Here is a 248927-nt window from a genome sequence, read left to right as displayed (position 1 = left end):
AGACAGGAGTACTCGAAGGCAAGTCATACAGCAAAGAGAGAAGTGGCAAAGACAAAAGAAAGAGCATATAGTGAGTTGAATGTGAGGCTGAACACTAAGGACGGAGAAAATGACTTGTAGTGATTGGCTGGATAGTTTATGTTAAATAGAACAAGCTCATTTTCTAATTAAGTCTCTAAGGAAATTATTTATTGATGCAACAGATCTCTGGATCTCCCCTAAAGGCACTGCACATCCAGTTTGGATTTAACTAGAAGGGATATTAAATATTAATGAAACCACAATTCTTTGACAATAAATTCATGAACCCTAAGAAGTTTAGAAAGAGCTCGTTGAATTTGACCGTGGTATTGTAACAAGATCCAACAGTTTGGGAATTTCTTTCTTTCCTCCTCGATGTTCTACGAGAATACAAAAAGTGGTATTATTGCAAAGTGGAAGCAACTATGAATGGGAGGCCATGTAGACTTACAGAGTTACTGAGTGTTGATGTAGTGCTGTGCAATACTACAAATTTTGGTATCCATACCAAACACACCTGAGCATCCAGCACAGGACACTGGGGAACCACCAATGCACCAGTGGGTGGGGGCTTGAGGCACTGGCAGGGAGTGCGGTAAGGGCAAATAGGCCCAACACCTGGAGGATCCTGAAATGTTCTAAGGGGCGTCTAAGACTTGACCTGACACATAGACATGTATGGCACAGACGACCCTCTGCCAGACAACAGTTGGCGTTAGCGGGAACAGCCAGAGGCCCACGATGTCCGGAGGAACTCACTCGCCTGGTGGAGCGCTGCAGCGAGGACCCCCTGGCTGAGCTCTGGGTGTGCAGCGCCAGCAGCTAGAGCCACAGCAGCTGAGATTTTCTTTTTTTCTTTTTTTTGTAGTTAGGGGCTAGGCAGCATCTAGGGAGGCTGCCAAGACAGGCTCCCACATGCGATCACACAGTACCACACGTAGGTACATGTGCAATATGTAACAGAGTAGAGAGATAGGCTCAAAATGATAAAGAACTACTGTTGCTCTCTTATCAGGAAGTTTTTAATGCTTTACATGTTTTAGGAGAGGTTGCTGTCAACCTTGCAAGTTCACAGTGCAGACTCTCCAGTCACTATTCTGTGACTTTAGCATATGAATAGGGTAGGGAGCATTTTAACAAACAGTCTGATTTAATCTTGGAAATGACTTTGCATTACTTTTATTAATTATTAAAAAGAGAAAATGTTTGTATAGATGACATTTACCAGTCGTTAAATTACTAATTCGCTTGTTATCCTTAATCCTCTAATGTCCAAGTCAGTGATGAGCCCAATAATAAACATAACTCTATCAGAATATGTATGTTTTTTGTTTTGTTTTTTAATTAAATTGCTCTCCCAAGTTTTGGAAATTCACGGAAAAAATGTTCACATTTATTTTCCAAATGGCTTTGTTTTTGTCCAGAATTTGTGGTAAGGGTACAGTTTTCACCTACGACAAAGACAGCGAGGACTGGTATTATTATATTTATTTATTTTACAGCAGTCAGCTGTTCTTTGTCTTGCTTCTGTTACGTACACTAGAGAGTACACATTGAACAAAGAATAGACACTCAAAAAAAGGCCTTGAAACAGCCCCACAGGGACACTGTTTGTGGTAAATGTGACACATTGGTTCAGTACAGACTAATGATTTACTACAGACGTATTATTCCGTGAGTAGATCCAGCATGAGCAGCAACATTAAGACGGTTGCATTAGTGTCTAAAAATGATGACTAAAACTTTTAGTAATGAAGACTTGTATTTGTAAAGGAGTATTTTAGAATGGATTGAAATAATCCAAATAATCTTCCACCATTAGTTGCAGTGGGCGAGAAAGATACGAGACAGACATTTCAAGATTTTGCTGATATTTTCATGTTAACCACTTGCATTTGTGACATAAAAGAAACCTATTTTGTGAAAAACTAGTGAGGAGTTTTCTTTACATTAAAACATATTTGCTGTTAAAAACAATTATGACTGATATACTAAGCACTAGCAGTAGGTTTACCAATGGTCACACATACACACACACACACACACACACACACACACACACACACACGTACCACTTACTTGAAGGTATCCATTAGAAAAGGGCTTTTAAAATCTCACAATCGTAAGCACTTAAAACCATAGTGACTCTGTAGTTTGGATAAAGCACTTTAATAGCAGATGAATATTAGAAAGAAGACATGGCAATGCATGACAACAGTTAGTGTGTTACTTACATGAGCAACATTTGACACTCAGATTAAACTCAAAATTTGATATGTTTCTCTTCAAAAGCACTCTTCCCTGACACAACACTCAAGATTTCAAAAATAAAATCCCTTCCCCAGTATTGCAATTAAATAAATACCTAACACAAGCTAATGTAAGGAGCTGAGCTGGGCACTTCATTTGACCAGAAAAGAATCAATCACTCAAAACACATTTATGATAATGTTGTCATTCATTTCTTATATGAGGTCAGTTGACAAACCCCATTTCCCATCCTCATGCATGCCTTAAGAGTTATACACCATGGCAGACAGATAAATCTGATATATATCCAGTATATGTTTACATACATGTTACAGTATGTTAGTTGGCAAGTTGATCGATTTACGGTCCAGAAAGTCGAGCAAAGCTTGAATGTATAGCTTTATTACTGTACGCAACAATACTTTCAAACAACAAACATACAAAGAGTTAACTCTCTAGCTGAGAAGATATAATACAGTTAGAGTATTGACTTTAAAATCAAACAAAACCTCTCTTGTTCAGCTTAAGTCTGCTGCAGTTATGTGAAGCTTAGTCTGCAAGGATTTATTTTGTTCAAAACAAAATGAAAAAAGATGATTCTCTCAGCTGCATCCCCCTGACTGGTTTAATGATCCTTTTCAGAAGTCAAAAATAGCTTATAAAAATAATTGTATTTGTTTGTTTTTTTCATGTGAGTGCACGTCACCCTAGCAATGCAGCGTGTTTGACATGTTTGTACACCCTGAAACCTTCTGTATTCTACCCCTCCTTTTCTTCCTCTCGCTGACTGTGATTCAGAGTTGTGGCTGCTATCCAGCCCCTGGCTACTCTATCTGGGCTGATTTATGAGAGGCTTGCGTGAGATATGGAGCCACATTCAAATGTACCAGAGCACGCATATCACAACTATGTAGCCAACTTCTCTGATTGAATAGAACAAGAAGGAAAACCAAAAACAAAAGATGATGAGGTGGTTTTTGACAGTTTTGAAGTAAAAGATCACATATTTTTTGTTTTTTTATCCCTGTCTTTGACCTTGACATGCTTGAACAGTGAATGTCTAGAGTCTCTTCACTGTCCTAATGTAATGGCAGGGGTGTAAAAATGAACTGTCTTGAATATGTAACAGTAACCTATTGCAAGGAGCAGACACAGCAAGAGAGAAAAGGCAGCGCAGCAAACAGGTGATATGTAGAAAGAGACAAGATGGCAAAACCTCACAAAGAGAAAACAAACTCTGTACAGAAACAGAAACAAGTCAATACTGAGATTAAAAGAAGGTGCACATAAAACATTCCAAACCACAGAAACCTGGAGGAAGGCCTGCATGAGAATTGGAAAAAGCTGTTGTTTTTTATGGAGTATGAAAGCACTGGCATATGGGAGGGTCAGGGGTCGATGCAAAAACCACATAGGAGGCAAGGAGCATCAGCACAGGCCATGCAAACACAGCTCCTCAATCTCCATAAGGTTGTCAGTCAAACATTTGGACCACACTGCATACAAAAAGCTATAGATGCCCGCCGCAGCTTTGTGAAACTGTGCCCTCGCAGGGTTCCTCTGTGGCTTCACAGGCATGGCGTTTTAGAGGTGGAAAGTAGGAAGAAGGAGTATCACGGTGGTGCATATATAGATATTTCCGATGGGGCTTTTTTTGTATTTTGTTTTCTTCCCAATACTTTTTGAGATTTTGTTTAGCATTGTTTTTCTGTCTAAAAAAGGCGTGCCTTCTTCTTCATGTCGTTCTTCTTCCAGAGAGCCAGGCGGTCAAACTGGTCCAGGGTCATGCCGAACACTTGCTGAAAGTCCTCTGGAGATAGATGTTTCTGGATTAGGAAATTGTGGCAGAAAAAACATTGTTATTTAGAGTGGACAACAGTAATACCAGCAGCTTCTTGTGAACCTTATAACCAAAGGAAACACTGGTGGTGGTTGGCGTTTTATTGATAAAGAAGCAGAGTGGGTGACAAGATGTTCAGACATATTGACCACAACTGTACTTTTATTTATTTATTTTTTTACCATAAAGATCATACATCTTTAAACTCAGCAAAATAGTTGTCATATATTTGTTTTTCATCAACAGCTTTCTTCCATTTGCACACTTTCTCTAAAATTATAAACTTTTTCTTTCAGAACGATACTGAAAAACTAGTTCATGCATATATTACTTCTAGCCTAGTGTATTCTATTCATTTATATCAAGATGTCCTAAAACTCCTTGAAAAGCCTTCAGTTGATCCTGCAGTAAGAGTACTGACAGGAACTAGAAAAAAAGCAGATTCTAACCATTTTGACTTCTCCTTATTGGCTCCCTGTTAAATCCAGAATTGTATTTAACCTCCTAGGACCTGGCGTCCACATATGTGGACATCACATTTTGGGTTATTTAGACCAAAATACTTAACCTTTCTCTACAGGGGCCTAATATCCACTTACGAGGACACTATACTGCTACTATTCTATCGAAATTTTGAATGAATATCCTCATATGTGGCTCTGATTTTTCGTAGAAACAAAATTTAGGTAAAAAAAAAAAAATCTGGTAATTCTTTGTTTTTACATTCATCAGGTCCCAATCAGCCCAAATATCAAAGAGAAATTAATAATGCATGCCATGGAAGAGTTCAGGTCTTAGAAGGTTAAAATCCTTCTCATCACATAAAAAGTCTTGAATAATGAGAATAATCATCTTATCTTAAAGACATTATAGTATCAATCATTCCTTCTCAGACTGCAGAATTGTGGTTCATAGGATATCTAAAAGTAGAATGGGACGCAGAGTCTTCTGCTTTCAGGCCTCTCTTCAGTGAAACTAGCTTCCAGTTGGGATCCAGTAAACAGACACTATCTCTACTTTTAAAATTAGGCTTCAAACTTTCCTTTTTGCTAAAGCATATAGTTAGGGCTGGATCAGGTGACCCTGAATCCTTCCTTAGTTGTGCTGTAATAGGTGTAGGCTGTTGGGTGACTCCCATGATGACCTTTTTTCACTTCCTGCAAAAAATAGAGTAACCTGTGTTGCTTGAACACATGTATCATTCAGAATTAAGGGTGCCTTCACAGCAGTGCAAGCTATGCAATGTGCTGCCATTGAGCTGCTCAAACTGATTAATCAATAGAACAATAAATTAATTTCTAACTGAAGCAGTATTATCTCTGGATCTTGGCCAGCATAATTTTTATTAATCTGTATCAGCTTCATGTCTAAGCCTGGGAAGGTGTGTGGTTTTTTTTTTTTGTGATCAAACGGTAAATGGCCTGTATTTGTATAGCGCTTTTCTAGACCCTAAGGACCCCAAAGCGCTTTACACAACCAGTCATCCACCCACTGGCAAGCTACATTGTAGCCACAGCCACCCTGGGGCTCATTGACAGAGGCAAGGCTGCCGGACACTGGCGCCACCGGGCCCTCTGACCACCACCAGTAGGCAACGGGTGAAGTGTCTTGCCCAAGGACACAACGACCGAGACTGTCCGAGCTGGGCTCGAACCGGCAAGGCGAACTCCCAACTCTTGAGCCACGATCGCCCACTATCAAGAGCTAGGTAAAGCTATTTCTGTGAAACAGCCAATCACCTGGTTTATATCAGCAAACAGAAGGTTTGGTTTTCACCCCGAGGTAAAAACGTTCAGGTGCCTTAAATTTTTCACCTGCCAAATTGACAGGATAATGACACTGGTGATATGAAAAAGGAGGATACTCTTCCCCATTTCATATCACCACCACCACCAATAACAACAACAACATACTGTGATAATATTATTGTGTGTAACTGTAAAACCAATGACTCATGCCATTCAGTATGTTACACAACATGTTTTCTGTTAGCTGTCAGTAGCAAAACACCTGGTGTGACATCACTGAATGGCATTCTGCTAAAGAGGTTGAATCCAAAGACTTTCAGCTTTAATTCGACAACTTTAACACAAGTTTTGCTTCAACTGTTTCAAAATTACAGCCATTTTATACACATTCCCCCATTTCCAGAGGCTCAAAAGTAGCTGGACAACTGCAAGTAGTTTAATGGCCAAGTGAGGCCTATTTCCTTGTAATTGTATAACAAGATCGTATAATCTGGAGATTATGATGAGAATTGTATTTTGTAGCTTTTTGCTGAAATGTCAGTACGAGGTCCAAAGAAATGATTATGATGAAAGAGATGGAAGTTATCTTTTGGTGGAAAAACCAAAATCCACCTCTCAGAGAGGCTGCAAAAACGTTTGTTTTTAGAAAACATGAAGAAAAGAGAGAAACAGCTCATGATCTGAAACATACCACGTGATCTGTCAAACACAGTGGAGGTTATGGCATAGCCATGTATAGCTGCCAATGGAACCAGGAAATAGTATTTATTGATGACATGACTGCTGATAGAAGTAGCCAGATTATTCTGAGGTGTATAGGACTACACTCTCTGCCCAAGGATACTCTGGCATTTATACTGGAGCAGCATGAGATCAAACCAGACACCTTCCAATTACTGGCTGACCTACCTCCTGGGCTATAGCCACTCCAACATGGACCTAACTGTGCGGGTTTACACTTTAACGGGCATCCTTACAGAGGGTCACACACTAGCTAAATAACAGAGTCATCAGTGTTTATCCAGATAATACATGAGCAAATATATCTGGAGGCATATTTGGGGTTGGCTTTGGCTTAGGAGGTGAAGTGAGTCGTCTGCTATTTGGAAGGTCAGTGGCTCGATCCCCCAGCTCCTCCAGTCTGCATTCTTCAGTTATGAGTGCTTAGGCATAAAAAAAATTACTTGCATGAATGTGTGGGTGAATTAGCTTTGAGTGCCCAAATGGAAAAGTGCTACTATCAATCTATTTACTATTTCAAAGAACTTGGAACTCTTTTTTCTTGCATTTCTATAATTTTTATATAGCCCGGACTTCAGTTTGTGCTCCTAAATTTACATTTTTCCGTGGCACAAGAACTACATGCGGTGTGTACTTACATCTTTTACTTTTCATTAAGACTACAAGCAAAGTTAAATTAAATCAAAATAAATTTAAAGCAATTAAAAACCTGTCAGTTTGAGGTGTTGCATGGGTCAGGTAGCTTAATTGACCTAATCATAACAGGCTTATTGATGTGAGTTTGAGCCTTTAATTATGTGCAATATTTTTGTTAAATATATTTAACCTCCTAGGACCTGGCATGTGGACATATGTGGACATAACATTTTGGATTATTTAGACTAAAATACTCAATTTTGCTCTACATGGGCCTAATATCCACTTACGAGGACATTGTACTGCTACTGTTTTATCAACATTTTAAATGAATATCCTCATATGTGGCTCTTATTTTTCTTAAAAACAAAAATAAGGTAAAAAAAAATCTGGTAATTCTTTGTTTTTACATTAATCGGGCCCCAATATGCCCAAATATTAAAGAGAAATTAAAAATGCATGCTGTGGAAGAGTTCGGGTCTTAGGAGGTTAAAGAAAGAACATTAATATCCTTTACAATGATTCTCTGTATTTTCAGAAATAAATACATATAAAATACTTTAAATATTTGGTTACAATAATAGTGAAAGGTACTTAATATAGCAACCCAAGCTTCAAGAGAGACTAGCCGAAAAGACACATTTTACTGCCTTTGGAGTTTATTTACAGGCAGTGTATGGTTTAAAAGTGCATAAGAATAGTTTTCTTTGTTTTTTTTCTATCACTTTTATATGTTTCCATTATATAAAAATTGACTTTTTCTCTGGGTTTAGCTGCTGATTAGTATGGCTAAACCTAAAACAGTTTGGGGTCAAGGATCAAGATCCGTGGTGGGTAAAACGCAGGTCAAACAGTTTCTCTTCTGCACACACTTTTGACAATAGGACTCCAGTCTGGTATTTCCAACCACAGAGGGAATCTCCTGAGTATCCTCAGTAACCTCAATATGGTCAGACTCCACTTGGGACAATATTTCTGTTAACTGAAAGCCTCACAGTGAACTCTCATAGTGGGGTTACTGAAGACTGAAATGTTTCAGAGGATGTTTTTTAGACAAAACCTCTCTTCCGAGGACTGCAAAACATGAGCTCTGCACCACAACACAAACCACAATTGGATTTTTTTTAAATGGGTTCTTTTAGAGACAAAAACAGTTCATTTTTTTCAGTCAGCTGCTCAAACTTAATGAAAGTTTTGAATCTTTAAATGGGTTGTGTAACAGCAGCAGGAAATTGGTTATTCTGGGACATTAGGTCCAATTTCACTTTATTTCTTTATTATAGTTATAGGACATATATGTGTGTTAAACTTGCTGTGACCTGGCACCAAATTAAATTAAACTACTGCAAATTACACTTATATTTCTCATAAAATCTCCAGATGTACTCTACTATGCAGATTATTTCTTTAACTTGAAGATTTTCTTGCAGAGGCCAAATAAATAAAGACTTCCATTACATTTATATATAAATGCTGAAGATGTTTTTTTAAAAAATCTAAACATTAATAAACCGATGTTGCAGATCTGTGTCCTCTGGTTTCTGATTTTTCACCAGATTTTAAAACCTATCAGCAGCCACAAAATCAAGGTCAGTTTATATACTGTCTAAGACTGTGCATGTCATTTGTCTTTTTCTCAGCCATACTGGCTCTGGCTTTGGCAGAGTGCTGTAATGTTAATGACAGGCATGGCATGTTTGTTTCAAAGATTCATTTGTTTAATTCATCAGTCTTTATGTGTCTCTGTAGTGGTGTTCTGCTTCTTAGTTACCAAAAATAAAAAAAATATAAGTTTATGTCGTGAAAAAAAATCAAGAAAGAGAGGCATATCCATATATTCCACTATTTCACAGTTTTCTGTCTGCAGACATAGACTGTATATAAAACAAGACCTTAACCTGTTTCTAAAAGTCATCACTGGTGATGTGCCCAGCCCTAACCGTATGTTTTAGAGAAAAGCAAAAAATTACTATTTTAGAAAAAGTATAACTAGTTTTTCTTCTGTGTCAATTACAACGATTACTTACTTTGTCTTGGAGAACAGTTTTACTCTCTGAGGTCTATATCATCACTGATAAAGACCTCTAACCTTCATCCCTATCATTCTAATGGACACAAATCAAAATCTACACATTTTTTTTTAAGAGTAGTTTTTGGTTGTCTAAAAGAGGGTTAGTGTGAGTGTTTGGAGCTAGGATTTAGGTAATTATTGATCATGACTTAGACTTCAGAGAAGTAAATAAATACAATTATGTATCCTGATAGCAAATACACACATTTCATTTACCGTAAGTTACATTTCACTTCACTTCTAAGCGCCTTTTGTATTTTAGCATACAATGTGTATACTAAGAGAAATCCCAAAATAGTTTATTTATTGTTTATTCACCACTTAAGTGATTGGAGATGGCACTTCTATAAGCTTTTGCTGATACTTTTATCCCACTTGGCTGAGCTGCCTAGCTCCTACCCAAACCACAAATTCTTGACTTGACAAAATTCTGCAATATTTTCTCAGGTTTGTTAACGACCTACGGATGGAAGGAGGGAAACAACAGAGGGGAAAGTAAGATTAGAGCTCACCTCCAGCCTGGTGCGGTCTACATCTCTGGGAAGCTTCACTTTCACTCTATGCGTCACTGCCAGCATTTCATAAGGGTAGACCTGGCAACACAAAGTAAGCATTGTGGGAGATTTATTAGGGAATACAATTATAATCCAATGTCCTAACAGTGCTGCCAAGAATATGAAAGTATATTTGCAAAGTAGGAGCAAACTCTTACCTTGTACTCTGAGGAGGGAAAAGACAGAGACAGAAGAAATTACTCTGGTGGAACAGTTATCTTTTATTTGAATTCAGAGCTATTATAAAAACTAGCACAAGTGAGCTTAAAACTAAATTACACTTGCGAACCCAAATCTCTTCAAAAATATTGGGTTTCAAAGGCGTCAAAAAGCATTAGAAATGGTCGCTCTGCTCACACACACAGACTGTTATGAGGTTGGAATACTTTCAACTCAATCTTTGCCTCAGATACAGCCAAGACCGTACACGCACGCACTGGTAAACACACAGCACTAATTTTTCGAGCTGGAAAAATGACATCATCCTTCCTCGCTCTTACTTCTTGTAACTGATCTGGAGCCAAAGCAACAGGGCTCTGCATGCTTGATCGCAACATATATGTAATGTTATTAGGCATTGTAAAAATAACCTTGATCTGACTCATAGAAAGATGATATGGTCCATTTAGTGTACATTTTATAGCTTAAGACTATTTTTTAGAAGGAAACATTCAGTTTTGGGGATGGAGCCTGTGAGATTTTGCAACAGTGAATTAGCAACGTGAAAACTGCATTTAAAACAATCAGATAACGCGCATTTAGTGGGGTTAGGTTAATTGGTTAACTTGCTCTCTGTATTAGCCCTGCAACAGACCCTGTTCAGGGTGTGACCTGCCTCTTGCCTTATGGAGGATGGGATAGGCTCCCACGTCCACTGTATCCACCTACATGCTGTTCTCATGTAAGGGAACAACTACAACACCGAAATTCTATTTTAGGTGAATCATCTAGTAATCAGATGACACTTCCTTAACACCTTTATTTAAAACGTTTTTAAATTCCCAAAGCCAGGCTGTATTCAAAAGCAGATTTACAAGTTAATGAATGCACTCTTTACAGGAAAGAAGATTTCGAATTTATTTCTAAATTAGTCCTCAAAGTTAAAATAGCAAGTTTCAGCTTCACTCAGCTGTTATTAACTGTCAAAAACAGTGAAAAAATTTTTTCATAAATTTGCCAGGATGACTCGCTGGTTGCTTTTCTCAAGCAAAACTCAGATAATTTATGTGGTTCCCCAAACTTAGAGGATAGAAAGCATATTAAACGTGTTAATGAACAGACTTTCTGAGAATACCAACAGAGACCAAGAGACATCTTGGTATTTTCCATGCGGATGCTAAGCTAGCCCTAGACTGTAAAGAGGATGTTGAGCTGTAGCCTGGTCAGAATGAGTAAGGTGAGAAAGGTGAGAGAACTGTCATACTACTAACCCCTTCCAGTATGGTAGTCTTGGTTGGTATATGATCGTGCATGGTTAAAAAAGACACCTATAGACTGCACTGGGTGTAATGTGCTATGCTGTATATGAGTGTTTTGCTGATAAAACCTTTAAAAACTTAAATGAGAACTGAGGATACATGTCTGCTCTCACCTCTCATGCCTCCCCAGCTCTGGGAGTCTGGGTCCACTTCATCCTCCATCATCTCAGCAGCCTGCGGGAACACACACATTAAACAAACACAGAGTTAGACCATAATTCAGATATTCTGTGTCATTCCTCCAAGAACACTGCTGCTCTTTATCAAAGCAAGGGTTCATCTGAAAGCCTTTTAGTAAAAGCTGTTGCCCTTGATTTGCTCACATTCTTTCAGAGTTAGCGATGGGAAGTGGATGTGACACTTCTGATAGGGAGTTTGGATTACTTTGCTCAGAGAGACTGAAAGCCAACTGATGAGACAAGGAGGGACCGATATTGTAAAGTCTCTGCTGTTTGTTCAGTAATCCATTTTCTAGTGTTAAAACTAGTGAAAAACAAATACTATTCTTTAAAATAAGAAAAATAATTTTTGAAAATAAATCGGTATTCGGTGATACTTCCCAAGCCTTTAGAATTCCTGGAGCTGAACTGGCAGGGATATTGATATATGATATACACATAACTGGTAACTGGTGTGAAATGTGAGTGTGAATGGACGTCTATCTCACTGTAGTAGCCCTGCAACACACAAGCTAAGGGCAGACCACACCATCTAACATCTGACACAAGTAACTAGTTAATTAGCTATCTTGCCTGCCAGGAAGCTAATTGGTTCCATGTTAAATTTGTCTCCATGCAACAACATGAAATGCAATATATGCCCTACCATCATGCTTGCAAAGTGGAAAAATATGGTATGGTAGCTAGAAAACTAATATACAGTGTACAGAGAATTTCTTGGTGTCTGTAACTAAACCAAGAGTCAGCCTAAACATCTGAGAAATCAAGCCAAGACAGTATTTCTTGAAGTATCTGGCAGTTCCTAAAATGACCAATTGAGACTAGCTCCAAAGCACAAAGTCTTAAAACTATCATTTAGGAATTATGGTCCAAGGAAAGAGACAAGCAGCCCAAGCATTTACTCAGCCTCTAAAGGTTCCCACCCTGATCTCATTGGGATGTGCCGTAAGACGCCTAATCTATCACTATTAGCTCCCTTGGTACCAGACATCAAAGGTCAACCTCTCCAGGTCTCAAGTTCATTCCTCAACAAGTCAGATCTATTTAGCTACATAAGTAGTGTCCACATGATATTTGGCAGGTAGCTTAGTTAAAGCTACCTGCCAAATAAAGCTACATCAGTCTTTTGTCTTATAAAAAACTCTACAGAGGAATATAAAAGCTATATTCCCATAATGCAACGTGCGGATGCCAAGATGCTTCTATCTTGCCAGGATATTGAAACTCCTTGGATACTTTGCATTAGCTTACTATGGTCTGTCAAAGATGATTAGAGTATGACAGGTAACTATTAAATATTCAGTATTGGAATTCCTATCCTCTCTCCTGAATGCTTTGATATCATGAAATCTTTCCTACTTATGTGTCACCTCGTCTATGTGCATTATGTTCCCGAGAGAGGTTTGTGTACACTGAGCATTGTATCCCAGCTGTTCTCTACCAACAAGACGATATCATCATCAGAACAAACTTCATTGCCATTCTGTGATCCTGGGGTCACTAGTCTGTGTTAATGGTGTTATTACTACCATTGGCTGTTTATGCAACTGCAGATAGTTCAGGTTTACCATCCCCAAGAGCCTCAACTACCTTTATTTCTGAGCTATTCTTTGTCCCTTGTGTCCCTCTACACTCCTTGGGGGTTGTCCATACTGACTCTCACAGCTCCCCCTTTTCTGCAGAATTTTTGTTACTGTTAGACTGCTTCAACATCACTCAGCATGTTAAAGACACCACGCTTGGACCAGAGGTAACTTCGTTAGACTTGCACTGTGTTAACCCTGCCAGCTGCAATCATCATGCATTTTTTCTCTCTTCTTATAACTCTGTGCAGGCAGTGTGTCAAGCATACCATCTCATCCAAGTCTCTTTATACATCTGGCCTCACTGTGCACCACTAAACTCTCCAATCAGCCGATGATAGTAAGTCTCATTCACTTGATTGTACTTGTAGCACACTAGATCCACCATGTTAACAATAATTTCAGCATGTGAAAAATAGTTCAATATAGTTTGCCATGACTCTATTGTAGCTCTTGACCTTTCATTTCCTTTTCTGTTCTGCTTTGTCTGCCTGTCCTCTATCCATCAACAAACACCGAGGGAGAGCAGCTATATTGCATCAGTGGCTCATAGACTACCCCCAAAGTCCTAAATAAACCAGAGCACTGCCTGTGTGGACTAAATGGTACTGACTGGCCCTGTGAAATTTGATACCAAAGCTGTGGGAAAAGGGAGGTTGATTTTTAAGGTAGAGCAAAACATTTAAATGGTTTATATGCTACTCTGAGGTTTCCTGAGTTGATTAGTAGTGAGTGGGAGGCTATACAAGGCTGGAAAGTGTTGGTTTGATAGAGCCATGGTGTTATCACATAGCAATGGAGACCCTGAATGGGAAACAGCACCAGCTAGTGGTCTAAACGGCAAAAGCTGTCAGATCCAGACATCTATTTGTTCTATATTTGCTCAATTAAACTATAGTAGAAACAGGATGGCAACTTCATTGCAAGTAGGAGCCATTGTTGGTACTGATTTGAATATATTTTTTCAAATCTGATCACTGATCACAAGTAGTTGTGGTGACTGCAATGTGAAGTGTTTGCCAGGTTGCCTGGTAGAAGGCAAGTTGTCTCTAAACAACTACGCTCTGACTTGAGCCGACTGCAGTCAGTATCAGAACCATTGACAAGGTTTTGAAAATTACTGCTTTAATTTAAAAACACAAACAGAATTCCAACACGTTAGTTAATCTGAGTCATTCTGTGCCAGTAAGTGCAGCTTGTCTGTTTTACCTCTCTTTGCCAGAGGGGACTTGAGTCAGCTGGTATTCCTACATACAAGCAAAGTCTGTCATTTCACAGTTACTGTCACTATTTGTGAAGGAAATTCTGTTTCAGATCTGTGAAAATTTCACTGATTACTGAACGTAAGTAGTTAATGTGAATTTGTGTGGATGAAATTTGCAACAGACGGTAAAATATTTGTGATTTTTGCTGATTTATCCCAGTCACCATGTTGAGGCACCAAAATAGCTTTGAAGACAGCAATGACTGCGAGTGGTCACAAACCTGGTCTCCATTTTCGAAGCAACCACTTAAAAGGCAACAAAACTGCAAGTGTATTGCACATTGTCACAGTAATTCTGGTCATGCTCCAGTCTCCAATCACTGTTTTCCCTAGTGCGACTGTAGCGTTAATGAAGCACCAAACTGAGTGAGGACATCTCATCTGTAAATGTGAATTGGTTTGGTGCTAGGCATTAACCGTTAACTGTTCAGTGTTCGGAGTTTCCAGTGCTAAGTCTCAGTAACACAGGTCCTGTTAAAAAATTAAACCTGACTTTCTTAGACACTTTTAAAACAAGATCTTTGGCTGATCTACCAAAGATCTGAGATTGTGCATCTTGATGGCCGTTCTATATCAGAATCTGTCTGCTCACCTTGTAGATGCCGTTTCTTCCATAGCCAGGTAAAGATGCAGACTTATTGTAAGGGAAATCTAAAAAAAAAGCAAAGACAATTATTTTCATTTATGTCAGCTCTAGTTCAGCATCTAGCCTGTTAATAGTACTCACTAGGTTGGGAAGTGTCAGTGGGCAGACTGCAAGTTGATTTGCGGGGGTCGATGTCGATCTGACCATCAATCTCACTCTTCAAAATCATCCAACTGGTCCTCTACAAGGAGAAAGTAAGAGACAGAGAGAAAAGGACAGAAAGATGGAAAGAGGTGATGGATGATGGCAAAGTATGAGTTAGTAAATTAGTGAATGGATGTACAGCATTTGTAAAGTTTAAGAAAATGACTTGAAGAGAGACAGATATGGAAAGACGGATAAAGACAGAAACTGTACACACAGACCCACCTTGCCATCCTCACCATCCTGCCAAGATGTTCTAGAAGCTGTAAAACAGTCAGATGTTACATGACGTGACAGTTAATGTGCTGGATTATCTCTCTCTCGGCTCCCCTGTGCTGCACTATTAACACCAATATTAATCCCTGGACCCCTTTGCATGACATCATCGGCCACAGAGAGCATCCACAGGGAGCTCCACAAGCACAATGTTACAAAAATGGAGAAAACTCATACTTTAACTAAAGGATTACACTGTACACTGTGGGACATTGGCTTGTTGGCCATCTACAAGTCTAGTCACCATAAAACTCTGTATGTATATCCCTTGTCTCATGAGGATAAATGGCTAGATCTGACCCCCAAAAGCATTTATTTTACATTTATAACCAGTTTGCTAAATGACACATGACCATGAACTCTCCTGTGAATCATTACTGTGCCAGAAGAGAATCGTAATGTTGCTTTGACAATCTATCTTACTCAAGAACCAAACTTCAGCTTTCAAATTTATGTGTCAATGGCCAAGGGCAACAATTTCCTCTAAAGAATCAACTCTTTGTATTTGGTGAATTTAATTTTCCAGTCCTGTAGTTAATACTGAAATAAATAAACCGTCATCTGGAAGCAAAACACAAAGTGCAACATTATTTTATTACTTTTACTTATAAGTAATAGTATTGTTATATACTTATCCTTAATCTCTCTGTTAACGATTTCACAATTCTGAAAAAAGCAACGCCGAATAGCAAAGCTTTCAACATGACCTCTGTCAGAAAGGGCTTGGGACCAATTGGCAACCTCCTGGCAATCACAGATTGCTTGGGAAAAATATCTATTGGAGAATAGTTAGTGGAGGCTGCTGTTAGAGATAAGAAGTCAACTACTGTCAGCTACTCTCTGACTCAAAAACAGGTGCAACACAAACCAGAATCAGAGGACCTTCGCAGTAAAGGTTAAAACTGTGACGCACAACTTTTACTCTAAAGGCAAACATTCTCTTTTTCTTATTTGCGTCACACTTATTATCTCTGCGCTAGCAAGTGTTTTCATAAAATTACATCTTGGTTGGCAGGGCCATAAAAGATGGTATCTAAGCCAGTGTGACTGAGGTCATAGTGAGGAACAGGCTAGTAGCTGTTTTATTAGAATGCAACACAAGACAATTTCAGGAGTATAGGCACTTGATAGCCCAATGCAGTGTTAATTAATGTATATCTTCAGGTTGTGGGGCCAAGAGAAACTAAATCTTAAAATGAGTTGGTCACAGCCTTGTTGTAAACTTATCATATTAGCATGTGGAACTATTTGTGATGTTTCTGACATACTGACATTATGATGTTAAGTAAATTCATACGCAAGAGTGTGTAAAACATTAAAACTTTAGAGATGACCCCTAAAAGACCTGGATCCAATTCCCACAAAGTAGGTGTAGCCCACTGAAAATGAACTTAAGCTAAAACACATCACATCAAGTTTAAAGGCAGTTAGGAGATCAGTAAAGTTGTTTTTCTTTTTTTGGCAAACAGTACACTTTGTCAGTGATCTAATGTCTGCTTGAATGCTTCCAATCTAGCTGTCAAAAGCCAGCTCAGTTGATTTACATGTCACTGTTACTTGTTGATAGTGATGATGATATCCTTGTGTGGTAGTGGTGACATTAGCTCCTTGGAGTCCCGTGTTCATGCATTTTGGGCGACCCTGTGAAGTTAGACTAGATTTTTTAAAGTATGCAACATAGTCTAGGGTTACTAGAAGTGTAGACCAAAAAATATAATTTAGGTACACAACACAATGATTAGGGTAGAGACACACAGAGACACTTCACCATACTAACCGAACATACTAACACAACATGATTCATGTGCCTGACCATTCACAGTGTACACACAGTTACAGCATCACCAATGAAACCAACCAATGAGCTGGTGGAATGAGTGCACACATGCTGGAACAGGATGAGCAAAAAACACCCATGGGCCCAAATCCCAAACAGCTCCACTCCCACATAGTTTGGATTAGGAAGATGAATAATCAATGTTTCACTGTGTGAGATATTGAAATTAGGGGTATTTCTAAAATTGGTAAAAAAATAAATTATAACATTGTGTAACAATGTTACCTACAGACCCAAAACGAGAGATAACCTGCCTTGAACTGAACAATGTTGATTTAGCAAATGTGGATATATGTTTGATCGGGACTCCCCGATATTTAACCAGAGATGGGCAGTAACGCGTAATCCAATTACTTTTTTCAAGTAACGTGTAAAGTAAGGGATTACTACTACTGTTACTTTCCCCTAAGCATGCTGCATTACTGCGTTACTAAACTGTGAGTTTGTTTGTGAGAGTGTCTCATGACAATGATGCACGAACATGCAACGTCCGTGGTAACAGACGTGCGCAGATCAACAATGGAGTGTGTGGAAGTACTTATATTACTTTGAGTTTGATTCTGTGAAAAGTGACAAAAACATTAGTGTACACTCTGCGTGGGAAGAAAACCTCTTTCTACAGCGAAAAATTAAACTTCAAATCTGAGCGAGGACCAAGCACGCTGCCACGGGAATGTGAAATTCAGAGAGAAATCCCCGGATCCCCCCACTGACATGACCGCTGTGGCAAACCTCCAGCCGCCCCACTCCTGCTAAACAGATGAAAATAGATTTAGGAGCGACAGGACTCTTTGATTGATTTATTTTTTTGCTGTGTTTTACTTGCATCTATTTGAAAGAGTGAGTATAAACATAAAAAATTATTTTATTTTATATGTTGTAATATGCAGAAAATAGGTTTAAATGTTAAACTAATTTCTTCCAGTCAAAGACTGTTGATTATAATTTTTTCTTGATGCAATGTGCATAAAGTTAAAAGATTAAAACTAATAAAACAATTTTTAAAAATAAAATTTTTATTTGACTCCATTATATATGATGGATTATGTAGAAAAAATAGAATTGGGCTGAAAGGTCTTTTGCTTTATTACCTATTCAGAGTGTTTTTTTTTTTTTTAAAGTAACTAAGTAAGTAAATAAGTAGTAAAGTAACTAATCACTTTTTTCAAGTAACTTGACCAACACTGTATTTAACATACTCTATCCTTTAGGTGCCAGTACCATCATTAAATGGGATAGTTCCCAAAAGCCTGCGGTAAATGATTTCAGTAACAGTGAACACATGTCAAAGAAGTTTTTAAGCAATTTTAGACAAACATGTTAGCATATTCTGAAACGCTGGCTAACATAGAAAGGTACATTAAATACTTGTTTCTCCTTAAAGGAACAAAAAGTAACAGAATAATGGAGAAAGGCATTCAAACTATATAGAAACTAAACAGTAAATATCCAGAATAATAAATTATCCTAAATCATACATTTCATTTTCTGTTTGACATTTCAGCAGGAATTTTATCTGTTGTGTTGCAATGAAATGCAAACTGCACTGTTCATGACACACTGCTTGGATTACAGGAATTCTCTGGGATCCACTGCAATATTCTGCATCAGTAAGCCTTTAAACTAAGAGACGTGTCATCCACACCTTTACACTGCAGAATATCCAATTGGGTTTTAGTAAAAGCAAGGCCATCTGCTCTCAGAGAAGGGTCATACTGTAGGTAGCATCATGTAACTCACACCTAAAATGTTTGATCAGAAACTTTGAGGGTTTTTTAAAATGATTATTTTATTTTGTTGTTAAATTGCCATAGCATTGCCCACCATCCAATTGTTCAACAATCATGGATTCTGGGTGAAGTACACCAGTTCTATGCATGTAGATCCATAGAGCCTTCTAGACAAGCGCAGTTCTTAGAACATAAAGGAGGAGAACTGGAATGAATGACGTGACTGACAGGCAGCATGCAACACATCGTGCAGAGACCAGACCAGATAAAGAAGTGTTAAGGACGAAGTGGACTGTACCATGCTGTTTGTAGATGGGGGGTTTTCTATAGATATTATCTTTGACCATAGTCTCTGAAGATGGGAACAGAGCAGAAGAAAGAAAATGGAAGAAGCCAACATGAGCAGGGTAGAGAAAGAAAGAGAAAATGGAGAAAAAGAAGCATGAGTTAGCAGTTATTGCGGGATGAGATATATTTAAGAAGCAAACGGGGGAACAGGAAAGCTGATTCAACACAAGTCATTTGTCATTTTCATTTTGGCATCTCAGATAAATCAGCAATTTTAAATTCATGCAACATATTCAAAACACATAAATGTATTGGTCACTGTTTAAGGGGAATGGCGGGTCATCTGATGCAGAACAATTGAATGATACTGAAAGATTAAAATCAGCAGCCACACATAATCCTCTGGCATCAAAAAGTCCACTTGTATTAGCAGGTTTGAGAAAATGTCAAATAAAATCATTAAAAAATGGCATCTAAATTAATAATATAAACATTAAACATAAGCCCAAAGTTGAAGGTTTGTTCAAGAATTGTTGCAAACACTGCAGTGCTCGATAAAGGACCTCTGCAGAATGATGAGGACTGTGTGTTATCCCCTAAAGCTGATCTAATCCATCTTAGTGTCAGTGAACCTGTCTAGGCCTCTGATGGAGATGCGTAGTAACGACTGACACACATTAAGACACGGCAGAAACAGGACTCACAATAAAACAACAGATGCTGGTCATTTCTCTGGATTGTTTCAGTGCCTGTCAGCATTTGAAACAATATCCATATAAAAGCAATAAGAGCAATGACTGTGAAAGCCATGAAGTGGATAACTTGCTTCCAGCATGAGGGGTTTTTCCCCCCTTCTCCATGACTGACAGTATAATTGACAATGGGAATTATTTTTCCATTTCCCTCTTTGAGAAACAGCGAAGACAACACAGTTAAAATGTGACTGCTTTTCCAAATGTTGGGATCTTGTGTCACTGCTGTTTGATTATTTCTGTGCAGTTATTCTGAAATTAGTAAACAGTAAGAACACTGTGAATTAAAGTCCAAGAGCCCAACAGAACATAAAGAAGTAATGTGCTAAAATAGTCTGCATGAAAAAACCATAATAATCCTGTGAAATTTATAATTAGTGTCTCTTTTATGAGTAAGAAGAATCTTGCCAATGTTACCAATTGCCTGGTCCTCAAAGCCTTCCGTCCAGGTAAAGACAAACTTTCCTCTGCTGTTATGGATTTCTTTGAACTCATGTATGAAATAACTGGAAACGAAACTTATCCTACAAATGCAGCAGAACATGTAGCTTTACATGGCATAGTTATTTACTGGTGGCATTCATCAAGCTGATTCGGGCCATTTAGAAGAACCCACTGGCTTAATAGAGACACTGACACTTGTTCAAATAATAATCGAGCTCTATGTCTTTGATCTTCTTAATAGTGTCAAAAGCTTTTCTGTGGAAAGAAATTGCATCAATTAATTTCATTTTATATAACTAAATAAATAAATGAATAAGACAAACTAGACACCCAAAGTGTGTGAATTCCACTGGCTGAGATTTCAACTTTGCTGCAGTTAATCTAACCTGAACCTAAGTTCACAACAGATTATTACAGCAAGTTTAGTTTAGTTTAGTTTGATCTGGATTCTATAATGGCTACAGTTAATGATGGCCTATTGTCTAAAGCGGTATGATGTGAAAATTGTAGGCTGAGCTGTGAGCTAAGCAGTCCTGTATGGCCTACCTGGTATGTGGAAATGCCGGGGAGCAGCCACGTATGTAGAAGCAGATGAGGGGGATTTGCCATCGGAATAGGTGGATAAACTGGGGGTACTCCGACCGCTTTCACTACCTCCAAACGTGGAGGGCATTGAGTATGGAAGGCAAAGGGGGTTTTGGGAAAGAAAGGGGAAAACAAGGGAATTTGGGGGGGGCAGAAAACAGTATTATGGTAAGGTTACTTATACAGCTCAGACATGCAGCTATTACTATAATACCTTATCCAGTGACTTCATAACCCAGCCATTTACAGTGTCTGTATTCATTATATCCTGAATAATCAAATTTTTGTGGGATGTTATTTGGGTCTTCTACCTTGTAAGCGATGACATTTATAAATAATTCTTGCTAGCACTTTAATGTAAGTAATATTACACTATGTTGTTCATCAGTCCAAATGAGATATTTTTAGATATTTACGGGGATTCCCAAGCACAGGAAGACATGTCTGTCGCCTAGTGTACTTTCCTTTCAAAGTATCATTTTCAGATGCTCATTTATCTTAGGCCACTTACATCTCAGCCTGTAGGATTCAGATTGGCATTTTCTATTACTCTTTTTTCAGTCTTACTGCCAGCTTTACACTACAAGTCAAATTTACCTTGCATAGAGACATTAATACAAAACTTTATTAATTCAAGAGTTTTCTTTAAGTTATGTCAACATATGAGGCCAGTTTAAAAGCACCAATTGTGGGATGTCCACAGAGTTCTTTACATGTCTGCCATGTCAGAGGGCTCGCACATTAAGATAGAAAAGGCCTCTTGCAACTCTGCACAGGACAGCAGGAACTTGTTTTTAGTTTGTTTATTCTGATGCCGTAGAAGTCATTATTAAAAACCAATCAAGCGATTTACTTGGAACATATAAAGCCGTCGGAGTCCGGCCAGTTGTCAACCCTATGCTACTCTATGGTTTCAGAAAGTCCTCCAAAATGTTTGGAAACAGCTCTTGAAAAGCTTCTACCACACATCTACTACAAATCTTTGTTTGAATTATAAGTGACCTTATTATTGTAGGGTCTTTACCTTATAATACAAATGTAAAAAAGACAATAAAAGTCAGTATCATAGCACACCTGAAGGGCGGATGACCTCTCATCACGTAACATTTTCCATGTGCTAAGTGTAACAATGTGACATGCATTTTGCTGACTGCATGCATTTGGGTGCTGCGTAACCAGGGCACACCCACTGTTACAACACAAGCAGGCTGGGTGATGGAGTCACTGACAACAGTGAAGCCAAAAGTAATAAACACTCTACATCCAGAGCTTTGAGGAAGAACTGAGACTGTGTCTCTGTGTGAGAGTGTTAGCTGACTGAACACACACACTCATCTCCCCTTAGACACAGAGGAATTATCATCAGGGATCTGGATGCAAGTGGATGAGATCACTGTCACGCAAGTCTAAGTGGATCCCCTTCACACACATAAACACACACATACACACAATAGTACTGTTAGTGCGGGTCTAAATGTAGGGCAGAACATCCATACAAACATCTGGAGCTAAGACACGAGGCTAAGAGAGTTTGGGAGGAGATGCATTACAGTTTATCTGAACAGATTACACAATGGCAAAGTCATTCATTAATCAAAAACCAATAACACAAAACAAGATATAAAAGACGGCTTGGGATCATTAACAAGGAATCTGGGGATTAAAACGAAAACATGCATTTTTCATCCTTACAAGGTTCTTTCCTAAATATCCTTCATCAGTGTCACTTCATTTCAAAACACTTTTTGCCCCATAGGGGCCAATCTGCAGAGCAAAACATCTGGATAACTTGAGTGCAGCTGACAGCAAGTCTTAATACTACAATAAAACATCATTAAAACACAAGTCTATTGCATAAAGACAAACAGCAGTTCTAAGGCAACACTACGCTGCATGCCACTGCAACTGGAAACCCGATCCCAAATTACAGATCAGTCTGCTTGGTCTGCTTCATTTCTGTGTTACTCCTCTCTTTCATCTTCCCCATAAAAGAGTTCCCATCTCAGCCTCTTCACCCCACTGTGAAAAAAAAACCCTGGCCCAAGTGCTCGTGATTTTCTGTGCAAAATGTGTCTCCACCTTTTAAATCACTCTACAAGTACTCTTCAAATTGCATTAAAAATTAAAACTACTAAGTAAGCTTAATAGTCCTTGTGCAGCCTTTTGAAGGAGTGGGCATTTGTGACCTTGCATGCCCTTCAGCCATCAGTAAACTAGGCTCTCTCTGATAGTGCTAAATGCTGAAACGACTGGAAAAGTCAAACTGATAATGCCATTGTACAAGAGTTTTCTCAACCTTAAATTTATATAGTTCTAAATTTATTATTAGCAGCTTATCTAATTATCCATTTATTTACCCATTGATTTACCCATTAAACCAAAATGGATGTGCTCATAAAACTACATTTAAAACAGCAGCCAAATGCAGACCAAGGCACAAGCAGACAACACTGCTAACATGAGTTTTAATGTTTATATTATTGGATGGAGCAGGTACAGTAGGGCAAAACTGAAATGGTAAGTTAAGTGGTATATTAATATCAATTAATATATTATTATCTATTGTGGATTATACATCTTTTTATACACGTGTATGATTGCCTGAAAGTGTCAGGGTGGGAATATCTCTAGACTCACTAGTGCACTAGTTTGTGTTTATGGTTTTATTGCTGAATCAACTGAGTACTGGTGGTATTAAGCCAAGTGGTTTTTTTTAAAACCGTGTCATGGAACATTTTATTGGGTCCTGTTGCGGAAAAATTGACAACATCTGCAGATGCAATGATAAAAAAAAAAAGAAAGTTTTCACAGGGCTTAATGCAGTCCTGTGAAAAACTGAACACACACATGAGCACATGAGCACTTTATCACTATCTCGCATTATTAAGAAAAATGTTGTTCTGCTTCTCTTCACCACTGCTTCTGCTCATTGGTGTTTGTGGGTATTTGTTCATGCACAGCTCTCTTAAGATATCTAACAGTTTGAGGTCTGGACTTTCACTTGTCTTTAGACCTTGGTTCTTTTCTTTTTCAGCCAATCTGTTGGGATGATTTTCCTGTTGCATGCTGTCCATTATGGCCAGCAGCTCCACTTTGATCTCATCTGTCCAAACGATATTGTTCCGGAAGTCTTGTGGTTTGTTCAAATGCAACTTTGCAAACCCAAGCCATGCTGGCCTGTTCTTTTTAGAACATCCTTCCAAACAAGCCATTCTTGTTTAGTATTTTCTTATTGTACTATTACGAACTTCAACATGTAACATGTTAAGCAAGACCTACAGAGTCCATAATGTAGCTCCTGGTGTGTGCGCTCCTTCCACTTCCAGATTGTGGTATTGTGTTAACATATACCTGAATACTACTGAACAATAAACTGCCAGAGCTTTGAGTTTTGTGTACGGTATTTGATTAGCAAGCACCAAGCTGCTACTTATCCTCTTAATCCTCTCTGACACAATGTAGATCTCTGACATACACAATAGACTTTTCCAATGATTCTGTGTTAGGAATTTACCATTTGTCAATCATCAAGTAAGAAAACCTACATAGTCTTCAAGATTTATATCAAATTCACGGTGATAAAGACTGTATTATGACAATGAACAAGAAAATGTCAAGAAAAATAGCTAAGCAGAACAGACAAGTGCAAAAATGAATCGCCCTTAACCATTCTCTAAAAGTTAATACCAGATGTATCAGGGTCACAAACAGGTCTACAAGGAGTTAAACCATGCACAACAATAACCACATTCACAGACACAAGTGAACAGGGCAAGCAGAATGAGAAAAAAGGAGCAGTCCTAAAAATATGCCTTGATGCATCCCATGAAACCTGTTAACACCACAATACCAGAACACAACATCACAAAACCTGCTATCCATTCCACTACAGGGAGAGGAAACACAGAGAACAGAACTGCTATTGTCTTTACCGTTAGGAGGAGGTAAACTGAGATGCAGGGATGTCCTAGGTTTAGGGTCAGGTAGGGGGTCCTGTTTGAACCCTGAGAGGTGAGGGAGATCAGGGGATGAAGGAAAGCGAGCTTGTTGAATAAGCCCCCGGGCAGGGGTTACATTATGCGAGGGAAATGTGAAAGGTACTGGTTTGTGATGTTGATTTCAGGGATGTGTGACATTGAAAACCGCATCAGTGGTTTCATGGCTTTAGTTCAAGAATCAGTGAGAATACAGAATGAAAATAAAGTTTCATGAGTGACCCAAAGTTTACAGCAGTTCACACCAGTATAGTCTATTCCCATTATGGCTCATAAGTCTATGGTAAATCCAGGTCCTCAAAGACACACAGTGAGAGTTTACAGCACACGGTTAAACTGTTGGTAAACCCATGCGAAGTCAGGTCATTGGTCACAGCACTCCATTCTGTAAGACCTTAGATCTTAGTCGAATACAGAGAGGACTGGTTTGCTGCTGAATCACCAGGTTTCCATGCTTCTTTTCGGGCATCTTGGAAACCAGCTTTTGGGACACGTTAAAGCCTCTTTTAAATATTTAAATATATAGATTTTTAGTTGGCTTTTATTATTTTTCTCTTTTTAAAATTTTAGCAGCAATGATTCTAGCAAGTAGTCCATTGTCTGCATTGGACCATGTCTTAGTCTTTAGTCACTAATACCTCTAAAGTAAGGGATATAGTTGTGCTGCTGCAGCAAAGCCAGGGTGGTGGGATTTAGGTGTAAAGACAAGCCTGCACTACCACCTGTTGGTGTAGGCGAGTACTTGCCACAACTACCACCACCACTGCTCCCTTCAGCCCCACCAGAATAGTACATGGGTGGGGAGGATGTGTTCCTGGCCCAGGTGGAGGGGTACTTAATGCCCCCCATGAGGGCTGGGGGTAAAGCTTGGCTGCTGTGTCTACCGGCAAGGTATATCTCTGGTCCTAGGTATCCAAGCAAATCACAGGAGAGTACAAAGCATAGGATAAACTTATTAGGATACAAAGTTTCTTTAAAGCCTTTAAATCTGTTTGGAAAAAGGGTAAGAAACCACAAAGTAATATATATATATATATATATATATATATATATATATATATATATACATATATATATATACACAAAAGAAAACAGGCCCGATATACATATATACTACAGAACACAGAAGAAAACAGTTCCTAGGCTTATCTTATCACTACCTGCAACTACGCTAAACATATATAATGACTTGATGAAGAGCATACAGGTGGACGCTGGGGTGGTGGAGGGGTTCAAATAGCAAGCAGTGATGCTGTGCAGCAGCATTAACATGTAAGAAAGATGTGTAGCTTAAACAGACCACCAAGTTGGGAGAGTGTGTTTGGTCTATGACGAGAGTATGTTACATGTATATGATACAGCACAGCTTGAGATGTTTGACTAAATAATAAATAAATTTGGTATTTCTGTCAAGTTCTGTCAAGACTATCCCTGCAGTTTTAATGCACTTGTACTTTACTTGATAATGGTGCAAATGCAAGTTTTGTATTGGGACTTTACTTAATTCTGCAGTCGACCGAGTGAAAACAGTGGCACTCTGCAACTTTACTTTTATATAGTAATACAACCAAAAACAACCATTTATAAATTAAAAATAAAAAAGTAATGCACTCAGTGAGCACCCTCTGTCCTATTATTAGTCTAGTGTGACTGAGCCATAAACTGTTGGATCTAATACGGGTTAAACTTGGACATAATTGGAAAGTAAGACCTTTCAGCTTTTCATAAGGCCACAGTGATGTATGGATTATGGGGTTTTGCTAATACCTGGTCGGCTGTAGTTCTGAGGGGAACGAGACGGGGTGTACCGCCCATAGCCCCCCAGGGAGCTGTTAGAGCTGGGGCTCGATGGCCTCCGTTGACGGGGTGATTTTTCCCCATCACCCTGAACACAGAAGATAAAAACAGAGTGAGTACATTCTATGCACTCAGTCCTTAATTTCAACATCAGAGAAAAAATTTCTAAAATATTGATAGTGAGGCAGCTCAGTTATGTTGCACAAGTCACACCAAGGAGCGAAGATAACATAACGTCAACATAACAGGAGTGAGGAGAAATGTGTGCGCTTATTGTTATGATTAAGAGCAGAACTCATTTCAAATATGTATCAACAAATGGAGCAAATGGTTTGGATGTTTTTCAAACTTTCAGAACAACATGCATGTTCTATTTTAAAAACAATCTGATTACATATATTTTTATTGCTTGTGCTGTTATACTAATCCACCAAGAACTGAAACTGACAAACTGTGACTCTAAGAAAATGAATCCTGCACTACTGATATTAGCCTTTGGCAGGGAAACCAAAGAGCATGCTTTACTCCAGGCCTCAAGGGCCAGTGTCCTGCAGCTTTTAGATGTGTCCTTCATCCAACACAGCTCAACACATAGTATAATGTTATCATATCTGCACATAATCCAACAATTAAAACACATCCCACAAACCATTTAAAACTGTCAATTACCCTAGAAAACTCTTATGTCCCAAATATGGCAAACAACTTGTTTGTGTCCACAAACACATACACTCACACACAAGCACACAAGAAGGCACTGATGAAGTATGATTTACATCCACATTGAGACACAGTGCATCACATTACCTCAGTAGGAGTAGGAGAAAGCAGCTGGGGAGACTGCAAATGAAAATGGGGAAAGAGCCAATGATTAGGAAAAACTCATATGTGAGAATATATGAGTTAACCAACCAGCAATGAGAGTGGGAGTGAGCAATGATGTCCAAATGCAAGGACATTGCTGATGAGTGAATGAGGAAGTTTACAGTTCAGCTTATAAGGTCAGCGCTGTGAAGCTGTGGCTGAACTGCAAAGGATTGCGTCAGTGTGGCATTAATGAATGACTTCACTGCGATGATGGAGGATGAAGAAGGTGAAAAGTAAAACGAAAAGACAGGGAAGAAGCGACACAAGGAAGGTTTCTCGCTCAAATTGCATTCATTCACTGGAGTGAGACAGAAAGAAACCTGTGAACAAATCAGTTCTTTAGAGATAAAAGGATGATTGGATGTATTAAATCATTAGAAAAAAAGACACATTCCTCTGGTTTTCAGTTTAAGTCTGGATATATGCTGCATAAATTCACCTTAACAAACAATATCAGGACAGAAACACTTGCTCCATATCGCCCATATTTGGCTAGTCTCTGGCTGACACTCATTAACAGTTAAGCAGGTAAGAATGTGTGTGGTGAATTCTATTTACTCTTATTACTGTACCAAAGTTATGTTTACTTGCTTTCTGAGCCATTTAAAACCCCTTTAGTTACAATTTTACTGAAACTTAAATTTGTTTTATAGAAGTATTGTTCTACTGTCATAACGGAGTCATGACAAACCATAAGAATTACTAGTGAAAAACTTCATCACAGCAGCGAATGAAAATGGAGTCGGAGTTACCTCTCCATAGTGCCTCTCGTCAGATGGGTAGCTGACATAGGGAGAGTAAGACAACATGTCAGGCCTATCTATGTTATAGATGGCCTTGGTCTTTGGAAGGGCTGCCAGGTCCTTGTAGTCCAGCATCTCCTCTCCTAGCTTGGCCTGGCAGCAGACAGGAGACAGATTTAGTTTTTATTTGCATCCTACTGACACTTGGAGGAGCGCAGAGGTACAAAAGTCATCTGTTGCTCCCTTAAGGGTGACTAGAGGTGATGCAGTCTTACATAGATGACTCTGCTGGGAGAGCCCGAGGCGCTGGATGCCGGGACTGAGGTGATGCTCTCTGATGAAGTCCGGGTCACCTGGAACACACACACAGCAGTTTTAAACACACTGAATTATGACAGGCTAAGAAAGGTGGCATTCATGTAATTACTGCCATCCATTCAAACTCATGCGTAGTAAGATATTATTAGAGATGGTACGATACCACTTTTTTATGTCCGATACCGATACTGATATCATAAATTTGGATATCTGCCGATACCGATATGAATCCGGTATAGTGTTTTTTAATCAATAAAACTGTTTTTTAACATCTTGCTGCTTTTTGTATAAGTTCATACTCAAGTAAAAAAAAACAAAACAAAAAAAACACTACAGCTATTCTGTTATACCTGTATGCAAAAAATACACTGCACCCAAATATTTCATAGTTCAGCAATACTGATCAATCTAATAAACTTAAACCTACTCCATCCTCCCTATTCTGGTGTTTTAAAGAGTAAGCAACCTAACTAATAGGGTTCTAAAACTCCCCCCAAAAAACAAAAAAAATAGGAAACCACCCACCCTCATGATGCTTAATTGACGTAATCAACTTTAATTTGATGCAGTGTGAAAAAAAATGCACAGAAATCAATTATTTTTCAAGAATAATTAAATAGATTCAACATCTTTCTTCAACAGAATTGCAGACTGCACAGATGGTTCCCAAAGGAAAAAGTACAATAGCTTACTAGGGTATATTAGACTTAATAGTTACTATATACAGTAATGGACTTCTATACATTTTACATTAGATTAAAACTTTGGGTGTAAGATTCAGATGATTTTTTATTAAAAGCTAGACATTTTAAATGAGAATAAGAAAGAAAAGTATGTCTTTGTGCCCCCTTTTCCCTGTTAATGCCCTATCGGCCCCCCTGGTTAAACTTTGCTAGATCCGCCCCTGCACAGTTAGCTGCATAGAAAAAGATCCTGGTGTATAAAGTAATATTAAATAAATTCTAACAACAGCTTATCAAGCTTAAACGTGCTGCTGTTGTTCAGCCGCTGGTTTCCTCTTTCTGGCGAGAAGCACACAAACAAGAGAGACGGACTCACGACAGAAAAGCCGATCAGCTGATCATTAATCAGTTTCATGATTGAAGTAGCAGCAGGAGAGAGAGGGAGAGAGGCAGTCGCTCCATATATCGGTTGTTAAGCTTAATGTGGGAATGCTTTACTAACATTCAGAGATGAACTTACACATTTGCTTTACTTCTCTCTGGGATAACTTCCTCGGAGATGAAATGCCGGATTGTTAGCAGGCTACAAATACACACAGCCGCTCTATCACGTGACGCATACTGCTGCAACGTGCTACGGTTATGAGCCGAGTTACGCCATGTCGCAAGTTTTGTGAGGTGCTTTTTTGATATTTAATGGATCGGATTACATTTTTTATTTCCCTCCGATATCCGATCCAGTAATTTATGTCAGTATTGGACCGATACCGATACGTAATATCGGATCGGTCCATCTCTATATATTATATACAGCGTTATATCATATACATTTTTTTATTATTCAAAGCTGCCCTTTCTTTTCTTTAGGGTAGTAATGTAACAACACAGAAAATCCTATAAAGTCTTATCCTGAATGGCTGCTTCAACTGCTGCAAGTTTTTCATCATTATTGATAAAAAATAGTAAAAACAATCATCTTCCCAGAGAAGTGTCCTCTTAAACTCAAACCCCAAAAGTTTTGCATTTACAGTGAAATAAGTCAAGAAGCTAGACCACAGTCGTATCACTGTCATGTTTTAAAAAGTACAGCTTTAAACCTTAACATTGTAATAATAAAAACAGAATTAAAGTCAAAGTCCAAATATATGTCAACTCGCCCATCCATCCAGGTCACCTCTCTACAAAAACTGTGCTCCTTTAAGGTTAGAGTTATGCCCAGCTGTGGACATGGACAAGCAGAAAACAAGGATTACTAGTCATCCCTGTTATACTTTTCTCAAGTCTTCTTTAAATCCATCCAACAGCCAATCAGATCCAAGATAAGACTACTCTCCAAGAGAAACCATAAAATCTGTAGAATTACATCACGTTAGTCCTGCTTTGTGCCCGTCATAATTTGACCACTAGGGGACACTGTCATGTCATTATACCGTTGACTAACTGTTACTCTTCAAGTTGCTTGAAATTTGTAAACAGACGGAAATAAGCTCCTCCTTAAACTACCTTTGGGGAACATTTTGTTCGTTTGTTTGATGTACATGGCGTTTACCTTATTGCTGCATTATTGTTCATGCCTTAACAGTCCCAATGGCTTTATATAAATATTGCAAACACTCAAACTTAAAAAACACACTTGAAAGTATAACTGAAAAGATAATATGTGTTAGACACAACATCTAGAAGATGGCAACAAGAGGGAACTAAACCACGGAGAAGGACGACAGTAATGTTAACCCAGTGCTAAATATTTAGCAGACAAATGGTGAACTGTAATTCTCCAACACTGTTTTCATGACAATCAAACATGAGTGTACGTAAATTGTAACAGTTAGCGTTGATATTATGATCACACTTCAGACTCAGCCGGTTAGCCTAGCTTAGCATAAAAACTCAAAGCAGGAGTACAAAGTAAAAAGTTCAGAAATATGCTAAATATCACTTCTAAAGGTTCTATCAATTTTATTTATATAAAAAGACAGTTTGAGGTGAGTTTGCTAGAGAATCTAAATCTTCTCATCTCCCTTTTTAATTCCACTTCTGCATAACTTCATTTTTCTGTTATAACAGGGGCATTTTGTTTGACACAAACGATAAAAGAACACATTTTAATTCCTCAAAAATTCAAACAGCAAATACCTACTTAACGCAGAGAGCGCAGTGCCTGTATTAGTGAAGCTGTACTGGGATCAGTACCGATGATGTTTAAGTCACAAGTTGAATGAGAGAGAGTGAACTTTCCATCATACGGCAAATTAAATATTTGGAGAATCGTAACAGTTGTGTTTGATATTTTTAGCACGCTGAAACAAGACAGAAGCATCCACTCTGTCTGGCCAAGCTGTGTGAGTGTTGCCCTCTATGGATGCAGCCACTGCCACATCAATCATAATCATAACTGCCCAGGGGACCATTCTGGGTACATGCGCAGACAGATCCTCAGCTTCTTTAGTCACATATGTCAGCTCTGCATAGCACCAGAGTAAGTAACAAATGTAACTTTAACACTTTGTGTTGCTGTGACTGCATGAAGAAAATGCAGCACTAAGTTGTCAGTTCTAAACAACCCATGCAGCAGATGGTTGTGAGGTGAGGGGAACTGAGTGGGGTTTTGGTTGCAGGGACGTACAGGAGCACCGACCTGCTGCTCGAGGCCATCATTGAGCTGTATCCGGACCTGCTTCTGGGAAGGAGAGGGGTGACGATGAGGAATGAGGAAGGGAGATGGAGGAAGGGCAGACAATGGCTGATGCAATGCTCAAACCAGAACCTTTTTTTTAAACTGACTCAATTACATTTCTCTTTATTTAACTTCAGCTTCACACAATTTTCTTTTGATGGTGATTCTTGTTATGCATTGTTGTTGGTGACATTTTTGTTTCTGTTATTACTCTATAGTCTGTATAAATTGTTGTACTACTTTAATGACTGAAAGGGACCAGCAACAACAAAAGGAATGACATGAAAATATTCATAGGAATGTTCTTACTGATGAACATTTTTATTTTAAATGAAACAAATTATGAAATGTTCAAGTTTAGAAAACTAAATGAAAAAATGCCAGATGAGTTGTAAAAATGTTCTAAATTATTATTGTTGTTGTTTTTTATTTCAGTAAACATTGCAGTGGACACTGGGATGTGTTGGTACCTCTACTTTAGGTATTAGGTCTATTTAGGGGGGAAAAAAAACAAACTTTAAAAACAAAAAATAACTTTTTAACAAAAATTTGTAATAAAGATTGAACTGTGAACTGCGTAGCTTGTAGGGATTAAAAAAAAGGGCAAAAAGCTCCTGAAACGGCAGTTCAGCAGTTCATGTTAACTCGAAAGAAACCTCAGTGACTGTCTAACACAGACCCAAATTTTCCTCCTGCTCACTATTTCATGTACACAAGAAGGTTGGAGACCTCCATTATAATTTCCTGGGACTATGAAAAATTCAGTTTTTGAAACTGTTTTTTGGGCTCATTGTGATATTCCACTTTCTGTATTAAAAGCAGCTAAACTCATCCACTGACTGTGCTATATTCAGAGGTTTTTCAAACTCTTCCTTTTTAACTTCTGAGGAATTCATGACAAGGGAGTATCAGAGCTTTATCTCTTCTGTCATTTATTTACACACATATATATATATCTCTGTCAGGACTGCCTTTACCACCCACCTTACTCTTCTCCTCCTGCTTGGCTGCTTGTCTGCATGGAGGATGCCAGATAGACGATCCTGAAGACACAGAGACAGACAGCACCATTTGCACTTTCATGTTGTTGAAAGTGGGTCAAATATTACAAAAATGGTTTAGTTTAATGAACTATTTGATTGATTTAAATCATACAGTATGTCACGACTATAAAATCCCCTGATGAGTCGCAGCAGTAAAATCACCACTGGACTTTGCATGAGAACAGCCAGATCCATGGTGGCTCCAGGCTGAAACCCTCAGACCCAAACGATCTGCTGCCAATAACTTGGTACCTGACATCATAGGACACCCCAACAAATCCTGTCTCACAAGCGGAGTCTTCACAATAATAGGCTAGTATTGTGGCTGAGAAGCACATTTGCATAACTCATTACTTCATAAATTGGAGTGACATGTTTTATGCTTTTTAAATCAGAAATAATTGAATTAATTTACTGTCTGCCTTGTGTTAATCACAGCAGCAGCTGACAGAATCTCTGTTACTAAACTAATGTGACTCAAGCACACATGTGCCTGATTTATTCACCAACACACATTGGGTTTATGAAACTGTGTAAAAGAGAAAAGAGAACGTGGTGAACCAAAAAGTGATGTCGCGACTAGAAAATTAGCTCTTATTGCCTAAGAATAGAAAGTAATGTGCTTTAGTCTAATAATAGATCATGAGTTTTAGCACTGGATCCTCTGTGGTTAGGCAGGAAAAACTACGCTGCCTATCCTGACAGGTAGGAGCTATAATAAGAGATATGAAGGCTGCTTCTACCTTGCAGGTACATTTCCTCTCCCTCTGCAAACATCTGCTCACACCGGACACAGCGTGCACATGTGGGGTGGTAATGCTTCTCGCCAGCCTGTTGAAGAATGAAAACACATTAGCACACTGCAGCAGTTACAATTTATAATGTCTCCTAAGAAATGCAGACCAAAAAGACACCTTCTAACAAAGCAGAAGAGGAATCAATACATTGCTTTCAGATGGCAACCAGTATGCTTTCAAGCCTGCAGTTTAAATGTTCTTTTCATTCAATGAACGATGTGATTTATTCCCTATGCCTAACACATTCATTGAAAGACCTCTGTGTTAGCATCTATGTTTATATACATAAGCTCTCTTAGAAAATGCATAATTACCTCATTATAAATTAGTTGCAAAATGAACATTGAGTTTCAGGAGTGTTGCTGAGCTAAAGCTAAATGAGGGACAAAGGGAAACTGCTTCTGTTAAACTACAAAAATTAGGTTGTTTTATCATTTAGCCACAAGGTGGAGACATTGCCATTCAGACAGAGCACTGCAGGAGTAACACATAAAATCCTTTTGACAAAAAGGATTTAAAATACATTCATGACATTCGGCTTAATCCTGTATTTATACAAATTCACCCAATACATTTTCTCCATAAGCACTGTGTATGATGGCCTGTGTGTTAAGCATGCCTTGTGTGTTTAGTATGGAGGCAACATGTTATCTCCAGAGCTTGTCAGAATCCACAAAGCGGTGTGATGGGAGGGAGTTGTCACAGTGAGGATGAATGAGTCTGTGATATTGATTTTGAGGCATAGTGTGGATTGTTTCTTGACTTGTGAAACTGCTAGTCTATATGTGACCTGGTCAAGTGTTGGGGACTGTCTGGGTTCATTTTTGGCTGTGGAAGCTGATTTGACCGACATTGACACTGTGTGCATTGAATCGTTTGGGTAAGTTGTCCGCTTTCTACTTCCATCCCTAAGAGCAAATATTACATTTGGTCAGTGGCTTCCTCAACAGGAACTCAGAGGGAGTTTTCCTTTTCGTGACAGATTTTTCAAGCTGTTTCGTGGATTCAAACTAGCAAACCTTAAAAAGCATCCCATTCTCTTAAGTTCTACAGTCTTTTGGGGGATTTTCTTAATACCAGATCCTTATTCTGTCTTTTTTCATGGCAACAAAAACCACCATTACTGAAAGTGAGCAGAATTGTCTCATTCTTGGCAGCTTTTCTTGTCCTAAAACACGTGTGATTTATGGACTCAGTAATAAACAAAACAAGGTGGAGGTTTATTGCAATTGAGTCATTCTTTTGCTCTCCATGCAAAGAGATTTCATCTTGCTGTAACAGCAGTTTGATTACGTACAACACCTCTGAGGCTCCTCCACTTTGCTGCGTCATTCTAATAGGGTAGGATACCAGAAAACAGGATGTCAACATAATATTTCTTGGCTAACACCCTGCTTAATGCTTGTCTCAACCAAATGGACAGCAGATGGAAAGAGGAGGCAACCAGGCACAGAAATATACTTAAAAAAAGCAAGAAGACTCCAAGTCTAGGTGTCACTGACAGAAAAACAAAAGGCCATCTGTTTAAAAACTGATTGACGGTGCAGATGCTATGCCAGAAGTTCATATTTGAACTGAAACTGAGAGAAAAGAGGAAGCTGACCTAGGAACTCAAAGAACTATGAAGATAAAAGGCTGGAACAGGATTGAAATTCAAACATGGAAAGTATGAGAGAGGCGGAAAGGAGATAGAACTGCTATCAAATCCTTCCTTTCTCAGCACAGGGAGGAGAATGATCTTATTCAGTATCCTGCAGGACTGGCATATCAAGGAAGAAGAGGGGGGCTCAGGAATGGTTTGGAGGGAAGTTGAGACTGAAAGAGCCTAATTTGATTTTTACTTAGGAATGGGGCTGTAGCTGGTCAGCCAGGGTTGAAGTTTGTGGCTGAATCTCATGCAGAGTATGGCTTTAGATAATGGGAGAGCTGCTTTTTTATATCTTTGCTACCTACAGTCCATTTGTTTTCTCAAAATTATCCTACCTCTAATTCTCTCTACATTTGCTCATCTCGCAATTCCAGGAACCAGTCAGGTGAGGGATGTGATTCATTTAGAAGGCTGGAATAAATTTGTGGCAGTATGAACACGCAGACACACAAACATGGTCTATGGTCTGCAATCCAGTTGATTGCACATACATCAAGCTGTGTTGCATCACAGGTTATTAGAACACAAGAGCAATGGGATCTATATGCAGCTCATGATTTTACAGCTCAGTTATACATACTGTAAGAGACAAAAGTACTGGCACGAATGCTGCGTCATCTGATACTGAAATCAAAAGTTTACCTCAGAATATATTCAACTTTTAAGTAAATGGACTGACATCCCAGTCTTACCGACCACTCAAAGTGCTTTAGGCTACGTTCACACTGCAGGTCTTAATGCTCAATTCCGATTTTTTGATCAAATCAGATTTTTTTGTCTGCCCGTTCACACTACAAATAAAATGCGACAGCAAACGTGCTCTAGTGTGAACGCTCAAAGCGGCCCGCATGCGCAAAAGAAGATGTCACACACAACGCGCTCTGTTTAGACCCAGACCAACAGTATTGTTTGACTGATGGCCCTTAATATAAAGACTTCAGACTTTACGTTTCCCAATTTTTGCTTTAAGTTATTTTGTTATTTATGTAATAATGTAAATAACCTAATAATTATCCTTACTGCTGTTTTAGAGGAGCGGTGCTTCAAAGGATAGCTGCAGATTTCTGTCAGAATCTGCAGATTATGCAGTACAAATAAAATGTTCATGTTGTCTTCCCAACAGTTTCACTGGATGGCCAGGAAGCGTTCGCGATGTCTTCTCCGGCGCTGATAATTGGCGTCTGTCTTGTGTCAGTGACGTAAAAGACGGATTTAATGCGACATGACCATTCAAACAGCAGTCGCTTTCTAAAACATCGGATATGTATCGGATTCAGTACCACATACAAAAGTGACCCAGGTCGGATTTGAAAATATCGGATTTGTGCCGTTCACACTGTCATATCAAGATCGGATATGGGTCTCATAGGGTCAAAAAAATCAGATTTGATGCGCTTTCGCCTGCAGTGTGAAAGTAGCCTAAGAATACGAGCACTTCTCATCTACTCATTCATTCAAATACAGAACCTTATTAAAAAGTGACATTCATATCTCCACTGTACCACAAAGTGATCTTGAACACTGAAACCAAATGGTTAAAAAATATGAAGCCTTGTCTCTGATGTTGAAGGTGTTTCAAACTAACACTGAACTTAATAGTCAGTATGAACAGCGACAGAAATAAAAAAGCCAATGAAGCAAATTAGGCAATGATCAGTAGCACAGATGCTTGGCTGACAGCAGAAATACTTAATCTCATCAGGTATAGTTTGGGTGTTACATATTGTTTTCCTTCAGCTCAGTAAGTTTAAACCTTTCAATAATGTTTGTGTAGGTTCTTAATCATCCAGGTCATGGCAAGTGCTTAAGTCAAATGAGCTGAACTACCTTGGGCTGCTCATCCAAAATGTTTCTTCATTTCATGTCCTTTCATATTCCTGCATCGGCTAAAGATGCAGAACACAAGACAATATGTCTGCCATCCTGGTTACATATGTTTCAAGTGCTTGAGTCAAAGGCATCTAGACTTCTTTTAGGTTCTTGGTTCTTCTTCATCTTTTTGTTTTACTATTCCCAGTATTTCCATTTACTTTGCATTTATTGCTAAGGTCAACTTCGACTGCACGTTGCTCTTGCATTGTCCTCTATGTCCCAATTTCAGCCAAGCATGACACATCACAGTGTCTACTCTCACTGTTTCACTGACAAAGTGACTGACTAACATCTTGGATGAGAAATAAATGCCATGACACAAGGAACACCGGGCAACAATAAACATAGCTTCAATTCCATTGCTGCTATCTGCAGTTACTGACTCAGTGCAGTATGACCTCTGTGTGCTCTTTGATCTCAACCAAATGTCACGGCATTTTGAAAGTACAGTCTTTCAGTTACTATTTCAAAGTGCAGCCTTGCACAGCTAGAACAGCTGGAATGGGTCCCTGAATCTCACACATGAGACAGCATCATCATTCAACCCTGAATGTTTATGATAAGGCAGTAATAGCCCAGCTAACTATTAGCTAGCTGAAGTTGTCTTTCTATGGTAGATCCTATGGACATTTATAACTTTATTTGCAATTCCACCTCATGCTGTTAACTCTAACAAAGGTGTCACAAATGCCATTGTTCTGTCCCTCATATCTGATGACACACTTTAAAACATGCGCTGCGTCATCACGCTCACCGATGAAGATGAACCAATGGTTTCTGTCAAAGAAAGTGATCATTTGAGAACACTGAGGTGAGAGGCAGGTGACAATGTGCAATCTGTGCTATAGCTCCATTTCTAAAACATGAGACTCAGTCAGACTGCACTGAATATTCAACAACAAAGCAGATCCCTGCTGTGTGATTCTCTGCCACTATTCTTTTATTTGTTATTGCCGTGTTCCTTCTTCCAGAATGGGAATCATTCCTTCAGCACTTATCAACGCACGCACCATCTGCATCTGCTGTTGCAATGTCATTAACTTGTGTTACATCATATCACCCCAGAGACTCCCTGTAGTTTTCATGCAACAATCAGAAGTCTAAGCTTTGGCAAACATTTTATTCCGATATGGGTGTTTGTTTTTGCTGGAGTTATGAAACTTGTTATGGAACCACAAAAGCAGCACTTCACTTTAGACTACGTGCAGTTCAACCTGGATATTAAGTATATGTTTCCTGGAAAGAGACGCACCCTTAACAACTATATGCTCAGTAAACACCAGCAATTACAAGAAAACTAACACACAAAATACCTTTGGCTGTTTTAAGGTATGTGGTGTTACTGTAAACCCCCATGACAAGAGGTAATGTATTTGCATTTGCAAATATGATGAATTTTTAATGGTCTCTTTGGGGAAATGAGGTCAGTCCTGGAATCAGTTAAGTGGAAATATGAGCATGAGAAACATGTAAAATGCAACTCGCTGTGTTTTTCTGTAGCCTCTTTCTCCGATCACATACTTACCCTCTCTGTTTTAAGCTTATAGGGCATCGATGGACTGCTGGGGGTTTCTCTCTTTTATATTATAAAACGCACAATAAAGCATCATGAGGCAACTGATGCTTTATTGTGCAACTTATATAGTTGTTTAACACTATATAAATAAAGGTGAACTGAAATGCACTGAATTCTGCGGGTAAATGAGCTTCCTCCAAAGGGTGACTGGCCTCTCCCTATGAGGAGTTCAGCCATTTGGGAGGGTCTCAGAGTAGAGCCGCTCCTCACCTCAACTGGCTCAAAAGGAGCCAGTTGAGGTGAGGAGGCAGATCAAGGACACACTGGAGAGATAATATCTCTTGGCTGGCCTGGGAACGCCTTGGTGTTCCCCCAGACAAGCTGGAGGAAGTGGCCGGGAAGAGGGAGGCATCTCTGCTTAGGATGCTGCCCCTGCGACAGGCCCCGGATAAGCGGAAGAAGATGGATGAATGAATTAAATTGATCTGAATTGAAAACCAGTCTAAGTAAGCCATTTAATGATGAATTCTATTAATAATTCTTTAGCTTGTGTACAGGTTCACTGTCTCATACTGAACTTTATCTTAAATATGTGCCCTATGACAGAACATTTAAACTACCCAACAGAAACATCACTACAATGACCTGCAGTTCACACTGGTATACAAACACTGATATCATTCATTTAGATGGCAGTTGTGATTAAGTTGTACTGTCAACTAGAAGCCTCTTGCACTAAGTATAATGCTCTCTGACTGTCAACAGTGTAATCTAATAATGCAGCTCTTAGAAGGAACAAGCTTATTTAATAAATTATTTGTCGGGTCACTGAGAATTAGACAAGAAGCGGTTGAACAAAGTAGGAAAAAATACTGCAAACAATCTGATTTTAAAAAATGAAGGTTATCAGCACATCAGTGCTGTATGGTTGGCCAAGAGAAGGAATGGCCAAGTCTGAGGTTTAACTTCCTATAGCTGTCCTAGAAATACCACCTTACTGATGATTTAACTACTGTGTAAACTAAACACTGAATAAACTGAACCAACATTCTTGGATTAAGTGGGATTATTGATTCAGATTATTCAGTGTTTTTAACAGTTATTCCTTTTGTGCATTTATATTTACTGTAATTCCATTATTCTTCTCCCCATACATGTTCATATAGAGTAGACAACAAGTAAGTTGAACCACATGCTACATGCTAACAGCTAAAAAAGGTTTTGTTCTTAATGGAAGCCAGCAGTGCCGTACCTCAAGGACTTTCCCTGTAATGTACTTCTTACAGCTCTCACACTGGATGCCAAACATGGCGTGGTAGTCCATTTCACAGTAGGGGATCCCGTCCCTGTAAGAATGACACAAGACAAACAAGAAGGTTAGAGACAGGCGCAAGCATCTATATTAAATATAAATCTAAATAACAGCATTAATGAAGTATTATGATAATGAAAGTATATTCAGCCAGACGTACTTGCTGATGTACTCGGCATTGAGCACCTTGTTGCAGACTTTACACTTGAAGCAGCCCAGGTGCCAGTGCTTGTCCAGTGCCACGAGTGACTGTTCATTCTTAAATTCCTTTCCACAGCCGCAGCAGTCTGTACAGAGAACAAAATAACAAAGACTAGGTCAAATTTAATGGAAAATGACACTAGAGTTTGCTTTCTTTTAGTGGAAAAGTTCTTTGATTTAACTGAGTTAAAGGGCAAAAGAAATTTTGGACATTTTGTTTTCTATGAGAAAAACACAATTTAGGAAAGTGCCAATTTAAGTGAAGGAACAAACAATCCGAAGTTTACTTATGGCATGAGTTATGCTTTCAAACAGGCAAACAGAGGAGAGAAGCACTGACTGTGGACAGCCTGTATGGGTGCAGGGCTGTTGGCGGGAAGAGGCTGGGTACACTTTTGGCAGATACACTCTTTCCCATTAAATGTCACTCGGTCACCGGCTGGAAATGGCTGTCTACAAACAAAGAGAAAAACAGTAGATGATCAGAGGGGTTTGACAGATACATTACAGTTTGTTCTACTTTGAAATAAAATTTGGTCCATCAGGGTGCATAAAAGGCTCCTCAGAAGGCCCTACAGACCAATTAGTAATATCCTACAACCCCTGAAAGTATTTTTATGCTGATGACTTTCACCTGTAAGGAGGATCTGTCATCATATCTTTCACAAGAAATGCCAGAGAGCGCTCTAGAAAGTTAGAAATGCTGAGGTCATAAGCCCAAGCTCTAAGCCTACTACTCAAAATATGTTTGACAATTCACCAGATACTCAACTAATTATTGTTACATGTTCTGATATAACTTAATGTATTTATTTACTCTTCTCTGCTATTATGCCCAAATACAATCCCCTGAAGACTGATGTAAAACTGGTTTAATAGCCGTTAAAAGAAAAACCTAAATCTTTCAAAAGAATTGTTTATATATTAAGCTAGTCAGCTGTTGTTGGATATTTTTATTGGTTATTTACATCAGGTTCAGTCGTTAACGCATATATTTAGAGACTTGAGACTTAAGTCTCTAAAAACCTGCTGTATTTTCTTTGCCACTATTTACTTAAATAGGTTCTGCCTGACAAAGTGGAGATCCTCAAATCCCAGTCATCATGCAGAAATCCAAGGGAATTTAAGAACAAATGAGAAACAAAATAATTGCGATCTCTCAGGCTGGAAAAGGTTATAAAGCCATTTCTAAAGCTGTGGGACTCCATTATCTACAAATGGTGAAAACATGGAACAATGGTGAACGTTCCCAGGAGTGACCGGCTGACTAAAACTACCCCAGGAGTGCAGTGACGACTCATCCAAAAGGACGCGACCCCAGAACAACATCCAAAGAACTGCAGGCCTCACTTTCCTCAGTTAAGGTCAGTGTTCATGACTCCACCATAGGAAAGAGACTGGGCAAAAATGGTTCCAAGACGAAAACCACTGCTGAGCAAAAGGAACCTAAAAGCTCGTCGCAGTTTTGCCAGAAAGCATCTCCCCAAGACTTTTGGGAAAATACTCAAATGACAAGACAAAAGTTTAACTTTTTGGAAAGTGTGTGTCCCATTACATCTGGTGTAAAAGTAACAGCATTTCAGGAAAGGAACCTCATTCAATTCAATTCAATTCAATTTTATTTATATAGCGCCAAATCACAACAAAAGTCGCCTCAAGGCGCTTCATAGAATCATTCCAACAGTAAAATATGTTGCTAGTAGTGTGATGGTCTGGCAGCTGTTTTGCTGCCTCAGGACCTGAAAGACTTGTTGTGATAAATGGAACCATGAATTCATGAATTGTAGACCTCTCTGCATTTAATCACACTTGTTATTAACCTCTGTCTCTCTTCCACAGCATGTCTTTATCCTGTCTTCCTTCTCTCACCCCAACCGGTTGCAGCAGATGGCCCCGCCCCTCCCTGAGCCTAGTTCTGCTGGAGGTTTCTTCCTGTTAAAAGGGAGTTTTTCATTCCCACTGTCACCAAAGTGCTCGTCCATAGGGGCTGATATGACTGTTGGCTTTTTTTCTGTATGTATTATTGTAGGGACTACCTTGCAATATAAAGCACTTTGAGGTGCATGTTATTGTGATTTGGTGCTGCATAAATAGAATTAAATTAGATTCTGCTGTCTACCAAAACATCCTGAAGGAGAATGACGGGATATCTGTTCATGACCTCAAGCTGAAGTGCACTTGGGTTCTTTTTAGGAGCACTATCCAACACCTACAGGATAAACTGGAACGGTGACTGAGTACCAGGACTTATCACCTAAACGACAGCCTTGAATCCACTAATGCTGATGTGTCTGAATGTGGATAAATCCCTGCAGTCATGTTTAAGCATGTGCTGCAAAGACACCAGAAGCCCAAAACCTGTAACAGTGGGCTGTTAGTGCATTGGTTTTGGATGGAGATCTTTGTTTTGACATCTCGTGTTCAAATCTTTAAATTTCTACTTTTTCTTGTTTGTAATATCTAGTAGAGGTGCAACACGGACACTGGCTTCACTTACAAGCCAAAGACAAATGCCATTATACAGCTAATGAGTTATTGCAATGACAATGAAACAATGTTAATGTCTGCTGGCTGTTTGTGCAGTCTGCTTCACAAACAGCTGCCGTCATCGAGTCAAACGCAGAAGGAATGATGGATCCTTGGCAGAGCTGGGCTCTGACTTGCTGCCACGTGCAGCTTCCTACAGCTCTGAAATGTGATATTAGGAGCTGCTGTCACACTGACACAGCCAGCTACTGAGGGAGGAAGACATCCTGGCAGACTGTGAGTGGCTGAGATTAAAGATGACTCATGCATAAATAGACAAAAAGTTATGTCTTCAAACCTGACATTGTGAGTTTTTGTAAGTCTTGCTTACAGTTTAATTCTTGGTATTAGGTTGATGGAAGCATAAAATCTGAAACCCATCAACCCATTTTCCCTCATTACTATTGGTTTATTACTGCATTAATGTCATCATATTACCATGTTTATGTTAAAATATTACACAAATATCATTTTATCACTTTATTGTTAGCAGGTTACTGTCTAAAATACACTGTTTTAGTGACACTATTTGTAAATGGTTTTGACTCATATGTAATTTTAACTGCCATTCATCCACACCAGCAATGCTTTTTTTACTCATCATTATATGTTTGAACAGGAGAGTAGCATTTTATAGTTTTATTTACAAGATGCAAAGACTACCTGCTTACAATACCAGACTGCAGGACATTATTTTAACATTAGCTGCACCTCCTGTTCACACTCACCTTGGAAAAACTCGAATATAAACACTTAGCTGCCCACATTAAACTTTTAAACCGTTGTATTTCTCTGTCTGCAGCTACTCTTGCACATGTTCTTCTTAATTTGTGATCATGTATTATGTGTCTTTTTCTTATGTAGCTGTCTATCACAATTTTTGCATCTGTCTCACTTAAAAAAAGGCTAGGTCTCAGTGAGACCTGTTTAGTTAAAGGATTTAATAGTTTTAATAATTCTCATGACTCTTTTATATGCATTATGCATTAAGCATCTTCCACAACATGTCTTTTGTCCTGTCTTCCATCCGGTCGCAGCAGATGCAGTTTTTTCTTCCCACTGTCGCCAAAGAGCTTGCTCATATGATTATTGGGTTTTTCTACGTATGTAAACATAATAAAATATATGCTTGTGTGTGTGCAGATACATTGCATGTGGAGAGACACAGACACATAAAGAAAATCCAGACAGCAAAATGAAAAACAGCTAGATTACTAAATAACTGATGATTGACACAGCCTTTCATTTTTCGTATGACATACATACGAAAAATATACTAATCACAATATGATGTCTCATTTCAAGCAGCACTTGTCCTATTAGCCTCATTTTTATATTGCTCACAAAAGGCCCGTGTGATTTACTATCACAAAGGCACCATTTGTTGTAAGGGAACTCCAAATACCACACTGGAACATTCTGATCTCAGGTTCAGCAACAGGATGACCAAAGTATGATAGGATGAACACACACACACACACACACAAACACAGAAAACCCACCCCCAGCTCAAAAGACACTTTACACTAGCTGTGGGAATGGGCAAAGCGGCTGCACTGACTGACCACACACTTAAAATTCCTGCCTGCGAGAGGCTTCCATTACCTTTCAGGGCCTGGAAAACAACACTCTCACACAGACACACTATACAGGAGACGCATGCACGTAGATTGAAAAAGGTGAGTGCAACTGTTTGGTGTGCAGTGACACGTGTGTCCTATATTTATACATGTATGTCTATTATAGCTTCATGTGCTTGTAAATGACACCAAGAGAGATGACAAGATGACATACTCATGAGATGTTTGATTTTGAGTTCTCTTTATAATGGGAGAGTGGAATTCTGAAACACAATATTTCTCCAGTAAATACGATTTAAAAGTAGTTGACCTGTGGGTACGGTGGATTTGTAGGGCTAAACAATTATTTATTTATTTTTTATTAGTCCTTTATTTATCCAGGTAAAAAAAAATCTCATTGAGATTAAAAATCTCATTGAGATTAAAAATCTCATTTCCAAGAGAGACCTGGCATCATGGCAACAAAAGTCAAAATACATATACCACGTAAGTATATAGCATTTAAAGCAAATACAATATCCCATACCAACATGTGTAAAATATACAATAACAGATCGAATTAAGAGTACATTAAAAACAATCACACTGAGTAAAAGAGTTATTCTCTCATTCCTTTAATACAGACTTAAACTCTCTCAAGGTAACAAATCTGATAATTTCATTTCCTTCTGCAGATTATTCCAGGAAGCAGGGGCAGCGTTTTAAAAGCCTTTTTCCCCAATTCTGTTCTGATTTTTGGGACAATCAATTGTATGATATTGTGAGAACGAAGGCTGTATTGGTTGTGGTTTTCCCCATTACCAACATAATGGGGGAAAAAGTCCTCTTACCTTAAGAGTATGTAAAAAGGTAAGTATTTTCAAAAGGGTGGGACTGACCTAAATAAGTGTGTCATATATTCATCATGTGCATGAATGTCATGGCAATTTGGAGCTTTTAATGATTTCTCTGAACTGTTCAACACCAGTGTGTTCCAGCACTTTCCAGTTCTTGGCAGGCTTGAGCCTTGGGTTGTACCTGAACACCCTAACCAATTTCCTCTCGTTTCAGGAAACAGTTTTGGGTTTTCTTCTAGATTTTTGGCAAAGTGTGGACATATACAAATAACTTGTACTTGTAACCAGTTGAAATACAGTTCTACGTCTTAGATTTTCAACGAGTTAAACTTTGTTCTGCATATTGGTCAACCCAGCGACTCCTATCAAACCAATCCTTTATATGCTAGCAAAAAGAAACTACCGGTTGTATTCACTCATCGCCACTAAGAAATGAATAGCACTTGTCCCTGTCAAATTATAAGATATTGTAGAACCTTTAATCTACTGAAAGCTAAGAAGCAATTAAATAACTTAAAACTGCAACACTGAAGAAAGAAATATGTTAAACAGTCTTGTTACTGCATACTGTATTGTGCTGAGTACATTAATAATTCGTCACATTAAAGGCTGACGGTCTTCACTCTTTATCACTTTGTATTTGTTTTGGGTTTGAAAACTAAGAAAAAACCTGTCTGTGTATAAGCATATGTCCATCCATCTCTTCCTTAGCAAACTCCACATCTGCGCTTGCTATTCACAACATTACAGATTCTTTAGTCATTTGGTTGAACTATTCTCATGTTTTTGCTAAAAAAACAATCTTTGTTCCCCTAGACTGACTTGTCCCTTACTTGGGGAGAGGGACATACACATGCACTGAAATGCTTGGAAGGACACTCATTGCAGTTCATGCAATCTTAAGCGTCTTAAAGTTTAATCACCACAAATCCTTATACTAAACCTAGCAAAACCTAGTTTGTCACTGCCTTTGACTTAAGCGCTAACTCATTATCCACTTGTCACCTACATCCAACGCTTAAAACAACAAATCCTTAAGAAGTATTTGGTTGAATGTTTTTAAAGCACCATTTTTATATAAACTGTTCTGGTCAAATGACTTTGCTTGTGTTAAGTCAAGGCCTCTGATGATGCACCAGAATGTGCAGGACACCTTTTCACGTTATTGTATGCTTTCAAAAACACATCTCAGTTGCAAAGTCTCTAAAATTTGGTTGCTTTTGTCAGTTTTCTGTTAATGTCATGAAAGTCAGCAGAACTGCAAAGTTCCTTTTTTAAGTGCGGCAGGCCCGGTTTATTGACACATGGCTCAGTGGTGCTTAGAAGGTCACAGTATATTAATGGCAGTGACTTTATGTGCTTAATGAATAAGCTGCTCTCAAAGCCATGTTTCTCCCACTTGCTAGTTTTAGGAAATACCAAAGTAAAAAATGAAATCTGTTATTTGGATTCTTCTCCACATGCTAATTTCTTACTTGCATGAGGTGCAAACAAAGCAGCGTGGGTGGTAGGTCTTGCCCAGCGCGGACACAACCTCCCCTTCGATGAAGTCCTGGCAGCTGAAGCAGCGAGTTCCATACATCCGCTGGTAGTCCAGAGTACAGATGTATTCACCCTGCCGCACAAAGAATCCTCCCTGGGCCAGCTCACAGCCACATACTGGAAAAAAAGAGAGGAACAAATAGTCAGAGGTTATAGCCAGGAGAAAAGAAACATGTAAAAGGGAAGGGTGGAATTAGGAAATAACCAAATGGATAAAAAAAAGGGAAAAGAAGCAGACATCAGAATTTGTTCTCCCTTTTTTCCTTAATTATCAGTTTTTAAAAGCAAGCCAAATTAATATATAGTGTATAGGTTTAATTCAACAGACATAGGACTGTATAGTAAACAAAACAAAGATATAAAAAAACTAATGAATTATATATAATTTTATTGCTCACAGTGAAAGAGACAGAAGATATTGCCTTTTTATCCCTTGGCTATTTATTTAAAAATAACTTAACCTCAGTTAGTAACAGCTCCACAAAAGGCCAAAATAAACAACCGTGGAAACTTTGGATGATAGTGAATGAATTTGCATTTTTCAGAGATCTAAAACAACATATCAGAAACCTGTTAGGCATCCACTTTATTAAATGCTACACCCTAGAAATACAAAAAATGTGGAGAAAAAAAAGTAGGGGAATGAACTTTAAAAAAAACACCTGACTGGGAAAATACACATCAGTCACATGCAACACACCCACCAATCAGCTGATTCACAACCTGTGAACAACCCAGCAATGAAATTAGGGCGCATTAAAAAACAAAAAAACAAAATCATGCCAAACTGGTGGTGGATGCAACACAAAGTCTTCCTAAATTCAAAATGTATGCTCTATGCTCAAAGACAAATCTGCAGCCACCATTAGAATGGGAACTCCACAAGTTAGTTTAAGAGATGAGGTTTTAATCTAAATCTAGACAGCCACTTCTATACTTTTATAATTAATCTCTTTTATATTACTTTTATAAAAACAAAGTCAGAAAATTCCACAGAGTTTAAAGTAAACGAAAGACACGGTATTGTGGTACACAGAGCCAGTTTGACACGTCTGATTGTTTTCTTCAGTAGGGTCACGTGAGCATGGGTGTGTTATTAGCCCGCGTGCAAATAATGAACCGTGTCTGTTTGTCTGCCTTTGAACAAAACATGACAGGATCTCACCCTGATTACACACAGCAAACATAGCAACCATATGACATCACAGAGCTGCTATGTCCTGAGGGAAAGCTTTGCTTTATTTTTCCTCTCCATTAGCAAAAACAAAACCCCTCCTACCTTTCCCCCCCAATTCTTTCTTTCTGGAAAAAACAACAGGAAAGACACATGATAGAAGTTTGTGCTGCTTTGTGTCATGCCTGGACACTGCTCAGTGAACCTTTACACACACTTAAACTTGCATGATGTCCAAAAGTTCACTATATGGACAAAAGTGCCACACCTCTTTATCTTTGAATTAAGGTGTTTTGTAAATTCCATTGCAACAAGTGTATAACATCAAGCACCTATCCATGCAGCCTGCCTTTACAAAAGAATGTGAAAGAATGTTTGGTACTAAAGAGCTCACTGAACTCGAGTGTGGCACTATAATAGCAAGTCAGTTTGTGAAATTTCTTCCCTCCCGGATATTCCATCATCAATTGTAAGCTGTATTGATGCAAAGTGAAAGCTTTTAAGAACCAAGTGGCAGACCACGTAAAGTTGTAGAGTGATGTTGCTGAGTACAGAGGGACATAGTGGATGAGAAATAGCTAATGCTCTGCTGACTTAATAACGTCTTCTGCTCTTAACATCAGCACAAAAACTGTGAACCAGGAGCTTCATTGCATGAGTATTCATGGCTGTGCTTTTGTCCATGTAGTGTCTCTAGTGCATGCTCTTAGCACAAATTCACACACATTCTTGCATGAACATTGGAAGGTGTGTGTCAGCAAGCTTGCATAAAAACAGTGTTGATGAGTTTTTCCAGTGGTAATTAAGATCCATTTCACTGGTAGACAGGTCAAACCAGTAAATTTAATCAAGCCTAAGTTTCTGTCATTAACTGGTTAATGACCAGCATCCCTCACCCATCCCATGTTTTTTATTGTTATCACATAAATTTAATCAAAATAAACATATTAAACAAAAAAATGTCTGCATTCATTTTGCTTTTTAAAAACATTAACAAAAAGAAAACAGTATCCTCTGTAAATCGCCACCTTAGTGTGGTAGAGGTGTGTCCAAGTACTACTAGGGGCTTTTTGTAGGGTCTCTCAAGGCAACTTTGTCAAAAAAAACAAAACAAAAGAAGACTTTTTCACATGACCCTCTACGTAAATATCAAGGGACCCAGGAACAGTGATACCAGGGTCCCACTCTGGAACCAGGCCTGGGGAAGGAGCTTGAAAGGAGATTTAGCCCACTGGGTACAGCAATAATTTTCTTCACTGATATACATTAAACTAAAACTACAACATTTTACTGTGATTCTGATTCTGAATGATACGTTGGATAACTTTTGTGGAGCATTTGCACAATTTCTCTTTTTTTCATCAAGCTCTACCAGGGCTTATGATGTGCTAATAAAACAACAATACAGCCAGGAATGTTTTCGCAGGAAGACAAACTTTTCCAGCAGCTGCAATCAATTCCCTTTCATCCGGTTCAGAAATTTGGCAACCTGTCTACAATGAGATAATGCTCAGATTTGATGGAATAAACACCACTACATGGTAACTCTGAGTGGATGGATAGGTGGACTCATGTTTCGAGGAATAAAATATAACCACAGAAACAATAATTCAGCAAAGCCTCTTTTGAAATGCTCTGAGACAGTCAGTATAAAATTTGGAAGCCAAGTGCCCACAAAGACACTACACAAGGCGCTTTTGTCCTTTTTGTCCAACACCAAAAGGACAAAAGGTCAAAAGGACAAAAGGACTAGTGATAGGACTCAAGTAATTCTACGAACATTAGGATTTAGAACAGGTTTCCTGTGATTCACTTAAATTCAGTTAAATTGGGAAAGAACAGCTAAGAGACTGTTTATAAATGACTTAAGACTGCTTTTAAAAGACTTTGGACTTGAGTCTTCAGAAATGATGTGGACTTCTATGAGACATTTAAGGTTTCGGAACTCAGAATCTTTTAGACCTAATGTAAATGTCCTTTAATACACATGAGGCTTGATTCAGAATTGTTTCAAATGACATAAGTCTTGAAGTAAGACTTTAGACTGACAGACTTCAGACTGTGAGAGAAAATAAAACAAGAAAACAGCTTTGCTATTGAGCAACATGGAAAGAGACATAGTGGGCAGAAACGTATAGAGAAACAGACGTCCTCACAAGGGATGGGTACCGGTATCCGGTGCCATCTGTCATAAACGGTAGTAACCAGACCAAAAAGCAGCGCACATTTTGGTGCTTTATTTTTTCTGAGCTGTGATACACTTTAGATTCTAGCCAATCATTTTACATTTCCGAGGATAGTAGGCGGGTCCAGGTACGTACGTTCTTTTAGAGCAGAGCTACAGATTAAAAATGCCCAAGGCGAAGCGGTCAAATGTCTGGCTGTACTTCACAGCAAAAGATGCAAACTCAGCAGCCTGCAACAAGTGCTTTAAGCTGATACTGTGACACTGTCAAAGGAAGTAACACCTCAAATCCGATGAAACACCTGGTGACGCATAGCATTTTTTTTAAAAGCCGAGAAATGCACTGTATTTGATAGCTTGCTGCGAGATCTCACACCGAGCACATCTACTGCGGGTGTGGTGCCTGTTATCGGACCCGGAGTTTGCAGCATCCCCCAAGAACCCAAAGAGTAGAGTCCTGGCCCCTAGCCCTGCCAGTGTAGCAGAAATGATGACGGATGATGATGGCAGCAACAGCCGTTCTTCTCTGGGTGAGTAGCTTAATGTTGTTCGTGTGTAATTTACGTTGAGTAGGCTAACCACGTTATTACATTAATGCATGTAAGGTGAACTAGCAAACATCATCATAGCTACATGCGGCTGTCTTCTTGTTTGATGGCAGATACTCCCTTCACCCTGGCCAAAAAGGCTAAAATGACCAAAGAAAAAGTGGAAAACAGTTAAACATGAGAGGTTTTTGGACAAATTTGTGTTTTTTCCATTGTTTAAGCACTGCTTCCAGCCAAGAATGATACCATATATCCCCCATAGCTGCAGAAAAGGCTAACATTGTTATCTTTTTACAAAAAAACAGCTGAACATGAGAGGTTTTTGGACCAATTTTGTGTTCTCCATTCTTTAAGCACCGCTTTGAGCACCGTTTAAGCACCGGCACCGTTTCAAAAGTACCGGTTTGGCACCGGTATCGGGTAAAACCTAAACGATACCCATCCCTAGTCCTCACTCAGTCCTAAATGCTGTTTCCCATCAGCTCATCTTTCAATCCCTGTATATTTATACCTACACTGCCAGTTGGCACACAGGCTTTTCTCCTCTCTGTATCATAACTTATTTGCTTAAGCAGCTCAACACTTGAGTCTTTATGAGCTCATCCTTCATTGATAACTCTTCCACAAAACATTAAAGGTGACAGCACACTAAATCGTTGTATGTTATTTGTTTAATGGGAAGCAGAGTAACATAGTTCATATATTGCAGATTACTCAAAGTTACTGTAAACTTCCCTCTAATGCAGATCAGAAGGTTTTTGCCTGACTACATGACATACCGTCTCATTGCAAACTGGAATGTGTATTACGAATGCAGTGGGTGGGGCATATGTTGAAAGCCAGATAAAGTTGAATAAACTCAGTAGACATGGAAATAAAAATCAGTAAACTGATTTGTCCATATTTAGAATTCTAACATCAGTGGTGTACTTGGTAAAACTGTAACTCTTTATAAAGTAATACAGAAATGCTTTCCATCTTTTTCCCAAAAATGACCAAAAATGTAAAGAAAACAAGAAAATGTTAACAGCCACATGAACGTGTCAGAATTAGCCTTGAACTCTGAACTCTGAACTCAGAAGAACAAAAATGGTGTCATTTTAGAATCATCTAATCTCCATGACAACAGAAGGTGAGTTTGTGGGTGTTTTCACTGGACTCGGACCAAAGAAGACGAGATCACGATGCATCTTATTAGACACGTTGTCCTGAGACTCAGCTGATAAGAACAGAACATGTCCGGGCGCTGAACTGCAAAAACAAAAAACTGCAACAAATACAAGAGGTTTTCAACTTCTTAGCTCGGGCTACACACATTAATCCTTTTAATTCTCTGACACACCACACACCATAAGCATGGAATATCTATGTCATAATTAGAAGCAATAACAACATCAAGAAAGCTACCTGCTCTCAATATGTCAGCGTGATGTAGGTTTACGGGTTACACTACAGTAGAAAGATGCTTACAATGTCTTCTGGCTGGCAGATATTACTTTACAAAAACAAGACTGTTTCTGTCTCTGAAGGCTTATCTCATGCACAGTGAAGGCACTTGCATAACTCCAAATGACTTGAGAGGAATTCAGTGTGTTGTGAATGTGCTTCCTTCATGCTAAATGAGGTCTGTTTAGCTTTTCCTCGAACGGAATGGATGGATGTACAACCAACTCACACTGTTGTGGTCTATAAATAAAATATGGTGCATCTGTTTTCTCATGTACAAATGAGATCTAGTGAGAGAGAAAAGTAACAGATTTGAAACTCTGGAGAAGAAATCAAGTCAAAAATAATGCTGGGTATCCTAAAAACATCCTACTAAAAATATTAAAAATGTCCTAAATATATTTAATTTTGACACAACAAAATAAAAGACGGCTAGCAATGGCTAACTGACTCGCTAATCAGATTGTGGTCTTTTTTTTTTTTTGACTCACTTCTGATTTGAAGCTGCATTGTTGATATAGATATGAAATAACATTCTGCTTATCTCCAAAGTTGATTCTGTTCATCTGGACATAGTGTTTTCAGTGGGAGAAACGTTTCGTCACTCATCCAAGTGACTTCTTCAGTCTCAGCTGACTGCAGGTTTCCCCAATCTTATAAACAGTACATTTTGTATGTGTGTGAATGGGTGAATGACTGAATGTAGTGTAACGTGCTTTGGGGTCCTTAGGGACTAAGTAAAGCGCTATACAAATACATGCCATTTACCATTTTACATTTGCAGAATGACTGAAACCAGCCCACTGAATGAACAAAGCGATTGTTTAAATCTTTACAGATTTTACAGTTTTGTAAGGCAACTTTAACCTTAACCTTTGTTGGCTCATCGTTTGGTTGTTCAGCCCAACTCCCCACTGTTTTGGTTTACCGGCTAGCAACACCCACCTCCTAATTAAGTACAAAAAGCTAAGCTAAACTGCATGCCACAAAGTAAAAGATAAAAGAAAGAGTTAACAGCTACCATAAAATTTAGCTGTATATAGTGCAGCTAAGAAGGCAGATATTTTTCTCAAAGGAAAAACAAACAAAGCTAACATGCTATTGATCCTTTATGTGTCAAGTGCACCTGGCTGCAGCCACTATGGAGCTCCACAGTGGCAATAACAGGTGTGGACCTCCACAGTAAGCAGAAACATATGACCTTCACACACAGTATGGTTAGGGTTCCATGTTGGTTTTTTTGGGCTTTTTACAGCTTTATTTGAAAGGGTAAATTGAAAAATGACAGGAAAGCTGAGGGAGTGAGAGCAGGAAACACAGGCGGCAAAGGGCCATTGGTTGGATTCGAACCCAAGATAGCTGCTCTCAGCCATGCAGCATATGCAGCGTCTATATGAATGACTCTGTCCTAGCCTTTACGATGCACTTGCGCGATTTCCACTGTATCTATTCAGGTCACATGTTTCTGCCTACTGTGGAGCTCCAGATTGGCTGCAACCCTTCTCTTATGTGTTCTGGATATACTCATAAACTCTTCAGCAATCGGTAAACTAACATTGAAAACACTAAGCTTACAAGACCTGTAATTTTTTGCTAATTTGTGGTTTGTGTTATTTCAATGAAGCTCAAAATAGTAACAGAAAAGATAGCTTTCAGTCAAGATTGCATCCACTTATTGCATTCACCTACAATATTTTTTACAGTTTGAATTAAGACCAGTTTCAAGAAAATGGTACCCAAGTACTGTTTTGGGATTTTGTGTGTGTGTTTTTCCAAAAAACATTAAGATGTTCTATCTTTATAACATCCTTCATCCTCAGAGACCCTATATACTGACATGCTGTGTCGTTACAAGAAGGTGACCTTGACTCTTTGTGTGTGATCAGGGTTAAATATACATGTGGCATGTGCTCTCTGCTATAAATGTAAGACCCTGACTGCAGCTTGTGTTTTACAATGAATCACCACTCAATTTGACTTTATTTATATATAGCACCAAATCACAACAACTGTTGCCTCAAGGCGCTTCATGCACACGTGTGGGGTAGGATCGTTGGGGTGTGGGTAGGACGCTGTCAATACCAATCCATTTCACAACCTTAACTATAGCATCTTCAGTCTGCTTACACTGATTTTTTACAGGCTAATTGAATTGTACTTGGGAAAGAAAATCCAAGGTTGATTATTCTAATACGTTAAATGCTTGCTGTACAGACGAGGGAGGTCTATTTTCTACTTGAGGGTGAACACTTCCACACCGTCCATCCACCCTCCCAATAGCACCCTAATACACATGTGCTTGAGGTCAGCTCCCCCAGCCATTGGGCTGGTCATTGAGCTGATGCACACACACGCACACACTTCTCCTAAATATGTTCTGGTTCGTTGGCTTCCAAGAAGGAGACAATTCAATAGCCAACACCCAACTGAGAACATCACAACCATCTGCTATTATAACATCAATGACTGGACTGCGAGGACCTTAACATGTGGCCAGCACCATCTATTTACTTCCAGGAAGAAGCACAGACTGGTTAGGTAATTGTACAAAAAAAACAATGCAGTCCATAAATATGTAAAGGCTGTAATTGCATACAACACAGAGTGGAAACACCATTCTAACCTGCTTCTTAATGACTTTGGACTTGGTTTATTTATTCAAATAATGATATCGGTAAGCAAGTAGTTTATTTTTGTAGCAATAGCCACAGGAAGTAGTTAAAAAAAAGACAATGAGCATTTTTTCTTGGCTTAGCAGCTGTGGAATTTACTGGGAATTTAAGAATTAATCACATATGAGTTAATCATGTTAAGACTGCCACAATAAGGACTTTGCCTTAAAAACGTGGCTACAAACTGATCAAGCACAATCTGAAGGGCACTTCTTGATGAAGCCAGAAAGACTACGCGATTACCAAAAAAGGAAACACAAGATCTTGAGATAACCAAACAGGAAACCTTCCACCACTTGCTGGGCTGAATTTTGCCCATGAAAGTTATGAACAGAACCAGTAACAAAAGCAGTTCAAAAGTTCAACTCCCAGTGGGAACATATCTGTCATATCCTGGTTGGGCAGTCTCCGATGCAACCGTCCAAGAGAGCAGAAAATGTATAAGTCAGTGTATCTTTCGAGTCTTCTTTGCGCTGCTAATTGGAACACACAAGTGACACAGTAGCTGGTAATGCAGCCTTACATCTTCTTGTGGTATTTTAAGCAAGTATTTCTTTGCTTGTGTTGTGTTTGTGTATTTCTTCCATTATACAAGTGTTCAGTGAAACCTGGTCTTCACTGTTCAGGGCTCGCAATATCGCTAACCCGACGTCCCGGAGCTAGCTATATGATAACCCGACGGGCGGGGCTGAGATAGATTTTCGTCGCCCGACCGGAGATATCGCTAGCTCCGGGACGTCGGGCTAGCGATTTTGCGAGCCCTGCTGTTGGTTTATTCTCTAAATCTAATCTTTCACTAAGTTCTATGTTGTATACGACTAATACTATTTAAATTGTGTGTGTTCGACAACACAATGCACACTTGAGGGCATTCTCATTCCCAGCACATAACATACTAACAATTTGTCACATCCCGAGGTGTCTTATAGTTCCGCGTCCCTATGACACGCTCCAGATTGTGGATGGAATTGTCACGATCCTGGGTCTTATGACCCAGTGTTTTGAGTTTTAGTTCTTTTGATGTTTATAGTGTATGTTTAAGCTTATTAGGTTTCCTATGTTCATTTGCTTATTAGTTCCCCCTTGTGTTTTCAACCCCTGTGAAGTCTCCCTTGCCCTTCGTGTGTTTCATGTCTGTGTGTCTTATGTTGTCATATCTGCGTCTCATTATATTTCCTGTTTTATTTTGAAGGGGTCCTGTGTGCCTATGTTCAATTTTTTTAGTTTTACTCTCTCTTTGTGACGTCATTATGTTCATGTGTGTCAGCTGTTTCTCCATGTGTTCCCACTTCCCTCATTATCCTCCTGTGTGTATTTAGTCCGTGTGCTTTCAGTCATTCTTTGTCAGGTCGTCTGCTCATCCATGTCACAACTTCAGGTATCCATGTCAGTTCACCATGTTTAAGGTTTTTTTATGTTTAGTTTTAGTTCACCCAGTTTAGGTTATTGTTTAGTTTCACCAATGGCCTTTTGTTTGTACCTTTTTTGCTAGCCTCAATAAACGGCTTGTTTTTTGTTAAATCCACGCCACGTTCAGTTTTTGGTCTGCGTTTGAGTCCTCTTTTGCAAACACATACAGTCTGCCCCAGCCAGACTGTGACAGGAATCCAACAGAATGACACTTGTGGTGGTAACACACGCTCCAGCTGTGTATTTCAGCCCCAGCCCTAACCTTAACCATAACCTTAACCGTATCTCATAGTGTTTTCCAAAGCGATTGATGATCAGAATGTAAAATAAATGTAGATCTCTAGGTTCATTCCAAACGGTTCTCATGTCTCTGAATAAATAACATGCAGACATTTTGTCCGCCGAAAGCGTAACATACCGACGATTTGTCACATAATGTCGGTATGTTACGTTTTGGGATGAGAACATGTTGGCACACATTGGAACAATTCGCAGTATATGCTGGGAAACTATATACTACACAGGAGGTAAAATAGACCCTAAAAGGAAGAACTGCAATGGGCCTTAGCTCTTGCAGATTTGATACAGAAAAAAGGGAGAAATATATTCAACATTTACTAGAACTATGAAAAAGTTTGAAAAAAATGTTTTGAAGCTACTGAATGGCATAATTTAAAGCGAAAACAAAATCAACTAATTTCCTGTAAAGCACATGTTCAGTTTCCCTCTGTTTCTTAGCTGCGGACTTCCTAACACTTCTCATTTATCTGTTTTAGGGTGTGTCCACATATTTTCACATTTGAGTATTCCCCACTGCATTCAAATGCTGTTTGGATGATGTGATGGCCATTCGAGCGAGTAAAAACAGAAAGGGGATAAATGTCTGTCTGAGCTGTTCGGCCAGGTCGTATTGTCTGCAGCTGTCTGCTATTGATGGGGTCTCACTGCTAGATTAAAGATATATGAGACACAGACAAAACAGGATATACAGAGAAGGCCACAGTCTTCACACTTCCTCAAGCACACACTTGGGTGTTGCTGGACGCTACAATAAAAACACCAATTAGTGCTCATCAGTAATGAAGGGGGTGGGTGGTTGGGATGTTTGTCAAATGTTTATAATAAAATAAGAAAGACAAAGTCCTCTTCTTTCTTTAAAAATATATTTAAGACAATTAAAGTTCTATGTGGGACTTTATCCCACATATGCCACATATGATTTTCAATGATTCATCTTCAACTTGGAGGGTTACGTGAATCCAGTGAAGTGTTTCAGAAAATTAGCTGATCTGGTCCAACCGCATTCAATTTATTTATATAGCAACAAATTACAGTTTCCTCAATGCGGTAAAGACTCCATAATAATACAGAAAAAAAGACTACCCCAATCAGCCAGCACATGACGATAATGGGAAGGAAAAACTTTAGTTTAATTCTTACAAATTTTAACAAGAAGAAACCTCCAGCAGATTTAGGCATTGGGAGGGGCATCTATCACCAGCTTGGGTTGAGGGGAGAGAGACGGATCCAATATGAGACACAGATTTTAATTCAGTTCTTATTTTGTTTCTAATATTTTTCTATTTTTAGTCTAATGCAGTCCCCAGAAGTTGTTATATTTTTTCTATGTCAGTTGTTAATAATATTTTGATGTTGATATCTCAAAAAGTATATTTTTTATATGCTGTCAGTTGGTTTCTATCAGTGAGTGATGCCACATGGTTCTTGTTATCTTCTCATTCATTACCCTTTTTAGGCTTTTGCAGATGTTTCTTTTTATGTAATGAAAGCTCTTGTTTGTGATTGGCATTTGGGCCTCACCTGGTTTCTATATATTGTCACTCCTCTTTGTTTCAAATTACACTGATGATGTCTTATCTTTGAAACCCGTCTAAATATAGTGAAATGCATTCATTAGAAGGTACTTGTACTGTCTTAATCACTTTAGTAAGTAACTGCTGTCACTTGAAAGCACACTGTGAGTTGTATATGTTGAATATATGTTACTAAGACTATGTATATTATGATAAACCTGCAGAAATCTTGATATATTAAATAGAGCTAGCTGAGCTTTGAAGTTTCCTTGCTTCAGATCACTGTTAACCTCTTGGCTAACGCCCAGGCTAAAGGCAACTGATGATAATACTGTAATAAAATCAGGGGCCATGATTCTCTTCCATGAAGCATGCACTGAGAGAAAAACCTAAAATCTTAATGAGCATTACACTTTGTTGAATTAGGCTGCTACCACTCCTTTGGGTGTCTCCTCTTTTCTTTGATGTTAAATTTTCAACTGCGGATTGAAAAGCGCCATTGCCACTAAGCCTGCTATGGTTTATTTTATTGGCATACTCAAAAGTTTCAAACTCTTATCATTCCACATCTGGAAGTTTTAATAACTAACCGAACCTGACTCCCCACCTAGCGCTCACAATGGAGGGATAATCAGCACATTTAACAGGCCAGATTCGTTGGAAATTGAATTACTGTGGTCATGCTTTAGATTTATAGATGGGAGGAACAGCCAAGCACTTTTGGGTGGGGTAAAGAGAACCCTTACATAGCTCCTCTGACTGTTGTGTGTTGGTATTAGCATACTCACTGAATACTTGGCATGAATCACCTCAATTTGCTCATTTTTTTCAAACCAATCATAAAAGCTCTTCATGAAGGAACAGCTCAATCAGTAAAGCGTGACAGCTTAATAGATGCTGTCATTATTGACAAATCAGACTTTTTAAATTAATAGCCACAAAGATGACATTTTTTATTAACTATTTTGTGCCATACAGGCTATAAATACAGTAGTCTGTAGCATGCACCATAATATGCAGTGTTGGTCTACACAACAATAATGGCCAAAACTATGCTACAACTAAATGCTAAATCTAAGCTACAACTTGCAATAAAAAGGAATCATCTGTTAAGTTAAACAAAAACAAGCTGACCACTGAGTGCAGTGCACTTATAATCTTGTGATGGCAATGCAAACACTGCCACTTTATCACCTGATAACAGAGTTAAAGATGGAGGTAGTGGTAATGGCAGGGCGTAAATGTACAGACAGGGAGTCTGCTGGTCAGTGTAAGATTAAACTCCAGGAAGCTGCCGACACTTTAGCGACCCTAACCATTGCCTAGCAACCGGAGCGTGTGTTGACAACAACAGCAAGTCTGACACAAGAATCGAGCTGGGAGTCTGGCCTGGGAGTGGTGAAAATACACACTCAAAGTCACATGTGAAAAGAAAAAAAAAAAACATCCACCACCCACCCACAAGCACACACATATACACAAATGGAACATGCTCACATTTCAAGTTTCTGACACTTGCAGCTACCCTCCCAGATTATATGTACAAAGAAAAAATCCCCTCACTCCCACCCTACCCCTCAATTACACACACACACTCACACTCACAGCTGGTTAGCTTTGACTAATCCATTAATAATGATTGTATTGCTCAACTGTAGATGTGCTATCACAGTACATAGAAAAACGATAAACCAATGCTTTTTTATTCAGTCCTCTAAATCTCAGCCACATGGTGTCTAACTAGATACTATTGCTGGCATTACCCTGGCCTCCAGTAATGCTGTGAGGATTCTTGGAGTGACTATTGACCAGGATATGTGCTGCAATATGCACATTAACACACACAATATTGCAAAAAAATCCCATCTCATTGTGCAGTTCATGCATCTGCATTACGTCTTGGCTGTGGCTCTGATTTGGTGTTACATACCTTTGCAGATGAAACACTTAATGTGAAAGTGTTTATTCTGAACTCGGAGTGCCTCCCCTTTGCAGGGCTTTCCACAGTTCTGGCAGGCGACAGGTCCTCCACTGCTACCCTGCTTCTGTTTCTGCTTCTGTTGTTCCAGAGGGCTGTGGACAGCCTGCTGCTGAAACACTGGAGGGGGCACACACAGGGACACAGAAAAGGATATTAGATTATACTGTAGAAGATATAATATGTAAGTACTGTGTTTGGAGTAATACTCCTAATATATGGTAAAAAACTGCTTATAAGGTTGATAAAATCCAAAGTGATTTGTTTAATTTCTATGAGCCCTTTATTCATATCTTATACTTGTATCTCATGACTAATAAACACCTAAAAATCTTATGTGCAATGTCAGACTTCATTGCTAAAATAGAAAACAGTGCTTTGATCCAAAAATATCCAACTCAACACTCCGACTGTGACACAAAGATATAAATATAACATTCTCATTTGTTTTTCTTTGATCTGAGTCTCAACGCTGAAACAGGTTTGTTAAATTCATAATTTACTGGCAGGTAGGATTGTCTTCTTACTCTACTCTCTATTGAGCCGTTTGCTATCTTGAGCAATATGAGGGCGTACAATTCAGTGTTTCAAATGATCATACAAATCATATTAGAGTACTACAACCTGAGTCAATACTAACAGGGACTTCATGTATTAAGAGGGAATAAAATCCAAACCTACCTGGCCCTATCTGAAAAAGTCATTTTGTGATCGTATTGGTCAGCAGTGGTTTTAACCTTGAAATGCTTCCATAAATGCAATTTTTGCTTGGTCTCTTTGTTGTTGCTGAATCATGAACACTGACATCAAATGAGGCAAGTGAAGACTGCAGTTCTTTAGATGTATTGGGTTCTTTTGTGACCTTGTCAATGCGTTGCCAATGCAACATAATAATGGCAGGCCAACCACTCTCGGGAAGGTTCACAACTGACCACAGGTTGTTCCAAGTTTCCTCAATTTGAGGATAATAGTTCCAAAACCTTAGAAGTGGCTTTGTAACCCGTTCCAGACTAATATCAATAACTCTGTTTCTCAGCAGTTTCTTTAGACTATGTCATGATGTGTTGCTTTTAGCCTACTTCAACTTGATCTAATAGATCTGCCAGTAATCAGGCCTGAAAAACTACTATTAGTATGTCAGAAGGGACAAATGGCACTATGTTTTGCTAACAGGCACACAGTAGAAATCATAGAAAGTCTAAATAAAACCTATAGTAAATGGACTTTACAACTTCTTTCTTCTCTTTGTTTGTCCCACACAGGAAGGAGGGAGTGAATCAAGATAAGTTATTTCGACACCAGCAAAGAAAAACATCAAACCAGCCACAGTAACAAAAACCAAAACACAGACACACACATTGTAAGACCCTGACATGTCCATCCCAACAGTTCTATCAATACACCTCACCCCTTTGCCCTTTCATCGTAAGCCTAGCAGAATAGGCTCGCATGCTGATCTGCCTTTCAGTACTGACTGGGAGATCAGCTAAACAAAAGGCCCTTTGTGTTCTCAGGAAACATTTGTGTCGTCAGACCGGTTTCATCAGGCCTCCATGGTTACCAATAATTGGGCTCCGAAAGGGGAGTTCATCAAATGAATTGATTCAGAGAAAGAGAAAAAGAAGAAAGCTCACGGATAATAACAGTGAGCCACGCAGAGCTACTTTTTGGAAGCTAACCAAGAACTTGTTGCTGGTAAACATTATCGTTCATTCCACTTTACTCACTTCATTGGATGTTAATTAGTTGTTCTATTGGGATAATGTTGCATTAATACTACAGTGTTTTTTAGTTCAACTTAACTGTGTAATCTAGTAAAATGAACCCAGAAAAAAACATTTCCATAGAAAGTCAAAAGAAAACTTTTCAGTCGAATCCAAATAATTCATTTTCTGTCATTCTTTATTGATCTAGTAAAAAACTCTAAATAATTAACTTTGAGAATGACATGAGAAGATTGATACGAGCCTCATATTTATCAGCAAACAGATTAAACACACAAAGTAAGTATGGCACTGTCTTATAAAAGACAACCATTTATGTGATAACAAGCTTGTCTGTATGACTAATTCTTTAGGAACACATTTGTACATCTGTCAAGTACTGCTAATAAATCAGCAGATTGCAAGCTAGAGTTAGGCATTGTTCAGTAAAAGTCACAGACATTAAAATATAAAATCTCTTAACTCTTACTGAGACATCAAGAAACAAATCAAGCAACTTTCATCTAAGTTGAGTGGGGATCGAAAACTACTACTAGAATTAAGAAAAGATCATTGGTTTATTAGGATTAAAATACAACCTTTGGCTTCAAAAGCCCTTTGGTTTAGGTTAAGCACACCTTCTGCAGCATTAGTTGGTACAGAAGTGTACCCAAGCGCCATTACTATAGGAATGATTATCACTTTTAACAACCAATTAATGGCCAGATAGCATCTATAGCAGTGTGTGTGGACTTACAGTAGTGCTAAATGTGAGCAATAGAACATTCTAGACACTAACCATTTCTTCTTAGTTTAAAGAAAGGACATTCTTTAACTGGATCGCTAACTTGAAAATGTGCTGACACCCAAAATGAATAATGGGAATACTAGAGATTTTTAAAATGTTGTCATGTGCAGGAAGTGGGACTTTATTGAAGCTACCATGCAGAGCATATATGGGCATGGCAACCAATAAAGACAAGAATTTAGGAGGGGAAACTCTTGAGTCCTTGTTTGAAAAAAAACATAAAAAAGGTCCAGGACCATGCTAATTGGAACCATCTGGAAAAGACAACAGCCTAAAAGTGAGAAAGTGTCGGGAGGAGGGAGGGCAATAGGGATTTGCCATAACAGGGAAGCCTGGAGGGGTTCTGCCTTCTGATCTGACCTGGCATGTGCTGCTGAACCCTTGCACCTGTTGGGAGGGATCCAGTGTCCAGTGTCACTACTTCCTATTCAAATAGCAAACAGAAGAGGAAGGCAGGGGTGAGGAAGAGACAGGAGCTGATCATTTTTACCAGATGTAAAATCTGGCAAGTTGAACCAGGCATTCAGGCTGTCAGAAGACATTTATAGCGGTATGTGATAAGGGTTCAATATTCTGTCTGTGCAGGGATTGAGCAATTTACTGTTTATATTTGATGCAGTTAGCTGACAAAAATAAATAAAGAGTGGTCTGCTCCATCCATGTTAAATAACTGCTAAGATTCTTGATTGGTTGCTATTTTCATCTTCGTGTTTCAAAATGCCAAATAATCAATCTAACAATTAATCATCAGTTGTTTTGCAGTAATTCTATTTAGCCCAGTTTGATAGTTTGCCTGCCAGGATATACTACCATTTTTTGTAAAAATGAAAATGAAACAACCAATCTATTTCTCAGAATGGACCACATAATCCCTCATTTAACATCACCCAATGATTAAATGAAAAAGAAACCTTAAAAAGAAATTCAGAAAGTGCACTCGTATATATTTCTGACCAAGTCATTTCTGTCCCTGCAAGTAACAACCACTGCAGAGGTTAAAGGTTGAGAGTGGAAGTACGGGGATTTTGAAATAATTCATTTGTGAAAATGTAATAAATTTCTATTCTGTGAAGGAAGACAGAAAGTTACTATGCTGTGAGTGGAGAGTCTTCTCCAGGAGTCCGCTACTCCTGCCATTATCTGATCTTCTCCAGGGGGCCAGTTGTCCCCATCATCAATCAGTTTCACTGGTGCCTGCGTTGGCTGACAGGCGCTACTGCGCTACTGATGCTGTTATCCCAAAGGTCGGGTAGGAAACACTATCTGTGCAATGCAACACACACACACATACTATATATATACTATATATATATATACAGATATGTAGATAGATAGATAGATTTAATATGTGTGTATAATACGCAGAGGCCATTGCTGCCACATATAAGCAGCCTTATCTCTAATGCCTTTTCAAGAAGCCGTGGTCCAGCTCCTAAAAATAGTGTTCCCTCACACTCACAGGGATCCCATGATGCTCTGCAGCATTCCTCGTGTGAACCATCTGCAGAGGCAGCAGGGGTGGGCAGGAGATCATTATGTTCACAGAACCACAGCAGTAGTACTTTGAGGTTGCTGAGCTGCTGACCTTGGGGACGTTTCATTTTCTTCTTCACACATTTGAAAATATTTGTAAAATCTTTGTAAAAAGCATGAAAGGATCAATGAAAATCCTTTCAACTATTACTGTCACGGTCCTGGGTCATTTTGACCCAGCATTTTCAGTTCTTATATTCCTTTGTATTATGGTTTGTATTCTGATCCTTTTGTCATGCTTTGTTTATTAGTATTATTCTATGTTTCAGTTATTCTTTGTGAGGGATTAGTTCTTAGGTTGTGTCTCTCGTTTAGTATAAGTTCAGTTCAGTGTTAAGTCTATGTCGGTTTCTTGTTTCCCGTTTTATTGTGAAAGGTTGTGCCTCATCTCAGTGGGTCTAGCTTTGCTCCCCATGTCTCGTTAGCCCAAACCCTCCCAGCTGTGTCTCCCTCCTGTTTTCCATTCCCTGATTACTCCCCTGTGTATATTAGCCCTGTGTTTTCCTGTGTTCCCTGTCGTGTCGTACCCTCAACTAGCTGTGTGTTCTGCTTCCGTGTTTCTAGTGCAGGGGTAGGCAACTCCAGGCCTCGAGTGCCGGTGTCCTGGAGGTTATAGATGTGTCCATGATCCATCACAGCTGATTTAAAGGGCTAAATGACTCCTCAGCATTTCTTGAAGTTCTCCAGAGGCCTGGTAATTAACTAATCATTTGATTCAGGTGTGTTAACCCAGGGTGCGATCTAAAACCTGCAGGACACCGGCATTCGAGGCCTGGAGTTGCCTACCCCTGTTCTAGTGTTTTGTCTCCTGCTCCAGTTTAGTAGTTCTTTTCCAGTGTTTCAGTCCTCGGTTCCTCTGTTCAGACTTTTGTTTGTCTTTTGGTGAGTTTAGTTAGTACGAGGTTTTTCCCAGCAATAAAGCTGCGCTTTAAGTTTCACTTCCGTGTCTGAGTTCTGCATTTTGGGTCCACCACTCCTGCTTGCCTGCCTGCCACACAGCCAACCATGACAATTACTTTAAATTGTTAAAAACAAATGCTAAAATGTACTTAGGATGCTGCAACGCATCTTCTAGAAAATCTACGTAGCTACCCAGGTGTTCACAGATTGACAGTGTTTTTTAGGTGGAATATCACAGTATAAATAAACTACATGTTTCTTTAATGAATGTGGAACATTTCTGAAGTATATTTCTGAAGTAATACAAAATCAACTTTCCATGACAACAGAGGTTTAAGAACACTAGTGATTGTTACCAGATTATTTATTTTAGTATTTGAATAAAACATTGACTATGTCAGAATAGTCTCTGCACCAGAGGTCTAAGTGTCAAATTTCTGACCAAAGTGGTAATTGTGATTCAGTCCCAGAAAATCCAGAATAGCCCGGAATGTTTAGGAGACCTATTAAACGAAATTCTGGAATTCAAATACTTTTATTGGGTGTATTCACATCCTCTTAAAGTTAAATGCTTAAATAATATGATCAACAACATGTGAGATTTTCTAAGGGCTGCTGACACCTTGCTTTACCTTGAAATTGCCATTACTTCATTGCTAAAGAGTTTCCTGTCCTTCACCCTAACAGAACACTCCCTCCATTATCTCACCCTTGTTGGAAGCCAAGATAAAGACGCAAGGCGAGCGTCATTGGCAAAGTTCACTGAATACAACCCCAGTGGTAAAAAAAAGAGGAACATGCAGTTTTTTGAATTTAGTCAGACATTATGATTTAGGATTTTCCTTGCTTTAAGCCGTCACATCCACCTGTGCAATGATGCCTGCAACCTGACCCACGCAGCACTGGATCTCTGACCATGAGGTCAAACACTACAAAAAGCAGACCTTCAACCTCTCTGGCAGATGACACCAGAATACTTTTGCTGGCTTAGTTAAGGCAAACAGAAAAGTACAAGTGCTGACTGCCAGTTTTCATAATGCTATGTATTATTCAAGTAACCAGAATAACCACCAGGACATTATTTAAGCAGTCATAAATCTCCATAATGGCCCAAAGCAGAGCAAGAATAGGCAACTACTATGCTTTCGTCTGAATGTGGCCTTTGTGTGAGAGCATATGATTCTTTGCCCTTCCTGTGACAGCTGGCTTATTCCACGTGGATGACACAACCCACCGATATATTCCCATGTGTTACTGCAGGAGGCTGCACTGTAATATGTCCATGAATTTGCCTCATTATAAAACAGTGCAAGGTAACGAGCACACTGTGTAAACTATATGTAAGCTTTATAGCATACGTCCAGCTTCCATCTCCCATTTCATGACTTTGACCTTAAACAGCTGAGGTCAGTTTTCTTGCCCTCATATGTCTTCAGTATGAACCTGAAGGCTATTGCAGTTGAATAAAAAAGTTCTTAAAGAGGAATATCTCACAGAGTCAGTGAATAATCTACTGCCTCTTTTTTGATGGTATTTTATTATATTTTTAGAAAATTTTAGAAAATATGTCATTATTGATAACAGAAGGGATCCTTGATTGGCAGACAACCTGCTGGTCTTCTAATGCAGAGACACTGTCTTCGATTCCCATTCAATTTTGTAGAGGCAATCAAGACAGTGCGTCAACATCCAGAGCTTTGAGGAACTCACGAATCTCATCCATCCTAATGGTCCAGCCACTGGAGAGCTTTTTGATCACTTCAGCAGTCACTAAACTGCTCAGCACATCACCATATAGGTGTACACAGTATACTCATATGTTAACTGTTCATCAGCAATTAAGCTGATTAGGGAGGAATTAAAAGGAAACTCTGGACAGGATGAAAGAGTTAGGATAAAGGAAGGATAAATTATGGTCACAGCTTGAAGATGTGTTTGAGAGGGGAGCAGTAGTTGGGCTCAAACCTGTTATCACAATCCACAGGACAACTACATTGAACTGCACGAATGTAAACATAGTCACTGAGTGTGCACACTGATCTCAATCACACATGATTCACCTGTTACTATACAGTTTCATTGTAACGGAATTTAAAAGCACTAATTGCCATAGTTAACCATGTGTTGATTGAAACAACAATTTAAAACCAATACTTAATATTTCTTTGATAACATTGACAAGACGGGGTCTATTGAGAATGAAAGAACATAAAGTACACCGACTCTATCGTTTTATTAACACCCCCTTGCAGAAGGTGCCAAACAGGACAGGATTTTTTTTTTTTTAAAGAACATTGAGTGAAATCAAAAACCTTCTAGAACCAATCAAGAAACAGTCTGACAACTCAGCAGTCATTATGGATCGAATCTGAAAAGCTACTTTTAAACCACCATTCAAAGGAGAGAGCTGTAACTTTAATTTCAAGGGTCACGGAGACACACAAACTGTATGTTTAAAGTGAAGTAAGACTGATCACTGTTTTAGTCTGTGCTTTTATGGCACACTGTCCAGCAGACAGCTGTACTTATCAAAGAAGACTAATTTGTAGCTAAAGAACCAGATCTTTTCTCGGGGACTTGGTGGAGACTTAAGCAATTTTTTTTCCAAGTAGAAAGAAACATACAGAGTGAATGCTAATACTGTTTCCTAGGAAACAGTAATAGTGCTACAAGTAATACTACTGATCAGTATTTAGTTGGCATCAACAGACTGAATAAAAGAAAAAACACAGACTTTTAATAAGAAATGCAGATTTATATTTTTACCAATGACTTAAACTTTGCACTTATGTTTATCTAAGGCCCATGTGATAGAGCTCCATTGTTGTAAGAAACTCAGTGAGTCACATCCCGCATACACCATACTAGCTGACTACATTTATATTTATACACAGCTGAAAACAGTCTTCAATAAATGTGCTATTTTCCACTTGTTATATAAAAGTAGTAAGCCTTTTTTTTAAAATGCACATTTTGACACATTTAACAGATTTATATTTTCAACAGGAACCAGTGAGGTTTAGAGTGATTTGCACATACTGGTTACTAACATGTGAGGCGCTATGGTCTGGGCAGATTGTGACAGAACATTAGAATAACACCAGCTTTATTTGACCTTTGTAATTTGTGGTTTTATTTCTTATTATGAAATGTCATAGTAGTGCTAGTAAAGCGACCAGCACACAGATGGTTTGTTTACTGGCACGTCTGGAATAGTGACAGGCGTCGTTGTGACTGCTGAGAGCAAGCCAACCATTACATCACACATCCAGGATACACTGTCCTTGGTGGGGACTGAGACACAGTCTAGAGTAGAGTGTATGTCTGTTCCTACTGACTCAGTGTTTACCTCTCATATCTGTAGTGCATTCTTGTGTACATGTCTTCTACATATATGCATCTATGTAGAAATGGAAATGTGTGTGTGTGTGTGTGTGTGTGTGGCTGGGTGTGTACCCTCACCATTAAACTTAACAAGCTTTGTCACATTGTGATGGCAATGCAGCTCTATACAAAAAAGTAATGCCTCTAAAACAAAACAAAGCAACACGCTTTAGCTGAATTTGGAAAAGAAGGCAGTGGAGAGCAGGAGACATTTACAGGGTGTTTATGAGGAATGGCAGTAAGGCTTCTCTTTACAGCCAATTGGGTGGAGGTCAGTAATGAAAACTATATTTATCCAGTACTTAAGCTTTGTTGTACTGAGATACTGTAGTAGTATTTTATGTTTTTGCATCATATTTTAACTTCATGACATTTATGTGATAGGTATAGCTACAAGTCAGTCAAAATTAATCAAAAACACAAACAAACAAAATATTCCAGTCATGTCATATTACCTTACATAATAACATACAGTATCAGGTTTAAGTTGGCTTAAACTCAACAAGCCAGTTACAGGGAGCCAAAATCTTGATGCTATTTCAGAGCTGGCCACACTTGTGTTTTTGTTTTTTTGTAAATAAAACTTCTCAAAATGTGACATGTTTCCGATGCTTGTTATTAAAAGATAAATATGCAGCACTTATTACTTGAATTTAACCAATTTTATATAAAATCCTGGAGCTCCCATCTCACTTGATTCTGGAATCAATATCCATAATGATATCTTCAAGTTGGTCTGATATATTAGGTTGGTAAAATCAGCTGAATTGCTCTGTTTTACCTGCGTCTGAAATAGCCACTTGGCTCACTATTCTCATTCTTTTGATTTAGATCCATTTAACCAGTGACTGTGTAATGTTTATGTTTTTTGATAACAGCAGATAAAACTGTAAGTGTGATATAGCTAAGGTCATGGTACACTTCCTCACCATGGGCAGGTGAGGAAGTGTACATGTCTTTTTACCCTGTAGGCACTAGCTTTTGTTAAGAGATACTAGCGGCATCTTTTTTGGTGAAAAAACCTTTAACACTGCAAAAACAGGCATTGACTCAGCTTTGAGCTAACTGAAGTGCACACGAATGCATGCTATACATTTAAAATGACCAAGAAAAGGCACACAATGCAAGCTCACTTTCTTTCATTGAACTCAACAATGAATGAGAAGCCTCTTTAGCTCCTTTTTCTTTACTGCTAAATTTTAAACTTTATATATTCAAATCATCTATTAATATAAACATGTGTAATTTATCATACTACTTGCAGATAAGCTTGTTTGAAGTCATCATAGAGACATGTGAATATAACGTAATAAAACAACACATAAAACAACACAAAAGATGACAACTCCATAATTTGGTATAATACCAAAAACACTGTAAATACGTATTGGAATTATTATAGGGATTTCTTCTTAGCAACCTGCCCTCAGACCTTTGTAAGCAGCCCAAATGGCCAATGTCCCAGAGCTCGAGATGCGGGAAATGGACCAAAACAACAGTGTTGTTGCCAGGGATGTTGCAGGCAGGCTGCATATCAACCTGCAGTATAAGCATTCAGCTTGCTGCCACAGGCTTGTTGTCGTTCACATTCACATTCAAAGAGAAAGTGCCCTAAGCTCCAGACCAGGATTGCATAACATGAGGGCGGCTTGGTTGTATTCAAAGTTCAAAGCACATATATTCCTACACAAACACCCTGTATCGAGAGCTAACTTAAAAATTATGTTCTAATGTCTGAGTTGCTGTTATTAAAGTAAAAAACCGATAGTATTTAGTATGTGAGTGATGAGTCCGCATACGAGTGGTTGTAAAAGGTAAGTGATTATTAAATCTATTCTGGTACCGGCAGGTGAACACATCACAAACAGCTCATTTAAGGATATTAAAGGTCATTATTACCTTTCTCCTCTGGCATTGTCCTCCAGCTGTCAGCCCAAATGCAATATACTGTTACGTCCTTTGCTGATAATAATTACAGACAAAATCCCAGAAATCTGTTCAGAGTACACTGACAGTGTTGCGACACATCCTCTGAACACGCTGCAGCTCTGGTGAAATTACAGATGGAAGCACAGAGTGAGCGTGCTGTCCGTCACTATCTGTGGAATGAGCAGTAGGTCATATGACTCTCTCTCTCTCCCTCTCTTTCTCACCTCTCTGAGGTATTGCAGCTATCTGTTATAAATAGAAGCATGTGGAGGTTTAAGAGAATGACACCTCTGAATGGTAATCTGTCACTGGGTGTGTCCCAGTCTTTCCAGTACACACCAAAATAACTTCTGACAGCTCAGTGATAAGCTAACTGGTTTTCAGTCTGTTCGGTGGTAAAAGATGACGTTTAACAAAACAGTATTTATTATTATATCATTATATTATTCCCCACATATTGTTAGGTTGGTGATGCAAAGGTTCAGAATATTTTCTATAACTGCTCCTGCAGATTCAACTAACACTTACTTAGTTGTTGTTAGTTATATTTGGAAACTGTCTTTAACTACTGACCTGATATCTAAACAATATCCAAATAAGATTTTATTGCTGTCGATTCAAACCTGCTTTATAGACAGACACATAGGGACAGATCTAATGCACTGTACAGAGAGATAAATGGATAAATAATGTAAACATAGCATTTAGCTAGCAACATTGCTAATTAAGGACAACTCAGATGAAATGTATTTAGTTGGTGATCTGCAACTTTTGACTGCCTGACTTGCATAAACTCTTTTTAATGACTGACGGCGTGTAGCGTGACTTAACTCTCTGAATGATGCTTCATGACTCCATAAACAATACTTGCTGCCAAAAAATAATAGTTGCGTGATATAACTGAACAATGTATGCACAGTGTAAAGAAACAATGAGGTCATTCTTTATTCAGCAGGTGTAGGGTCACCTTAGGGTAATGGTAAGGATTTTGGATCCTCTCCATGTTTTGGGCCTCCATAAAACAATGGCCACTTCCTCAGTGGTTAAGTAATTACTCATTAGGTACTAAGCCAGGCGTTTATAATACAACTGAACCAGACGATTTGAGAGGAATATTCTGCCATTATCATAATAACTTTTACTCCAGTAACACTGTGAGGAATCTTGGAGTTGTTTTTTATCAGGACGTGTCCATCAATGTGCATATTATGCACATAACAAATATGTAGGACGGTTTTCTTCCATTTGCACAATGCAATTCATTATTATCAGGATGTCCAAAAAACTCACTGAAAAGCCTTCAGTTAATCCAAAATGCTGCAGCAAGAGTCCTGACAGGGACTAGAAAGAGAGAGCATATTTCTCCTGTTTTGGCTTCCCTTCATTGGCTTCCTGTTAAATCCAGAATTGAATTCAAAATCCTGCTCCTCACATACAAGGTCTTAAATAATCAGGCCCCATCTTATCTTAATGACCTTGTAGTACCATATCACCCTATTAGAGCACTTCGCTCTCACTCTGCAGGCCTACTTGTTGTTCCTAGAGTATTTAAAAGTAGAATGGGAGGCAGAGCCTTCAGTTTTCAGGCCCCTCTTCTGTGGAACCAGCTTCCAGTTTGGATTCGGGAGACAGACACTATCTCTACTTTCAAGATTAGACTTCAAACTTTCCTTTTTGCTAAAGCATATAGTTAGGGCTGGACCAGGTGACCCTGAATCCTCCCTTAGTTATGCTGCAATAGATGTAGGCTGCCGGGGGATTCCCATGATGCATTGAGTTTTTCCTTTCCAGTCACCTTTCTCACGCACTATGTGTTAATAGACTTCTCTGCATTGAATCATATCTGTTATTAATCTCTGTCTCTCTTCCACAGCATGTCTTTATCCTGTCTTCCTTCTCTCACCCCAACCGGTCGCAGCAGATGGCCGCCCCTCCCTGAGCCTGGTTCTGCCGGAGGTTTCTTCCTGTTAAAAGGGAGTTTTTCCTTCCCACTGTCGCCAAAGTGCTTGCTCATAGGGGGTCATATGATTGTTGGGTTTTTCTCTGTATCTATGAAGCGCCTTGAGGCGACTTTTGTTGTGATTTGGCGCTATATAAATAAAATTGAATTGAATTGAATTGAATCTCTAAAATAAGAAATATCCTGTCTCCGAGTGACGTTGAAAAACTAGTTCATGCATTTATTACTTCTAGGCTGGACTACTGTAATTCATTATTATCAGGATGTCCTAAAAACTCCTTTTGAAGCCTTCAGCAAATCCAAAATGCTCCAGCACGAGTACTGACAGGGAGTATAAAGAGAGAGCAGATTTCGACCACAGTGGCTTCTCTTCATTGGCTCCCTATTAAATCCAGAATCAAATTTAAAATCATTCTCTACACATATAGGGTTTTGAATAATCAGGTCCTATCTTATCTTAAAAACCTCATATTACTGTATCACTCCATTAAAGCACTTCACTCACGCCCAACTAGTCGCGGACGCCGCTCCATGAGCGTAGTTCTGTTGGAGATTTCGTTCTGTTGAAGGGAGTTTTTCGTTCCCACTGTAACCAAAGTGCCTGCTCATAGGTGGTCATATGATTGTTGGGTTTTTCTATGTTTTATTTGTATTATTATAGGGTCTTTACCTTACAATATAAAGCACATTGAGACAGTTGCTGTTGTGATTTAGTGTTATATAAATAAAACTGAAATTTAATAATACATTTTCTTAACATTTCTTAAGAGTTTAATGAATATTTGGCAAAACATCTCAACATCTTGCATCTGAGTTCTTAATTTGCAATAGTGACAGGCATTTTAAAGGTTTGAGTTTTCTCTGGCGATCTCCTAGACTGTACATATTTGCAACATCGAAAAGTCAGGATAAAATGTTCTGAGTGAAATGCTGTGACAGTTAGCAACATTAATGGTTCTCCTATAATGAATCAGTGTGACTTTTTTTGGCATTGGACCGAGTTTATGATTGCAGCCTGCTAACCAAGCTAACTGGCATTAGCTGATAACTTAAAGTTATTGCTTTTATCCTAAATACTGGCTTCAAATAACCAACATGGTAACACCAAAAACTAATGTTAAAGCTTCAAAATTAGGAGTCCAACAGCACAATAGGTGATGTCACAATGGAACAATGAAATTGTACAATTTGTGCCTATGAAGGTACTGTATTCATGAACAGTGCACAAATTAAATGATATAAAAATGTTAGTTCAGTTCACCAGAAGAACTCTCATTATTACCTCTGCCTTTACAGCTACAACAGCACCGCAGAGTTTTACTCTACGGTGCTGCGGTCACTCTTCTGACCTGAGGACATTATCTAACCCCGCGGTCTCCAACCTTTTTTGCGCCACGGACCGGTTTACGCCCGACAATATTGTCACGGACCGGCTTTTAAGTTGTCGCGGATAAATACAACAAAATAAAACTAGTACCGGTACCGAAAAAAGAAGATTTATTCATAACACACGTGAAAAGACCCAGGAAAACCAAGTTAACAATAAAAACGATAACAAAATAACGCTGAAAACCGATAAAACCCTGAAAACCATACATTTCACACCTGAGCCTCAACTCTCGCGGCCCGGTACCAAACGACTCACGGACTGGTACCAGTCCGAGGCCCGGGGGTTGGGGACCGCTGATCTAACGCCTCTGGTTGATGACATAATACTTGCAAAACTGACAGCATTCCCATGAGCATCATGTGAAGTGCTAATTAACAAAGTTAGCACACTAACATGTTATGGCCACATGGTGAACATTCCCAAGATCTTGCTAACATCACCCAGCATGTTAGAACTAGCCCATGGTCTCCTGCTTGATCAACCTTTTAAGAGTATTCAGCAGTAGCTTAAAAACAACGAATATCACTTGAACCCTGGTACAATTAGGACAAGCACAGCATGCATTCAAATCCTTGACATGACAGGTGAATGCCTGTAAAAACAGGACCAGCTTGAGCCCACAGAGGAGGTTATTTAAAAAGTACCAAAAATAAAAGACAGGATGTACCAGAGGACTGCGTAACAACTGAGCTGCCTGTCAGTGAGCAGAGGCATATGCCAGAGATACTGAGCATTTAGTGTGGCCTCATTTCTTCTCTAACATTGGCTTTATTGTTTTTCACATATCTTTTAAAGGTGCCTTCTTTCTTTCCCTGACTTTTGAAGCTGTGATGGGTCATCACTGGAGCTCAGTAAATGGTAGAAAGCTTCAGGGCAACAGTGTGTATGGTGGACTGTGCCATGTGACTCAGCAGCAGGCACTGTGTGTCTGTGTTTATGCGAGAAAATACACAACATCTGCATTGCAAATGATCCAGTACCGCCTCTGCCAAGTGGCATCTACAACAAATTCAAAGGGAGACCAAGACAGAAAGCGCTGCTGCATCCAAATGAGCCAAAAATAATAAAGCCACAACACAATATACACACACATAATGACATGTATAAGGATCAGAATTCCAGATAAGATAATAAAAATGCAACTTCACAGTTTTGTCATTTATGCAGAAAAAAGATACTGAAAGAAAAAGAATCATTCTGATCTTTACCCATCTAACAGAGAACACCAGCAATCTGGGTTTAACTTTAACCTCCTAAGACCCGAACTCTTCCACAGCATGCATTTTTAATTTCTCTTTAATATTTGGGCATATTGGGACCTGGTGAATGTAAAAACAAAGAATTACCAGTTTTGTTTTGTTTTTTTTACCTGATTTTTGTTTCTAAGAAAAATGAGAGCCACATATAAGGATATTTATTTAAAATTTCGATAGAACAGTAGCAGTATAATGTCCTCGTAAGCGCCGCTGTAGAGCACAATTGAGTATTTTGGTCTAAATAACCCAAAACGTGATGTCCACATATGTGGGCGCCAGGTCCTAGGAGATTAAAATAAAAAAAATAAAAAATTCAGCAATCTTCACTGTTAAATTGGCGACCAGGGCACTGATATAAATCCTTAAAAAGCAACTGCATCAACAAGAGAACAAACAAAGCAACAAAATAAAAAAGAAAGAAGAAATAAAAAACAGCTCAGCCTGTGGAGTCTTTTGTAGCTTTGTCAGAATAAAGCACTGAAAGGCAAGAAGGCAGATATCTGCATAGACTTACATTTATATAAAACATCTTAGGCACAGAGAAATTCTTTATCCCTTCTTTCCTAAGTGGAGAGTTATTGCCTGGATTGGCTATAAGGATACTTTGGGTGAATTACTATTTAGATATAGTATCTCAACATTTTTATTTGCTTCATTTATTTATTTATTTGCTTCAGGTGTTCTAACTAACTCACTGACTGCATTTGGCCCAAAACATCCTGTGCAAGTACACAAATCCTTCAAGCTATGAAAGATGCATTTCATAAACTTTTACATTCTGCAGTGGGTTCAATGAAAATCTTCACATAACAGAAGTTATAACAGCAAGAGAAATACATTTCTTTGGATTTGCTTAAGCTCAACTCTTTCTGCTAACCAAATGCACTGAAGTCTATCTTTGGCTTCTTAATGACTTAATGACTTAATTTGCAATAACGATATAACAGACGATATAATTGACACTAGACTTTACACTATACTTTACAACTCCTCAACTTTATTAGTGCAAAAAAAAAACCCATCAATGTATTTTCACTTAAACAAGCAGCTATTTTTTAAGTGTATTAAAGCTATATAAAATTTAACAGTGCAAATGCAAATTCCTTTCTGACAGTTTAACCAAAAGGCATTTCCAGTGGAAATTGGCCGACATATCCTCAGCATAACCACGTATAATATCCACAAAACCTAAATACAGTACGGTAATATTATGTTGAAGCACAGTACATATCACTCTGCGAGGCTCCTGCGTACGATAGCCATAATGCTCCGACAATCCATCAAGGAGTGGGTTTGTAGCTTAGCAAAGTCATACTGAAACATTTGACAGATTTTCGAGCGCTGTGTTCATAAAATCATTTAGAGGTCAGTAAACAACCACAATTCATAAATAAGGGGCACTGTCAATTTTCAGAAAAATCAAAGGATTGATTTTAAGTGTGCCATATTTTCCAAAAAACATGGTAATAACGACGGCCCGCTGGCACGCTCTACCAAAAATAGTGTTTTGTTGTGTATCTGGCGGACGAAAGCTAAACCAGTTCCACACCACTGAAGTTGCAACATTTTTACAAACCAGTTCTTGTTCATCTGTTTCATGCAACAATCCGCTTTCGCCCTTCTCATTCTCCATCGCCGCCATGCTTTTTCCGCCATGTGCGTATGAAAACAAAGGCACTGCGCATGCGCGTTTTACCCATATTCTATACTTAATTTTCTTATCGTTGCCCAACATTATACCGGTATCACCGTGAACGGTATGATATGGCCCAGCCCTAACCCGGGGTATCTGATATCTGTTATTGCCTACCTACCCTATCCTGATTGCAATCAGCAATCAGGATAAGCAGTCACACAAAGCTTTTTATTATTTCACTAAAATAGCCGAGGGTTTCTCCTGCAGGCTCACATGAAAGGGGGCGGCTGTATATGATCAATCACAATTATGGATAGGATTGCTGGAAGCAGAGTCGCTAATTTTACGAAGGAAGATAAAAACATATTAGAAAAATGGCAAGCAGTAAAACACAGAATACAGGTTTGAAAGCAATACAGCTGCTATAGACAAAGGAGCAGTGTCAGTGTGTGTGAGGGGGAAAGTACTATAGAGTAGTTTAGTATTAAAACCGCTGGTTGAACTTGTTTGTGCACTACAGCCCCATTGCTTGGTAAGAGTGAAAAAGACATTGACCTAGGACCTCACCATGTTGTCCAAATTTGATCACTTCTGACTCCAAAAACAAAATAGTAGCAGATAAAACTGAAACTTCGAGGGTTCAAAGTTCAGTTGGTTGACTTCACTGGGATATATGCATTTTTATGCCACTCACAGTCTGTGTATATAATAATAATAATAATAATGTAATAATGTATACTTTATGGATCCCCGTGGGGAAATCCATCTCTGCATTTAACCCATTTACTCAGTGAAGCAGTGAATATATAAAGTTGCTACAAACAAGTTACTAAAATGTAGTAATACACAAGAGCCACTCTTTGACAGCAGGTACGCAGATAAGATATGGGAAGAACTGAGACCTTGACCTTGACTTTAACTTTCTGCATTTTCCTAGATTTGTAACCAATTATATCACATATGAACAAGTATTTAATACCCTATGATGCAGTTCTGTAACTCTCATAGGAAAGCGCTGAGTCAGTATACCGGAGGTTAATACCTGACTAGCTCACAGCACTAAAGTGAACTGTGCTATCATAAAGAGCTTTACATCAAAGGTTTAGATGACTATAAAACTGGGGGTACTGGAGGTGCAGATAAAGGATAATGCCACAAGAAAGCCCATTGAGGGATCATAGAACCTCCTTCTTTCTGTCTGTAAATATGTGTGTAAGCACCCGTGTGTGTGTGTGCCTCTGCAATGCACCATCACTGCTTATTCAAAGTCCAACTCCCATTTATAAAGAAGAGTTAAACCGCACTAAGCAAAAAGTAGTTCCCCTTTAGAAACCCAGAACATGTCCTTCCCTCCAAGATGCAAGACATTAGGACAAATGTGTGGTCAGTTTGTGGGGACAAGATGAAAGGAGAAAAAACAAACAAACACAAAAAATATGGCATACTACAAGGATGATCTTGACTTCAGCAATAGTCAAAGCTCTACAGCTGTTTTAAATTGTTTTAATGTGTAACGTCTTGAGGAAGTGTCAAGTTTCACTAGACAGGGGCTTAACAGGAAACGTCGGGGAAACAGCTGAAAATGTTCTGAGTGCGTTGTAGGGCTGGGCCATATCATACTGTTCACGGTAATACCGGTATAATGTTGGGCAACGATAAGAAAATGAAATATCACGATAGGATATGGGTAAAACACGCATGCGCAGTGCCTTTGTTTTCATACGCACATAGCGGAAAAAGCATGGCAGCAATGTAAAAATGTTGCAACTTCAGTGGTGTGGAACTGGGTTAGCTTTCATCCATCGGATACACAACAAAGCACTATTTTTGGTAGAGCGTGCCAGCGGGCCGTCGTTATTACTTAAAATCAATCCTTTGATTTTTGTGAAAATCGACAGCGCCCCTTATAATCCTGTGTGCCTTATGTATGAATTGTGGTTGTATTTACTGACCTCTAAATGATTTTATGTGGTACACGGCGCTCGAAAATCTGTCAAATGTTTCAGTACGACTTTGCTAAGCTACAAACCCACTACTTGATGGATTGTCGGAGCATTACGGCTATCGTAGGCAGCCTCGCGGAGTGATACGTACTGTGCTTCAACATAATATTACAGTATTGTGTGTGTATAACCTCTTTTTAGGTTTTGTGGATATTATACATGGTTATGCTGAGGATATGTCGGCCAATTTCCACTGGAAATGCGTTTTGGTTAAACTGTCAGCGAGGAATTTGCATTTGCACTGTTAAATTTTTATATAACTTTAATGCACATAAAAAAGCTGCTTGTTTAAGTGAAAATACATTGATGGTTTGTTTTTTTTTTTGCACTAATAAAGTTGTGGAGTTGTAAAGTATTTTGTCTAGTGTCAATTATATTGTCAAATTTATATCGTGACAAATATTTTTGGTCATATCGCCCTGCTCTACCCTGGTTATGATAAACTGGATTCAAAGGCCCCAAAAGTATTTTAGTAGTAAATAGTAAAGTATTTTGTCTAGTGTCAATTATATCGTCAGTTATATCGTTATCGCAAATTTTCAAATGTATATTGTGACAAATATTTTTGGTCATCTCTAGTGCGTTGTCGTTTTATCGTGTGTGTCACTCCCTAGTGGGCAAAGTTTTTATTTCAATGTCTTGTAAGACACAAAAACTTTAGTACGACAAACTGAAAATGTGCATGCCGATGTACAAATACTCTGCAAACACAATTGAAAATCCTGGTGAATACAAAACTGGCATTTAAAGTTCATGAATCCAAATTACAGTGCAGATAGTTAGAAATCTGTGGGCTTCAAACCCAAGCCAAAATCCCTAATCAGGATCAGGAGTTTTCACAGACTGTGTAATAATCCATAGTTAGCGGTTAGTGCCTGTTAAGATTTCCCATTGAATTTTAGTTTTAAGTCAAGTCTTCCTGGATACAGCATACAAGGTAACCCAATATTTATTATTTTGTGTATCTGTATATTGGAATTTAGAGACCTATAGTCTGTATCTGTTAAAGTGGATGAATGGGCAGAAATTTAGTGATACCATTTAGCATCTTAACCTCTTAAGCCCCAACGCCCCCTGATACGGGGGCAAAAGGCAGGAGATCAGGTAGGCTTGGGGCTTAAGAGGTTAATTTCCAAGGTCACAATTTCTCTAATCTGGGTCGCAGGGTTGTTCAGCACTCTCTTTGTGAGACTGTAGATAGATTTGTGTTCAACTGACACGCCGAGTCAACAGTATATCAGTGATATTTAGTTCTGCAACCGAAATGTAATAAACAGTGCAGGAGACAATATAAACTGAAACCTCCACTGATGGAAAGCTGCTGTTTGTAGTGTACACTTGTGTGTTTTAGTGCATCTAAACATGGGGAAACACCCATCAGATTATATATCCGGACAGATGAAGGCCAGAGGAGGATCTAAAACCAGCTCACTACAGCAAATGTTTTTTGACCTCTTTTTCTTCCCTGCTTTAATAACCACACAAGAGCTGCTACTGGCACTAACATAGGCAAACCCTGTTTAAGGGCAATAAAGCCATGTTATACTTATCAATTTGCTGTATTAAGGTTCTCCTTTTTAAAATAAATATTCTTTCCGTTTACTACATGCAGTCATTCTAACTGCTTTTTTTCTTTTCCTTTTTTGTTAGCATGAAGTTACAATGATAGTCAACACTATTTGTTTAAGGCTTTTAATCTTAAATGTTTTCATATACTTTTTGACTTTTCTTAAATGATAAAACAAACACAAGATATGCTTTGGGATCAGAGCTGTGACATGATTGATTGTGGCAATGGGTCACACTTTCAATTCATCACACAGGGATGCTTGACTTCACTTTGAAATGAAGCGGGTATGAATGATTTTTCAACATGGAGGGTTAATGTTGTGAGGAGCAGCTAAACCCAACCAAGTAGTTGGTAAGAGGCCAATTGAAAGCAAAATAACAAAGTAAGAGAAACTGAATCAATTCAAGATATAGATGATTCCCTAAGACTGATCTTAACCAAGCAAAGTCCAGCCTTTGCATTTACCATTGCAATACAACAGTGAAAATGTGTAAAGGTAACAAGTGAAATGTGCACAAAGGTGCACATTATAAATACAAAGTCAAATTGCAGATATATTAAAATACCCTCTCTCTGAATATTGAGATTGTCCCAGACTCTGTATTAGGGTTAAAAAATATAAAAGACCTTGATTATGATCTTACTTAACATCTTGTATTTATTGGGTTGCATTTCAGAAATGTATAAACACTCAGTTTAATTCACTGTATACAGATGTAAGTACTCTGTGCCTCTATAAGTTTAAGTTTAATAAAGAGTTTAATAAAGAAAACACTCAAATAGAAGAATGTTGTGAATATACACTGACTAGTGTATAATTACATCTTCAAACAAATTGAAGAATTCTCATAAATTTAATTAATTAATTAGAAATACATATCAGCGGGTATCTATTAGTGGAAGCAGCCATGTTGCCGTACCATCTTAAATACAGTGGCTAAGCTGGACCAACATGACAAGATGCTAACGCTAATAGTGTTTTATGTAAATGGCGACTATATATGCAGCACGCCTTATAAGTTACATTTAAATTAAATGTTACATTAAATTAAATGTATGACAGATTTTTTTTAGGTGACTCTGGGGTAAAAAATATAAAATACCACAAAATCTTTAACAGACAAATGTCTGTTTTTTATTCCTAATTTATTTACTAAGTGATGATTTTATTCAAATATGTTAAAATATATTGTAAACAATATATTATATGTAATAATTTACAAGTGCAATATATACAAACAACTGTAGAAACAGACTGCCTGGGTACAGCTGTTGTGAAGAAATGGAAAGCAGCTTGCCATGATCCTTATGAAGTACAGTCTAAATTTAACGTTTTTGATCACTCTTGGTTGACTAAAACACGTTATGTCTGTTCTCAGTCATCAAGGTCATTGTAGTCTAAGGAGCTTGGAAAGAAAAGCGTCCGGACTTCTTTCAGTTGTTTGAAGACGCAACTTAAAGTCCAGATGCTTTTCTTTCCAAGCTCCTTAGATCTGACTAAAACACGTTTGTCCTAGAGCAGCCACCATAGCTGGGATTATGCATTTTAATTGGGAGGCATAAAAACCTATTTTCTTACACCTTTTCTTCTTTTCTAACAAATAGAATAAGAAATAAAATAGAACAATAGAACTTTATTGTCCTTACACATATACAATGAAATTATGGATGCTCCACGCCAACTGTGCAGGAGTAAAATATAATTAGGTAGACAGTTAGATAGTCAGGGTGACTATTTACTGCACCCTAATACAAAGAAATCAGTTGCCTGCAATCTACCGAGATCTAACTGTGAGATTTTACACACTGTACCTTTAAAGCTTTATTTTAATTCATATCACTGGTTAAAATAATTAATTTTGAATAGAAGGCATACATTTTTATTACCTTGGCTCTTCGTGTTTGTTTATTTTTTATTGTTATAATATATGCATATTAATAGCATAAACATCCTCCAGTTTAAGGCCACCCCATGCAAATACGGGTGGGGTTATTTAGCATAGCTATATTTAGATCTTAAGTGAGTACATTGCTATCCAAGTGTGGTCCTCATGAGCACACCCAGTAGAGCTCAGACAAAGACAAAGCACTGCACCCTAATGCTGATGTTCAGGATTAGTGATCCCCACAGAAGTGCAACTTGAAGAAAATCTCTTTCATCACAGCATTTTTCCTCCAGTCTACAGCAGAGAATTGCCAGCAGACAAAAAAATCACTAATCTAACCCATTTAAGGTCCTCCTTTGAAACTTCTTCAGAAAAGCATGACCCATAATGCGAGTCTGGTTAATTAGTTGAGTCACAGGGGAAAGGTGGAGTCTGAGAGATACAAAGGAAATGGAAGAAGAGAGAAAGGGAAAGAAAAGAAAGGTGGAGAAAATAGAACATGTGAAATAAACAGACTGAAAAGGTAGGAGGTAGACAAGTCAAGAAGGACATGAAGGAGATAAGTGGTAAAAGGAGGATGGAGGAGACATGAGGAAATGACAGACAAAAGAGGGCAAAGGGGTTAAAGGAGAAGAAGGGGCAGAGGAGCAAAGGAAGTAAAGAAACAAGAGAGAAGGTAAAGGAAAGGAAGGGAGAAGGGAAACAAGGATATAAAAACAGGAAGAGAGAGGGTGGAGTTAGTTTTTTGATGCTGCTGAAGAAAGAGTTGGGACAGGAATAAAAACATTTTGTTTTTCTTCAGCTTGCATAAGCGCACAAAGATACTGCAGACCCTGTTAAAGTATATTTTATATCCATTCACAGAAATGTGACCAACATTTGTCAGCCAGCAATCCAGCAATGATCAATCACAGCATAGCACAACACCACACACACACACACAAAGGTGAAAGTGAATTGATCTTTGTCTTCCAATCCAGGACTTAGGCATCTAAGTAGCTCCACATATTATCTGATGCATCTGAATAACACACAAGTGCAACACACCCAAGTATGTGCCTGGACAGAGCACACACAAGGAAGCACACAATGTGCACTTGTTAGCTGTAAAAGCATCAGAATATTAGCAGGAATCTGCTGGCAATGGGGCAATGTGACTGTATTGGATATTTGCTTGGTTGCATACAACGCTGGGTGCTGAATGCGCAGTGCATATGTGAAAACACATTTTCTACAGTGCACTAACAGTATTGAAAGTCACAGTTGTCTATAGTGCCCTAAATAATTCAGTGGTATGGACAATACCAAGTTCACTTAGTCACTAATGGGATACTAAGTTAACACAACTTATTCTGAAGACAGTACAAATGCATCCTGTCTCTTAATTGTCTGCAAATTGTGGATTTTTTTGGGGCATCCCACACTTGGCAGAGTAGTGTTTCATAATAGTAAAACTTGCAAGCTCCTCTGTTTGGGGTCAGCACGACATGGTTTGCTAAAAAAGGGCTTTCATTGATTTCCTTTAACCCATTGAAGAAATGTGGACTAACCCACCAATGATGACAGTCGAGAGTTTTCCTACATTTTCTGCCACTTCCAAAGAAAATAGTAAAAGATTCTAGACTGTAGATTTGCTAAATGAATTTCAAAAAATATCTTGTATAGCAAGAAGGTCTTGAGTTCAATTTCATCATCAGGCCGGGGTTTTTCTGTGTGGAGTTTGCATGTTCTCCCCGTGTTTGCGTGGGTTCCCTCCGGGTACTCCGGCTTGCCCATAGGTGTGAATGTGAGCATGAATGGTTGTCTGTTTCCATGTGTTAGCCCTGCGACAGACTGGCGACCTGTCCAGGGTGTACCCCGCCTCTTGCCCTATGACAGCTGGAATAGGCTCCAGCTCCTGCAACCCTGAAAAGGATAAGTGGAAGCAAATGGATGGATGGATGGATATCATGCAAGGACCATACATCCACAATGGAGAACTGACAAAGTGACTGTCACCACAAGATTATCCACTGCTGAGGTAAATCGAATCAAATCCACTGCAGATCTGCGATTTACAACTTATTTAACTTTTACAATTTGTAACAGTTTAAAGTTGAACAAATGAGAGTAAAATGAAGAATCCTGACTATGTGGATTGGCATGCTGTCTGCAGAGGTCATGCTGGCCTCCTAAGGGGGAAAAAGTCAGTCAGAGTGTCTCTGACGCATAAAAAATAAGGTGTTGTCAAAGAGTCTCGGAGCTGTAAGTACAAACACAGACTAGTTGTTGTTTTTTTCACCCCAGGATACCTCCCTGTACCTCCCTGTGGATAACAGAAAGATAAAAATCACAGTTTTGCATGGCTTACATAAATTATCAGGGACACAGGGACAATGGTCTCACAAGAAATATGACAATATGTAAATGGGCAAAGGACTTCTAAGCTGCTTCATACAGCATGAGGGCCACCCGCATCCTCACAGAGTAGAATTAACTTCTGCAGTCCCGAGAAAAAGCTTCTGCTATATGAAAGCTCGCAGGTGAGAGAATAGCCATGAAGTAAAAATGTATTACTTTAACATGTCAGTCCACTAGCAGCTGCAGTACAAGGACTCTGTAGTCCTCTTAGGAGTGTGTTGCATTTAGCTATGAAGAGAGCTGCTACCAGAATCAACTTGCTATTTAAATGTGCCAGTAATTTGGTCTAACCGCCATACCACACTTTTCACAAAATACCAAGAGCCATCAGGTCAGTTGGTTTATAGTGATTCTAGTTAAGTGCGCAGCGTACAGTGTCATCAAACAATACACGGATTATCATTTAGACTCACCAGCTACAACCTTAGCTTCCTTACAGTTCATCCTATGTGAGTATAAAGAACCACACAGACACTTTCCTTACAGTATTGGTTCAACAAACCTCACTGCTGCAGTAATTTAAAAATTCAATTTTAAAAATCCCATGGATGCTTTAACACAGCTTGTAACATAACTCTGTCTATTGTAGTATACTGTTCCCTCTAAAATGATTGTATGACCTCGATAGCCAGTGTCATACACTCTGTTCATACTGGAAGATTCAATTAATGGAAGCTCCAGGCTACAGATTGTAGCTCTGAGTATGAATAAGTGGATACTGTAAATCTTTGCAAGGGTGCTAGTTTCCTTTCAAATAAAAAGTCATTTTACGGTTGCAGCTGTATATAGCAGCTCTCTTCTACTACAGACTTCTGGGTTCATTAGTGATTCTAAATTGCCTATAAGTGTGATTGTGAGTGTGAATGGTTGTCTGTCTCTCTGTGTTAGTCCGCCATCAGACTGGTGACCTGTCAGTGGTGTTCCCTCTCGCCCTATGGTAACTGGAATAGACTCCAGCATCTAATATAATACAATATAATACATTTCATAGAACAATTTTAAGTATTTATCCAAAGTAAAAAATCTCCTCCCTTAGAGATAGGGTGAGAAGTGAGCCAACTAGAAGGGGCTCAGAGTAGAGCCACTGCTCCTCCACATTGAAAGGAGCCAGAGATGGTTCAGGCATCTGACAAGGATGCCTCCTGGTCAACTCCTGGATGAGGTGTTCTGGGCCCCGGAGCAGATCCAGGACACGCTGGAGAGATTATATCTCTTGGTTGGCCTGGGAACGCCTTGGTGTCCACCCGGACAACTGGAAGAGGTGGCTGGGGAGAAAGACTGGGCTTTCCTGCTTAGGCTGCTGCCCCTGCGACCCGGCCCCGGATAAGCGGAAGAAGATGGATGAATAGATAAATAGATAAAAAAGGCCAGGGCTAACTTGGCTAGCTATCTGATCAAGTTTGCATTTGGTCCAAATCTATCTGTGTTCACTCCATTTCACTTTTCACCTTGAAACTAAATAAAGTTGTGGAATTGTTCCCACTGAAAACAAAGTACAAGAGTAATTTTTACAGATGTAATATTTGCGCTTCGATCCGAAAAACTGAACTAGATGTCTGTAGAGTCACACAGAATAAACAACCAGCCATTCCTGCCTTCATCAAAGGCCCACGTAAAACAGCAGGCTGCAGAGAAATGCCACAAGCTAACACCACACTGCAAGTTTAATCACTGCTCTGAAGCCCCAGGTCAGGGGTTTAGCACCAAGGAGTTCAGCCAGTATTTATCCCAGTAAGAAGCGCTATGGTGTCTCTCTAGATCAGCAACACAGTTGTTGGGTCAACTGCTTTTTCATCCAGCACTGCTGGGTCACCATTGTAGCAGCAAGAGCATGACCACAAGCGATCTTTCCCAAAACACATAAAAGGCTACTGCAGATTTGTTACAGTTACATTTTGTTACAGATGTATACAGAATTGTATAAAGCTGCTTCAGTATCACTTGAAAAGCTCAGAGCCATTACTTATGTTGTTAGTAACATCTGTAATCTTTGTACAGATGTGAAAAGGGTCTGAGACATGTTTGTGGACTACAGCTTTGATCATGATTTACAATCCACCATGAGCTGTTCTAAATACTGCTCAGTGGTCCCTCTTTACTGTTCTCTGCAATGGCAACAGTTTTTGTGAGGAAGTGAACTTTCTGATTATTTAACAATACTAATTTGGTGATTATAAAAAAAATTAGATTCAATAATAATTATTTAATTATTATTATTGCGATCTATCACAGTAACTAAATCAGTTACTGACCTATACTGACTCATATCCCAGATGAAACAAATTGTCTCTATTTATATAAACACATATGCATGCTTGTGTATAATCTCCACATATTAAAACACTTTCTTCTTCTCCACTTGCAGAGGAAAAAACTTACTGAAAGAAAAAACGATATCCCCATTCTTGACACACAAACAATAAACTGCACACACACACACCCTGGAGGCACATGCCTCAGAGGGCAGAAAGCACAAAACAATGCTGCACCTCCTGTCTTGTGAGACACATTATTTAACTGCACAGAAGAAGGCGGAAGCAACGTTTCTGCAAAACTGTGACTAATGCCAAAAATTATAATTACACATGAATGTTTGCTCATTAGCTCGTACTCATAGTTTCCTGCGCCTTAGCTGGTGCCAATGTTGTTTTTCAGTGGTATGAAGATTTTGAAATATTCTGCAATGATGCACAGCGTTAGGTGTGCAACAGCATCAGTTTGCATGAGTTTGTAGAGATTAAAAAATTAAATAAAACATGTAAATAAACTGAAACAAAGTGTTATCCATGTTGCCACTCCCACATAATTTGGTCATAGACACAATGGTAACCTCTCTGTTACAAGCAGGGCTGCAGACAGACACACAGCTCCTCAACTCATTAACAGCTCAAGTAGTTAATGTTCATGTACACCAAACATGCCTTTAGGAGGAGTTTCATAGGTCAGGTTTCAACAACCTGGCCTGTGCACACATTAATGTTAGCCACTTAACTATTAGTAATTACCCGACAGTCACCTGTTACCCATGTGTTACCATGAGAGTGTGGAGAGCTAATCTGAGCAAAGAATAGAGCAAATCTGGAGCAGAGCAGCCAAATCAGATGGGTGAAGCTGAAGAGCTGAGCTGCAAAGAGCAGAAGACTGAAGTGGAGCAATATGAACTGTGGATGAGGGATATTCTGCAGGCAGATGTGGATAAATGATGAACTGTTTTTCATTGTTGTAGCCAACTTTATCCAAAAGTTCCTGGTAGTGTTTCCACAATGCTCTTCTTCTACAATTATGAAATTATTTAGAAATATATATATATATATATATATATATATATATATATATATATATATATATATATATATATATATATATATATATATATATATATATATATATATATATATTGTTCTAAATGTTTAAAATTTATAATAAAATATTTTTTTTAAATTGTAAAACCACTAAACTTGAACTGAAATGCTGAATTTTGTTAAACCTAACTTATAGTTGGGGAAATATATTGGAAACAGACCCAAAGCAAAACTCTTACTAAAACAAAAACAATTTAATATTTTTCTAAAAGATTTTTAGTTTATCAAGTCTTGGAAAAAAATCCTGCTATTTAAAGGGAAAAGCAGCTAGCTCTGTAGGCTAAATGTAGCTTAGCAGCCTAGCTTACAGAGCGCAGCCCAGTGTAGCACAAACATCAGACTAACAAGGATCTAACTGTGAAACAAAAAATAGGTTAATTCATGAAATACAGAACGATCTCACTTAATTCCGCTATAACTAAAGTTAAAGTGCCAGAAAGCTTTACTGATTTGGTTTTCTAATTTGTCAAGGGTGGTACTGAAAAGACACTTGGTTTAGAGCCTGTGTAGACTGTGGTCATAGTTAGGGTCACTAAAATCAGTGAAAATTCAGCCTAGAAGCAATTTCCACTAGCCATAATGTGTTTTGATAGGACTATTTTCATAAACTTGTTTTAGGTTCTGAACATTTGGCCTTGAGGATATCATTAAGAGGTCAGCAAGTTCATACTAGAAACTGTAAGAAACAGTATTGATTAGACCTCTCTTCATGTGACCTGCGGCGTAATCTGAGCTGGAATTAACAGGCAAATTCACCGATGTTCCATCCCTCTTTGTCACTGATTCCACTGTGATTAGGGGGATCAGTGCTGTCAATGTGTTCCAGCTTAGGAAATACCTTGATTACAAGGCCTGGAAATAACCTAATCTACTGTAACTCTGAACCTACCTCCTTCATGCATCTACTATTGCACTTGTATTTTTATGGAACTGAAAGAACGCAGACTGATCTGAAAACTAAAGACTTTCTGTCAGGGTATATTCATCATCTCTAAGAGGTTTATTTAAACTTGGTCATATCCCGAGCTCAAGAATCTTCATAGTGTCAAATTCAAGTGTTACTAGTAGGGCTGGGCTATATCGTACCGTTCACGGTAATACCGGTGTAAGAGAATGAAATATGGCGATAGAATATGGGTAAAATGTGCATGCGCAGTGCCTTTGTTTACATACGCACATGGCGGCGATGGAGAATGAGAAGAGCGAAAGTGGATCGTTAAATGAAACGGATGAACCACAATTGGTTTGTAAAAATGCTGCAACTTCAGTGGTGTGGAACTGGTTTGGCTTTTATCCGTCAGATACACAACAAAGCACTATTTTTGGTAGAGCATGCTAGCGGGCCGTCGTTATTACCGTGTTTTTTGGAAAATACGGCACACTTAAAATCAATCCTTTGATTTTTCTGAAAATTGACAGTGCCCCTTATAATCCCTCGTGCCTTATGTATGAATTCTGGTTGTGTTTACTGACCTCGAAACGATTTTATGTACACGGCGCTCGAAAATCTGTCAAATGTTTCAGTACGACTTTGCTAAGCTACGAACCCGCACCGCTTGATGGATTGTCGGAGCATTACGGCTACCGTAGGCAGGAGCCTCGCGGAGTGATACGTACTGTGCTTCAACATAATATTACCGTATTGTGTGTGTATAACCTCTTTTTAGGTTTTGTGGATATTATACATGGTCATGCTGAGGATATGTTGGCCAATTTCCACTGGAAATGCCTTTTGGTTAAACTGTCAGCAAGGAATTTGCATTTGCACTGTTAAATTTTTATATAACTTTAATGCACATAAAAAAAGCTGCTTGTTTAAGTGAAAATACATTGATGTTGGTTTTTTTGTTTTTTTGCACTAATAAAGTTGAGGAGTATTTTGTCTAGTGTCAATTATATCGTCAGTTATATCGTTATCGCAAATTTTCAAATGTAAATCGTGATAAATATTTTTGGTCATATCGCCCTGCTCTAGTTACTAGACAACCGCACTGTGGATCTCTTTCCTTGGTTCTTTATTTTTTCTTAAGAACATTATCTGAATTGAGGCTGGAACTTCATCTATGAACAGTCCCATTGGGTCACACTGGTTCTGGAAGGACAGTGTGGTTTGAGATAAAGAATGAATCAGGTTTGTCTTCTTTCACTGTTTGGTCAAATGTGACCAGTACCTCAGGATAAATGAGTCAAAAATGCTAAACATACATATGTAATTAACACATTAAAGCTGGATTATGAGCTTACAGCTGAAGGACATTTAAATATGTTGCCTATTGAGATCTGCTATTTGGCAGCTGCAATCCCACACACACACAAGAAGCAAGAAAACTAGAGAACTATTCCTGAAAATTAGTTAAAGAAGAATAAATGTGGTCATACCGAGACTTGTACAAACCCTGGTTTTGCCTTCTGTACTGTATTTCCAATGATATTTGCACATGGCTCAAGAAATTGTTGCACTTATCACTTATTTTCCCAGAAAAATATGAAGAAATGAGGATTGGCTTGAGACTTTTGCACAGTAATGTAGGACTATGGCAGGGCCAGATAGTAGACTTGGAATTCTTAACATTATTTTGCACTGAGATTAAGATCAGGGGAAAAGTCAGAACAGGAGAGTAACGGGATTGTGATCTAGAAAATATCAAAAATCAACTTAATCCAGTGAAAGGAAAATATCTCAAAACATAACTTTCGTTTTCCAATAACATGCTCAATCATCAAAACAAGCTGCCAGTGCTGCTCCAAGCTTCCTTGTTTCCAGAAACACCCTCTGTAAAGATTAATGAACACATCTCTTTGAAATAGACTTTTTTGGCTAGCTAAACACACTGAAATACAACAGCACCTCTTCAACAGATAAAGCTGTTTATCAGAAGCATACTGATCCTGTGTGTGTAGACCAGCTGTCAGCATGGTTAGGTAGAGATCTGAATCCCTAATCACATATTTTACCAACATTCTTCATCAGCTAAAAAGTTACATTTATCAAAATGCATCACACAGAAAGGTGACAAAGTCGCAGAGTAATGCCATCTCAGGGTTGTCTCTTTCTCCATCAGATTATAATGGTGTGCACACTGCAGCACTCTCATTAATGCCTCCAACAGCCCTCATTGAAGCTGAGGACAGTCCATTTTCCTGTCTTGAAGAACCCAATCTCTTTCCCAACTAATACTCACATTTCTACTTGTTTTGAATTGGACAGCCTCAGATTCCAAGTTTTAAAATCTGACATCAGGAAACAGAAATGGCAGGGAAACATGTATGCATCATCAAACATGCATAATACTAGAGTCTCAAAATAATAATTATTTATACTGGCCCTTGGTGCAGCTCCTCATTTCATCAAGAGTCATAAAGTGAGTAATTTTAGCTCCTTTCTCTTAAAGGCCAGTCTCCCTCCCTCTTTCCTCTGATTGTCTTTGCCCCCACAAACAGTGTTTGAACAACAGCTGGGTGGGACTGCTGTGCTTACAGCCTTTCACTCACATAATTAAAATCCAAAAGTAGAAAAAAAATGTTGTAGTCTGAATCCTAAGTGTTTACTCATTTCTTCAAACAATTTTAACATGAGTACACATCTGTAATGATACTAACTCACTGGCCACTTTGTGAGGTACAGCTGTTTAGCTACTCATTATAGCACACACATGGCAGACAGTTCATATGATCACAATGACCTGCTGAGGTTCATTACAAGCATCAGAATGAAGGAAAGGTGCTTTGAAGTAACGTTAAACGTGTCATGGTTGTTGGTGCCAGATGGGCTGGTCTCAGTATTTTAGGAACTGCTGATCTACTGGGGTTTCCCTTAACAACCAGGGTTTACGGAGAATGGTCCAAAAAAGTGAAAATAGCCTGTGAGCGACCTCGGCCATAGGTCAGAGGACAGCTTTGAGCTGATAGGAGGGCTACAGTCATTAAAATAACCACTCGTTGCAGCCGTGTAACCACAAGAGCATCTCTGAATGCAACACAAATTATGAACCAGATATGCTGCAGCAGCACAGGCGTTACTCCTGCAAGCTAGCAACAGGAAACTACAGTTCACACAGCCTCACAAACTTCAGCAAAAGAGGAAAAAAACATTTGGATGAGAGGGTCAGGATGGAGCCGTCCTGCTGGCATCAGTGGCTCATGCTGTGGAGGCTGAGCTGAGTTTGAACACCACTGCCTACCTGAGCATTGTTGATGACCTTGTCCATCCCTTTATGAGACTGCCTACTCATCTTCTGTGTGTTATTTGTGAGCTATAACACATCCATTTGTAATTTACCCTTAAGCAAATTTATGTCTTCACAACATTTTATTTACTGCCACACCTCATGCTGAGGAGCTTTCTCGCATTAGGAACTTATTATTGTGGAACTTGTGTTGCAAGTTTAGCTCTAGGATTTATTTGCACAAGCAAACCAGAATGGCACTTAACTGCCTAGTTGACACTACACACGATCAAATAACGATCAACCTTTTTGTGCCACAGCTGGCAGCACCTCACCAGAAGTCAGGCCTGCTGTAGACACACAGGCATACAGTCATTGCAGAGCCACATGATGAAAAGAGCCACCAAAGCCACTGTGGGTGTAGCTGCAACCTAATTAACCCACATAATATCATTTCTCAAAGGGATTAAAGCTGAAGCTTTGTCTAAACTTCAGATTCTAGTCTTTAATGTAGAATCTGTTACCTAGGTGCGTTCTGGTGCCCCTTTTGCAGCAAAGACAGGGAATGAACTATTTTTATGTTCTAACCGATTATAAATACACTTTAACCATATATTCCACACCTGATCACATAATAACAAACAAAAACAAAAAAGCACCATTACCTGAGACAAAGAAGAAAAGACACAGTATTGATCAGCTAACTGGATTTTATGATGATCCTTTTAAACGATATTATAGAAGATATTATTGGACTGTTTCTATTAATACTAAAACATTTGCGTTTGTGTAGTTAAAAAACCGCAGTGTTTAATGTAAAATAGTCTAATCGGTCTTACCCGTGCTGCTCATGGTGCCAGTCAGATATATTCTCCAGTCAGATGATGCACAGTAAACAAGTCACTATCCACATTAACAGTACATGGATGATGCCAGCAGCCGCAAAGCGCGCAAGCTTCAGTGGCAGCCAGCCGAATGAATGACAGAGAGATGTTTACACGGGAAAGTGCAGCAGAGAGTCCGGCTGTGCCTGGCTGCTGACGCCGCACAGATCTCCACAAACAGCTGCACCGTGAGGACAATGTCCTGCACACACTGCAGAACTGCGCTGCCTCTCCGTACAGCAGACGGTGCAGGTTGGGTGTGGGCGCACGGTGCAGAAACGCTAGTGTCAATCTCGAAAGAAGAAGGGATTGAGCAGTGTCCGGTGCGTCATTTCAAAATAAATGTCAGTTTGAACGCTGACGGTTAAGTAGCGTATCTGTGCTCTATGTTATAAAATGTAGCAGAAATGCGACCTTTATATCTGGGCTACTGGGAATCCCAAAGCTACTTTTTACTCTCTGTTTGTGCGAATTTGATCTGAAAAATATAATAAATATATGGACTATATGTATAACAAATAAATACTGGCAAATGTTTTTGTTGGAACTTGTTATTCTGTTTAGATTTTAGGGGTAAGCGTCTCGGGAGAGTTTTTCCATCACTCAAATAAAAGAAAACATTTGGAGATGATCGATTCCTTCTTATTTCACTAAAATGTATTTTACTTTGAAGACATAAACTACATGCTTCCTGTTTGGATTTAGGCAACACCGTGTTGTCTCTTGAAGCTTCAGCATCCAGCCGGCAGTTCCAGAGCAGTCATCGGGCTGACAGCGCCACTGCGCTCATGGCTCGGGATTTATGGGAATTGTATTTTTCTTAATGAAAACCCGCCGTGTAAGGAACAGTATCCAGTGGTGGACTACATTCCTCCTGGTATAAAGAAACCTCATTGTAAAAGTCGTCTTTGTTTTTGAATACTTATTTCACAAAAATTTATTCTAATTTGAAATAAATCTATTGCTAAATATGCAGGTAAGGAAAGGCTTCTGTGGTTCAACACTAATATATTTAATGAGTTTTTTCTACTGCTCCTTGGACAATTAATGTCCAATTAATTATAAAATAAATTATGATTTTGCATGTGAATTAAAGTCACTCCATAAAATAGCATAAATTCCTAAAATATATTGATAACACATCGGATTTTATCATGATCTTATTCCTATCAACCACTACCAACACAATTAACCCCACACAACTGAAATTCGTAAATTTTGACAACAATTTCAGTCATCATCAAAGTAAACCGGACCAATGATCTTATTTCAGCTTTTGTTTTGCCTTCTGCGACAACGTCGTTGTGACGTCATATCTCCGCGACAAGAAAAGGGCTTCATGGGTACGATATCATGTTGAAAGGTTTAAAGCTAAACTTTGTTGTTGCATAAAATCGACAGAATGGATGTAAACGAGGAATATGCCAACAGTTACGGAATAGAAGTTATTCTCGATGAGGGCGAGAAAACAGCCCCGTGTTGTTCTCATGGTAAGTTTACTTAGAAGAGTAAGTCAAACTGATTTTGATGTCTTATTTTAAAGTTGCTTAGCCTTTTTATTGATATACTTAGAACAAGATTATCTGTGATATTATACATGTAATCGAGGTATTTTAATATATCCTGCCTATAGTAACTAGCAGTAATAGGGGTGTATTTCTGAAAACAAAATCTACTACATGTGTACATGTAGAATATAGTACACACGCTTACAGGTGTCGTGCCAAGGAAGGCATCTCCGACCCTTCGTCTCCAGCATCCACTGGGTTGTCCAAATCACGGACAAACAGTATCTCTCATTCTTCATTTTTAGTTCACAAACACTTCTTATAATGACTAACTACTCCTGAAATTTTGGAGATGTTAGCTCTTTATACAGCAAAGTTACAGCTCCCCACGCTGGGGAAACAAATTCCGTCGTGGATACGTACCTTGGCACGACCGGTTTGGACTTTCTTTTTCAGTGATCAGTGGTTGTTGATCAATGGTCATGAGAATTTGCATAATTATGACCAAGGAACTGACCTCCCAGCCCTTTGTTCCTTCAGTGGGCTGGTTTCAGTCATTATGCAAATGTACTGTTTATAAGATTGGGGAAACCTGCAGTCAGCTGAGACTGAAGAAGTCACTTGGATGATTGACGTCCAGATGAACAGAATCAACTTTTGGGGACTTTCTTTTTCCTTTAAAATAGCTTTGATTCTTTGTGCCACAGATACTGCAGGGTGCAGAAAACATTTCTCAGATATTTTGGTTGCAGTTGTCTGCTATACATCGTTTGACCACATCTCTATGGTGCTCTTGGGCCATTTGAGTAGACTGAACTCATTGTGAGGTTCAAGAAACCAGTTTGAGATTATCCAAACTTTGTGACACGGCTCGCTATCCTGCTGGGAGCAGCCATAAGAGAATGGACAAGGTGGCAGAACTCGAGTAGGCTGTGGTGTTTAAATTATCAGCTGGTACTAGGGAGCCCAAGTGTGCCAAGAAAATAAGCTCCCACACCATAACACCAGCAGCTCCCTGAACTGTTGATACAAAGCACATGCACCCATCACTTCATGTTACTTACACCAAATTTTGCTGTCCAAACATCGCTGTAGAATTCTTAAGTCATCAGACCGGCCAATGTTTTTCCACATTTGTGAGACCATGCTCAAAGTTTTGTAGACTCACTTACCTGTTCTTAGCTGAAAGGAGAGGCACCTGCTGAGGTATTATGTTGTGCATTCAGACTTTTGCATGCCATGGTCAGCTAAAAGCAGATTAACTGTTCTTCTCTGGCTTCAACGCCATCAGGGAAGCAGTTTGGCACAAAGTACTGACCGTTTTCTGTAAACGCTAGAGATGGTTGTCTCAGACCGGACTGTGTGGGAACACCAACTATGCTACATTCAAAGTAACTTAAATTACTTTTCTTTACCATTTTTATGCTCAGTTTGAATTTCAAAAATTTAAATACATTTAGTTACTGCCATGCTATTGGGCGATTAAATATTTCTGTTTAATGAACAGGTGAGCTGAAGACTTTAGTCCATGTTTGTGTGACCTTCCGGGGTTAGAAATGACCCATATTATTTTTCTCTGTGGAATATAACAAACTTTTAACAACTTTGTATATTTTGTCAGGTCCTACCTTGCTGTTTGAGAAGGTTTGTAAAGGAGGAGAAAAAAGTCGGAGGTTTTATGCATGTTCGGCCTGTCGAGATAGAAAAGACTGCAACTTCTTTCAGTGGGAAGATGAAAAGGTAGGCTTACTGGAAAATTCCAGCGCTCATGATAAAACGATATATGACATCAATCAGTTTGTTTCAATTCACTTGCGTCAAAGGTTTCAGAAGCCAGGCTGCTGGCCAGAGAAGCAGAGAACCAGTCAACGAGGCCCCCTTTCACCCATAAGGAGTACTGCAGCAGGTGAGAATGTATACTCATTTTGCTTATCTTAGGATGTTTATAAAGCTTCATTTTATTTATTTAATGCTGATTTTGTATGGGATGACTTTTAGGATATTTGTATCTTGTCCTTCAGATTTCAAAAGTTTGTCTCGCTCCCTCTGGATGAGAAGAAGTTCTGTCAGGACTGTCAGATTCTGCTCCTGCCAGATGAGCACAGCCTTCACTCTGCTCACATATCCACTCCCATTACTGCAGCACAGCTGAGGAGGCCCAGTGCACTGTTGCGTCCCCTGAACAACAAGAAGAGCAACGCACAGTACCTTTTCACGGACCGCAGTGCAAACTTTCTCTTGGATACTTTAGCAGGTCTGGGATACAGGAAAATACTGTGTGTGGGCACACCCAGGTGAGACAGACACAAGCGTGATCTTTGAATGTAATCAGAAATTTTTGTCTCAGTTATAGTGAAGCATCTTGTCTGAACTGCCTTGATGGATCAGTTCAGCTGGTGACTTAAAGCAGAAATGGAGCCATTATGTAACCTGAGGTTTCTAATTTGACTGTGACAAGCTCAACTATGATGATGGAAACACACTAACTAAGTCCTCTCTGCTAATGTACATCTTTCTGTACAACTACACTTTGTGATCTCTACACCCTTGGAAAAACACTACCTTCTGTTACATCACATTCTCAAGAAAGTGGCAATGTAGGATTTTGAAATTCATACCATAGGTGCATCTAGTATGAGGCTGAGGGGTAGCACTGGTGATCACCTGAATTTTTACTTAATTTTGGAGAAGTCTTTCTGTCTATTCCCACTGCAGCATGATTTTGCCTTCACCGTGGGTCACTGTAGGTATGGCATTTGACAGGTGATACATCAATTATGTGTAACTGTCATATACTGAAGGCTAAATATTTTGATTAGTCAAATCTCAGTTAAATGCTTTAAATGTTTAAAGCTTACAGATGTGTTTTTCATCAGTAATGAGATTGTTGCCTTTTGGGTCAGACTGCAGGAGCTGATCAAGCTGCAAAATCTGGAGCAAAAGCTGGAGCCAATAAAGAGTCTCTTGCTGGACATTGACTTTAGGTAAGTTTGCCTAATTTATGCATCAGTTGCTGCTTTCCTGTATATAATAAAGCGTTCCAGGTGTTTGCACATAGGCTATTTTGTGTATATAAAATCAAGGTGAGAATGAATTAGACTACATTTCACTGAGTCTAACATGTTTATACTGCAATATTCACCCTCTTTGTGCATTTCAAAGAATGATGACTGAGCAGAACATGGTGGCATTTGAAACCGATGCTACTAATGTTTCATAATGAGAGAAGATTTTGGGACTGACTGAACGAATATATATGGACTGGCAGTACGTTTCATGACATTACAACCTGATCATCAAGGCCAATTCCAGCTGTCATCAGCCAGTTGAGTAGTGTAGCTTTAGTTACTATGTCTCAGTCTAAATTCTGCTATGTAGCTTTTCAAGGTACTTGTATGAAAGGTTGTGTGTTGCTTTATGGAGAAGTTACCACTATGCTTCTGTGGAGGAGGATGTGGGAATCTGAAGTTTAGCCATTCTTGAAATACTGTTGAATGACAGCCAGTTGTTGACTATATACAGATACCATTACAACTATTTGGCTACTTGAGAAATACTGGTTTTGTTTAACTGGACCTCCTTAAATTTTAATTGAATACCTCTGGGCTAGATGTTCCACATTGTTATATTGGTGTGATCAGACTTTTTCATGTTCTTATCATGGGCATTGAATGTCAGGGTACATTTTTAAAAAAATTTTATCGATCTTTTCTCAGTCTGAAACCATTTTTACCCCTTAATGCCTAGTGTATCATATGTGATGCAAATTAAAACTCATATGTTCAAATAAATGTAATTTTTTTATTGCCAAAAGATTAAATAAACACTCCATAAATCTTTAAAAAAAATTAGCAGTTATTTCATGGATCAGGCTTCAAAGGTCAAAAGTATATATACAGGCACAAATATGCACTTGTGTATATTTGTTTGAGCCGATGACCCTGGAATCAGATTTGGGGAGGGTTTCATCAGACTTTCTGAACTTGTGTAAATCTATAATCCTTTGTAGAACCTACAGTTCCTTGGAGTTTTCCATTGTTCTAAGTTTTGGTCTCATGAGTGCTGTCAAGCAAATCCTTTTTTATGCTGGCAAAGATAAACTACCAGTTGTAGTCAATTGATCAAAATATTTACAGGCCCTGTCAAGTTAAAAATAATTTCAGCCATCTGTTAAAAGATGTAAGTGTATATTTGAGCCTTTAATCATTTAAGCTTTTATGCTGTACAATCATTCTACGTAGTTCAAAGATATAGCATTCATAGCATTCATCACAATGATGAGCATATGTAAACTTCTAAGCACAACTTTATGTAGAATATGATAACGGTATCACAGAAACTTCTGGGAACAAAACTCCAAGTGGTTTGGCCAGACCTGATTGTCCGGTGGTCTCAGGAAGCATATGGCGGGGTACAGGGGTTGAGTGAACTGGTGATGAGCTCTGTCGAACACCGGCGTCATGGCTGCTGAGAACTTTTGCAGGACAACCATGTTTTTTGCATCGTAAAATATCAGCTGGCCTTTGTCATAATTAACCCACACTCCCACTTTTCTAATTGGAGTCTGCCCCACTCCTTGACATGATATGTGCCGGTTGTTGTGCCAAGCGGTCAGATTGCGGTTCTGAAACTCTACACACCATGAGTTCCTGTTTCGGCCCAGCTTGGCGCCCTTGTCATTGCCCTTTCTCTCAAGGGTGTCATAGGCTACACCCACAGCCCAGGCTGAGCAGCAGCGGACATCAACCTCCCAGAAACTCTGACCTGCTGTGATGGGAGAGGACCCCAGAGCACAGCATACCTTATCAAACTGAAGGGGATATTCTGGAGCTGGGCAAGCGGAGCCAGAGAAGGACATGCCCCGCCCCTCTGATGTCACTCTGATCAGATTATGGCAAGACTGCCTGTCGATCATTACGGGGAAAGAATCTGAAAAGAATGAAATAGATTTGTTAATGAGATTTTGATCTTTTGTTATTATCAGAGTTACTGTAAACAAATGTATTATTACTCGTGATTGTAGCAGATAGCGCAGCATATTTGATTTGACAGGCTATTAGTGTTACAGGGTGGGGATGGGGGTGAGAGGTCAAATTGCATAGGAAGTGGGCTACTGGAGCACAGCATACATGGAAATGGACTGACAACAGGGAATTGATGGAATGCTTCTAATGAGAGAAGACCAGTGCATGTGGGAACTATGGATAAGTAGAAAGCCAACATCCACACTTATTAAAAAGCACCTGGTGGCTCAGTGCATTAGCTTCAACAGATCAGCAAACAGCTGATATCGGCTATTTGGATCTACTAAGTTGAGAGTTGATGAATTTGATGCCATGATCATCAATACCTATATTTTGACCTAAACACCATCCAACCCAACCATTTTTTCACACAATGACTGATTTATTTGTATATGCAGCAAATGAGTAATCTGGAGCAGACATTTACTGTAGATTGCAGGGGGGAGGGGAAGAAAAATGTTTATTTTTTATTATTTTAACCAGATAAAGCATCCCTTGGTTGGCCTACTTTGTTCTGTCATGCTCCCAAAGTACACCTAACTTCACTCACTCTGCTGCTGTAAATGAGTTAGCCTGATAGCATGTAGATGTAAGCATCTTAGTACCTAAGAGTAGAGTCTTCCTCTGCAGCCTGGCCTTGAGGTTTTTGGAGATGGAGGAGAGTTTTTTTAGAAGCCTCTCAAATCTCTCTTCATTCAGCCTGATTTCCTTCTCAGGCGTGTCTGGCTTCTTAAGGCTGGAAGAGTGGTGACAAAGATCAAAGTGAGGCACAGAGGTGCGATTTAGACCTGTACGGGGATGAAGCAGCAAATGTAAAAGGTGCAGCGATTTACCTTACAGTCTCGGAGTGACCCTTGAGATGAGACATAAGCAGAAATACTGGTTAAATAAAAGAACACTACTTATAGCTTTGTTATTGAGCTGTATGTAAATCAGACCTGCTCGCCTTCCTTCGCTGTGGTGCTTTTCAACGTTCTCTGTATGCTGCTGATGCTCTTGGTGACCTGGTCGTGGTAGTTATCCCACTTCTTTAGAACCTGGTCCAGCTTGGTCCTTGTATGCCTCAGGTCCAGCTCCAGAGAGTCCAGGATCACCTGTTCATCCTGCTTCAAAATGCACCGCATGTTCTCAAAGTGCTCTCGAACCTGCTGCTTCATGACCTCTGTGGTCCTCTTCAGGAAGGAGCGTGATTAAGAGAACATGTTATTAGGGATTTATTATATATCATTGCTCTGTTTGCAGTCCTTGGACTTGGTGGTCAGAAATGTATTAGGTCATTTTTCAGTGCTGGTAGTTTTAGGTTTTTACTTACAGAGAGATCGGCCTTGCGTTTCTTCAGAGACTGGATGCGCGCCTCAGTCTTGGACGTTTCAGCCTGCAGCTCCTGGATACGTCTGGTTAACTGCTCCTGCAGACAACAGGACACTTTTTGTATCATAAATGATCTAAATCATAGGTGTCAAACTCTGGCCCGCGGGCCAAATTTGGCCCGCAGCCTAATTACATTTGGCCCGCGAAGCCATACCAAATTACTATTAGAGCTGGCCTACTGGTATTATACAGCTAATATATATATTGTTTAGTATTAAGCTTTGCTTGTTCCATATTCAGTTTTTCAGCAAAACTTGTTTGAGTCCATAAGAAAAGATTCATTCTTATATCTGGAGGAAGATTTCTTTTCAATAAATATTAACAGCCCGCGACTTTGTTCCAGTTTTGAATTTTGGCCCACTGTGTATTTGAGTTTGACACCCCTGATCTAAATGATCTAAATGATCTGTCTTTGGCACCTGATGATTCTATGATCCATCTATCCCATCATACTTGTTAATCAGTTCCTGCTATTCTTTAAAGAGTTCTACACTATACTGAGATTTATATGACAGTATTCCTTTTCTTTTTATGGGCTGCTGATTGCTGAGCTCTCTAATAAAGAAAAGTTTTATAGAGAGAAAAGGCACAGTTTTGCCTTGATTAGGTCACAGTAATTATGGCCCATGCGTAGATAGTGGTAAAATCTCTAAAGTCTGTGTAAGAATCACAGAGTAAATACTTCATGCAGTATTGCATTCGAGCCCTGGAGTTCCCCCACCCCTGACCTACAAGATGTTAATCCACAAGCCGGGTTTATGGAGATTGGCAGCACTAGAGCGACTTATTAATATTTTTATTAATATTTAGCAGGTAGTTTTAATGCTATAGCCGTTTCAGCCAATCAAAACATATCTGTACCTGAGAGGGTTGTGCGGTTTTGGCAGCCTTACGCTGTAGTTTGGGTGAACGAGAAAAAGGTTGAACAGTGCCGTCACTGCTGGCGTCCAGTGGAGTGAAGCTCAGCCCGTCTTGCAGTAGGCTGTGGATGCCTTCAGAGGGCGCTAAAAGATTAGTGTAAACGGCTGTTGACGTTCCATTACCGAGGGAGCGCGACTCTCTTTCTGCCATTTCTGAGGACTGAACAAAACAATAAAAACAGATTACATTTCTACACAAGCCATTTTCTCATTTACCTTTATTTAAAAAAGCACTTTCTTGGGATTAGCTTCTGCTGTGTATTTGTGTGTGTGTAGATTAAATTAACTCGTCAGGGCTATGAAAAGTTTGAGAAAACCTGTCATTTCATGCCAAGCCTTTACCAAAAATCTATTCCAGATCGGAGTTCCAAGTCTGACCTACTGTAATAATTGAAATAATAATAATAATAATAAAAACCAATGTTTGTTTGTTTTTATTCAAGTTTCAAAGAGACGAGTCTGTTCTGTTGTGTACTGTTTAATAACTTCTGCATGATAAAGGCAGCATATCTGGACTAAAGGAAATTCTTTAACCATTATCAAATAATGTTGTGTAAGAACTTCTTACCTGAGTTCTCTGCGCTTTCTCTGCTGTTTGTTTCTGTAACGTTGTGCTAGAAGTGCAGGATGGGTATGTTCCTGGGTAACAAGCTTCAGCTTGCAGCACATAGTCAGACACCTTATCCTTCCCTGCTGTGTTGTTACCTAATGTGCTGTATACCAGTCGTCGATAGGCTCAAACTTGTTCTTTTCTTTTTTTTTACCAGCGTCCGGAAGCACTGAACAGTCTGTTGCATAATAAAAAGCCAAACAAAATCTTTCTGTTTCAGGTATGCTCAGTTCTACAGTCAAGATGAGTTCTGTCATTACAACATGTTTAACCATCACTTCTTTGGTGGAGAGGTAGGAGTTGAGCTGATGTCCTGCTAGTTCAGTCAAGCTTTCCATCAACAGCCGAGTTTGATAAAGCCTTCTCTCTTATCAGTCATCCAGTGCAACCCTGAAGGACTTCCTCAGAGAGTCTGACGGGGAGAAGGTGGCAATGGTAGCCGACCCGCCGTTTGGTGGTCTGGTGAAGCCCCTGGCCAACAGTTTCTCTCTGCTATCTCACACATGGGAGAAGTTGCAGAGCTCTGGTCAGCACCGCTGTGGAACTTTCAGAATTAATTGTTTCTTCTTATATTTATGACTTGTCTTTTTTTTTTAATAGGTATAAGATGCAAAAACAAAACTTTATGCTAAAATGTTATCATAATTTAAAGTTGATATGGCTAACATGTTAGCAGACACACAAAGTGATTTTAGAAGCTCTATTGGGTGTTGGAAAGGAGGTTGGTTGAGAAGTGTAAGACTTTAAATTATACAGACTAACAGCAAAACGAGCTAAAAGAGGCAAAGACTGTAGATTTGCTTACAATTCTTTTCTCTGCAGGTTAGGGTTAAGCTAAAGTTATAGTAGCAGCAAGTCATGGCATGGCTCAAGGAAAGAGACTTTTTGTTTACTATCAGAAATATTACTTTAAATGAAGAAATCTCGTGTTTGACTGTAACATGCATGTTGTGTTTGTGTGTGCAGACAGCAGTAATGCTAACATGCCCATGATCTGGATCTTCCCTTATTTCTTTGAGCCTCGGATACTGGAGTGTTTCCCATCATTCAGCATGTTGGATTACCAGGTAACAGCAAGGCAACAGTTTAGAGTCATCAGCCAATATTACTCTCTGCATACGTATAGCTTTAGGTTTTTCTAAACTAATAACATTAAGTGATGCGCTATAATATTTACTTGCATAGACACTCATAATTTTGTCGAATGAAAAGTTCCACTGACTCGTACTCTACCCCTTATTATTTATGTTTATCAATCAAATATGACATAGAGACAACAATTTATGCGCATTCTTAAATTGAAGTTATTTAAAATGTGTTTTTGGCACCTGCTTCAGCTGCAGCATGCTGACTCACACATTAGTTACTGTTATTAGACTACAAACCGAATCAAGGCTATGCTTTTTATCAATGCTCCACTTTCCCTAGATACTCAACTTACTTACTTTATTTATTAAATATTTCAGTGCACTTTACAGTGGAATATTATGGCCACAATAATAAATAAAAGATTTAGAACTAGAAGTAATGAAATTTCAGTTTTAAAATTTTCAGTTTTTCTTTTGAACCAGGTGGACTATGACAACCATCCTCTGTATAAACATGGAAAGATGGGCAGAAAACAGTCTCCTGTCAGACTCTTCACTAATCTTTCACCCAGAGACATCATCCTTCCCAAAGAGGAAGGTTACAGGTCACAACATGTTCACTCAGTTAAATCCAGACGTGTTCAGAAATAATGTTGGAGATGAAAATGTCTTAAAGTATATGTGATAAAACATTTGAATAGATTGTTATTGGTTTGTGATTTGATGTTAACTAAAAGGGCTTGAGCATAGACTGACCAAAGTCATGTTTTTGGTTAACTGTGGAGAATAAAAATCATCTGTTAATTTTCTCAACTGTAAGAAAATCATCAATCATCAAGTGTTTAATTAAAGATCTTATAAGGATATCTCTCTGATATCTCTCACATTTAGCACAAATTTAAGAAGGCGGTTTAATGGGAAACTAATGGATGCATGAATTCATTGGTGTTATTTGTCATTAATCCCTCAGCTTTCATTTAAAAAATGGGGTTGGGGTTTTTGTTTTGGTATTTTCAAGACTTTTATATGTGAAGAAATGAACAGCTCATACACCGCCAACTCCAAGTTTTCCTTGTGCAGTTAATAAAATGCATAAACACATGAGAGTTTTGTGAAACACAAACTGTCAGACGTCTGTCTGTCTTTTGTGTGTATTTAAGCAACTCTGGACATTTGAATTTAAAGTGTTTAATTAGTGAATGACCCTCTCGTTTTTAGATTTTGCCCTTTATGTGAGAGATATGTCTCATCCCTGAACAAACACTGTGCGAAATGCAACCTCTGCCCATCCAAGGTACAAAACTCGTGTGACTGCATTTTATTTTTAAACTGAAAAGGCACTGCATCAAGTTTCCATTGAATCTTTGCATGTCACGGCCTGTATTTTCTGTGTTTGCAGGACGGCCGAGAATGGAAGCACTGCTCAACCTGTGTGAAATGTGTGAAACCGTGTAGGTCGATTAATCACAGATACAAACTGATGTGCAGTTGCTGTTTTCACGTCACACTTCCCATATATTTCTTGTGAATTTATTTAAATATCTTTTCTGTAAGCCTGGGAGCACTGCCAGTCCTGTGGCCGTTGTGCCCTGCCAGACCACCCATGTACCACCCGTGAAGGGAAGGAGGGCTGCTTTAACTGCGGAAGCCCAGAGCACAAACGTAAAGACTGCTCTGTCAAACACACACACAGGTTCAACAGGTGAGCCAGGAATCTGTTCCTGTTAAGGGATAAATCTTGTCACTCCACTCTACCCGTAAGATTTAATATTTACACGTCTTAACTTGCTCGTCTGTGTTTTACTCCTCCAGACATCGGACCAAAGCCAAAGTTGGAGGAAAAAAAGGATCCCCCCAGTCCCTCCTCAGACTTAAAGCAAAGAGGAAGTCTGGTGCAGCTCGCAGAGCAAAGTTGTTGGCTGGAAAGTCTCTGTGACTTCAGTAGTCAGGCAGTACCTTCTCAGCTGTGCAATCCAAAGCAATATTTTTTTCCTTTTCAGCATGATTTTTGTGGCAGTGGTTTAAAGTGTTGTAACAGAATAAAACTTGAAGGGAGAGTTTGGTTTGTACTTTTCTTTAAATGCTGAACTGACAAGTAAAGCTTTCTGTGAAGGTTTCCAGGTCCACAGCTAAATTTCACATCCACATAATATGGCTTTGTATTCAAGTGTTCTCAAAATACTAGCTTATCACCTTCAGCCAGTACAGAAACAAAGAGCAGTAATCAGTCCTTTTTGATCTCTGTAACGCTGCAGGTTTTTCCAGGGCCAGGTAGTGTACAGTGGGTTTTATGTTCTCCCCCTATAGGTGCAACTAAAGCTTTTTGCATTAATTGCCCATATAATGTAGATTGCACCTGTTTATCATTTTTGACTTAGTCTAATTCAGACCAATTTCATTTACAACTTAATTTCCTACAAAATTAAGAAAGACCCCAACAATCAGACAGTCAACAAGATGCATTTAGCAATGTTGGGTGATTTAAAAACTCCCTTTTAACAGGAAGAGACCGCCACCAGCACCAGGCTTAGAGAGGAGCAGCTATTGGCTCAAATACACCTGCTGAAAGACGTGAAAACCCAAGAGCAACAGCAAAATGGATAGAGAATATGCTGCAGTTCATTAAAATACGTGTCCTTGTGTTCACTATAGGAAAAATGGCGTTTCTCAAGTTTTTCAGAGCTCTGGACCTGTAGGCTTGTTTCTGCCCTGTTATACCCTTTTCACAAGCTCTTCCTGTGAGAGTATTCTGACATTAAAGATTTTATGGCTCAATAAATTTCAGTGCACTTCTGAGTATTTCAGTAATTTCATAATTGCAGTTAAGAATGGCCGTAGAATAGGTTTACAGTCCTTGGCAGGTGTCTTTGCACATTATAACCACTTTCTAAGAATGAACAGCAGGATATTATGCATTTAATAGATCATCACTAGCATAGTTTAACCAATTTTTCCTGTAGTTTCATTTTATAGCTTTCTACTGTTGCACCAAATCTTGAGTTCATGTTTGGCCAGCTGATGGCAGTATTGTTGAGGTTTACTTAAAAATCTTTCCCACCAATCATTACATTTCTTTAAGTGTGATTTCTCCACACTGCAAGTCAGAGTACAGATATAGACATTGTTTGGGCAAGCTCTAATAGAACAGGGTATACAGCACATCCTGCCAAATTATGCACTGAGCCTGACAGTAATGGTTCTGGTGATGATGAAAAAAAGACAGGAGTCTGACACTGCTGCTTTCAGTGATGTTTACCTGGTTCAAACAGTGAAGGCTTCCAGACCCAAGAGCACTTCCCTCTTCACGGTGGATGTAAACAGTGACTGATTTTATGCTTTTATTCTGACAGCCACCTTTGATGGAATGATCCTGTGAAGCCAAAATGGTTCTTTATGTATCTTGATGACTCACTGCTGAACATAGTTGGGCTCATACGATGTAATTCCTAATCACCCAGCAATCAAGTGGCTAATTGTTTCAAACAGAGTGTTTGCCTCTTAACAGAATTCTGAATGGGTAATATGTTTTTATTTTTAATATATTAATGTGTTCAACACTTTGCTACTTTTAGTTTTGTTATTCTGTATAAAACCAGAAGTCCAGGTAGAGGGAGTCCTGAATTATATTAGTTAGAAACTGTAGGATATACTGATGATGACAGGTCAGAAAAGAAAAATAACGCCGGGTACATTAAATAAAAACAGGCTTATGTTACTGTTTAAGTGAGGAGAGTCAGATTTGGTGTCAAATGAAAGAGTCAAAAGTGAAAAGCTGGTATGTGCCAGGATGACTATTTACCTTTTTTTTGGCTTCTCTGTGTAAAATGCCATCACATTCGCAAAATTAACTTTATACTTGTAATTACCAGTTTTCAGTTTTCTTTGCTGACCCTGTTTTGTTTTTTGTTTTTTTTTTCAAAAAGTGAAAGAAATCATCAACTAGAGAAGAAAGGTGGGAAGTTAAAGCAGAAAGGGGCAAAGGTCAGCGCAGGATTTAAAGCTGCTAAGCACTGCTGTGTGATTCAAATGCTAAGCAGGCAGAGAAAGATTTCTTTCTGATAGCCTTCCTCTATGAAATGTAAATTAGATGGAAAACAAGGGGGGAAATCTAAAAAAAATAGAAGCTTCCCTCATCTGTTCTCATGTATTTTAAATTCACACATCAAAACAGTCGACCAGTGGAAGGTAATGATGCAGGTATATGATGAAGCAAAGGAGCAGGGGTGTTGTTCATAAAAATGAGCTTCATATATGCACTAAAACTTATTTCCTTCTTATATTATTTTATTAAATTATCAAATCAATTTAAACTTCATAATATAATGATATTAAACATTTTGTATCATGTCAGAGGCTAATAAACATTGCACATTGTTTCTTACAGAGAGAGATGCATACTGTGATAATACCAACATTTGTGTTTAGCAGATTAGCTTAAATTGTAAACTTAATTTAAACGGGGTGTTCTAGTTGATGAACCCCATAGACTGTATGAAAGAATGAATGTAGCCTCCTGGTCTGAAAAATGGAGCCAATGGAAAAGTGTCATAAACTCGCCTGCGATGTAATACCCAAAAGTTGAGCTGGATCTAGACATACACTTAATATGTATGTCTATATGTCTATCAGCACTATTATTCGATTTACCACACGTCACTATTCTGTAGTGGGCTATTTATGATTATTTAGTACTTTAATACTGCTGATTACGTTCTATTGAGTCATACAGCTACAATCCTAATTTCAAATACAAATAAAAATAGTAAATACATTAATCCATATTTTATTCACAATATCACATGTAAAACATATTAAATGTGTTGATTAATAATTGGCAGAGGTTCACTAATCTGCAAATTAGCAATCTGAAGACTGAATATGTCATCATCTACATGATATTATCAAAAGATTCTGAGACTCTGGAAAAGTCTTCATCAGTGCCTCAGGAATTGGCAGCTTGCACATCTGGAAAGGCGCTATCACTGCTGAAAGGTATATATGGGTTTTAGAACAGCATATGCTCCCATCCAATTTAGAATCACCTAGCCTAACCTCACTAACTGCATTTACTGGTTATGCTAAATTGGATGTAGGTGTGTATGACTGTCAGTCTCTATGTTAGCCCAGTGACAGACTGGTGACCTGTCCAGTGTGTACCCCACCTCTTGCTCTTTGGTATCTGGGATAGGCTCCCAGATACCAGATACCTGAAAAGCCTGAATTGGATAAGCAGAAGAAAACAGAGATCACAAGTGATCACCACAGGATGAAGCGCTGCATGTTTGATTTGGCAGAGTTTAATTACCGGATTTCCTTCATGACACAACCCGAAGGGGATTATTTATGGCCTCAATTAAATTCAGTATATTTAGGCAAAACTAATATCTGGTGGTAAACATGAACCAAAGGCTTCTTGACCTACTCTCCTTCATCCCAGTATACTGATAGTACAGTATCACTGTGCTTTTTAGCTTAGAGTAAACCCTGGTTTGTGGACTGTCAAACTTTCCTGACTACACTAAATCCCTCAACAGGGTTTTTCCAGTGTGGTATTCAGCGTGCTTGAAAAATATTGAGATACTTCACATGCTCCGAGGATCAAATTTTACCTACAGGAACAGGTATGCTGTTTGCATTGCTTCCTTTCTTGACAGATTTTTTTGTCAAATGTATGGAAGTGCAGGCATTGCAAAAGAAGAAAAAGGAAAAAAAGAAAAAAGAAATAATTACTGTATAAAAATGGTGGGAACAAAAGGCCCGCTTAAAAATAAGCCTAAATCTGATATTTAATGCCAACCTCCTCTAAAGGAGCAGTTGGCATTTGATGTAGGCTATTACCTGCTTTTGTCTGGACTGTTCTGACATGTATTAGGTTACAGTGTGTCCAATCTTATGGGAATCCCCTCAGAAGGAATTATGTATCTGTAGTATTGCATTTAGTACATATTCTGTTTTTAGATTAACCTACATTATTGGTAGTGAGCTCAAAGGTGCTTTAGGAATGGCTCACCGATTAACCAGCTGACAGCTCTGGCAGGATCAATGTTGCACATCCACATGGATGCCCAGCCAATAAAGTTAGGCCACTATTCTCCAGAGTTTCCATCGGGTGGTAATGAGCCACCAACAACTGGGTGTTTTCCAAACTCATACTGTCCATTGCTAATCAATACAAAATATCGGAAGGTCAGTGTTGTATCAGGGCACATCATGTGACCATCAGTTTTTTTCATTTGGTCAAAGGTTGAGTATAGAGTGCCATCCCAAAACTGCTCTAGTGGCTGACCCTCACAAGAAGGTCCTGCAGTCTCCTCCTCCTCAGAGTCATCATCGGATGACCTCGCCTCCCCACTGTGTGCAGCACAGACACTACATGCCATTATCAGTTGTGAACGCATCCGCACACAGTGCCCCAACAGGTTATTAAACCTCGCACAATCTGTCCCCAGAGGAGGCTCTTTACCACCATGGCACCCCAGAGCCTCCTCCACAAAGCTGGAATGGGCCGGCTCACAGCTGGTGGTTGCAGCTGCCTGCTACCTCCCTTGGCTGCTCTGACAGGTAGCCCTGGCCAAGGTCATGGCCAAGCTGATGAGCTGCTGGCAGTGGACTCACTTTGTGGTTTCTGCAGGGAGCTATGTCAACGATGTGAACTTCCCCTCTTGTATGGGTTCGGGTCCACATGGCTGCATCAAAGAGCAACCTGGCATAGGTGAAAGGCCGGTTCTCCAGCCCCATCTATCACTGTGGGAAATGCCAGTAATAGTCCTCTGGCATGAGGCACAAGTGACATCACTCTTTTAGTCACTTCTGTTTTAATATCCTAGTCAGTGTTGTTCATATTCATCTGTCCACTGGATTAAAATAGACAGCCATGGTGAATCATAGTATCGCACACTTAACTGAGGGTGAACATACTTATAGTTGATTGAACTTACTTTAATAAGCTGTTCTGGAAGACAAAGCTCAGAGTTGCTGATCTCAAGGACAATAAAATAAAAGCCAACCCAGTGAGGTCATAAGCAATGCAAATGGCAACTATGGATGAGGAGAAACCCAATATCCATACCGACCAAGAAGCAGCTAGGAGCTCAATACAATAACATCAAGAGGAGACAGCTACTATCAAAGTGTTAGAGGCAAAGAGTTAGAGGCTACAATACAGTGGGAACAGTAATGAGCAATATGGAAATAATCTGAGAGTAATGAGACAGGACTGCACCTACACCAGAGTCTGAAGTATGGACATCAATGAACTGTAGTTTGGGGTCAGACTGCATGAAACGCCTATGAAATGTACATTTTTTTTAACCTTTCAACATATAACTCATTCTCAAGGAGTCTTTGATGGATCTAGCAGACACAACAGCGATGCTTCTTTGGGTTCTTAGAAAAAATCTAAATGGCATCAAGGTAGATGAACAAACAAATTTGGGAAATCTCTGAGCACATCATTCACAAGAGCTGGAAACACTGCTGGAAATATGGACCCACTGGGGCAGAAAAGGGATGACTGATTCAGGCTGCCAGGAACTCCCAGATGTATTTCTCCATAATTTCTCATTCTGGACGGGAGATGTTGTACTGGGCTGGTGGCTCCTGGAAGAAGATCTATGGCCCCCAACATAGGGGCAGTGTTGGGGGGGAGTAGGGGAATAGGGGACATCTAAAAGCTGATGTGTACCATAAACATACGCATACAGATCAATATCTCATCATCAACCTGGATCCAATTGAGTTCACATACAAGTCAAACCGCTCGACCAATGAGGCAATTTCACCTGACCTTCACTCAGCCCTCACACATCTGGACACTAGAGACTCATACGTTAGAAAGCTGTTCTTAGACTTCAGTTCAGCATTCAACACCATCATTACCCAGTAACTCATTCACAAACTGGATCTGCTGGGGATCAGCACCTCGCTGTGTAACTGGCTGCTGGATTTCCTGACAGGAAGACAGCAGACAGTACGGGTCAGCAGCAACACCTCCAGCCCAATAACACTGAATACGAAGGGTCTCCAAAGATGTGTGTTGAGCCCCCTTCTCTTCACTCTGCTGACCCACGACCGCACACTATCACACAGCTCCAACTTTTTCATCAAGTTTGCAGACGAAACATCTGCGTAGATCACATCAGCAACAATGATGAGGCCTACTACAGGGGTGAAGTTAACCATCTGGCAGAGTGGTGCAGCAACAACAACCTGTCCCTGAATGTGGAGAAGACCAACAGCGACTCCCTCCGCAAACTGAGAAGTGCAAGAGATTCACCCCCCATTATGAGCACCTTCTACAGAAGCACCATAGAGAGTATCTTCACCAGCTGCATCACTGTATGGTATGACTCCTGCACTGGTTCCTGCAGGAAAAAAAATTACTGGTAGGGAGAGCAGCGGAGAGGATTGTGTCGACCTCTCTTCCCTCCCTCCCCAGGAGATCTACTGCATCTGCCTAATCTGGAAGGTCCTCTGCATTACAGGTGACTCTCCTCATCCCTTCAACAGCTTCTTCAGTTTGCCGCCATCAGGAAGGATACTGAAGAACCTCCAGCCCAGAACCAGCAGACTGAGAGACAGCTTTGTCCATCAGGCTGTCAGGAAGCTGACCATCTTTGAATTGAGAAGGGAGGCCCATCTTTCGCCATCTTACAATGCTGTGATTGCAGCCATTCCCCAACTCTCTGTGAATGGTACTCATGGCCATTGATCAGTAGGCTATGATTAGTAGTCGTTGATCAATGGTCATACGAATTTGCATATTAACAATCATGGAACTAACCTCCCAGCTCATTGTTCCTTCAGTGGTGCTAGTTTCAGTCACTCCACAGATGTACTGTTTTTAAGATTGGGGAAACCTGCAGTCAGCTGAGACTGAAGAAGTCACTTGGATGAGTGACGAAACGTTTCTCCCACTGAAATGCTACGTCCAGATGAACAGAATCAACCTTTTGAGATTTATTTACCTCGATGATTAAGCACGCATCCAGACCTTATTTTATTAATATTTTTTAAAATGATAGCAGCACAAACGAAAATATTTTGCAGCACAAACGTAGCACAAACATTTGACATCAATTTTGTTTGATTTGGGTAATGTGGGAGGGCTGGCTGACCTTTTGACCTTTACATTTTCATTAATATCTTTAAAACAGAAGCAGCACAAAGAACAATTTTAGCAGCACAAACCAGCACAAACATAGCACAGTTGATTAACACCAGTTTTGTTGAATTTAATTAATGTGGGAGGGCTGGTTGACCTCTGATGACCTCTAGAAATTTTCTTTAATATCTTTAAAATGATATCTTGAATGGTTACATATTGCTGCCACATTTCAAACTCATAGATGCAGTATAGTGCAGGGGGTGCTTCTTTGAATTATTTTAGGTGGTGCTGTTAAGCCATTTTGGATTATTCCATCACAATGGCCGTTAAACATGAACGCCTTCATCACATTGGAGGTATGTGTCAAGTTTCATGAGTCTTCGAGCTTTCCAAGCCCCTCGAAAGTGACATTGTTGGCAATAGTTTCATGGCAATTTGCATTGCCACCAGGAGGCGCTGTTCAATGAAACCTAACAGTTATCACACTTGAAGCATTATGAAGGTCTGATTTTATTCGCACCACTTTTTAGGTATTGTCAGCCTGTTCAGGGCAGGACTCTCATCATACTGCAGGAAATGTCAAAATGCATGACATTTCCTGTTCCTACTAGGTGACATTGTGACCACTGTCAAAAATTGCACTTGAAAGGGGTTCAGGGGCAGAGCCTCATCACACGTGAGAAATTTGGTCCAGATTGGACAGTGTATGTGTTAATGAGAGCAAATTAAAATTTCATGGAGAATGATTGAAATTTGCAGTGGCACCATGGATGCACCCTTTGACGAAAACTCAAAAGCAACACAATTTGCAAAATTACAACACCTGGAAATGGCAGACTTCTTGTTGGGTTAGCGTCAATGGGTCCCTGACCCTTTTTGCACTCTAGTTAAGTTGCACGGGTACAACATTTCATAGATGTAGCTCAAACTATATGCCCCTAGTACTGCATAATATCCTGCACAGGTGGTGCTCTAGAGCCATTTTGAAACACTCATGTATGGATCGATTAAAATACAGAAAGTTTTGCCATACGATTACAGTAAGGCCTTCACACTGCGACTACGCTAACCCCCAAAAAACAGTGTCCAACAGACACATGTAGATTCAGAGCTGTTTTTGGTAACTTCTCTAAATATTGCACTTTCTAACCTTGGGGCAAATTTGCCATGGTTTCCAAATGAGTGCATCAGACCAGCAAACTTCCAGTTTAGCTTTTTAGTCACATTTGCTGATAATCAGTTAATCAAGTACATATGATTAGCAGCATATGATTGTATATTCTTTTTTGCCTTTTGATCCCTGTCATGCATTCATACATGCATATGCCAGTAAAGTTTGCATTTTGATATCGAATAAAGACTCTGTTCTGGCAAGTGTTACTGCTTTAATAATTAGATAAAATGTTTTATGGTATTTACTCAATATGAACCTTGTTTAAAAACAAGCTTAAGAGCTTAAATACAATTTTTTTTAAAGTATTTTATTATTTTGGCTCCATGGTGCGGTGGTTAGCACTATCACCTCGTAGCAAGAAGGTTCATGTGGAGTTTATAAGTCAATATTCATCAGGGTACCCTGGCTTCTAGTCTAAAGAAATGTCCTGTATGTTATGTGTCACGTCCGGTGTGGCAGACGTGTGGAGTTTGTAGAAAGGACCCAAAAGGCGGCAGCTCTGGTGCAGGTGAGGATTTATTTACAGGAGTGGCTACAAACAGCAATGGTGGGTGAACATGAAACTGGAAAACCTAAGCTGGGTAAAACTAACAAAACAAACCAGAAACGAAGATGCAGTGAGGTACGGCGGAATACACAGAGAGACGGACGGAGAGACGCAGGAAGACCGTGGAAAACAACACAGACGAACCAGCAACGAAGACGAGGTAACACACACTATGGCTGTGTCCCAATTTAGGGTCTGCACGCTTGAAGTACGCGCACTACGCGTACTACGTACAAGTACGAGAAGTGCGGAAGTGAGAGGCTTGTGAAATGGGACGGTCTAGCCCTTCGTTGCGCTGTTCAGGTTGCCTAGCAACCATGATACTAACCGCGAGAAACGTTACATACAGCTTTGTTTGACAGAAATGAAGGAGAAAAATGTTTTGTCATGACATCACTTTGATTAGTTGAGTATCTGAGGCTGAGGCCACGGGACTGTAAAACATGATTGTTGGGTTTCATTTCTGTACTGAACAGTCATTTAAGATTAGTTAGTAAATAACAATTAGCTAATGTTGTTCATGAGACTAAAATCACCTCACTGTGGTAATGTAAATATAATATGGCCAATATTATATTATTGTCAGATTATTATGATATATATATATATATATATACACACATATATATATGTGTGTGTATATATATATATATATATATATATATATATATATATATATATATATAGGCTTTAAAACCAAGTTAAAGCTGTAAGTACAAACATCACTAATGTCACACAACTTTGCCAACATGTGGCCAACAGTAATGTTTTAATGTTCTTCGTTATTAAACATTCGCACATAATTAAGTGATGTCATATTCAGTACTTACTTTTGACAGTTCACTCTTGGCAGCTCCCTTCTGCCGTATTTTGCGGCAAAATTATCCACACCCACCGCCGCGCTATGAATTGTGGGATATATGGGACCACGAAGCGTGCACCGGACCACACTTGATATTTGGGGAAATCTATTCCACATGTGGTCTCTTATTGGAATTCCTTTGTCAGTGACATTAACTGGAAAAGAGTATGGACAATTCCTAACAAGTATCTGGTAACGAATAAAGTGAAGGAAGTCTCATTTAAAATACTGCATAAATTTTTATCCTGCTAATCATTACATGACAAAGTTCAAAAGGGACATAAATGTAAACTGTGGATTTTGTGGAAGCCATCCTGAGACTGTGCAACACCTCTTCTGGATCTGTTCATACACTAGAACATTTTGGAAAGACTTCAGTAGATTCATTGCTGGACATCTCTATAAAGACTTTACTGTGAAATGGGAAAATGTTGTATTTTGTTTCTTTCGAAGGCAAAAAAAAGAAGATGTTTACTTTATAATAAACTTGTTAGTTATCTTAGCTAAATTTTATTTTCATAAATGCAAATACAGTAACAAAAAACCTAATTTTAAACATTACTATAATGATGTTTTATGTTACATAAAATTAATTAGTGGATCACTTAACAAAAAGGCTATGAAAACTATTACTATTTGTAGTAATTACAAATTATTTGAATGTTTGTAATTCTTTGTATTACACCCCCTGGCATATGTTAATTGTGTTCTGATTGTATACATGTTCTGTATACTGTTTTTTAATAAAGTTTTATATTTAAAAAAAAAAAAAAAATTGGGGGAAATCGACGGCGCATTTGGAGTATGCATTTGAAGTACACTTCGAATTGGGACAGCCGTCGTTGCGTGGTAGTGACGTAATCGCACTTGAAATGCGTACTTCAAGCGTGCAGACCCTGAATTGGGACACAGCTATAGTTTTCCCCAAATATCAAGCGTGGTCCGGTGCACGCTTCGTGGTCCCATATATCCCACAATTCATAGCGCGGCGGTGGGTGTGGATAATTTTGCCGCAAAATACGGCAGAAGGGAGCGGCCGAAGAGTGAACTGTCAAAATAAGTACTGAATATGACCTCACTTATTTATGTGCGAATGTTTAATAACGAAGAACATTAAAACATTGCTGTTGGCCACATGTCGGCAAAGTTATGTGACATTAGTGATGTTTGTACTTTCAGCGTTAACTTAGTTGTAAAGCTTATATATATATATATATGTATATATATATATCATAATAATCTGACAATAACTATAATATTGGCCATATTATATTTACATTACCACAGTGAGATGATTTTAGTCTCATGAACAACATTAGCTAATTGTTATTTACTAACTACTCTTGAAATAACTGTTCGGTACAGAAATGAAGCCCAACAATCATGTTTTACAGTCCTGTGGTCTCAGCCTCAGATACTCAACTAATCAAAGTGATGTCATGACAAAAATGAATGACCAACAAAACATTTTTCTCCTTCATTTCTGTCAAACAAAGCTGTATGTAACGTTTCTCGCGGTTAGTATCATGGTTGCTAGGCAACCTGAACAGCGCGACGAAGGCTAGACCGTCCCATTTCACAAGCCTCTCACTTCCGCACTTCTCGTACTTATAGTACGCACAGTACGTAGTGCGCGTACTTCAAGCGTGCAGACCCTGAATTGGGACACAGCCTATAAATACACAAGGCAGGAAACAGGGGATGGGAAACAGGAGGGGAACACACCTGGAAGACATCACAGCTGACGAGGCAGGGGAAACGTAACCAGAACACACTGACATAAGACACAGACTTTCACAATAAAACAGGAAGTTACACATGCAAGGACACAGACTAAGAAACGCGGACTAAACACAGGAATACATGGGCAGAACTGAATAAACACTAAACAGAGGAAGAACAGAACCAACAATCACACTAATGGAAAACACAAAACGCTGGGTCAGAAGGACCCAGGACCATGACATTATGTTGGTATGTGAATTTGTCATGTATGGAAGGTATAAAAATACATCGATACTATGAATTTAATGAATGAATTCATGCTAAAGAGAAACATCAGGAAACATCAAACAGCAGAAAAATCTGTTTAGTATCTGAAATGATATATCTTCCTACAGAGGATGTTTCAAAAAGACCAGATGCTTTATTCTAGCTGAACTAAAGCTGTGTTCTCTCCCCCCAAAAAGGAGCTAAATTGAAACAGGTGGTTGCTGGTTCCATTTCCTGTCTGAACCTTCACTGACCTTTTAAAGCAAAAGAGGTTTTTTTTTTTGCATCTGCTTTGATCTGCTGGGAACAAAGACAGAATGCTCACAACCACTACAGCAAATGGCTAAACACACACAAACACACACATACAAACCTGTTGGACAGAAACAAACAGTAGACACTTGAAAGCTAAAGGAGATTTAGTTGATAGGTATCATACAAGAAATACAAATCCTAACAAACATTGCTGAATTTTTATTGTATTAATTTCCTTCATGCTTAAACTCAAAGCAAGTCTTCACCTCAAAATGTGTGATTCACCTTATTGTCCTTAGTTATAGCTATTACAACAGCTGTTCAAACAGACTCAGAGAGGAGTGTACACACAAAATAAAATAAAATAAAGGAATAATTACATGGAGCTTGGGTTCACCTGTAGCATGAATCCTGCTGCAGGTGAACCCAGCACAACACACATTATTACTTATTATGGTTATTGGATACGTGGTTTATTATAGAATTTTATTATATTTATTTTATTATTTTATTATAGAGTTTTTATTACAGAGTCTGAGCTGCTGTTATTTAAGCTTTGCCTAGCTTGTCCAGCTCTGCTCATACTTCACCCCCTGCCAGGTCTCAGTGTCCTAGTCAGATAGGGGAGGCATGATTAGATGATGATGATCTGCTGTGTTGGCCAGGCTCTCTGACACTGCTCCCTGAAAACAACCACTCCACCCCTCCCAAGGTGAGCCACTGACCACAAACCTGCAACATCACCTTGAACTTGATCTGAACAGAGGGTGAATGGGAGTCACAGGGGGTAATAGCAAAGAGAGTCAACCATCCACCAAACACTCTTTTAACAGTGCTGTACTGGGCTTCCCGGTCTGACAGTTTCCTGCTGATGAACACAACCAGGCGGTTGGCCACTCCATATCTGACAAAAGGCCCCCAGCCCTCTGCTCGAGGCGTCAGTCTGCAGGATAGAAGGGAGGGAAAAGTCAGGAGTGTGAAGCAGGTGTGCTCCACAGAGGGCTTTCTGAACCTGTAGCACTGCTCTGGTCACTGGACCAGATTCGGGCACATTTTTGGGTGCGGTCAGTTAAAGGGCAGGTCAGCTCCACGTAGTTCGGCATAAACTGGCACTAACAGCTGGCCAGTGCCAAAAATGGCCTTACCTCTGTTTTGGTCTTGTGATGTGGGCTGGATGTGGTGGCTGTTGTTTTGTCTGTCAGTGGGGGCACTTTCTCACCTCAAAGCGGTACCCCCAGATACTGTACCTCTCTCCATCCATAAGTCTGTGAAGGTTCTAAGTCATCCAGGCCATCGTAGTCAGACTTCTTTAAGAAGTTAAGAAGCTTTTCTTTCCAAGCCCCTCTCTGTCCATTAGCACACTTCTTTGGGTTGACTGTAAGCTCTACCTCTACCTTGAGCCCGGCCTTGAAAGGTGGCTGGGGCTCTGGACAAGCTGAACAGAAGTGTGATGAATTGGTAATTGGTATTTTTTTTCTTGGACTCTGGGGCAAGGGAATCTGCCAGAAATCCTTGGCTAAAACCAGCACTGTGAAAAAGTGAGTCGTGTCCAGTGTTGGGGAGTAACGGAATACATGTACCGCCGTTACGTATTTAAAATACAAAATATGAGTAACTGTATTCCGTTACAGTTACCGTTTAAAAAGGTGGTATTTAGAATACAGTTACTTTGTTGAAATAAATGGATTACACGGCGGTACTTCCCTGTTTCATATTGTGGTGGGTCAGGCCTGTTTGGGTTTTGTTTGACAGCTACGTTCTGTTGTTCCAGGTGGCAGCGTTGCAGTTGCCATGGTTACAGGGTGACGCTCTCTCTCTGCGTGTTTCCTGGGTGAGAGAGGCCTTTTTGTCGTTGTTGTGCTAAGCTAACAGGCAGAATGCTACAGGTATAGCTCTAAAGAATGTAGCATCATAGGCAGTGTAGTCCGTACTGCAGGGAGAATGGACTGCCATACACGTTATGTGTCTGTGAGCGAGGGAGGGAGAAAAAGGAAACGTACGAGCTGTCATCGAGCAAAAACGGGAGCTGGAAGCATGTAAATATAATAATAACCACTGCAGCCAAGAAGAGTGCCTGACCAGCCCAGTTGTAAGTAAGCTATTAAGACTCGACTGTACACCGTGTTCGTGTTTTCCTCTGAAACAATAAGTTCCACTGGAGCAGCCTTTCAACGCCTCTCTCTGTCTCTCGCTAGCAAAGTTGACCCAGACAACAAAGTAAAGCTAGTTTTCGGCTACGAGCCCGACACAGAACCCACCGTATTAGCCAGAGGTCCCTTTACTACGGTTCGGAGCCGCGGACCTTCAGTAACAGTAATAAATCACAGCAATAGTACATTCACGTAGTTGTAAACAGCATGATAATATATTAAGTAATCCAAACCCAGATAGCAAGGAAACATTGAAACAACGTTGAGTCAATATCAGGCGACGTCATTGAATCAACGTTGAAGTGTGACGTTGACCTAACGTCACTCTTGCACCCTTTTTTAATGTTGAAACAACGTCAGGTTTTGATGTTGAATCAATGTTGAAATCTGACATTGAAACAATGTCAGATTCTGATATTGAAACACTGTTGAGCTATGGTGTTGATTTTCCACCTCTTTCGCACAGTTGCTTTTTATTAAAACAACAGTTAAATCATGACTGGAAATCTACCTTTCTTTATAGGTATTTTAACCAATACTAAACTACTGCATGTTTACATCAATACTTAAACCACCTAAACACATAATTGTACTTATTCCTCAAATTGGACACCCTTTATAAAAAAAACAACAACAAATGTCTCACAATGTATCATGTCAATATTAATATCCTAAAATAAGAAAGCATTGCATGTGATGTAACAGAGAAAAAAAATAAACAAAAAAAGGTCAATAGGCATGTTTCGTTTGCTAAATACTTTATTAAAAGACAGTTTCCTATTTACATTTATATGTTTCACAGAAGTTTGTAATTTTTTACTCTGGGATGGGGATGCATGATGTGCGTCCTGCACCACCCATACGATCTGGGGCGTATCGGAGCCATTTCTGCACTGCTTGTGCAAAGACAAACTCGGACATAGAGTTTGCCCCTAACTGCTGCGTCAGGCCATCTAGGAAAAAAATACACACACACAAACAAAAAAAGTGAATTAGAGCACATGAATAAGCTCTTGTTAACTGTCTTCAGCGGGGAGAAAGTATGTAAACTCCTAGGCTGATAAACATGAAAGTCACCAGGCGTAAATCTCCAGACTGCCGCATTTGATTCCCAAAGAGCTATGAGCGGAAAAAGTGATAAGTCTTAGCATGGTGTGCCGTGTATCCTTTAAAACAAAATAAACATGGGGTCCTCGGGCTGTACAACTACAACCCGAGGACTAAACAAGCCAAAGACCAAAGACTCCATCTCCAGATTAACCGGACATGAAAGTCTTGTTATTAAGAAAGACAAAGTAATATAGCAAAAAAACTGTAAAACTTACCACCATATATGCATTTGCAGAGCGCTGTATCTTTAAATGCCATTTTTTGCTTTGTCTGGTCCTTGGTTTTTTTCCCTGCCCAGTTGAGTACCTAGGCCAGCTCGTTTATAATGGCATAAGCCATTACACGGCGGACTCGCACCTCCAGTGTGGTCCCTCCAATCAAGGCAAAGCGTCTCACCTATAGACACATTTTAAGAGATGGAATTAGCGTGTCTCATGTCTTAAATGTGTATGCAAGTGCTTGTGTGTTTAATCAACAGGCCGTTGTTATGTATTTAAATCACATCTGACAGCTATTACACTTTATAGTTACAAAGTGTACATAACCTTTATATACTTACCATTGCCTTATTTGCCTCTTATGATTGAAGAGCTGCCTCTGCATTGTTTAGCTCCTCAATGTTGTGCAAGGGCAAATCCAGAGGCAGTACCCCAGCATCTACCGATTCATTGCAGCAGGGATGGCGGATGGCTCTGACCTCCTCACGGAGTTCGTTAACAGCTGTCGTCAGGTCTGACAGCATAGCTAATATCTTTTGTGAGGTCGCATCTGTTTAAAAAAAACAATTCCAGAAAGATTAATGGCTTAAGCAGTGAGAGGCGAAAAACTAATAAATAAATAATAAAACGCAGTTTACGTGTGGACAAAAGGTGCAGACCCAAGGTAGGTGAGCGTGCATCGTAAAGTTAGGTGAGCGTGCAACGTAAAGTTAGGTGAGCGTGCAACGTAAAGTTAGGTGAGCGTGCAACGTAAAGTTAGGTGAGCGTGCAACGTAAAGTTTGAATTGAGTGCGAATCGAAGCGGGTGCTCTCCAATCATTAAAAGTAACAAAGTCATTGAACACATTTATACAGTTACCTTTACGTTTATCAATCATATATCACAGATTTACAATTTTTTGTAGTACTATGCTAATAAGCAACTACAGAGCGAAAGTCTGGGTCAAGCGCCGAGGCGACGGCAAGAACAAAGGAACCCTCGAACCGTTAAAGCTAGCTTTGTAAGGGAATATAACGGAAAAGTATGAAACGAAAATGTTTTCTTTGTTGACTTTGTTCGCAGTACAATTTATTTGTTGCCGGATTGTAAGATGAAAGTAGACACAATTTCGGGCTCCCACATTTTGTCCGAAACTTTACATTAACAAGTTTGTTTGTTTTTTACTGTTATTCAAATGCAACCGTGGAAATAACGAATAGAACAAAAGTCATTCATTCTTACCTTATATTAATCGTGGTGCAGGCCAGTGCAGTGCATGAACTGATGCCTTCTCCGGTCAATTCCGCTGAGAGTAAATCTAATGTCCCGCTCTACTGTACAAGACAATGGTTACCTGAAGGGATGTACCACTGTGAGAGGGGGGGCTATGGAATAGTCCAAGTGGTAGCAGCTTTAATTTCCGCTCAACCATAAATCAATGGTTTTTCAACGTGATTGTTGTCACCTTGTCAACTATAAATAGATCAACAATCAACGATGACAGAACAACAGTGAATCAATGTTATTTCAATGTCAGTGTCAGGTTTCATCAGTATTTCAATGTTGTTTCAACATTGGTTTTGTGTTGACATTTCAAGCCTGACGATTCTGATGGTTCAGATGGAAAATCAACATCTGTTCAATGTCTCCTTGCTATCTGGGAAGTATTCAGAATACGTTACTCTCATTGAGTAACGTAACGGAATACGTTACAGAATACATTTTGGGACATGTATTCTGTAATCTGTAATGGAATACATTTTAAAAATAACCTTCCCAACACTGGTCGTGTCTAACCAGTGACTTATTCAAATCAACAAGAATTGAAGAATCCTTGATCACCAGGGTTCAATTAAAGATGTAGTGGAGTATTATCAACATTTTCATACCAGCATTTAATTTTATTTTCCAGTTAATTCCTATGTAAGTTGCATAATTAGGAGATTTGCTAATGACGTCAAGGAAATATGAGATCATTTAAAGTTCAAAAGTTACTGAGTCTTTTTATCAGTTCCCATGAACTATAAAATATAAGTAGTATTGTTGCCAGACAGTTGTAAGATTTAGTTGGAATATAGAAAAGCCATGAATGCTACAAAGGAAATGTGTTATTTTTTTATTGCTCAAACATTTGTGCGTTTTGAAGCTGCCGCAGTTTTGGGAAAACAAAGGACAGTGAGAGCCAAAGTCACTGGAGAATCCCTGTCACAGGATAAAGTTGGAAAAGTGAGGGCAGCCTCTTTGTGGGCCTGCACAGTGTTCAAGCTGGAGCGAAGGAGGAGAAGGGAAGAAAAAAGAGGGACGTTTGGAAGGGATACTGGTGTCACAGTAAGGTCCCTGGCTTGGGACACTGTGAGAAAATATTTTGATGCTATTTCTATTATTCATTTTTTTTCTCTCTTCCCTAATTCCAAAATAGGATACAGCTGAAGCCAGAGAAAGGAGGGTGAAGATAAAAACAGTGGGAGAAACCAGCAAAGGAAACCCCCTGGTGGGCTCCATCAGTGCATGTGCATAAGAGTTTGAGACTGAGGTTGCTAAGTGGAGCCACAAAGACATCTTTCCACTGCCATGGGGTAAGTACAATGCATGAGTGAGGATGGGGGTTGCCCATTTAGACAGACCGCAGCCACATTGAACCATGGGAGAGTTCACTGTTTTGCGTGTGTGTTGAAGAGAGTGATGGAGGAAGGAGTGGTTTGTAAGGAAGTGTCAGAGTTTGTGTGCGACACTCTGTGGTGAAACACAGCGCTCATGCTGTGTGTGACAGTTACTTGAATATACTTGTTACTATAATTGACTCCATCATGGAACAATCTGCGTGTAACTCTTTCTGAGACATTTTTACAACACCCTGAAAGAAAAGTGGTTTTGGCATTTATTAAAAAACACAAAACTGCTGCCTCACAGCTGCAAAGGGGAATTTTAAGTACTGTCAGTAAGTCTTTCTTTCTTTCTTTCTTTCTTTCTTCCTTTCTTTCTTTCTTGTTCCAACTGTTTGTCCTCTAGCAGTGTGGCTTTAGTAGAGTGCCAGGCTGAGTCTGTCAGCTCTCACACTTTGACAGCCCCTCCTCTTGGATGATTTTTCATGTCTTACCGTAGCCGCCCACAGAAGCTAACATTAACAAACACATGCTGTCCCTTGGGGAAAAAAAAGGTCTGTGCAAATCCCACAGTCCTGCGTCGTACGGCACCACTTCCAACAAGGTCGTGGGACTTCTGGGATGAATCTGAACTGAGTCCAGGGACTAGGGGACCAAGCTTGAAAGACAGCCAGGAAATCCTCACCTTTGACCCCCTTTCCCTTCTTTAAAGAGTGGACTACTATGATTGGAAATGGAGAGTCTGAAGTGAAGTGGAGAATTTGACTGGCTTACCGGTTGGTTTTATTTTTGTATTCTCCATCTGTCCCCTGTCTCTGTCCCCTCTGCTTTTGGTTTCTTTTTCACCATTTCAAGGTCACATTCTTTCTATCTTCTATAACTTAACACACATAAACACCAGACATCTTATTTTTTTCCCCACATTTTCCCCTCTTAGTCACTAAAATAACTTATTAGTTCTGATAACTTATCACTGAGGTTAACAACACTGTGCTGAGTCCTTAAAGTCAAGCATGAGTTTGTTCTGACTATATAAGGCCTCTGTCTTCCCTCCTCTGCTCCTGCTCCTCGTTCTGCAATTTGGCCTACTTAGTGGTGAAAATATCTCAAGAAGCCTTTTTGCTTTGGTTTTACTACACAAGACATTAATGCTTATCTGCTGAGATCTTTGATGCTCTTTTAGAGGTTTGTTTTTTTAAAAGTAGAACATTGGGGTGGTTAGTGCTGAGCGTAGATTTGTGTACAGGGGAGATATATTAAGAATCGTAGCAAACAAGGCAAAGTGGAAACATTTTCAACCTCTGAAGTGATGATTAGTATCCAGCTGAGCTGTTCAAAAGATTGAGAGCTTCATTTGAATTTGCTTCATTAACTAATTCGCAATACCACAACGACAAGATGAGAGTGACAGAACCACTTGTAACATTAATTTATATATATGTGTGTGTGTGTGTGTGTGTGTATGTATATATATATATATATATGTATATACACATATATATTACAACAGATGAAATAATACACCATCCAAAATGTGTAAAATTGCCTGCTCTCAGGTTTGCACAACATTATAGGATTGTAAACAACTTGCGGCTCTTTCCGCTCTCGTCTGCTGTTGCTCTGAACTACAAGGTAGCAAAGTTAGCGAAGAGAGAGACTATCAGTTAGAGAAAGTTGGTTATCTTGCAAGTATCCAGTAAACAATGCATGCTAAGAATCTTTATTTCCTGAGTAAAATCTGCACAATATTATTTTTTGCACCTCTATTAGACCAGGACTACAGCCTTTGCTGTCATGTTCACCAATAAACACTTAAGAGCAATGCTGATAAGTTTGTTAAGTGTAGTAATTTTACAGTAACCGTACATTCAGCATCTTGACAGTTCTGGTATGTGGTAAGTGGTTTCTTTTCTCCCAACCCTCAGAAAAACTACAAAGAAATTTCTGTCTTGGTTTCTGTGGCTTAAGAATTTGCCTAAAATGTGTATTTTTCTGTTCTTGTTTCAAGTTTGCTGGATATGTAAAATGGCTCCTTATTAACATGGCGGTGTTAACACGTTTAAAAGGTGATAACTCAACATATTCTACAGGGTGGGCCATTTATATGGATACACCGTAATAAAATGGGAATGGTTGGTGATATTTAAGTCCTGTTTGTGGCACATTAGTATATGTGAGGGGGCGAACTCCTCAAGATGGGTGGTGACCATGGTGGCCATTTAGAAGTCGGCCATCTTGGTTACAACTTTTGTTTTTTCAATAGGAAGAGGGCCATGTGACACATCAAACTTATTGTTAATGTCACAAGAAAAACAATGGTGTGCTTGGTTTCAACAGTCATATGTGTTTATAGAAGAATATATTTGCTTTCTCTCTCTCCGTCCCTCTAGCGGGTGCAGATCCTTTCGGGTGTAACAGTTTGATTAATGGCCCTGCTCTTCAGCTAGATTTAGATTGAGCTTGCCCAGCTTGGAAGTTATTGCTTTATAATAGGAACATGTAAGCAAAGGCCATGTGCTTTTCGTCACTCCAGGAGCAACAATTACATAATGAAGAAGGAAAGAAAAAAGTAGGATCAAAGGTTTACATATAGGGCTTGATGTTTGAATATGGACAAGTGTTGGCACAAGTTTGTATTTATGTTCTTTGGTTCATGTTTCCAGTGCCTTCTTTCACCCAATCCCCTTCTTTCTCTCTTCTTTTGGTTTGTTGAGGTTACACGAGTCACCTATTCCCTCTGGAGGTGACACTAATGGAGCAAAGTTCCCGCTCTGTGGGTCCCAAGTTTCCATCTTAGGATGAGAGCTATTCCAAGCCATGCTTGGTTAAAAATACACCTAAAAAACAACCAAGATGAGATTAAAACAAAAACTGCATTTTGATGAGAGAAAGAGAGAATGAAATGAACAGATGTGTAAAAGTTATTAATACTCACAGTTTTCACCCATGTCTTAAGAGCCTTACCCACTAAGAGCGATACTGTATTTTTACAATTCTGTTTTACACTTTAAAACATCTGTTTTTCACTCAAGCTTTAGAAAACCTTTAATGGAGCACAGTGTCAAAACGTGATTTACACTTAGAGGCGGTTTTCCACGGTACCTTTCAAAAGATATAACAGCACAGAGCCTGACTCTAGGACAAGTTTCCGCTGCAGAGGTGAAGTGTCAGCCAGCCAGGCGCCTTTGCGTTTATGTGAGCCGGGTAATAGATTCACTAAATCTGTGAATGGGGAGAATAAACAGAATCAAGTCCATGAAAGGAAGGTGAATCAAAGGATAGCTTATTATGACCCTGGCCAGAGTCGTCCCTTGACTGTTAGAGATGAAGATTTATAGTCACGCCTGCTGTAGATCACTGGTAATAAGGAACAAGCACTCAGAGCTTCAAAAATGTAATACAGGTCTTACATAAATTATTATATTAAAAATAATAGTAATTATATATAATATTTAAATATATCTGCCGACCTTGGGCAGATTGGATATAAATATTCAGCTTTAGATTAAGTTTATATAGAACAAAATTAGAATATTAGAAACAGCAGTTATACTTACTTTTCCAAGATCCTGCTAAAAACTATATCCACCACTTATTCCTTTCATTTGAGTAGTATAGCCACAATGGGATGCTGTTCCTTTATTTTGTGTCATAGTAATTTGTAAAAACTTTTGCTTCAAAAATTTGAATGGAAACTGATATTGTACCGTTTTTCCCAACACTTTATTATGCGACTTTTATGTGCTAAATGTTTGGCCTGCCACACAAGACCATAATGACTTAGGTTCAGCCACAAATTAGCGTCATTTTATTGACTTGCTGCCAGAGCCAGCTGACTCCCACAGCATCAGCAGAAATGATGAGGGCAGTGAGCTGGTGATCTAACCCAAAATCTGGTCTGTTAGCTGGACCATTGTTGAAATATTCTGTAACAGTAATGAGATGATAAGGGATTGTATGGTGTTTGTCAGAAGTTGCTAAGTGCCAGTTCTGATTTAGAATCAGAATCAGAATCAAAAAGGGCTTTATTGCCAAATGTTGAGCAGGTTTACAACATTAGGAAATTGCTGCAGTACTTAGTGCAAACATACTGTCATATAACGCTTAAATAGACATGAAAATAAGAATAAGAATTAAAAGTGCTAAGTAGATAGATATATACATGAGTGCAGGTGGTGATCAGTGCCAAACATGGAATGATGCAGTGAACACAGCGTAGGGTCATGTGTTAGTGGTGGGAACAGTCATACGGTTATTAGTAAATCCACAGGTGTTGTAGTCCTGTAGTTAAGAAGCTCTTCTCTGGTGTAAGAATATCCAGAGGAGTGCCCAGACACAGACGTTATGCACAAAAACAAAACAGAAGTAACGCACTAAAGCACCAGGGGATCCATACGTGGCGCCATCTTTAATACTGTGCAAAGCAATAGATATTGCTAGGTCTTACAAACTGGCACAAGCACAACTCAAAACAATCAATAGTTGCCATAGTCTGAAGATACAGACAGTTCATGAATCAAAGGAAGCAGTCTGGTTAAGCTTTGCATACACTGTATGATTTTTGGCCCATTTTGAGACGATTTTTCAGTCGTGCGACCGTTTTGGGGATCGCCCCGAGTTTCGCCTTAATCGTGTGTCGTGCATCATATAGTACACATGGGGTAACGAGAAGCGATTAACACCTCACGACCAGCTCCCGATCAGCAATCGTATGGTTGCAAGAAAATGTTTGAAATGTCTGAAATCCTGTCGCCCCTCATGGGGTATCAACGCAAGCTCTCACGCTGTGCACACACAAACACAGAAATAGAAGTGAAAAGATGGAGTAGCATGGCAGTGCAGTCTTTGATCTGGACACAAGCGATGGAGGCACAACTTCTAGAACTTTGGCAAGCTCATCTGAGCCTTTTCCATGTGGCCTAAAATTATCACGACCACAACAACCGTGAAAAGAGACGTAGCTGTTCAATTGCAGCTGCCTGGTTTTTCATTAGCAATTTAGCAAAGTTGATGGTGGTGTGTGTGTCTGTGTGAATGAAAAACAGAGAAGGGGAGCGAGAGACAGATTTTGTGTTATAACCTTCATGTTATGGACGCAGAGTGTGAGCACACAGGTTGCATCAGAGCATGTGAGACCATGCATCGTGACAGACGAACTTCTAACCCCTGCGATTCAATCGTACAGATTGAGCAGGAGCTAAATAACACGACTGAAAAAAAAATCGCACAGTGTATGCCCAGCTTTAGTAAAAATTAACCTAGTGAGAATGTAGACAGTAACGATTTATTTATTGACCAAAGGGAATAACACCTGCAATACAAACATGTTTGCAAACGTGCAAATTGGACCAAACAGAACTCCATTTGTTTTTATCTTGTTTGAGCCACGCCCACTTCATGACAAGGTCACTGAAACAAATAGTTTCAGTGGTAGTTGTTGAGTAGTCCTGCACAGGCAGGCTGAGTTTATGACCAATAAGATGTGAATAAGGTAATCAAACTTTCACACTACAGCTTACCAACCTTCGACGAAATCACATCCAGGGTCAGTGAAGCATACTAAATTAGAGTCATGAATGCTAGGACAAGCTCCTGGGGCCTAAAGCTCAAAGAAATCTTCCAAGTTAACATAGGGAATTGAAAAAGACAATCAACAATGGATGCCCATGGCAAACTGTTGCTACACCTGGAATATACAGCTGCGATCATAATGCACAAACTCAAGGAAATCTTGAAAATTGTTGTAATGGAAAATGGTTATAGTTATAACCATATATATATGGTTTTACAGTATATATGGTCCACCTTTACCAGGTTTTATAAGTGGTAAAGGAGGTTCTTTTTATATTTGGGTTTCTGCCTGGCCAACCCCTTTGCAGCTAAGTGCCACATAGCAACATATCAGGATCTGGAGTAGACCTCCCCAGGTAGAGAAGAATAAGATGAATGCCCAGGATCTGCACTGCCTCAACACATTACCTTACACCCTCTGCTGACTATTCATCTGCAGGCTGCCACACTGGCTCTAACCCAGTTAGCAGAGCGAGCATGGAGCACCAGATCCCATTGAGGAATTAGAGTGTATGGATGCATATTTTCAGCTAATAAATTACCTAGGAAACCCGACTGCAGTGACTGGTTCACTTTGTGAGCACTCTTGAGTGCTTTCAAAGAAGAAACACCTTAACATCTATATTTAATATACTGAAAGTATATTTTTCACTTGTGAATAAGTCCACGAGCGTCCACTGGTATAGCTGTTTACTTTTAGATCCTTTAACTAGTCTTAGTGAATAAATTTTTTAAGTTATAATATTAGTGTTAATCGATAAATGTTAGCTAGTATGTTACATATTATTTACTCTTTCAAACTGAGAGCGGAGCACTGCAAGCAAGCAAAATTTCATAAATGTTTTGGCTTTGTATTGTATAGCTGATTAGTATATTAGTATATTATATGATGCAAAAAAAATATTACAGTTGTGTAAGAATAATTTTTTTTAAAAAGTGTAATGAGTAGGAAAACCTGAGGAAAAACCTGTATTGATGGGTCAGTTCAAGTTGACATGTCAGACAGAAGGTAACATATCCATTAATACAGAGGTGTAATATACCAAATCATGAGAAATAGACAGTACCCCGTAGTTTCGGGTCCAGAATTGTACAGTGGTTTCAATTTGTCTCTAAAAACAGCTCCTGCTTCTGTTGCTCCCAAAAACTCTTGCTCTTGTGCATGCCAGCAATCGCTAAAAGTGAACTTTTAACTGCTGGCACATGCCACACTATGGTATCTTTTTGGCAGGTCACTTATATACAGTGTTGGGAAGGTTACTTTTAAAATGTATTCCATTACAGAATACAGAATACATGTCCCAAAATGTATTCTGTAACGTATTCCGTTATGTTACTCAATGAGAGTAACGTATTCTGAATACTTTGGATTACTTAATATATTATCATGCTGTTTACAACTACGTGAATGTACTATTGCTGTGATTTATTACTGTTACTGAAGGTCCGCGGCTCCGAACCGTAGTAAAGGGACCTCTGGCTAATACGGTGGGTTCATGTCGGGCTCGTAGCTGAAAACTAGCTTTACTTTGTTGTCTGGGTCAACTTTGCTAGCGAGAGACAGAGAGAGGCGTTGAAAGGCTGCTCCAACAGAACTTATTGTTTCAGAGGAAAACACGAACACGGTGTACAGTCGAGTCTTAATAGCTTACTTACAACTGGGCTGTCAGGGTCTCTTCTTGGCTGCAGTGGTTATTATTATATTTACATGCTTCCAGCTCCGGTTTTTGCTCGATGACAGCTCGTACTTATCCTTTTTCTCCCTCCCTCGCTCACAGACACATAACGAGCAGTCCATTCTCCCTGCAGCACGGACTACACTGCCTATGAGGCTACATTCTTTAGAGCTATGCTTGTAGCATTCTGCCTATTAGCTTAGCACAACAACAATAACAAAAAGTCGCTCTCTCACCCAGGAAACACGCAGAGAGAGAGCGTCACCCCGTAACCATGGCAACCGTAACGCTGCCGCCTGGAACAACAGAACGTAGCTGTCAAACAAAACCCAAACAGTCCTGACCCGCGACAATATGAAACAGGGAAGTACCGCCGTGTAATCCATTTATTTCAACAAAGTAACTGTATTCTAAATACCTCCTTTTTAAACGGTAACTGTAACGGAATACAGTTACTCATATTTTGTATTTTAAATACGTAACGGCGGTACATGTATTCCGTTACTCCCCAACACTGCTTATATATATGTAAATATATGATTGTGTCTTCTTCTACTGGCATTTGAATGATATATCACTACATTAGCTCAGAGATTCTCAGATTACAAAGAGGGAGATGGCATCATCCACTGGTTTCTGAAGTCCTGTTTTGAGGCCTAGAAATGAATATTTCCACTCTTGCTTGGTTCCAAAAAAACAGATGTAAGAAAGAGGGGCAATTTTGACTGTGAAAAATTAGTTTGCCACGATGATCTTGCAATCCTTTTAACAGATTATATCCCCAAGAAACAAACAGAACATCTATTCCAAAACAAACCTAAGTTTTTATCCATAACTCTATCTCTGTAAACTCATCAGGAAAATGTTTACAGAGGTCAAGTCAGAAAGTTGTTTTCCCATAGACTTGTATAGAAGCAGACAGTCTAATTCACTTCTGTATTCCCTTTATTTTTAAGAGATGACTCCAATGTACCAATATACTGCTCAAAAAATCTAAGAAACACTTTTTAGTCAGTGTATAGCATCAAGCTGATTAAACTCCTGCGGTATTAATCTGGTCAGTTAAGTAGCAGAGGTGTTTTTTAATCCATGTTGGCTTCATTGGTGTTAATGAAATCAACAACAGGTGCACTAGAGGGGCAACAATGAGACAAGCCCCCAAAACAGAAATGGTTTAACAGGGCAGTGACATTTTTTCTCCTCATCTTTTCTGACTGTTTTGCATTCAGCTAGGGTCAGTGTCACCACTAGTAGCCTGAAGAGATACCTGGACCCTACAGATGCACAGGTAATCCAAATTCTCCAGGAGGGCACATCAATATGTGACATTGCCAGAAGGAAATTCCAGGAGACAGGCATTTACTTTAGTAGATGATAAATGGTAAATGGACTGGTTCTTATATAGCGCTTTTCTACTCTTTCTGAGCACTCAAAGCGCTGTACACAACTTGTACATTCACCCATTCACACCCATTCGCACAAGCACATTTTTCTAAGTGCTTTCTAAGTAACATTCACACACACATTCATACTCCGATGGATGCATCGGAGAGCAATTTGGGGTTAGTATCTTGCCCAAGGATATTTGGCATGCAGACTGGGGAAGCCAGGGATCGAACCACCAACCTTCCGATCAGTAGATGACCTGCTCTACCACCTGAGCTACAGCCACCCCAAAGAGCCCGAAGGGCTGTAGAAGGTCTTTAACCCCTCAGCAGGACTGGTGTTTGCTCCTTTGAACAGGGTGAGCACTGCCAGAGCCCTACAAAATGACCTCCAGCAGGTCACTGGTGTAAATGTCTCTGACAAAACAATCAGAAACAGACTTCATGAGGGAGGCCTGAGGGCCCAACTTGTTCTTGTTCAAGTGAGCCTTGTGCTTACTGCCCAGCACCATAGAGCCTGACCGGCATTTGCCATTAGGAAGTGCTTTTGAGATGTGATGTATTTTCAGAGTGTTTTTTTTTCCAGAAGTTACAGGGCTGTGGTTACATCACAGGTGGGTGTGCATAACAACCAATCACCATATAATAGGCTTGATTCTGGCCAGAAGTAGTAAGGCGTATTCTTGTATTGACTGTGATATTTCACTTTATCTGTGTGATATAGTAATTTCAATAGTGCATTACCCCTGCTCTGTCAGGTTGAAGACTGAAAAGTTCATCTTTGTTCCCTGAACTGATTAACAAATTCCTGATTTGATAGATGTCATTCTTAATGACATTACTAGAATTACAGCAGACCCATGGAGTAAATCGATCCACAACCTGTTGCCATTAGCCAATGACTAATGGCAAAGGCGTGCGCTTGTTCTCTCTTTACAGACTGAAGTTCAGTTGCTCCCGAGCTCATGAATCAATGATCTGTTTTTGTTAAATTCCAAGAAAGACCATCTTTTAATATCTATTTGATGTACTTGATGTTTGAGCAATGATAGCTAAATGTTGTGCAACCATAGTGATCAATATTAGTTCATGTTTAATAATTCACTGTAAGACATGGGACAATTCCAAGTATCTGTGGGGATAAAGGCTTTAATCTGGTGAGATATGGCACTATAACTTGATTATAAAGTCTGATTGAACACTAAACGACATGACAGCCACTTTATTATTCCCCAAATCATTATGTTCCCACTGTCTAATGTTTGCTGTAACTATTCTTTACCCTGTGATAAAAAAAAAACCCCACAACAATTATAATGCATTAATGTATATGTTTACAGAGTTCCTACAGATCCTCAAACTCTTGAAATTTATTTCTTTTAGTTGCAATAACATTTGCAGTGACTCCAACATAATGCTTTGTCACACTATCAATATCAACATTATTTATTTATTTATTGTATTATTTTTATTTATTGTAATATCACTCATTTTTTTACTCACTCTTTCATGTGTACAATGGAAAAATGCAGATTTAATGAAAATCATGAGGAAAAGAAGCATTGAAATTGCTTGTGTAGCAATTTTTAGGTAATTTGCAAAAGAGATACTGAACACTTTCAGAATAGTGTTCAGTATCTCTACAAAGTACTGAACACTGTAGAGGTTTTAAATAGTAGATTTGACAGCTTAAAAGCAGAGATTGGTAGATGGTAGATGTCATAGATATGGGGAAAAACTAGTTCTGATGACATAAACGCAGGGACCTCAATTCAGTAGCAAGAGCTGCAGTCTGTAAATATCTATCCTGACAGACACCTGTTGACACAGTGAATATGTAGCACTGCACATACTTGTCCTCACTGTCCTGTGAACATGCAAATTGTGCCAAAAAGAGGAAGCTTGTGTTTACTTTAAAGACGAGCCTTAGCAGTTATGACCCATATAAACATGCAGTACTGAGCAACTTTCCCTGCATTTCTCTCTGAGGTTACTCAGATATTATTGATGAAAATGGGTTCTTCACCAGTCATCTCAGGCAGCAATTTTTCTCCTGTTCCCAAGCAACTAATGATCCTCTAATGATTTCAAATCCATCTTGTGCTCAAAAGGAAGTAAGTAAGTGATTTTCCACGTAGAGCAATTATTAAAAGTTGGCGTGATGTGCAGCATGTTTTCTTTTAAATTCTGCTTATTTCAAATTGGACTACTTGTTGTAGTTCTGTGTCATGTTTTTACAGCAAACGTTTTAGCTTGTCATTGCCATGGAATATTAAACAAAGCCCTTGTGCAATATTCAAAATGATTGCATTCCAGTTGGGTTCCAAGTTCTTGGTGTTTTGCATGCTGGCTCACTGAGCTTGTATAATGGGACTATCTCAGCTGTGAAAAGGCTTGGAGGATTTTTGTCTGTAGAGTAGACAAAATGTTGGAATTGTCTGGTCTTGTTGCAGCTGAGTAATGCTGTACATTATTCAGTTTTCACTACAGTGGCCAAAAATTAAAAAAGAAGAATGTTTACCAGACCTATGATTAGGTGAACTAGCACTTGATCTTGTTTTTTGCATGCATGGCAGCTTTGATGCTTAGGTAACAGTGTTCCACGAAAAAAAAATAATATAAACATCACACACACTGAAGCTTTGAATGGGGAAAGCCCCTTGGAAAGCCTGCCTTGAGGTTGTAGAATTGTTTGCTTACTCCACCCAGGTAATTTGCACTGTTTGGTAGTAGCCACATACCAGAATGACACATCCTCCTGGTTGGTTCACTCTGCTTGTCCATTGGTTAATTTTTCTTGTGGCTTTTACCTCCAGACCAAAGTCCTCCTTCTACACCCAAGAAGGAAACTGGGGTCCACAGACCGACACAATATCCAAAGGAATTCCATGTTAACATGTGCTCTAGCAACAGGGCTGTTTCAATTAAGTTTCAATACAGTTTTATTTATACAGCGCCAAATCACAATAACAGTCGCCTCAAGGTGCTTTATATTGTAAGGTAGACCCTACAATAATACATTCAGAGAAAAAAACCCAACAATTATGTGACCCTCTATGAGCAAACACTTTAGCGACAGTGGGAAGGAAAAACTCCCTTTTAACAGGAAGGAACCTCACGGCAGAACCTGGCTCAGGGTTAGGGTTAGGGCCATCTGCTTTTGTGGTGAGAGAAAGAAGACAGGATGAAAGACATGCTGTGGAAGACAGCTGTGTTTCTAGCCCTGATGGGAGCTTGAGCAGAGTGAAAAAGTGAGCAGCGTTAGAAATATGATCAGTGATGGTCAAGACCATTCATGAAGTCCAGAGCAATGTAGGACTAGTCGTGTACAAGCGTCGGCAGCAATCTAAACTGTCCCCACAGTGCAGAGATGGAATTTTAGACACAAACAGAAAAGACAAACATATTCATAAATATTTTTGAACAGAATTGGCCACAAAAAATAGTCTGAAGGAATGCAATTGTGTATTTCTTTTGTAGGATGACATGAGAATTTGGCTGTGACCACAATGTCCTGATACCTAATGTAATGTAGAGGAGACGGGGAGGTCAGGTTCATTCTGTTGAGCGTTGATGGCCAGAGACTTCCAAACTCTTCCAACTGAGAGACAGCCAAGGATCCAGACAGAATCAGAGGCCACACGTTGGTGGTACAAGGCATCTGGCTTTATATTAGATAATGGGAACTGGGATGATAAGTTATAGTGAAGTTTAACCTAATAAATAACAGGGCCAACTGGACTTGTTTAATGTTTAGGTGCTTTACTACCCAACTATGACAAGGTTTTGTGATCTGCCCAAAGGGGATACAGTGGCAGCTCCGTATAGTCACTGACTACAGGATTTCTTCAGCCTTAAATACTGTATCATGTGATGAATGATTGCCAGCAGGTGCGAAGAGGTCTCAAGGTCTGTGAGATTGGATGACAGTCACCAAAGACAACAACATGAAACGAGAAGATAAAACTTTACACAAAGTTCAGATCACATGTTAAAAATACAATCCTGGTGCTTCCTAGATTGAGGCAGTAATGCTAATGAATGAGCTCCTATGCTGCTTATTTAAATGTCAAAATACATGGGGAGCAATCTTTGAATAATATGAAAATTAGAATGACTTTACAGTTTTACAGGTCTTTCACACAACAGTTCTGTGTCTTCAACCGGCTGGTGTAGTTTGACAGTAGCATCCTGGGCATCAGAAATAATGTCTCTAATATAACATATTTAAAGCACTTACTAATAATAACACGATCTTCAGCAACAGTGCAACTGGAGCAAGCTACAAACGATGCAGTTCACCATAATTTCCAAAAAGGTAAGCTAGGCTGAGTATAAATGAGCAGGAATACTGTAGGCCGTATTTGAAACTTCCTTCAGGAGCGTTGTTTTATTGCTGTGGGAAAGGCTTCTCACCAAGCTTCTCATCAGTCTTGTAGTTCATTCCTGTCTTGTGCAGGTCTACACAAGGTAGTGGCAAGGTTAGTATGAAATTAACTGATGTTTTGGACAGGTTTGCTTTATACATATAAGGAGTTTACATCCATTTGCAATTGATTAAATGATTGATTGATCATCAGTCTGTCAGAGTCTATAAGAGTCAGAATTCTGGCTGGGTTGTAGGGTATTGAATACTTATTTCACTCATTAATGTGGAAATCAATTTATGACTTATATGTAATGGATATTTAGTTGGTATTATGTCTCTCACCAGATGGAATGAAACTACCATAAACACTAGAGAATGTTATTTCTTTTTAACTGAGCAAACTTACAAATTCAGCAGGGCATCAAATAATTATTTCCCCCACTGTAACATGCATGTTCTCTGCTCTGTTAGTCTTTGTGAGTCCACTTACTCTGGTTTGTTGCACCCAGTTACAAAAGCATACAAAGTACATCATAGCATATGCATTAATTGTGTCAAGTAGTTCAGGAAATTTCACATTTCTCCTAACACAAAGTCACTGTAGATGTATGTGGTGAAAGTGTGACATGCTGTAGATGCAGGTACATTAAGGGAAAATTGCAATATAATTTTAAATAAAGAGCCTGACAGCTGGCATCAGTGACAATAAATACACTCCACGGTTCTTATGATTAATAATTAATCAGAGTCCTTTGAGGAAACAATAATTATGAAATATTTCATATTTTCCCTCCATTATTTTAATGTTTTTCTTTTCATTTCCTTAAGATACCTTGATAATCTTTCCTGGCCATGTGGCATTTTAATGGCTTTACTGGTTAAAAATAAGGTTGTGTTGACTTGTTACATCATCTTGTGGCACAAAGAGGTATTACACAAAAGTATGGCAGGGCATCATTTCAATGTCTGTTGATATCTCTTGAGCAATATAAAGGATTTAGAGACAATGTCATGACAGTTGTTTCTTCACATTCTTCTTAAAGGCTTAGTTAAATTTGGAATGGTTTAATGGTTTTAAAACACATGAATTTACAAAAAATTAATTTATGCCTAGTTTTAGACGTCATTATCATCACCCTAATTCATGCTTTGGTACAAAAAAGTAACCTTTATTTTTCTGCTGTTACAGGGCAATGATTACGACATCATATCATTTTCTGATATGATGTAGTTTGTTCCAGTCTAGACATAAATCTCCACATTTGATCTAAACATAGTTAGATTTAGATTTATATATATAAAGTGTTGGGGAGTAACGGAATACATGTACCGCCGTTACGTATTTAAAATACAAAATATGAGTAACTGTATTCTGTTACAGTTACCGTTTAAAAAGGTGGTATTTAGAATACAGTTACTTTGTTGAAATAAATGGATTACACGGCGGTACTTCCCTGTTTCATATTGTGGCGGGTCAGGCCTGTTTGGGTTTTGTTTGACAGCTACGTTCTGTTGTTCCAGGCGGCAGCGTTACGGTTGCCATGGTTACAGGGTGACGCTCTCTCTGTGTGTTTCCTGGGTGAGAGAGCGCCTGTTGTTGTTGTGCTAAGCTAATAGGCAGAATGCTACAGGCATAGCTCTAAAGAATGTAGCATCATAGGCAGTGTAGTCCGTGCTGCAGGGAGAATGGACTGCCATACTCGTTATGTGTCTGTGAGCGAGGGAGGGAGAAAAAGGAAAAGTACGAGCTGTCATCGAGCAAAAACGGGAGCTGGAAGCATGTAAATATAATAATAACCACTGCAGCCAAGAAGAGTGCCTGACGAGCCCAGTTGTAAGTAAGCTATTAAGACTCGACTGTACACCGTGTTCGTGTTTTCCTCCAAAAACAATAAGTTCTGTTGGAGCAGCCTTTCAACGCCTCTCTCTGTCTCTCGCTAGCAAAGTTGACCCACACAACAAAGTAAAGCTAGTTTTCGGCTACAAGCCCAACACAGAACCCACCGTATTAGCCAGAGGTCCCTTTACTACGGTTAGGAGCCGCGGACCTTCAGTAACAGTAATAAATCACAGCAATAGTACATTCACGTAGTTGTGAACAGCATGATAATATATTAAGTAATCCAAAGTATTCAGAATACGTTACTCTCATTGAGTAACGTAACGGAATACGTTATAGAATACATTTTGGTGCATGTATTCTGTATTCTGTAATGGAATACATTTTAAAAGTAACCTTCCCAACACTGTATATATATATATATATATATATATATATATATATATATATATATATATTCTAACTATCTAACTATCAACTGATACAACTGCTCAGAATGATAAATATTCCTGATAACTATTCCAGTCCACTTAAAATATAGTTTTCTGGAAAGTGTCCTTGTCATAAAAGTTTCCATGGCACCAGTTTTTACTGATGATTGATTTCACTTTGTGTTATGAGTGCATCTAAGTTATATCTACAACAACACACTGTAACGGGAAGCAGTCAGGTGGTTAAGCAGAATGAGAAAGGTGTGGTGGTCACAGGAATATCTGGCCAGGTAGTTGTGGGCCTCACCTTAGAGGTGAACTTGGCCTCATTTGAGAGATTTGGGGAAACGCAATCAAGAACACAGGCCACAGACAACAACAGGGACACCACCAACAGTATCCCTTTAGATCAGAAAAATAGATGTCGACCACGCCATAAATCATGGTGGGTCAATGACTGAGGCAGCTAGAATAATTCAATCTAACCTCAAAAGATCAGCTGTGGTCTCAGTGATCAGAACTGCAGTGAGAACTGGTGAGTCTATAGTGTACATTACAGAACTATAGACGTCTGTAGGCTCAAACAGCGAAGTTTATGTAACTGTAAATGTGTTCTACAGTCTGAGGTCATGTTCTCATGTAATTTTCCCCACTATATTAAGACTAAATGAAATAGTGGAGTCAGATTCAGATTCAAGAGTTGTGTTTACCTTAGTCTGGGACAGAAATTACATTTGTCTTACAGAAAGACAGCACATCCAATCAATATAGCATATGTACCTAAAACAGTCATACAATGTGGATTTTGAGAGAAGGGTATCCACAATTCACCAGCATTTTTCCCCGCTTCCATTATCGTTTCAAAACATTCAAAACATTGCATTCATATTTTTTAAAGAAACCTCAGACTTTTCCAGTTAATATTTGTACAGCTGCTGTTATTGTGTGTATATATATATTTATATTTATATTTCTTCATACATTCTTATATATTTCTATACTGTGTATTTTGCTGTACAGTTATTTTATTTTCAACTTTAATTTATATATTTTATCTATTCTTCCCAGTTAAATTTACCCTTTACCCTTCATTCTAATTTGTGTTGTACAGTTATCTCATTCTTAATTTAATTTTTATATTTTATTTTATTCCTTCCTGGTTAAATTTACCCTTTTTTATTTTCATATTTATTTCCTATCTTATTCATAGCCTTCTCTTTTTTTCTTTAGGTCACGAGCAGTTGTCCAAGCATTTCACTGCATATCTACTGTGTATGTGACAAATAAAAATTTGAATTTGAATTTGAATTTGACTTTCAAAATAATGAAGAGATTTTGTTAGAGCACCCACATAAAAAGGTACCGATAGTTTCACTGTTTATGTCTTCATAAAACCATTAGTTTTTGTAGCACAGAATATGTAATACATGCTTCAACATGTGATGCCGCTGCAAAAGGACTAGCATAGCGAATACCAGAGACGCAGTGGAATCATTAAAGAAATCTGAAAATTATTGATGAAAAATACAGTTTAAATTTAAATGAAGTCAACAATTAGCCACAAAAATAAAACAAAATAAATCACTTATCTGTTACAGTTGATACTAGTGGATCTCATTGTCCTGAAATATTCACAATATGAACTTGGAATATTTTTCTTGAGTTTCCCAGAAAGAAACAAAAACATAAACACTGAAAAGGAATGCAACTGTTGCTCATCAGTTTAAGCAGTTGTTTCACCCTAAATATAACTTACATACCTATTGACCAGGGACCATGATCAGCAGTCTTACCAATCAGGGATAAGTGCATTTGCATGCACATAATGTGACAAACACTGTTTGCAGTGTGTGTTTATAGGTTAGCAACCAAACATCATCTAACAACCCTGGAGAATAACACAACGCAGAGATCTACACACCTATACAAACAGCTTTAATGAGTGTGTTTCCACTCATCAGAGATCTTTTCCATAGGGTCATTTTTTTCCACATACATGTGCACACATGTACTTTAAAGGCAAGTACGACATAAATTATTGAGGAATTTAATTTAAAAACCACTGATGATTCATTCTGATGTGGATGTAATTTTTCCATTTAAACGTTTGCTGTGTTGTGTGATTTGATGTTTTACAGGGACTAAAGTTTAGTCTCAGACTGTATCGAGACCTAAACATCAATCATTATTTCTCTCAGCTTTCTTTCAAATTGTTCTACTTGTTTCTATTACTGTGCTCCGACAATCATTAATCCAGTCTACTGCATAATGGGGCCACAAATAAATAAATTTATTAATAATGCCAACATGGACAGCTTTTTTCTGTTGATGAAGAGTCTGTGACATCTAGGGCAAATGGACATTGAGTTTAAATGTTTTTCCTATCAACACTCAATTGTTATCTTAACTAGTAATTCACTGATTGCCATGGCATTTGACTCAAAGATATCTATTCCATCATTCAATTCAATTCAATTCAATTTTATTTATATAGCGCCAAATCACAACAAATGTCGCCTCAAGGCGCTTCATAGATACAGAGAAAAGCCCAACAATCATATGACCCCCTATGAGCAAGCACTTTGGCGACAGTGGGAAGGAAAAACTCCCTTTTAACAGGAAGAAACCTCCGGCAGAACCAGGCTCAGGGAGGGGCGGCCATCTGCTGCGACCGGTTGGGGTGAGAGAAGGAAGACAGGATAAAAGACATGCTGTGGAAGAGAGACAGAGGTTAATAACAGATATGATTCAACACAGAGAGGTCTGTTAACACATAGTGAGTGAGAAAGGTGACTGGAAAGGAAAAACTCAATGCATCATGGGAATCCCCCGGCAGCCTACATCTATTGCAGCATAACTAAGGGAGGATTCAGGGTCACCTGGTCCAGCCCTAACTATATGCTTTAGCAAAAAGGAAAGTTTTAAGCCTAATCTTAAAAGTAGAGATAGTGTCTGTCTCCCGAATCCAAACTGGAAGCTGGTTCCACAGAAGAGGGGCCTGAAAACCGAAGGCTCTCCCTCCCATTCTACTTTTAAATACTCTAGGAACAACAAGTAGGCCTGCAGAGTGGGAGCGAAGTGCTCTAATAGGGTGATATGGTACTACAAGGTCATTAAGATAAGATGGGGCCTGATTATTTAAGACCTTGTATGTGAGGAGCAGGATTTTGAATTCAATTCTGGATTTAACAGGAAGCCAATGAAGGGAAGCCAAAACAGGAGAAATATGCTCTCTCTTTCTAGTCCCTGTCAGTACTCTTGCTGCAGCATTTTGGATTAACTGAAGGCTTTTCAGGGAGTTTTTTTGACATCCTGATAATAATGAATTGCAGTAGTCCAGCCTGGAAGTAATAAATGCATGAACTAGTTTTTCAGCATCACTCTGAGACAGGATATTTCTAATTTTAGAGATGTTGCGCAAATGGAAGAACGCAGTCTTACATATTTGTTTAATATGTGCGTTGAAGGACATATCCTGGTCATGATGAAGATGGTGTTATATGTCATCATCATCGGATCCCAATTTCAACTCATCATTAAATTATTACTAATGACCAAGTACCTGCCAAACAGCTAGGGTTATCTTTCTCCTCTAAGTGCTATATAAACACATGAAATATTTTTCTTTTGGCCAAATTCAGCTTACTACACCAATTACATACTGACATCTTTTAGTGGCACACCTCCAGCGCTTGCTCATTGTAATAACCATGGCTGCTAAGATAATTTATTGGTTTTTGTTGTATCAGCGTTACCGTCAGAAAAATTATATAACTCATCGTGTTACTTCCCAATCAGGGCAGTAGATGATACTATAGCCTTGTGTAATTACGTAACAAAATACAAAGTTCAGAATGAGATCACTGGTGAAGAATGCCATAAAATATGAGGGGAAATCTATTTAGGCTAATACATGCAGCCCAGATGGGAACATCTACTGTAAGCCTATATCTGCTGAGTTATTGAGGCCAGTATGACTGTGGAAACAGCCATAAATCTGGACAGTATCTGAAATCAGGACAAGCATTTGTTACACAAGGTAGATGAACAGGAAACTGAAAGCACTGCCCGATGTAAGGCAAAAAGTGCTTTTAGGAGACACAGGGGTCAATGCTGGTTCACATACTTGTGTTAAATATGTATCAGTTCTTTTCAAACTATACATTTCACTAGATGGGCCCACGTCCTCATTCTAGGTTTGACAGCGTTTTAGTAGGTAAAGGTGAATGCTTTGACATGAATTGAGCTGTGGGATTGGGGAAGGCCTTGAAGGGGACTGACGACGGCTCCCAGGCCTGGCAGATCCCCATGTACTAAATAGAAATGAAGAAGTTAAAGAATTGAGAACAAGGAGGGAGGGTGGGGCACGTAAATGAGAATGAACAGCTTGCAGAACTGGGGGAACCTATGTAGATGACAACCGGAAGGAGCGTGTTTGGGGGGGGGGGTGATCCTGCTCCTGAAATTCTGATAAATAATCTCCAATGAAAGCCCTGGAATTCCAAATTGGTCTGTTTAAGCTTTTTTAGACAGCAAATAATTTCATCAGCTTAAAACTATTCTAACAATATGCCAGAATTATTTGATAACATAGCTATTTGACTTACAAGTATAAAGATTCAAAGGTAAAGTGTTTAGAGCAAAAAGTGTTATTTCTAAAAACAAGTTCCACAAAAAATTACCAAAATGATTATTCTCTCTGTTTCACAGTTCCACTCTATTTAAAGGTAATGAAATTACAGGAATCTCAAAAAAATGCTTTATATTGCCAACCAGGGAACTTACATCATTACCATTTAAACTTTTTGGTGTGATACAAACCTTCTTTTCAGCTGGAACTAAGTTATTTGATTTTTTACTTCTTTTTTTCTATTGCCTTGTAGCATCTTCGTGAACATTGAATATTATTTTTCTGTTTACTTATTTTGCTGTTCGATCACAAATCGGCTCCGTTAGTCGGCAGTTAAGTCTCGAGACTGTTCTTTTCTTGTAGTAGTAGTTCACACACATCATGGAGTTATTGTCTAGGTTGCCTTCTTGCTGTAGGGTAATCCCATGAGGAAAAAAGTATAGACCAGAGGGAGTTGCATTGCTTGGTGTGGTAGTTCTGTAGTTCAAGGCTCAACCAGTTATGCCTTTTTTGAACCTTGAAATTGTACATAAAAGAACCATCCTTTCAAATACATAATAGTCCAGACAATCCCAGTCTAATGAACATAAGATCTGCAATTTCTTAGTAATACCCAATTTTAGCCTTTTGGAAGTTTCTCATGACTAAGGCAGGATTCATTTATTTTTCTAGTCTTGCTAACCATACACAGCACTTACACTACAAGTCGCACTTTACCTTTTATTTTATTTATTTATTCATACCTTTATTCTGTGCACATAAGCACTTTTTCCATGCAGCCAGACATCTAGCTAATTTAAAATCATCAGTTATTCCAGCGTCAATATCTTTGGGCTGTGGAGGAAGCTGGAAATCAACCCACAGGAATATCATAGCAACTCTTCCCAAAAAGGCTTTGTCACCAGGAAATTCAAACCCTGAACCTACACAGCTGAACCTGATACCTGCTAAGTTTAATCACTTTTAAGCTGTGCTTGAAGCTTTTAGCACGTTGGCCTTTTCACACATTGCCAGTTCTCCAGTTTTCCATGTGCTTTAGGCTGTAGGAAATTGGACTGTCAGATCCTTTGGCTTTCATTGCGGTTCCTTTGCAGATTGAACAGTGTTTTAAGTTTAAGTTGTTTTGGCATATTGAAGCCGCCAATAGTAGTGGCTGTTGCACCTTGGGGTGCCATTAAGATAGGTTAAGCTAAGCATGTTACTGAGGTATATGTGGTTATTTACCAGGCTTGAACTGTAATCATTAGGGTGCCTCACCTTATTGGCATTAATTTCCCCAACCACTTAACTAATTCAGGGTCACCTTGAATAGGTTGCCAGTCTATTACAGGGCAAACACTGAGAGACAGGCAAGCATTCACAACTATGACTAATTTAAAATCATCAGTTACCTTAGTCTCTGGGTTAATATGTGACTGTGAGTGAGGCAGAATACGCAGAGAACCCACATAGGAAAAACATGCAAACTCCACACAGAAGGACCCTGGTTAGCTGGTGGATTTGAACCAGCAGACTTCTTGCTGTGAAGTGAAATTATTATGACATCCAGTCCAACTAAACCCCATTGTTGCACTGCAATACAGCAAACAAAAGTAGGATATGTCCCCCAATTAAGCACTCAAACATCATCTTATTTACACGTGTGTCTTGTGAAGTTGCTGGTTAGCTGCTTTAATGATTACAGGAATGCACAGTTTTCTGTGTCCTTTAGGGCGAAGCCTACCCCAGTGTACCCTGGCCGAAAAAAGGGTAAGAAATCAAGTACAAGTAATTTATTTTAGTTGTGATAGAAATAAAGATAAACATAATGCCTTCTAAATTAGTGATGTGTCGGTCGCGAACGAAATGGCTCTTAGAGCCGGATCTTTGCTGTGAACGACGCGAGCCGTGGGGTTTTTCTTTTCCTTCCCTCACCCTCTCTCTCTCTTTTTTTCCGCTTCACTCTGCACGCAAGCCTTGTGCTTTGCGCTGGGAAGGGGGAGGGGGGGGGGGCGGTAGTTACACTCGCAGTAGCACAGGAACAGAGCAGGAGGAAGAGAGAGAGAAAGAGAGCCAGGGACAACAACGTCACATTAGAAAGGTATAGTAATCATCCACATCCAATAAAGGATTCAGAAAGTTTATTCAGGCCCATATGACAGAGAATGTGCATGTTCTTTTTGTTTTCATATTTTAATTTATATTTAATTGTGTTGTGGTTTGCAGTGTTTTGTGTTGTTTCACTTTAAATTTGTTTAAAAGGAAAAAGCTGAATTTAAATAGTTAAAAGTTGAACTGTGACTAGTTTTTATATTATATGATTTATTTATTACATTTTATGTGGAGTGAATAAATAAAAGTATATTTACGGTGGCCCCTAGAGACAAAGCACGTACAAACTCCAAAACAGGTACAAAACACAACAGAAGTGCTCCAGGATGCTATGCTGGGCGCAGTGTTGAGCTTTTGTTACCTAGTGGCTACACAAGCCAGCAAGTACCAACGACCGGATTTGGTGTGTGGTACTAACAGGTAAATGAACTTTTTTCTTAATTATTTGAATATATATGAGTGTTTGTGTAAATACACAAACAATGCAGCACGGTGGCACGGTGGTTAGCACTGTTGCCGCACAGCAAGAAGGTCCTGAGTTCAATTCCAACATCAGGCCGGGGTCTTTCTGTGTGGAGTTTGCATGTTCTCCCCGTGTTTGCGTGGGTTCCCTCCGGGTACTCCGGCTTCCTCCCACCGTCCAAAGACATGCAGCTTGTGGGGATAGGTTAACTGGATAATCCAAATTGCCACTAGGTGTGAATGTGCGAATGAATGGTTGTCTGTCTCTGTGTGTTGGCCCTGCGACAGACTGGCGACCTGTCCAGGGTGTACCCTGCCTCTCGCCCTATGACAGCTGGGATAGGATAGGATAAGCGGAAGCGAATGGATGGATGGATGGACAAACAATGCACATATGCTTTCAATTGTGTAATTTAAGTGATCTAGGTAGCTCTGTTTTGGAAGTTCAGTTCATGCTAGAAATGTGTTTTGGAGTTTGTACGTGTTTTGTCTCTAGGGGCCACCGTATATTTATATATAAACATATATAAATAAAACCACTTTTGTTTTTACATTAGTAATTCCTTTTGTGCATAATTTTATATTATTGTTAATAATAAATTAATTAAAGCAACAAAACAACCTGAAGAGCCGGTTGGGAGCCGAAAGAGCCGGCTCTCTAAAAAGAGCCAGAAATCCCATCACTATTCTAAATGCATTCACACTCTGAAAGTAGATGAAACATCTCAGAAAGCTTTTTTTCTAAGATGAATCTGCTGTGCAAACACATATACACCCTCTGTCTTTGACATTATAATTTCCGTCTATTTTCACTCTGTGCTGTCTAACTGGAAACCTGCCAAAGCACAGACAGCGCAGGCGAATGAATTATATTCCTCTACAAAAAGAGTCATTTTCTCTTGTCTCTTTTCTGCTGCGTAGGAATTTGCCTTTTTTTCTGAGTATTGGGTGCATCCATTTTTCTGTATGTAGACTCAGACCAACAACACACCAACAAAGTGGTGTTTAATAGTAATGTGGTCCTCATTTCTAGCACAGGATAGGGGAAGATTATGTGATATTTGTACAGTAATTGGCATTTTCAGCTCGGTGCAATCAAAGGCTTCTCTGTGATTTCTGAGAAAAACAGCTCCATTTGAGCTGGAGGAGAGCAGCTCTCTGTCACTCTGACTCTCTTGTGAGAGTTATTCCTGCTGTCCTCACTCTGTGCTGACACTGTGCAGACACACATCTGTGTTTTCTCCAACATTTACTGGATGGAGGGAACCCATTAAACACAGCTCTGCTAACAAACAGTCCTGTTTTAAGGATCAGAGGTGATACTGAAAAAAAAGACTTTTATCTCCTCAAGTGAATATTTTCAAAGCTTACTGCTCCTGGCAGGACCAATTTATGTCATTTATTTTATTTTAGTTGTAAACAATCTGTAGCCTAAAATTATACCTTGAATCTAAGATGTGTAAACTTCTGGTTTTCAGCAAAAGCTGCTAGATGTGTATCAGTCTACAAAAGACAATGGAATCCTTCTACAATGACTTAACAATATCCGCGACAGCGGTTTGAGAGCTGAGTCTTAATCAGGAATGGCCGATTGTCCGGTCAGGTCTTTATTTTCGATGGAAAAGATATGGATAGAATCCACTGACACCAAGAGTACAGTAAGAAAAACACGGGAGAATTATGCCAACCTTTACTTCTATATACTGTGTATGTGAGCATACTTCATCATTTTTGCAAAAAAGACAATTTTTGTAGTTTTGCCACAAACACAGTTGATTGTAACGCAAACAAAGAATATTTAGCTGAAGCGATTTTACAAAGAAATTGGTGTTTAAGAATTACAGCCATTTTATACACATTGCCCCCTTTTTAGAGGTTCAAAATTCATAGAACAATTGGCAAAGAGTTTTATGTTTGCAAGTCAAAATAGAAACAGATATAATATCTGAAGTTGATTCAAAGTGTTGAATGTTTACTCATTACCATAAATTTTATGTAATTTTAAATTATGCTGAAAACCCCAAATAAACCATAAATCAGAGAGACAACAAAATCTTTTGACGTGGCCAATCGGGTGCATTGTCTTAAAAATTAATGCACAGCAACTCAGCAACAGTCCAGCACACTCTTGCGTCAGCACTGCTGGACACTGGATCTCATGAATGGAACTACAGAGAGTTTACAACAAAGTGCAAACCACTGATTACGACTAGGAAGGATTAGACTTTGCCAGAAAACATCTAAATGAGCCTGCTTAGAAAAAAATCTTTGGAGAGATCAAACCAAGATCGTATCAGATCATATTAACTGGGAAGAGATAATTATGGAAAAGGAGAGAAACTGCTCATGATCCAAAACATACCGTAGTTGAGGTAGCATTATAGCATGGAGATTTATGGCTGCCAGTGGATCTGATAGCTATAAATAGAACCATGTTTACTGATGATGTGACATCTGATAGAAGTAGCAGAATGAATTGTGATGTCTACAGGGCTGTACTCTGTGCTCAGGTTCAGCCAAATGCTGCAAACGTGATCAAACAGCACTTCACAATTCAAATGATCTAATGATCCAATGCATACTGCATACTGCAAAAGCAACCACAGAGTTTCTCAAAGTGGGATATTCTTCAATGAATTCTTCAAAGGACTGATCTCAACCCACAAGAGTGTGTGTTTTCACTGTTAAATTCAACACTAAATACAGAAAAGAATCACAAACTGGAAATACTGAAGTGGCTGCAATAAAGGTCTTCTAAACATGCAGACATGGGAGGGAATTGTTTTTCAGGATTAAAAACACTCTAGTTTGTCTCATTCATTTTGAAATGTCTGTAATTTCCTAATTTTAATTGTCTATGATTTTAAGTTAGCTCATTAGATTATAAAAAGCCAAGAATAGGAAAAAAAACTGTCTGAAGCCTGAGCGGCTGATCTCACTATTTGGAATTTTGATTGCGTAGAGTTCTGATAAGTGCGCAACCAAGGAGGTTAAGTTTTTGTCAGTGCGCCGCTCTGTCTGTAGAGACCTCAAAGCATTTTAAATCACATCTGATAAACCTTTGTATAGGTGTAGAGTGGGATCATCTTAACAGTCCATTCTAATTTGCCTTATATCCACCAAAGTCTTTCTTGAAAATTGACAAAATGTCTAATAACTTGGAAACTATGGTTCTTATTGTGTATTGTTAACAAAACAAAATTCATTCAAGATTTCAAATATAAACATTTGACCTCTGACCTCTCCTTTTAGGTCACTAGATTGATCCGAAGGTCAAAGTAATATTAATGCAATATAGAACTATTTAAAACTATGTTTCTTACTGCCATTGATGACATTGACAACATATAGACATATATAGAATGGAGATTCTAAATATTACATTACTTTCGACCTCTAATCTCTTCTTTAAGATCCAATAGGGTCAAAGTTCACAAATGTCTTTTAAAAAACGATGCTTCTACAGCCTTTGTTTGCATTGGCAACGTTTAGAAAATGATACAGGTGATTACATTAAAGTTTGTATTCAGATGTCATGTTGCATTTGTGGTGGCTGTAGCTCAGGTATGAACAGTGTTGGGAAGGTTACTTTTAAAATGTATTCCATTACAGAATACAGAATACATGCCCCAAAATGTATTCTGTAACGTATTCCGTCACGTTACTCAATGAGAGTAATGTATTCTGAATACTTTGGATTACTTAAAATATTATCATGCATTTTACAACTACGTGAATGTACTATTGCTGTGATTTATTACTGTTACTGAAGGTCCGCGGCTCCGAACCGTAGTAAAGGGACCGCTGGCTAAAACGGTGGGTTCTGTGTCTGGCTCGTAGCTGAAAAATAGCTTTACTTTGTTGTCTGGGTCAACTTTGCTAGCGAGAGACAGAGAGAGGCGTTGAAAGGCTGCTCCAACGGAACTTATTGTTTTTGGAGGAAAACACGAACACGGTGTACAGTCGAGTCTTAATAGCTTACTTACAACTGGGCTGGTCAGGCACTCTTCTTGGCTGCAGTGGTTATTATTATATTTACATGCTTCCAGCTCCCGTTCTTGCTCGATGACAGCTCGTACTTTTCGACTCTCCTTTTTCTCCCACCTCGTGCTCACAGACACATAACGAGTATGGCAGTCCATTCTCCCTGCAGCATGGACGACACTGCCCATGAGGCTACATTCTGCATTCTGCCTATTAGCTTAGCACAACAACAAAAAGGCGCTCTCTCACCCAGGAAACACGCAGAGCGAGAGCGTCACCCTGTAACCATGGCAACCGCAACGCTGCCGCCTGGAACTACAGAACGTAGCTGTCAAACAAAACCCAAACAGTCCTGACCCGCCACAATATGAAACAGGGAAGTACCGCCGTGTAATCCATTTATTTCAACAAAGTAACTGTATTCTAAATACCACCTTTTTAAACGGTAACTGTAACAGAATACAGTTACTCATATTTTGTATTTTAAATACGTAACGGCGGTACATGTATTCCGTTACTCCCCAACACTGGGTATGAATGAGTGTGAATGTTAGTTAGTGAGCACTTAAAAGCATAGAAGAAAATGCTTGTGTGACTGGGTGAATGTGGCATGTTGTATAAAGCGCTTTGAGCACTATATAAGAATCAGTCTATGTGACTTCTGATCTCACTTTTACATTTAACAATATTTCTTTTAAGCTGATGCCAAAATGCATTATACAGAATACTGTATACAGAAAGAAAAGCTTGGTTTGAAATATAACATTTACAAATCAATACCCATTATCCAATACCTATTGCTACATAATGTTTATATCCAAAATACATTACTATTCCCTTAAAAGTAAATACTTCCCAGAGAGTGAGCTGTGTTGGCAGAGGTTTGGACTCTCTGAGTGCTTCTTGTTTCTGCGGTTGTTTTTCTATCTGGTTTTAACTAAGCACTTCCAGGATCATTTAAAGAGAATGCCCAGAGATGATTATTCTTGAATTTGCACAAGGGCCCCTTCATCACACTAATGATGGACATTCGTTTTTTTTTTTTAACATATTCATTTACAGTTCATCACAATGTGTTTCTTTTGTGAGACACAATGATACAGTGGATAGCATTAGTTAGTAAGTGGATGCTGTTTTTTTGTTTGTTGGTTTGTTTATTTGTTTTAAATTGTATTTATTTATTTAAGCAGTTACAGTTTTTGCCCGTTGCTTGAACACATTTTGCAAAACTTCGCTCATTGTGCCAAAACTCTAAACACAAGTAAACATGACACAACACTGGGAAATATACCATTCCCATCTGTGCCAAATTGAAACTGTACTCTCAAAACCTAACATTCCTTTGTCAAAATGTAACTCTGTTGACAAAATGACACATACTTGCATCACATGCAAACACTTACAGATCAGGGGGAAACACACTAGTCTACTTTATATAAAACACTGCAGTCTTTGATTTTCTTTGTTTATGCAGAAGGCATATTTTCAGGAGACACATTTTCGAACAACCAAAAAAGCAAATAGGCCTACTCAATATTGTACATTGCAGTACCGTGAATTCAGATAAAGCAAAAAAACAAAAAAAACCCAAACAAACCATAATACAGTAATAGAAAAAACACTATACTTGTCAATAGAAAATTGTACTTAGTAGTCAGCATAAGCGTTTAATGATATAAGTTTGATGATAGAATACTGCATGATGACCTCTTTATGATTCAGACTGTTGTTTTAATTCACTGTGACCCGTTATCATGCAGGGAAGGAGCAGTACCTACTAGATAAGAGCTTAACAAGCAGTTTCACTCCCTACCAGGAAGAGGAGAGCTGGACACTCTTATCTTCGCTCCCTTACAAGAAGAGGGGCCGCGTCCTTCAGAATCACACACACACATATACACCTGCATACGCACATACATACGCACTAACATTCCTCCGTCTATGAACAGACGCATTCACTGTTGTATTATTTTTGTATATAAATAAAGACAAGTGCAAGAACAGAGCGCTGATCACAGGGTCCCCACTTTCGTGTGAGCGCTCTGTGACTGCCCTTGCAAGTAAAATCTGCAGCGTGTGTGTGTGTCTTCACTCTTAGACTCTCAGCTGAAGAAGTGTCATTTAGAATAAATCTCTTGACAATACTGTAAACACAAAAAATCATGACAATTGTGCATACGTGGGCTCATGGATCCCGCCGTCTGTTGGGGTCTAGCCACAGGACCTCATTGACATTGCAAGCAATGTCTTCTCCCGCTAGGCACCGGGGAAAATATCCTCTTGCATGTCGAAACCATCCATGGATTGCTGTCACCTGAATGTCACCGCAGGCCTGTTCCATTGCCTGCAGAAGAGGCATGCGGGCACGTGGTCATATACACGCCATCTCCAAGCCGAAAAAAATTCCTCTATAGGGTTTAAAAATGGTGAATAAGGGGGCAAGTATACCACTTCAAGTTGGTTGTGGTTGGAGAACCAGGCCTGGACCAGAGCAGCCCGATGTCATCGCTTTGCTTATTTTTCTTACAGTACTTTACTGTATATACTGTATCATCCACTGTACAACACTGTACTTCAATATAAGTAATCATGGTATGTTTCACAGAAACTACCACTTTGGCTGCAAAAGGAGCATTAGCACCCTGCAATACCCTGTACACTTGATGTGGTAATGTGATATACTGTAGAACAGTGCTATAAAAACCATCTGAGTAGAAGGTAGAGAGGTGAAGACAGACCTGTTTTCTAGTCGGAATGTTCTTATTACAGATGCCACTGTGAAGCGGCTTAGATGTGGGTGGACTCTCTGCCCAGCTTCCCTCATAGTCAGGCCATGGTTGATGATATGGTCCACCAAAGTCGCTCTTATATCATCAGAAATATGGGTCCGTGCATGGCCTCTTCGACCTCCTCCTCCTCCTCCTCTTCCTCTTGCTCTCCCTCCATCCATGCTTGCAAAGTTCTTGAATTGGCTAAACTGAGGGCTTTTTGTAGTTGGCTAATTGTTGTTCAGTTTTGCAAGTAAGTGCCTTCAGGTGTGTATTTGAGTGGTTGCAATTACCCGATGTGTTTTGTATTTTGGATACATGTGTTTTCCAAATGGCACCCTGAAATTTAATTTTGTGAATGAAGTGTCTTATGTATGAAATAGAGTGTAGTATGCAGGACCATGTGTGTTGCATAAAGGAGTAAGTGTGTTGCATAATTGCAACTAGGGTGCAAAGCAGCGCTTTTGTTTAAGGTATGGGTACATGTGTTTGAGGTATGGTAACAAAAGCTTCAAGTTGTGTTACTTTAGTCTAAGCATGAGTTTATAGTGTTCAAGCAACGAGCAAAAACTGTAAAAAAAAAAAAAAACCTGATTGTGTGTGTGTGTACCTGTGTAAATTTCGTCCCATTATGGGGACCAAAATACCCGTCCCCATGTGCTTGAAAGCATTTTTGAGGCTCAAAATGTCTTTTAGTGTTAGGGTTACAGTTAGTTAATGGTTAGGTTTAGGGATTCATTTTTTATGGTTATGGTTAGGGTAAGCGGCTAGGGAAAGCATTATATCAATGAGATGTCCGCACTAGGATAGCAACACCTGACGTGTGTGTGTGTTTATGCGTGATACTGTAAATGTTAAATGGTAAATGGACTGGTTCTTATATAGCGCTTTTCTACTCATCTGAGCACTCAAAGCGCTTTACACAACTTGTGCATTCACCCATTCAGACCCATTCGCACAAGCACATCTTTCTAAGTGCTTTATAGCTAACATTCACACACATTCATACTCCGATGGATGCATCGGAGAGCAATTTGGGGTTAGCATCTTGCCCAAGGATATTTGGCATGCAGACTAGGGGAAGCCAGGAATCGAACCACCAACCTTCCGATCAGTAGATGACCTGCTCTACCACCTGAGCTACAGTTAAATGTTAACTCATAGTTTGCGCTGCTTACAGCGGTGACCTTCTTGTATCCCACAGCAGGCGTCTCAGTCCTTGTTTCATGGGGGAGTGACAGCTTAAGTCATCTCAAAGCTTTTCTGCTTCTGTGGGAAAGAAATAAACTGGAACGTTTTGTGGTCCTGAAGCCTTAAAAGGACAATTCCGGTTTATCCAAAATTAGTCTCACTTTCTATGGCAGAGAATAAAAAAGTAATATAAACACAGATTAGACACACTGTAAACAAATCCCAGGTCACCCTAACCAGGGCTTTTAATTCCTAATTCTATAAGGATTTAAAAGTAACAGTGTCAGATGAGGTAGCAACAAGTCACATCCTTGTTAGATGCATCAGCTCAGAAAACAGACAATGAAATATATTTCATTGTTCAGCTTGAATTTGTTTTTTAAAGTTTAACACACTTGAACATGACTATGTTCATTCCATTTAGCTGACAAATGACAGTGTTGTTTGTCCCAACCTTCAGTTCAGTACAAGACTGTAAGTTGTCTTTGACACTTCTTTTGGTATCCTGTGATCCAAACATTACTGTCAGATGTGTATTACCAACATACTGCCACTCCTAAAATGGAAATTCTACATTTTGATATTGTAGCTGTTGTTATGTATCAGGTTTACTTGTTAGGATGCCTGGGTTGTTGACCCAGGGTTTTTGAGTTTATTATATTATTTATCATTTCTAGTCTTTGGTTTCTTTGAGTTCTGTCTTATGGCTTATGTCTCTGTCTTCTCTAGTTGCTCTGTCTCCCCTGTCAGCTGTATCCCCTTGTCAAGTTCGCGTCTCTGTGTATCCTTAGTTGCTATATCCCCGTGTCCAGTCAGTGTCTGTCTGCCCTCGTCCCATGTCTCTGTTCCCTCTGTTGAAGTGCCTGCATGTGAGTCTGTTGCTGTGTCCCAATTCAGGGTCTGCACGCTTGAAGTACGCATTTCAAGTGCGATTACGTCACCGCCACACGACGACGGCTGTCCCAATTCGAAGTGTACTTCAAATGCATACTCCAAATGCGCCGTCGATTTCCCCAAATATCAAGCGTGGTCCGGTGCACGCTTCGTGGTCCCATATATCCCACATATCATAGCACGGCGGTGGGTGTGGATAATTTTGCCGCAAAATACGGCAGAAGGGAGCGGCCAAGAGTGAACTGTCAAAAGTAAGTACTGAACATGACGTCACTTAATTATGTGCGAATGTTTAATAACGAAGAACATTAAAACATTGCTGTTGGCCACATGTGGCAAAGTTATGTGACATTAGTGATGTTTGTACTTACAGCGTTAACTTGGTTTTAAAGCCTCTAAAAAAACACCCAGCACGCCCCTGCTGGCGGTTTATCCTTCAAGCTCGGGTCCTCTACCAGAGGCCTGGGAGCTTGAGGGTCCTGCGCAGTATCTTAGCTGTTCCCAGGACTGCGCTCTTCTGGACAGAGATCTCCGATGTTATTCCCGGGATCTGCTGGAGCCACTCGCCTAGCTTGGGAGTCACCGCACCTAGTGCTCCGATTACCACGGGGACCACCGATACCTTCACCCTCCACATCCTCTCGAGCTCTTCTCTGAGCCCTTGGTATTTCTCCAGCTTCTCGTGTTCCTTCTTCCTGATATTGCTGTCATTCGGAACCGCTACATCGATCACTACGGCCGTCTTCTTCTGTTTGTCTACCACCACTATGTCCGGTTGGTTAGCCACCACCATTTTGTCCGTCTGTATCTGGAAGTCCCACAGGATCTTAGCTCGGTCATTCTCCACCACCCTTGGGGGCATCTCTCATTTTGACCTCGGGACTTCCAGGTTATACTCGGCACAGATGTTCCTGTACACTATGCCGGCCACTTGGTTATGGCGTTCCATGTATGCCTTGCCTGCTAGCATCTTGCACCCTGCTGTTATGTGCTGGATTGTCTCTGGGGCATCTTTATACAGCCTGCACCTGGGGTCTTGCCTGGTGTGATAGACCCCAGCCTCTATGGATCTTGTACTCAGAGCTTGTTCTTGTGCTGCCATGATTAGTGCCTCTGTGCTATCTTTCAGTCCAGCTTTGTCCAGCCACTGGTAGGATTTCTGGATATCAGCCACCTCCTCTATCTGCCGGTGGTACATACTGTGCAGGGGCCTGTCCTTCCATGATATACACGCACATATATATACACGCACATATATACACACACACACACACACACACACACACACATATATATATATATATATATATATATATATATATATATATCATAATAATCTGACAATACTATAATATTGGCCATATTATATTTACATTACCACAGTGAGGTGATTTTAGTCTCATGAACAACATTAGCTAATTGTTATTTACTAACTAATCTTAAATAACTGTTCAGTACAGAAATGAAGCCCAACAATCATGTTTTACAGTCCCGTGGCCTCAGCCTCAGATACTCAACTAATCAAAGTGATGTCATGACAAAACATTTTTCTCCTTCATTTCTGTCACACAAAGCTGTATGTAATGTTTCTCGCGGTTAGTATCATGGTTGCTAGGCAACCTGAACAGAGCAACGAAGGGCTAGACCGTCCCATTTCTCAAGCCTCTCACTTCTGCACTTCTCGTACTTATAGTACGCGCCGTACATAGTACGCGTAGTGCGCGTATTTCAAGTGTGCAGACCCTAAATTGGGACACAGCTCCTGTCTTTAGTTCAGTCTGTGTTATGTTTCCTGTTTTAATTTGAAAGTCCGTGTCTCATGTATATGCGTCTGGTTTTGCTTCCTTTGTCTCGTTAGGCCTGATTTGCCCCAGCTGTGTTTCCCTCCTGTTACCCATTCCCTGATTGCTCCCCCTGTGTATTTAAGCCATGTGTTTCTCTGTGTGTGTTCCGCCTGCCTGCGCATGTAAGTTTATTTGGATTTTTTGGGTTTTTGTTACGTTTTGCCAGCAATAAAAGCTGAGTTTTAAAATACACTTTTGCCTCCGAGCGTCTGCACTTTGGGTCCTCCTTACCACCACTCCTGCCTGCACACAGCCCTGACCTGACATTACTATGCTGTTAGTTTTACCCTTGAGAGCAGGGCAGACATTAGATTTAATTATTACAGGCTGAGTTAACTCTCATTACACATTTGAACTGGTCTTCTACACAGAGCATGTAACTTCTCTGCTCACACAGTTTGGCTCAATCAACTGGTCTCTGTGTAGTCTTACAATGAAAGGAAACACCAGGTCACTAGCTTGTTTTGTCCAGTAAAGTTAATTTGAAGACAACAGCTGTACCCCCTTGTTGACAAAAAAGACAAAATGGTTGTCTCTAAATGAATATAGACTGAGCCATGTCTTCAATTTTACTAGAGACCAGGACAGTAAACCCCAATATACAGAATTCAAAACATTTTTAACAAGTTTGGTGACTTTGCTTTTAGGCTTTTTTTTTTCCACTACAGGTTATACTTTTACTATAGCACAACATTTTTCCATTATTAAGGCTTTGTTCATAGCCTGCTACAGAGACATTAACAAATCCATTACGAATTCACAAAATTTGTATCCAGGGCATGAGTGCCAGTTCCTTTCAGTGACAATATTAACCATCTGAAGTCTAAGTGAACATCAGTGATGACCCAAAACCTAACCTAAAACTCAGAGTTGGCTGAGTTTTAGGGCAAAATAAAGTGTTCTGCTTGCATTTCTTTTCAACTGATTGCTCAGTTGCTGATTGTTTATGGTTGAAGAAGGATGTCCTATTTCTTTGCCTTTAGAAATCCTTTACAAACTTTCTTGCTTTAGATCGTTATCCACTTGCACTATGAAGCACTGTGTGATCAGTTTTGCAGCCACTGGTAAAGCTCTACAGCCTCCACAGTTAATCCTGCTTCTTCTGCCAGCTCTGACATTAATAAACATTAGTGACGTAGTTCCACTGGCGGCCATACATCATTCTGGTATGAGTTATTTATTTTTTCAGAATGCTGCAGGCTCTTTGAACGTTATTTGAGACGTTATATTAATCTAATATGGCCTTCCTGTTCTTGAGCGTGAACGGTGGATTATTTTTCTTAACCATGGCAATGATTCTGTCATCACACGCTTTATTTGTCCTGTATGGTCATTTAGACCTTTTGGTGTTGGTGAGTCTGCCAGTTCATTAAATCTTTCTAAGAATTTACCAGATTGTTGGTCTGACCACTCTTAAAGTGTTTGTTATCTCTCTGATAGGTTTATTTGTTTTTCTGTTTTGTTTTGTTTGTTTTTTTTTCAGCCTAGTAACAGCCTCTCTCACATGCACTTAACTCTCAGTGAAAAGCTATAAAAACATATTAACATTATAGATCAACTTCAGATGTTACTGTATGTCTGCTTCATTTGTCATGAAAGAAAAAGGAGAGTAAGAAGGTAACCTAAAGATTTCTAAAGGCAACGAAACAGCATATTCTTTAGTCAGATAAATGATTACAACCTACCAGAGCACCCACAAACAAAGAGCAACTGAGCAGTCGGGGAAAAAGAAAGCAACTGACTGAAACTGCTTTTCAGTCATTCCAGTAACTTTTGAGTCTCTAAAAAATGTGTTGCTAAACGATAAATATAATACTTTTGTTAAACCCCTTGAACTAAAGCTGAACTAAAGCTGAAAGTCTGCACTTCAGTCACATCTTGATTGTTTGATTTAAAATCAAACAATCGAGAGGTAGAACTAACAAAACTGTCTTCAGCCAACTAATTAGGGACCTAACTATTATTTTTCAAAATGAATAACAAAAAACGTGAATGGATGAAAATTCTGTGATTGTTCTGCTGTAACGAAAACTCTACTAAACAGTTATTTTATGTAACTTATTCCAAATATTCTGGTTTTCATTCAAAAAGCTTGCATGACTAAATCTTTAGTGCCATGTGATGTTATGTTTTAATAATAATAATAATAATAATAATGGATTGCATTTATATAGCGCTTTTCAGGGCCCTCAATTCCACTATTCATTCACTCTCACATTCACACACTGGTGGAGGCAGCTACAGTTGTAGCCACAGCTGCCCTGGGGCAGACTGAGAGAAGCAAAGCTGTCATACCGCGCCATCGGCCCCTCTGGCCAACACCAGTAGGCGGTAGGTGAAGTGTAATGCCCAAGGACATAACGACCGAGACTGTCCGAGCCGGGGATCGAACCGGCAACCTTCTGGTTACAAGACGAACTGCCGACTCTTTGAGCCCCGACTGTTTTAGCAGCTTTTCTATCCATGAAACTACATTACAGGGATACACTTAACAATGATTGTGAAAATAAAATTTCTCTTTTATTCTAGCATTCAAATGTGCATCTACAATGCCTCCCAAATTTGGACACACTCTCTACACTGCACACACACACACGGCACACACACTGCACACACACACACACTGCACACACACACACACACACACACTCAGGCAGCCTTTCAATTATGTCAGTTCTGATCTGACCTGAGGGGATAGACGAAGAGGAGTCGAGTGGGGGTGAGGTGGCTTCCCCTTCCACAAACATTCCACTTTAATGGTCACACACTACAGATAGGTCCAGATATATTTGGACACTGACACAAGATTTATTTATTTTTTTTACCAGTTTACTGAAACATATTCCAATTATAGTTATAAAATGGGCATGGGAATGTGTAGACTCTTAGCTTTTATTTGAGGGTATCCACATTCAAACTGGATGAAGGATTTAGGCGTTTCAGCTCTTTAATATGTGCCACCGTCTTTTTACAGGGGAAAAAAAATAATTGAACAAGTGACTCAAAGGCTATTTCATGGTCAGGTGTGGGCAGTTCCTTTGCCATGTTATTATCCATTAAACAGATAAAAGGCTGGAGTTGATTTTATATTTGGTGTTTGCATTAGAAAGATTTTGCTTTGAACAGACAACATGCGGTCAAAGGAGCTCTTCATGCAGGTGAATGAAGCCATCCTTAAACTGCAAAAACAGGGAAAAAAAACATCTGAGAAACTGCTACAATAGTAGGAGTGGCAAAATCTCCAGTTTGGTACATCCTGAGAAAGAAAGAAAGCACTGTTGAACTCACCAACACAAAATGACCTGGACTTACACAGAAGACAATTGTGCTGGATGATCGCAGAATCATTTCCATGGTGAAGAGAAATCCCTTACCAACAGCCAACCAAGTGAGCAACACTCCAGGAGATCCAAGTCTACCATAAAGAGAAGAAAATTGAAGTAATACAGAGCATTCACTCTAAGCCCAAAATCACTCGATTGAACTAAAAAAAAAAACATCAAAAGGAGCCAGCACAGCTCTGGGAAAACATTCCTTGGACAGATGAAACCAAGATCAACATCTACCAGAATAATGGCAAGAAAGAAGTATGAGGAAGGCATGGAACAGCTCATGAGCCAAAGCATAAGCACATCATCTGAAAACACAGCACAGGCAGTGTACTGACTTGGGCGTACATGGCTGCCAGTGGCACTGGGACACTAGTGTTTATTGATGATGTGATACAGGACAGAAGCATCCAAGTCTGAGTGTTCAGAGACATACTGTTGGCTCAAATGCAGTCAAATTTATTTATTTATTATTAAATACTGAATAGAGATATAAATAAGAAATAAGAAACATTTGACTGACCAGAGGTTATATTGTCTCTGATTGGTTGGGTGTGTGTGCTGTGCGGTTGGTGGGAGGTTGAAAGGGGGTTGGGATGGATCCCCCGTAGATGCACAACCACCATCTGCTGGTAAGATGACACCACCAATGGGGTGCAAGTGTCCAGCTGGGAGGGACACGAGAGACCAAAGAGCAGACACAGACACTGAAAGCCATTAGATTTTATCAATAAAATCTGGAGCTCCTCCAGGCATGTGATTTACTATAATAATTGAAAAGCTAATTACTGGGAGAGTTGATTGTGTGCAGTTTAACTTTGAATTAGTAGTTTTATTGCAATGCACAGGTTAAGAAAGGTCAGGGCAGATAAACAATGCAATACTTTGATACGAACCTTGAGGAATTTCTGTATTTTCCTTCATTCACACCAGTCTTAACTGATAGAGATTATCACTTTTACTCAAAATCACAAAATACTCAAAATCTTGGTGACTGTTTATTCCTTAGAAAAAATGCATTGATATAATTCATTATAATTTAGTATAAAAACTCTTTGTTGCTTGTTTCTCAGCTTTTTATGCATTAGGATTATATTACACTCATGCATGTGTATTTACTTGTTATAATGCTAATTGTTCCATTGGATCTTTACATGACATATTTCAACATCTGTGACTTAAGAATCTGTCTGTAGCTTATAGTTGTGAAGTGTCTTTTAATTTCACACTATCAGTGTACTGTATAAGTTTTCAGTCTTTTAACAAGCTGAGGTCTAAAGTCACCATCTGTAGTTTTTGAAATATTTTTTTAGAATCATATTCCAAGCGTTGGCAGTCAGGGGAAAAAAACAAAGGCTGAAAGGTTCTGAGATAGGTTTGGGGTTATCACTGATAATAACTTAAAACTCAAAAGGTTAAACAAATAGTTAAATATTTTCTCCAATAATATGCTAAGATATGCTGCAAGGTGAGTGGAAGCCTTTGTGTATTATCTGTTTGTACTCTGATCAAACGAACCAATGCTGCAGTCACACAAGAGAAAACTACTTGGAAACCACAGTGGAAGCAAAATTAATACGAGCATGACCTTTGAGATGGTTACTTTGAAGACAGAGACCAGGCCTGTGACCACTCTCAGTTAGTTGCTGCCTTCAAAGTAACTTTGGTGTGTCAGATAACAAGAATAAAGATCAGTCTACCATCAGTTTGTAATTGAATGGGGTCAAGTTGGTGATTGCATTGCAATTAAATGATATTTAACTATGAAAAATTGGCAAATAAAAATGCAAATCTACACAGAAATTCACATTAGCACCTTAAATTCAGATTCCAACCAGAATCTCATACATTGAAATTGAGTTACTCCTCTAAAAATAGTGACATAGTTGTGTAATTAACAGCAACATAATAAAAACACTTAGCAGACTTGCTTTTATATAATCATAGCAAACCCAATTAGAGTAGAGGGACATGTCACAGATAAATGGTACTCTCTGGTGCAGACTCAGATGCACTGAATTAGATTTGGAATTAATTTGTATTTAATCATACACAGGGGAAATTCACTTCTTATAGCAGCTTAAGGAGCAGCAAGAAAAGGTTAATTAAAAATATACAAAAAAGCCAAAACCAAAACTATGTAAAAGTGAATATATACAGTAAAATACATCAGTACTTTTCTTTGAATATGTACATCATCACCAGTGGGTGTGATAATGATACACCTGTGTTTTTAAACATTGCAGTGTACTGGCAGTTGGCAGTCCTTTCATGATAATAAAGTTGGATGGCAGTTATGTGGAGAAACCCTCAACCCAGATGACCAATTGGATGCCACAACTACTTGCAACTATTTGCAAAAAGCAGGGAAAAAAACGACCACTGACTGCAAATTCACAACATATACAACGTATAAAAAACAAAGAAATAAGAAATAAATAGAGATTATTTTTGTGTGCTAAACATATACAATCATGCCTGCACAGGAGAGACAAACAGACAGACTTGCCGGTCAAGATGCCAGTCAGTAAAAATAAGTTTTATGGGTAGACTCAGTGGAGGGAACAGATTTGACTCTCCTATGAATTTAAACCTTGAGCAAGGGATAGTCAGAAGCATCAAGTCAGCTGACTGGAGGGACCTGGAACCAAACCATGAAGGGGCAAACAGGAAGATCTTGAAATTGATTCTGAACCTCACTGGCAGCCAGTGGGGAAAAACTAAAAGAGGTGGGATATGATCTCTTTTTTGGGTGCCTGTGAGGAGCTGGCACCAGTATCTTGGACAAGATGAATATGGGAAAGAGAAGACTGACTGAGTCTGGTGTGAAGTGAACTGCAGTAGTCAAGTGGGAGGAAATTAGAGCATTGATGACAATTTCACAACAACGAGATTGCAATCCTGTTTTTACACTAGTGTGACTGATTCTTTACTCACTGGCATATGCATCCTTCTACTAAATGGACAAGCAAATAGTCAAAGAGTAAATAGAAACAGTAAAATAAGGGTAACTTCTGCTCCATTATGTATGCAGCTCTTAATGTGTCCAGCCATGAGATAGTGGAATCCTGCAACATAGGCAGGTAGTCAAGAGCTAAACACTAGTGAGATTATTGTACAAGAAGAGGCAATAGCTTTGATTGATGCTTTCCATCAAAGGTCTGGATTTTAGGTTTTTTGTAGTGTAGACTTTGCTGTCTTTAAAGCCACTTTTTTATGTATTCCCTTGTTGAAATTTGTAGTTCTATAAAATGGTAAATGGCCTGTATTTGTATAGCACTTTACTTAGTCCCTATGGACTCCAAAGCGCTTTACACTACATTCAGTCATCCACCCATTCACACACTGGTGATGGCAAGCTACATTGTAGCCACAGCTGCCCTGAGGAGATGTATCACTGCTGTAACACCTGTAACATTCAGCAGTTGCCTCATTGTTCTGACACACACAACAAAACTATTGACTACACTACACACTAACTACACAAGATTTGCGCTAAACGTCTCAAATCTCTCATCTCAAAACACCGGCATCACTCCTAAAACTTCCCCCTTTCCTAAACAACTAAATGCCATGTTGCCATGTCATTTTTTGATTGTCGACATGGTAAAATGCAGTTTTTACCGTTTCTTACCACAGTAAATATAAACAACTATAGTATTCAGGAAAAACAAACACTGCATATATTTTTATCATAACTCTGATTTTACGTGGCCTATCAACACAATTTAAAAACTGGTATAAAGTCCACACTTTTCCCGTCTGTCCTGCTCACATCTCCAATGGTTTTACACGTTGTCATTAACGTGGCTTCACTCCACATCAGCCACGCCGCTTTGCTAGCTAAAACACCGGTGTCGCACATAAGGACGCTGTCATAGCCTGTCAATGAGGTTAATTAACTGCGTATATACGAATGTGAATCGCATTATTGGCTGGACTATGGGATAAGGTGGCATCGTTCTGATCCCATACGGGAGCAGCCAGTCACTTACTGACTAACACTGCAAAACAGAATTGTTAAAGTTTTATTTTCAATTCAGGTTAGATTTTTTTTTTTCACAAGTTTTTCCTGTGCGCAGAGACCGTGCCCGCAGTGTGCAACTGCGCATGCGCGCAGCTTAGAGGGAACATTAGTGAATAGTGATGGGATTTCTGTCTCTTTTTAGAGAACCGGCTCTTTTGGCTCAGCTCACTAAAAAGAGCCGGCTCTTTTGGCTCCGAACCGGCTCTTCAGGTTGTCTTGTTGCTTTAATTAATTTATTATTAACAATAATATAAAATTATGCACAAAAGGAATTACTAATGTAAAAAAAAAGTGGTTTTATTTATATATGTTTATATATAAATATATGCGGGGCCCCTAGAGACAAAGCACGTACAAACTCCAAAACACATTTCTAGCGTTAACTGAACTTCCAAAACAGAGCTACCTAAATCACTTAAATTACACAATTGAAAGCATGAAAGCATGTGTGTTGTTTATGTATTTATACACAAGCACTCATATATATTCAAATAATTAAAAAAAAGTTCATTTACCTGTTACTACCACACACCAAATCCGGTCGTTGGTACTTGCTGGCTTGTGTAGCCACTAGGTAACAAAAGCTCAACACTGACAGTAGCATCCTGGAGCACTTCTGTTATGTTTTGTATGTGTTTTGAGTTTTTATGTGCTTCTGAGTTTTTATGTGCTTCTGAGTTTTTACGTGTTTTGGAGTTTTTACGTGCTTCGCAGTTTGTACGTGTTTTGGAGTTTGTACGTGTTTGTACGTGCTTTGTCTCTAGGGGCCACCGTAAATATACTTCTATTTATTCACTCCACCTAAAATGTAATAAATAAATCACATAATACAAAAACCAACTATTCACATTTCAACTTTTAAATATTTAAATTTTCAGCTTTTTCCTTTTAAACAAATTTAAAGTGAAACAACACAAAACACTGCAAACCACAACACAATTAAATATAAATTAAAATATGAAAACAAAAAGAACATGCACATTCTCTGTCATATGGGCCTGCATGAATAAAGTTTCTGAATCCTCTATCATCCACAACTGAAAATAGTTGTGGATGATTACTGTACCTTTCTAATGTGACGTTGTTGTCTTTCTCTCTCTCTCTTCCTCCCGCTCTGTTCCTGTGCTACTGCCAGTGTAACTACCGCCCCTCCCCCCTCTTCCCAGCGCAAAACACAAGGCTCGCGTGCGGAGTGAAGCGGAAAAAAAGTGTGAGAGAAAGGGTGAGAGAAAGAAAAAGAAAAAAACCCACGGCTGGCGATAAGGAGCCAGCTCGCGTCGTTCACGTCAAAGACCCGGCTCTAAGAGCCATTTCGTTCACGACCGACACATCACTACTTGCTAATAGTCCTCACTGCTAACCAGTTTTATTCAAATGGCATAACTTGAGGCAATTTTGGACTTTGCACAACTTTCTTTCTCCTCAGCATGAGTTACCAGAAAGAAGCAAGCTGTAAGATCTCTGACTCTAATGAAATGTTGTTTTTTGTTCAGAATATGATCTTACTGAGATCTAGTCAGAATAATGTGGTAGATGTGGTGAGCATGATCTGACTTTTGACTAGCGGACAAGAATTCTAGTTTGCTTTGGGGCCATTTTTAGGCTTTGGTGACATTTTCCTATTGCTGTTTGTTTATATTTCTGTTTGAATCACAAAAAGTACTTGGTTAGAGTTAGAAAAAAAATTAAAACATATCTTTTTACAATGTGAACCACAAATGACAAGCCTTATTTGACATACATTTCTGCTTCTTTCTGTTAAAGGATACTTGGGGCTATAACACAATATACGATATATATCAGAATATGTTTAAATAACCTCCAAAAACAAATGTAATTTAAACCATATTGTGCCTGAAATTGCACTGGTATACTCATTCAAATCGACCACTCAATATTTTTTCTACTTTTAATACAACAAAATCTGAATTAATAGAAATGTTTTATTTTAACTATTTGAACCATCAGCTGCACAAAGTGTGGCAACTCGATGGTTACCATAAAGCTGTTTTAACCATGGTTGCCCAGCCCTAGTTTGAAACTTTAGTATCCTATAGTAGTTTTGCTTTTGAGACAAGTACTTTATTCACAGCACTGATGTACATATCACACACTGCAGTGTCTACAGTAAACACTGACAGACAGGGATCTGACGTCAAATGTTTTAACATTTGGTAATTATTACTTGGGTTCTCTTAAACAAAGAATGTTCAATAAATGTGCACCTTTTTTAGTGTGAAAGGTGGAGCCAATGCCAAAAAAAAGCTTTAAATCTTATAGCCAGTGAAGGATGCCACATCTGGTGTCAACAAGCTGGTTGTATGCAAGTTTATGGGAAAATAGCCCTTTGCCTCCCTTATCTATGACCTCAATAAAAACATTCCTTATGGCTTTATGATCTCAGTCACAAGCTCACATGTTTTATTGAATACAATATGAAGTTTATTTTGGAAATATTACTGTCAAACAGAAGGATAAACAAAATTAGACTTTACCCATTTGATTGAAACACAGCTGAATATTTAGAGCCAGACAGTGTGTTCTACATCCAGTTTCAAAACACCACAAATATGGGACCTTACTAACCAGAGGCTGATGCCCATTGTTACAGTACAGATATAATATGTAGTCTCAAATAAAGTTGGGCTAGTTTGGTAATGTGTTCCCAGGTTGAAAAAATCTAGGGAAGTAGCAAGAATACGCTAACTAGTTAATAAAAGACAACAATTTATCTACGCAGAAGTGTGTGGAACAGTGGTCCACACGATGCTACTTTAGATGCAGAGTTAGTCTGATTGGCTGACCCATGGAAGCAAACATATAAACATCTAATGGCAAACATCAGTGACTGGAAGCAAAGCAGAATATTTCAACAATACAAATCAAACCCATATAGCAGTAGGTTACATTTGTTATTTCTTTACTTAAATTATCATTAGACTTATATATATAGACCGATTGTTGTCGTGTTTACCGTCCTCCAATTTAAAATAACCTTAAGCATTATTAATATTATATCTAATAATAATAATAACAATAATAATAACAATAATAATAACAATAATAACAATAACAACAACAACAACAACAATAGTTAGTAGAAATAACTTTGTCAGGCTATAGCCTAACAATGTGGTTTCTACATAAAACAAGACAAACAAACGAAACTAAACTATAACATCTCTCATACTTGGGTTTTTCGATTGCTACCCCCTCTCTCCTCTCTCCTCACTCCCTCGCTCACTTGTTCTCTCTCTCCAGTTCACTCAGAGTCGCTTGACCAACTAGGAAGCGCGCAGTCACAGCTTTGATCCGCGCGCACCGACCTACCAACCGGCTAGCGAGGAGCTCTCTCTCGGATCGCCCTCTTTCTCTCCCGCCTTGCTCCCTCTTTATTCCTCCACATATATTCGGTACCGGGTCTTCCGCGGATAAATGTAATCGGAGCTCACAGTGGGGAGACGCTGTTGTCGCTTTTCCACCATGGAGGACTGTTGTTCCCTGGAAAACGAGAGGATGGAAGCGTGGCTGGACGACCACTTGGAGTTCACCCATTCCTACTTTGTCAGAAAGGCTTCAAGGTAAAAATAAGAAAAAAAATAGTGGAGAGGTCAGTGTACGTTCAGCCGGGTGTATGTGACTTTCCAGGGCTTTTCTCTGCAAATAAACTATTTTATGTGCAGCCGCGCAGGCAATCAGATTCCCTTTGTTAGTTCTGACTGTTTCCAGGCAGGTGTCACTTTACCTCGCTGTTTATTCAGGAAGACTGTAAAACCTGCACTGATCGTATCTTGACAGCAATCATCGTGTGCAGTGGAGGTGAGCCTGCTCAGGTGCGCTACCTGCAGTGTTTTGGATGTCACAGAGCTGCTGTGCTGGTGCGAGCTCCTTTCAGTCTACGACTTTATTTCGTTTCACCGTCCACTTCACAATCGCTAACACCTCTGAGAGTTAGACTGAGCCCTTTAATCATTAACTTTTACTGCTGCCAGTGATTCTGTTTAATTCTCATAGCTTGCTGTTCAATTGGTCCGTAGTGATAATTACACTTACCTTCCATATAAAAGAAAGCACTTCATTTCTGCTGTAGCGTTCAGTTTTTGAGCCTCAGAGAGTGTGGTTTGGAGCAAATTAGCCTTTCAATTTGTTCGGCAAACACAGAATCCAAAGCAGTCTTTCTGGAACTGTAGCGGCTGTGTAAGACTTTTTTACAGCATGCATACCTGGGAATTTCATCAGTTTGGCTGCACTTCATCAGGGCACTTTATGTCTGTGTTTGCTTTAGTGACATTTATTCACTACCACCAAGATAATGTCACTCAGAGTTTTTTCATCTGTCACAACATCCCAAGTCCATCTTGAAATATTTTCCATTGTCAGAGGACATTTTTTTCTCTCCCTCCTGCGTTTTTTGACCACATTACTAAAGCAAAAAGTTGATTGGCTTGGAGCAAGAGGTTTGCACACATCAGCCATTCTGCAGTTCTGGTTGAGAGGCATTTCTTAGAGAGGTATTGATTCAGCCACACATCCCCTGGATACATTAGGGTCAGCCCTGTGGGGAGTCAGGCAGCTCAATGGGAGATGGAGGAGGAGAAGAGGACCTCTGAGAAACTGCACATAACGAGCACTTTGTCTCCTACAAAGTTTTACTTGCTTGGATATGCCCAAGATACCACGAACAATTTCACAGCCAGCACTTTTTATCACCTTCTCAAGGTCCTGACCTTCCATTCAGCTGAACAGAGCTTTGGTGACAGGCATAGAAACAGAATGAGTCACATGACCTTCGGCGTGTTTGAAAACTGGACCTGAAGTGGAGTGCATGCTCGAAATGTGTGTGGGTTGATTAGACAATGTGTTGGCTGATTAGAGAGATTCTCCATAATCACATTCAATTTAATGTTTCTGTTTACACACTAGCATACACTCTGTCTAATACACACACTCATATTTGATTTGTTCCAGTAAATGTCATCATTAGAGGCATCCAGTGGTTATCTCACACATAAACACATAGCCTTGATAAAAGTATTCTGGCTACTGCTGCATTTACATTCATTCAATTTACATTGTTATCACTGTTTATTCTTATTTAATATCATATAATAATTTCTTCTTCTAAGCATGTAAAGAGCACCGTGCTTGCTCAACATTTCATCTCTTTCCCACTCTCACTTGTACATTTATTTCTAAATCTTTTTGCAAGCTTTCTCTTATTAAATTTAAAGGCTAACTCTGAATACTTTCAAGTATTTGAGATTCATTTTGAAGGTGGTCTGGCTGTATATGAACACAATTTCAGCTGTTTGTGTCCTGAGCCACAGTGACAGACAGCCTGCTTTTAGTTATTTCTTTTGCATAAAGTTTCTGGTTAATTTTATAATAAGAAATATTGCAGGTTGTATAACTTACTGTATGCTGTTTGTTAGTGTACTTGGAAATAATTGCCAGGTCAGTGTGGGTAGTCTTCTCGGATTTATAGGCTCAGATGGGGTTTTGCAAAAGTAGAGCCATGGAGGACTTTGGAATTCAGTGTTTTATCATTGCATTTAAACATCTGTAAACTCCTGACACTTTTATGTCGAGGTGTCTGCTGATACTGAGTTGATGTTGATGTAGTAAATGCAGAGAATAGAATTGAATTTCATAAATCTTCCAGCAGTCATTGAGAGCCCGTCCAGCTTTCTTGAGTCAGGATTAGATTGCATCCTTAGAAGTAGAATTAAGACCCAACAGCTTGTTTCCCCAGCAAATTATTGACTCTTTTCTGTCCCACGTGCCCTCATGAATGTTGGTCAGCAAAACTTCCATTCTCCCTAAAGGATAACATCAGTTTCAGACTTAAAATGCAAGAAGGAATAGTTTTCGTGAGTTATTACATTGAATGAAGAGCAGCTGAAGACTCATGTTTGTTTGTACATAATCAACAATTCTTTTCTAAATGTGTAGCTGTGTAACTTTGGTCATTTTTGCACTGTTTTCATTCATTTGAGTTGGATTTCAGTTAGTTGATGTAAACAGGTTTTATGGAACCTTTGTAATTTATGTTCAGTCGATGCTGATCCTGTTCTTTTGGTGTGGAAGCTCTGTGATCCTCATCTCAACTAAGTCCTTTTGAAGTTGAAGCTTGTGAGCTTTGATTAGGTACAAAGAAGAGATTTTTATTAGATTAAAGTGTGTATAATGTGATCATCTGGTTAAATTTTAATGTTCTTCTTCTTTCCACTACACGGGCATTGAAATCATTTCATGATGGAAAAAAATTTCAAATTCAGCCTGTAATGAGATGCCTAACAAATGATTTGAATTTGTATCGTTCTCCATTTTTATTCTAATTGCAGAATAAATTTCGGCAAACTGTTCTTGATTAATGTCTGTTTTTGTTTTGATGCAGTAGCAGACAAGAATTTGGCTTTGATTAGCAACACAGCACTAATCACAGTCTACCTGTCAATCAATTTGCCTTGTGCATTTACTCAAAAAGGCTTCATATATAATATAGTATATCTGCAGGTAATCTAACCCTATGAGCCAAAACAGTATGTCTACTCACAGTTGAAGCAAATTAGACTGATTACCTCCTAACAATAGATCTAACAATGGAGCATATTAAGGTTTGAGATATATGTGTGGGTAAGTAAGACAGTTCTTCTGGTCAATATGTGCACTTGTGCAGACAAGGCTTATGTGGTCTAAAGCTGTTTTGGTATCATGCCAAGTACCAACAGCCTTTTAGTCGTGGGTGGTCATAATGTTTTGGAGATTTTCTAAAAACTTCTGACGGACATTTTCTTTTTAATTTTGACAGGGAGATGGTGAATGCCTGGTTTGCTGAACGCATCCATTCCTTTCAGCCATCTGTGTCCAAAGAAAGTCCTTCACAGCAGCGAGCCCACCAGTCCACCACTGACCTTGGCCCTTCCTGTGCCTCCACCATCCTCCCACCTAGCCTCAGCCACTTGGACAACCGCTGTCCTTCCCCAGCTACAGTCTCCAGCCCGGCCCCTGGCACCCCAACTCGCAAAATCTCAGCGTCAGAGTTTGACCGCCCACTCAGACCCATTGTGGTTAAAGACTCAGAGGGCTCTTTGACATTTTTGAGTGACGCTGACCGTGAAATTGTCCCTGTGAGGGGCTTGGTGATGGGTGAGGGTGGTATTGGTGGGGGAGGTGGGAATGGAGGTGGTGGTGGTCTTGAGGGTGACCGCTGTGCCAGGCTGCTGGAGCTGGTGAAGGATGTATCGAGTCATCTGGATGTGACAGCGCTCTGCCATAAGATCTTCCTCCACATCAATGAGCTGATTGCTGCAGACCGCTACTCACTGTTTCTGGTACGTCAGGAAAGAAAGCTACAGTTGTAACTGATTTAACTGTTGCAGAGCACAAAAAGAAGATACGCTTCTTTATATGCTCACTAGTACGTTACAAGAAGCGTATTACATTGCCACCCTCGTTTTATTTAACAGTTTATGTAGAACAACGTAAATCTCCTGTCACTAAGCCTGTCACTGTGCTCCCTAACAAAAAGTTACATGTATGCATGAATGTTATTTCATTTCATGAGTTTATCATTAGTGGTAAGCTTAAAGCAGTAGTTACACATTTTAAAATTTGATTCTGAGCAGTGTTTTTCAGAGTTGGATGGAGCTTTAATACAAGTATCAGGTGCTTGTGTTGCAAGCTAGAAGTGATTAGCATGCTTAGCTAAGTTAATTACCCTCTGGCTCTAGCTCCGCACGCAATTGTTGTTCTTGTCTCATCTTTGTAAAGAAAGGAAGTGACTATAGCGCATGGTCATCTGGTAAAAACAAAAGCAGGCTGTGGTTTATTTCATATTTCACAATTATTGTGATGCTCTCTTAACACTGTGATAAAAAAGAGTGTAGCAATATTACTTTGCTATAAATGCTATGTTGTAAATGCTAAAAATTCCTCTATATCATTTTTTTTATGATTTAGTCTTTTGGAATAAAAAGTTAAACTGTAAATATAAGATGCTAACAGTCACCAAAACTGGAACATGCAAAAAAAACATAATTATTTGTGTTTTTGTCATATGTACAGTATTGGCTTATAACCTCTATTTCAGTCATTAGTTTTATTTCAGTTGTGTTGCTACTTTTTGTTTTTGGTCTCAGGTGGGTGAGGATAGCTCAAACAGGAAGTTCTTGGTCAGCCGGCTGTTTGATGTGGCAGAAGGAACCACACTGGAAGAATCTTCCAGTAACTCTATCCGACTGGAGTGGAACAAAGGGATTGTGGGACACGTAGCTTCTACGGGACAACCACTCAATATCAAGAATGCTTACGAGGTGAGCACTTTTAAGTCTTCTTTAAAAACAGAGATCTTTAGCAGCATCAGTTAAAGTATCTTACATGAGCTGATTTGCTGTGTGTATGTGGGTGTTCAAAAACAGACTTACGTATGCTTTAGTTTAGTTTGATCATTCTTGCTGATAGCTGATAGAGCTCAGTGGATATGAGAGAAACCAAAGAAGGGTGAGTAGGTCAAAGTGCTCCTCTCGAGTTTCAGCCTTTACCACACATGTGAATCTATGGACGTAATACAAACTAGCAATTTCATTTTTGGGAGGCTTGCAGTGCCTGTTGGCTTTGGTCCTGTAATAAAACATACATTGGTTGTGTTTTTTCATATCACTCTGTATAGCTACATGGCAAAAACAGCTGCTGACAACAACCAAACAAATAAAAAAGAAATACATACAGTCAGAAAAATCGTTTAAACCCCTGCTGATTTTGTAAGTTTGGCCACTAACAAAGAAATGATCAGTCTATAATTCCAATGGTAGGTTTGTCTGAACAGCGAGAGACAGAACAATAACCAAAAAATCCAGAAAAAGTTAATAATTTGCATTTTCATGCAGGAAATAAGTATTTGATCCCTTTGAAAAAAGTGCTTTAGTACTTGGTCGCAAAACCGAAGGTCAAACGTGTCTTGTAGTTGGCCACAAATTTTGCACACATCTCAGGGAGGATTTTGTCGCATTCCTCTTTGCAGATCCTATCCTTGTCATTTTTGTTTTGTGGCTGATGTTTGGCAACTTGAAGGTTCAAGCTGTGGGATTAAGGTATGGAGACTGACTAGGCCACTCCAAGACCTTAATATGCTTCTTCTTGATCCAATCCTTTGTTTCTTTGGCCGTTTGTTTTGGATCATTGTCATGCTGGAATACCCACTCAGACCCATTTTCAATGCCCTTGTCGAGGGAAGGATGTTCTCACCCAAGATTTGACGGTACATGGCCCCTTTCATCCTCTCTGCAATGTGGTGCAGTTGTCCTGTCCCGTTGGCAGAAAAACACTCCCAAAGCATAATGTTTCCACCTCCATGTTTGACGGTGGGGACAGTGTTCTTGGAATCAGAGGCAGTTTTCCTTCTTCTCCTCCAAACACGAGTTGAGTTGATGCCAAATAGCTTGATTGTGGTCTCATCTGACCACAACACTTTCACCCAGTCCTCCTCTGAATCATTGAGATGTTCAGTGGAAAATCTCAAACAGGCCTGTACACGGGCTTTCTTGAGCAGGGGGACCTTGTGGGCACTGCAGGATTTCAGTCCTTCACTGTATAGTGTGTTACCAACTGCTTTCTTGGTAACTAGCGGCTTGGTCCCGCCTGCTTTGAGACAATTGACAAGTTCTGGGCTGGTTCCACACTGTTCTCATTGTCATTGAAACTCCACGGGGTGAGATCTTGCATGGAGCTCCGGATTGAGGGAGTTATTTTATGGTTCTTCAATTTGCGAATGTTTGCACCAGCTGATGCCACCTTCTCACCCAGCTGCTTGGCAATGGTCTTGTAGCTCATTCCAGCCTTATGTAGGTCCACAATCTTGTCCCTGACATCCTTAGAAAGCTCTTTGGTCTTGGGCATGGTGAACAGCGGTCTTTTCTACAGGTAACTAGTTGAGAAGGCTCCCAGCGTCAGCTTGTTACCTGTATAAAATACACCTAGGATCCAGAAATCTTGCTCCCGAATAGGAGATCAAATACTTATTTCATTCATCAAAATGCAAATTAATTTATAAACTTATTTATCACTGTTCAAATAAACCTACCATTGAAATTATTGACTGATCATTTCTTTGTTAGTGGGAAAACTTACAAAATCAGCTGGCAGTTCAAATATTTTTTCCCTTACTGTATAATTAGTCTTCTGATTTTTTGCAAGCTTTATGTAATGTAACACAAAGCAATCAGTGACAGGTACTAATAGCATCAGTGTTTAATGAGCATTTATTTACAGATATGAATGACAGCACATTCATTTCTGCACAGTGACCCCAAACTGCCACTGCATTAAAAATTGTTTTGCAAAATATATTTACAAACAGAAATCAGGCACCATGTTGTTAAAATATAACAACATTATATAGAGCATATTTATAAAAATATAAATAACATTTCTTTTAAACAAAAGCTCATTTTGTATAAATGCTGTGTAGATGCTGTGTAAACCAGAAAACAATGAATGCCATGTGGAGGTGCTGGATTGTTGAATTCTTGCCAATAGAACCTTAATGTGTTTTGGCACATGAATAATTAGATGCCTGTTTCTACTGTCATGCATAAGCTGCTCTTCTTTTTTGCACCTGTGCACAGATAAAAGGCAAATTAGAGGCCTGATTACAGCTATATAGGACAAAAACATCCATGTTCTACAGGACAAATCCCGAGTGGGGAACAGGGGAAGCAAGTACCTGACTGTTAGCATGCTGCTGTTATGCTTGTACTGCATTGGCAGCGTGTTTGGTTCGTTGTCATACTGAAAAATGAGCATGTTGCTAATCACATACTTTCCAGATTGCATTCATAATTTGATCAATTTTGACAAGATGCCCAACACCACTCGCTGAAATTTAGCTATGAGTAGATGCATCTGAAGGGCCAAATGCATCTCCCTGTTTTTGTTTCTCTGTATTTTTTGATTCTGTCAATCTGCTGTAAATACTATACGCCACACACCATGATAAGACATGCTAAGTTTTCAGCTAGTAGTTCTTAATAATGTTGTTGGGGTAAAAATGCAGTTTCATGCCTGTCAAACTGTTTTATCTTTGTAATTTTTCAAAGATTCAGCTAAAGAAATTGGAATAAATGTGTTATGTGTTTTTGTGACAGGCTTAATTAATAGTCTCTGTTAAGTGTCTCAATAAATATAGAACCATTCCTCTGAAAATAGTCCGGTACAAGGACTAGAGTAAAAAAAAAAAAAATCCACCAATGCCCAAATAAACCCTTTGAAAGACCTTCCAAAAGCCTGGAATACTGCTGCCCAAGACCACTTTAAAAATTACAAAATGGTCTGGTAGCCTTGAAGCAAAATAAAGAAATGAAGGGAAGCTCGAGACTTTTTGCATGACACTGTAAATCAAAACATGCACAGCAGCAAATAAGATGGACTGGTGTGGTGTGATTCTGTGTGTGCAAAAAAGATTTCCTGCTGGGTACCATCCTCCTTTGATAGCACTGTCATCTGGTTGCCTGCCAACCACAAGATGATGATTATGGAGCTGGAAGAGAAAGAGAGAGAGAGGAACAGATCAAGAATGACTTATGGGATGTGCGTGTGTGTGTGAGTGTGTGTGGGTGTACCTGCTAAGTGTGCACTTGGGGGTTCAAGTGTTTTTGAATGTGTCTGTGTGTGAATCAGAATCAGAGTTCTTTATTAATCCCAGAAGAAATTATAATTGTGTATAATTAATGCCTGCATGGATTTGTGTCATGAAATGTAAAAAAAAAGTGCACATATGAGATTTTTTTTCCAGGTCAGATTTAATTTGTGCTTCTATGGCTGACCTTATTTGCTTTATAGTTCCTCTTATTTGTGTTCAAATATAATAATGGTAATGTTTGTGTATGCATCGCCTCCCTGCCACAACTGCAGCTGTGTTGGTAAATGCAGTGTGTTAGTCTGACACTCAGTGTAGATGTGGCAAGCTGTGTGTGTGTGTGTGTGAACACACATGCCTGTGTGCTGATGCAGAACCTCGTACTGCTTCCAGGAAGTCTATCGACATCATCTGAGGGACTCCCCAACCCTCTGATTGGATCTTTAACTTCCCATTACTCTGCACAGGATTACATTGATTTCAGCAGGACAGGCCAAAACAGCTCCACCTCTGTCCGTTTATATTAATACAGCTCTCTGTGGACTGGACTAAATAATGTGTTTTTGAAATAGCCTGGACCAAACCAATTTACAAAGGAGCTTGTGTGTGTGTGTGTGTGTGTGTATTAGTGCTGTGTGCTGGATTGCTGAATTAAACTGGGAGCACCTTTTCAGGAATGGAACCAAATGTTTGCCAAAGTGCTGTCTCACTGAATGGCCTTTCACTGTGTAGAAAACGAGTCATATAATTTATACTGAAATTAAGGATTTCTGAGAAAATTAAAGCAACAGATTGAGTTTTGAGGTGATAATTCTTTCAAAAAAAAACTACTGAACAGCTCAAACACATGCTGACAAAAAGCAATACAACCTGTAATACTATTTAATTCAATTTTTTTAACTTTTTTTATTGTTTTATTTATATAGCACTAATTCACAACAGTCACCTCTAGGTGCTTTATATTGTAAGGTAAAGCCTACAATGTTATAGAGAAAGCAGCAGAAATTTAACGAATTCTTCCATATTAGTATCCCCCTCTTAACACAAAGAGATCCCTGGTAAAATCAGTTGAAGGGAGGAGCAGCGGTGAAGTGAAGAGAGATGAGAAAAAAGGAGCGTATACAGAGATAAGGACTAAACACAAACTATGGGAGAGAAAAGGCAAAAGTTGAGGGCATGCAGTAGTTGTATATAAAACACATGGGTAGTAAAAAAGTAGAAGAAGGGTAAAAGAAATCCTAAAAATAGAGGTGTTTGTCTCCAGAACCCAAACTGGGAGGGTCCTGATATCTGACAGCTCTGCCTCCCATTCTACCTTTAGAGAATGCAGTCTGAGACCAAAGTGCTCTGGCGCTCCCTATCCGGGAGTTTGTGTTGTTAACATGTTTAATGTTTTGTATTTTCTTCTATTTAATCTCAAAAAGCTCCTAAAACAGTCAGTGATCACTGTTGACCTCCCTCGGCTTTTATTACCGCTAATCATTTATTTAAGCTCAGTTTTTAAAACCTTAGGATGTAGCTACAGCCCAGCCCATGCAGCAGTATATGAATGACTAACCTCGTATTGTGGATGGATTATCTCAGTTGTTCTCCTGGTTGAAGTTTGGTCCTTTTACAGCATCCTGCCATGCGATTACATTTGTTCCTGACCACCGAGAACACTCACGTTAACTTTTATTGAGTGGAAAAAAAGTTAGCTCGTTTATATTATGCTAACATAGCTGTGTCGCTAGCAGTCACATAGCACATGATTATATACCAGCTAGCCAAACTTCAGTAACCCTATAAACGTCACTGCTATTTAGTTTTCTGTCTTCATTTATGTTGGAAGTGATAACAGAGCTGTACGTTTTAATTTGTTTCCAAAACCCCGCAGTCAGGACATGCTATATTGTATTTAGATAGAAGCTAGCGAGCTAACTTCCTGCTAACTTCTAACTCCGTTAAATGTCATAAATTCTGTTTTCATGGATGCCTGGATGTTAAACTCAATTGTTACACCTGGTAGAGCAGAACGCTGATCATTTTATTAAAGATGAAAGACTTTAGACAGTTTTTCAACTCTCAGTAATGCCATAGTGATCGTTTGATATATGGACCTGCAGCGGAGTTTAGGCCCAGACACGGCTAGTGATGTCAGACTTAACGACCGGATTATACTTTGTATTGCAGCACTGGACATGAAGCTACTACAGATTGTACATTGTTTGCATGATGCACTGTGTGCCTGTATTGTTTTCATAGTATTAACACACGGCGGTGTGTACACCACTGAGGGCTGAGCCAGTCATATAATCCATTACTTGCTGTGTTAAGAGTGTAACTGTGAAGTCAGTGTAGGACTCCTCTTGTATGCATGTTTTTGTCAACACACAAATCTCTTGGGTCTAGAGAATCATAGAAATGGACACAGAAACCGAGTGTTTAAAGGTCAGCTGGTGGGTGGCAGAGCTGCAAACAGGGGAATAGTTCTTTAAACAAAACATGTCTCCATCCGCCGGTCCTAGTATGATCTTGTTAGCCTCTTTGTCACTGATCCCAAACAATAAGAGTACTAATGCACGTGAGGTGTTTGTTTTGGAGAAAAGCGAGGCATTTGTTTGCATAATGATTGTAGCTGCAGGTGTTCAGCTACTACAGAGTATCTGCTTCTTTATGCAAATTGGACACCCAATTGTGGTGAGTACAGGTCACTGAACTGGTTGTTCAACAGATGGGAGTGCCTCACGCTTGTTTGTTGTACAGCTTGTACTTTGATACACTACAAAAACACAAAAAGCTGAGCATTCAGAGATGTTTGAAGCATAAAGCTTTTGGCTCACAGGGTTAGGCTCACAATATTGCTTTTGCATTTTCATTCAAAAGCTACAGCACAAAAAACCACAACAGTGTCTATTGAAAGCTAATATAAGTATCAAAATGTTTGATAGCAGCTCTTTGAAAAGGGTTATATGCATGTTCTTGTTCCCCCAGGACCCCAGGTTTAACGCTGAGGTCGACCATATCACAGGTTACAAAACCCAAAGTATCCTTTGTCTGCCTATCAAGAACCACAGAGACGAGGTGAGATGCCATGACCAATATGATTTGTTATGGTTTGTTTTAAACCTTACTTTACCTTTACATAGATAAGATGTTTAAATTCTAGTGGAGCTTCTTGTCCAGTATGTGCTGGCTATTACAGCAATCAAATCTGAGATCTCGAATTATCTGCTTGAGAAAGCGTTTCTTTTTTGACAGCCTTTTCTGTTTTTTCCTCCAGGGTACTAGCAATAAGACTCTCCACACACAGCTTAGCAGTTTGGCAGAGTTTACTGTACTTATTCTTTTAAAAGGCACATTCTTTTATTCTTTTTAATTCTTTTTAATTCTTTTAGAGAAGCCCCTTACTGGGCATGCATCTGGACGATGATTGAGCATGCATCAAGAGATCTTTGAGAGAAGCTAAAGATAATTCATGCATTATGACATGACTCGTGATTTGCAGTTGTGTGAGCCTCTGCAGCCATTAAAACATTACATAGATTTGTGCCCCCATTCTCCATTTAAAAAGAACCTTGATATGTCTTATCCAAACCAAACTTTCAGTTTTCCTGTTAGTATAACTTTTAATAACATTAATTAGCAGATAATTTAAATGTAATATGAATGAAGTATGCTCACATCAGTGCACATTCAGACTGATGATGTTTCCCTTCTTATTGCAATACTAGTTTAATATGTTGTTTTGCTAAGATTTGCTGGTTTTCACTTAACATTTTCATTTAATTTATCGCAGGTAGTTGGAGTGGCTCAGGCTATAAACAAGAAATGCGGGGACGGTGGAGCCTTCACTGAGCAGGATGAAAAGGTTACATCATAGTTCCACCTAAAATAACACTTTTTTCAATTTAAAAACATTTGAATTTTCAGCAAGACATCATCAAAGTGTGTTACTTTGTACTTGTGTTGGACAATATGACTTATATCTGTTAAAATATAGCTGCGGATCAGATTTTAAGAAGCCATCCTTTAATAAAATCCTTCTTTCTCCATATTTCCCTGCTCATGTCATCCTCTCTTTGCTCTCTAATTTGCTAATTTATCTTTTTGCGTACATTTTTCCCTTTATTTTTCCTCTCTTTCTGGTACTCAGATGTTGCTCTGTTTCTTTCCAACAGGACTTCTCAGCTTATTTGGCGTTTTCAGGCATTGTACTACACAACGCACAGCTGTACGAGACGTCGCAGCTGGAAAACAGACGCAATCAGGTGGGTGCGAATGTGTTTTTCTGAAGGTTAGCGTGAACATACAGTCACGCTCAGATCCATAAATGATGTTTATGTGTGTGTATGTGTTTGTAGGTGTTGCTGGACCTGGCCAGTCTGATCTTTGAGGAGCAGCAGTGTCTGGAGGTTTTACTGAGAAAGATTGCAGGAACCATCCTGTCCTTCATGCAGGCCCAGGCTTGTACCGTCTTCATCGCTGACGAGGATGCAATGGTCAGCACACACACACTAACACACATGCTCGCAACATGCTAATGTTTCTGTACTTGGTGTGCAAAATCTATTTTCAAAGAATGCAAACTGAGGTGATATGATTTACTGGCTAAATGGATGTTTGATTTGTACGATAATGGTTGTTTGAATGCAGCGCATTAAGAGCCCAGGGCAGGAAGATTTTGATTTGATGTAATTTAAAGTGAGGTTACAAAAAAGCAGCACCTCAATGAGTTCATGTGTTTCATTAGAAGACATGATTGATGTCTTGTAGACAGGTCATATATAATATGTGCAAATTATTTTAGTTGGTTACATTTTTTATTATAACTGGACATTTTGTGTGTGATAGATTCTGGCAAATATATTGGCTGTGCGTGTCTGACAAAGAAGAAATATCAGATGATATATTGGAATATTGGATTTTTTAATTGGTTTTAAAAATCCTATTGTAGTTAGACTTTAAAACTTGAGCTATTGGTTTGAGTGATTTGAATCTTTCTAGTGTCAGTTACTAGATCACAGAGATTTCAAAAAAGAAGAGACAGCAAAACTGCCACATAAAGTGGCATAGTGTTTAATGATAGATTTATCAACATGTAAAACTTGCTGCTTTCTGACTTTTTTTTTGCCCTTGCCTTCTGGATTTATGTGTAGTTAAAATAGACATACATTGAACTGATGCTTCAGAATGCTTATACTTATGCTTATGCTTATGATATAAACTTAGTGCAATAAAAAGTGTGTTTCATGGTAATTAGAAAACAATTTAGTACATGTCCCATATTTACTGTCAGAGAAAAAATACAATCTGATAAGGCAGGAAAAATTTCATGAATGATTTAGTGGCACAAAGAAAGACCAAGTGAACATTTCTTAGTGACGCTCTGTGCAAACATTAAACTACAGTACACAGCCTCCAGAGAATAAAGTCAAAATTAAAAAATGACAAATGCACCAAACAGGAAAGTGAAGAGAAGCGATTTGGAGGAAGAATACACTTACAGTATAGTGAGATATTAAATAAATAATAAGCTTTACTATCAAGTACAAACACATTGTAAACTTACCTTGTTGTTTGCTATATTCCTTAAAATAACGGGACATTTTCAGTTCTGCTTTGTGTCTAACTGTAGATGACAAAACAAGTTAAGGTTATAAAACAAGGATTTACAACAGCAAAGTGTGATTCTATTTAGAGCAGGGCAATATGACCAAAAATATTTATCACGATATACATTTGGAAATTTGCGATAACGATATAACTGACGATATAATTGACACTAGACAAAATACTTTACAACTCCACAACTGTATTAGTGCAAAAAAACCACTTAAACAAGCAGCTGTTTTTTAAGTGCATTAAAGTTATATAAAAATGTAACAGTGCAAATTCCTTGCTGACAGTTTAACCAAAGGCATTTCCAGTGGAAATTGGCCGACATATCCTCAGCATAACCATGTATAATATCCACAAAACTTAAAAAGAGGTTATACACACAATACGGTAATATTATGTTGAAGCTTAGCAAAGTTGTACTGAAACATTTGACAGATTTTCGAGCGCCGTGTACATAAAATAATTTAGAGGTCAGTAAACACAACCACAATTCATACATAAGGCACACAGGATTATAAGGGGCACTGTCGATTTTCAGAAAAATCAAAGGATCGATTTTAAGTGTGCCGTATTTTCCAAACAGCACGGAAATAATGACGCCCCGCTGGCATGCTCTACCAAAAATAGTGCTTTGTTGTGTATCTGACGGACGAAAGCTAACCCAGTCCCACACCACTGAAGTTGCAGCATTTTTACAAACCAGTTCTGGTTCATCTGTTTCATTCAACAATCCGCTTTCACCCTTCTCATTCTCCGTCGCCGACGTGCTTTTTCTGCCATGTGCGTATGAAAACAAAGGCATTGTGCATGTGCGTTTTACCCACATTCTATCACGATATTTCATTTTCTTATTGTTGCCCAACATTATACCGGTAATTACCGTGAATGGTATGATATGGCACAGCGCTAATTCTGTTTTAATTGTTAATTCCAGCAAGCAGCATGTCAGAGTAGATTTTAAGAAGGACAAATCATATTTTATATATTTTATATCTTTTTAAAGATATATCTGGTACTAAATAGCTGTTTCAAAATAGTTAGATTTCAAAATTGGCTATTTTGACTTCCTTGTTTTAAAGACTCACAGTGTCAAGCTTTCAAATGGAAATCTGTTGCACTGCATTCTCCATTGTTTTGTTTTTTTTGGCTCCTTGTGATCATTCTGGTGTTAGAAATATCTCTTATTACCTTCCATGACCTGGGATTATTAGTTACTTTACATTTTTTTGTGATCTTTAGACAGTTTGGTGCCTTTCTTCAGGATTTTGTCTGTGCACTACTTTGTAGTGTGGTGACGGTTTTATTTTTTCACCTTATTCCCTTACCTTTTCTTCAACAAAAGATATCCACCTGGTGTAACAAATGCCTGATTACCTGAAGTGTTGCTAAGTCAAGCTTTGAGATAGGGCTGGGCGATATGGCCTAAAATTCATATCGCGATATAATTTGAAGCACGTGCGGTAACGATATATATCACAATATATTCTTTTCTTCTGTATAACGTATTTTCCACACTATAAGGCACACTTAAAATCCTTTAATTTTCTCAAAAATCAAGAGTGTGCCTTATGTATGAATTCTGGTTGTGCTTACTGACCTTCAGGTCCCAAAGTCAAACGAACACTAAGAGTTAAAAACGGTCTAAATTCTTTCATCTTTAATTAAATCATCAGCATTGCTGCTTTATCGGGTGTAACAATTAAGTTTAACATCCATGAAAACAGAATGTATTAAATTTAACAGAGTTAGAAGTTAACAGGAAGTTAGCTCGCTAGTTTCCACCTAAACATTTCATACCATGTTCTGATTGAGATTTTTGAAGCTAATTAAAACGTACAGCTCTGCTACCACTTCCAACATAAATGAATACAGAAAACTAAACAGCAGTGGCATTTGCAGGGTTACTGAAGTTGGACTATCTGGTATATAATGTTGTGCTACGTGACTGCTAGCGACACAGCTATGTTAGCATAACATTAGCACAGTGAAGCTGGAGGATGAACACTAACTTTTTTTCCACTCGATAAAAGTTAACGTGACGGATTCTGGTGGTTAGGGACAAATGCAATCGCATATCAGGATGCTATACACGGCCAAACTTCAGTCAGGAGAACAACTGAGATCATTCATCCACAATACGAGGTTAGTTATTAATATACTGCAACAACACGGGAATAGAGCAGCTGCGAGAGAATTCAACATTAATGAATCAATGTTACGTTAAGTGGAGGAAGCACAGTTTTTGGCTTTCCCCATATTTCAAAAGTGCTTCATCTCTTTGCTATGACTCTCGGCATAATTTGCAGATGATAGTGGTTGTAGCCGCTGTGATGCTTTCGACCAAAACAGGCGCAGCTTGATGACATCATCAACATGTGCTATCGCGATAGAGCGATATAGTCAAAATCTCTATCGTTGGCCAAATTTATATCGTTTTTATCGTATATCGTTTATATCGCCCACCCCTACTTTGAGACTATTTCTAAGGGGATTATTGGCACACCTTTAGGGGCACCATGCATATTTACTTTTTGGATATTTACTTGGCTGGTTTACACAAATGAAAAAAGGGTTGCAGTTAGCAACCTTAACATATTGTGTCTATCCATGTCACAAATTATCACTGTCAACCTCAAAGAAAATGCTAATTCTTGTTTAGCACCTTTAAAATTTCTTTTATATGTAGTTTTAGGCTCTAGTCATCATCTTTGCGGCCATCTTTGTGGTTATTTTACATCCACCAACATGTTTTTAGTAATGCGTGCATGCAAATCATCGTTCTGTCTGTAAACAGAATCGCTCTAAAAGTTTTGGATGAGTTTGGGTAAAACTTTGTATGGTTCTACAGTGTGTTCATTATAGCAATTCATTAAAACTGGCCTTGCATCAACCAAGGTCTTTAAGGTCAACTAAACCTTTTATTGGTCAAAAATTAACAAAGAGCCCTAAAACAAACTATGATTCTTACAACTGTGGTGTGTATTGTCAACATATAGGAAGTACCATAAAGATATATATATATCTAAATATATAAATAAATAATTAAGGATTTCAAATATCATGTCATATCATGTTATTCCTTTCATAAAATATATTACATGTAGAACTATGCTTAAAATGCCTTTGTTTGTATTGGTAACATTTAGGAAATGATACAGATATATGGCGACGTTAAATATCACATCATAAGTATCATGTCAACTTTGACCAAATATCTGACATCTGCCTTTCTTTGAGGTTGACCCCAAAATGTGCTATTTTACTGCACTACAAACTTTTAAAGATACATATTAAAAAATAAAACAAAATCATTATATACAGAATACAATACTATTTTGTTAAAGGTAAAAGCTGCTGTGAGCAGCCTTGGTGGAGGTTTGCACTCACTGAGTGCTTCTTGTTTATTTTTCTTGTTTGTGTATGTTTTCAGGCAAGCTGTCCTCAAGAAGTGCAATGGATACTCTCTTTTCATATTGTGTCTATTTGAACAGGCCCTCTGTCCTTTTGCTTGACCTATCCAAGAGCAGTAATTCATTGAGAAGATTAGAGATGTGGTATTGCTTCCAAAACATCATGTTACACCCTACATGCTATTTTTATCACCTTTTTTAAAACTATCATGGAGCTCCTTGTATGGTCAGAAATTTTCAAAGCTAACACTACTGACAGACACTTCAGGTAGCTTATATAGGCCTTATGTAAGGTGCTTTATGTTAACATTAGTACAGTGGGGAATGAACAAGAGATATTTTGGGAGATGGAAGAAACTTTTACAAAGCAGGTGCTCCAGGGAAAGATTCCACTGTTGAATGAAACACTGCATTAAACAGTGGTTTGTTAGTGTTCCCATTCCTCTGTCTTGAACAAGACCATTCAGTTTTTAGTAAGGCAAAACATAGGCAGTGGAATAATTTTTTTAATTCATTTTTTAATCATAGTGGTGCAAACTTTGGAGAAAATTAGAAGTTTTGATATTTTTTCGTTAGTTTGTTTCCTTTTTCAACTTTTATTTCTGTCCAGCAGTCAAGTGGTAATTTGTTTTTTTTGAGCAATGACACCTATTGTTAGAAAGTGAGGAGCAAGCTGAATGCACCTCAAGTGCAACTCTAAAGAGATGCATTGATGTCACAGTACATATGCAAGCAGTGACCTATACTGTAATATCAAAAATCACTACATCAGTGTAACTTGTTAATTTGTAGCTATGCTTTTATGAGTAATAGTTATTTAAAATAAAAATTAGAGTTAATATTACATGACTATGCTACTTAACTAAGATGGCACAGGGTTCTGATGAGTAGAAAATGGCCTTTGGTGCATGATATTCATCTTTATGTCTGTATTTTTAATGTATAATTAAAGGTTTTAATAGATATATTAGTATATATCAGTCAAATATATGTGGTAATCACATTGCCACCATCGTCCCTGCCAATGCGCAGCACAGAATGAGACCCTAGGGCTGGAAGATAATCCAAAGATAACACAAGAAAACTTGGAGCAATGAGCATGAGGAAGCAGGCAGGCTGGCAGCTGAGCAAAACACACAGTATTAAACTACAGGGGTTTCAGTGACTGGGCAGGCACAGTGGGATTGTCTATACAAGAAGTCACAGAAGCTTTAGTCACAGGAATATTTACGAAGGATGAATGGCGACCTGTCAATGCGTTACCGGTGTTTGAAAAGAGAGCACTGCCTTTAGCTAAGACACATGGAAAAAGGTGTGGATCTTTATGTGTCTAGGAAGTTTTAAATGGACAGTCACTGGATTAATCTATGAATTAACTTCAAAAGGGCCTACAAAACTCCGAGATTGTTTTCTGGACTAAGCACATAATTGACTGTGGTTACCCAATAAACACCTTCTGACCAGGACGGTAGACATGAGCAGCAAGCCGGTGCTAATCGTCCAGGCATTTGTTTTGTTGTATGTACAGAGGAGAGCCGCCTGTGTGATTCTACATTGATGATGGCAGCGACAGAGGTGGTGTTCTCCTTCTTGCAAGCAGAATAGGATGGCCAGGTGGTCCATTTCCAGGATGTGGTTTGGAGAGCTAATCACTTCTTATTTGGCACTCAGTTTCCCAAGTAAGAGTTCCCACCACAGACGTTGGTGGAAGGATAGTTTCTGGCTTGGAAGAGCAGTCACACTGACCAAGAGAACTGTTCTGATTGAAAATTTCAGATCCTTCTGTTTATTATTCCAGGAAAAAGAGGTAGCATATTTAAAAGTGTTTTCTCCTAATTCAGTTCTGTATTGTGAGAGTGTAGGTAGTACTGTTTTCGGTTTTGTACACATATAAACACACAGATAAGAATGACCATTTACAAAAATAACTAATAGGCAAGTCTGGAAGCAGAGATGACAGCTTAGCAGCAGCATAACAATGATGTACATGATTTTGACAGTCAGTAATAAAACATAAAGCACAATTATAGTTCTTATTAATCTCTGGCTCTCTTCGACAGCATGTCTTTTATTCCGTCTTTTATTTCATTCCTTCTCTCACTCCAACCAGCAGATGACCGCCCCTCCCTTAGCCTGGTTCTGCTGGAGGTTTCTTCCTATTAAAAGGGAGTTTTTCCTTCCCACTGTCGCCAAAGTGCTTGCTCATAGGGGGCTATATGACTGTTGGGTATTTCTCTGTATATATTATTGTTGGGTCTTTAACTTACAATATAAAGTGCCTTGAAGCGACTGTTGTTGTGATTTGGCACTGTGTAAATAAAAGTGAATTGAATAGACATTATCCAGCTTCTTTATGTACTGGCCAGGTGCATTCCTAAAGAGCAGATCTAATATCACCTTACTCTAGTAAATTTAAAAACAATTGCAGAAAAGAAGTGCTCTCAACCTGAGGTAAGAAAGGGAGTTTCAACTAAGGATGGAAAATTGATAAAAATTCAAAATCCATTACGATATCACTTTGGTTCAGTTGTCTCATAATTACCATCTAACGCTATATACCTGTAGGCTACGGTTCTAGGCACCAACAAAAATCTCTATGCTAATGAGGACACACAAATAGTCTTTCTCTTAGTATTTATGTATGAACACAAAGCCAACAGCACAAAGCAAAAATAAAAAACAGCACAAAGAGACTTTAAAGTGATCACCACAATGATTCTATGTTACAAACAAAAACAGGTAGAAACAGAGGCTCCAGCCTGACTGCTAATGACTATTTTTTGTTACCTGTTGAAAGTCCAGGTCTGGCTGCTGGGCTGTGGTTGGCATTCACTCAGTTTTATCACTCTGGGTTCTTGGCTAGCTTAGCGTTAGCATGAGGTGTGTGGAGGTGCTTGCAAAGCGCCGAGGTTTTGTTATCAGCATAATGCAGATGTTTCTGCCTGGATACAGTTTTCAGCTTTATCATTGCACTCTTATCTTTGAGTGCAATGAAATATAAATAAAATGTCCATGTCCAGACTGTAGACTGTGCCACTAATTTCTTCCTCCGGAAGACAGCAGCAGATTTGCAATCACAGTTCATCACCATATAATTGGTTACTTGACAGGACTGAATCAGAAATTGATTCCAGACTGACTCCTCCTTTCTACCATCATTATGCACCAAAGTTGCTATGAAGACAGCAACTGACTGGAAGTACTCAGAGACCTGGTTCTCTGTCTTAAAAACAAAGCTTTGTTTCCTTTGAAATAAGGAATCAAGTTCATTGCACGTGGTTGCAATAATTTTGGTCATGTTGCACATGTTCCAACCACTTTTTTCCCTAGTGCCACTGTAGGTTGATGCAGTGAGTGAGTGGACAGCAACAAAGATTATGCCAGAAAGAGATGTTACTACAGGAACCACAAGGAGGAATTCTTTGGTAGGAAAGCTGTGATTCAGGGTGATTTAGAGAGGAGAAAATAAAATGATCTAATTTTGTTGTTGAACAAATAATCTTTTGGGGCTTAACGTTGTCCAGCAAACGTAAGGCTCATCAGAATAGCTTTTCCATCATTAAATATACCTGGTAGTAATCTATGATATGTTCACTCTATAAAAATACATATTATCAGCTACAGGCTAAAAAATAATATAAAATAATATAAACCACATTTAGGCACAACATTCGAACTATTACAAGATCTAGTTATTTTATTAAATATTTAATTAATTGCAATATTTTTTTCATTTATGTGTAAATACTTACTTAGTAATATAACAGCTTTTTAACAGTATGTACTAATGCATAAACATTATGTGCATGCCTAAATCTAGATAAAACTGAAACCATTAATACTTTAAAACACTCAAGTCAAGGCAGTACCAATGCAACCTTTAAACAGCCACAACATGATGGATACTCTCATGTGCTCTTCTTATGACCTGTCACCATAATGTCAGAATATATTGTCTTGTTGATATCTGTGATATGTATATGCTTTTATATATAGGTAAGTGGATGACGGAGCACCAGATGTGTTGGGTGGACCGCTGGGTTGGGTTTATTTTTCAGGAATGATCCGAGCATGTACAATGTCTTATATTTCTCATTAGAGATATTTTTCAGGAAATAGATTTCAGCATTCATTTATCTTCACTTACCTACATCACTGCACTTGGCTAAGCAGTGCAATTCCAATCTCATTGCCAGTCCCAACATCAACAGATCAGTTTTATATTTCTTTCCATCTGGCTGGTGGATAACTGTACTGAATGTTGAGTTTTTCTACATATTGGTTTTGTAAAGCATCAACTGCACAGTCAGTTCACTGTTTAATGTTTGTGTTTAGGCCTGATTTAACTGGCTTAGGAATGTTGAAATGGTTTGCATTAGGTTACAAAACACTGGTGCTTAACTTTGTCTGGTATTTATTGTAACCCAGTTAGCCCAATTAAGATGATTTGTTCTGAATGTTATCCAGATAAAGAAAGCAGCTGTCATAACGATTTCAGAATAACCATTGTATAGAAAATAGTGTAAAGCTATGTCTACCTTGGACTTTACTATGAGGAGTATAATAAAATTACTTTGCACAGAGGGAGAGATTACCCAATAGGTCCCAAACCCTCACTTTGTTTGAGACCTCATACAATATGTTCTCTTGCAATTTTTAAGGCTTTGCATACCAGAACATAATAAAAATATAATCTTTTACTTACCAGATTCTGGATTTCTGCTACAAAAGCAGTGAAAAACTAACCTAAGATTCACTAGCTTGTAGAACTATTTTTAGCAGCAGTAATCTGAGCTAACTTGAAATAATAATTTTCTGTAAAACTTTCACATCAGTGGGGAGGGATTTTGGTCCAATCTTCTCTATAACATTGCTTCAGTTCATTGAAGTTTGTGGTCATTTGGGTCTCACTGTGGTGAGACTACAGTCATGTTGATGGTTGAAAAGCAGAGGGTTTCTCCTTGCAGCCCTTCCAAACAAGCCATTCTTGTTCAGTGTTTTTATAATTCTACTGTCACAAATTTTAACATTTTAACTGAGGCCTGTAGAGTCTGAGGTGCAGCTTCTGTTTTTGTTTTTTTGCAGTTTCTCTGAGCATTGCATCAACTGACTTTGGGGTGACTTTGCTGGGATGTTGATGCCTTGAAAGACTGGCAACTATCTGTGAATAATCTTTCACAGTGTAAAATGATGGACTTCAGACTACAGGACTGTGATTGCAGCCATTACCCAACTCTCTGTGAATGGTACTCATGGCCATTGATCAGTGGGTTTTGGTTAGTGGTTGTTGATCAATGGTCATGAGAATTAGCATAATTAAGATTATGTTCCTTCAGTGGCTGGTTTCAGTCATCGTGGCGATCGTGGCTCAAGAGTTGGCAGTTCTTCTTGTAATCGGAAGGTTGCCGGTTCGAGCCCCGAGTTGGACAGTCTCGGTCGTTGTGTCCTTGGGCAAGACACTTCACCTATTGCCTACTGGTGTTGGCCAGAAGGGCCGATGGCGTGATATGGCAGCCTTGCTTCTGTCAGTCTGCCCCAGGGCAGCTGTGGCTACAACTGTAGCCTCCACCAGTGTGTGAATGTGAGAGCGAATGAATAGTGGAACTGTAAAGCGCTTTGAGGGTTTCAAAAAGCGCTATAGAAATGCAATCCATTATTATTATTATGCAAATGTACTGTTTATAAGATTTGGGGAAACCTGCAGTCAGCTGAGACTGAAGAAGTCACTTGGATGAGTGACGAAACGTTTCTCCCACAAAACACTACGTCCAGATGAACAGAATCAACTTTTGGAGATTTACTTAGCTGGATGATTGAGCATACATCAAGATGGACTTCAGATAGTTTGGAAATGGCTTTATAACCTTACAATGATTAACTGAATTTGAAGGGTTAAAGAGTATCTCAAAGTGATTAATATGTCAAAACCACTTCACCCGCAATTCTCTCAGGTGTGACTCCTTTTACAAACCACTGCTTAAGTTTACGTATAGATTCTGGGCATGTGTGTGTGTCTTTGTCCCTCTCCTGACCTCACAAGTTGTCAGACTAGCTGTCTCCCTTTCTTTTATACCAATCCCCCTTTCTCTCTTACCTCTTTCCTTTCTTACTAAACATTTACTCTGAGAAGAGACTTCTTCTAACCTTATCTACAAGACAGCCCTCTGTATACACGTGTCAGTGTTAGATATCTGTACTTTTTCAAGCAGGACACACAAGTCTTTGGATTTTAACATAACATTTTGTCTAGGAAAGGAGCTTTCCTGTAGGAAGTCTACTAAATGAAAGTGCTGTTCTTAAACACTGACTGTACCAACAATAACATGGAACTTTTTAAGATGTGAGCCTGCATTAGCTCACTTCATTTTACTGCAGTACCTGGTATCTCTTTAGACACAGTGCTATATTGTGTGTGTGTGTGTGTGTGTGTGTGTGTGTGTGTGTGAGAGAGAGAGTCTGCTTGTATGTGTATATACATATATTATATCTAATATATGGGCTCTCGAGTGCATGCACTTGCATGGTGTTTAGCATTTTGCATGTAAATATGTGCACAGTAGATGTTCATAGTGTGCACATGTGGATGTTTGGCTTGGTGCATGAATGTGATAGGGTTTGACATTTGGCACACCACCATAACTGTGTTGTTATTCTGTATAGTTTAGCTCTCCCCAGTATAAATAAATCTGAAATTGTTTCCTAAAAACATATTACGCCATTAGCGTGAGTGAATTTGTGTGCGTAGAAACCAGCCAATGTTTTAGACTTTCTTTTTATCATTTTCTGATTTTCCCATTTCCAACCGTCTTATTGTTTTCCTACCTGAACAACAAAATAGGGCTTTTTATATCAACATAAACCACCACTATCATTGCTTTAATGACTTGTATGTTTAATCTGTTTAATCTATAATCTGCTGTAGTTATCCATTTCTTCGTCTTTCCTTCACATGATGATGCTTCTAATGAATATAAGACAAACCTAATTTATTCCAGTGTTCCCACATGCTGGAAAACATTCCATTATCATGTGTCATCCTGTTATAAACTATTCCACTTGCCAAAGACCCCAATAAATGTCATAACATCATTTGGTCCTATTTATGTTTAAAACAGCTTTATTACACTCACCTAAAAAGATCAGTTACCCAAGAGCAAAACTATGTGTAAGTATGTACAATAACGGGGGCAATTCTTTCCAAATGAAGAAAGATCATTCTTCTTTAACATCCTGTCCCAACCTTTTTAAAATAGGAAAAAAACGTATCCTTTGTGAAGGGTTGGGAGTGCAGATTGAGAAAAACAAGTCCCTATAAGGGGGGGAAAGGAGAAAAGAGGACTGGAATGTCAAAATAAACTCTCATTCTGGCAAGGCTTCATAGGTAATAGATCAACATCCCTTTTTCATGCTAGGAAACCTGTTTTAGGCGCTGTGCACAGTACCTCTGTTTAACTTGACGCATCTGGATGCTGGGTTTTGCTTTAGTAGCTTAACTGAAGGGCAAGAGGAAATCAATATAGCCAGAAAACACACAGTAGACCTGCAGCAAGTTATAGAAATGTTTATGTTTATATTAAACCACACAAAATTCTGAATGTTTTTTTATAATCTTGCTTCTAATAGCAACTTCTACCTCTTGTTATCCCCTACACTTCACCAAACTCCACCATCCAAATTAGTCATGTTTTTGACATCTCAGAGAAGTAAACTATTTTTCATTCTTTTTGCAGAACACTTTCTCCAGCGTCTTTCACATGGATTATGAGGAACTGGTGAAGGACTTTGCTGGTGAAGTCCTAGATGCCCCAAAAAGGTAAGAGGATCACCCTCAGCACAAGCCTAGTAAAATGGCATTCGAGTGTTAATGACTTTATGCCTTCAGGCATACTCTAGCTATTTTCATCAGTATTTTTGCAATGTTGAAAACTGTCCTTTCTCTCTCCCTAAGAGGCCTTTAGATGACATTTGCATAATGGGCACTTGCACAAAGATCTATTATCCTCATGTAGAAGGAGATGTTTTGGAAGTAATGAAAGTCTTAGGCTACGTTCACACTGCAGGTCTTAATGCTCAATTCCGATTTTTTGATCAAATCCGATTTTTTTGTCTGCTCGTTCACACTACAAATAAAATGAGACAGCAAACGTGCTCTAGTGTGAACGCTCAAAGCGGCCCGCATGCCCAAAATAAGATGTCACACACAACGCGCTCTGTTTAGACCCAGACCAAACAGTATTGTTTGACTGATGGCCCTTAATGTAAAGACTTCGGACTTCACGTTTCCCAATTTTTGCTTTAAGTTATTTTGTTATTTACATAATAATGTAAATTATTAAATTATAATAATGTTATTTACATAATAATGTAGATAACCTAATAATGATCCTTATTGCTGTTTTAGAGAGGAGCGGTGCTTCAAAGGATAGTTGCAGATTTCTGTCAGAATCTGCAGATTATACAGTACAAATAAAATGTTCACGTTGTCTTCCCAACAGTTTCACCGGATGGCCAGGAAGCGTTCACGATGTCTTATCGGGCGCTTGTCCTTCGCTGATAATTAGCATCTGTCTTGTGTCAGTGACGTAAAAGACGGATTTAATGCGACATGACCGTTCAAACAGCAGTCGCTTTCTAAAACATCGGATATGTATCGGATTCAGTACCACATACGAAAGTGACCCAGATCGGATTTGAAAATATCGGATTTGTGCCGTTCACACTGTCACACCATGATCGGATATGGGTCGCATAGGGTCAAAAAAGTTGGATTTGATGCGCTTTCGCCTGCAGTGTGAATGTAGCCTTATTATGCCCCTTCAGTCACACTGAATTGATAGTGTAGACAAGAACGAGGGGTTCAATACTCTTACGTTTGCTGAGCTGATTTGCAGCCTGTTGGGATCTTTTTAAGGTAATCCAAATTCTTCACCTGCCATATTCCTAGATATTCAACTGCAGGATTTCAGTACAAAGCTTTTGGTCCTCATTAGCTGGGCCCTTTTGGCTTCATTGCACTGTCCTTAGATTAATGTTGACAGATCTTGGGTTACAACCCATTTACCATGATGATGTGGACGCTTTTACTGACTTGGAGGCCATCTGAAACCTTTCTCAGAAAGCATCCAGTATGAACATTGTTTTGAGATACATGTGCACTCCTATTACATCTGACAACTCAGGTGGATGATGGAGATTTTGGTTGCTGTTAGTGAAAGGGCTCTTTGTTGTGTTCCCTGAATTATTACTAAGCAGTTTTTGTGGCGTTGTAGGGCACATGGTCATATTGGTGGAAACAGCTGCCATTTCCATGAGCTGTGTGCTTGGTCTATAGCTCAGGTGGTAGAGCAGATCACCTACTAACCGGAATGTTAGATGGGAAGCACTTAGGAACAGCATAGAAAAAAGTGCTTGTGCGATTTGGTGTGAATATGTGAATGTACAAGTTGTGTAAAGCGTGTTGAGTGTTCAGATAGAGTAGAAAAGTGCTATTTAAGAACCAGTCCATTTAACCTGCAACTTTCCAGTTAGTATCATTGATCAATGGGGTTTGATGAGTGGTTGTTGATCAGTGGTCATGATAATTTGCATATTAATGATCGAGGAACTGACCTCACAGCCCATTGTTCATTTAGTGGGCTAGTTTCAGTCATTGTGAAAATATACTGTTGATAAGATTGGGGAAACCTGCAGTCAGCTGAGACTGAAGAAGTCACTTGGATGAGTGGCGAAATGTTTCTCCTGCTGAAAACGCTACATCCAGATGAACAGAATCAACCAGTCCATTTACCATTTAACAGTCATTAGGGGTAGTCACATCCATAGCAGGACATCTCTGTCATGGTCCTGGGTCGTTGACCCAGCATTTTGTGTTCATTATTATTATTATTATTATTATTATTATTATTATTATTATTATTATTATTATCTTATGTTTGGGGGGTTCTGTCTATATGTATTTGGGGTTGGATGTTCTAGGTCTTTGGTTATAGTTTATGCTCCTGGTCAGTTTCGTGTTTTTGGTTTCGTCAGTGTACACTTCCTGTTTTACTTTGTAGATGCATGTATGACTCCTCTGTGTTCAGTTTTGTGCTCTCCCTGTCTCGTCTGTGTAATTAGGATCAGCTGTGCCTCCCTCCCATTACCTGTGTTCCCCGATGGTTCGTTTGTGTTATTCTGCGTCATTGGGTCATCTTTGCGTCTCTCTGCTCCACATTCTGCTCTCCATTTCCAGCTCTCCATCCCCTGTGTACTTCCTTATGTCTTTCCCTGCGTGTGACTTTGTGACTGAAATGATTTGAAAGGAAACACAAAGAGGTGAAGACTGAGTTCCCAACACAGGGTTAAATGGTTTGAGTATTTACAGCCAGGATGAGTAGAGGGCCATGGTACAAGGGAAAGGATTTGGGAATCTGCAGTTGTAGACTTGGGTTGCAGCCAAAAGGGGTGAATAAGAACTGATTTGATTTAAGATACAATGAGATAAAGATCCTTCCCCTTTACTCCCTACCACTCACTCGTCTTTTGGCATGCTGCTCTCTAGGGCGGCCTGACCTCCACAGTTGCTATGTAGCATCTAAAATTCAATCTTAATCTCATCCTAAGCAATACAATTGGATTGCATGTTTGTATTTGTGTGTGTGTGTGTGTGTGTTTGTGTGTGCAGTTAAGTGTGCATTCACTACATTTTCTGTGTATCAACATATCCATATCAACCTATGCATATATGTTAGTGCTTTATGTGATTTTGATTAGTCGGTTTGGTTTGCCTGGGGTAAGAAGAAGAAAAAGAGGTATGCTATAGTTTGATGGATTGCATATTTATAGGAGAAGTGAGAATAAGATTTTATACTAATAAGGAGATAAAATTGGATTTTAGTTTCTGATAAGTTTCTAATTAATGACAAGTTTCTGAAAATAAACTCGTATATATCTGCATGAAGTGCAGCCGTATCAGCTTGCAGCCATGGATAAGTGTAAAGAGCTCACTGAAATTGAGTGTGGTACTATAACGGGATGCTATTCCTTGATATTCTGCTATCAACTTTCTAAATAGTATTACTGCAAAGTGAAAGTATTTAGGAGGCATAGTACCTCAGACACAAGGTTGAAACCCACACAAAATGACAGAGCATTATTGTCAAGTGCTGAGTCATTTAGTACATAAAATTCACCAGCACTCTGCTGCTAAGAGAGGTGTGAAACCACAAAAGTAGGGATATTACTATTTTCCACCAAAAAACATTAAAAATGTAGCTTTATGAAAATAAATACAATATGACAGAACAAACCAACTCAATAAGTAAAATATTAATACAGAAAAGTGAAGAGCTTAATAAATTAAGATCTAAATATGATTCAATAGGGAGCTTAAAATTAATGCAGGTATTGTGGTACACAGCAAATCCAGCATGTCCAAATTAACACTGTCAGATTTGATTTCAACACTTTTAAAGTGTCTATATGGGTCCACACCAGAGAGTGTTAATTTAACTCTTTTTGGAGAGTTGGTACATTAACTCTGATTTAGTGTTAAACACCAAATCTGTCTGGAGTTGATAATTTAACACTTACTAATGCTAACTAGGTGTTAAGAGTTTATATATTAACTCTCAAAGAGTATTTTAGTTTAACTACGTAAGAGTTATCTTCTAATTAATTCAAAAAAGCGGGAATTTTACTGTTCTGAACTTCTAGAAATTTCTCTTGGAAATAAACATTTACTAAAAAGACGCAATAGTTTTTGAAAAACATTTATTCTGAACTGTGCACCACAATTTCAAAACATTTTCTGAAAGATGTAACAGTGTACATGTTCTCACTTTCATTAGAATTTTGTTTATCAAAAGGTCTGACATAGGTGAGCTGGTAAATGCAAATAACAGCATTCTCATCACTTATTTCAATAAATACAAAATACAATATACATGTCCTTCATTCATCACTTCGTGGAACTGCAATGCACTTCTGCTCTCCCCCATATTCCATCTTCGCAAGCATATCCTATGTGGAGATTGAATAAAAATTAGTTGACACTAATTAATGGCACAAATCAATTGCAGCACAGTAAAAAAGAAAGGAATCCTTTTTGAGCCATTACTTGTGTAAAGTATTTTCCCAAAAGACAAGGACACAGGCAACAGGTAATACTGAACTAAATGTAAAACCTCAACCTTTTTCATTTTTACCTAAACCGTGTGCACAAAACTCTGGAGGGATCTAAATGTTAACGTAGAACCCAGTCAGGACGTCTGCTACTGCTGTTTGCTCGTTTTTTGTTTGTTTTTTTATGGGAGATCGTTTTCAGGCTTCAAGTAGCACCATTATACCAACATTTCACATTCTAGACATTGTTTTAGGTGTATTTGACCAAAGGTTTGACTGAAAATTCACATGCAAGCTTTTTTTCAAGGCTGTGGTATTTGCCCGCAAACAATACCTTTCAGCTAGCTAAAACAGAATATTATGCTGTCAGCGAGCAACATGGCTAATGCCTTTCACACAGCTTTGTCTCAACTCCAAAGAGCCACAGAAGTAAAAGCTAATAACAATAATTGAAACAATCTTTGATAAAATGACTTACCAAGCATGGCAAACAACTCAAATATGTAGAGCAAAATGTTCTGAAACGGCTTCACTTCAGCTTCGATTGGAGCCGTGCTGGGGGCGGAGTCTGTGAATTTACTCTATTGGTGTCATAGCCCCTCTAGGAGTTCAGAGTTAAGAGGTCAAGAGTTAATATTTCTATTGTAACACCTCCAGATTTGAAATAGAAACACTCATTTTTAACACTCGATTTTAACTACTATCATTTTACACCTCAGAGTTACATTAAAAGAATGTGACTCTACTTAGAGTAAAATTAACTCTAAGACTACTAACACCAAAACATTTAACACTTTTGAATTTGCTGTGTTGTAAATATACAGTACATGAACGTAGATAAAACTTTAACCAAACTTTAAAGTAGTTCCTTAACTTTAACGTAACTCTTTAATTCTGTGATATTATTTAGTAATGTGTGTATTTTTTTTTATTGCATATTTCATAAACATTCCTAACTGTAACATTGCAATATAAGCAAACAAATGAAGCCTGAATATAACATGCTATGTAACGTATTAACACTGCAGTTTGTAGACCCAATTTGAAGCTAATCTACATAAGAAAATATACAGCTCAAGAATCGAGAGGAAAGCTCAAATCACACATGAGATTTTGACTGAAATATTCAAGTTGAAAAATATTTAATGACGTGGACAACAAATTGATGTGACAACATTACATATATTTCCTACAATATACAAGTTTAAGTTTTTGTTTTTAACAAACAAGTCAAATTATTTTGAATTCAGCTATGCTACTCCAAATAAAAATCAAAAGCATGTCACGCACTACTCAACGACTCACTACAACGTTTTTTACATTAATTTAAAATCGGAACCACATATTTGTGGGTTAATCCCAAATATTAGGAGGGGCCAAAGCTCTTGGTGCTGAGAATCACAACAAGAAAGGCATGTCATAAGATTCTGAGAAATGGAATAACACACTGATTAATTTTCATAGGATTTGGTGACGATAATAATGTAAGTGGTCTTTAAATGTAACTTTAATGCATTTAAAATAAAGAAAACTAAAAACACAAAGATTTCATGGTTTGGTATATTTTTATTTTATTATTATTAAAGATCAGGTAATACATAAAACATGCTTTTGATCAGACTTTAATCACTTTTTCTGTGTGTCTTAGCTATATCTTTATAGCTAAGAGACAGCTAGGACTCAGTAAAGGAAAGTTTGGTGAAACAAATGGACCTGTGAGTTTCAAGTTTTAACATCCTTTTCTTGTGTGTGACTGATTTAAACCCAACGCACAGATATTCTTCTTACTAGGTCTTTTATTTTTGTGAGAAGATATTCTGCTCTCCGGGCCTCTTATTTTTGTGTCTGCTAATAATTCAAGTCAACAGGGAAAGAAATTGAAATAATTGGTAGATGGACCAGACACAAACCAGACCTTGCCTTGTCTTCTATAGGGTCTCATTTTTTAATTCCCACTTTCATTCCAGTTTCTCCTAATCTAATAATTCTGTTTAAATGCTGCTGTGTGTATGTGCTAGATTTCCTCTGGGACAGCTGCGAAATGGCAAAAATGAGCAACTCCATCTGGGCCGATGTGGGAAGGGAGGGAGGAGCAGTGCAGGATGTTAGCTTTGACTGTCTGGAACTGCTGGAGGCTTTTTATAGTGACATTAACTGCCACGGCTGTGGCTTCACAGTGACACGAAATCTTTTTCGCTAAAGCAGGAAGTTCAGTCATGCTGAACTGATGCTGTAGATACAGCTCACATGAATGGCAGGCAGATGATTTCAAGCAGACAAAGTGGGACAGTGAAGTTTGTGTGGGTCTGGAGCTTGATTGTTGCCCGGAATCAAAAGCCAAAGTTTTCTGTCATGGTTTACATGATGCCGGCAGGTTTTCTATGACCTTGTTTAAGTCAGTCACAGAGCAAGGGAGAGAAAGGGTGGATTTTAGTGTGGATTTCAGTTTGAGTGATTAAACCCAAACACAAATGCACATAGTCTGCTCCTTTTCCATCTGTGTGTGGGTGTATACTGAGGTCACTTTGGATAGGACACATTGAGGTAATTAGCTTGAAGGCTCAAATTTATCCAAAATTAAAGGCCTAACATGCATTAAATCTTGGAAATCAAAGAAAAACACTAAAAGACTCACTTTTACTTGAGTAAACGAATGACTATCAGAAACTTAAACACTCTATTGCGCTACAAATCTACACACACATACACACTACAAAATTCATGTTTTAATGTTAAATGTTCTATTTTTGCTCTTAATAAAAAACTAGCCAAATAATTTAAGTAACTTCAAGGGCCAAATGCATTATATTTCTTTACGTCAATATAGTAGGGGTGTCGTGGACCGCAAGTGGCCCCTGGGCCACGAGTTTGAGACGCCTGCTCTAGTAGAACCAGGCTTAGGGAGAGGCAGACATCTGCTGTGTTGGGAGGAATTTTCCAGTAAGTGTACTTCAGGTCTACTTCACTGGATGGTTAAGAGTGTAAAGAGTCTCAGAATCTGTGGGCACAGTTGGCTGGAATCACTTGCCCATGATTTTACCTCTAACCCTAGCCAGCCAATGGAAGAACACCCGCTGGTTGAGGAATGTCTTCTCCTGGTCCACAGAGATGTTCACTTGCCCTAGTGCCCCATATTAATCAGTAGCCAGTAAAGCCTTGCATAATGTATAATGGGCTTCTAAATAGTTCAAAATACATCAATATTCAGTTTTTTGTTTTTTATTTATTTATTTATTTATCAATCGTTGTTTTTTGGGTCATCCACAGGATTTTTCTGCTGGATTATTTGAAAGAAAATTGGAAAATTCACAAGTAGGCGTAGATTTCACTGTACTTTGTTGGACATTAATAGCAGATTAACACAACTGATGCAAAGACTATGCAGTGCTCTTAAAAGTTAGTTAAAGAACCAAATTCTTTAACTAACTTTTACCACATGAACATGAAACCAGCCAGTGTTTGTGTCCACTTTTTTGACAGTGTTACAGCAAAGAAATAATTTAACACTATAAAGCTATATAGTAATCTACTGGAGATGGAACGGTCTCACCTTACTACACAACAACAGCAACGGGACTTGAGGCTAACCTCAAAACTGCTTTCACCTTGCTGTCTGATCACTCCATTTTTTTCTGCTTCCTTTGAGATTTAAGCTTCTCTCTTGCCAAGGTTGTGGTCTTTGGCAGGGATAGCTCAGTTGAGGCAGGAATAGTTCGGTAAGTAGAGTGGTGGTCCCGTGATTGGAACGTCGGGGTTTCAAATCTCAGCTACTCTGAGGTACCCCTGAGTAAAGTACCTACATGCTGCTCCTCAGGCGCTAGATGGTGGCTGCTCACTGCTTCACTGAGTGAATGGGTTAAATGCAGAGAGGAATTTCCTCACAGGAATCAAGAAAGTATACAATTTTTATTTATTTATTTTGAGTTTCTCATTTTAAGGACGTAAGAGATTATATTTCTGTCCTTAACCTGATCCATTTCCTCCCAAGTCTCCCTCTAGTAAACCTCTGACCTGATGGGCAAACAGAAACACAAAAGGTGAAAAACCTGTAGAAACCTGATGAAACTTACAATAGACAAACAGGAGAAGGGCTACCAGGTCTGCAAAAGGTCTACCATTTACCTGTACAGTTATGACAGATAGTCTTGTCTGATCATCAACTGATGCTAAATGCTCTGTTCTTGGCACATAACACAAAACCAGAAGCTTTGTATATCTTAACTAGACAAACTGATATGACCTATCTACACCCATTATAATAGACTACTTCTGCTGTTTCCTTTGGCTGGGTTATGTTTCTCTTGTGTGAAGTAGATAAGTTTGCTAGATCTAGTCTAAGAAAATGAATTACTGAAATACTCCTTGACCCACATCTTTACCTCTAGATCAGGGGTCGGCAACCTTTCTGATGACGAGTGCCATCTAAAATTTCCTCAGAAGTCAGTGTGCCATATGATTGCATTAGCAATAAATTTAATAACGCTCTATATTAACAGTTACACTCTATATAGAACCACTTTATAGAATTATATTTGTTCGCAGATGTTTGCAGCTATCAGCGAATAGTTATCAGCTATTTTGAAACAAAAAAAGACTTCTTATCCATAACAGCAAATGAACTGTACAATAGAAAATGCAAATGCTATTTATGGTCTCCTCACAACAATGATAAGAAAAATAAACTGGGCCAATATGGCATGTTTGTTAATACAGGGACACACATGTTAATGTGATCTCTGGTCTCCCACTCAGCTACACAGGACTCCGAGTGTCCAGAATTCAGACCTGAGGACACTCATGTGAGAGAAAATCTGCTCACACAGATATGTAGAGCCAAATACTGTCAATAAGGCCTCTGCAATGTTCTGAAGACAGTTAAACTTGTCAGGTAGTGATGTCCAGCAGGTGAAAATGCAGCTCCATGAACACGCACATCTATGGATTCCAGCTGCTTTGATGTTGCATTAACTGGCATTGACTCAGCCACTTAATGCAAGACAAATCTAGCTGCTCATTAAAGATTTCTGGTTTGATCAGAAAATAAAACATTGGTCCAAACGCCTGAAAGTCCCAAAAAAATCGCATTGTGAATTCTGTCTCGAGTCTACGGATGTATCCGTGTATTTCCGTGGTGCTGATGCTGTGCTGAGCGGAAAGCTCCTGAAGCTTTTGAAGTGTCAGAATGTGGAAAGCTAACAACTTCCCTCTCACCAGTAGGCTAAGTTATTTTTAGCCAATTACAAGTTGAATCTGGTAGTTGGGGTTGTTAGCTAAGATACCGTCATTAAGAAGAGGCACAACTAATGTGTCTATGCGAGCTGATTTGCGATGTGCACCACTGGTGCACCGCATTTATTTTTTAATGCACCTTCTCAGATTACTTCACTGCGTGTCGTGCCCAGGAATGGACTGGGACAAAAAATCAGCCCGGGCATTTTGACTAGAGACCAGCCCACCAGGTATTAAAGCCATAAAGCCTTTGAATGAAAACAAACACTGTTGTGACAGTGATGTACAGTCTTGTTGGTATATGTATGATTTCTATACATTTTACGTCAGATAAAAACTTTGGTTGTAAGCTTCAGATAATTATTTAATAACAGCCAGACATTTTAAATGAGAATAAGAAAGAAAAGTATTTCTTTGTGCCCCCTTTTCCCTGTTAATGCCCCACCTGGCCCCCTGGCAAAACTTTGCTAGAGCCGCCCCTGCACAGTTACCAGCTGTCAGCGTAAAAAAGGATCCTGGTGTTATTTGTCTCTCAGAAACAGTTCATAACTTCCCTTCAACTCATCCATGTCACCTAAAAGGTAAACCTGTTTCTCCATCACCTGCTCAGCTCTGATGATTCAGTAAGGACATCTCCTGGTTTCATCTTCATGTTTCCCTCTCACCACATATCCGAACCGACACCATGACCAGCAGCTTTACAGCTGTGGCTCCATCAAACATCAGCTGATACTAGAAATTAATATTAAATAAATTCTAACAACAGCTGATCAAGCTTAAATGTGCTGCTGTTGTTTAACGCGACATCCGCTGGTTTCCTCTTTCTGGCGCAAAGTGGGCGATAAACAAACAAGAGAGCCGATCAGCTGATCATTGATCAGTTCCATGACTGAAGTAGAAACAGGAGAGGGAGGAGAGAAGAAGAGGCAGCTGTGCAGCGTAAAGACAGAATAGCTCCAGCTTTGTGTCTGTTTCATTGTAGCTGAAGTATGGGACAAACTGTGTTCCTTTTCAGCTCAATACGAAATGCGTAATATTTTCTCTGAATGCGGGACGATTCGTCTTTTTACGGGATGGTTGGCAACTCTACTAACTAACCTTATGAATAAAATAAAGTTCATGCTAGCTAGTACGCAGTACGAGTTATTCTAACTGACGGTAAAAAGTCAGCACAACGAAAATAAACTCCACCTAAACTTGGTTTATATCTGACCCAGATAGACTGCAGGTCATAACTTCTTACCTGAAGTTCAGTTCACCTGACACTCGGACCGACGGCTGCCTCGGGTCTCTTCTCTTGCCTCCCCTTTCTCTCATCCACCTGCTGGCCTCCACCACTTGCTAATGTTACTGAATCTGTGGAAGCTACGCCATAGCCACCACCAAACAACTGAGTTGTTTTTACACACCGGCCAGCATCTGGCCAATCCACCACCTTTGATTGTTTATACTGTTACAAAAAAATAAATAAAAAATCATCGGCCCACCGAGCAAATGCCCGGTATGCCCGATGGCCAGTCCAGCTATGGCCGTGCCATCAGTTAACCCTTCGCGTGCCACAGGTTGCCGACCCCTGCTCTAGATAGAGCACTCTGAGATACTAGCCTAGGACACGAGCTTCCATCATCCAAGACCGTTCTCGTCCATGATGCATTCGCACTCGGTCTTCACGGAAACACCATCTGAACCTTGCCTCCACTCGCAGTGATTCAGAGACTCCTGATTTCGTTCCCTGACCTGAAACCCCCCTTTTCCTCCCACGTCACAGAATTCATGTGTACATAGTTATTCTAGTACTTCTTATTATTTTGTACAGTTCATGCTTGCTACTAGCATTCTAGAATATCATGTATCCCTCATAGGCCACATTACATCACAGTGCACAGCTCATAGTCAAGTCATCTTTATTGTACTCTGTAAATAAAGTCAGATAAATCACGTTCATCAGTGCCTCCATGTGTGATCTACATTTGCGTCTGGTTGTCTTGTTTGGCCTTCGACTGTGATATATTTGACCATAAAGGTCTACTTTGCGTAGTCTCCTCTGAACAGTTGATTTAGAGATGTAACTGCTGCTGGAACTCTGTGTGGCATTAATCCGGGCTCTAATCTCAGATGCTGGTGATTTCTGAGGCTGGTGACTGAGATGAACTTCTCAGCAGCAGAGGTGACTATTGGTCTTCCTTTCGTTTGGTGGTCCTCATGTGAGCCAGTTTGGTTGTAGTGCTTGATGGTTTTTGCAACTGCACTTGGGGACACATTCAAGTTTAGCAACTTTCCAGACTGACTGACTGTTCCCATCTTCCCATTAAGAAGGCAAAAAATTCCACAAATCAGCCCTGACAAGGCACACCTGTGAAGTGAAAACTGTTTCAGCTGACTATGTCATGAAGCTCATTGAAAGAGGGCCAAGGGTTTGTAGTGCTGTCAACTAAGGAAAAAAACATATTTATGTGGCTCAAGAGTTGTCAGTTCATCTTGTAATCGGAAGGTTGCCGGTTCGAGCCCCGGCTTGGACAGTCTCGTCGTTGTGTCCTTGGGCAAGACACTTCACCTACTGCCTACTGGTGTTGGCCAGAGGGGCCGATGGTGCAATATGGCAGCCTTGCTTCTGTCAGTCTGCCCCAGGGCAGCTGTGGCTAAAACTGTAGCTGCCTCCACCAGTGTGTGAATGTGAGAGTGACTGAATAGTGGAATTGTAAAGCGCTTTGAGGGTCTCGAAAAGCGCTATATAAATGCAATCCATTATTATATTTAGAGTTATTTATCAATTTTTTTCTTTGCTACATAATTCCATATATCTTTCCGCATATATTAGATGTCTGCAGTATGTATCTACAATGTAGAAAGTAGTTAAAATGAAGAAAAAACATAAATGAAAGAGTACATTAAATGTTTATATACTGTCCAGTATGGTGCAGAAACTTAAATAAAGACTTTCCAGTGATCCACGTTCACTGTTGACTATAAGGAAAAATCCGTAAGGTCCATCCTTGATCATTTTCATAATATAATTGCTAGATTCCATCAAAACATGCTTAACAGTTTGTGTCTCTCATGATGGGGTCCTTTCTGTCATTTGCTAACACATGCTCATATTCCCTCCCAGTCTTACTCACACACCACTTACACCACAGCACTACAGCCAAAATCCATTGGCTTTAACTTTAGCTGACTTTAAGCTTGTGCCATGTTTATATATCCATTTTCCATCGTTTCTCATGCAGTATTATAGCTGGACTCTGTGGTTAAACTTGGAGAGACAAAAGATAACAAACAGGGTTATTAAGTGGTGACAGACATGACTGATGGCTTTAGCTCCCAGGTCTGAGCCAGGGCACACTGAACTCAGGTGCGGCTTTCTAGCTCCCCTAGTTTTTATTAGCCAGCAGCTATTTTATTATTCAGTGCTGTTAGCCTAGAGCAGGGGTCGGCAACCTGCGGCTCTTTAATCTTTAGACTGCGGCTCCTTGGTTTGAGAAAATAAATTGTAAAAGTATTTAGCTGAAGTGTATTTTATTTGTGTTAGTTCTTTTTATTTAACTTGTAGTTCTAAATTGGAAGATTATCATGATCTTGAAATATAAAAATAAAATTACATTTTATTATTTTATAAAAATAACACTCGCGGAAGCTGGTATAACTGCTGAAACGCCGTGCATTTATCGAGACTTTCAACCCCAGGTAGGCCAAGTATGGAGAAATGTAAGAAAAGAAAAATATCTGAAGAAAATAAAACATTTAATGATGCCTGGGCAGATTTATTTGCATTTACTTCTGATGATAGCGGCGTACTATGGCATTATTTTTGTGCCACTACTATGTCAAAGTTGATACTATACATACTACTTAACTGCTTGTTGCTAATTTTGGCTATTGAAAATACTCAGGGCTGCTTTTACTTCTAAAAGTCAAAGTACTGATACAGCACCACAAAGTCCCCCCTAGTAGAATTAATAGAAAAGGTTGTGCATTTTAAGAAAAAAAAACAACTATTAATTGAGGAAGCAAAAATACTTAATACACATTATGCATGCATATTATGCCATGGCCACCACATAATAAATGTTGCCACCCCATAACCAGTAGCAAAGTATGATAGAAACTGCATGCTAGAACACTAATAACTGTTATTTCTCTGCCAGAAATATTAAAATTGATACAAGGCTGAATGGATCCATTTTATGTTGTTTATCCCAAATTCTGACCCTCCCTGTTGCAACAGAGACTCATCAACCCAGAGAATGTCTTTCCTATCCTCTGTTGCAGTTTGGTGAAATGCTCTTCTGCATATCATGATTGTGTTACCATTGCTTTCCTATAAAGTCATCTGGTTATTCTCCTCTGACCTCTGGCATCAATAAGGCATTTTCTCCCGGACAATTGCTTCTTACTGGATATTTTCTATTTTTTTGATCATTCTCTGTATAACCTCCATATGGTTGTGTGGGAAAATCTCAGTAGGTCAGCGGTTTCTGAAAAACTTTGTCTGGTTAGAACAACCATGCCACATTCAAAATCACTCAAGTCACCTTCCTTTTCCAATCTGTTGCTTGGGAGATCTTTTGATATCAGCGTCCCTCATTTCATTGAGTTGACTGGCTTATTACACATTTGTGTTAATAAGTAGATGAACTGGATATACCTAACAAAGTTGCTGGTAAATGTATAAGAAATTATAAGAGTGACTGAAAAATGTGTCTTCTGCTTTCAGTGATATGCGGGCCTATGTGATAAACCATTCTACCATAGCAGTTTTTGGACAAAGCTGTGTCTGTTAAAAGAAATGCATTTTTAAAAACGGTCGTCAGGCACATTTACTTAACCGCCCACATCTTGTTTATTTACCTTTTCACAAACAGTAATGTAGACCTTTGAGTTTTTGGTTTTAAGTGCAGTTAAATGGTGTAAATATTTCCTGACAAACACCAGTTTCACCATCTGCCCAACAGGCTACCAGCAGGGTGGTGGCAAACCTGGCAGGGTAATAAATCCAACTCCCCCCCAAATGTATTTTTTTAACATCTGTTTTAAATTTCATTTGGAGCACTTGAAACCAACAACATATGTCAGGTTGTTGGTAGCTATACATTTAAACAGAGCCTTTTAGATGAATCCAGCTCCAACTGGGAGCTAATATGGTCAGTGCATTGCAGTCAGCGACAAAACACAGGCTGCAAAGCCAGTCAAATTAACAGTCACATGGCAGAGATGGTCCCAGTCATGATGGAATTATCATGACTGGGACCATAATTTTCAGCTCTTTTTTAGTCTTAAACCCTTGAAATGCAAATGTTTTAACATTTTATACAGTTGTTGCACAATGTTTTTATTTATTTCCGCTTCTTGGAAAATGTCTTCATTTTGGGGGAATATTATCCCTTTTCTCTTTTGTGTTTTATATGTGGTTTTGAGGATAGCCCTTATATGGTATCATAGTGTCCACAAGGGTTCAATGGATTATTCCAAGTGAGCTTGATACTAAATGCTTAGTTGTGAAGCTCTTTCTCTTTGTGTGTTTCTTCTCAGGGGCCACGATAACAGCCAGATTAACTATATGTACGCCCAGTATGTTAAAAACACCATGCAGCCTCTGAACATTGCCGATGTCACCAAGGACCAGCGCTTTCCTTGGACGGTCTGTACTCTTTTCTTTTTTCTCTCTTGTTTTCTTTTCCCAAAGTGAGTAATTATCCATCTTTTTCTCACAGAGTGAAAACCCAGCTCACTCTAGCAATCAGATAAAGAGTTTGCTCTGCACTCCCATCAGGAATGGCAAGAAGGACAAAGTCATTGGTAGGCTTTGTTTCGTTGCCCGAATACAATGTTAGCATTAGCAGTTAGAAAGTAATATTGTGTTATGTCCAGATACATAAAAGGGAATAATAATTGTATATATATATTTTTTGATGTAATCAGGAAAAGATTTTTGCATTACAGTATGTACTGTAGATAAAGTGGCTTATCGCTGTCTATAATTAATATCTTAGTTTTGTTTTTCTTTAAAAGTAATATAAATTATTTCTGTTTTGTGAAGCTATAGCATTAGCTAACCTTAGAGTTTATGAGTTGCACCCTGAGTCAGTTGCATGCATGCAAGGAGAATACTAATGGCCTTACAATTAGCGTAGACTTTGACCATTACCCTACTCAAAACAAATTAAAGCATAAAGTTAAATTGAAAGCAATGCATGCTTTGAAATAACTGACTAACTGGTAGCATTGTAGAAGTGCTTGTGTTTTGTGCTTGCAGGGACATTCTCCTGGTACTATGGTTTCCATTTTAAAACGTGCTTGTTTGGTTTTTATTAATTACATAACACAGAATGATAATAAGATTTGGACAGTACAGATCCTGCATTAATATGGAAGCAATCCCTAAGAAATTCTGATCAGAGAGGTTTTTTTTCTCAGCAAGTTTTTCTCAAGATCGTTCTTACCTAAATTATTAGCTAGTTGTTTGTTAGATGGTACAAACCATTATGACATGGGATAAACTGGACTATTATGTCCGTTCTTATAGGGCCCCCAAAACAATGCAAATCTAAAAACTGGCAAATGAAAAGCAAATGATATACGAAAGACAATTTTGGTATCCTTGACTGGTGTCCTGTCCAAGTGTACCCAACCCTAAAATGGTGGGAATAGATTCCAGCAAACTCATGACCCTGAGTCAGATGTTAGGTATTTACAGATTTTGTTTGACGTTGTTCATTGACTCCAATTCTGGAAGAATGAACTGATCCAATGACAAGATAAAATTGTTGTTATTCTAAAGCTCATAATCTTACCTGAAGGTTTGCTGAACTAACCTTTATATTAGGGCCTATTTAAAGTGAAGTGTTCTATACTAGACATTACCAAATATAAACAGTAATGTGTTTGTGTTTGCATGTAGGTGTTTGTCAGTTGGTGAACAAAATAGATGAAGTGTCAGGCAGCGTCAAGGCATTCAACAGAAATGATGACCAGTTCCTGGAGGCATTTGCCATTTTCTGTGGTCTCGGCATCCAAAACACACAGATGTATGAAACTGTAGAGAGAGCTATGGCCAAGCAAGAGGTCACTCTGGAGGTGAGTCAAGCATAAACTAGGGCTGCCACAAACAATTGTTTTGATAGTCGACTAGTCACGGATTATTTTTGCGTTTAGTTGACTAATCAGATCATGCATCCATTGGACGTAAAATGTACAGCTTATTGCACCAGTATGCATCTGCTCTTATATAACTGTCATTAGCTTACAGCTTTAAGTGTTTAAGGTATGTGCTAACTAAAAATAAAGACAAGATGATCGTTTATTAAATTTTTAATGAAATTTTCAGATTGCAGAAGTGTATTATATATCATGTTTAGCCTGAGTAGCGAAAGACGGCGGTGGGTTTGAAAACGATTTGCCGGGAGTCCGGTGTTCTCACCGGCTCTGGTGAGCCTTGAACCCCGGCTAGCTATCAAGCTGGTGGGTAACAGACGTCTCCGAAAACGTCGGAGCGCTTTTGATAATATGTGGTGTCTTGATAAACTGAGCAGATATTTGAGGTTTACACAGTTACTTTCTCGTCTGAAAATATGTTAAACATTTATTTTGTGACCCAGAAAGAATAATAAGAGTAATATTAACACTAAGGAGCTGCCGCCATTGTTGGAAACTGAGCTGAGCTGCGCTATGAAGGATGGGCCACAAAGTATACACCCGACCCATCCTTCAGATCTGGGGAAATAAAGGGCGCATTTGTCGGCCGCATTTGTCAGAGTCTTCGAATGTGGACAGTCTTTGTTGTGTCGCTGTAACATAAACGCCCTACAAATGCGGGCACAGGAGGATGCAGTTCCTTAATTTGGACACAGCTACGATACCGGACACTGCTTCTTCTTCTTCGGGGTTTAACGGCAGCTGGCATCCTTGTACATGCAGTGTTGCCATCTTCTGTTTCAGTCCGTTATTACACTCTTAACTTCTACTTATTCCTGCGTCTTTTGGGATCTTAGAAAGCTTCAAACGATGCGCCGACTATTAAATTAGTCATCGACGATTTTGACTAGTCGACTCATCGTGGCAGCCCTAGCATAAACACACATATTGTACAAGTCTGTTTCTCCTCCTTTCCAACTCTTAGAAGGATATTGCAGATTTTCTTATTGTTAGCAGCCTGTGCATTTGCATTTGCAAGGCCATTGTTTCAACTAGTGGTTTGAAAGGACGTTACAAAAAAAATAAAGGAATGAAAAAAAAGGAATTTTAAGCCCCATTTTCACTAAAATTAATCTTTGTAGAACTTTAATTCACATGAATACTTTTCAACGGAAAAAAAGTCTTTCACACTACATTCTCTAGATGAGTAAAAATAATTTGTATGAAAAGCATATTTTTGTTGCATTAGCTTGAATGTTCTTTTTCCATTGTAGCCTACGATCCACCTGACTCACTCTCTCACTCATATTTTGTGACAATTATGAATGTGATGCGATGTGAACTACTACTTTTTCTCCCCAGAAAACAACCAAAAACATCCTACACTGGCATTTTCTGCAATCTGAATAGGCTCAAATGTGCATGCCAATTAAAGCAAACTTGTAGGTGTAGGGCAGGAATGTGACCTGAAGTTTTTGAGCCATTCCTTCTTCTCTGTCACACAACTGTGCAAGTGGTTTTCAAAGCTTTAAAAGCAAAATGTTTTCTCATTTTCCTTGTTATTACAGGTTATTACATCATTACAGTTCTTGTAATGTAACATTCAACTGAATTTCATCTTGCTATCAAAAGGAATGACAACCATTACCTATATATAAATATTGTATAGTATTCTGAGATTTCCCTTCATTTTTTTAGTGAAGTGAAACCCTGAGGTATCTTCTCATCTCTTTGTATCTAAGCTGATGTTAATTTTGGTGAACTGCATTTATCGATGGCTGTCAGCCCCTTAGTTCACTGCAGAATCACAGAAACTGCATCTGAAATCTCTTACATTCCACTTTTTTTGGAGCACTAGAATTATCTTAATTTGTTCTGCATCTAAAGACTGCAATCAGATCTTCTTCTTTATGCCCAAAATCACACGATGTAATGTGGATCATTTTCCAGATGTCGGTGTTTGACTCAGCAGCTGGTTGGCTGGTGATGACAGTTAGTTACCAGTGAACTTTGAACTGTAAACATGAGTTAAAACCACACAAGTATTAGACAGCTGTAGCCTTAAAATGTTGAAAAATATTACATTTTTAAATGCAACAAACAGGAGATGAAATCATTTCAAATTAGTCAAAATTGTCCACAAATCCAAAATGAACACTGGTCATTTGGTCATTTGGACTCTGAGTCAGGACACCAATCAGTTGCTGTAGATGGCACAGCAGTGAGCTGTGTTGATGAGGAGGTTGAGGTTGAGGTGAGCAGATTCATTTTTTGTGACATTTAACTGTCAGCTCTGTCCTAAAACACAAGCAATCACAGCATGTTTCAAAGACATAATTTAATATTTAATATATCTTCCACATAGAGAGGATCAATGAGCACTTCTAATAGAACAAACATTTTTGTCCAAGTTCCAGTGTCAGCAATCACGTGACATCAGACACACTTTTGATTCTAAAGGAGATCACTGTCACAGTGGGGAGGCTTTGATGACACAACAACACATTTATGTGGACAGTTCTGAAAGCATATGAAAGGCAGCCACTGGATTACAGGCAGGGAGAAATAATACGTTTTGCAATGTTTGCTGCAGGGCATGAGTAGGAACAAAATGGATAACCCTGTTCCATGTCCTTCATCATGTTCTTACTGAGCCATTAATCACACTATTTTATGTTTTTAAGCTTGAACAAAACGAAGGAGCTCTTCTTATTTTTAGGAGAATGCCATTGTGTTTTCACATATGTGAATATGTGATAATATATGTGAGACAATGACATTTTCATAAAAATGCACTTCCATTCTGAGCTAAGAAGCTACAGTGAAAGATCTTTATTTGTAAATTTGTATCAGTTATAACAGTGACAGCCAGTGCATGTTATGTTTAAGGGCAAAAGAAGGAACAACACGTCTACATGGCTTCTGTAATAAAACAGCAGTCAATGAATTTGCTCCAATTAAAGCCACACGATACTGAAATATTACAAAAAATGTCTAATTAAAAGCTGATGGGCTCTGACAAATTCACCTGTATTGTCATGTAGCGAGAGGCAGATAAAACTAGAAATCACAGCTTTATTGTTGTCACAAAAGGCAATGGGAAAAAAGCTAAACTATAACAGAGCATGGAAGGATCTAGCTGACTGACTACAGACCAACAACAAGCTGAATTGACAAACAAACTGAATTCACACACACAATGAGGGAGAATGTGATGATGAACAGAACAAACAATATACACACAGGAGGGTGATTAAGGAAAGTGGACACACCTGGAGAACACAGCTTAAAAGAATCATAACTAACAAGACAGGGGAAGCAAAACAGAACATCACATGCACAAAGGAAAACAGGAAGTAACACTGACACAGACACACACACAGAAACTCAAGACTAAGACATGTGAAGTTGACACTGGGACTGGGAACATGCACAGAGACGTTTACAAACTGGGGAGACAAAGGGACGAAACACAGAGAGATGAACATGGGAACAGGAAGGGAGAAAACACAGGGCCAGGACTACAAAGACAGAGTGTGTTCTGTGTTCTGTCTCACAGAGACAGAACACAGAGAGACCAGGTAGAAACAGGGACATGACTGGGGAGAAAGGAAGTAAACAAACACAGGGACACTGATGACAGGATACTGAGATGAGACAGAGATAGATTGGAAACGAATGGGAACAAAGATAAAACAAGAACCAAGAGTTTAAAATAACAAACTTCGAACACTAGTGAAATGCAGAACTAATACAAAATTTGAATATAAACATTTAATACATTTAAAAGAATGAATAAAGAGTCCAGAACAACCTTAAAAACTGGGTCGAAGACCCAAGACCATGACATGTACCAGAAGATGTTCTCTGATCTTCTTTAGGGTCCTAGATCCAGTATCAACAAAAAAGAAGAGCTGTAATGTGTATGGATCCGAAATTAACAAGACAACATGCATGCATCAAGTGCAAGAAACACACAGCAAAATGAAATGTTATGACTATGATTTCTTTCCCCTAAAGGAGAGAAATGAGTTGTCGTTGCCCCCACACTTGGGGGCTGACCCTTATAAATGTCACTTCTCAAATGGTAAACAGCCGCCACAGTTCTGGGTGGATCATCCCTCTTCCCACCTGAGAGAGGAGGTCCCTGTAGGGAAAAAGCTGCCAGACTGATTATCTCTGCATATCATGGCCACTGACAAGCCTTTAGAATCAGAAAACAGCTCCGCTGACACACTCTCCTTTGAATTGGTGGTATCATTTACACTGGGGGAAATGCACACAGCAGAGAGTGATACAGCTTTAACAGGGAAAGGCGTACTTACTGAAGCTGCTATGAGTCCTATCATGCAGAAAGGCTAAGGTGCTCCTCTCTCAGTGAGGAATTAATGCTATCTTCATAAAGATGTAGGGAGCAAAAAGATAACTTCACCAGGCAGCAGCACCAGGAATTTGTAGGATTATGCTGTTGAATGCATATGCACATATCAGCAACTGTTTGCGGTCCACATCTATGGCCACTTGAAAAGAAGTATCTGTTAGATCAATTGCTTTATACCAATCCCCTGGTCCAACTGCTGTTGGACTTGGAAGGAGCTTCCTACACTCAGAAGGGAGAAGGTCCACCCGACCGACAAGCACTGCACAAAACACTGATTGTATTTTCATCTGTTGGTAACTAAAAATAGTAAACACAAGATTCAGTTGCTGTGTTTGACAGTGTACTCCTCTTCATAAAGGATTCTTTTTTATTTTGGATTTGACTGACATCTGGTTGATGAGTAGTGCCACTTTTCTTTTTTATAGCCTGTCAAAAGCCTGTTGAGCTGTCTGTTTCATTTTGACAGCCTGCAAGTATCAGAGCCCACTTTTTTTTCTTTATAATTTCCAAAAGTCTCTGAACATGGCATGTTTACATCTTGTCTTTTATACTGATGTCCATTAACATGCACTGTGCCTGCTAAATAAAAGAAAGGTCATGCAGAATGTCCAGTCAGTCAGACATATTTGTATTTGCTGAAATAATCGCAAACTGAGTGCTGCCACAAAGCAGACTACAGACTGTTCTCAGAGAACAGCGATATAGGCAGTGGAAGTGTGCTTTCTACAGAAAATCCGATACTTGTGCAATAATCATATCTTTTATTTCTGCAAAACTCATCTTTTTTTAAATACATGTGTTGCAGGTCTTGTCGTATCATGCCTCTGCTGCAGATGAAGAATCACGGGAACTCCAGGTAGCTGAAGTAAATTGAAATGCATTAATTTAACATTATACACTTAGCATGGAAAGACAGAAACACAGGCAGGTGATGTTGTTAAGAGAAAGAAGAAGTAGGCTTTGTGTAGAAATAACATCTTAGGCTGAATCAGTAAGAAAGTATGGGAACTACATGGGCCCAAAGATATTTGGCATGTAGACTGAAGCAGACGGGGATCAAACCACCAGCCTTCCAGTTAGCAGGTGATCTGCTCTACCACCTGAGCTACAGCCATCCATGACTGAGTATCTCAGAGATAAGCTGAGATACTCAGTCATTTGGGAGAGGCTTAAAGTAGAGTGGCTACTCTTCCACATCAAAAACAGCCACTTTTGATGGTTCTGGCATATCCTGGATTCCTCTTAGGTGACATGTTTTGGATATGCTAAGGATATGCTGGATAGATTATCTATCTATCAGTGGGATTTGTAATGCCACAGTTAGGGATGGGTATTGATAAGATTTTCACGATTCCGATTCCATTTTCGATTCTGTTTAACGATTCGATTCTTTATCGATTCTTATTTTTAAAAAAGGAGAACACTAAGGTCGATTAGCTTAGAACTTTGTTTTATATCTTCTCTTTGAACAAGACAGACATTTAGGAGTAACATGGCCTTACAAACCCAACAGTGAGATCTTAAGAGATCCACAGCCTACGGCTCTTCAATGGGGTGTCACAGGGTCCCCAGGAAAAAAAATTGTAAATGTAAAATAATAAAATAAATATTCTTCTGTAGCAATAACAAAGTATAACATAAATTATTCTGTAGCAATTACACAAGAATATCCAGTAATGTCCCTGCCTACAATTAAACACATTCACTTACGGGGGCATCTGCTGTGGCAAATGGGTGCAAGCCTTTTACCACAAACTTAGTCACTGCTCGGTGACGTTCGTCTATCCTGGCCTGAAAGGAGACGCTAGCAGGAGACTGCAGCGAGAACTGCCAGCATCTGAGGCAGACTCTGTCTGTCTGTCTGTCTCATCATGGTCACCTAAATGCACAGTAATGGCAGGTTTTGTAATAAGGCAGATCTCACTAACATAATATGCACTGTTAGTTGATTATTTACCTGCCGCATTAACGGGAGAGGACGTGCAAACGTTACCGCTGCTGCTGGGTTGAGATTCACGAGTCCGGAGTGGAATTAAAAACACAACATTCATTTAAGGTCATCGCGAGTTTTGTGAGCAAATGCTTTTGCATATTCGTAGTTTTTCCTTCCTTAAATGAAATATCTACTTTGCAAGTTGCCCTGTTGGCATCCGTTCTCGTAAAGTATAACCAAACTTTTGAGCGTTGAGCTTAGGCGCCGTGTTTCCTGTCAGGTAAATGACGCTCCGCAACGTGCTGACGTCATTCAGGGCGACTGGAATCCATAGGGGAATCGTTTGCAAAAATGGCAAACAATTCCAAGGAATTGAAACAGTGGGAACCGGTTCTCAACAAGAACTGGGTTTCGATACCCATCCCTAGCCACAGTATCCCCCTGGAACACATGGAGGAGAATGAATTGACGGACGGATGGAGTTTTGAATCCATGTGTCTTGTTTAGGGGACATTAGCACTTAATTTGATAATGTTGGTGGTAATATATCTGGTGATAATATATACTTCTCTTCAATGGAGTTGGATCATTAATATGATTCTTTCTACTATTAGTATTTTGTGTCTAATTTAAATATTTTTGAGCAAATCGTGTATGAATGAACCCCACAAATCAACCAAAAAAAGAATAAAGGATATTCCAAGTGATTTTGAGTAGCTCATTTGTAGCATCTAACTGGCTCATTGACTTCAAGGTACCTCTTAAAATATGAACCAATTAGAGCAGCCCATCTTCCCCACCAGCACTAACAGTGGCACTGCTTGACCATCTGAAAGGGTCCTGCTCTCTTCCCCTCTCCTTATAGCAAACTGGCTGAACTAATAGCATAGCCTGATTAAGTGTCCTCCCTTGGGCACAAGAGAGAGGATGTGTCACTTGGTAACTAGGACACAGAATTGATTATTTTGGTACATTCTCTACTCAAGAGGTAGCTACATACTGTATATTTGGCACATTGCACACCTCGTAACTGCATTTTAAATTAAAGTTGCTTCTGTAACAGCAACAGAATTAAGAATTGAGATTTGAATCTGATTAATATGTAATCATTAGTCTTTAGTTCAACTATATAATGCAGAATTTCTGAATTTGAAGCCTGTTGTTTTTCCTGCTGTTTGCATGTATATATTCTGTGTGTGTTTGAAGTTAGCAACCATTCCATCAGCCCAGTCGCTCCATCTTCTGGACTTCAGCTTCAGTGACTTTGACTTGTCAGATACTGAAACCACGCTGGCTACTGTGCGGATGTTTGTTGACCTCAACCTGGTCCAAAACTTTCAGATGAAGTACATGGTAAGAACTGACCTGGGATTTTACACAAACAGACTTAACATGTGCTCCATTAAAATCCATGAGAACTGCAAACTTGCTTTAAAAATACCACTCAGGCCTTTGTTTCAGAGGCAACTAAGGTGATGCTCTGTTCCCACTGCTCTTCTGCATAGGCCTCAACCACCTAAGCCAGCTCATCACTAAGAATGAATACAGATATAGATTCAGTACTGATTTAGGTCAAGCTGAGTGATCACTAGTCACCTCCTGTACAAGCTCTATGCCAGTAAGACTTACTGATTCACCTCACCAGCCAAATGTTTGCAAAAAGAAGAAAGGGGATCCGGATTGAAGGGATGAAGTTCTCAGAAGGGAGAATAGCAGCTGTAGAGGACAGCTTCAACTACCTGGGTATCCCACAGGCCAACAGGAACCATGATGAATATGCACTAAGTTAAGCCACAGCCAAATAAGGTAAGACAGGTGCTGAGAAGCCAGTTGAGTGTTCGGAATAAGAATCTGAGCCATCAGTACATACATCCTACCAGTCATCAGATACCCTGCAATAATAAGCTGCCAAAAGGAGGTTATTACTATGTCAACGCACAAGAATTCCCCACAGTGCATGGTAGTCTTCAAGCAACAAGCAACGGAAGGAGGGAAGTCAAGGATTAATGAGTGTCCAAGCTACAATTCAGGATGAAACACTGATCATACACAAATAAATCAGGAAGATGGCACCCTGAGTTGAGCTGCTACAAAATGCCTCGGGCAGCTTAAGACAGAGAGTGACAGGACGTGGAACAGAATAAAAACAGAGTTGGTCCAGTGTTCCACAACCGGGATGAAAACCGCATTGTTCCTCCTGTATCCGCGGTTTGACTAACTGACGGACTCTCCCTTCCAGCATCCTGTCATAGACTTTCCTGAGGAGGCTGAGGAGTGTGATGCCCCTATATTTGGAGCACACCCTCTGGTCCCCCTTCTTGAAGATGGAAACCACCACCCCACTCTGCCAATCCAGAGGTACCGCCCCAGATCTCCTCAAGACATTGCAAAGGCATGTTAACCAAGACAGCCCTGCAACATCATGCAATGGAGGCGCTCAACATGCTCCATTCGGACTCAGTGTCCCCAGTCTCCCTCAGAGAGTTGAAGCTCTTGTGGACCAGGGCCTCAGCTAGGCATTCCCCATCTCACCCTCACTATATGTTTGGGTGTATCAGGTCTGTCCAGCGTCCTCCCCGGCCACCTAATCCAACTCACTACCAGGGGATGATCAGTCGATATATCTGATGATATGATTACAAAATCGACCACTGACCTGGTGCCACATGGGGTTCATTATGGACAAACTGTGGTTTGCACAGAAGTCTAGTAACAGAACACTGCTTGGTTTCAGGTCAAGGATTGTTCCTCCCAGTCACGCACTCTAGGTCTCATTGTCATTGCCCAGATGAGCACTGAAGTCTCCAAGTAGGACGACAGAGTTGCCGGGTGGATCATCCTCAAGCACCCCACCCAGGCACTTGAAGGAGACCAGGTACTCTGAACTACCATTTTACATATAAGTGCAAACAACAGTCAGTACCCGTTCCTTGACCTGGAAGCACAAGGAACAAACCATCTTGTTCACTGGGAAAAAAACAAGATACTGGCAGCAAGCTGGGGGATAACAAGATACCCACTCCAGTCACCCGGCTCTCACCAACGGTAACTCCAGTCTGGCACAGAGTCCAGCCCCTCTCCAGGAGACTGATTCCAGAGCCCAAACTGTGCATGGAGGTGAGCCCGACTGTATCTAGCCAGTATCTCTCAACCTCACGCACTAGCTCAGGTTCCTTCACCACCAGAGAGGTGGCGTTCAATGTACCTGTCGGCAGCCTCAGTAGTCGGGGATCAGTCCAGCTTCGAGGGTCCTGCTCAGTCTCTTTGCTATTCCCAGGTCTATGCGCTCGTGGACAGAGATCTGGGATGTTGTTCCTGGGATCTGCTGGAGGCACTTGTTGTGTTTGGGATTCACTGGTCTGATTTGCCACAGGAACCACTGTTGCCTTCAACCTCCACATCCTCCTCTCTCTCTCTCTCTCTCTAGATATATATATATGTTTGTAAACAATAGGCCACACTTATATAGTCCAAATGACATTCTGGCGCCAGCATCAGCAGATCACTGGCAGGATTGGCTCTCCACCTTTATGTGCTCTTGGTGGCTGACCCCTGGGTGCCTGCGGGGAGAGGCCTCACAAAAAGAAACTTTGACTGGAGGAAGTTATGGCCCTCCAGCAGTGCAGGCTGTCAGTTTAACTTTCACACCAATAGCTGACAAACTGGCCATCCCAGAGCATCACACCCTGGAAGCTGAACTGCACACCAAGTCATGATTTGATTGCAATCCTAACATGTTTAATATTATACAGACACTCATTCAAGTCTGAGATCAAATTATAATGTTTCCTATAGAGAAAATGAGCCCCGATTTGATTAGATGAATAATAATTTGGATTCTCGTGGTGCCTCAGATTAAAATTAGTTTTACTCACAGTGTGGTCATGACAAGCGTGCAGCTTAGCACCCTGCCAGCACATCAGGGCTCTCTGCTTTGTTATTGCTAAGTGTTCACTTTCGGAAATGGCAAAGAAAATGACCCTGTGCTTGTCACATTTGCCTTTACTTTCAATTGCTAAAATTGTACTCCACTTACAATGTACTGCTTTAGTTTGTTTTTCATTTTCTTTTTGGTCCCATTGTACGTGTTGTGTTCTTGAAAAAAACATTGTTCCTCTAGCATAAATTCTGTAGAGAATAATTTAACTTATAATTCATTATTATTATCTTAACTTAAATTAGTTTGTACTAGTATTAGTTCGTAAAGACATGATGGCTTGGCTGTCTGTGTCAGTCATCTTCTAAGTGCTCAGCACATTAAAACCACACTGACTGTAGTAAGATCTTATTGATCATAACATGGACATAAATGTCAAACTTTTTTATTTTAACCTGTGCCATAGTTTGTATCTCAGTGGACACAAATTTAAAAATTATCCCTGGTTGCTGTTGCTGTGGCCTTAGCCTTTTTAAGCCCTTAGAAATGTGTCCCTTGTTGTAGGAAACGAACTTTCAGAAGCAGGGTAGTATTCTGCATACAAATAGCAGTCAATTTAGAATGATTCTCTCTACAATCAGGCGATGTAAAGAACAAAACCAAATTAAATTTTGTATATGCTTTTACTTTGCAACATTTTTATAACACTGGCTCTCTTCTGCAGAGTTTATGTCAGTGGATTATGAGTGTTAAGAAGAACTACAGGAAGAATGTGGCCTATCATAACTGGAGACATGCCTTCAACACAGCCCAGTGCATGTTTGTTGTCCTCAAGTCAGGGCACTTACAGGTAAGTGCAGTCAAAATATAGTCATTGATTCCCAGAGCATTCTCATTCCCAACACGTAACATACCGAGGATTTTCCAAGGCATCTCATAGTAACAGTAACAGTAATCTTGCTGCAAAGGGCAACCACTTTTTTTCTAAGTAATCCAACATGTTTTATTGTCATTTTACATATTTACAGTTTGTCAGAGCCACTTGCTACTACATTTGAAAGCAAAGTGTACCTTTTTTTTAAAAAAAAAAATTAATGTGTAGTAATGCAATGTGACACTAGTCAAATGTCCTCTTGTACAGAACTTGTACTGAGGTAAAGAAAAATGATAGAGAATATTTTAGCAGATGCAAGAACTTTGCTGTTTCAGATAGTTAATAAACCTGTGAATGGTTGTTTTTAACCCAAACCATTCTTTTTTCTGGCCATGCATCAAGTGCTTCTGGTCCTAAAATGTAAAAAGTACCGGTAGTCGTTGCCTGACAAATTCAAATCAAACCTCACCAAACTTAATATGAAATCAAAGTCCAAGACAAAAGTCTAAAACTTAAAATGAAGTAAAATGCTAACACCCCCTCATTCACCTTTTTTCAGTTATTTGTGCGTTTTTTGGCTCTTTTTGAGTGAGGTGAGCCATAAAAACCAGCTCTCTTAAAAAGAGCCTAAACAGACGCGGACTACACCTTTCTCGGCTGCTGCCTCAAAGCACATTGTGCGCTGTCTATCTTGCGTGCTGCACAATATCGTTTAATATTTAGTATCTACTAGCTATCTACTGCGAGCTAGTTTATTGTGATGGTGCTGTTTTTATTATGTTGCTCTTTTTTTGCTTGCTTTCTCTTCTGTTTTTTTTTCTCCATACAGGTGATCCAGGTGTTTTGTTTGTTTTTCTTTCTTTCTTCCTCCCTTTCTCACCGTCTCTTCTCCCCTCTGGTTTTCTTTCTCTCCCTCTCTTTCTTTCATTCTTTCTCCCTGTCCTTTCCCCCAGTCATGTCTGTCCCGTTTGTAGCAACCGAAAATAAAATAAATTCATAATTATAATAAAGGTCAATCAAATGGACCAATATGGCAAGGCCATGATGATCCACTTGGTAAAATAAATCCGCTTGGCATCTTTCTTGGCCTTAAGACAACAATTCTGATGGCTAAAGATCCAAACGGGACACAAAAAAAAGAAAAAAGAAAAAAAAAGAGCCTAAATTCCAATTAAGAATCCTTGGCAAGGATTCCAGAATACCCACCTGTTTGCACACCTACTACTCTACCACATTTATCCCTAATGTAGTTATGAATCAGCAGTTACTTGCTGAAACGTCTAAGTTATCTCACAACAATACAACCTTGAACAACAAAAAAAGCAAAAAAATGCACTTGCTAATGTATTTTTATTAAAGATTGTTAGTTTTACATGATTTCCAATTAATAGACTGAATTATATATGATTTACCCTATTATGGATGATCAGACAGATTTGAAGGACCCCAGCACACTGCCAAGAACAAAAATAATTTTTGATTCGGGAATAATTCACATTATAAAAACTAGTGATTTTTGTATGCAAAATTGGCAGCTGGCTGCATAAAAGCTTAAAGTGTCATATGCAGAACCAGCTTTGATGTCCACTCCAGGGTGCATGCTGAGCACCCACACTGTGTATTATAACAGCATTGTGTACACAACTGTATTTTTTGGTTTGGTTGAGGAGGCAGTATGTCATCTGTTAACCTGCTGCCATTTTTCCCGCCTTCCTTCCTTGCCTTAATGTACTTATTCATCTCCTAACAGAGCTATATGAGTGATTTGGAGGTGCTGGCTCTAATGATTGCAACACTCTGCCACGACCTGGACCACAGAGGAGTCAATAACTCCTACATACAGAGGTACATCAGAGAGCATGAGTCACAGAGGTGTGTGCATGATCATATATGCATGCGTGGGAGCACACTATTCACCCTCGGTTTCTTCTTCTCCAGGAGTGACCACCCACTGGCCCAGCTGTACTGCCACTCCACCATGGAGCATCACCACTTCGATCAGTGCCTCATGATCCTCAACAGCCCTGTAAGCACACTCACTTGCTCACTCACACACGCGCTCATATGTAGGAAGCCTTCTAGTCAGACTATCATTCTTCTCTCTACTCTGTCCCTCTACTTGCCACCTGTGTAATTACATAAAACATTAGCACAGAATGGCTTCTTACTTTGTCTAATAAGCAGCAGGTGTGAGGAGACAACTTATATTGTGGGCTTCTTACATCCCTTCAGAAAGGCCTTCAGGAATAAAGATGTGGTGTGGTTCAACCATTGCCTCACAATAAAATTCTGACACTACATCCACAAATGCTAATTAAAAATTTCCCAAAATAAACGTAAAATATATAGAAGAAAATCCAGAAACACATTTTTTGGTGCCAGGAATGTAGACATTTGGATATTTAGTCATGGACACAAACAGCTGGAGACCTGACAGCCGAGTAGTGAGTCCTGTTATCCCGTCGTTAAGTGATGACGTGACGAATCCTACTTCCGGGCCTAAAGTAGTCTGCGTTTAATATGGCTTTTGTGTTGTTAACATGTTTAATGTTTTGTATTTTCTTCTATTTTATCTCAGTTGTTCTCCTGGCTGAAGTTTGGTCCTTTTACAGCATCCTGCCATGCGATTACATTTGTTCCTGACCACGAGAACACTCACGTTAACTTTTATCGAGTGGGAAAAAAGTTAGCTTGTTTATATTATGCTAACATAGCTGTGTCGCTAGCGGTCACGTAGCACATCATTATATACCAGCTAGCCAAACTTCAGTAACCCTACAAATTAGTGATGTTTCGGTCGCGAACGAAATGGCTCTTAGAGCCGGGTCTTTGACGTGAACGACGTGAGCCGGCTCCTTATCGCGAGCCGTGGGGATTTTTTCTTTTTCTTTCTCTCACCCTCTCTCTCGCACTTTTTTCCCGCTTCACTCCTCATGCGAGCCTTGTGCTTTGCGCTGGGAAGAGGGGGAGGGGCGGTAGTTACACTCAGTAGCACAGGAACAGAGCAGGAGGGAGAGAGAGAGAGAAAGAGAGCAAGGGACAACAACTTCACATTAGAAAGGTATAGTAATCATCCACAACTATTTTCAGTTGCAGATTATAAAGGATTCAGAAAGTTTATTCATGCAGATCCATATGACAGAGAATATGCATCTTCTTTTTGTTTTCATATTTTAATTTATATTTAATTGTGTTGTGGTTTGCAGTGTTTTGTGTTGTTTCACTTTAAATTTGTACTCAGAAGCACATAAAAACTCAAAACACATACAAAACACAACAGAAGTGCTCCAGGATGCTAGTGTCAGTGTTGAGCTTTTGTTACCTAGTGGCTACACAAGCCAGCAAGTACCAACGACCGGATTTGGTGTGTGGTAGTAACAGGTAAATGAACTTTTTTTTAAATTATTTGAATATACATGAGTGCTTGTGTATAAATACACAAACAATACACATGCTTTCAATTGTGTAATTTAAGTGATCTAGTAGCTCTGTTTTGGAAGTTCAGTTCATGCTAGAAATGTGTTTTGGAGTTGGTACGTGCTTTGTCTCTAGGGGCACCCGCATATATTTATATATAAACATATATAAATAAAACCACTTTTTACATTAGTAATTCCTTTTGTGCATAATTGTATATTATTGTTAATAATAAATTAATTAAAACAACAAGACAACCTGAAGAGCCAGTTCGGAGCCGAAAGAGCCGGCTCTCTAAAAAGAGACGGAAATCCCATCACTACTACAAACGTCACTGCTGTTTAGTTTTCTGTCTTCATTTATGTTGGAAGTGATAACAGAGCTGTACTTTTTAATTTGTTTCCAAAACCCTGCAGTCAGGACATGCTATATTATATTTAGATAGAAGCTAGCGAGCTAACTTCCTGCTAACTTCTAACTCCGTTAAATATCATAAATTCTGTTTTCATGGATGCCTGGATGTTGAACTCAATTGTTACACCTGGTAGAGCAGAACGCTGATCATTTTATTAAAGATGAAAGACTTTAGACAGTTTTTCAACTCTCAGTAATGCTGAGTGATTGTTTGATATATGGACCTGCAGCGGAGTTTAGGCCCAGACACGGCTAGTGACGTCAGACATAAAGACCGGATACTTTTTTTGAAGTCCGCTACTTTGGGTGCAAGCATAGTTGGTGCACTGTGATCTAAATTCTTCACATACAAGTTTATATGGTCACAAAAATAGGCAGGCATCTCGACCTCCTCACAGACCCTTGTGCTTACTATCTGATTAAACTTATGTGGTTTAAACTTATGTGGAATATTTCATAGCAAGGAAATTTCATACCGACTGGGATCCTATCCTATGGTACAACGCTGGAATTCACAGAGCTCCTGAGACCGACCCATTCCTTCACAAATGTTTGTAGAAGCACTCTGCATCGCTTGATTTTAGACACCTGTGGCCATGGAAGTGATTTGGATGGATGAGTAAATACTTGTAAAGCCCTTGTTAACGTGTACCATCTTCTACTGTATTGTTGTGTTTTATAGCCCATTTAGATAATCAGACATTCATCAACTCCCACAGGCAGCAGAACCAGCATTAACAAAAGAAGCTTAGAAATTTGTTCTTTGGTACTAAACGCTAGCTATCCTGCCTACACCAGAATGCCTCCTCTTTTAAACTGCACTGCATACTGATAGATGGAAATACAGACTGTAACTAGCATCACTAATACAAGAGCAATACTAGGAAGACAGAGGGAGCAAATCTAGATCTTTTTTCCACACCCAGATTTTAACCCCAATACTGTTATGTAAAACATGGCTTTTAGCTGGCCTTTCACAGCTGCAGCTCGTTCTTTATGCAGCAGCTGAGCTCTTGGCAGACTCAGTCCAGAGAATCCATCTCCACCATCTGGTGTTCCTACATGGCTCCCTGCCAGCAGAAATAATTTCAAACTTTATAATCTACAAGGTTCTGTGTTATGTCCCACAAAATCAGGATGTCCAAAGTCTCCCATTTATGTTCGATTGTGGAACACTGAAAAGAATTGCCAAAAAGTCACAGAAGAAGCTGATAATTTAATAACTGCCTCGTGGTAATGCAATAGCATGCCCATAATCCAATAAAAATACTGAGCATATATAGTAATACATTTTTATGTGTAATGCAATAAGCATAATGTGTGTCTTCACTGAAAAATTTTAAGCACAAGGAAACATTCATCTAGGCTCATTTCCTTAACTGGTGAAAGTTCCTAGTGTAAAAACAGGATATTATCTCTAACTGGCTTCCCACCCTCCACCTACAAACCCTGGCCAAGTTTTATGACTTCCTGCCAAAGACTAAAGTCAACTCCTGTGAGTCCTGTGAATTTTGATCTGTTTCATGTGTTTCATGTAAGGCCTGATTTAGATTTCTGCTAGGAAACATTGTAGAGCCTACGATGTAAGCTATGTAAGTGGACGACACCATTGCATTTATGGTTGTGAGTGGTGTATTATGTGTTAATTATCAAGTGTTTTACATGCGGTGCTGCCTCGTAGAAACAAATAAGATGCTGGGACCTTTCCCACCCTTGTGCCCACTCTTTGTTTCTGAAAAAAATTGCTTACATTTGTGAGTCCTTATATTGATGCTATGATTATTATTCTCATATTGAGGCAATGATTGTTATTCTCTCACTGATAAATTTATAAATTGTGAAAAATTACCCGGAAATAGACAGGAGGAATCAACTGAATAGTGTAATCGCTATAGTTTCGGGCTGCATTGATCCAATGTGTAGTTATCTTTCTTAGGAGTTTTACATTAGGTTGTCCTGTAGGTTATGTACATGCAGCACGGCTTAGGTTTGGTAAGTTTCATCTGAATAAAACCACAGGACTTCTTGAACAATGTAATTTGGACCGACAAGCCCAAAGTAGAGATGTTTGACAATAATGCACAGTGTCACATTTGGTAAATATAGCATAAACATGTCATACCAACTGCCTAGCACAGTGGTGGAAGGGTAATGATTTGAGCTTTGCAGTCATTAAGTCAGCTTTATTCTAGAGTCAAATATGACGCTAGTTGTCTGACAGCTAAAGATTGGGCAAAAACTCGGGCATGCAAGCTAACAGTGATCCCAGCACACCAGCAAATATACAACAAAAGGGTTAGAAATAAAAGAATTAAGGTGTTGCAGTGGCTCAAAATCGAGACCTCAACCTGATTGAAATGCTGTGGTGACACCTTAAGAAACCTATATGTAATCCAATACCCACAAACCTCAATGAACTGAGGCAATGTTGTAAAGAAGACTGGGGGAAAAATTCCTCCACAACTATGTGACAGACTGATAAAGTCACAATCTTTAACTTATTGCTATAGGTGGTTTTACAGGCTATTGAATCTTGAGGTATATTTATCTTATCAGAGAACTGAATATATATTTCTTTTTTACGTGACTGTTTCACCCTGAATGTGTAGATAACAATAGGAGATAGCATTGTCCTAACAAACTGCATATCCTGAAAGATCTCCTCAAAGTGTAAACTCCCCTCGCTCAGGGTTAAGTCAGACACTGGGATGAAGACATAGATACCAAATCAAAATCTTAAATGGGGTTCTTTATCTTGCTCAAGAATACTTTGGCATGCAGAGTGTCACAATCTGGTTGTAGGAACTCAGGCGCAGAGCGGTTAGACGTCTCCAAAAAACAGTTTATTTACAGCACCAGTGCACAGTATATACAGTGAAGGGAATCCAAAACTCCAGGGAATCACAGGGTAGCTCTCTCACATTTGCTCACGTCTTCTTGCCCGCACTCACACACGTTCAGGGAGGTCACAGGTCTGGGGAGGAAGGTCTGAAGCAGAAGAGAAGGGAAGTCACAAACTAATCACGAATCTCAAATTACTAAGCACGAGTTCACAGGAGCTGCGAGAAACACTAACATCAGTAGTACAATCATCCAGCGACGAGAGGATCTGTGTTCCAGCCTCAAATAGTGCTCCCGGTGATGACAGGTGATTGTTGTCAGGTGTGTGGACCAAGGGCGGGAGCCCACAGTGAGCTCCGCCCAGGCAGAGAGAGAGAGGGAGAGAGAACCAAAACAGCACATGTAGCCTTGTGGGGCCGGCCGGGCAGGCACTGAGACCATGACACAGAGTCCATGGATCAAACCACCAACCTTCTAATTGGTGGAAGACCTGCTCAACCTCCTTAGCAACAGCTTTCCTACAAGGCGGTACCTTATTGAGATACCTAGATGTTCCACAAACTTTTGCCCATGCTCATAGCGTAATTCAGTGAAGCTCAGACACATATATATTTACCATTTCACTGCTGCACCTGTTGGGAGGAAAATCGTTTTAAAGTTCTTGCAATGAACTTTGTTTATTATGCAAGAATCACTGCACAGTACTACAGAGTACTACAGTTTTTTAATATATTAAAAATCTTTTTGGAAATCAAATGTGCAGCAGGTGCTAACTTGCCTGAGAATATTACAAATGGGACTGTGTATGACTGCGGCTAACTATTTATTAGCTGTAGAACTGCAGCTTCGCTACTTTCAGTCTTTTCTCAGAAAATTGCATTGAACACAGTATCATTTAATTTGAATAATTACGTAGAGAATCAGACAGAATCAGACAGCTAACCCTACCCTGACCTTTAACAAAAGATTTACACTATAGACCCAGTTGCTTGATAGTGGATAGCTATTTTAATGCCATTGCCCTCTTCTGCTGAATATCCCCATTTTATTTATTACGCGTATTATTTTTGAGCTGCTAGCCTACCACATATCTCTCAAATGATCCAATAAAATGCAGAGAAGTACACTCTGCTCTGATTTCTATGGCCTCAAAGCAAACTCTAAATACACTCCCAACTTCACAAACACCACTTAAGGCCACTGCTGCTGCACACATAAACACAGATGGAGGGATACAGACACCTTATCATATGTAGTGTGATAAGCCGTAATGCAAGTAATCACTAAACAGTGCTCAGCATCGAAGGGACATGTAATGATGTGTCAACATTTGCATATAAACACTCTGTTTATAGTTTTTTTTTGCAATCATTGCAATTGCCACAGAAAAACCTTAGTAGTGAAACCTGCAGTTAGCTCCGTTGCTACCTTACTGTGAGGACATGAAAATTAAACTCCCATCCAGCAACTCAGTATGAGTATAACTCATGATATAGCATGCAGAGCTTTTCCTGCACTTACACTGTTTTCTCTCTGTCACTCTCTCTCCAGGGAAACCAGATCCTGAGCGGCCTTTCTCTGGACGAGTACAAGGCCACTCTGAAGATGATTGAAAGGGCTATTCTGGCCACTGACCTCGCCCTGTACATGAAGTAAGTACTAAACATCAAGCCTCAATGGAGACTGAATGAGAGGAAAAGAATGGAAGAAGAAAAGCAGTATTTTAAAGGTTTTTAATCAGTGCAAAATTGAGTACAATTGAGATTACACTCACCTTGTGACTGTTAACGCCTTCATTACTTAAGATCTACTCACTACTCGCCCCTTATAGTAATTCTGTAGGTCTAGATACAAGTTTAGTGTTTAAAAGTTGTGTCTTTCTTCTGGTGAGTGTGCATTTGTGTGTGGGTGTGGTGGTGTGGGTGGGTGGATGGAAAGGGGGTATTTTCTTTCTTTGTAATATAATTGGCTTAGAACTCATGTATGTCTACAGCCCCAGAGCAGATAAAAGTTAAAATGAAAATAAAATACAGACTGTATAAGTACTCAAGCAATTTACCTGCCAAGTACGTTTGAACTGGTGGCATTTTAAGGGTGGCTTCACAGTGTTGGTTGTTATACCCAGTCTTCTGAAAAGAGGGGTGACAATTTTCTACTACATCTTAATGCATTCATGTTTTTTCTTAACTCCCTCCTACTACCTCAGTGACTTCAGCTCTTATCTTAGCCACTTTTAGTCTAGACAGTGGGTGGTTTGGGGGCTAAGTGGGTTATATATGAGGATAATTACCTGCTGTGACATTGTTCATGTGGGTGTGTGCTGTCAGGAGGCGAGGGGAGTTCTTTGAGCTGACCAAGAACAACCAGTTTGTTTGGGAGGATGAACACCACAGAGACCTGCTGAGGTGAGTATAGAGTTTCAGATGCCTGTATTAACATTTACATCAACATAAGATAAATGTTTGTGAGGGAGTCTGAAAAGTAAAAAAGCATCATGACAGCGTGATGATTAACACTTCTATTGATCAACATATAGTTGTAAAAGTTGTTATGTGTTGAAACCATTTCTTCAAGAAAAATGGCTTAGCCATCAATGCAGGCATTCTTTGCATTATAGGTTGCCAGATATGGGTTAAGACCAAAGTTTTAGGTTTTGCTATATGTAAACCTTATATTCAAACCTGGCAATACCATGGTAACAAGTCCATAGTTTCTCCTGCTATGAGAAACTAGTGTGTCTGTGGAAATGTAATGTCTGTAACTTTGTCACCTCCTTCAGGTCAATGCTGATGACTGCATGTGACATCTCTGCCATCACTAAGCCCTGGCCAGTACAAAAAAGGGTAAAAAAACAAACAAACAAACAAAAAAACCCGCAACCTTTACCTGTCTGTATGTTGGTACGCTGCTTTTCTGTGTATTTATGTAGTTGCATAGTGTTTCGATGAGATATTAAAAGAAAAAAAATCAAAAATTCAAAATGAAACAAACCAAATTTTAAAAATAGATTATAACTGCTAGTTAATTTGTATAATATAATTTAAAATCTTAGTTAAATTGATGATACAAAAATAATTAAGTTCCTTAGTATCAAGACAGTTAACACTTCTGCTTTGCAGAAGATGAGAGAAACTCAGGGAAAGAGAGTTAACTTCAACTGTGTCAGTTACTGGGGTAACAGAGTCTGAACTAAATTTTGCCAGCACAAGTTTTTGTCTCTGACTCCTCCCCTTCTGAGCTGGCTGTGTGACATCCTGATTCATTCATTCATTCATTCATTCATTAGATTAATAATAACTAATGATTAAATGAAATGAAATCTAAAAAGGTGAGTAAAGAAGAAACAGGAAGTACATCAGGAGAAACTCCCAGCAGCCTAGACCTATTGAAGTGTAACTAACTGAGGATTCAGGGTCACCTGATCCATACTTAACTATGAGCTTTATCAAAAAGAAAAGTTTCAAGTTTTATCTTAAATGTAGAAATCCAGGCCTGGAAGCTGAAGGCTTTATCAGTATAAATGGTTAAACTGGGCAACATTAAAGTTTTTCTCTAAATCTCATGGAGCACTTTCATTCAGTAAGTACAATTCAAAGGAAGGAAGGAACACAAGTACATTTCTTACATTATGTCATTACATTTTTACTGATCATTGGAACAAGAAAATAGTCAGACTGTCACAAAAGCTGATTCGAGGGTGGATCTTCAGGTTTTATCTTCAGTTTCTGTCACCTGCATTTTGTCTCAACTGAATCATTACATTTAACAAATCAGACATAAAGAAACAGAATTCCAGCTTCATCTTATGAAAATTCAAGTTGGGTAAATGATAACAGCAGACACCATAAAAAATTTTTTATATATATATATATATATATATAAAAAACAAGCTTCCTGGAATAGAGCCCTGCTGACTGTGACCTGAGGTGCAACGTGCCTTAAAATGTATTCTTTGTTATTCACATCTGATCCTACAATTTCTTACTCTAATTACCTTTCAGAGCTCCTCCTTGTTTTCTCTTTTTTTCTTAATCACTGACCTACTACACACACACACACGTGAGCGTGCACTATATTCAATGCTGTAGTGTCTCTGCTGTCCCCCAGTGACCTTCATTAGTCTGTGCCTTGTTAGGAAACTCAGGCCCAGAGGAATTGTTATACAGATAAACATTCTGTGTGTGTGTATGAGAGTGCTGATAAATGAGAGCTTGTTAATAAAAACAGCTGGGCCCTGTCCTCAGATGACAGCTCTAAAAAACAAAACAAAACATTCAGGGCAGCAAACAAGTACATACCCTGGCTTACACACACTCTGGCAAATCACCTGCTCCTCATTAACAGATTGCACTAAACCCATAGCCCTCCTTCCCTGGTCTGTTTTACTTTCACAGCCTCCATCCATAGACTTTATATAAAGATTAACGTATTCACTGTGACGTCACCCAATGGTTTTGGATTCTGGACTGATTCTAATGGTGTTTTCCCAGCATTTAGGCTGATCTGCCATATTGTTTTTGTTTTTTAGACTAGCTCTAAATCTGAAACTTCCAGTCATACTTTTTTCAGTCAGTTAAAGTCATTATAATCATTTAAGGTTATCACTGAAACCTTAAAACCTTAAATAACCAAAGAGCCAAACTGTGCTTTACTTTTACCCTTTCACGCATAGTGGTCACTACAGTGGACAGCTATTTAAAAGCTGTTTTCTTGTATTTGTGTCAGTGTTGATGGTATATTTGCACATAAACCACTACATTGGACACTGATGTGTCACTCCATACTCTGCCACCCACTCCAAAAGTGATGTTGTTCACCTAAGTGGACAAGTAAAAAACTATTTAAAAAGTACCTGTTTAAAAAAAATAATTTCAAAAATCTTTTTTTCATGCCTAAATAAAAATACTTTAACAATAAAGTATAATCCTGATTGAGGTTGTCATGATTCATGCATGAAAGGGTTAAAGAAATGATATGAGTTTGTGAAAGTAACCTCCATAAGCACTGCTAAACTATTTTCATAGATCATGGAAGTAAAGGCAAAGCTTCTTAGTCTCAACAATTAACAACTGCATCATAGTACTTACGTTCCTTGCAGCACCACCAACTCAATCAAGAGCTGCAGACGGCTTCAGCAACACGTGCACACAGAGTGATGTTGATTGGAGCTTGAGCCTATCTTCTTTATCTCTTTGTTAAAAAATTGAGAACACTAACTTTGTGTGGGGCTTTTGGGAGAGCTCTTGCTATTGCTATTCACTTGTTTCATTTTCCTTCTTCCTTCCAGCTGTCACACAGGCTGTCTTTGTCGGTTTGTCTGGGTCATTCCCAGTCATTTCCTCAATATTAATGTTCTAACGATGCTGCCTCCCGCAGCAGTATAAGCATTTTGTTATTTCCATGTAGGAGACCTCTTTCTTATGATGTTCATTAATGTGTTGTACTTCAACTCAAACTGCCACAATTATGCCACAAAGTTTCCAAGGTTACAATGACACTATGACTTGCATAGTATACAATTCACCCAACTTAGTCTTCTGTCCAACAATAAATGAGGATTTAAAATTGATGCTTTCAGAGCAAATTATAAATGGATTGATTCTTATTGCATTTTTGTACTCTGAGTATTCAAAACGGTCATTCATCCCTTCACACAAGCACTTTTTCTTTGCTGTCTATTTAATTCATACACATTTACACTCCAATGAACATATCAGAGAGCAGCTTTGCATTTGCTATTTTGCCTAAGGATACTTTGGCTCACAGACTCGAGCAGCTGGAGATCCAATCACCAACATTCCAATTAGTAGATGCCCTGCTCTAACTCCTGAGCTACAGCCACCCCATCGTAAAAGCTTACTTTGCTTCTATCTTTGGTTTTATATTTAGTGTTATAGAATTTGCCTTTTAAGAACTAAAAGCTCATAAAATGTTTCAATGTTTCTGCATTTGGTTTCTGATGCAGATAGCAGAGCTGGTGGCCACTGAGTTTTTCGAGCAGGGGGATAAGGAGAGGCAAGAGCTGAACATTGAACCAATTGTAAGTAATTTCAGGGTTCATTTGAATGATATTGGATAAATCCTTCTCAACAGCGCAACATTTGCCTTCGAGTGCCCGGGAATCTGTTCTGAGTCCTCTGGTATTTCATTCTACTGCATTTAAATATATTCCCTTTCAAATCATGAAGTATCACAACACATTTTCAAGAACTATGCTGATGTTAGAGTCATGTGAAAAGAATGTTTTCTTAAGACTTTATGCAGTCTGTATTGCAAGATCTTTGTCCTACAGTATAAAGTGCCCTGGGATCACTGTTATTGTTATTTGACACTATATAAACAAACATTTGCATTTACAGTCATGATTAGTTAATCAATTGCATTTGATAAGCAGCACCTGGCCTCTACTCACTCTTTTAATTACCTTTTTAATTCCTATTGAAGCAGTGGGAGGGCATTTATGTGACAAATTTCTTTTTTACATGACTATAAATACCTGTATCTTTTCTTGTCTCAGTTATTTTGTTTGTAAAATGATGTTGGACACACATTATAAATTTAACTAATTGTCATATTTTGTGGTAATCTCTCTCTCCCTCGCTCTATATATATATTCTCTCTATATCTATCTATATATAGATATAGAGAGAGTGAGAGATGGCTATATATATATATATATATATATATATATATATATATATATATATATATATATATATATATATATATATATATATATATATATATGTGTGTGTGTGTGTGTGTGTGTGTGTGTATGTGTATATATATGTGTATGTGTATATATATATACACATATATATGAATTTTCTCATAGATTTGTCTGTTTTGGGGCTAAAACAGTTAACGTATTAATGACTCTAATTAATATAAAGTTTACATCTCATTTTTTCAATCCTTTCACAGGACCTGATGAATCGTGAGAAAAGGGATAAGATACCAAGCATGCAGGTGTCCTTCATTGATGCCATTTGCATTCAGTTATATGAGGTAATTCAGCCCTTGCTATTTTTGCTGACCAGTGTTGCTGATGAATAGCAATTCTTCCTGCATTCAGTTCTGCCTCTGATTTCCCATGCTGAATTGTCTTTATCACTGTCACAGACCTTGGCTGGCTTATCGGAGTATTGCTCCCCGTTGTTGGAAGGATGTCAGAAAAACCGGCAGCAGTGGAAGTGTTTAGCCGAGGAGTGTGAGAAGGGGCTTGTCAACGGCTTGGTGTGATCCAAACACCAGTTTGGTTTTCATCCAACTCAGATTTCCAGAGTTCTACATTTTCAACCTATTCTCATTAAAATTATCTAATAGCGTATTGTGTGGACTGACAGTGAGGTAGAAAAGTAATTTTCCTATCATGAAATAAAACACTAGCTATGGTCTGATAATAGAAGAGGTCACTTGCCTTGAGCAGTCTTAATACTTTAAGACTTAATCTATTACGGTTGAGGTGCCGCAGTCAGGTTTCACAGTTTGTCTTTCTTTTCCTTGTTGTAATCTGGAGTCTACTCACCCGGCAAAGCGTTTGCTCAGATATAGGAAAATTACAAACGATCATGCATAGCCATGCCAATGAGTACAAGTTAAAAGATAAAGTAAGATAGAAAAAAAACTGTAAAAACATCTACAAGTCAGTCAGTTGACTTGTTGGTAATCTGCCTAGACTTGTCAGCACTTTTCCTGTCTCCCGGAGTATCAGTAAATCTTGTGAGTACTTTTCACAACAGATAAAAATAGATAAACTATGAAATAACATCAAAGTTGTACCTGTCCACCCCCACTATCGAACATTCGTTAAAAAGTTGTATGCTAGTTTTACAGCTAAGCCCTACCATGAACAGAAAGGAATGAAATGTGTCCATAACAAGAAATCATTGTTTCTGAGGTCATGGTCATTTTATCCTGTCACCACCATTTTTTTCTCACTCACCAGAGATAATAACAAAGTCAGCACTAAGCTATATTTATTACATAGACACTGTTATTTTTGCATAGAGTGGCTTTCATATTGATGGTCTCACCTACACTATCTGTGACAGGTAGTGAACTTTAGGGAACACTGAATGGTTAAGCTGCATACACTGGAAGCTCTACATATTTACTTCCAGGTCATATGTATTCTTTATTCCTATTGGTAGTTGCTTCGGTCTCTTGCCTAGAAGTTGAAAAAAAATTATCTTCCCTTAGCAAATAGGAAATGGTAAACGGACTGATTCTTATTTAGCACCTTTCTACTCTGCCTGCACATTCAAAGAATTTGCCTGTGGTTATTTCATCTGTAATCACTTGAAGTTGTGGGATGTGATTCACTTTGAATGGTCTGTATTCACTATGTCGCTTCCAGTGTTCATGGAGCTTTAGCACCATTGGCACCATTCTAGTGGGATGAAAACAATGCAACTACTATATACAGTGGGGCAAAAAAGTATTTAGTCAGCCACCGATTGTGCAAGTTCCCCCACTTAAAATGATGACAGAGGTCAGTAATTTGCACCAGAGGTACACTTCAACTGTGAGAGACAGAATGTGAAAAAAAAATCCATGAATTCACATGGTAGGATTTGTAAAGAATTTATTCGTAAATCAGGGTGGAAAATAAGTATTTGGTCAATAACAAAAATACAACTCAATACTTTGTAACATAACCTTTGTTGGCAATAACAGAGGTCAAACGTTTACTATAGGTCTTTACCAGGTTTGCACACACAGTAGCTGGTATTTTGGCCCATTCCTCCATGCAGATCTTCTCAAGAGCAGTGATGTTTTGGGGCTGTCGCCGAGCAACACGGACTTTCAACTCCCGCCACAGATTTTCTATGGGGTTGAGGTCTGGAGACTGGCTAGGCCACTCCAGGACTTTCAAATGCTTCTTACGGAGCCACTCCTTTGTTGCCCGGGCGGTGTGTTTTGGATCATTGTCATGTTGGAAGACCCAGCCTCGTTTCATCTTCAAAGTTCTCACTGATGGAAGGAGGTTTTGGCTCAAAATCTCACGATACTTGGCCCCATTCATTCTGTCCTTAACACGGATCAGTCGTCCTGTCCCCTTGGCAGAAAAACAGCCCCATAGCATGATGTTTCCACCCCCATGCTTCACAGTAGGTATGGTGTTCTTGGGATGCAACTCAGTATTCTTCTTCCTCCAAACACGACGAGTTGAGTTTATACCAAAAACTTCTACTTTGGTTTCATCTGACCACATGACATTCTCCCAATCCTCTGCTGTATCATCCATGTGCTCTCTGGCAAACTTCAGACGGGCCTGGACATGCACTGGCTTCAGCAGCGGAACACGTCTGGCACTGCGGGATTTGATTCCCTGCCGTTGTAGTGTGTTACTGATGGTGACCTTTGTTACTTTGGTCCCAGCTCTCTGCAGGTCATTCACCAGGTCCCCCCGTGTGGTTCTGGGATCTTTGCTCACCGTTCTCATGATCATTTTGACCCCACGGGATGAGATCTTGCGTGGAGCCCCAGATCAAGGGAGATTATCAGTGGTCTTGTATGTCTTCCATTTTCTGATGATTGCTCCCACAGTTGATTTTTTTCACACCAAGCTGCTTGCCTATTGTAGATTCACTCTTCCCAGTCTGGTGCAGGTCTACAATTCTTTTCCTGGTGTCCTTCGAAAGCTCTTTGGTCTTGGCCATGGCGGAGTTTGGAGTCTGACTGGTTGAGGCTGTGGACAGGTGTCTTTTATACAGATGATGAGGTCAAACAGGTGCCATTCATACAGGTAACGAGTGGGGGACAGAAAAGCTTCTTACAGAAGACGTTACAGGTCTGTGAGAGCCAGGGATTTTCCTTGTTTGAGGTGACCAAATACTTATTTTCCACCCTGATTTACGAATAAATTCTTTACAAATCCTACCATGTGAATTCATGGATTTTTTTTTCACATTCTGTCTCTCACAGTTGAAGTGTACCTCTGGTGCAAATTACTGACCTCTGTCATCATTTTAAGTGGGGGAACTTGCACAATCGGTGGCTGACTAAATACTTTTTTGCCCCACAGTACTTTACATAGTGTCACAATAATCTCATAGACTTGTTATATGTCTTCACGGCACACACACACACACACACACACACGACGTGGGTTTGAGTCTTTCGTACATTTTATTCACTGTCTTAACTATTGCATATTTATTTTTGTTTTATATATTTATTAGAGTCTATATTGTAAGGTCATTCTTTTGTCAAAGCACACAATTATCTAGAAAATGTTTTCATATGTGGAAAAAAAAATCCCGTCTTTTTTTATAGGCCCTTTCTTAGGAACAACTGCTTCTTCTGATGACATTTGGAAATGTTCTGTATTGTGTTATTTGGAATTTAGATTTTCTATTTTTCCAGCTGTAGGAAGAGCCAAAGACTAGATCTGTGATTTCAAAGGAAAATGGATCTAGATGTTGCCACTGCCTTGTTGCGATAAAGTACACAATTCAGTTTTACAGAACCACTTATTTTTATTTATCCATGTCCAGTAATGCTGTTTATGCATACCAATTTTACAAACTGAACAACGGAGTAATATCTACAGAATATAAAGTATGATTTACTCACCGAGGGTGGCATCTAGCTCTGATACATTGTGACGGTGTATAATTTCTATTTCTGTAAACCTGATTTTCTGATGGGTAAATGTAAAAATCTGTTCAAACAAGATATTTGCTACAAGGAAAAAAAGGATTCTTTAACATTTAGAGCAGTTTCTGTTGCACTACAAAGACTGACTGAACAACAGAATTTGGCAGAAAATTTCAGTATGTAACCCAGAATGTATCCAGGAGCAACTTTTTCATTAGATAAAGATATTAAGTGTTTCAGCATTTTGATGTGTTTGGGTTCACTGCTGTCCACCCTTTAGAGGCAGAGGTTTTCAGTCTGTAGTAAGAGGCGAGGTGTCATCACCAACACATTTAAAAGAACAATCTGGTACCTTTGGACCTTGTGAAATGCAGGTTTTTGCTGATCCTGCAAGAAGGAACAATTACTCCTCAATAAAAGTGATTTCAGCATGTCCACACTAGGAATAAATAGAAAATGCAACATTACTGTGACATTTTTCTGTACACCTAGAATGTTTGTTAATATCTAGTTTTGAAGGATGCTACTGTTACCCTTCAGAACTCTTTTTTTTATGCAGAAAAGAAAAAGTTCTGTTTTGGTAAATGAAACTGCTAAATCAGCAGAACTGGTAAAACAGTTAATTGTCCAGCCAATAAACTGTTGATGAGGAGTCACAGAGGTCTGTGCATTTAATGAACAGCTTACTAATGGACATGACAGATTCATTTAAACTCAAGCACTTTTGTAGATGTACATGCTCAGAAAGTTAATTTGTGTCCGTGGTTGTCATTTGTACATTGAATAAGTCTCCAGGACTATTTTACTTGTGCCTGTAGCTTAGCCTCTGTGCTCTCTGGAGAAAAAAAAAAAAAACCCCTCACTGCTTGGTTGTCAGTTTTTTCTTTTGCATGTATATGAGAGGGCATTACACGACAGATGGATTTTTTTAGGTAAGAGAATTGTGGGTTTTCTTTTGCAAAATGTAATATGCTGATACGGTACTATGATGGTGTTACACATCTGCAACTGTCGACACCTTTCAACACTGTGAGCGAAGTGAATAGTATGTCCCATTAAATAATACTTATTTACTATGTCTCCTGTGTGCTGTCTATAATTTCTCAAACGTACTAAACAAGCAGGTGAAAAATTTAACCAATGAATGAATGAATGGATGGATGTCAGTGTGCTTTCCAGTTATTAAAACACATTACAAAAAGAGTGCATTCCAAACTAACTTCTCTTTCTTGACCTTGATGAAAAGATCAGCTTATACTATTGAAATGCATCCCAAGACGACATCGTCTCAAGGCTCCAAAAACCATGTGATATCTTTTATATAATGCTCCAAAATAAATAACACAATGAAAAACCTTGGCACCTCCTGAACAAAAGAAAACCACAGAATCACTTCTTTGGGAAAAAGCAAAATGCATTTATTTATGTCATTTTATAAAAGTTCAACATAGATACCACTATCTTCTAAAACAGAGACTGAAAGAATGAAAGAAAGCAAAAGACTAAAGAAAAGACAGTTGTTTTCTACAGACAAATGCCACTTAGCAGAAATATTTACATCAATGTAGAAAGAACACATTTCCTTCATGTCCTTATCATATTGACAAGACACAGTGAAGCTCAACAAAGGAAAACAGGTCCTTGTTGTCCAGTCACGCACAGGCAGTGAACAAAGACACGGCAGTGTTAGATCTACTGGTTTCTATAAGAATCAGTGGTCGGTGCTGTAACAGCTCATGTGGTTTAGAAGTTTAAACTGACTCAGTCTTCTTGTACGCCACCATGCTGTTCACCTTGTGGATTGAAGTGGTGAAGGAACGCAAACGCACCTCCTCTGACTGGTCAATGGTCTGCGGCCCTGATTCTTCCCATTTATCTGGAACCACCAGGTCCTTGTCTGTATAAACCAAGAGGTCAAAAGCACCTGAGGGGAGGGGGGAGGAGTTGAAATTATTACCCAACCACCACATCAAAGGCTCAAATGTCAAAAGTCTCATTACTCACATGGCGTCTCCAGCAGGGGCAGGAAAGTAACAGTGGCTGTTATCTGTCTGATAACTGAGCGGATCTCATCCTGAATTGTCTTAATGGACTTCTCTCTGGGTGCACTGGGTGACACATGAGAACTCAGTTAACATGCATTATTTATTAGTCAAACAATAGTCAGTTGAGTGTAATGACAGATGCTCATTTAACCAAATTACATACTCTGTTGTAAAGACTCTTCTAAAGTACAAATTTCATGTCATTTTATTGCAAAAAACCAAAACAAAAAAAACTTATCCACTGCAAACATACAAATTCAGATCTGTGCTGACAAATCAGCCAACCAACCCAAAGTCTGCACCATTCAACTCCTGTCAATAAGTGTAAGTAAACAGATCTGTCCAGATGCCTTAGAGCAGGGGTAGGCAGCCTTTCTGATGATGAGTGCCATCTAAAATGTCCTCAGAAGTCAGTGTGCCATATGATTGTATTAGCAATAAATTTAATAACGCTCTATATGAACAGTTACATACTATATAGAACCACTTTATAGAATTATATTTGTTCACAGATGTTCGCAGCTATCAGCTATTTTGAAACATAAAAAAATAAAAAGACACTTTTATCCATAACAGCAAATGAACTGTACAACAGAAAATGCAAATGCTATTTATGGTCTCCTCACAACAATGATAAGAAAAATAAACTGAGTCAATATGGCATGTTTGTTAATACAAATCTGATCTCTGGTCTCCCACTCAGAGACACGGGAGCATCCAGCATTCAGACGGCTACCTGAGGACTCATGTGAGAGAAAATCTGCTCACACAGACATGTAGAGCCAAATACTGTCAATAAGGCCTCTGCAATGTTTTGAAGACAGTTAAACTTGTCAGGTAGTGATGTCCAGCAGGTGAAAATGCAAGCTCCATGAACACGCACAGCTATGGATTCCAGCTGCTTCGACGTTGCATTAACTGGCATTAACTCAGCCAGTTAATGCGAGACAAGTCTAGCTGCTCATTAAAGCTTTCTGGTTTGATCAGAAAATAAAACATTGGTCCAAACACCTAAAAGTCCCAAAAACACATTGTGAATTCTGTCTCGAATCTACGGATGTATCCGTGTATTTCTTCCTTCCCTTATAACTTCCCTTCAACTCATTCATGTCACCTAAACGGTAAACCTGTTTCTCCATCACCTGTTCAGCTCTGATGATTCAGTAAGGACATCTCCTGGTTTCATCTTCATGTTTCCCTCTCACCTGATAACCAAACCGACATCATGACCAGCAGGTTTACAGCTGTGGCTCCAGCAAACATCAGCTGATGCTAGAAATTAATATTAAATAAATTCTAACAGCTGATCAAGCTTAAACATGCTGCTGTTGTTTAACGCGACATCCGCCGGTAGTCGGTTGAAGTAGCAACAGGAGAGAGAGAATGAGAGAAGAAGAAACAGCTGTGCAGCAAACACAGAATAAATCCAGCTTTGTGTGTTTTTCTTTTCATTGTAGCTGAAGTCCGGGACAAACTGTGTTCCTTTTCAGCTCAATACGAAACGCGTAATATTTTCTCTGAATGCGGGTCGATTCGTGTTTTTACGGGACGGTTGGCAAATCTACTAACTAACCTTATGAAGAAAATAAAGTTCACTATCAGTAACATCATAGCATCCACCCAGCTGTATAAACTCCGTCATGCTAGCTAATACGCAGTACGAGTGTAACTGAAAAACTCAGCACAACGAAAATAAACTCCACCTAAACTTGGTTTATATCTGACCCAGACAGACTGCAGGTCATAACTTCTTACCTGAAGTTCAGTTCACCTGACACTCGGACCGGCAGCCGCCTTGGGTCTCTCCTCCTCCTGCCTCCCCTTTCTCTCATCCACCTGCTGCCTCCACCACTTCCTAATGTTACTGAATCTGTGGAAGCTCCGCCATAGCCACCACCAAAGAACTGAATTATTTACACACCGGCCAGCATCTGGCCAATCCACCAACTTTCATTGTTTATACCGTTACAAAAAATAAAAAAAAATCATCGGCCCATAAAAACGGAAAATCACCATCAGCCCACTGAGCAAATGCCCGATGGCCAGTCCAGCTATGATCGTGCCATCAGTTAACCCTTCGCGTGCCAGCTGTGGTACGCGTGCCTAGGGTTGCCGACCCCTGCCTTAGAGGATATACATGGGTTTATTTTTTACAATAGGTTTACTTTATTAAATTGATTTTTTTTAAACCACAACAATCAAAGGGAAGACCTATTTTTAGCAGCAGATTAACACATTTGGTCCTGCCACCACATATAATACAGTGTATGTGAGTCTACGCAGTCATAGTAAGTCAGCCATGTGTGTTCTACGTGATGCAATAGTTCGGCTCATTACTGCGTTTTTTCAGATAACACTACAACTGTGTGGCACACAGGAATAAAACTCATGCACCTGCAGCCAGTCATGTTGGCCTGACAGCTGATCAAATTTTGCAGCTATTTTGAATTAATGCCCACACCAAAAAGACCAGAACATGCACCAACTGCTGATTTAAGAAACTAAACTACTGATCTAAAAGATCCAGTGCTAATGGAAGAGGTCAGAGGAGAATTACCAAATTGGTTGAAGTTGACAGAATGGCTATATTAATTCTATACAGTAGTTCCAAGCATAAAAGCAGTCAGACTCACAACACGCCTAATGTTGAGGCTCATGGGATGCAACCTAAGAAGCCAACAATGGATTCTCTCTTGCAAGCCACGGAAATCTGACACTGCAGTGGAAAGGGCTTATATAAAACTGAACACAACCTGGTCAGATTGCTACTGAGGCTGCAGATGCCACACAGCATGAGTTCATGCTGCTGCAGGGGTTAACCTTAATTTGCCAAATACCAGTGAGTTAAGGTTTTAATATCATTGCTTGAGTAACAACAGCATGAATGTGCATCTAAGAACTGTGCAACACAATCATGTCAAGATATAGCAGATTTGAGTTTGATAAACCACACTCTTCGGTGGGCTGAGCATTGTCATCTTTCCTGTCCCAGATTGCCACTGGTTGCAGAATCTCATCTCAATATCTCTCTGTAATGAGACTGCTTCCGGTGATGACAAGCCGCGTTTTTCCAGCAAGAGAGACGCTGCCTCACTCTATCGCACTGCCTCCACAAAAAGTAGTTACCCTGTTAGTGAAGCAATCAGCATCATGCGCCTTCTCAGAACTTTGACCCTATGGTCTAACTGTCATAGGCAGATTCTAGACTCATCGCTGAACATAAAGTTCCAGTGCACACGTTGCCAACACAAACGCAAACGGGCCAAATGGTGACGGGCAGTCATAACAGGACTCCTTGAAGCCCTATGGGACTGAGACTGGCCATGTGCGGTCTGTTCCAGATTGTCTGGCTAGCGAGCTGTCGGACACATCATCCAAACCTGTAGAAGGCTGCGTGAAGGTCCTAAGTGCTGGAACTTGGCCTTCAATTTGGAGATGCTACTGTACGGCTCACGCCACATAATACTGTAACTTAACTTTGTGGAACACCAACTGGAGGTTACCCTACAGCAGTGGCTCCCAAACTTTTTTTGCTAGGCCCCCCTTTGTTTGACAAGAAAAATGTTCGCCCCCCACCCGTGCACACACAAACACATCCTTTAACCACACAAACACATCCTTTAACCACACACACCCATATTTTGCTCCATTGCGGTTTATTTCACACCTCAAACATTTAGTACACAATTAAGTAATTAACAAGTAATCTGCAATAAATTACAGGTAGTAAGAAAATACACTACTCTTTTACGCTACGCCACACCCACATGGGTATTTTTGAAAACGCACCTGTTTCTATGCATTTGGACCCTTCATCCACATGTAAACGGCGTTTCGAATCACCAAAAACTGAGATTTTTTAAAACTCCTTTTTTGCGTTTACGTGTGGACGAGGAATACAGAGTTCGTCACGCAACGTCAAAGGTATGTGCCTTTTTTCACGTCACACAAAAATATTGCCGTAAACAGTTTATTTTGCGACAACACGAAACAAACGATAGCGTAAAATGAAACAATAGACTTTTTATATCTTCATCCGATATATATTGTTATATCGAACAGCCCTAGTTTGGAAACACATTCAGCTATGCTTCATCTCATGCTTTGCGTGTGTGTGGGAGCCCCATCAAAAACCTGTTCATTATGCTAGCAGTGTCCAAGCGTTGTTTTTGTTTTTTTCATACCCCCCCTGCAATGGCTCTGCGCCCTTCCCTAGGGGGCAGGCCCCACACTTTGGGAAGGTCTGCCCTATAGCATGAGTCCCATCAGTCAAACATGCCATACTTATAGCAGACACTAGCTAATCACTGTTGCAGAGTCCATGCGCACAGGTACTGCCAATCAGGAACCTGATAGTCCGCACCTGGGGTACCTGAAGCTCAAAACAATTTATATAATATATCACTCCACTCAAACTGACGGCGGGGGAAGTACAAGTGCAACATGCCAGGTGTTGGAATTAGGAGACAGCAAATTAACACTGGAAGTCCCAGGCTTTTCTATGACCATTAGCATGGAGCCAGAACAAATAGACAAAAAAGGTACTAGAGGTCCTGACCTGCTCTCTTTAGCCGACTTGTCACACTCAATGTCAAACTGCCATCTCTCGAGCACCTCGTTGGTTTCCAGACACGTGATCACCAACACCAGCTTTTGCACAGTGCACTCAAACAGCCACTCTGCAACACCAAAAGAGCAAACAACACTTAATTAAAGTTTGTTATGCAAAGTGAGAGGTAGTTAAACACCCTAAAAACATAATACAAACATGTACAGAATTTTGTATCCACAACTATATCCAAGAGATCACAATTTCTGTGAGAAAAATGATGATTGATTTGTATTCTGTAATTTCACTACTCTTAGCATTACACAATTGAGAGCTTGAGTGATTTGACATATGCACCCGAAAATATGAATATTCTGGTACGAATTACATTAAACTTGAACTGACAATCCAGAGATATTTACTCTATTTAGTTTTATTTACATTGCACTAAAAATCACAACAGTTGCTTCAAGAGACTTTATACTTTAAAGTAAAGACCCCACAGGCTTAAAAAGAAAAACAATCAGATGATCCCAGAACAGCAAGCACTAGGCATTGATGGGAATTTAAAAAAAAACTTATTTTTAACAGGAAGAAACCTGAGGAGGCAGCCACCAACAGTTGCGGGCATTGGATTTAGGAAAAAAAATAAGAAAATAAAATAAAATATTACAATGGCATCACCTTGGACAGAAAAGGGTGCACCGATCTCCTTCCTCATTCACATACATAAGTATTTATGGCAAAATCAAAAATTGGTAAATCAAAAATCTAGCGTTTTTAACCAGAAATAGTTTGTAGTTCACCTGACAAGAGCCTAAGAGTAGCTTAACACAAATTTGTGTAACATGGGAATGAAAACTCACGTGTGCTGCTTTGTATGTTACTTAACATTGATCATAAGATGCCAGGTCATACCAATTAAAATCTCAGGCATGTGTCTCATAGGCATCTGAGTTCATCTTCAACATCATGCTGCTCTGCTGCACGTTAATTGCCCCTTGGGGATAAATAAAGTCTTTACGATTCTGACTGATCTAATTCAACACAACAAAAAGGGGAGGGGGAAATGCACCACCACGTGGCCCTACTCAGCAATCGCAACTAACAAGTTACTATTTATTGAGTGAAGACGATCGAATTAGCAAAATAAATTGACAAAATCATTCATTGTTCACAAACATCATCTTATTTTGTACTTCACTACGGCTTTTGCCTTTACTTTTTCTTCTCAATAAAAATCCAAAGTCACTCCCCACCAAGCTGTGAGCTCAGTTCTCACCAATTAAGTTTTTTCTTTTCTATCTAGTGTTCAAGGAAATCCACTTAAAGTAAAGTAGACTGAAGTTTTGTTTGTTTTCTTAAGTACAATATGTCCACATTTTTTTCAAGGTCTAAGAGTAAATATGTAAAACGAAGAAGAAAAAAAAACATCTCCATAGTGACCAAAATAACTGTGAGTAAGATTTCCTGCCGTAAGCCAGCAGCCTTGTAGATATGGCTACAGAACTCGAAGCCCAAAACTACAACTGGAGTGCCTTCAGACCGCAGTTGGTTAGCTCACTCAGTTCCAGAGTTTTTCCACTTTCTCCTTAGTTGTGTCACGAGTGGGGAAGCCCACTATTGAGATACCTTTAAGTTGAGACACCACGTTAGTCAGATAGTTCTTCAGCTTGGGGTCGGTAGTTAGTTGGAGACTCATGTCATAGTGGGTAACTCTGGTGAATGTCTCTGGAGGATAGATGCCCCGTTGGTACAAGATGCTGTTGATGCCGAAAGCTGTGAATGACAATGGGGAAATCAAAGGCTTCAAATACGCCGGAATTCCAGTATTCGTAAAATTTAGAGGCTTATATGATTCAAACTTGAAAGGGACAGAAGATTACAAAAACAACTACACATGAAAGGGAATAACACGAGAGAAAACTAACTATCAATGAATATATTAGCTCGGTAGAATAGAAACGATGTATGGTGTACGTTCACGATTCTCAATACAAGGGCAGACAACTAGACAGTCTTTACAAATTATTCGGTTTGAAGTTGTGAATTGACGCTTATAGGATACATCAGGCTTAAACACTTTATTTTTCATCAACTGGAGCTATGCTTGCCATGTGAGTCCATACATGCTGCGTTGATGCTAATATGTTATCGGGCACTATGTAGGCCCAATAGCATATTAGCGTTACATGCATGCGTGTCGAAAACGAGCGACTAAAGATGAAATAACAGAAATACTTACAAAAGAACTCGGCTACTAACTCCGCGCTTCCTTTGAGAGTAATTCCCTTCAACGTGCTTGTCATTTTCTTAACACTTTGGTCTAGCTCTCAACAGTAAATATATTGTACTCTTTATTTTCTTCTTCTTCTACGTCTTCCGACTTCAACTGCCCGCCACCCAGTTTGAATTTTGTCAGCTTCCACACTATTGCGCATGCGTGTGAGACTGCGGCGCGATTTTGATGACGTTTTAGGTTACGCTTACAGTTTTTCGACACTAGAGAGCAGTGTAGAATAATTAAAGCCCTTTCTATCTTGTAATTGACTGTATATTAATGTAATGTGTCACTGCACAAATGACTGAATTAATAAGTTAATATTGTAGATACCACGTTTAGTTAATCCTAAAGGGGTCCAAACAACCATTGTATGCAGACTTGGAAAAGTCACTCTGCAAAACAGAAAATTGCAAAACAAAAGAAAGACAACTTCAGTTAATGCTAGCTTTTAAGTCTTGTTGGCTCTGTACTTCTCTTTTTGCTATGTTTGTCTATGTGCTATTTTTTTTTTTTATCATAGTTGGTTTTTTCTCAGTCAGTAATTGTCTTTTTCTTTCAGGAGGAAAGCCATGCGGTTCCTGCACACCTCCAGGACCACTAAGTGGGCAGATGAGATTTGACCAACTTCTCCCAAAATTAATGAAAAGCTTCGAACCTTCTTTGGGAAACTTGTGATTCATGAAAAATGGCTTCTTTCCAGCTGCAGCTGGTGTCATTAACAAGGTCCCCAGACTGACACAGGATATGAACACCACACATCAAACTGTCAGAAAGTATTTTTATTTACACATCTTTTAAAATGAACTGTGGTAACTCGTGGGGACCAGCCAGGCTCCGACTGAATTATCCACATGGGCCCATCTTTCTAGTGGGCCCACCACCTGTAGGAGTCAGGCGCTATTTTGCTAAGGGAGGGGGTGGACTGGTTGTAGGAGGAGGAGAAACAGCTGCAACTTACACCACAGGTTGCAAGATAGGAAATACACATGTCTGGCCTCACCTCAGTGGAGATATTAGGTTCTGAAACTAATCTTTTTGTGAAGTACAGCCCACAACTAGAGTTGGTTTTAATGGAAGATAAATGCAGAAAAGTGTATGCTCATATGCCAGCAGTTAGGTGCCTATATGTTAGGGTTCTCTCCAGTGAATAAGACATTGCTTCCTGCATCTTCAGGTTGGACATTTGCACATATGCTAAACAAACAAGTTGAGCTGCTGCTTTTCTAGCAGCAGCTCAACTTGAAGCCATTTGAAGCTCAACTTTGAGCCTCAAATGGCTCAAAGTTGAGCCATTTGAGGTGGTTTGGGCACCTGATCAGAATGACTACGTTCCTCATTCTGATCAGAATGAAGTTCCCAAAATAGCTCCTAGGTAAAGTGTTTTGGGAACAACCAACTGAGAAGAGATCCTTAGGCAGACTAAAAACATACTGAAGAAATTGTGTTTCTCAGCTGGCTTGAGAAAATCTCAGTGTGCCACCCAGAATACCTGGAGGAGATGGCCAAAGAAAGGGAGGTCCCAGGGTCTCTGCTTAGACTGAAACAAAGGCTGCAACTGGGACCTAGATTAGCAGGAGAAAATAAATTATATTCTCACTACTTGAGAATAGAATTACTTGAAGCCACACAACTCTGCATTAATTGCAGTCACAGACTGTGAGCCACAGACCCTTGCATGCATCCTCACACAAAAAGGCTCAAGAGGATTAAACACATTCACTGGACCCATAACAACACATCCTTCCATAAATGACCTTTTTCAAGTTCCCTGTAGATGTTCTAAAGCACTTCTTAATGCAATCCCTTCAGCTTTCCTCCTAGCTATAGGAAGTGAGTGTGTAAAACCACAGGAGTGAACTCATCACACATGTCATAGCCTGATGTCTTTTCCTCAACCACAAGCATGTTGCCATTCATCACTGGACTCTCCAAAAGCTCAGTAAAGTCTTTTTCTCTATGACACAATGTGCAGTCTTCAACTTGTATCATCTTGCAACAGCTGATTCAGCATCCAAAAAGTTGTGACGCAGTGTGAAACCTAAATATAAACAAAATACAATGATTTGAAACCCATAATTTATTCATAATAGATAATAATAGACATACAGAACCTGTAAACAGGAAAAAATGAGAACATTTTGATTTTGATAGCAGCAACAAATTGGGGTGGAGAAGCAGTGATGACCTTCTTGCCAGTGAAATATTCATTTATTATATTTAAAATTGACAGTATTTTGTGCTGTTGACATCTGATATTATTTTATAATTGTGGGCAGTTGTGTGTTTATGTTACACAAAGGATTAATGTTAGACAAAGCGTTAGAATAGCAATACTGTGTGAAAGTTAGCATTTGATATGTTGTTTATCATAAGTTAAATTTTGGGTTAAATTATATCCAAATGTTGAATTTCATCTTTCTTTATCTTTTCAGTTGTTACTCTTCCGTAAAATGATTGGCCTTTTCTCATTGCAAAACCAGTATGCAGTCCATCACTCAGATTAGATTTTTAGAGTTTTTGCTGTCATTCCTGTGTGACCATTTTATTAACCAGTTTAAGTGGGAGATGGTAG

At 39.1% G+C, this 248927-nt stretch overlaps 5 protein-coding genes across 21 annotated transcripts; 2 read left to right on the top strand and 3 right to left on the bottom strand.

The window, feature by feature from the left end:
* Positions 1–2171: 2171 nt before the first annotated feature.
* On the bottom strand, positions 2172–93297 carry ablim2 (actin binding LIM protein family, member 2). Of its 15 annotated transcripts, XM_087837784.1 has the most exons (23): positions 70475–70743; positions 60200–60367; positions 46954–47137; positions 40877–40989; positions 40496–40622; positions 40276–40369; positions 33934–34021; positions 33132–33190; positions 32109–32150; positions 28745–28822; positions 28479–28622; positions 27667–27699; positions 26830–26947; positions 25701–25967; positions 21029–21136; positions 19297–19350; positions 15381–15418; positions 15093–15192; positions 14958–15016; positions 11453–11513; positions 10020–10027; positions 9820–9900; positions 2172–4097 (listed from the first exon to the last, which is right to left on the bottom strand). In XM_087837784.1, exons 1-23 carry the CDS (start codon positions 70488–70490, stop codon positions 3984–3986), a joined length of 2154 nt encoding a protein of 717 aa, XP_087693910.1. In that variant the 5' UTR covers positions 70491–70743; the 3' UTR covers positions 2172–3983. The 15 variants fall into 15 exon arrangements, with proteins under 15 accessions (XP_087693910.1, XP_087693907.1, XP_087693896.1 ...); XM_087837770.1 differs by lacking the exons at positions 2172–4097; positions 9820–9900; positions 10020–10027; positions 70475–70743 and adding an exon at positions 92973–93297 and having other exon boundaries at positions 11118–11513; positions 32097–32150; XM_087837780.1 differs by lacking the exons at positions 2172–4097; positions 9820–9900; positions 10020–10027; positions 25701–25967 and adding an exon at positions 25000–25071 and having other exon boundaries at positions 11118–11513; positions 32097–32150.
* Positions 93298–94344: 1047 nt separating this feature from the next.
* On the top strand, positions 94345–106317 carry zcchc4 (zinc finger, CCHC domain containing 4). The gene is made up of 13 exons (XM_006808998.3): positions 94345–94507; positions 96147–96265; positions 96349–96431; positions 96547–96819; positions 97429–97509; positions 102671–102743; positions 102826–102976; positions 103417–103517; positions 104022–104143; positions 104757–104832; positions 104938–104989; positions 105093–105240; positions 105351–106317. The coding sequence occupies exons 1-13, from the start codon at positions 94420–94422 to the stop codon at positions 105472–105474; spliced, it is 1491 nt and encodes a 496-aa protein (XP_006809061.2). The 5' UTR covers positions 94345–94419; the 3' UTR covers positions 105475–106317.
* On the bottom strand, positions 98845–102509 carry si:dkey-219e21.4 (E3 ubiquitin-protein ligase TRIM62). Its single transcript, XM_006808997.3, has 7 exons — positions 102426–102509; positions 101782–102006; positions 100862–100957; positions 100488–100721; positions 100383–100402; positions 100155–100285; positions 98845–99454 (listed from the first exon to the last, which is right to left on the bottom strand). Exons 1-7 carry the CDS (start codon positions 102507–102509, stop codon positions 98856–98858), a joined length of 1389 nt encoding a protein of 462 aa, XP_006809060.2. The 3' UTR covers positions 98845–98855.
* A 17135-nt stretch (positions 106318–123452) lies between the features above and the next one.
* Positions 123453–235292, top strand: pde5ab (phosphodiesterase 5A, cGMP-specific, b). Of its 3 annotated transcripts, none has more exons than XM_087837767.1 (22): positions 123453–123508; positions 170839–171361; positions 172169–172342; positions 178636–178725; positions 179441–179512; positions 179823–179912; positions 180006–180143; positions 192404–192486; positions 207534–207642; positions 207716–207800; positions 208903–209078; positions 214322–214381; positions 216656–216802; positions 220051–220176; positions 221951–222045; positions 222139–222226; positions 228424–228524; positions 229200–229277; positions 229652–229715; positions 232838–232912; positions 233797–233880; positions 233995–235292. In XM_087837767.1, the coding sequence occupies exons 1-22, from the start codon at positions 123504–123506 to the stop codon at positions 234112–234114; spliced, it is 2583 nt and encodes an 860-aa protein (XP_087693893.1). In that variant the 5' UTR covers positions 123453–123503; the 3' UTR covers positions 234115–235292. The 3 variants fall into 3 exon arrangements, with proteins under 3 accessions (XP_087693893.1, XP_087693892.1, XP_087693891.1); XM_087837766.1 differs by lacking the exon at positions 123453–123508 and adding an exon at positions 167328–167608 and having other exon boundaries at positions 214322–214372; XM_087837765.1 differs by lacking the exon at positions 123453–123508 and adding an exon at positions 167328–167608.
* Positions 235293–238870: 3578 nt separating this feature from the next.
* mad2l1 (MAD2 mitotic arrest deficient-like 1 (yeast)) lies at positions 238871–246494 on the bottom strand. The gene is made up of 5 exons (XM_006808999.3): positions 246317–246494; positions 245704–245850; positions 244081–244201; positions 239482–239585; positions 238871–239401 (listed from the first exon to the last, which is right to left on the bottom strand). The coding sequence occupies exons 1-5, from the start codon at positions 246378–246380 to the stop codon at positions 239229–239231; spliced, it is 609 nt and encodes a 202-aa protein (XP_006809062.1). The 5' UTR covers positions 246381–246494; the 3' UTR covers positions 238871–239228.
* Positions 246495–248927: the final 2433 nt, after the last annotated feature.

The sequence above is a fragment of the Neolamprologus brichardi genome, chromosome 3 (assembly GCF_056152115.1).
Source record: "Neolamprologus brichardi isolate AB-2024 chromosome 3, ASM5615211v1, whole genome shotgun sequence".
Classification (NCBI taxonomy): domain Eukaryota; kingdom Metazoa; phylum Chordata; class Actinopteri; order Cichliformes; family Cichlidae; genus Neolamprologus; species Neolamprologus brichardi.
This window is presented reverse-complemented; position numbering and strand designations above follow the sequence as displayed.

Bases quoted from the DNA above. Each gene is read 5' to 3' on its own strand.
- mad2l1 (XM_006808999.3), bottom strand. From the start codon at position 246,380: ATGACAAGCACGTTGAAGGGAATTACTCTCAAAGGAAGCGCGGAGTTA. The intron at 245,851-246,316 runs GTAAGTATTTCT...TGTCATTCACAG, and splicing joins GTTAGTAGCCGAGTTCTTTT to CTTTCGGCATCAACAGCATC. The intron at 239,586-244,080 runs GTCAGGACCTCT...TGTGTCACCCAG, and splicing joins AAGTCGGCTAAAGAGAGCAG to TGCACCCAGAGAGAAGTCCA.
- zcchc4 (XM_006808998.3), top strand. From the start codon at position 94,420: ATGGATGTAAACGAGGAATATGCCAACAGTTACGGAATAGAAGTTATT. The intron at 102,744-102,825 runs GTAGGAGTTGAG...CTCTCTTATCAG, and splicing joins ATCACTTCTTTGGTGGAGAG to TCATCCAGTGCAACCCTGAA. The intron at 105,241-105,350 runs GTGAGCCAGGAA...TTACTCCTCCAG, and splicing joins CACACACACAGGTTCAACAG to ACATCGGACCAAAGCCAAAG.
- ablim2 (XM_087837784.1), bottom strand. The intron at 47,138-60,199 runs GTATGTAACACC...CTTTTTTTCCAG, and splicing joins TAAGTGTTTCATCTGCAAAG to TATGTGGCTGTGAGCTGGCC. The intron at 33,191-33,933 runs GTAGAAGCAGCC...CTGTGTCTTCAG, and splicing joins AGAGGAAATGTACCTGCAAG to GATCGTCTATCTGGCATCCT.
- pde5ab (XM_087837765.1), top strand. From the start codon at position 167,511: ATGGAGGACTGTTGTTCCCTGGAAAACGAGAGGATGGAAGCGTGGCTG. The intron at 220,177-221,950 runs GTAAGTGCAGTC...ATCTCCTAACAG, and splicing joins TCAAGTCAGGGCACTTACAG to AGCTATATGAGTGATTTGGA. The intron at 222,046-222,138 runs GTACATCAGAGA...CTTCTTCTCCAG, and splicing joins AATAACTCCTACATACAGAG to GAGTGACCACCCACTGGCCC.
- si:dkey-219e21.4 (XM_006808997.3), bottom strand. From the start codon at position 102,509: ATGTGCTGCAAGCTGAAGCTTGTTACCCAGGAACATACCCATCCTGCA. The intron at 100,722-100,861 runs GTAAGTAAAAAC...TCCTTCCTGAAG, and splicing joins AACGCAAGGCCGATCTCTCT to AGGACCACAGAGGTCATGAA. The intron at 99,455-100,154 runs GTACTAAGATGC...CATTCTTTTCAG, and splicing joins GAGGAAGACTCTACTCTTAG to ATTCTTTCCCCGTAATGATC.